This window comes from Microtus pennsylvanicus, chromosome 10 (assembly GCF_037038515.1).
Source record: "Microtus pennsylvanicus isolate mMicPen1 chromosome 10, mMicPen1.hap1, whole genome shotgun sequence".
In the NCBI taxonomy this organism is placed as follows: domain Eukaryota; kingdom Metazoa; phylum Chordata; class Mammalia; order Rodentia; family Cricetidae; genus Microtus; species Microtus pennsylvanicus.
The window spans coordinates 44,999,222-45,287,579 of record NC_134588.1 but is presented as its reverse complement, the minus strand read 5'-3'; the positions used below and the strand labels follow the sequence as shown (position 1 = coordinate 45,287,579).

Sequence of the window (288,358 nt, the reverse complement as noted above, 5' to 3'; positions counted from 1 at the left end):
ATCTATGCTGTAGGAGTGTGTCAGAATTTTCTTTCTTCTTGTGATTAAATAATATCTCATAATATGTCAGTGTTTGGACAGGTAATTTTGATTTCATGACTGCTTGGATAAAATGTGACTGAGACCATTTTCCTTCCGAATGAAAGGTGTATGGCGAGGGAGATCCCTCCCAGGAAAACAGAGCCAAGTGAAGCAGAGATTTTCAGTCTGTTTAGTCCAGCATTTTCCCCATTAGTGACCCCACACCTTCTAATTACCTCATTTTCCTTCATTTATATTGGACACACCCTTTAAATAGCAAGATACGGCCCTAACCCCAAGTCTAAGCTATTATTCCGACTTCAAGTGTTGCCATCGGTGCAAGGAGACGGGGTATCGTGTTTACTGCGTTGGGAACTTCGTGACTACAGCTGACTCATTGACAATCCAGGATTTGCATGCGCTGAGTAGGACAGCGTCTGTTTTCTCTCCTGCTCCCTCTTCCTCCCTCTCGCCTTCCTTCCCTTACTGTCTCTCTTGCCTTGCTTGGCCCCCCAGGCTCACCATACTTCTTTTGCCGATGATTTTTTCTTTCCCTAAAATGGTTGACTAATGCAGAGAAAATAGCACTACCTTAATAATTTATGAACATTTCCAGAGGCATGCTCCTTTTTACCTCGTGTGTGTGTGTGTGTGTGTGTGTGTGTGTGTGTGTGTGTATGTGTGTGTGTGTCTATCACTGGTATCCAAATGATCAGAGGAAAAGAATAAAGGGACACTGAATACAAGAGTGTGACGTTGAGTGGTTCAGTAAAAACCCGGCACAATGGGAGCCCAGTGCAAATGCCCACTTGTATGTAAGCTCTTGGTATTTCCCGAGCATCTATCTCTTTGAAGAATTGTTTCAGCCCCAAACTTGCTGTAGGTAAAAAGTGTGCAGGGGCATAGATCTTCTCTTTAGAAAATGAAGAACTATAAATCAACCTGACTTTCTTGCCTGTAGAGCAATGTGAAAGAGTACACTGGAAATGAGTGTTTATCTTTAGTATTCTTAATTCTCTCTTTTAAAAAGAACATTGTTGTTATATGTGCATGGATATTTTGCTTGCATCTGTGTCTGTTTACCATATGTGTGTGCCTGCTGCCCTTGGAGGTCAGGAGAGGGAGTCACATCACCTGGAACTGGAGTTACAGTTTGTAAGTGACTATCTGGGTACTGGGAATCAAACCTGGGTCCTTTGGAAGAGAAGCTAGTATGCCTAACCATTAAGCTATATCTCCAGCCCATTTTCCTTCCCTGTTAAGGAAATGGAATGCATGGTTTTGAACAGAAATATTTAAAAGTCAGTGTCTCAAAGGAAAAAAAATAACCAAATTCTCTCTAGAAAGCATTGTACCACACACACTGGATGCCCTGGGGCTGCAAAGACAGAAGAATGGAATTTTAAATGCAGGAGGCTCTCCATCCAAACCCTTTATGTTATAGTTAAAGACGCATCTGGAAAAGAGCAGGGCATGTGATCACTGTGACTTACACTTACTATAGGATGAGGGTGGAAAGAACCAGACAAGGAAGAGGGAAGTGGAGAGAGGGGACACAGAGAGAAGAAAGCAAGGAAGAAGAGATAAGAAATTGCCATTCTATACATAAGTAGGCAACAGCCTCTGCTGCTTAGGTTTCCTAATTACACCATCCCAGCAAATCCCCAGTATAGACACCGGCACCCCATTTTAAGAGGTGAAGGAGCTGGAGCTCAGAGAATACAAAGTCATGTGCTTTTCAGCATGTTGGAAGAAGAAGGCATGGCTGGGAAAGACAAGGTTCCGCTGTAACAGGACACAAAGAGAGAAAGGCTATGTGTGCAGACAGCACGCACGCGCTTCCTGCGTTTGACTGTAGGACTGACCTGAGGATATCACAGTTATGTCAACAAGATAACAGAACTCAGGCTATGTTGACAAAAGTTCACCTCTGTCCCGACTGTGGATGTGGCAAAGGGAAAAGTGGGAGAGAGACACTCAGAGGTCTCCCTTCTGTGTGTTCTGATTGGGGCGTTCACATTTCCTTTAACCTTCTCCCCAGTTGTGGCATGAGGCAGACTATGGAATCAGAGCAGGAAATGGCCTGATGTTGTTATGAAATTCTAAAAAGGGAGGAAATCATCACCTTGACCCAGACAAAGCTTACACCCGATGAACAAGTTTGGATAAATCTGAGCTCAGCACCTAGAGTAATCTGCTGCTTTGACCGATTGGCCTAGTGAGTGTTTTCAGAGGAAGAAAACCTCTCCAGACACACCCCATGAGCCCATGTCTGTAAGCAGGGAAATTATTTAGGAAAGAGAGAGAGACTTCTGTTCATCAGTTTCTCTCATTTTGAAATGCATTGTTCTTTTCCCGTTCTTTTCCAAGTCACTGTGATAAAGCTCTGAGGCTTCTTTCAAACTCTTCCAGAGAATACTAAGCAAGTTGCTGGACCCTTCCTGCCTCAGTTTCCCACATAACAGAATGGGTGGGAGCTCTCTGAGGCCAAGGCTCCTTTCTGCTCCCCACCTCCTGTGGTTCTCTTGCCAGGCCAGCGTACGGAGTACTCAATTCACTCTGGATTTTTCTGCAGCATCACCGTCACCCTAGTATTGTAGGAAATTTTCTGTACTGTGCTAATAGCTTGAGCATAGCATCCTCAATCCTCACTGGAATCGCTGAAGGAAGAACTGTCACCTCAAATCTGCCGGCTGAGTTTCTCACCAGTATGATGAAGAAATTGGACTTGTTGAATTATTAAATATTTCAGTTAATTGCAAGAGAGCCCTACAGAATATTTTCAAAGATCATTTGCCAAAAGAAGTTTTAAAAATTATTTATGTTATATATGTGTGTGCATCTTTGTTTGATTCTGCTTGTCATTAAAATGGATTTATTTTTTAAAATGCTGTGTGTGGGCCCTGTATTAACGTTTTTCTTTGTCTAGGATTTCTTCCCCACTAGACTCACTGGAGAACCACCATATTTCCAAGGCTATGAAAACTGACTTCTTTTCAAGAAAGCGCAGTTTTCACCCTGTGCCTCAGGTAGTGTCTGAGCTTGATTTCCCAACAGACCACTTTCTCGGTGTGTCCCCCATAGCCACAGAACCTAAAATACTTTCTGGTGTGCACTGTTCCCCTACCCAGATTCCGTATGTGATTCCCTGACTGTCACCTTTACTCAGCAAGAACTGTTTTTATCTATAAGTTTAACCAGGTCCGCAGTACCTGGTATTGGGAAGGCACATGAGAAAAGATCTTAGATGAATGAAAGCAAGCTGGTTTTCACAGAATTGTGTACATTTATGGTAGCAGCCAAAACGGCGGTGCGTGTGTCTCACCTTTCGGTGCTCCGCATTAGCACGGTGCTGGGGGTGGGGGGAATAATACTTTGATTTATTTCCTGTGCTGTACACTCTTAGAAAGAGGCTTGCAAGGGTTTTTCCTTTGGATTTATGAGATTCTCTCACTCTTACTTGACTTCAAGGGGTCTAGCCTTGGTGTGACTCCCAAGACTGCCGCTTCATCCCTCTCCCAGGTCTTCCTTTCTACTGCGTTTGCCCTTACTTCGGACAGCTGTCGGATGGTCCTGGTGCCACCAACGAGAGCATTAACGTTGGTGATGGAAATCACCATCGCCCTCACTTAGCTCATTTCCTGACTGATCAGCACAGCCATTAGAGCGCTTATTGGGCTCCCGCTGGAGCGGAGCCATGATTCACCTCTTTTCCTGGTCTTCCTCACACACTTACTTATGTTTCCCCTGTTGGAAGCACCTATTTTCCCATCCATGCCTCCTCCTAATTTATACCCCCAGTCTGGGGACGCAACATCCTCAAGTAGCTTCGTAATGAGGATTCATGGAAAGTAACTCCTCAACGTACTGGTTGATCTCAATGGTTTATTGCCGTATCGATTGTTCGGCTGATCGCTATATTTTAGGTGAGACTTTTCCCCTCATAATTCAAACATATTGATTCATTTTTTTTTCTTAACATTTATCATTGCTGTTGGAAACTGTGACTCTAGTCTGATTCTTACCCATCCTTATGTGAACTTTCCCCAAGCCTCTCACTCTGCTCCCACAGGGAGCTCACACGTCGAGTTTCAGAAAGGGGTTCCGAGGTGTGGATGACCGTTCACAGACTTTTCTTGATATCCAGTGGTTTCTTTGTTTGGGAAGTTTGTGATTTTTTTTGTTTAGGGTCTTAACACAAATATCGCCATCTAGTAAAGCCCTTCTTGATCGGTCATACTGCACACTTGCATTTGGTCTCTCTCTTCCTGCCTTAATCTTATGTAGGGCATGGATTGGTTTAAAACCTAAATAATTCATCTACCTTCTGTCTCTTGTCAATAGACTATAAACTACAAGCAAACAAAAACTTTGGTCTGTTTTGTCCACACACTGTTGTATGTCAAGAAATCTGCCTGGTTTCTAGTAGTACTTAACATATTTGTTTAAATAGTTTTCCCTTATTTAAGAAAGAGGCAATGAAAGGCCCATATATGTGACACACACACCTTCTCTGTTCTCATCTAGCTTAAGCTTATGGGGAGCTGAGCATGACAGGAACTGGCCCCTGAATGGAAATCCCTGAATGAGAGAGAACAGAAGATTTAGCACCAGGGTACAAACATCGAAGTTCTTTCAAGAATGTTCATTGCAGTTTCAGAGGTGACTCAGCTGTTAAAAGCACTGGTAGTTCTTCCAGAGGACCCAGGTTCAGTTCCTAGAACCCACATGGGAGCTCACAACTGTCCAATTTCAGGGGATCTAACACCCTCACACAGACATACATGCAGGCAAAACACCAATGTACGTAGATAAATAAATAAATCATCTTAAAAAAGAATATTCATTGTGAAAATCAGCTGGTACAAATAATTATTTAAAATTATAGCTAGAAAAATGGTGCTTGCCTGTAATCCCAGCAATTAATAGGTAGAGGTAGGAGAATCATGAGTTCAAGACCACCCTGGGCTACTTAGAGAAAAATTGTCTCTAAACAAATAAAGAACATTTGTTTAAATAAAGTATTAACATTTACCTAAAAGAACAAATTTTTAAACTAGCATGCACTGGTATAAAGAAAGGAAGGAGAAATGAAAAGTGGAAAAGAGTTAATAGAAATTGGAAGTGATTCAATTTAACCAAATAGTTTAATTATTTCAGTGTAACGGTTATTTCTCATCGTCACCTGGACTGAATTAGGAACCAGGGCTACAGAAGTCCATGAATGCGGTAAGCAGAGCTTTGTTACTGGTCTTTCTTTGGACCACCAGTTCCCGAATAATGACAGAGACTTACTATTAATTAATTAATATTATCTATCTTGGTTCTCAACTAGGTCTTATAACTTAACCCATTTATATTAATCGATGTTCTGCTGCATGGCTTGTTACCTCTCTTCTATACTGTAAGCCCTTCACATCTTGCTGCCTCAGGTTCTCCCCAGGTTCCTGTCTCTGCCCAGAAGTCCCACCTAGCCTCTCCTGCCTAGCCACTGGCTGTTCAGCTTTTTATTAAACCAATCAGAAGGTGTCTTAAGCAGGCAAGGAAAGACAGAGATATAAGTTCATAGACTGTGATCAAATACCCTGCCACAGAGCTTCATGAGCCATTCTGGTGGAAGTTCAAATGATCATCATGCCCATAGACATGTGGACAGTGGGGCTGGCCAGAGGGTTCAGTAGGTAAAGGTGCTTGCTGGCAAGTCTGGCAACTTGAATTCAATCCCCAGAATCAATACAATGAGAAAAGAGAACTGAGTCCAACAGGTTGTACTCTGACCTCCACAGATGCCATGACACACATGAGAATTCACACGTGCTTGTGTGCACACACACACACTCATACATACACACACACACACTCACAAACAATAAATAAACAAATAAATAAATAATCCAAAAAAATTTTAAGAAAAGATATTTGGATAGTGAATTCTAGGCTTGCTAGATTTCAAGGGTGCAAAGACCCTGCTGGAAAGTAGACCAGAAGAATGCATGATAGATCCTGATAAAGGCCCTGCCTGCTTCCTTTCTGCTTGTGTCCTGAAGTTTTGAGTGAGGCCAAGTTCAAAAGCAGAGTAACTGGAGGAAACCGAAAGACAGCCTAGCACTCAGGTTGCTGCATGGCCACCACCCACTGCATTTGCCGAGGCCTATAATGAAAATTCAAAGTAAAAATAACTTAAAAACGCGTCATTTCTTAAGGAAAGGGGGGAGTTTGAAAGTTGCCGGCAAGATGGGTGCAGAGGAGCAACTGTAATTGTTAAAGAGATTGGTACCCTTGAGGAAAACAGCCTCATGCTTGACACTGGGACAACAGGAAATGCTCCTTGAAAGCAAGAGGCACCAAAGACTTTAGCTTGTGAAAATACAGCTTATTTGATCAAGAGACCACCTGAACTAAGAAAACCACTGAAAGGCTTCCTACCCAAAACAGCTGCTGAGGGAACTGTTTTCCCAGGATCAGAAGCCAAGGCTCACATTGATACTACAGTTATATGCTAAACCGGCAGAAGAATTTGATAGCATAACCCAGGCGCCACTTCTTTCATAGGCTTGCAAAGTGCAAGAGGTGTGGAATCATAGAAGCTTGCAGCAACATTGCAGAAGGCAACTGAGACGAGCCAGTGTGTGGCTGGGAAAATATTCCTTCCAAGTTCGTCCATAGAGGTCATTGCATAATGCTATGAAGGTGAGGATAAAGCCTAACTTCCCAGGATGTTAAAGACTCCAGAACCAGACCTTGAGACTTCTAGCAATGAAAGCTGCAGGCATGTAGAGTAGCGACAGCCCAGGAGAGAGGCTCCACCTGCTATAGGCAGCAAGGCTGGAAGAGTGGGGCACCCATGCCTACTGTGGCCGAGATGATGTCACCTCAAGTCCAAGACAGGCAAAGAGTTGTGTTTGCCCAGCTTTGTTTTGGTTTGCTTTGGTTTTGTCTTTCCTCCCATTTCTCCCTTTGAGAATGGGATTATGTATTCTGCATCAGTGAATGCATAACTTCCTTTTAAATTTTTTATATGTGTTCAGTTAAGAGTTTGAAGAGTTTGTCCTGAGGAGAAAACAAGGTGGCAGCCACTGGCACCCACCATGGAGCTCCGAGGTGGTGGGAAAGGAGTCTGCAGAGCCTAATGTAGCTCCAGAAAAGCTTTTAAAAAGTATGCTGGGGGGAGGGGGGAACTCACAAAATTGGAAAGAAAGTCGAGTGTGGCAGAGAATAATGAATCAGGCCCTTCACCTCCAGTGTCTCAGCCAGCAGGCTGCAAGCACAGAAGTCCTGTCTGAAGAGCCCTGGGGCTGCAGGCACCAGTGGCAGGGAGGGGTGAGGTGCCCTGGAGCTCCTGCAGAAACAGGTCTGTGCTGATTAGGGCTGGTCCTGCCCCATAGCTGTTCCCAGCATGGAGCCTCTGCCACAGCCTGGCCAGTGCTGTCTGCCCTGCTGGAAGACACGGGGCAGGAGCTGTGTTGCCAGTAGCCTACAGCAGCCATTCCCCACAGCCGGCACGGAGGACAGGATGGATTGCAGGGGCCTGGAGCTCTTGTAGAAACATGTCATTAATGACTAGGGCTGGCCCTAGACCCTCCAGCAGCCCCCTAGCATGAAGATGCCAGGTTGCAGCTTGTTTTGCTTGCTCTGCTGGGAGACAGAGAGAACAGGGCACTGGAGCTGCTTCAGGCACAAAGGTTGAGCTCCCACAAGCCTCGGGTGGCAAATAGTAAGGGCGGGGAGGTGTGCGGCAGCGAGGAGCTCACACAGAACCTGCCGCCGCCAGATGCCCAGCCTAGCCACACCATCACGGCCTCACCATCACCCTCGCCCTGGGTAACAGCAGGGTATCCAAGATGAGTCCCACGGAGGGATATGATGTTGTCCATGGCCCATACTATAGCAGAGGGCCGTGTTGATGTGTGTAGTCTGCACGACCACTAGAGACCGTGCTGAGGTCTGTGGTCAGTGCTAACGTGGGAGACCATGTGGATGTCCACGGTCCATGTTGTTGCCAGCTCACAATCCATGCTCTTGCTTGCTGCAAAGGACAAGGAAGCTACCTTTTCAGTGGCATCAGTGGCTGGAGACTGAGGAAGAGGGACATAAAAGGCTTCGTGTGATAACCCATCACCCAAAAGTAACAACCTAGAAAGGAAACCATCGGAAGAGAGCTCTTACAAATTGTGATAAAGATGCTGAAGTATAGCTCTCCACAACTGCTGACTTCTGACAGGGGTCCGGGTGGGGAAGGGCTCAGTTTTCTTCAAGGGGCTGGCTACTGGGAATTTGACCATGCTCCCCAGTGAGTATATGGGCAACACATGTTGAACTTGTGCTTTTCTTCTTCTTTTTTTCTGGAAGTGTCACATGGGTGGGAGGACTGGAAAATGAGTATGATGGGGTGCATAATGTAGAATTCCCAAACAATCAATAAAAAATATTATTTGGGGAAAAATAGGTTTGTCCTGAGACACAGAAGGGACCTTGGGCTTTTGAACAATGTTGGAACTCTTAAAGACTGTAGGACTTTTGAAGTTGGACTGAATGCATTTTGCATTATAAGGGGGACATAAGCCTTTGAGGGCAATGGGTACGATGCTGTGATTTAAAAGTGATATGTTTTTACCTCATATTTCCAAGAGGTCGACTTGCACTTGTTAATCTTCATTGCCAGCTTGGCTGGATTTAGAATCATCCAGGAGCACCTATGAGGGCATTTCCAGAGAGGTGTAAATGAGGAGAAGAGTCTCCCCTTGAATGACCCCATGAGCTTAAGGTCTTGAGACTGAGTGAGAAGGAGAAAGGAAACAAGCAAGCACAGGCTCAGCATTCACCTCGATTTGCTTTCTGACTTGAAGTTGTAATGTATTCAGTTCATTCCTGGTCCTGCCACCTTGCCTTCCCAGCCATGAGGGACTGTATCCCTTCAAACTGTGAACCAAAATCATCCAACTTTTCTTAAGCTGTTTTAGTCAGTATTTTGTTACATCCATTAGGACAGCAGCAAATATACTAGAGTTTTTGTTGACATTTGTTTTCCTGGAAAAAATGAAGTTATAAAAACCAAAGATCAACAAAACATGTTTCAGGTGTTGCATGGAAAGTGGGGGATGCATTTACTGTGAAATCTGAACCACTCTCGGGAACACTCAGCACTTCCTCATTTCCAGTTGTTGCCTAATCCTCTTTCTCACCTCTCTCTGCATCCTCTTCAATCCTTGACTGCTTGGAAATAGCTCCTTAATTTAGGCATAGGCTTATTTAGAAATCTTCCATTCGATAGAGTTATGAGCATTTCTGCTACCTAGGCAACAACAAGTTGTTCTGTGCTAACATCTTTTCATTCTCAGCTGAGTGAAATCTAAAAATCTTTTCATAAGCTTTTCTAAATAGAAGTCAATCTTAAATACATCCCTTTATCTTATTTTTCTAAATTTGAGATGCATTTATTTTATGTGCATGGGTGTTTTGATTGCATGCATGTTTGTGTACAATGTGCACACAGTGCCCAAGAAGGTCAGATTCCCTGGAACTGAAGTTACACATACAACCTCACCTACAGTATTTTTTAGATTAAGAAAAGTATGCTTCTTATTTAAAAAAAAAACATGAAGATATTGAAAATACATTTTAAAAGTCTAGCTGACATCCCTTGCCCTGACTACCAGAAGTTATTCCTCTGGGATACAGTTTTGAATTCTACATTTTTATTTTAAAAAATATAAGAGTGAGTGTTGGATATCTTATCCCAAACAAATAAGCTTATAAACACACAAGGTTATCTTAGCTTCCCATAGGAACTCTAGTAAGGGATAGGTAAAGGAATCGAAATCTAAAAACTAAACACCAGCCAGCAATTCATGGTGGATAGAGGCCAGTGGTCAAGAAGGCTGGAAGGGTGCAGTGGTGATCTGTGCTTCGCTCCTAAAGATGAACAGTCAAGGGTCATAGGCATGCGAAGGTTTTCAGTGCGAGGGGCAGAGAAGAAGCTAAGAAAGGACTCCTGAAAATCGAGGGCCGGTGGCAACAGCATGAAGCCAAGACCACTGTAAGTTCATCCCAGGGAGAAAAGAGGGACCGTGTGTCAACTAGATGAGCCCACTGGTACAACCAGAAAGTCGGAGTGAGAAAGGGCTCCTGGATACAGAAAAGACGATAAGTAAAAATAGAACTGTATTCTTATCTAACTATAATTAGGAGTCAATAGGTAATGCCAAGACTTGGAAATGGATATGTGAAGGAACACGATGAACATATTATTTGCAAATAATATCAGCTGTTAGAAAAGCAGGCAACACTAATGGATTTCAGTTCTCAGATTCAGACCTGAGAATTCAAGATGAATGGAGGACGTTCTGCCTAAAATGTTTTTCATGTTGACTTTAAAAAAAAAAACTTGTTTTATCTCATTTTTATCTTTTCCCTCTTTCCCTCTCTCCTTCTTTCCCTAACTTCCCTTCTTTTAAAGACAGGGTCTTGCCATGTATTCCACTCTGACTTAGAACCCATGGTCCTTCTGCCTCAGCCTCCCTGTAGTATGCTTTAGAGGCCTGTTGTTTCCTCAGAGTCTCACAATTTTTCTGAGGGATTCATGTGAACAATATATTATGTCTAATAACAAATGTGTGTTTGTTTTAACCCAGAAACAACATTTTACATGTCTTGCCTGCAGGATCAATAAGTTTGTGTTCTCCGCTCTTCCATCTTTGTACCCCTCCTGTCACATCTCAGCTTCTCTCCCTGAGGAGCAGCATTGAATAAAAGAAAGCACGTTGTAAATTGCACTGAGGAGTGAAGACGCTCATTATATTTCAGGTTCAGATGTGAAATCCTGAAAACATCCCTTAAGCACTAGCGCTGCTTGCTAAACTCGGGGAGAAAAGGACACTTTCAAAGAGAGGACGAGCAGAACTCTGCCGAAGAGCTGATCCTAGCTGAACTTCTCCTAGTACAGCCTGCCCTGTTCTTCAAGTTGTAGTGAGGTCATCTTCTGTCTGATTGACTGGTGCGAGGTGGGACGTGGGAGGTCGGGAGTTTATTATGGAGGAACAGGAGATAATGGGGAGTGTGTGTAAGCACTGTCTACATCAGGGTCTCCACCACACATAACATCCACAAGCATCTCGAGTACCAATCTTTGAGGTTTTCTCAGTATTTATGATTCCTCAAACAGAAAAAGAATTGCTCCCTCCAAAACAGATCAGCATCATCACTAGAAACGGCTGCAATGCTATCAATCCTTCAGTCTTTATTTTCGTAGCTTTGGGGATTGAACCCAGTACCTTACTAGCACTTGAGCTAGGTCTGGATTGATATCACTTCTACATCAGGAAGGCTCTTATTCACAGTGGTACTATGTAAAGAGGGTCTGGGTTCTCCGGGACCTCCCAGGTGACACAAAGGACTTGAGGATTAAGGAATGTTGGAGAACCTTCTAAACAACTGCAGAAGACCTGCGTTGTTTTTCTTTCACCTAATTCATAAAGTACTGCATTTACGTGACAGTTAAGTATATATGAGGTCCCAGGAATGACTCTCATGATTAATACCATGGTGGCATGGTAGCAGGGTGGGGCTTAAAGATGTATCTGCTTTCATGTTCTTTTTGCCTCTCCTACTTGTGGTGAAGAGTGCAGTAAAGACTTGGGACATGGCCCCTTTTCAAAAAACCCTTAAAGGAAATTGCGCATTTCCCATCAATATCAGAACCTGATAGAGATGACTGTAAATATTTATTTGAGAATTTTATATGACATGTATAAATGCAGAAGACATGCCACAACCGTGCCCATTATGAGAAATATATCATCAAATTCTGTCAATTAGATAAGCTAGATAATAGTCAAAGTTGTTTAGCATTTAAGTGGCTGAAAAGTTAGAATGTAATGAAAATTTGTTTCGGGAGGAAAGGATAAAGTTGGGCAGTGTATGGAAAATCACAAAAAAAGAAGACTACGTCAAAATACGTGTCCATCATGAAGCCTGGCCAAGAATCTGCGGTAAAGACTGGTGGACGGAGACCTTGTGGATTCATGTAATCAAATAGTTCCAGGGTGAATTCTCTCAGAATTGAACACTTTTTTTTGTTTGATTGTTTTAATTTTGTGTTTTTGAGGCAGGTCCTAGTTAAGAAGCATTGCATGGCCTTGAACTGGCTATGGCATTCACACTGGCTCCAAACTTGCCATCCTTCCTATATGCTGGGGTTATAGATGTGTGGCCACAAACTATTCTCAAACAAAAGAAATGTTCTTACTCTTTGTCCTCCAATCACTTGACCTGAGCTGTGTCTTTGCTTCTTATTCCCCAAATGACCTTGTGTCTTAATTTGACCCTTGCTTGTCTCTTAAGATACGTGTTCTCCGTGGGCTTTGGCAGTTTGCTTTCTTCTCATTTGGAGGAACACAGTTCTCGCACACTGCAACCGCCTTCAGCTTTGACTTGGGCTTCCATGAGTCACGTGTTAAATTGCTCCTGGCAGTATGACACACGTTGGACGTGTCTAGAAGGCTAAATGAAAAACAGCTAGCAGTCTCATACGTCAGGGCCACTTGGACAAGAGTCACTTTGTAGACGTGACTCTGCACAACGGGAGCTCTTGAACTTTTCCTTACCTCTATTTGTCACGGTGCCAGTGTAAACTTGGGTTGATTCTCGGACATGTCCAGAAACTCTCTTGCTTCTTATAGCTGGACTCCTTATACTAAAATATCAATCACTACTCAGGAGAACTTAATTTTTCAGGGATTAATATTAAGTAGATTCCTAAATCTTATTCAATTGCTTTAACTTTATTGCAGACTAGAGATAGCCTCCCTTGCTAACATTTTATTTGTTTATAAAGTTGTCACATGTGGGAATTCATGCAAAAATAAGTGACTGAAAAATGTGAGAATGGATTTGAATTCATTTTTCATTTAAGTTGATGATGTTTTCACTTAATGTCAACAAAATAATATACAGGATAGAATGTACTTCCGGGGCTCCCACTCTGTCCTTGGCACTGAAGTACATACTATAGTTATTTATTATGGAGGGCCAAGACCCATCCTGCTTTCCAAAGATTACAGACCTGGAGAGAGAGGCGGAATAATAAAACCAAGAGGGAAATGGGTCAAAGTCAGCACGCATCAACATTGGCTTCATCTCTTGCCATCCCAGCAATCTTGTACAGATTATCTCGCCCGACTTGTAAGTAGGGAAAAGTGATCCAGGAAGACGGAGTTGTGCATCTGAGGTCAAGGAGAAAGTTGCCAAGGCAGGACTCTCACTGGGGTGTTTCTGACTTTAGAGAACCAAATGTTTTTCACTAACTGTTCTCAGTGGTCAGGGCCCTGGGCTGGGTGCTCCTAGGCTCTTGGCCTCTAATCCAGAGAACTGAAACTAAAGCCTCTCAGATTATCAAGAGGAGGGTGATAGCTATCCAGCACAAAGGGGCAGAGCACCTTATAGAGGGACACACCGCCAAGATCGGCAGCAGGCCATGTGAGTGAGAACAATCAAGAGCCCAGTTACTCTTTGGGTTTCCCCTTATGGAGTTCAAGGGAAGGAGGTCCTGGTCACAAGGCTCTTGATTTTGATCAATAGATCAGATAATATATTCATTTTTCCTATTGTTGCTGTCCCTTCCCATAAAGTGCCTGATTTTAACTGTAAGCATGTGTAATTCGGCACAGGCATAAGATAATAAGGGGGGATCCTCCCTAAAGTTAGCTAGAAGACACAATGTTGCCTTACTGTGCATGTGTCCAACCAGTTCAGGCCTAGCTGACTGTTCTAGTCTTTGTACACAGGTACACTGAAAACACACTTGAACAGAAGCTCTCTAAATTAGATTGCTACTAAGGGCAGAAATGAGAGACTTCATAGTTCAGTTCAGGTGAGAGATCCTGAGATGAAAGGCCTGGGCCGCCATATTTATCTTCTGTCTTGTTCTCGAGAGCTTTAGCTTTAGAGCAAACGCTGTCACCAGGTATAAAAGACCTTCCAAATCACTGTCCCCTGAAGGTGCTTAACTAGCTTTATTGTATAATATGTTTCTCAATATAAAAATGTAAACTTTAGAAGCAGTTTGCTAACTCTCACAAAACTCTCTGCACATTTGCACAGATCAGTTTGAGAAGAATGAATGTTTCAGGATAATGCCTCTTCTTATACAGGTACAGGAAAGGCTTCAAATGCTGTGTTTTATTTCTATAATTTCATTATAAATAAGGCACCAAGAGGATTTGAAACACATTTTTTTATGGTTTTTTTAATCACCTTTATTTCTATGTTAATGATATTTATTTCAAAACCACCTTTATCAAGTATTTATTTTATCTAGATACCTTGAATTCCTTTTGTGTACTGAATTTTTGAAAATCTATTAAGTAATTTGGTGAATTCAGAGAGTCACATTTATACTTTTTAAGGTATTTCTTTCTTGGGACCCAAGCCATTGTGGAGCAGCAAGTCACAGCCGAGAGTGATTTTCACCTGTAACAGGAGACTGGCCATGTCTGAAGGTCATCCATGCTCCTGCTGCAGAGTGGAGTCTGATCTGTGATATTAAAACACATTCCCACCCGCTGCAAAACTGAGAGTCCAGTCTATAGCCTGAAAACAGAAAACACAACTTCTTTTGAAGAGTTTGTGGACTATTTGCAGAAAGCAATCATTAAAAAAAAAAACCCAAATGAAAAACTGACAATGTTCCAAGATAAAAAAAGTTATATAAATTGCCATCTTTTACCACTGAGTTACAGATATGGAAATCAATAACAAGTGTTTAAGAACAACTTGCCAACTGCAGACCATATCCTCTTGAATGCTTTATGTATTGAAAACATCAATACTGAATTGGCTTAGGATTGAACTCAGGAGGTGAGAAAGATAACGGAAAAGGAGCCTTCAGAATGACAGAGTCAGTGCAGGGCCGAGAAATAGTAGAACTAAAAAGCTCCTTGTTTATAAAACAACAGACTGAGCAAGAGAAACCGTGCAGTAAAGACATGGACAAGCACATGTGCGGCCAGATGACAGCGTCTGGTGTCAACAGCGCTGAGCCATGTGTGGGAGGCTGGGACGACAACGGCGTTCATCTCGGTGATCTTCATTCCCTAAATCCATGGTCCAGGTCTAATGTGGGGAACACTAAATAAGACCCCAATGATACCGCCTGGTTAAGTGTCAACTCATCCTAAACAAGAGGGTCTGAAAACTACGTGCGAAGGAGGCAGGAAGACTACAAGAAGTGAGGGATCCTAGAGCAGTGGTTCTTAACCTGTGGGTCACGACCCCTTTGGAAGGTCAAACAACCTGCATTTCAAACATTTACATTACAATTCATAACCAGCAAAATTGCAGTTATAAAATAGCAATGGAAAGAATTTTATGGTTGGGGTCACTACACCACAAGGAACTGTATTAAAGTATAGCAGGTTTAGGAAGGTTGAGACCCACTGTTGAAGAGTAAGGTTGGGGCCAGAGAAAAGCTGTGTGAAAACTAAAGTTCCATGAAGTAAGTGTTGCACACCTCCACACAGGCACGTTAGTTGTGGCAAATATGCCATATTAATATAAGATTTCACCAGTGGGACGTACGGAGATTCCTGCCATCCTTACAGTCCTTCTGAGGCTGTCTTCTGCTTCTGCTGCAACAGATCACCACAACTCAGTGACTTAGCACAACACGAACCTATCCTCTTACAGTTCTAAGGGTCAGAAATTCAGCATGAATCTCAGAGAGTTAAAGTAAAGAACTCCGCGGTCACCAGGGAGACTCGGTCCCTGCTTCCCAGCCTCAGGAGGCCGCTAGCACTCCTCAGCTGTGGCTGCATCTGTTACCTCCTGCAGCCACAGTGCCTTCTCCTCCGACTGACACAGTGTCAACTCAGGTGATCCAAGACAACCTCCCCATCAAATCCTTGATTCAATCACACCTGCAAAGTACTCTTTGCCACGGAACATTTCAGAGACAAGAACATAGCAGGGCACTATCATCCGGTCTACTATGCTATTCTAAGATTAAACGGGACACTGTGTCTCTGTGTGGGTGTATGCATGTGAACACAGCCCACAGAAGCCTGGGGGGTCAGATTCTCCAGGAGTTGGAGTTACAGTGTGTTGTGAACTGCCTGTCATGGGTGCTGAGAACCGAACTAGGTCCTGTGCAAGAGCCAGTGCTTGCTCTTACCTGCTGAGCCAATTCTCCAGTCCCCCGCTATACTATTTATTTATTTATTTATTTTGAATTTTTCGAGACAGGGTTTCTCCGTAGTTTTTGGTTCCTGTCCTGGAATTTGCTTTTGTAGACCAGGCTGGCCTCGAATTCATAAAGATCCGCCTGCCTCTGCCTCCCGAGTGCTGGGATTAAAGGCGTGCGCCACCACCGCCCCGCTATACTATTTATTTTAAAGGAAAGAAACGTGGGACTGGGGAGATGATTAGGTAAATAAAACACTTGTCATGCATGCAAGAAGATCCAAGTTTGACGATTGAGAACCTGCATTAGAAAAAAGTCAGGCATGTAAATTTATAATCCAAGCAGGAGGACCCCTGGGGTTTACTGGTGAGCTAGCCAATCAGTGAGCTCAAGGTTCAGCAAGAGACCTTAGTTAATGTGGAGGGTAAATGAGGAAGATACTTGGTGCTGACCTTTGACCTCCATTTGCACAAGCACACATGCACATCTGTGCACATGCGTGTGGGCACACACATACGGGTTCAAAAGTTTGGAAAAGCCGACTAAGATAAAGCAGGGCGCACAAGAATACCAAAGCTGAAGGTGATATGGCGATGATGTAGGTGCTTTCTGGGAGCATAGTAGGTCTAATGATTTAATAAAGCCTCCTTTTTAGGTGAAACACGTGGTGGCCTGGGACAAGAGGACATGGTAAATAGATTAGGTAGACTGAGGCATAAAATGAAAGAAGTTTCTGGGAGGAGCTGTTCTGTGACTGACAACAGCTGTTAGCGAGCGCTTCCGAGTACCAGGGGAGCTAGCATCTGAAGCCATCTTTTGCAGCCCCAAAGCCGGCGCACCCATAGCGCCATTTTGCCACCTGTGAATGGCGGCTTATTTTCTCACACATCTAGAAAAGCCGATTCTTTTTCTCTGTTCCGTGTGAACTATTCCAAAGCGTGGAAAGCTATATGGCTCATGAATAAATCCTTACAGCAAAAAGCACATGCTCCCCTCATCGGTTGTATGGCAGGGGCTCAGTCGTGAGACCCCTCTGGTCTTAGTTCTTGTAAGTGAAATAGACAATGTTGTAGCATGTGCATAAAATTAATGTGAAAACTGCATGGAAAAAGTCCACACATTTAGTTCAGTGGTAAAGGGCTGGGGTTCCAAAATCATCCCAACTGCCATTATCATTACTGACAAAACCTAAGAATAAGGGAATAAAAACCGATTGTGTGATTCAGTGGTAGTATGCTCGCTTAGCGTGAGTGAAGCCCTTGGTTCAATCCACATCACCAAAAACAAGCCAACACAATAAAAAGGAAATCATATATTCTGAAATCCTACGAAATCTACTAGTTAACTGATCTAATTTTTTTGCAAAGAATAACCTGTCATACCCAAGAAAAAAATGACATAGACATTATATAGATCATATAATATCTATAGTCCAATTTTTTAAAAAAATTATAGAATTATTCCATTTTGGAAGACATTGGTAAAAGTATTTAACCTTTTGTGATGAGAAAATAATCATTTCATTAACTATGGATGGAAGATAATTCCCTAACACATTGCAGAATTTCTTACAATAAAAGCCATGTCATTATCTATTGTGGAAAATATAATTAAAGACATTTTTATTAGCATGAGAAACAAAGCAAGGATTTTTAGAATCTTCCTTATTGGTTAGTATTGATTTATAAGTTATTCATAGCAAAAAAACAGAAATAGAAATGTTACTGGAAAAGAGCATGAAGTCACTGTTAGTCACAGATCATATCACACACACACACACACACACACACACACACACACACACACACACACAGAGAGAGAGAGAGAGAGAGAGAGAGAGAGAGAGAGAGAGAGAGACCCTAGAGAATTAGTTTAAAAATAATTAGGAGTTCAGCAAGAAGAATGGACACAAGTTCAAATAGGTTCCAAAGATACCAGCAGTAGTCAGAAAATATAATGAGGAAAATTCTCCTTCACAGCAGCAGCAGAAATATAAAACTCCTAGAAAATACAAGCTTAATCAGAAAGGTGTCGGCCCTCTGCAGAAACACCATGTGAGGCTCCGTAGGATTGTAAAACAATGCCTAAGCAAACAGAAAGACAGACGGTGTGCCTGTGTGGATGTTTATAAAGACCTTGCCTCTGCTCACATTACTTTTAGGTTTAAAACAACCCGAACTTTCCACGGATTCCCCCCTTTACTGGTTTTGCTGAAGACGTGGATGAGAATCTGAGACAAACAACAGAAAACATGAAGAGGCGACGGAAGGCAATGGAGGGAGTTTGGTGCAGATGGAAGCTCTGCTGCACATCTATGGCAAAAGACTGCTGCTGGGACAAGCATGGACTGGGAAGCAAGAACAGAATGGCCCTGCGAGAGAAACCACGCCATAATACATGATTGGTCTACAATACCACAAACCGAAGGAAGGATGGAATATCGTCCAGTTCAGTGCTTACCTTGTCCCATATGTCACACGCAAGAATCACCTCTAGTGTCACAGCAAATGAAGCAACAATTACACCTGGAGGAAGTAAGGATGTCTTAGCTACTGTCCTATTGCTGTGGAATAAAAGCACCACAATCAAGGCTACTTAAAAATAGCATTTAATTACCATTTCAGAAAATTAGTCCATGATTATCAGAGTGGGAAGCAGATGGGCAAGGTACTGGAGCAGTAGCTGGGAGCTTTACATTCTGATCCACAGGCAATAGGGGAGAGAGAGAGAGAGAGAGAGAGAGAGAGAGAGAGAGAGAGAGAGAGAGAGAGAGGAGAGCACTGGTGTGGGCTTTTGAAATCTTAAAGCCCACACTCCACTTATACACTTCCTCTATCAAGGCCACACCTACTTTGACAAGGCCACACCTCCTAATCCTTTTAATTTTTCTCAAGCAGTTCTACTCTGCAGTAACTAAGCATTTAACTCTATGAACCTGTAGGGGACACTCTGATTCAAACCACCACATTCCACAAGGCTAAACATCACTTGGGTCTATTTCACTGTCACTTCTGGACTAGAGCGTGCCAAGCAGTAGCTGATGAGGAGTGTCCCAGGATGCTGCCTTCCAGTAGCAGGGAGCAATAGCAGTACATTTAAGGAACCTAAACACCTTTTCTAGAATCCTTTCAATAGGAATGAAAAGCATTCACTCAAAGACATTCTTTACATTTTAAAAACTGGAAAGAAAAGAAGTGACAAATTGTACTGGGATAGTTTAGACTGTGACACATGGATAGTTTGAAGAATTGAAATTCTGAAAATGTTTAGTGGCATGGTGAATGTTCACAATATATTTTTTAAAATAAAAATGTAGAATTCAAGGCTGTATCCTAGAGGAATAATAACTTCTGGTAGTCAGGGCAAGGCATATCAGCTAGAATTTTAAAATGTATTTGCAATATCTTCATTTTTTTAAACAAGAAGCATACTTATTTATAGATCACTGGCCTCTCTCCACCATGATAGAGATGTTTAGGTGCTGGCTGGCATTTAGTTTTTATATTTTGATTCCTTTACCTCTCCCTTACTAGAGTTCCTATGAGAGGCTAAGATGACTTTGTATGTTTATAAGCTTATTTGTTTGGGATGAGGTATCCAGCACTCACTCTTATTTACCTTGCATTCTTCAGTGAGAACTCTCTGAAGTATATGTGCAACTAAGATTGTCCACCCCTCCCCCATCTTGTTCTAATGAGGAAACAGACACAGAAAATATCTGTGTAGTTGGTTGGGTTTTTTTTTTTTTCGTTTTTTTTTTTTAAATCTCTTTGGCTGCCTGCCACCCAGCTCCCAAATAAATACATGACTTATTCTTACTTATGAATACCCTGTCTTAGCTTGGCTTGTTTCTAGCCATCTGTTTTAAATTAAATTATCCCATTTCTTTTCTTCTATGTTTTGTCTCTGGGCCTTTTGACTTTCTTTATTTTATGTCTTTCTTTCCTTCCTTATTCCATGACTGAGTGGCTGGGCCCTGGCGCCCTCCTCTCCTTTTCCTTCTCACTCCTCCCCCTTCTCTTCAACCCAAATTTCCCCTTCTATTTATTCTTTCTGCCAGGAAGCCTTGCCTATCCTTCTCCTGCCTAGCTATTGGTAATTCAGATCTTTATTAGACCAATCAAGTGTTTTACACAAGCTAAGTAACACAGAGTTAAACAAATGCAACATAAAAGAATGTAACACATCTTTGCATCATGCTATAGAGATTTGCATTGGTATGGATCTTGGTTTTTTTGATACAAATTTAAGGTCAATTTTGTTATTTATATATTTCTACTCTTGATTAAAGTATTGTATTTGTGCAGCTCATTTAAAAGTCTAATGTATAATTAAGAAATATAGGTTAGTAGATAATCATCTATATTAGTCAAGTTTATAGTCATGTTAGTTAGATTTTCTAGATGTACAGAAATGTATTTCAGATGGATAGGCATTCTTCAAACCTTTCAAAGACTACAGAATATGGAATTTAAAATGTTTTAGAACTTAGGACGTTTTGTGACAATGAGACACATCTGTACCTGGCAGCACCAATCTACTTCAAGAGGAAGATGAGCATCAAAGCAGCTCCTTATGGAGTTTGCTAGCCATTTGGGCAAGAAACTGCCCTTGTCTGGACTGCTTGGTGGTATTCTGTATGAGCTGGAAATGTAGGACCCAGAGAAATGACTGCTGAACTTGCCTAAAGGTGAGACAGTCCCTCGTGGTTCCTGCTTCATGAAAGAGTCTGCCAGACATTCTGTAGGAAACAGAAGAAAGCAACTGATGGACTTTGCCATTACAAGGCAAAACAGATCTTCCTGCTTCCTGGAAACGTCTACTTGATACTATGGGCCAGTAGACTGAAGAGGGTGCCTGCAATGTTACAAAAGAACTTTGGGTGAGTGTCCAGGCAGCGAGGTGTCTCTGCCAATTCTAGAGTTTTGGAAGTTGCATACAATGTGCTTCCTGCTTACTTAGGAAGTATTATATTCTTCTGGAGTCTTTGAAAGGTTTGAAGAATGCCTATTTATCTGAAATACATCTCTGTACATCTCGAAAATCTAACTAGTATGACTACAAGCTTGACTATTCTAGATGATTATCTAGTAACCTATATTTCTTAATTATACATTACATTTTTAAATTAGCTGCACAAACACAATACCTTAGTCAAGAGCAGAAATATACAAATAACAAAATTGACCTTAAATTTGTATCAGTGTCAATATAGAATGTAAGCAGATCCTTGGGCCTTTAAAGGTCAGACCAGCACACATAGATGAATGAATGAATCCTGCATGCAATGAATGTTGAAATATTTGACTATAGAACTAAGGCATGGGTAGGAGAAGTGATTTCCAATGGTATAAGGAGACACCAAAATGCCATATGTTTTAATTGTGGTAGAATAGGACATCTAAGAAGGGACTGTAAGCAAGGAATTCCTAGGAATAATGTCTCCTCTAGGAATGGCAAAAATAGAAGGACTCAGCCTTCTGGTATATGTAGGAGGTGTGGCAAAAGGAGGACTGTAAATGTAGGTTGACAAGAGACAGACAAGGCAACCCAACACCACTGGGAAACTCCTTGGGATCCTCTCACAGGCCCCGATGTCAAACAAGGTTCAATCATTCCCATTCACAGTAGAGAACATGTCTTACCAAGAAAATTAAACAACGCAGTGCCTATTTTTTAAAAAAACATACTGTTCTGGATGATTGAATAGACATGGAGGATGAATCAAAAACTCCAGTAGGAAATAGAAAACATATATTTTGGCAGACTTCTATAAATGATCAAAGACTAAACCTATGAGTGCATATAAATGACATTATAATTGAGGGATTACTAGACATGGGTGCTGATGTGAGTATCATTACTCTGGAATCTTGGCATCCCTTTTGGCCTCTTCAAGAGGCAGATATTCAAATCTTGGGAATTGGAACCCTGTCTTAAGTGAAGCAAAGTATGAGGTGGGTTGAATGCATAGAGCCAGAAGGACAGAAAGAAAAGGTGAGGCCATGTATAGCTAATATCCCAGTGAATTTATGGGGTCGTGACCTGCTGCAGAAATGGAACGGTTAACATTTCTGCAGTCCCAAAGACTAATGTTCTGGAAAGGATATTATAAAATATTATAAACAAAGGTCACCAGCCATTCAGGCTGTACAAGAACACAAAGCAACTAGCAAACCTTCAGAGGAAATAATGGCCTTGCCTTCAAAACTGAGAAATCCATATGGGTTAAACAATGGCCTTTAACAGAAGACAAACTGCAGGCTTTAGAACAGGTGGTACAGGAGCAACTAGATGATCACCATATTGAAGAATCAACCAGCCCTTGAAATTCTCCTATATTTGTTGTTTAAAAATCTGGAAAATGGAGAATGGTTACATAACTAAGAGCTATCAACAAGATTATTCAACCTATGGGCTCTCTACAATCTAGAATTCCTCTGCCTTCTCTATTACCAAAAGGATGGCCTCTTATAGTTATTGATTTGAAAGATTGTTTCTTCACTAAAGATTTATAAAAAAAGAATAAAGAAAAATTTGCTTTCAAAGTGCCTACTTATAATAATTTTTAGCCTACTGGAGATACCAGTGGACCGTTCCCCCATAGGGAATGTTCAGTAGTCCCAACCTGTGCCAAAACTTTGTAAATCAGCCATTGGAAATAACACACAAGAAATTTCCTCAGTCTATAATTTACCATTACATAGATGACATTTTGTTATCTGACTCAAATGCAGATACTTTAGAAAGAATGTTTGAAGAAGTAAAGAAAGTTTTGCCTAAATGGGGATTACAAATTGCTCCTGAAAAAATACAAAGAGGAGATTCTGTCAATTACATAGGCTTAAAAAATAGGTTTACAGAAAATTAGAACACAAAAGGCACAAATTAGTAGAGACTGATTGCAGACTCTTAATAACTTTCAATTGACATTTCTAGTCTATGACCAGCTGTTGGGATAATACCTGATCTAATAGTTCATTTAAACAAAACCTTAGATAGTGACAAAGACTTAAATAGTCCCAGAGAATTAACAGCTGAAGCAGAAAAAAAAAGATGGTCATTGAAGAGAAATTACACGAGTCACATGTAGATAGAGTGAATCCAAATCTTAATTGTATTCTAGTCATATTGCCTTCCAGAATTTCCCCTACAGGAATTTTAATGCAGAGGGAAGATATTATCTTAGACTAGATCTTCTTACTATATAAACCAAATAAAAAGTTAAAAACTTATGTAGAAAAAGTCTCTGAATTAATTATAAGAGGAAAATTGAGACTTCATCAACTAGCAGGTATAGACCCAGCAGAGATGATAGTTTCTTTTACTGCTGATAAAATTTAAAAAATTATGGGAAGACAAATGAATCATAGCAAAGAGCTTGTGCTAATTTGGGGGGGGGGGGGGTATTCATAGCAATTATCCCAAAAGTGATAGACTTAACCTTATAAAGAGAACTACTTGGATTCTTCCCCAAATTGTATGTGATGCACCAATAACTGGAGCCTGTACATTTTATACTGATGCAAATAAATCAGGAAAGGTGGGTTACAAATCAGAAGAATTAAGTAAGATGGAAAAAACCCTTATAATTTTTATCCCAAAGGCAGAATTATATGCTATTCTTATGATACTAAAGAATTTTAAAGAACCTCTCAATATAGTTACTGATTTGCAATATGCAGAAAGAGTTGTCTTGCATATTGAAACCACTGAATTTATACCAGATGACACAGAATTGACTTTATTATTCATACAGGTTCAAGATATAATTAGGAATAGACTTTGTTCCATATACATAACACACATCCTATCCCATACAGGTCTGCCAGGTCCTCTAGCTCAAGGTAATGCAGAAACTGATCAATTATTGATTGGAAGTGTGTTGAATGCCTCAGAATTTCATAAGAAGCATCATGTCAACAGCAAAGGTTTAAAGAAAGAGTTTTCTATGGCATGGCAACTGATGTGGGGTTCTCCTCTGTATGCTGTGATTACCATTAATGAATAAAGAAACTGCTTTGAACCTATAGCAGGGCAGAACTTAGCTAGGCAGGAAAACTAAACTGAATGCTGGGAGAAAAAAGGTGGAGTCAGAGAGAAGCCATGTAGCCCTGCCAGAGATAGATGACAGAACTTTAGCCAGTAAGCCACAGCCACGTGACAATACACAGACTAGTAGAATTGGGTTAAATTAATATGTAAGAGTTAACCAATAAGAAGATAGAGCTAATGGGCCAAGCAGTAATTTAAATAATATAGGTTCTGTGTGATTATTTTGGGGCTGAGCAGCCAAGAACCAACAAGTGGCCTCCCTACAACAGGCAACAAGCTAAGGAGATTATAAAGAAATCTCCTACTTGCTCTTTCTATAATCAAACACCATTACCTACAGGGAGTAACCCAAAGAGTACTCAAAGGAATGAGATCTGGCAGATGGATGTCCACTTTACAGAATTTGGAAAATTAAAGTATGTACACCACACCATTGACACTTATTCAGGTTTTCAATGGGCTACTGCCTTGAGCTCAGAAAAGGCTGATTCAGTAATTACATATTTATTGGAAGTTATAATCATCATGGGTATACCTGTATGAATAAAGACAGAAAATGGTCCAGCATATATGTCTAAGAAAATGAGACAGTTTTTTGTTTATCATAATATAAAGCATATTATATGTATATCAAACAATCCTACAATTCAGGTAGTTAAAGAAAGATCAAATTGAACTATAAAGTGTTTTCCATGCAAGCTTGAAGGGCTGAGCTCAATCTCCAGCAACCAGGTAAGAAAATACTTTTTAAAAAAAATCTCAGCACTGAGGAGGTAAAGAGAGGGAGATCCTTGAGGCTCATTAGCCAGCCAGGGTAGCCCACTCAGAGAGCCCTAGATCCTAGTAAAATCCCACCCTCAAAATACAAGGTGGAACATTTCTAAAGACTGACACTCAACGTTGAACTCTGGTTTCCACGTGCATGAACACACAAACACATCTATGCAGAAGGCAGAGACAGAGACAGACAGAGAGAGACAGAGATATACAAACAAAGGCATTCGCAACATTACTATTGACATATATATTCACACAAATATATATGTCAATAGTAAATATTGGCAAGTTTGCTGAACAAATAGTATGATATGATAAAATCACTATGAAATCATTTTCATAACTTCTTTAAGAGTAATTGTATACTTGTAACACCTAATGTTCTTATTCCCAGGTATTTCACAAAGAGAAAGGCAACTATGCCCACAAATGGACTTGTGTATACAAGACTTTGTTCAGAAGAGCCTAAACTAGAAATAAAGCCGAACTCTATCAACATGGAAATGTACAAACAGATTTTAGTTATAACCACATAGTAGAATGTTTCTGACCAACGAAAAAGAGTTTGGGTTGGGAAGAAAAGATGGATGAATCGAAAAAAACACGCTGAATGATTGAAGTCAGGCATGAGAAAGTACGTGCGTCCTGTGATCTTTTGTGTGATGCTCTGTAAGGGACAATTCTCAGCGACCGTGTTAACAGTTCAGTGTTTGCCTGGGTTGGAGTTTAGATGAAATGAACTAGAAAAGGAGGTACGAGGAAATAGTGCAGGCTTTAGGGAGTGGAGTCACTCTTTGTCTTAGCTGTACTAATGTTCATGCAGGCATATGTATTCACCAAAGTGCGCAGAAGTGAACTCTAAAGCTACCTCATATCACTGCATTTAAAGTATTCCTTCACAAAGTTGACTTTTAAAACAAATGTTTAAGGACTCATATGAACATGAACCTCTATTTAAAGCCACACAGACCAACTCTAACATTACAAGAAGATAATGCCACCTCTCCTGGGATACTGTAACAACCCACAGACAGCACTGTGTGGTTACTATTCCTAGATGCTCATCACTTCAGAGCTGGAGTTGTGATGTCCTTGTGAGGAATAATGATGCTTGATAACCTCTGGGCCAATGAGGCAAAGCAGAAACAATGCTGCTTCAGTTTCAGGCCTGACTCCAGGAATCTGGTCTCTCTAAACCCTTAAAACATCTCCTACTTTCCTGCTTAAGAGAATTCATGGGGGCGGTCACAGGCTTCACAGAATGGGCACCACTGAGTCAAGCTTTCTGACATCACCCAAAAGACTCCAGAAATGTATGTGGAGATGCCTCAGCTCTGAGGACTAGCCCACACATTGCATGTGCCCTACCCAAGGCCCTCAGCACTTCCACCACGAGAAGCCATACACTCAGCCAAGCAAGCCCTTCCCTTAACCTTGACCCACAGAATCAATTAAAATGTGGTTGCTTTAAAACTCAGTATTGTATGTAATAGTTAACTCCAAATCCATGAAGGCCATTCTCCTGCTTCCCATATTTTTATTTTTCAGTAGTTCCTTTCTCTGGTATGTCAGAATCAATACCTGTGCCGTAATTATTCTACTCGAGGGATTAAGACAGCTAAAAGACTCACAAAGGCCCGTCCTTACATGTCATGTCTATTCCATAAAGCGATGAAGAGGTTGTCAATCAGAACCACTGGCACCTCTGGCTCCTGCACAGGTCTGTGCTGTGGATGGACACTTATCTCATGTAAGGTAAAATACAGATGAGTCACAGTGCAACTGACCCCCAAATAAAAGAATCTCAAGTTTCTTATAGCTGTCTAGATAGCTCCTCCTCTCTGAGAAATGCTGAATCGCTGCTTATCACCACAGGTAAGCTACCGGGTGCCCCAGAAAAGAGGCATTTGCTGAGATGTTGCATGGCAGCTGACTTCAGCATCTGTGTTGATGCAGTTGATAAATATAAAATACTGATACTTCACTTTGTGGCTCTGGAACTTTGCTTAGCTACAGAATGCCAGCTGTCCTCGAGGCTCCAATTGCTTACGACTCCAGAACAGAGTCTGAGTCCAAGGGAGAAAAGAGAACCATGCATAAGCCGTCAGCAAGCCCCGGGGAACAGTGCAGAGCTGTTGAGACTGATCCAAATGTCTACCGGATCATAAGACCTCCATCCGTCATCCCTCTGAGCGGATCCTTAGAGGATCTCAGTTTTGCTGATTGTTTGTTTGATGTCTGTCATAATAACCTATGTGCCTACAGTCTGAAAAAAATCAAGGTCAGCTGTTAATACTTGAGTAATCTGCCAATGCCATTAGGACTATCCAATAATGTCACCTCCTGAATAAGACAATAACGGTTACCTACTGTAAGCTATCTACAATGTAGCCTAAATAGTCTAAAACCTTTGCCATGACCTTCTCTGTCAACCTCCTTCACTTGATGCTGTCACTGTTCCTCAGTCACAGGGGCCTTTATTAAGCATTTGTTACGTGGTGTATTTTACGCCACATTTGTAGATGCATTAATTACCCAATTTAATATTCATAATAGCCCCAAGAAAGAGATGGTGTTGTCATTTTATACATAAAGATCCAGAAATTGTGTGACTGGGCCAAGGTGACCTGAATAGAGTGTTGGAGCCAGACAGTTAATCCTCCGTCTGCCTAATTCAGCCCCAGTTGTGTATCTTTAAGCCATGCAACAATTGCACGATTGCTGTTTTCTCTGAATGCCCAACAGGCATGTGAAAAATAACTTGATAAATAATTTGAATCAGAAGTTCTTATTTTTTTTCCCTGTCCCCCACCTGAGTCAATGCCTAATTCAGTTGTTGAAGACAGACGTGTGAACGTCATCTTTCAATGCTCTCAGTTCCTCCACGGCAGCTACCCAGCTCTGTGGACTTCCATTGTTATTGCCCTCATCCGAGCCATCTCCCTCTCCCCAGGCACAAGAGCCTCGGCTCTGCCCACAGAGACCACAGCGGAGTCTGTAAGGAGCGATCACTTACAACACGCCTCACACAGTGATCGACTCACATTGCACATACTATGACAGACAGACCGACCCCTGGCAGGAACATACAAAGAGGGACACCCCGCCAGCTTTCAACTTCTCATTGTATTTGCCATCTCATTGCCTTTGCGGTCCATGTCGCCACAGTTGTTTTTGCAAAGGGAGGGAGCCCAAGCAGAGTCATGTCAATCACCGTCACCTGTGCTCCACACTAGACGCCTCTCTGGTTTGTCAGCGTATTTCCTTCCATACAAATTTCTCACCTACCTTTCCTCACCCCAATATAAGCAGCTATTCCGGTGCGTTTCATTTGTATGCTGCTGCAGGCTGTGATTGATGCCTTGGATGCACTTTCTGTTTGCGTTGAGATGATGTATCGCGGTGGTGTCCAGGCTGGTCCTCAGCTTCTGAGCTCCGAGTGGTCCTCCCACCTTAGCCCTTCATAACTGCACTGTAAGGGAACAGCCCTTCTCCTGGGGACGTATGTTTTCCAGCTATGAAAGTGGAGCTGTGCTAAACCACGTTCTGCACTCACTCAGTATCATGAAGATGCACCCGTAGAGCATGTCCCAGACAGCGTCTGTCTGGTAACAGGTATTAGAAGCCTGGTGCATCACGATTTGACAAGTTAGCCCTAGAGGATGGTCATCCAGGTTCCCACTCCCCAAACCACACATAATAAATATCTCATTGCTGTGACTTATGTAAGTGTCGCTTTGTCAGTGGCACTGCTGAGTAATCTTACATATTTAATTGGAAACCATACTGCCAAATGGCTCTAATAAAACATTTATAATGAGACAGTGATTGTCACAATGGGATAACTAAGAGCTATGGGTGTGTCCCATACAAGATGAGACCAAATCAAATAATAATACCATAATGCTTCTTTTAGAATGAGATCGTGGGGTACCCAAGTGAAAGTAAAGAGAAAGAGAGCCGAATATTTTTTAAAAACCAAAATGGATAAAATATTTAGAATAACATTAATGTTATTTTGTAAAATGCAATGTTGCTAGAGCAACAAAATGTTGTCAAAAATCAGACACGTGTATATCTGTGAAGAAATTTTACACATTAAAATTATGAATAATCCAAGAAATTAAGAACAAATTATGAAATATTAGCCCAAACATTAGTTAACTACTTAGAAACTAAGAAATATGGAACATTATTTAAAAAGACACTTGATCAAGAAGATCTCAAAACTAAAATTTTAAGTCCATAATAAGCAATGAAAAAGGAGAATACTCACACATCAATAAGTGGGATGCAACTGAAGATATCATCTGAACTGACATAAAAGGTTATGATACCTATATAATTTTCAGTAATGAAAATAGACGCTTTAAAACTGCAGCATCTATCTAGAAATATTTTTTCAAGTTAGGTAAAGAAAACTTATAGAGATAAAACTTCAGTTTAACCAAATGTGAAACAAAAATCAATAGAACAATAAATTAATTAAAATAATATTCTTTTAAAAGCCAATACACGGTCTATTGTAAATTTGAGAAAGGCAATACGAGAAAGTAAAAATAATAGATGATTGAAAATGAGAGGGGCCAGTGAGGGTAAGATGCTTGCTGTGGAGGCCTAGTAATCTGGGTTTGAAACCTGGGACCCAACCACAGAAGGGAGAGAACCAATTCCACACTGGGTCCTCTGACTTCCACAATCTGTTTCAAGCAAGATGATAACAAGGACCAACATGTAAGGTTTTCCTCTGACCTCTTCTCATATAAAGTAGCACATGTGAGCCTATACTCACAAACATGCAAACACACACACACACACACACACACACACACACACACACACACACACACACATGCGCGCGCGCGCACATGCACTCATGGTTTAAAAAGGTCTAAACCAGCCCTTGCCTAACTGAGAGCAGGCTAGTCCCCATAGACTTAAAGTAATTGTTCTATGGTAATTAAGGGCAGGAGATTTTTTTTTTCTTTCGTCTCTTCAAATAGACATGCAGAGAACAAAAAGTAAATGAGATCAAGCCCGTTGAGGGCCCTGACGCTGCTGCAGGCAAAAACAATGATTTTAAATATAACCAAGCTGGAGTAGGGGGTGGCATTTACATTGTGTAAGTCTGAGGATATTGTTGCCAAGAATTAATTTTAAGGACTTATGAGTTCTCTTCCTGCCCTACATCATTTACTTTTATTGTTGATGTAACCAGATAACTGGCAAGAAGCAACTTAAGAAACAAAGTGTTTGTATGAGCTCATGATTTATAAAGGGATACAGTCCACCATGGCCCGGAAGGCTTGGGCTTGATAGGACTGTGGGGCAGCTGCTCCCACTGTCTCTGCAGTAGAGAGGCCAGAAGAGACAGGAAGTGGGACTGGGCTCTAAAGCATCAAGGAAGTGACACACTTCCTCCGGCAAGAATCCACCTTCTAATGGTTCCACACCCTTCTAAAACAGCAGTACCAGCTGAAGATCAAGGCTTAAACACCGGCATCCATGGTGGATATATCCCATTCAAACCGTGTATCTCTAACCATGCCAAAAGTCTACACTTCAGAGAAACTGCATGTGACTTTCATGGCGTTGGCTTACTCATTTACCCCACCTTTCTGCCCATCTCCTTCATCTGCTTCTCTTGTATGCCCTCAAGAGCTGTCCCCAAGGCTCAGCGACAACACCTTGGTTTTCTACAAAACCCTGGCCTGTTATTTGAATAGCATAACTTACATGATGAACAGTGAGCTTTTTAAAGAATATTCTCAATTTTAAAGAATGTTCTACAGAGGAACCAGCTAAGGAGCCTAGGATGGCAAGCTTAGGAGTTTTTGAAACACATTGGCTCTTAATTTCCAAAAACATTAACATATCCATGTCAAACTAACAATGATTGGTTCTGAACTATAATTGTCTATATATGTGAATTTCTAGAAAAATATATTTCATTAACTTGGCAATAAGAATCAGAAAGCTGACTATGGGGGCTCATACATTTAATGTCACGAGAGTCAGGAGCCTGAGGAAGGAAACCTGGCATTTGAGACCAGTCTGTATCACACAGCAAATTCCAAGCTAGCCTGACCTCCATAGTGAGGATCCTGTCTCGAGGAAGCTAACAAAAATCAGATGGATCCTCTTAGAAAACATAGAAAATAATTGATGAACATAGAAATAAGACTCTTGGGCAATGGCTCACTGAAATGTTGGTTCCAGACCAACAGAACCAGCAGCATCAATGAGGACCTTATAATGTAATATCCCCAGTCAGGATCACATTAAAACAAAGGTCACTCAACCCACCTTAAAAGTTTAAGATTCAGAAAGAATGGACGTGGAACATTTCTAACAAGTTGCTAGGTTCTGCAGTTGGTGCTGGAGAACCACCTATCTCCAAAAAAAAAAAAAAAAATCTACATAGGTGGCCCCGGACTAGAAAAAGATGGTCTGGACTGAGGTATTGGAGGCTATGGAGGATGGGAAGTGATGCCCACAGAGATGTAAGGTTCTGCACTCTTTGAGCCCTGGAGGAGGTGGAAAAGCCTAGTTGACTCAGGCCTATGCAGTTCACTGAGTTCTCTGCTTTTCATGGTGTAAGAGTACTAGAAAGCCTTGTGGGATCAAATGCCCAAGGACCAACTACGGTGATGGCATGTCAGTAGAGACTCAACCCACATAGAGACTTGAGTCTATGAACAAGAGTCTTCTCTTCATATTAACTTCTTTGATAACTCTGTATGAGAGACGATTCCAGAACACAGTCCTGAACAGAAGACAAATAGGAAAATCTAGATAGTGTCCTGAAAGGGCATCTTTGTTGGACCTTTCTTTAACTCTTTGGGATATTGTTTGAGACAGAATTTTGGAAATTTTATTTCCATTAGGAAATATGAACAACAGGCCTCATAACAAACCCTTCAAATGTGGACCTAAAACATTACTTCAGTTCTTCATTTATGCAATTGTCTTGCTGGGGACATCAAGTAGAAATTGATTTTTTTTTAAAATGACTATAATCATGAAGAAGCAATTAGTGAAACCCAGGACGGCATTATTAAGGATGGCTGTCCTGAACATTCAAGAAAGCACTGTGTAGTAGGGTATAGAGTTGATTCAGTGGTTTCCAAATTTGGACAAATAGAGCCCTTATTTTGATAGCCAGATTAGTATTTGCTACGGTCACAACCATAGCCTTATGCAGATTGTGTTCTCTGGAATGGTGATGACCAGATGGTAAATCTCAATTCAGCAAAAGAACTTGCACACCAGAAAGAATAGGAATTGCTGTCTTTTTCAAATTTGGACCATTTTAGATCTTTGGGTGTGTGTGGTGGGGATGAGGGGGCGGGAATGAGACAGTCTTACTATATAGCCCTGTTTGTCTGGAACACCCTATGTAGACCAGGCTGGACTTGAACTCACAGAGATCTGTGTGTCTCTGAGCCTGGCCATTTTAGAACTTTTTAGAACCTATGATTGGTTTTCCGCTCCAGATGGTTAACTGGGTATTCTCGGACTGGGCTCTTGGGACGTTCAGGGCCGGTGTAGATCATACAGTCTTCTCTCTAGTTTTGCTCAGGTCTTTGGCTCACACTTGACTGAGGAGGAGTGGCTTCTTGTAGTCCACTCTTGTATGTGTTTTCTTGCCTCTTGGTTTCCTTAGTGCTTGCAGTCTGAACTGAACACCCTAATTGTAAGCAAGTGTTACAGCTCTGGAGGGAAAGGTATCCTGACTTGTTGGGAAGTCAGGAGACACCCGGAGCTGCAAAGGAGCTCTGGAGGCTGGAGATGCAATAGGATAGCTCTGGAGGGAAAGATATCCTGACTCATCAAAAGTCAGGAGATACCTGAAGCAGGGAAGGGACAGCTTTGAAGGGACCTGAAGCGGGGGTGGGGGGGGGTGGGGGAAGGTCTCCTCACAGGATGGAACAATCCTGCTCCCCTCTGCTACAGTCAAGCCCAGCTATTAGAGCAGAGCTATGGGTATCTTCTGCTCTGTTCAGCTCCCACCCAAGATGTTCCTTCTTCTGCATCACTCTGCTAAAGCGGAAGCCCCTGCAGAAATGTAGCAAATCCCTCCAGTTCAGGTGAAAAGTTACTTTTTCCGCCCAACTCCCAAAGGAGTTTCCCAGCAGATGTAATTGTTTCTTCGGAGTTTTTCTCTGCTCAGCCCCACTAAGGGAACGCCTGAGCAAAGGTGTTTCTGCTCTGCACTGGCGAAAGAAGATCTTTACCCAAAACTCTTTTTAAAAAAGATTTATTTGGGAAGGAGAATTCCAGGAGAGTGGTTGCTTCTGCCAGGGTGGGAAAGGACAACCTGCAACTGAATAAGCAGAGGGGCTTCTGAGGGGTGGAGTTTTCCCAGAGACAAGATTTTCTGCTTAGGGATTGGTTGGTTTAGTTGGTCAGGGGCAGATCTGACTGTGATTTCAGGGTCCAACTGTGTTTCTTTTACTGCCCGCCCCCTTTCCTTTTGGCTCTAGTCTTGGAGCCAGGATGTACTTCTTTCACTGGCTCTGGTTCCAGGGCCAAAATGTGTTTCTTTGGCTTTGGTTTTAGATCTAGGGTGTGTTTCTTTGGCTTTGGTTTTAGATCTAGGGTGTGTTTCTTTCACTGGCTCTGGATTCAGGACAAGGGTGCATTTCTTTCACTAGCTCTGGGCTCAGGGTCAGGATGGGTTCATTTGTCTGGCCCTTTTGCCATACACTCACAGGCTTATCACATGTCACCTCCTCAAAGACAGCAACTGCCTCTTCTGGTACTCGGGCATCCTGGATGTCACTGCACTAAGCTAGATAACTGCAAGTGCAGAAGAGATATTTGGTGATGTGTTTGTGGAGTGTAGGGAGTGGATGAATGGATGGATGGATGGATGGGTAGTACCTATGTCTCTTGACATGCCTATGCAAAGAAACAAGTTCTTCTCCAAAACAGATCTCTTGGGTTTGAGAGGACTTGAGCAGTACATTATTTAGAAGGAATTACAGATTGCTATCTGCTTTGGACAATGTATTTTATTTGTCATTAGTGATTGACCCACTACCCGCTGCCCATAGAGATACTTCTATAAGCTTATCTCAAGTGAAGGTTGAAACTGACCCACTCAAGCCCTGGGAAATGAGCAATTTTAGCTCTCCCATCCTTCCTTCTTAGGACTATTCACAATTTGCCTATCCCTCTAGCCTCATTCACCATCATCTCTAAACTAGTAGTCAATCAATTAATAAGCAGGTGAGAACTATTAATATATGCATATATGTGTACACCATTATATGAAATATTACATCTTTGTTGGATTATTTTCATTTTAGTAAATAATTAGTAAAGAGTGGGCATTTAGCATCTAGAGAAATCAATCTGTAATTATAAATTTCCATCTTGAATAAGAATGGGAGAATACAGAGTGACTGGGTTCCTAACAGGTTGCTTCGCCCAGTCATAAAGCCAGTGTTTGCAAGATATATGAAAACAATCCAATTTCTATGGGAAATTAGGAATATAGTTTTAAAATTTTGCATAGGCATATTCATGCTCTGAGGAAATGGGTTTGAATTAACAAAACTCACAAGTCAATAATTTATAAGTCAAAAAGCAATTGGTGTGTTTTTATTTTCCTTATTATAATATTCATAAATTTTCTTTAAGAACTAGGTGTCAAGCATCTGATAGAAGTGCCAAAAACGTCCCCTCAGCTCAGCACAGAGTTTAGTGTAGCAGGCTGGCTGCATGATGAGGCTTCTTTTGGCTGTTGTTCTTTATGATATCAAGGGACCTAGATATTAATAATTCATTGAATTACTGTTTGTCGGGATGGAATAAGAACAACTGATCAGTTATCAAAACACGCAATTAGGAATGAAAGCGACAAATAATAAGTCAGACTAAAGAGATTATCCAAGGAAATTGGAGTTTAGGTTATGAAAAGAAAGAACTTCTACATAATTCATGTCATCAGAATTTAATGTTTATTTCCTTCAGAAATTTTTAAAAGCTAAAAAAATGGAGTAAAAGGAGGGAAATGTATTCCGTGTCTTTGTTGTTTATGGTGAAGAGTCTGGGATCATGTTCAAGCCCCATACATGCGCTGTGTCTGCTCTTACCCTAAGCTACATCCTCAGACAGGAAAACAGTTTCTAGAAGGCTGTCAACAGGAAAGATGACAAGTTGGGTATTAAGCAATGATGGCAGTGGATGTCATAAAGCTATTGGTTATTCGTGCTGTCCCTCAGGCAAGGCCAAGGGCAGTCATAACTCCATACAGGCAGTTACAGGGACAAACAAGATTACATGTTCTAATTTGATCCCAGAGAAAGAACTCGGGCTACTAAATAAAATGTGTGGGTGGGGAAGGGAATCGGAGAGCTTTGCAGAATCTCTTTCAGCTCTGGATATTACTGCCAGCCCACTCCATAGGACAGTTTCCGGAAGATTACAATACCGAAACTGACCGTTACCCTGAGTAAACTGAGAAAATGTTCCTCTTCTGTCCCTCGAAACTGTCCTTTAAGCATGCCGAGACCTCTGCCATCTCGCTTTTTCACAATGTTGCTATGCTCCGTATTCAGGCATTCCTGCATTAATTATGTTTTAGAAGAACTGCTTCTTTCAACTTTAGGAAATATATTAAGCTGGCACTGCTTCTTGGATCCACACTGTAGAACATGCCAATATGCGTTCTTAAGTATGGCCATTCTAATTCCAGTTATTTCGCAGTCTAGAACATTCCTGTGCATGGGTACTCAATAGCTATGTTTGAAATCAATGGAGATCAAGGCCACCGCTGTGTAATTTTTCTGCTGTGTGTTTAGTATGTGGAAAGAGCTTGTCCAGCAGACAGTGTCTATTTTAATACGCTTGTCGTCTCAGGTTAGGATATAATGAGTTTTACTTCCTGGATTTAATTTGGTAGAATGCAAAGGAACCACTGCAGCCTGATTGTACTGAGTTCTAGAAACTGGAAGACTTCAAGAGACTGGTTTGGACCCTGCTAATTCTGACTTGCTTGTGTATGCTACTTGATTTGTGCTGTGTTTTACTTCAAGGAAATAAAAAATAATTCCTTTCTTTTAAATGGCTTATTTAAAAGTAGGGCTCTGTGGTCTGATGCTATAGCATGCTTTTAAAACTGCTTTCAGCTTACATCTCCAGGGCAGGTATACTTCAGTGACGGATGTTGCCAGACCTTTCAGACTGTACTAGAGAGCCAGGTGTGGCTCAGTGGGATAGCATATGTTTGACATGAGAAGCTATGGGTTCAGTCTGTAGCACCAAAAAAGTAGGGGGGAAATAGAGTCTCTCTCTCTCTCTCTCTCTCTCTCTCTCTCTCTCTCTCTCTCTCTCTCTCACTCACACACACACACACACACACACACACACACACTAAGCAAAGATGTTACCATTCACCTTTGGAAGACAAAAGCACTCTACTGTGTAGTCTCCTTGAGACACCCTCCTTAAGCCCTTGCTGGGGTCCCTGTGCCTTTTCTGCATTCTCAGAATGTCCCAATGGGACATTGGCCACACTGTTCATGTGTCAGTTCCATGCCTGACCCACCACCAGCTGGCCTGTGAATCCTGTAAGCATAAATGTCTGTTTTATTCATTTCTGTGCCTTCAAAACACACTGCTGAGCAACCTGGGGCATTTCTGGGATTCTCAGCTGAAACTTGTCCTTAAAAATGAATTCAAATTGAGAAGTGAAATATTAATCTCTTGCTGTAAGATCAGTGAGTGGATGATGCAGATCCTGATTGCCTCCTCGGGGCTGTCTGAAGTCATGCATACAAGTGATATCAGATCATTTGATCCCGTAGTAGCTGCATGAAGCCCAATTCTTGTGTATTAGCACATGCTCTCTTACAAGACTCCCTGTCCATCAACAGATAGAGCATTAGCTCAAATAAGCGTTTCTTTTAATAACTTTGCTTGGAAATGACTGCATAAAACTATGAAACAGAATTGAGCGTTTCTTGTTTCACTGAAATCGGACCAACATTTACTGGCAAACACTAAGTGCTGTGGTCACTGGCTGGCCAGGTTTCTCTTGTCAGCTCTCTGGTTGTTTCTTATTTACACAGCGAGGAGGCACAGGAGAAGTTGGACGGTACCCTCGTCCAGAATCCTGTAAGACTCTCTAAGCCTGGCAAACCTCTTGAGCCTCAGTTGCCTCTTCTCTTAGTTGTACTGGTCAAGACTAAATAAGATAATGTCATTTTCCTGACATTGGAAGGATTAATAATTTCTAATCTATGATTAGCGTTTACCTTATATTTATAAGAACAAATTTTCCCACCAATATTTTCTTTTTTTTTTTAAGAGTCTTACTTTTCCACATCAATCCCTTTGATACTTTAGAGCACTGATCAACAAATACGTTCTCTAAAAGGTCACATAATAGCTATTTCTGTTTTAAAAACTTCATATAGCCGTGCAGTGGTGGCACATGCTTTTAATCCCATCACTCAGAAGACAGAGGCAGGCGGATCTTTGTGAGTTCTAGTCCAGCCAGGTGTATAAAAAACTAGTTTTAGGACAGGCTCCAAAGCTACAGAGAAATCTTGTCTTGCAAACAAAACAAAAAGCTTTATAGTTTCTGTTGTATGCTGTTGTTTTTCTTTCATTACAATCTTTTTTGTTGTTATTTATTTGTTTGTTTTATTTTTTTTCTTTTCTTTATTTATTTATTAAGGATTTCTGCCTCCCCCCCTCATCCGCCTCCCATTTCCCTCCCCCTCCCCCATCAAGTCACCCTCCCTCATCTGCTCAAAGAGCAATCTGGGTTCCCTGACCTGTGGGAAGCCCAAGGACCGCCCACCTCTATCCAGGTCTCACAGGGTTTCTCTGTAGCTTTGGAGTCTGTCCTCGAACTAGCTCTTGTAGACCAGGCTGACCTCTAACTCACAAAGATCGGTCTGTTATGACTGGAACTTCCGGGTTCCAGGGCCACGCATGTGCAGATAAGCCCACCGGCAAAAATACCTAGTCACCTCGGGGACCTAAAAAACCTTGTGTGACCCATGTGCGGCATGGTTGCATCACCTACGTGTAATGCAGCTTCTAGAGGGCATGCGTGAGCTCAGTCATCTGCGTATGACGTAGCTACATCATCCCCCTGTGTACGTGCGCTAGGCGACCTTTAAAAGCTCGACACCATCTTAAGCTCTCTTTCTGCACACCAGACTTTACCAGACTTTTACACGTCTCCTCTAATAAACTCCTAAGTGGGTTCGTTGCTTGTTTCTTACTTCCTTGTCACTTGTACCAGGTAATTTCACCGTCTGCCTCTGCCTCCCGTGTGATGGGTTTAAAGGCGTGCACCACCATCACCTGGCTTCATTACAATCTTTTTTTAGATATAAAATAACACTTAGTATACGTGCTGTACAAAAGTAGGTCTCCAGGCAGCTTAGACCTATAACCTCTAGCGGGCTGAACTCATTGTCAAGCAATCGTCCCCGACCAGCAGCATCAGCACGTTTTGGGGACTCATTAGTAATTCACATTCCTATAGTTCCTTCCTCCTCCCTGCCTACTGCATCAGAAACTTAAAAGGTGGCCTAGTAGTATGTGCCACAAAAAGCCCTTTCCATGTAACTGAAAGGCAGGTTGTCAAGCTTGCCTGCGTATCAGATTCACCAAAAGAGCTTTAATGAATGTCAGTACCCAAACTTCCTTAGATACCAAGTCAGAAACTCTGGGGGTAAGACCAAGGCATGGTGAGACATGCCCACAATCCCAGCACCAGGGTGTGGGTCAAGGATGGTCTTACTGTTTATTGAAAACATATGGAGTTTCTACTAAACCACAAGCCCTCTGACAAATGTGAGTATCAAAACTGATTGGCATATTGTGGGTATTGGGCTTGTTAGTATGCATGAAGCCCTGGGTTCAGTTCCCAACACCATATAAACCAGGGTTCAGTTCCCAACACCATATAAACCAGCAATGGTGAGCACTGAGAAGGTAGAAGATGGAAATTCCAAGGTCACCTCCCCCCAGGGGGGGGATTCAAATTGAGAAACTCTTTGTCTCTCAAAAAAAAAGTGTATAGGTTCCTAGCTACTTTTGAATAATTTTCATGTGAAAAGAATCCTCAATGCAAAGAAGACAATCTCAGTTCTACGGGAAGAATCAATGTAGAAGTTCCCTTTCCTAAATTTCCTGAGTCAAGTCAAAAGAGTTGCTTTCTAGACCCTGTGCCTCACTGCAGTGGGCTCGGTCCGTTATTCTGCTACTCCACAGAGAGTACACTGTGCCATGTTGAAACAGGAGTGCCTGTTTCAAAAACAGTTTTCCTATAAATATTATGTGGAGGAACATCTGCATGGTTTTATACTGGTAAGATAATTCTAGAGTGTCACATTTGACAAATGACATCAGCTAGTCTGTTGTAGCCATAAACCAATTTAGAACTCTTATGCATAATTTGGCTTCAGGTCAAGGTGGTGTAATATGAACCCACAGGATACACAGCACAGAGTGTCCCTAGCAGCTATCTTAAAGATCAGCAAAACTCATTCCTGTAAGAGAAGCTCACCCTGTCAGGTCAGGGCCTGTGGTCATCAGGGTCGGGTCCTCTGACTGGAATTGTTTCTTGCCTGGAGGTGCTTACGTGCTGTCTTTTCTGTAGCAGGCTCCCTGGATGCTTCCATCCTCTCTTCTCGTCCCCTCTGGCCACCGACCTCGGCTCTGCCTTCTTTGCTGCTCTGCCTTCTTGGTTATAGGGATTCCTGTTTTATTCAGGCACCAGACAGCCACGTTCTCCAGTGAACTCTGATTGATTTTTGGTGGTGACACAAATTGTGGTAATTCCACTATTGTAATTATTGTTTAGAATAAGAAAGGAACCACAATTCTGGCCAATGAACCCACAGATGGAATCTGCAGAAAGACCTTCTGGAACTTCTCTTTGCTAGTCAATGAGATGCTGAGAAAGAGCCTTTGTCCCTTTTTTACTTCTTCTTTTTCCTTATTTTTTCTTTTTATTGTTGGGGACTGAGTCCAGCATAGCAAGTGTTCTGCCACTGAGTTATATCTCCAGCCCCGACGTGTAGTTTTGTGAAGATGTACTGCTGGGAGCCAAGGCAGCCCTCTTGCAATGGAATATGAACAGTACTGAAAACCATCATGACACAATAGACATACACTATGTTAAGTGGGATTCTTACAGAAATAAAACCAATAGGATATACATACATATATATACGTATGTATCATTAGAGAAAGAGATTCATTTGGCTAGTACAATTCTGGAGTCCAGGAAATCTCCCAATCTGCCACCTGCAAGCTATGGAGCTCAGAAAGCTGGTGTTGCAACTTTCAGGTCAAAAGTCTGAAAAGCAGGTTGGGTGCAAGCATTAAGTCTTAGACAGACAGACTGGGCACTAGGAAGTCCAACATCCAAGGGACTCTTAGCCATATAGGAGGGTGTGAAGGAGTCCTGTGTCACTGTTTGCATGACTGCTCAAGAAAATGCTTGTTAGCATTGAGGGGAGCATTCTGCTGGCAGTCTGACTTTGTAAACACTCATTCCTTTCTTAGCCCCGCCCCATGATGTAAGTTCTCTCTATCACAGGCCACAACTCACTGAATATGTGTTTGCTGTGCTTATACATATAGAACTGCTGGAGTTCTTAGCTTTGGAGTCCCACCCCTTCCAGACACTGGCACAATGGACTGGTCACACCATGCAGGTTCTGGCATTTTTTAAAAAAATAAAACCTGTTAATGCTTGTCAGTCTTTACATTGCTGCTGCTGCCCTGGCCCCAGTCTGAGCCGCCTGAGGCTTCCCTACACGTGCAGTGCTTTGCATGTCATAGGGGGCATGCATGAGATGTGCATCTGATGCAAGCACGGCTGAACTCTGTTTACAGAGAAAAGGCCGAAGAGCAGTTGGGGAACTCAACCTGAGCACCAGCTAGCCTGTCCTTCACACATCTAGTTCAAACTCAGCGTGAATAGTTCTGGAGCTCATGTCGAAGAGCACAGTACAGCCTTTGTTTTCCCTTGCCTGCTCACCATGGACGTTTCTGAACTAAACAACTGGATCCTATAGACAATGTATCAGCCCTAAGAACTTCATCATTGCAGTGTGTGTGTGTGTGTGTGTGTGTGTCTGTGTGTATACGTACATATATGTACATGCCTATCAGTGTGCACACATGAGAGAGGTGACCAATTATACCTGTTCTACAGGAACAAGTTTACAGGGAAACTTGAAAGGGATGGACCAAATCCGAACAGAGCACTGCTTTAAAAAGTGCCTTCCATGGAAATGCCTCAACCGGTAGCTGGTAGCTGGTAAAAGAGATTGACTGAATTCACCTCCTAGATACCCTCTAGGTATCCACCCCCACCCTCCAAAAAGGCAGATTTGTGGGACTGGAGGTGTGGACATGGGAGAGCATGGCCTCTTGCTTTCATATGGAAACATGATTATCAACCTCGGAGAAGGGAGGCTGCTTCATGCTAGGACCAAATGTTCCAGGAACCACTGAAAGCGAAGGAATGACCTCAAGCAGAAGAACAGTGTGTCACTTGAGACCTAGATTCTGAAGCAGACTCTGAGTTTGAAATTGAACCCTTGTACACAGCACATCCTCAGGAGTTCAATTAAAGAGGAGAACTTGCCAGAACAAAGCAAATAGGCATATTAAATACGCATCTAGTAGTCCTTGGCCGTCCAGGTAAAGTTGCAAAACTTGCTGGCTGAATAACTGGTACCAACATTGGTATGAATCCCACTGCAGCAGCACTGTTGGACTTCTTGTAAAATAATGGCTTGCTTTATGTCTGTCTTTCCATCACACTTTAAGTATATCAAGAGCTGGTCCATGTTTTGAGTCGTCTTTAACTCAAAGTGGCCTCCCAGTAGCAGGCACTCTGTAAATGGTCTGAAATGCAACTCAATCAGTGTTTGATGGTGAAAAGGTCCAGACTCCATCAGTTAACATACGTACAGAGCCTAGGAGAAATCAGGCAGATACTGCAAATAAGCATAGTTTGCTTATATAATAGAAGAAGACTGGGATCTGTAGTCAGTTTTGAATCCCAGCTTTTCCATCCACTGATGTTCTAGTTGCAGGTGCTCCCCCCGAGCCTCAGTTTCCTCCTTGAGAAAATGTGGATATCAAATTTCTCAGTGGCATGTTGGAAATTAAGGGAGGTACTGTCGTGGATTCAGTTGTGGTTCCTTCCAAATTCGTATGTTGAAGTTCAAGTCCTCAGCACCTCACAGTAGTTACAATCAGCTCAGACGTACCCATCCGACTAGAATAGGCTGGTGTCTTGGTTGATATGGAAAATTTAGAAGACAGACCTGCACACATTGAGAATCAATGGGAGATTAAGGCAAGCATCAGAGTGATGTTTCGGTAAGCTGAGAACCCACCAGATGCTAGGGAAGTGTAGTGGGACAGATACCACATCATAGCTCTCAGAAGGAGCCGGCCCCGTGAGCCCTTTATCCAGCCTCCAGAGCTGTGAGGTAATGGGTTTCCAGTGTTTAAGCAACTCTTTTTGTGGTATTTTGTTAAGACAGTCCTAATAAACTCATACACATGGAATATATCGCATAGCCAGGACAGTGCCTGCTGGAATGGGTGTTCAGATTTTGTATTGATTATTTGATGTATGTGCTATACTTTCCTGGGAGGTTACATTTAAGTAGGACTTTGGCGGAAGGTACACATCTGACGGTTATGGGGGACCACTGAACCCAGCAGTGATGAGCAGCATCATGCCTGATGCCAGGAAGGGCGATGTTGGCTGCTCTGAGTTAGAATAAAATGTGAAGAAACAACAGCAGGCGGTGGAATGATAGGGGTTGTACGCGCAAGGCCCTTCTCTAGAGAACCACGTTGTCAGGAACTTATTCAGAATCTCCTTTTTCTTCAGCGTTTTTCTTTTTTCTTTTTCCTTATACAATGAAAACAGTAATTTTTTTTCTTTTTAAAACCGAAAGCGCTAACAAATGGAGAACACCTTTGATTTCATCTCCTTTCTGGCTATGATGAAGTAACTGAAACGGGGGACAGGGAAGAGTTTGTTTCATTCATGACTCTGAGGTTGGAGAACATGCCACCGGCTTCTCTCGGGGGTTCAGTTTGGGCATCACAGCGGCAGGAGTGAGTGTGGAAGAGACCACCACTGAGACACAAGGCAGCATGCTGGAAAGGCCCGGCTTGCTCTGGTTTCTCTGTGTAGCTTTGGAGCCTGTCCTAGAACTTGCTTTGTAGACCAGGCTGGCCTCGAACTCACAAAGATCTGCCTGCCTCTGCCTCTCAAGTGCAGAGATTAAAAGCATGTGCCACCATCGCCTGGCCCGGCTTGTTCTTTTTATAGCAACTCACTTTTATAAGACTCAACCAGGGTCCCACTATAACTGCACTAATTTCTTTCATGAGCTGTACCTCTGGTGACTTAATTCCCTTGCTTGTTTAAGTTCTGCCTCTTAAATGTTCTTGCTACGTCTCACACACCACAACAGAAGGCTCAAGCTTCTAAAATCATGCGACTGTGGTGGACAAAACTAAGCCATATCTAAGCACAGTAACCGTCTCCACCGTATGTCTTTAAAGCTAAGAGAAAACCAGCTAGCCCAAGCTGAAATCTGATACATCACAGATGCCTTCAAATACTTACTCTTAACTACTTATAATAAAACCACTGTGGCTCTAGTAGGAAAAGTACAGTAAATTCTTCCTTTATTTCCCAATTTTTAAAAAGGCCATTTCTTCCTGTGTCCAAGTTTAAAAACAGTGGGCTATTCATAGACACCCTTTCATCCAGCAGAGGATTCTAAGAGGGCCTTTTAACTCCAGCTGATATTGCATGCTGGGGTGCTGTGGTCTCTCTTGAGGATGTCTCAAGCTAGTGAGAGATGAACAGAGATGCCAGCAATCACCATAGAAAGAGAAAAGGACACCTCAAGATTCAGGAACATGGAGGGATGTTGCTGGGGAGAAACAGCACAGGTGGATGAGGGCAGAAGGACTTCATGGGGCTTCAGACAGGTCCCATTTCAAGGGATGAGGAGGAGCTGGTCCCTGAGATGCAGAGCACAAATGGGGAGTGCTTGGCCTGGCATAAGGAAGAGGTTCCTCGCCTGACTCAGAGTGGAAGGGAGAGGGAGGTCTGGAACTCCACAGTGCAAGAAAAGAGCTCAAGGCCTTGCAAGGCTGGGAAATGTACAGGAATGAGGCTGTAGGTACTGGCTGGGAGGCAAGGGTAAAATCTCCTATCCTGCTATTCTTGTGTTAGGTGGTGTGTGTGTGTGTGTGTGTGTGTGTGTGTGTGTGTATGTGTGATATACAAGCGTGTGTGATACAGGTGTGTGATTTTGTGTGGAGGCCCAAGGTCACTTTCCCACCTGGTTCTTTTAAGGCAGGGTGCCCTGCTGGGCAGCTTGTCCAGGGAATCCTTTCTCAGCATCTGCCTTGGAATTGCCACACCCACCTGGCATTTACCTAAGTTCTGGGGATCCTATCCAAACTCCAGTGCCCTTGTTTGTGAGGTAAGTGCTTTAACTACTGAGAAATCTCCCCAGAACCGAGACCATGAAAACTCTGATTGGTCAGGCTAAATAGTCTTTATTTTATCCCTTTGGCAGTAAATGAGATTTTTATTGTGAGAAAGTATACATAACAAAATTTACCATCTTAGTAATTGTTTACTATGTAACTCAGAGACATTAAGTACGTCTATCACATTACACAACCGTCACCAATCACTACCTGTTTCCAGAACTTTCTTACCACTTCAGATGCTGTGGTGATTAAACATTCTACCCAGTTACCCCACCCCCTCCACTTAAGGCCTTGGAAACCACGATTCTGCTTGCCATCTCTACAAATGTATCTAGTATTCCAGGTGCCTTATAGGAATGGAATCATTCGGTGTGTGTCCTTTATCTTCTGGCCTGGTTCACTTAGCATAAAGGTTTTGAGGTTCATCCATTGATAGCATGCTTAAGGATGCTATTCTTTTTGTAAAGACACAAGATTCTGCTGTGGATATGCCACACTGCTGATGCATTCACCTGCTGGTAGCCCTTGGGGCAGCTTTTGCCTTCTGGCTCCTGTGAATAATGCAGCTGTGATCAGTGGTCTGTAGCTCCCTGTTTGAGTCCTTGCTTCTAACTTCTCCAGTGGAAGGGAGAGGCCATTTAGTAATTCTATATTTCATGTCATGTGGAACAACTGTTTTTCCATAGCAACTGGTATGTTTACATTCCTATGAGCAATGCACAGGCTTTCAAATCTCCCATGTCTTCGACAATATTTCTTCTTACTTTCTGTTGTGGGGTGGTCATTAATAGTAGCTGTCCTAATAAGGATAAAGGCATCCTACTATGATTTTTTAAAAGATTTAATGGGGGGGGAGTGTTTGCTCATGCATGCAACAATGTATGCATGAAAGACAGAGGACAACTTGTCAGTTTTAACCTCTCCCATGTGGAAGCAAACATTTTATCTGCTGAACTGTCTCTTTGACTCATCACTGTGCTCCAGATTGCATTCTCTAATGGTTAGTTGATGTTAAACAATTTTTCATGTGTTAACAATCTCTTGTATGCCTCTTTTGGAGAAATGTCTATTTAGTTCCTTTGCCCTGTTTTAAGTTGGGTTGGTTGTTGTTTCTTTGTTTGTTTGTTTGTGATATAACTGTTCTTTATATTTTCTGGATATTAATTGCTTGCCAGATTCATGATTAGAAAATATTTTCTTCCATTTCTTTGGTCATCTTTACATTTTGCTGACAATATCTTTTGATGAACAAAAGGTCCATAAAGAAGAAGAAGAAGATAAGCGCTATTTTCCAGTCAGTTTGCAGAGAGTGAATCTAAGTACGGCAATGCCAAAAGCAGGGAGACGGCCTGGGTCATCATCAGTTCTAGGCACGAGATAATGGTATATGATATATGAAAGAGGAATTGGGGAGGAGACGGTTCCTTTAGCAAAATTTACCACATAAGCATTAAGACCAGAGTTTGAAATTTGAATTTCCCAAACCCATGTAAATTCTGGGTGGGTCATGCCCACCTGTAACCCATCTCAAAGAGAGGGGGCTTAAGGCATAGGGAAGCTGATTAGCTACACTTGTTGAATCAGTGAGCTCTGGGTTAAGCTGTGAGACCGTCTCCAGAGAAGAGATGGAGAGCAGTGAAGGAAGATACCTGACGTTAACCTCTGACCTCAGCATACACACACACACACACACACACACACACACACACACACGTAAACACATATGCATACATGCAAGCACACACCACAAATATACATGCAGGAGAGAGAGAGAGAGAGAATATGAGAGAATATGAGAGAACAAAAGGGAAAAATTGTGTTATATGACTTTTCCTTGTGATGTCTGAACACCTCGTGTATGTGAAGTGATGACAGGCCAAAGAAACTATTCCAGTGAAATCTAGGTTAGTGAAGCAATGTGCTTGTGGGGATACTAAATAATGGGTAAAAGTTCGCCCGTAGAAGCATCGATGACTCAAAGGTGGCCACATCTCTGAAGAGCTCACCTGGCTATGTCCTTGGTGCTCCCAGAACATAGCCATGCCCACCCAGAATCTGCATGGGTTTTGGGAATTCAAACTCTAGTCCTAATGTTTATGTGGCAAGCACATTGCTAAAGGAGCCTCCTTCCCCTAGCAATTGCTACTGATTGTATAACCTTGGAGGAGAGACTGGCAAATCAGGAGCTCCCTGAACCTTGTAAGTTTCTTGTTCTTCTGGGCTTTCATGTGCTTTGTTTACTTCGCGTCTCCTGGAGGAAATGTTTCAGAACAAACAGCATCTTTCTTAGAAGGTAAAAGTAAACAGGAATTGGGTGTTGAAGGATGGAAGGGAAAGCAGGTAGACAAAGACAGGAGAGGATGTTCTAAAACTATTTAGAGTCAGCAAGAGATAGCCACACCCCTCCTGAGGGAATGGAGTTAAGCTGAGGAGTGGAGGGATGGGGAAGAGGCAGGGCCATTTGATCAAGTTCTAGTGGGTAGGATGAGTGTGTGCAAGGGGAAGGGATGGATGGTCCTGGTCTTGAAAAGCCCAGTAAATCATCACCTTAGTTTACTGTCAACAAACTAAATAAAGGTCACCTTTGACACAGACTGGGCAGGATGTTAGGAAAGCGTTCGGGCAGTAGATAAATGCGAAACCCACACTCAAATCTGTATCGCCATTTGCTAGAACTAGTGCTTTGACTCTGCGTCCTAATCTCATTAGCTTCCATGCTCTAGGCAGTCATGTAGGGATAACAAGAGCCTGGGGGTGGTTTCAGGGTCAAATAGAAAATGTTTCGTGTGTTCACAGTCAGCCTTAACACCAAAGAATGTTTTTGTGATTTTGTAATAGGGTGACCCAAACTTCAGGAAGGCACAACTCTGCCCCCTTCTTTCCTAAAACACGACAGCTTTGTGATGTGCCTGCCTTCAACAGAGTTCTAGACAGTGGAGGCTGCAGTTGTGAATGCATGTGTTCCATGAACTCACTGGCCTGTTTTGAGTTAATATCTAATATTGTACATTAGAGCCAGGCGGTGGTGGTGTGTGCCTTTAATCCCAGCATGCGGAATGCAGAGGCAGGTGGACCTCTGTGAGTTTGAGGTCAGCCTGGTTTACAAGAGCTAGTTCCAGGACAGCTAGAACTATAACACAGAGAAATTCTGTCTCAACACACACACACACACACACACACACACACACACACACACACACACAAGAATAAGAATAAGATTAGAAAAGATGCCTCATCTGTTGAGAGCACTGGCGGCTATTGCAGAGGACTCAGATTTAGTTCCCAGCGCCCACATGGGGGGATGGTTGGCAACCTTCTGGAACTCCTGTTCCTGGGTATCCATCCAGTTGCATCTTCTGTTGTCCACAGGCATTATATACATGCAATGCCTATAGATACATGCAGGTAAAAACATCCATACATGTCCAACAAAAATCTATTTTAAAAAAATGAGATTTCATGCAAAATCCTGCTTTTTTTTTTGGTCTCTCTTGATAAAACACATGGGATGCACTCTGCAAAAGCCAGCTAAGGTGGCTACCTCCTTCAAATGGGCACATCCTGATATACCTCGGTACACCCCAATGTACCTCTGTGCTTGTCCAGCCTGTCCTATCACTAAAATTACTTCCCCGTAAGGGCACACTTACACCATACACATTCTGCACCATTTGATATGCAAATAACCAGCTAAGGAGTCTTTATGAAGCATCCTAAACACTTATTATGGTTATCATTATCTCCTAATTAAAAAACAGAGATGCCCCTATTACACTGGAGGTACTTATGGCCAGTTGTGTGGTACATGGCACCCAGCTTCATATCCTCTAGCCACTTGGGGTCACTAAACTTCCGAAATGCAGTCGTCTCAGTCAAGATGTATTGGAAGTGTGAACTACACCCTGGGTGTCACATTTGGGTTAATGATAAGCAATATTATAGCCAGCCTTTTTATACTGACTCCATGTTAAAGTGATGATATTTTGATATGGTGGGAGAAATGTAACCTCTTATGAAAATAGTTTCTACTCTTTCTTTGTCATCACCAATGCAGGTGTTAGAAACTTTAAGTCACAGACGGTAGTTTCCCTTATATGTCTTATTGGGTAGCATTTGTCTTGATTGAATGTGGGCTTGGAAGAGGCTTACTCAATTCCCATGTGTTGGGAGTTAAACATGCACTCTGATGAAAACGCAGCCTACGTCTGGAGAGGGGACATGTGATCCAGCTGGCATCTGTCACTTGGCAGGATTGGAGCTGAAGTGGCCTGTCTGCTCTTTCCTTCTGTTGGAATCCATTTCTTCTGGCATAGCTGAAAGGTTAAGGTGGTGATGATGGTGGTGGTGAGGATGGAAAGGCGGTGGGAGACTACACAGTTGAGGAGTCAAGACTGCTGAGAAGGTGTGTTTTTGGACCCTCTGAAAGGCCATGTGCTGTAGGAGGTCCTTTTATCCATGGGTTGCTTTCATTGGTTAATGAATAAAGAAACTGCCTTGGCCTAGCTGATAGGGCAGAACTTAGGTAGGTGGGGAAAACAGAACTGAATGCTGGGAGGAAGAAAGCAGAGTCAGGGAGATGCAATGGAACCGCCATCAGAATCAGACATGCTGAATCTTTCCTGGTAAGCCACTGCCACGTGGCAATATACAGATTAATATAAATGGGTTAAATTAATGTAAGAGTTAGCCAATAAGAAGTTAGAGCTAATGGGCCAAGCAGTGATTTAATTAATACAGTTTCTGTGTGGTTATTTCAGGTGTAAGCTAGCTGGGTGGCCGGGATGAACAAGCAGCTCTCTCCTTACAACAGCCATGTCATGCAAGGATTTTCTTAATGGAAATGCTTGTGGGAGAGAAGACAAAAGAAGACCCCCGGGAGGCTGGGCCAGCAAGTCTGAGGCACAGGCGGAAGAGAAGGAGAGGTAGAAGGATCCTCCATCCTCACAGTCTAAGAAAAGCTCTACAAAGGGCCCAAAGCGGGGAAAGTCTGTGTCTGTCTTGGTTACTGTTCTGTTGCTGTGTAAGAATCACCATGACCAGGCAGTTTATAGAAGAAAGCATTTAATTGAGAACTTGCTTATAGTTTTAGAGGGTAAGTCTACTAGCATCATTGTGGGGAACAAGACAACAGGCAGGCAGGAATTGGACTGGAGCAGTAGTCCAGAGACCCTCTACAAAAGCTTGCCTCCTATTCAGTTCTTGCTGCTTCTCACTCCAGCAGAGGCAGCCACCCTCCCATGTTCTTCCCAGAAAAATCTTTTGCTCTTGCGTGAGGATTGTTGTGCATGGCGTGTGATTTTCTGGTATACCTTGGCTCCTGACTGCCAGGATACCTTCCCCTTAAGAACTATAACATCTCCTTGGGGAAGCCTTTCCCCTCAGAGCTGTTAACACTTATGGTGTGGGCTTTGGAAATTGCCAAGCCCACTCTCAGTGGCATACCTCCTCCAACAACCCACATGTAATCAGCCCTTTTTAGACAGTCTACCAACTGGGAATTAAACATTCAAATATATGCGCCTGTGGGGCCAGTCTCATTCAAACCACTGTGTCGCACAGGGGTGGGTTTCAGTAGCCCAGTTGCACATAGTTGGGCACTGGAAACAATGGGTGGGAACCGAGCTTTGCCCAGGAATAGCAGTGTGTTTTGGAATGCAGACATGAGGTCCTGGCCCATTGCTTGTCCCTAGCGGAGGTCTTCAGGAATACCACAGAAGCCAGCCCTGATGACACACAGGCTAATAAGGCAATTTAGAAGAAACATGGCCGGTGTATTACTGGCAAGAGATCAGAGACCTAAAATAACCACTCTCTTCTCTCATATACTTAAAGGAAAAGCGCAACCGTGGTATATAATTAACTATAGAGTAAATTGAAGTGCTGGGTTGGCTTCCAGTGAGTCTAATAGGGGTTTGAAATGAAATTCTTAAAGGTCACTTCCATTTCCATACCTGTTATCCCTTCTTTGTTTCCAGGGAAAGACCATCCAGTGTGCCCTTCTCACAGTAACCTGTCCTGTGCCCACAAAAGTGAAAGGTTTGCTTTGTAAAAGAAGCTGTGGAAGCCAAAGAAACAGACACACAGAAAAATGGTATACCATGTCACTCAGGCTGGCCTCAAACTTTCTGTGTAGCTGAGGCTAGCCTCACGATCCTCCTGCCTCAGCCTCCCCAATGGCTACGATGACAGTCGTGTGCTACTATACTTGGCTCGAGATAATATTTCAGTTTTAATTTATTATTATTTGTGCGTTAGAGAGAGAGAGGTGTGTATAAACGTGTGTGTGTAAGTCAGAGAACAACTAGCTAAAGCCAGTTTCTTCTTCCACCTTTACCTGGTTTCCAAGGATTGAACTAATCATAAGCTTTGCTTTTGTGGCTAACACTGAGCCAAGATTTCATGTGTGTGTGTGTGTGTGTGTGTGTGTGTTTGCTTATTTTTCCCTTTTACTGAAAATAGAACAATATGTCCTGATTACAGTTCCCCTCCCAGTTTCTCCCCATCTCCCCCCACCATCCAGATTCACTCCCTTTCTGTCTCTCATTAGAAAACAACAGACTTCTAAGAGATAACACCAAAACATGACAAAATAAAATATAATAAGCTAAGATTAAAAAAGAAAACCCACACCAAAACTGGAGAAGGAAAACCAACAACATGAGAAGTGCCCAAGAGAAAGCACAAGAGTCAAGAGAGGCACTCACTCACACCCTCGGGAGTCATAAACATGCTAATGAAAGCTATAACACCTATGCAAGGGCCTGGTGCAGACCCCTGCGGACATGCAGACCGCATGTTTGCTGCTTCCATCTCTGTGCCCTCTTAGGAGCCTCACTCAGTTGATTTAGAGGGTCCTTTTCAGGTCTATAGCCATGGCATCCTGGAAAAACCAAATCTCCTCTGATAATATCTATTTTTAAAAAGCAGTCACTCCAAATCCTACAGTATAGAAGTAGCCAATATTAGTATGTTGTTGTTTTTTTCCAAGCACATAGATATAATTTGATTGAGTTTATTAGGTTTTTAAAGATTTATTTATCTTTATTTTATGTATGTGAGTGTTTTTCCTTCCTTCACATACATGTATGCCTTGTACCTGTTGGAGCCCAGTAGAGGGCATTGGATCTCCCAGAACCTAAGTTGCTAGTGGTTCTGAGCCCCGACATGCATGCTGGGAACCAGATTCAGGTCCACTGAAAAAGCAGCAAATGCTCTTGGCTACTGAGTTATTGCTCCAGACCAAATTAAATTTATTTTTGTTATACTTGTCATTCCAGGAAATGTACAGTTTTCACAGTGTTTATAATATTGTCACGAACACTCCTTATCATCACCAAGCTCTTAAACAAATGCGTTCTACTGAAGGTCTTTAATCGTTTTTTCTTATGGTAAGTTCCTACAGAATGAATAACTGTTAAAAAGTAAGGCCATAACTCTTCCAATGCTTTTAATCATAGTATCCATCCATTACTTTGTCACCAAGAGAAGAAAGTATCTGCACTTCTACGTGTCAACTCCACAGAAAATAATTTTAAAAAATCATAGAGAGAAAATAATATTTAGTGTATTTTAATTACTAGCAACATTGAACTTTTTCACTTATATTCTTAATAATCTATTTCCTTCATTTTGAGTTATTTCTTCATATCTTGGATCAATTTTCTGTTGAAAAGTATCTTTTTCATTTAAAGTACACTTTACATATTAAGAAAACTAAAATTTATTTATCAGATGAATTGCAAATATTACTCAAGTGTGTCATTTATTATTTCATTCATGATGTTTTGAGATATTTGACTATTTCAGACATTCAAATCTAGATGTCTTCTCTTGTTTCGTTCATGGTTTCTGCTTAGGTAATGCTTGCCTGGTTTTACATCATGGAAAGATTTCTCCTGTGTTGGTCTTCTACTAAAATGGAAACAGAAGTGCTTTACTTTTCACGTTTAAATATGTCATCATCCAACTGGAATTTAATTTTATGTTTTGCTAAAAGTAAGCACCATTTTTAAAAATTTTATTTTTCAGTTATGGCCAGCTTGTTCCAACAGTTGTCGCCATGTGACCTAGTCTTTCCCTCTCCACCTTTGTCACAGGTAGCCTGCTGTTCGTTCCTGGTTTGGTTGCATCAGATAATGGAGCTGACTCAGTTTTGCTACGTGCAGACACGCATTCGCATTTCCGCTTTACCAAGTACTGCAGGTCTCAGTCGCTGTGGGCTGTCACGTGGTGTTGCAAAATGAATTTTTACAGCCAATAAAGCTTACACGTAAGCTCACGAATGGTGTTTTTTAATTTATTTCATAAATTGGGATGATTTTGATATCTCATTTGCAATAGTATGCGGTGTTACGGGGTGTGGGAGTGGGGGCAGGGCAGATTGACGGTGGCTGCAAGCACCCACGTCAGCACTGGGCTGGATCTTCCCAGCTTCCTTTGCGTTGGTTCTTGTGAGGCCTGGCCATTCTGAGATTTCTGATCTTGCATTTCCAGAAAGTTTCTGTTTCCCATTATACTTCAGAAAGTAATTACAGTAATTCTTCTGGATCCCTCTGACTCAAGCAATGATGATTAAGCTGCTGTTTCTTACAATTAAAAATAAATAAGCCTACTTGAACACCATACATTTCCAATGAGATCGGTTCATCAAATGAGGGGGTGTGCCTGGCAATCCAACCGGATGTCTAAGGGAGGCGGCAGTCCTGGCAGTGGGGACATCCTCCTTGAGCTACCCCAGTTGAGCTGGGCTAGACACTCTCTTTCCACATTCTGTTGTAACCGCAGTCCTAGCACTGATGGAGGCTACACGCTGGCACTCTGGGTTTTGTAGCTGGTGGATTCTCAGGGAATTGGTAAATTCTTCTCCCTACCTCCCTGACTACTGTAGCTCTAATCTCTCCAGCCTTTAAGCCACTGTCCAGTGAGTACCCACTGCACACCTATCTCCCACAGTGGATGTCCACTGCACACCCCTCCCCTCAGTGAATGTCCACTATACACCCCTCCCCGCAGTGAATGTCCACTGCACACCTATCTCCCACAGTGGATGTTCACTGCACACCCCTTCTTTACCTCAGGGAGTGTCCACTGCACACACCTCTCCTGCAGTGAGTGTCCACTGCACACCCCTCTCTCCCACAGTGGATGTCCACTGCACACCTATCTCCCACAGTGGATGTCCACTGCACACCCCTTCTTTACCTCAGGGAGTGTCCACTGCACACACCTTTCCTGCAGTGAGTGTCCACTGCACACCCCTCCCCTCAGTTAATGTCCACTGCACACCCCTCCCCGCAGTGAATGTCCACTGCACACCCCTTCTTTACCTCAGGGAGTGTCCACTGCACACTCCTCTCTTACACAGTGAGTGTCCACTGAACACCCCTCTCTTACACAGTGAGTGTCCACTGCACACTCCGCTCTTACACAGTGAGTGTCCACTGCACACTCCTCTCTTACACAGTGAGTGTCCACTGAACACCCCTCTCTTACACAGTGAGTGTCCACTGCACACTCCGCTCTTACACAGTGAGTGTCCACTGCACACTCCTCTCTTACACAGTGAGTGTCCACTGCACACTCCGCTCTTACACAGTGAGTGTCCACTGCACACTCCTCTCTTACACAGTGAGTGTCCACTGCACACTCCTCTCCTGCACAGTGAGTGTCCACTGAACACCCCTCTCTTACACAGTGAGTGTCCACTGCACACTCCTCTCTTACACAGTGAGTGTCCACTGCACACTCCTCTCCTGCACAGTGAGTGTCCACTGCACACTCCTCTCTTACACAGTGAGTGTCCACTGCACACTCCTCTCTTACACAGTGAGTGTCCACTGCACACTCCTCTCCTGCACAGTGAGTGTCCACTGCACACTCCTCTCCTGCACAGTGAGTGTCCACTGAACACCCCTCTCTTACACAGTGAGTGTCCACTGCACACTCCTCTCTTACACAGTGAGTGTCCACTGCACACTCCTCTCCTGCAGTGAGTGTCCACTGCACACTCCTCTCCTGCAGTGAGTGTCCACTGCACACTCCTCTCTTACACAGTGAGTGTCCACTGCACACTCCTCTCTTACACAGTGAGTGTCCACTGCACACTCCTCTCTTACACAGTGAGTGTCCACTGCACACTCCTGTCCTACACAGTGAGTGTCCACTGCACACTCCTCTCTTACACAGTGAGTGTCCACTGCACACTCCTCTCCTGCACAGTGAGTGTCCACTGCACACTCCTCTCTTACACAGTGAGTGTCCACTGCACACTCCTCTCTTACACAGTGAGTGTCCACTGCACACTCCTCTCCTACACAGTGAGTGTCCACTGCACACACTTCTCCTACACAGTGAGTGTCCACTGCACACTCCTGTCCTGCACAGTGAGTGTCCACTGCACACTCCTCTCTTACACAGTGAGTGTCCACTGCACACTCCTGTCCTGCACAGTGAGTGTCCACTGCACACTCCTCTCTTACACAGTGAGTGTCCACTGCACACTCCTGTCCTACACAGTGAGTGTCCACTGCACACTCCTCTCTTACACAGTGAGTGTCCACTGCACACTCCTCTCTTACACAGTGAGTGTCCACTGCACACTCCTCTCCTACACAGTATGTGTCCACTGCACACTCCTCTCCTGCACAGTGAGTGTCCACTGCACACTCCTCTCTTACACAGTGAGTGTCCACTGCACACTCCTGTCCTACACAGTGAATGTCCACTGCACACTCCTCTCCTGCACAGTGAGTGTCCACTGCACACTCCTCTCCTGCACAGTGAGTGTCCACTGCACACTCCTCTCTTACACAGTGAGTGTCCACTGCACACTCCTGTCCTACACAGTAAATGTCCACTGCACACTCCTCTCCTGCACAGTGAGTGTCCACTGCACACTCCTCTCTTACACAGTGAGTGTCCACTGCACACTCCTCTCTTACACAGTGAGTGTCCACTGCACACTCCTCTCCTGCACAGTGAGTGTCCACTGCACACTCCTCTCTTACACAGTGAGTGTCCACTGCACACTCCTGTCCTACACAGTGAATGTCCACTGCACACCCCTCTCTTACACAGTGAGTGTCCACTGCACACTCCTCTCCTGCACAGTGAGTGTCCACTGCACACTCCTCTCTTACACAGTGAATGTCCACTGAACACCCCTCTCTTACACAGTGAGTGTCCACTGCACACTCCTCTCTTACACAGTGAGTGTCCACTGCACACTCCTCTCCTACACAGTGAGTGTCCACTGCACACTCCTGTCCTACACAGTGAGTGTCCACTGCACACTCCTCTCTTACACAGTGAGTGTCCACTGCACACTCCTCTCTTACACAGTGAGTGTCCACTGCACACTCCTCTCTTACACAGTGAGTGTCCACTGCACACTCCTCTCTTACACAGTGAGTGTCCACTGCACACTCCTCTCCTGCAGTGAGTGTCCACTGCACACTCCTCTCCTGCACAGTGAGTGTCCACTGCACACTCCTCTCCTGCAGTGAGTGTCCACTGCACACTCCTCTCCTGCACAGTGAGTGTCCACTGCACACTCCTCTCCTGCACAGTGAGTGTCCACTGCACACTCCTCTCCTGCACAGTGAGTGTCCACTGCACACTCCTCTCCTACACAGTGAGTGTCCACTGCACACTCCTGTCCTACACAGTGAATGTCCACTGCACACTCCTCTCTTACACAGTGAGTGTCCACTGCACACTCCTCTCCTGCACAGTGAGTGTCCACTGCACACTCCTCTCCTGCACAGTGAGTGTCCACTGCACACTCCTCTCTTACACAGTGAATGTCCACTGCACACTCCTCTCCTGCACAGTGAGTGTCCACTGCACACTCCTCTCCTGCACAGTGAGTGTCCACTGCACACTCCTGTCCTACACAGTGAGTGTCCACTGCACACTCCTCTCTTACACAGTGAGTGTCCACTGCACACTCCTCTCTTACACAGTGAGTGTCCACTGCACACTCCTCTCCTACACAGTGAGTGTCCACTGCACACTCCTGTCCTACACAGTGAGTGTCCACTGCACACTCCTCTCTTACACAGTGAGTGTCCACTGCACACTCCTCTCTTACACAGTGAGTGTCCACTGCACACTCCTCTCTTACACAGTGAGTGTCCACTGCACACTCCTCTCTTACACAGTGAGTGTCCACTGCACACTCCTCTCCTGCAGTGAGTGTCCACTGCACACTCCTCTCCTGCAGTGAGTGTCCACTTCACACTCCTCTCCTGCAGTGAGTGTCCACTGCACACTCCTCTCTTACACAGTGAGTCCACTGCACACTCCTCTCTTACACAGTGAGTCCACTGCACACTCCTCTCTTACACAGTGAGTGTCCACTGCACACTCCTCTCCTGCAGTGAGTGTCCACTTCACACTCCTCTCCTGCAGTGAGTGTCCACTGCACACTCCTCTCTTACACAGTGAGTCCACTGCACACTCCTCTCTTACACAGTGAGTCCACTGCACACTCCTCTCTTACACAGTGAGTGTCCACTGCACACTCCTCTCCTGCAGTGAGTGTCCACTGCACACTCCTCTCTTACACAGTGAGTGTCCACTGCACACTCCTCTCCTGCAGTGAGTGTCCACTGCACACTCCTCTCTTACACAGTGAGTGTCCACTGCACACTCCTCTCTTACACAGTGAATGTCCACTGCACACTCCTCTCCTGCACAGTGAGTGTCCACTGCACACTCCTGTCCTACACAGTGAGTGTCCACTGCACACTCCTCTCCTGCAGTGAGTGTCCACTTCACACTCCTCTCCTGCAGTGAGTGTCCACTGCACACTCCTCTCTTACACAGTGAGTGTCCACTGCACACTCCTCTCCTACACAGTGAGTCCAACTGCACACCCCTTTCTTCTGCTTCTCAGATCTTTTGTTTGCAAGTACTGAATTTAGGGCTCCCATTCTTTTCTTTAAAGTGAGCCCTGCTTCATCAAAAAGTTTCTAATAAGTATTCTTTAATATAGCAGCACCTGAGTTGCTTGTCTAAGAGAACTTTCCAGAATTGCCCCTATTGTTTTAATTCCTTTGAAAGTAGATTTTCAAAGCAGCACGGGGAATTAGGCTTTTGTGTGCCAACTACCTTCATGAGGAAGAAATTTCTTCATGATGTTTAATTATTTTTCTTATTTAAAAACTGAGAAGAAATAATTTTAAAATAATAGTTCCTTGGTAAAGTATTGCGGCTGCGCCTTTAATTCCCAGCATGCAGGAAGCAGCAGCAGGGAGGCTACTGTGAGTTTGAGACTGCCCTGGTCTATATAGCCCGTTCCAGGTCAGCTGGGGATGCATAATAGGATCCTGACCCAAATAACAACAAAAATAATAGTAATGATAATAATAATTAATGCAATATTACCTTATTGATTCTGCCAAAATAACCATGGGGAGAAATGAAAAAAGCAGTTTATTAGTAAAAATGCCAGGACATTGTCAAGAGCTGAAAATATTATTCAGCATAGCCCTTGAGTCCTCTCAGAATATTGTATGTTTATCAGTCCTCCCTCCCTTTCTTCCTCCCTCCCTCCCTCCCCTTCTTCCTCCCTCCCTCTCTCCCTCCTTCCCTTCTTTCCTTCCTGTTCTTCATTTCCTCCCATTTTTTAAGATTCCTGTATTCTTCCTCCCATACTATTTTGTCATTTGCTGCTGTTCACTTGTTTGAATCAGGGGTTCACATGGCTGGTTCTGAACTCTGTGAAGCCGAAGATGATTTTGACTTCCTGATCTTCCCGCCTACAACCAACTCCCAAGTGCTGGGATTACAGTCCTGTGCCTGTTCCACACGTTCTTTGTTCTCTGCCTTCCCCTTTACGGTCACTTCATTCAAGGGTACCTAGTGGGTATGAGAAAGAAACTCATTCAGTTATCACGTGGGAACCCCGCCACTCAGCTCCGTGCAAAGACTTGTAGGAAATTTCAAAGGAAACCCAAGGTTGGCTGCCACAATGGCTACTGTAAAACTACAAGCAGGCTTCAAAGGTGGAACAGATGAAAAGGCCCAATATGATTTGTCATTAGGTAAATGAGAGAAGCCACAATAAGTGACATTTCACATCCACCAGAAGTGGGAGTTTAAAAAGCAAAGAATAAAAGCCTCTGCTAAGACACGCAGATGTTGAAAACATGTTGTCCAGAACATGCCAGAATTAGTAGCAGTGATGACTATGTAGCCTTGTGAATATACCAAAGGCCACTGAACCATACAAATTTTTTTTTAAAAAATCTGCATATGCTTTATAATAGTAAAGTATAAGGAATACATATTTCAAAGTCTTTTTTTATATATCTCGAAACTTTAAGAAGGAGAGTGCTGTAGAAAGTCTTACAGCCAATGGTTCTTCAGGAGAGGTGATGGAAGAAGAGCTCAGCTCAGACAAGGGAGATGTCAGATGAATTCCCTGAAAACCCGGCACTGAATCCAGACCATAAAGAGCAGAGCTTAACCTAAGGATGCATAAACCAGTCTGTAGCAGGGGAGGAACTTGCGGCAGGAGCAATGGCTCAATGGGTACGAGAACTTGGTACACAAGAATGAGGACTTGAATTCGAACACCCAGAACCCACCTTAAAAGTCACAAATCACGTGCGGTTGCATTGCACCTGTAATGCCATGGAAACCGAAGGGTCACTAGGACTGGCTGACTCAGTCTAGCTCCAGGTTCAGTGAGACTCTTTGTCTAAAGAGAGAAGGGAAGAGAGTGATAGAAAGGACCCTGGTGTCTTTCCTTCTCTTGTCTCTATGTGCACACGCAAGTGCTCACACACAACTATCACACACACACACACACACACACACACACACACAATCTCTTGGTTAAGAGAGGTCAAGGTGGCTTACCCATGACCACACAGTAAGCAGGCGACAGGACAAGAGGATTGACTGAGAGGCAGCTCTGAGATATGAGTGTTCTCCAGGAGTCTGAGTGGTCTACATAGAAAGGACATACAAAACGGCTCAAGGGGAAAAAACTCCACAATGTGGGTGGGAACCTGTCAGCACTTGGAAATGAGGACCAGTCTCGAAAAGCAGGTAGGGACCAATCTATGGGAGGATTCATGTGCCCGACTGGCCCTTCCTTCTAGACTCTTCAATGAGCTAGAGCCTTTTAACTAAGGGTTACGTAGCGGTTTCCTCTAGGATGGAAAGGAGAGAGCAAAAGCCCCCACAAAATTCCTAAGACACGGAACCTCTATAAACTTACAGGCTTCACAAGCCCACCCCGTCAAGAAGTAAGCAGCTGTGGGACGGATGAGACTTTGGTGGGTAGCTTCCTGCATAGTGTGCAGGGAACTCCAACGACACAACTTTTGTGAGTTGTCACCATGCTGGGAATGCTTTATTTGATAATGCAGCTGTCTGGGTCAACCATGCTCCTGTAAGTAATGCAAATAAACTTGCTTCACCAGGCAGGCTAGACTTGTATAGGACATTCGTTTGGCCTGCGGTGGTCCTTCCTACCACATGAATAGGTGTTTCAGTGCATCAGCCCAGGAGAAGAGCAAAGCAATAGAATGTCCATGCTGTAGAGAGAACATGCCAACAAGAAGGCTTATGGGAAATCAGATACAGGAAAAAAAAAACTGCGTTCAAATCTACGATGTAAGAGATTGAGCTTGGATTGTGGTTGTAGAACTAAACAAGGAGGAAAGAAGGAAATAAACCACCACTCCAAGCTGCTGAATCATCTTATTTATTTACTTGTTTGTTTGGTTTTGCTGCATTGGGTACTGATAGCAGGGCCTTCTGCACCATAGGCAAGAGTTCTGCCACTGACTCAATTGTACCTCCAGTAACTAGAGATGCTCAATTGTACCTCCAGTTAAAATGTTGAGAGCATTTAAACTGCTTGTGTTTAGACTTTATTTGCCATTGACATCTAGCATTTTGACAAAGGCAAGATTAGTTTTCGCCAACAGTTATTCAGGACCAGGAGGACAGGCTTAAGTAAACGGAGTGCTGAAGCATACGGTTGATGTCTCCCGTCAAGCCTGCCAGTTGCCTTTGCCTATAATCTCCAACCTTGCTTCATGGTCTCCTGGCTAAAGGTAGAAGAAATGCCTGTCGGCCAGCAGCTCCACGGTCCTAGAGTAGCCAGCCCCCTTTTTGTCCTGGCGCCTCACACAGGAGATGCTGGGGAGCGTACTGAAGATGCCCTCCATTTAGCGGATTGCAGACATGAGAGTTACTCTTTGCTGTGTTGTCACACTAGCTTGGCAGGCACAATGGTATGGGGAAGTGGTGAAAAGTCCTGTCTAGGACAGAGTCTCAACACGTTCATCGTCTGAACGGCGTTGTGCGGGGCCTACGTACTTAGCTGTTGTGGTCCTTGACTTTCATACCTAGCAGACAGAGTGAACAGTGGTTACTCCGTGACGTTGGTGGAGGCTTTCATGAGCTGAGATATGAATCAGGAGAATTTAGAAATTACCTTACACATACCAATACTCAAGAACATTTTGAAATATTTCTTTGAGATTTCTCAATTTCTTTCTTTTTCCTTTCAGAAAGAACCAGAAAACAATACTTTGTTGATTTTTCTATGGTAACAATATTTTCCATTAGGTCTTAAACGGTCAGGTTCTCAGGAATTGTGTGTGTGTGAACAATTTTGCAAGCACTGTTCACAATAGCTGAAATATGGAATCAGATCCAGATGCCTTTCCCTTTGATGGATGAAAGGTTAAAGAGAACGCAGTGTGTTTATACAGTGGAATACTACTCAGCCACAAAGTATTGTGGATAGAACTGGGGGTCACTTTGTTAAGAGAAACAAGCCAGACACAGAAAACAACCACCATGTGTTCTCACTCATTTAAGAATCAAAAAGTCAAGCTCCTGGAAACATGAAGCAAATACTGGTTACTAGATGTGAGGAAGAACAAGAGATCAGGAGAACACAGAAAAATTAAGAGGGACGTGTAGACACTGGGAAGATGCTGGGGGCATGGTCCTTGAGTAGATACCAGGGAGGGGATGGGTCCTTGGTAGAAGGAGCTGGATGCACAGAGTGAATGCACAATGTATGCAATGAGAAACTAGCACTGTCAAGAATTCCATTAATTCTAAAAATTCCATTAATTATACAAATAATATGCATTTAAAGTATAATTTCTCAAAACCGTCAAAGAGAAAACATAACACAGAACTGTATCACAAATCAGTTCACGCCATCAGAACCAGTGCAACTGACTTACCTTTGTTTCATTGCATGAATACCATTGTAGCCATCTTCCTCTTATTTATTTCTTATTTAATTTTTAAAATTTTTTTACTACTTTATTAATACTAGGAATCAAAATTTCCACTTCCTCCCCTCCACCCATTTCCCTCCCACTCCCCCACTCACCCTCTTCCCCTCCCCCTTTAGGCCTAAGAGAGGGCAGGGTACCCTGCCCTGTGGGAAGTCCAAGACCCTCCCCCCTCCATCCAGGCCTAGGAAGGTGTGCATCCAAATAGACTAATATCCCAAAAAGCCAGTGCATGCAGTAGAGACAAATCCCAGTGCCATTATCATTGTCTTCTCAGTCTGCCCCAATTTTCAATTTAGAGGGTTCAGTTTGATCCCATGCTCATTCAGTCCCATTCCAGCTGGATTTGGTCACCTCCCATTAGATTAGGCACACTGTCTCAGTGGGTGGATTGTCCCCTCATGGTCCTGACTTCCTTAGTCATAGTCTTCTGCTCTTCAACTGGACCTTGGGAACTCAGTCCAGTGTTCCAACGTGGGACTCTGTCTCTATCTCCATCTGTCACAGGACGAAGGTTCTATGGTGATATTCAGGATAGTCATCAGTCTGACTACGGGACAAGGCCAGTTCAGGCACCCTCTCCTCCACTGCCCAGGGTCATAGCTGGAGACATCCATGTGGATATCTGGAACCCCCTCTAGAGTCCAGCCTCTTGCGAACCCCACAATGCCTCCCTTAATTAAGGTATCTTCCTCCCTGCTCCCATATCTGTCCTTCTTCCATCTAGACCATCCCACTCCCCCAAGCTCTCCCCAACACTCCCCTTCTCCCTTCTATCTCCCCATCTCCCCTTCTCCCACCCCACCCCAACCCACATGCTCCCAACTTTTGCCTGGAGATCTTGTCTGCTTCCAATTTCTGGAACCGAGTGGAGAAAAGAGAGGGCATTTTCAAAGATATATATAGATATATACTTGTTTCTGTTCTTCTCTCCCAATTTCTCTTCTTTATCTTCCAGTCTTAGGGCTGTGTCACAATTGCTTTGCTTTTTGAATGCTGGCATTTGCTGTTGCGGCTAAGGAGAGGAACACCAACTTCATGAGTAAATCCCCCAGAGCCTCCTTAAGGGTGCATTGAGCCAGAGCATTGTGGGATCACACAGCCTGGCCACAGAGTTCAGTAGCCTGGAGCATGAGACCAGCCTGTGAAACAGCAGTGCTATTTGCACAAGTAGAATGGGAGCAGGGCCCTCACTCAGCAAAGATTTGCAAGGACCAAATGACATGGCCATCTAGGGATTTCATGTCAGACTCAAGAGAGAAGAGCGGACCTATGTAACCTGGGAGAAAGGGGCTCCATGCTGGAAGACTAACCTCACTAGCCCCCACCATCTGAACAAAGCAAAAACTTTGAAGCAAAAAAGGGAGGAAGCAGACAGTCCTGGGAGTTCAGGTCAATCCTCCTTCTACATCTCACATCACCCTTTCCCAGTTCCGTCCTGATTACAGCTCTGAAACTCCTGGCTTCAAGTACGGATATTTTGGTCTACCCACCCAACTTGCAAAAACAAGATAAAAGAAAATATATACCCTAAGGAGAAACGCAAGGAAAAATAAATATAAGAGCTATAATTTTCAGATCTAGAAGAGCAGGTTACTCAGAGTAATTCACACATTGTTGAAAGGCCAATTAGAGAGCCATTAACAAGTTGTTGGCACTGACTTTAAACTCTACTCTCTCTGATTTAACTTGGAGCCATGAGGGAACTGTGTGTCCTTCACCTGATGCGTTTCAACTAAAACATATAAGCAGGTCCCAATCTGCAACTGTACATAGGGCACTTTACCTGTGTGTATAAATTTTATACCCTAGCCGCATTCTCAAGACTCTAGCTGCTGATTTTGATCGTGAGACTAATACGATAAAAGGTGTGTGTGAAAGGCCCCCGGGAGAGCCAAGCTGTACAATTCAGCAAGCGGGGAAGGGGACACTGGATGATACTTGACGGGTGGCAATCACTCAGATGGAACTTTCTTTTCTTTGACTTAAGAGTCTGAATTTGTCTTTGAAAGACAAATTAAAAAGAGGCAGAAAAGCAGACCAGAAAGAAAATAAAATATGTTTCTTTAAGTGTGGGCTCAGGCATGGAAGTAATAAGACTGGGCCACTTTATGACTTCTTTCCTCCGCTTCCCAGAACTCTATCTGCGTGGGGAGGTTGAAAACATTAGCACCTGACGGTAGCGAGGGGAGGGTGCAGTGAGTTGGGTTATGGTCACTATGAATTACACACCACGCACGTGACACACAGCGCGTGATCAAGGCTTACTGTACAACACGGAGCAAAAATGAGTAGGACAAATGTCAGGACATTTGAGGGCCATTTGTGTTTGGATTAGCAGGCCAAAGCTACCTACCTCTGATTATTCAGAAAAAAATAACTGTATTGGAAACCTCTTGAAACTAAACCACATAAAATCCATCCCGTGTAATGAGAAGAGCTCATGAAGAGGTCTAGAAGAGCAGGGCATTGTGTTTCTACCTTCTTTAACTCATACATTCCTCTCGGCTTTCTATATCCAAAGGTAAAGGGAATGTGTATGTCATAGTTCAGTATACCGTAGCAAGACATCATAGACTGGGTGACTTAAATGGCAAAAATTAACTTCTTATTGTTTGGGGGTTCGATTCCAAGATCATGAAAGCAGATTTTGGTAGGAACCTTCCCGGGGGCTCGAATGAGTGCCTTCTTGCTGTGCTCCTCTATGAACACAGGACAGAGAGCAGAACACCTAATTGCTCTCATCAGGGTACCATCCCATCATGAGCATCAGCAGCCCGCCTTGAAGACCTCATCTTGGTCCAACCACCTCCCAAAGGCCCTATCTCCTAATGTCATCCCAGCAGGAGCTGAGTTCATTATATGAATTTTGAAATTCATCACACAGTTCATGGTACATATTTATTTAAAAATAAGAAAGAAATTGAAGAAGATGTGTTATATGAGCGGTTTTATGAAGCTAAATATTCATAAGCAAAGCTTTAGGAACAGGAAAAATAGGATGATAATAATTGTGTCTTTGAAGACTTTCTTAAAAAGATTCATTTATATGTTTGTGTGTGTGTTCATGTATGGGCTGAGATTAGACATCAGCTTTCAGAAGTCAATTCTCTCTTCCCATTATTTATTTACTTGTATTTATTTATGTGTACATGCATATGACACAGCTTTCCCAAGGAAGTTAGAAGATGATGGTTCTCTCCTTCCACTACCTGAGTTTCTGGGACTCAAGTCATCAGGCTCGAAGGCAAGGCCTCCTGCTTTATTTGAGGCAGTGTCTCTCTTGTTTCTGCTGCCTACTGGCACGGGAGCTTCCACTGGCTTTCCTGTCTTCTGAAGGTAGGTCTTGGGGGATCACAGCCATCTGGCTTTTTATGTTGACCCTGGGATTGATCTGAGGTTGCCTTGAGCAGTGGGTGCTTTTCCTTGCTTCTATCATCTGACCCTATCCTTGAGGATTAAAATGTAGCTTTTCTGGGCAAAAAGGCCATTTTCTGGAAAGTTATATTTATAGTGTTGGAATTTAGCTATTCTGGTGATGTGGGAGGGCAACAGAGTGATGCCAGGTGGATGTTTCATCCTTTTTTATGTCAGTCTGTATCTTTATCTTAGGAACCATGTGTCAGTAGAGAAGTTAGTTGGCAATGAAACATCTCGTAGATTGGGCTGCCCAAGCAGTTGGTTTTTGCTGTTGTTTATTTATTTATTTATTTTTGAGACAGGGCCTATATAGTCCTGGTTGACCTATATGTTGCTATGTAAACTAGGCTGTCCTTAAACCCAGAGATCCAACTCCTTCTGCCTCCTGAGTGATGGCCCTGATTAAAGGTGGTCACTATGCCTGGTATAAGAAGGTTTTAAAAAATTATTTTTATTTTCTGAGAATTTGCGGTTTGCCTGCATGAATGTATTTGCATCATATATGCGTATACCTGGTACCAGAAGAGGGTGGTAGAATCCCCTGGAACTGGATGTGTGTGTGTGTGTTTGTGTAGGTGGTTGTGAGCCACCTTGTGTATATTAGGAACCGAACTTGGACCCTCTCTGCCAGATGACCAAGAGTATTTCAAACTGCCGAGCCATCTCCCTAGGCCCAGGCCGAGAAGTTCTGCAGGTATGACTGCTCTGTGAGGCTAGTAGCACATTTCCCTCCAGTCCCTCGTGGTAATCTTTCTGCTTCCTCCTTCTACAGGGCGTTCATCCTCGCTGTCAAAATGATGGCTAGATGTGACAAGGTGATGGTGATCTCTATGCTCATCTCTCCCAGTTGTGGGTAAGGGGAGATGAGGTAGGTGTCTAGAGATGCCATGAAAAAGAAGGAATTGGTATGTACTTTGAAGTAATGTTTAACCAAGAAGTTAATTTCTATAAGAATTCTACTACCAAGCTGGGTGGTGGTGGCGCACGCCTTTAATCCCAGCACTCGGGAGGCAGAGGCAGGCGGATCTCTGGGAATTCGAGACCAGCCTGGTCTAGAAGAGCTAGTTCCAGGACAGGAACCAAAAGCTAAGGAGAAACCCTGTCTCGAAATCAAAAAAAAAAAAAAAAAAAAAAAAAAGAATTCTACTACCAATGGGTTACCTTGTTAAAATCTGCATGAGACTTACATATAATCTCCAGGTATATGGACTCTTCCGAAGGATTTTTTAAATCCTTCTTAAAAATGGCTCAAAATTGTAAATGCTTCATCCCCTACAAAACTAGATTGCCTGTGGTCAGTATGGACATTTAATAATGAGTTCCCATCAGTGAGAGTCAAACGAATAGTTCCTCCGAGGAACAAATAACACTAATGGTGTATTGTAACTGGGACCTGATAAATTATCTGGTCCCCTAATGAGGTGCTTAATAAACTTGTGCTGACCAAAGAACAGTAAAATAAATGAAAGAAATATAGTCATGCTTGAAGCACTTACCAAGTACTTCTCTCTGGATGGTGGAATTATGACTTTTATTTCCTTCATATTTAGCTGGGTTTTTTTTTTTAACATAAAAACTTCACATCTTGGTGTGATTACACATCCCAGAGATCTCAGCTTTTGGGAAGAAGTTGGAAGAGAGTTCAAGGCAAATGGAGGCTATCAGAGATACTGTCACTCAAAACAACAAAATCACATGGATCGTGTAATACCTTGGCTAATTTTCAAGCTAATTAAAAGGCCACAGAATGGGTGGGCTTTGAGCAGGACAGGTATGAGAGTACATACTCCGTGACCTTCTGCTACCTCAGAGGATTTCAAGTCCTCAGCGCTTTTAGCTCAGGAAGTCTCCAGTACCAGCCGTTGTCTGAGACCAGAAGAGGGTACAAAACAGGTCTAGAGCAAAGAGCTCCAGTCATCTAGGGGGGTCTGTGCAGAGGAGGGGAGGAAAGGGAGGTGGAGAACAGACCGCGTGTTCCTCCAAACACACACATACATCTGCACATTGGTTATGTAGTTTCTTCATTTTATCGCCAGAGATGATTTGGGGCATGTCCTAAACACCCCAGAGAATGGTTGGCTACATTTGGATAAACTCAGCAGCAATACCCACCCACTTCAAGAAGGAACTTGAAGAGAAAAAAAAAAGCAGCATGCTAAATTTGGGGTTAATGTTTTTTAATGTTATTGAAAATGACCACTCCTGTTTATTTATTTCTTACGTTAGACACAGAGTGTCTTACTCGAAATGCTGCCTCCGTTTATTTTCTTCTTGCCTTATTTATTTTCTTATGAGGAAGAGGCCACTATCAACTCCATTTTGCAGAAAGAAACGCTCTTAAAAATTCCCCAGAAGCACTCTCCTTTCCTTGCCACTCCCTTTCAAGGGGTTGGTCTACAACCCAGAAAAATAAACTAAAATATAAACAAAAAGTGCAGTCCATGCTGGGCTTGCGAACAACGTAATATTTAGACTTTGAAGTTGAACAAAATGAAAAAAAAATTGAATTGAAAACTAAAGAGGCTGATTTTCCAGACACTAACGGGTGGATTTTCAGCTCATTTCAGTAAGCCGAATTTCGAATTTACTTTTCAATTAAGTGTCACATCGCTGTCACAGCTGGGTCTTTTTCCATCTTCCAATTTCATCTGAATGTGAAAAGCGATTCGGTTGTGTGTGAGTGAGACGGGTGAGGTCTGGGGAGGATCTTCCACCCCTATTGTTTTCTTGGGTGTCCTCGCTCCGGGGGCCTGGCATTCCTCACGTGTCTAAGGTCCTGAAGGAGCAGTGAAGCGCGGGGAAGCCGCACAAAAGACGTGCACAGGCTATCAGTCTAGAAAGATAAATTCAGTGTGCAGCCAAAATGCCCAGTACGCCTGGGATGAGGAGAAAAATACCCCTCCCGAAAGGGAAGGAAATTGGTTGACCTGTGGGGGTCCACAAAGAACTGGCTCGTTTGCAGGGGACGATCTTACTGCTGGGTCCCTCGTCAGTATCTTAGCTGGCGTGGTCTCACCCTTTCTGTCCTAGGAGGCTCGGAAGGGTAGGGAGAACAGTGCAGGGCATCCACAGCTTCCCCCAGCAGCTTTTAGCTTTTACTAAGTCGCAGACGCTTCCTTCAGTCGTCTTGCTAGCGCTGCAGCTCCGAGGCAAGGTGGGGACGAGCAGAGGCGGGCCTCGTGGCCTTGGCTGCGGCCAGCCCAGCCCGGCTCGGGAGGGGTAGGGCGAGGCTGTGCAGCCTTCCCCAGACAGCTTTGAGCCGGCACAGCCCCCGGGATCCAGGTCTCTGGATCTGCAGGACAGACGTGCCTCCTCCCGCCCCTCCCGGCTCCAGCCTCTCTCCGGTGAAGCCTCCGTCGGTTCCCACGCCACCAACTGACAGGCCCCTGGAAGGCCAGACAAGACACAGCTTTCTTATTTGGGTCTGCCCTCCCGCCGGCAAGGGTGTGCGCGAAATCACACAGACAGACACACCTCGCCCTCCATGCTATACACGCACACACACCACACACACACACTACCCTCCCGCTGAACACACACACACACACACTACCCTCCCGCTGCACCCACACGCGCCACAGAGACATGCAGTCCTCCCTTCCTGCAACACACACACACACACACACACACACACACACACACACACACACACACACACACACACACACACACACACACACACACCTCGCTCCCCTTCTCCCTACAGCACACAAACAGGCAGACAGACATCCTCCAGCCTGCCTACCCTCCTCCCTTCCCGCAGCCCCGGCCGCCAGGCCCCTCTTCCCGGATCGCCGCGCCCGGCCCCGCGCCCTCCGCAGGCTCCGCCCCGGGGGAGGAGAGCCGGACGCGCGCGGGAGCCGGGGAGGGGAGGGGCCGGGCGGCGGGGGAGTGTCTGGCTGCCCCCGCCCCTCGAGTGAGCGACTGGGCGCGGAGGTCCCCTCCCTCCTCGCTCGAGTCGGCCAGCTCCCGCTCGCTCCCTGCCCACTCCCGGGGGGCTGTTCCGTGGCGCGGCCGCCGCGGTCACCGCTTCTTTCACACTTTAGTTGCGAGCGGCGCGCCGCGCTCAGTGACTGGAGAGCTGGCCGCACGCCGCCTTCCCGCACACACGCACGCGGGCCCGGCTCTGGGGCTTTCTGCTTTTACTCCAGGCGGCGGGGAGGAGGGGGAGCCCCGGCCACACTGTGGGGAGGAGGAGGACGTGGAAGAGGGACGAAGAGAACGGGCGAGGAGGCCAGGGGCGGGGGGCGGGGGGCTTGCCACCTTCAGCCCCCCCCCGCGAGCGCCCAAGGTAAGCGGGAGCCACCGCCGGCGCGCTGGGCATCCCGGGTGGGCGAGGAGGGAGGCCTGTGGGGTGTCTGCCGAAGAGATGGGAGCCGCGATCCTGGCGTTTGCCGGCACTCTGCCCGGGCTGGGCTGCTGCTGCTGCCTCTGCTGCTGCGGGGCTGCCGGGGCTGCACGCTGCAAGGGACCTGAGCCAGGCTGGGGGAGCTGCAGGGGGGGCATCTTGCTTGCTGGGTAGAGGGACTGGGATGCGGTTAAGGCTGCTGACGACTTTCGTCACATCGAGGCCTGGGTGGCTGGTGTGAGACACCCCTCCCTTCCCACCCTCACCCCGCGCCGCCCTCAGCCTTCCTGCTCTTCTCTAGCTTTGCCTGTAGCCACTGTTACTTTGCAAGCAGGAGCTGGGAAGGAAAAAAAAACCACCCAAATTTAGAATGTTTTGCTAAGTCTCCAAGTCCCTTCTCTCGCTCCCACTGGTGGTGCGTTTATGTGGGTGATGTGATCCCCGGGATTTCTGAAGTTTTGACCTTTTCGGGGTGGCTTGTTTTCTGTATATCTGTTTGCCTTCCTAGGTGTATTTATTATTCGTGCCCTTGCGCGGCAGCCCGAGGGTGCTTGGTTATATTACATGAGCAGCTTTTTCTCCCCTCTGCAGGCAGTTCGAGAAGTGCCGCGGCGGCTCCTGGGCTGCCTTTGCTCAGCTGCTTAATGTCCTTCCTTATCATCCACCCTGCCCCCCTCCCTCCAGAGAGATCCCCCCATATTTAATGTTTGTGTGGGAGAAGTCTCTAGGCCGAAGAGCTTTCATTGCCCATTCATTCCTCTTCTGAAGGCCATGAATGGCTCAGGCTTGCTGATGAAATTTGGGGGTGCCTTTCCTCGCTAATGGAGTTGCATGGCCAAAGAGAACAATATGCACAGCCGAACAGGCATTAATCTTGAGAGCTAGCAAGCACAGTTTGAGAGGGAAGTGATTTGTTTCCAGTAGGAAGTTGTCAACCTATGAGATACCTTCATCGTCTGAGTTGGGAAAAGTGTTTTAAAATAGAGCTTATGTTCTGCGTGGCTGGAAGACAGCCATAAGTTCAGTTGCTGAGCAGCTCTGAAAGTGATACACCCTGATCAGCCAGAAGCTCTCTGAAGACGCTCTACTCTGACTCAGACATTGGGAGGGGGCTGGCTGGCCACAGATTTCCTGCAGGACTTTTTTTTTCCCTTTTAGAAACGTGGGGAACTGTCGAGCTGGTTGCACACATGGTTATAAGGAGCACCCTTCCAATTCAAGGCCATGGGCTTACTTTCTGCCCAAGGAGAATATCCTGAGTTTGGTAGAATTAGGTACCAGGATGAAACAGACATGGGTGGAGTGGGCCTGGAGTACTTCAGGTATGGGGGGAGGGGCGGAGGGACTGGGTGATAGTTAAGAAGGTTCGGTTAAGTCCAAGGTGTAGATTCGGGGGTGGGGATGGGGGGGGTTCTACCCTTTTTTCATACTTCTGCAGATGGCATATGTGATCGCCTGAGTATGTGCTGTGTTGTTTGGCTGGAAATCCAGTTGATGGGATTTGGAAATTAATCTGGACTCCATCATCTGTTTTTGTTTTCCTACTTACAAGGAAGGAAGGGTTCCTGGGATTGAACAACCCGGCGTATTTAAAGGCATTGGAAGCTAGGCTCGCATTAGCTCTTGGGGGCTCAGAAGTGCAGTATGGAAATGTAATCTCTTCTAATGTTTGGCGCTGTGCGAACGAGGTTCAGAGAGGTTCAGAGAGCCGCACTACTAGGAAAGCAAGGAGGAGAAGTGCTCTGGACCTCTTGGAGGGGAGACTGTCTCAGGAGGGCCGAGTTACCCCTGCCGCTTAGCTCTCACCTCATGTGGAAATACTCTCTCCATGCAGACCCCTTCTAGTGTAGAACCTAAACCCCACTTGCCCTCTGTCCACGTGGGCAGTAGAGTGTCCACATCCTCCAGCTGGAAAAAGTTCATTCTAGACGGATCTCAGTGTTCTCAGCTTCCTTCTTCAGGGCTAAAAGTTTTCACTCAAAGCTGAGCAAAAACTGATAGTTTTGTTTTCTTGGCTAGTAATTTACTCTTCCCCAGCCTACCTCCCGTAATCATTTTGTATGGATTCCTAGGAGCTGATAGGGCACTGTATAATGTGGTTTGATGAGATCTTGTCTCAAAGGAGGGGGTCAAAGTTCCTGAAGATGACCCCTGAGGTTGTCTTCTATCGTTCAGATGTGCTTGGGTTCTCCCTCTTGCCTTCCCACTCCCTCTCCTCCCTTCCACCCACTCTCTCTCTCACACACATACACACCATCACCACCACCACCACCACCACCACCACCACCACCACCACACACTTAAAAGAAATGACTTGAATCTCCTGAAGAGTCTCAAGAGATGAATGAAGAACTCCATTCATTGGGTCCCTGTTGTGACTGACTCAACCGTGCCACTGAGGACGAAGATGGTTCACAACTTGTACCATGTCTAGGATGCAGGTGTTTTTGTCCGGTATTGGATTTGGCGCTGAGCAGGCTTTGCTCCATGTTGTGTCTGAGTGGCTTGCTCTAAGCTCTTGTTTGACCACTTCTACTGCATGCTCTTTATCAACGAAGTTGTCAAAAGCTAAGTGTCCCTGTGCTTCCCTTAAGTCAGAGAGATGCGGGGGAGATTTATACAGAGAAACCTAAGTGGGCTCCGTTTGAACACATCTTTATAATTGGTAACCATATAAACACCTTTTGTGGCAGGTATATTTAGATATAAACGCCTGGGCTTTTGTATCCTTTGAAGTTTTCTTCAAGCCCTAGTTTGAAGGTAACTCGAAGGAGAGACTAGCAAGGCAGTTCTAGCCGGACACTGTGGAAGAAGAAAGTGAGTTAACAAAACAAAAAAACAACAATAACAAAAAAAACGCTCCACTTGCATTGTCTTAAGATACAGTGCTTTGTTTTCCTTCAGCTTGTTAGAATTGAGTATGGAGGGGGCGTGGCATTGCTTTGTGTATCCTGAATGTATTTCTCCCCCTGCTGTGTTGCTGAGGTCTTCAGCTGTGGGTGCTGGTTTAAACTGTTTAATTCTGGATCACCTTGTGGCTAAACCCTGAGACCCTGAACTCAGGAGAGTGGTGAGGTTGAGGCTGTGTTCGGGAATGAACTGGAGCCCCTTAGCCGGCCCTCTGAGCAGCACCCTGCTGGCTGCCAATCAGAGAGGAGGCTTGGCACGTTTGTCCTTACAATGCAATTTTACATGAAAATGATTTCCACAAAAAAGTTCATTTGCCTTCAACGTTTCAGGAACCTATTGACTGTGCAAAGCAACCCAGACAGCTAGTAAATAAGAATCCACTCTGATAATGGAGGGTTTAGACTTAGTTTCATGAAAAAGTATATCTTTTCAAAAATACTGTTTTGGACATGATTACAGGGGAGACTCCACCCCACAGTGAGTGGAGGGTTATGGGAGATGATCCAGGTGCGAAGACCCCCACACAGTGTACATGGTGGGTGTTCAGGTGTTTCTCTGATCCTGCTCTACGTTAGTATGCAGAGTATTTTCAGTAACCTTTCTGTTTATTGTGTGTTTGTGAGCACACGTCCATGTTTGTGCAGAGGATAGAGGACAGCTTACAGGAGTCGGTTTTCTTCCTGCACCATGTGGGCCCCAGGGTTCAAACTCAGGTTGTCAGGTTTCATAGCTTGAACTCTTATCCGATGAGCCATGTCACTGACCCAAGTAGAAGTCATTTTTAGCCGGGCGGTGGTGGCGCACGCCTTTAATCCCAGCACTCGGGAGGCAGAGGCAGGCGGATCACTGTGAGTTCGAGGCCAGCCTGGTCTACAAGAGCTAGTTCCAGGATAGGAACCAAAAAAGCTACGGAGAAACCCTGTCTCGAAAATTAAAAAAAAAGTCATTTTTATATTACGAATATTTTTTTAGCAAATATGTGAATTTTAAACTATTTCATGATTCTTCTTTAAACATCACTTCATAGTGTGGGGAAAGTAAATTGTTCTCAATAAAATCTGAAAAGTAGATTGTAACAGACAGTACAAAATACTGGTTAGAAAACTTCATGTGTGCGTGTGCATGCACCAGCATGCACACACAGGAATAGGTCTTTTGTGCAGGAAGAACTGTCATACTAAAACTGCATTTTAGGGTGACAGTTTTGACTTTCAGGGCTCATAATTCAAGAGCTTATCTGAAGTGGTGTGTAAATTATACATATACATATTTTTAAAGTGGGCAATCATTCAGCCTGTCTCAGTTTTGAAGTTTAATTTTACAAGTTACAGTTGCAGTAAGAAACAACATGACATGCTGCGGTTATGCAATTATGAGAGGAGCGCTTGGGGGTAAACCAGGACAGGATAAACATGGAGATGAATGCATAGCAGTGTCTGCAGTCACTGGCTATTAATATGATCCTTACTTTCCTATAAATGTGTAGCTGGAAAGATGTATGCCCTCAGTTGTAAGTTGCTCTGCTCCCTACACTTGGGAAAGAGTACAGCTTCCCTAATCTGCACGCAAGCTCCTGACCAGGCTGCTGGCAGGCAGGGCTGTCGTCTCATCTCAGAAACCCCCGTGGCAGCTGGCAGGGCACTACTACTTTGCACTTGGAAGTCACTCAGATAGTAATCAAGCTAAAGGAATTAACTTAATTAGTTCAGGTCTGTAATGTGTTAAAACCTTGGAGAAATACATTAGACGCAGACATAGTTTTTTAATAAATCTGTGTGATAGTTTATTAAGATTGTGTATTCTGTATCAGGGTGGAGCTTTTGAAACATATTTGATGGGGAAGTAAATATGGAAAACAGGATACTTTAACAGATAACCGCAGCTCTAACTTAGGGTCATCTTCATTTGGAATAGCCACCATTTCCTTACCTGATGAATCCTCCTCTCCTGTGATCTTCACCCTTTTGTCTGAGGAGCTCAGCCAACACCTATACCTCCTGTTTATCATCTCTTGGCAGTTTCCTTTCATGTCTGTAGTCGCCTTGGACACTCAACTGCAGTGGCAGCAATCAGGGGCTTCTATGCTGGCATCTCTCCTGGTAGCGAGGTCCCGGGAGAGCTCTAGCACTCCCGACTCCTAGTGTATTTGGTCCACAGCTGCTTCCTCCAGAATAACCCGGAAAAAAGCAATATGGAGCCCTGCCCAGTGCAGTGATCTCACTCAGGCTCCCAGCATCCCGGGGTTCTCTCAGAAATCTGTTCTCTTGGGCTGGCCATGCTTACCTTCAGTTTCTCTGCCAAATATCCCTTTCACTTTCCTGTTCTTCCTGGAGCTTTCCCGTGTTTTTCCATTTCATGGATGTCCACCCCAGCCCCCTCTGGCTGCCCCTCCCACCACTTTGTCTCACCTGCAAGAGAGGTTCCTGTGAGGATGGGGCGCACTAGTCTCTTAACCAGGAAATCACTTTCTCTGGCCCACCTGCAGCCCAAGGGCTTCCAAACCCAGCTCCTCCCCTCTGCCCTCAGGGCCCCTCTGCTGGTGTCCTACTTCGCCCCACACCTCCTCACCCCCCTCCCACCCCCATCAAGCCTTAGCTCTTCCAGCACATACCTGCCTCTGCCTGTCTGACAGCCTCCCGCCATCTCTACAGATGCGTTTACAGAATTTGGGAGCTGACAGGCATACACTGTATACCTCATGTGATAGGTGGAATTCGAGCATCGGGAACTTTGGAACTTGTTTTTACGTTTGACTGCACCCTGCTATATTGTAGACGTGAAAGGCTCCTAGGCCATTTCAAAACAACTGGAGCATGGCTTGCGTGTGTCACTTCACTTAGCAGTTTGGTCCTTTGTGGGATAGTAGCAAAAGGAAATATCCTGATGACGATTGTTATTTATAAAGATTTGATCAACAAATCTTGGAAAGCATTTGACAGCTTCCCGTGATAGTCCCGTTCAAAGGCTTTGTTACATACCAGATTCTCCTTGCTAATCACAAGTAGAGTGATTTCATTTCATCTTCTTTATCTTTTCTTCTCTTTTGGCTAAACAAACATTGCTGTAACTTGAACCATACTTCCCCCCATTTGTTGGGATTTTATAATTGGTAGTCATAATAATTGGTAGCTCATGGCAGTTCTCCATGAGCATTTGATAAGCCCCTGGTTATCACATTTCTGCCAAGCGAAGGCTTCCTAGCAAAGACCTGCCATTGTCGATTTCACCTGTAAGTCTGTGGTCCACGTTGAGCTTATTGGGGAGACTAGAGCTGTGGGAAAGGTGCTTGGGTGAGGACTCTAACATCAGTGAATGAAATGAAATACAGCCCAGTGGTAGGGAAGGCACCTTTCTAGCAGGTCGGAGGTCCTAGGTTTGATTCTCATACCCAGGGGAAAAAAAGCAGAGCCACATAAGCCGTTGACCTGTTAATGCAGGACTGGCCTTTTACGAAAGCTGGACTTGACAGTTAGCTCTGACACAGAGAGTACGGTGACTGGGAGACCATGGGCAGTGTCAGTGAGGATTCCCTCTCTGTTCACTCTCTGCTTTCTTTGTTGGTGGCAAATAGTGCGGTGTTTTGAGGTCCTCATCAAACCCATATATTCCACTTCACTGCTGACTTACGGCTTTTTCTGCCTGAGAAGTACATTGTTTCCCTGGAATGTGGGGACATATTCGTACCTGTTCTCAGAGGTAAGTGGAAAGTGAAGTGGGTCTCAGAACAGCCTGAGAGGCGCTCTGCACATCTCAGCCGCTCTCCTGACAGCCTCTCCTTGAACTTCGTTGTTAAGAAAAAGAACTGCATTCATTGTCTCCAGCATGGTAGGGGCCTTAGATTCACACGGCTCCTCATGAGAAGGCCCTGGGTAGAGTAAGTTGAGGCAGAGTGCTTCCTGTATGCCAAGGGGTGACTTCAGTTCTGTCTGCAAGCTCTAGCAAAAGTAATTTCCTGGGATAGTCACATAACAGTTGCTAGGATTGGAAGGTTATAAGGGAATAAGCAACATGTACCTCATTGTGCATGCCGGACAGGTACTTTGGTGGAGGAATTCACAATTTAGGAATCTCTTGGAGTTGTTTAATGTCTCCTGAAGATTCAGATGCTCAGTTTTCTATGCTAGAGACTTGTGGCACTTTGAGAAAGCTCCCCCAAAGCAGATCTGCTTACCTTTGTGACTTCCTTAGACCTGGGCCTCCTTCTTAACTGTTTCTCTTGGGACCGAAGCCCTGTCTCAAGTCTGAGTTCAACTCCTTCATGCTCTAAGGAATTCACTCTTCTCTAAGAATTAGTTCGTTCTTTGCCTTTCATGTACTCCTGTAGCACATATTTTATTATTACTTTTGGTTTTAGGTGAGATAATTTTTTTCATTGCAGCGAATGGAACCCAGGATGTTATAGACAAGCCTTTCGACCACTGAACTATATCCCCCGCCCATCATCATTTATGTAATTTCTTGGTTCCAGCTATATGCTCTCCTGTCTTGCCTACCAAGCCAGAAGAGTTGATTGTGTTGTATAAATAGTTATTGGTTAATTGACAACTCTAGTTGTCAATTGATGTGAAGCTTGGATTTTTTTTTTATGGAAATGGTGCTCCTATTTAAAAATTTTCTTAACTAGATGAGGAAGTCTAGTCTGGATGGAGAAAGATAGTGTTGCAGTTGGCCAAGGTGAAGGCGACTAATCTTTCTTACTTGCTCCAGTAATGTATTGAACAAACATTTGCTTTTGTTGATGACGATTTGTGTCATCTCAGTGCCTGGCACCAGGGAGATGCTGGAGCTACAGAGACCCAGAGGCCCAGCCCTGGTTTTGGGTAGGTCCTGGGCAAGCAGGAGAGTTGTCACGTGAACATGTGCTCTGTGGTGAATTCCTAAAGCTGCTTTGGGAGCTGAGATAAGAAAGCACTGGAGTTGGGAGATAGGCCCACAGGACACCCATGTTCCCCGGGAACAGTCTTGGTTCACACCCCTGGCTCAGCACGGCTATCTGAGCCCCCATCACTAAAGGTCTCAGGTTGGACAGTAAGTTACAGTTTGATCAGTTTTAATTTTTCCCACTCTCCTCATTCATTGACTCTCAGGCCGGTTCAGAGACTGGCATTCTGGGACAAACAGGTCAGGGAGCAGGGGAGATGAAGCAGGCCACTGTGGGCATAAGAGCTTCTGTGATGAGGCTGTGGATCTGTGAGGCTGCTCTGTCCAGGTGATGGAGGCCTGGAAACTGAGGCTGATGAACTGCGTAGAGTTCACTGTAGAGTTTGGACTTTTACCCAGCATCTCAGCAGTGAGAGTCTCTGAAAGAGGGAAGATACTTCTTTTTCTGCATGGTCATTTCGTAAGTGTAGAGAAAAAACTAACAAGGACAATGAGAGAACTAACGAACTGTGGTTTTAATACCAGCCTGATCAGGGGTACTGAGAGCTAAGTTAATGCCTAAGCCTGGAGAAGAGGTCTAGGAGAAGGATGAAAAACAACAGAATCAGAAGGAACCAGTAAAATGGGGGGAGAGCAGGTGATGAAAGAAAATGAAGGATAACTGCTAATATTTTCTGAATGGATCATGCTCTCTGAGATGAAAATCTAAGCATCGAGGGGAAAAGTTACTGTGTCAGTTTAAAATCTACTGTTTTAGGTATGTCTGTTCTCTTGGATGGAGAGGCCTAATAGGCAGCTGAAACTCTGGCCTGGCTTTCAGAAGAGCAGTTGGGATAGAATTACAGGTTTGTTCTCAGCTCAGTCACCATTTCTTAGGGAATCATTTTGTAATTTCCACGGCAAGGCTAAACCCCTCTCTTCTACCTTCTTACCATGCCATGCAACTCCTCCCTTGTATGTCATCTCAGCATTGCAGCAGCATGTTTATTTTTATGATTTTTGGATTAACATTAATACTACTCCTCAACCCAAGTGTAAAGAACACAAGGGCAAGATTGCATCTCTTTGATCCTTCCCTATTAAAAAAGTTCTCCATAGGGTGTACAGCACATGTTTGTTGAGTAGATATGTGGATGGATGGATGGATGGATGGATGGATGGATGGATGGATGAAATGTGGTAGTGCTTTTGAGATTTGGTAGGAGATTGCCCTCTCATATGTAATGAGAAATGGGAAAACATCTGGGAGAAAACAGAACATTGGGTTCTGGGAAACTCCAGCCTTCAAGATGTGTGATAGAAAGGACAGAGAAGAAAATTACATAATGGAGGTTCTCAAAAAAGGCAAGCAGACTAGGCGAGAGAGGGGAAAGAAAAGATCCCGCGGTGGTGTTTGGTCAGAATTCTTGCATGAAGAAGTAAAATAAGATGTATGAACTTTACTCAGGATTTGTGATGACTCTTATTAAAGAGAGCTGGGAATATCTACTTCATTGAAGAATATCAAGTATTTCCTCACTCTTCAAAAGCGCTGGCAACTTGCCATGGTTATGTGCTAGGGTATGCCTCATTCAAAGCTTAAAGTTCGTGTTCGTTTGTTGTTCAAAAATCTCAGTTTAGCACTGCGTAACTTACGCCAGAACCTGGTGAGGGGGTAACAAATTGGAGCTGTGTTTTGGAAGGAGGATGAAACAGCACAATGTTCAATCATTTTGAATTTCCTAGTGTGTGTATTGATTTGTAAGAGGATAAAAATACATCCTGCAGATGAATAGCCATTACGGCTAACCACACAGTTGCAACATTGTCTCTTTTCTGCAGAAGTGGAGGGTGAGAAGCCATGTCATTAAAGATTTGTAGTGTAAGTAGGGAAGGCCACCAAGAGTCTGATGTTCCTGTTTGCAGTCCCTACAGAGAGACTGGTTGCAGAGAGATGGGAGGTAGAGGTGGGTAATGCATCCCCATAAAGCGGGAAGGGTTTGATTTACACACTCTCTTCAGCGTCCTCCACTTCTAGCTTGGGATCTTGACTTACAACAGCACTGCTTGTATTAATTGAAGCTAATGCGTACTGAGTATTTACCCTGCGCTCAGGTACTGTAAGAGTGCATCGTATACATTCTCTTCTTCAGTGTTTGCAGTAGCTAGCTGTAGCACTTACCCTTCCTTCTACTTTATAAATAGGAAAATGGAGACACATCGTGCTTAGGACCTTTACCAAAGTCTGTGGGTAACAAATAGTGGCTACGAGACCAGAATTAATTTCTCTGACTCCATTGTCAGGTTTTTAACAATTTACTCCTCGCCAATGGTGCCCTCTTCTCTGCCTGTTCTCCCTACCTGTGTTTCTTTTTGAAGCGTAATTACACACATGGTTATCGTCTTGTTTGACCTACTGGGTTACAATTTCTAAAAGATAAGGACCATTTTTTCATATAACCATAATACTATCAAGCCTAAACTTGTTTTAACAGCAAGTCTTTTTTTATCAGCTATCCCAAGAGCAGATTCTCTTGATTGCCTCTTTCTGTTTTATAGTGATTTCCTTTGTGACACGCAGGATCCAAGCGATGTTCACAGCTGAGGGATGCGTCTGTTTTTGTAGATAGGTTTCCTCTCTCTTTATCTGCATCCCTTCCTCATTCTCTTCCCTTGAGCTTGTTTGCTGAAGAGACAGCAGCGTGTCCTGTGAGGTTTCTGCATTCTGTGGCTCTCCTGGTTTCGTCTTCACATTTTCCTGTTTTTCCTGCACACTGGTCGCTCCTCACATGGAGTGTGGTACCCGTCCCGGTACATGTGGTCACAGACACCCTCTTCTTTGGGGGAGGAGTTAAGAGAAAGGACCTTGACTGAGGTCTGGTGGGTAGTAAGTGAGGTACTGAGACTAATCCAAGCTCTAATGGATGACTCGGTGGGCTTTGCTGTTGTCAACCTGTTCCTTCCACAGTAGAATTATTCCCAGGCCCTTCAAGCTGCTGAGGGTCAGTGCCATTGTAGAACAGGTTATAAAATCAGGATAGCCTTGTATCTGCCCTTGCTCACCTTTTATCTGAACTTGCTAGCTGGAACTTTTCTCTCATTAAACATATCAACCATTTGGTTACTTTGAGGTATGTGTCATTTAGTACAATTATTAATTGGTTTCCTTCCCTCTGTTAATTAATGTTCAAAATAATTGAGTTGATTTTTCTAATATCCTCCAATCGAGACCAGTGTAGACTTTTATTGTATTGTTTATGTAAATACCATTATGAACACATGGGTTTTAATGCAGTTTGTATTTAAACCCCCGTGATTATTTATTGATTTTTGTACATTTTTTTTCTTGACAGGGTCTTGATTTTAGACCAGGCTGGCCTCCAATTGGCAATCTTCCTGCTTCAGCCTCCAGATGGCTATTTCTTTTGAAGTTCTTTTTACGTTTTTTCCAGTGGGAGAGTCTTTAAGTTGGTTTCTGAATCTGCTTGACAAGAGTAGGAAGTCATTGACAGATTCATTGCGTTCTGTTTCAACAAGGTATTTCAGATTTATGTTGCATTTTTCCTACCTTGATCTTTATTAGTGAGAAATGGTATTTACACACCAAGCCTGGATATTAAGACTTCTTGCTACCTTGCTTGTTTTTTCCAATGGGCAGAATTATGAAGGTTTATATATATGCACATACCTATTGAGATGTGGATATAAACACATATGTATGTATGGAAGACACTAATTAATATGCACATATGTATATGTTCAGTGCATATTTATTTATTATATTATTTTAGTAATACAACTTTTGACCTTTTTCTTCTTAGAAAAACAATAGCTTCCTGTAGTTCCATACATTCCTTTTTACACTTTGTAGCATCTTACAACTGTGACTCTGCTGTGTTAAAGTATCCCGGTTACTCATCTGAATGTATGGCTGCTTCTAGTCTTCACTTTATTGTAGTGGGAACTTGTTTGCTTTTGTTGGTGGAGAATTAGTTGAAAATCAAGCAGAAGACTTGAGTGTACAGGGGCTACAACGGCCTTTTGAGTGTTTGCTAGTTTTCTCCATGGCCTTTCTTTATGATAGGTTCTAAGAAGTAGCATCACAGGGCCAAAGGATAAATACCGTGCCGTTTGCTCAGTAGAGTTTCCCTGTCGCCTTCAGAAATGCTACAAGATCCCCAATGGATTTTTTCCCTATACCTCTGATAAATCTTACTTTATAAATTAGGCATAGTACAAGGTTAAAATGAAGCAATGACGACATTATTAAGTAAAGTTATTTAAAACATGAGTTACATATTTCTGGAAGTTTCTATGCATAGTTTCCACATATAAGTATGGAGTGTTTATATATCCCATGTAACCATAGATATACTGTGAAACCTTAGTATTTTTTGTTATCTAAATAGTGAGAGATGATTATATACGTAATGTAATTCAGTACCCCCCTCTTATGTGAGGATGGCCTTGAACTTTTGATCTTTCTTCACTTTCCAAGTGCTCTTGCACCATCATGTCCAGTTTGGGTGGTGCTGGTGATCAAACCCATGGCTTTATGAATTCTAGGTGAACACTATCCCAGCTGGACTTCATCCCAGCCCACTTTGTGTCTTTCTTATAATGAGCTGGCTTGAACACCTCTTCTTGTGATCCTGCCTCAATTGTCCCTCCTGCCCATGAATCATCTCTTAATATTTCCCTCTGTATGTTATATTGGAGATATGATTCCTAATGTTTATGAACTTTTTTTGAGTTTACCATTTGTCATTTTCACTGATTGCACTATTCATTATATAAATGAATTTTGTCTTTTTTATTGCTTTGTGTTTTTGAGTCATACTTTGGAAAAACTATCCTCATTTTCCAGGTGTTAGAGTAATACTTTATAATAATATAAAATATACCATGCATATGATTTGTTAGTAGCTATCATAAATATATAGATGAAATTAATTGTAATAATATATTTTTAACTCAAAAATGTTATCTTAGGTAATCAATATTTAAAAGTTATTGGTATTTGAATTTTTATTAGTGCATATTCAAAAATAATGTTACATTGTATTTCATACATATGTAGAATGTATTTTGATCACATTCACCCCCGTACTAAAATTTTTAATGATTTCTGTATGTTTTAACTTAAGAAACAAGACTGAAAAGAATCTTGTGGATGTATGTGTGCATGTGTATTTACATGCACCCTGGGAGCAGCAGGAGTGTTCGGCCCCTGGAACTGGAATTACAGGCAGCTGTTAGCCACCATGTTGGTGCTAGGAACTGAGTTAGGATCTCTGCCACAGCAGTAAGTGACCTTAACGTCTAAGCATCTGTTCATGCCAGTGTTTTAATATATCTCAACTTGGGCACTAAGCTTCCGTTGTAAGTTCTTACCTGTCTTTAGGTTTCACAGATTTGCAGTTAAAAAAGAGAAATTTCATATAACCATGTCCCAAGTGTACCTAAGCATTTCCTAATCACTGAATGAAGTATGAGTGTTTGAACTTAAATTTCATTTAGTAAAGAGTAAGTCAAATAATATTCACTTCCCAGGTACTCAGTAGCCCTGTGTGGTTAGTAGCTGCTGTTTTGGAGAGCCTGGTCATAGAGAGATTCACCTATATTGTCTTTTAGTAGTTGTGCGATTTCCTCATTAACATTTCAACTCTGAGTTTATCTTAGTGGATGGTGTGGAGACTGAATCCAGTTTCCTCTTCTTTCAGCACGCTTATCTGGGTATTGCAAGCCCCTGCTTAAAATAGTCCATTTTGCTCAATGAATTTAGATAGGCCCCAATTAGAGAATTAATTTCCATAAATAATCAGTTGTATTTCTACAGTTTCTATTCAGTTCTGTCCCTTCATGCTCTAGTACCTTTCTGTTTAATCATAGTGGTTGTAGAATATCTTTTAATATTAAAACCGTTCATGGTTCAATACTATCTCATGCTTGGCAAATCTGTTAATGTCAAGTGTTGGGCAAAGACATGAAACAGAGGGGCCGTGCTTATGGCACTGGTGATACTAAATTGGTGCAATGGCTGTGGAAGGATGGCTTGGAACACATCATGTCCTTAGCCATCAGGATAGCAGAACGGGGTCCCCCTAGACTGTGTGGCAAGACTGGGAGCAGAAACTTCAGTTGTTTTTATACGAGCCGGGCTGATTTCCCACTGAGAAACTCTTAAACATGTACAAGGATGCCCAGAGCAGTGCTGTTCAGGATACAGAACTCCTGAGATGCCCAATGCATCTGCCTACAGTATACTGAGTAAGGCAGATTGCATTCGCACAGACAGAATCGAGTATAACCTACACATTGGTAAATCACCCCATGGTACCCTTCTGCCTTGCCTTCCCTCAAGCCTGCTTGCTTTTAAAGTTATCGTGTCTGAGGGGGAAAGCAAGATGGGACAGCAATATAGTAGAGCTCTATTTATCTGACATTCAAAAATGTTCAGTAAAGCACCTTTTGGTTTAATGAGAGACTTGCTCGTAGGAACGTCTATTCAAAGAAGCAAGGAGATGGTGATAGAATGTGAGGGCTATAGATTCTTCAGGCTGAGGACTGGTTGTGCTTGGGAAAGGGCATGTGGAAATTTCATGGTCCAGAGATAGGCATACAGATGTTCATTTGCATTCATACTTTAAAATCTACATGCGTTCTTGGTTATTTCATTGCAAAAGAAGAGCCAAACAGCCATGGCCTGAATATAGACACAGAGGCTAAGCAAAGCTCACGGTACGTGTGTGCTGGAGGGAGGCTGCAGGTGTGAAGCCTTGGCTCTTCTTGTTTCTTATGTCATAGCAATAAAGTCTCAGTTGAATGAAAAACTGAAGGCAAAAAATTGTGTTTGGTGTCTGTGTATGTTCTCACATAGTGTGTGCACACAAGCGACTGTTATCACCCAGTGCAGTGTATGTAGACTGGCCAGTTCTTCCACACCAAGCAAAAGGAAATGCACTAGTTAATTAGGTTATTATCATGACCATTTAAAACTTTATTAAGGGAGAACAATCTTCCTCTCTCTCCTTCCCTCCCTTTCTTTCCCCTCTTTTTTCCTTTCTTTGTCTTGACTAGTCAGCCTCTCATCTACCTCAGGCTGGTCTCAAATTCACTATGTAGCAGAGTCTGGCCTTGAACTATAAATCCACCTCCCAAAGACTGGGATTATAGGCAGGCAGTAGCAAATTTCCTGACAATAGCAAATTTTCAAAGCAAGCTCTTACTAAGCACGTTATATGCCAGTTAGCTTGGAAAGCAGCCCTATGGAAAACTAGACATGGCTTCCCTTTACGGATTAATAAATGGATTCCCAAGAGGGTATCAGTCTGAAGTCACACAGGAAGTCCGTGGTGGAGTTTTTAACACAGGTTTATCTGGCCCCCAAATCCACAGTCTCAGTTTCTCTTCCAGAGCCTTCTGACTTCTGCTGTTTCTTTTTGTTGAGAGCTTCAGCTTCTCCCCTGTTCCTTTTTGTTTGATGGAGAACCATCCCAGAAAGACCAAATTCCTACCTCCTGAAATTTTAGACAGTGAAATCCCCCAGTCTCTTGGGTGCAGTTGTTTGTAAGAGCGAGTGAATTTTGACATCATGGCAGAACTGCCAAGTGGCTGTTTCCTAACTCTGACTTCCATGTATTCATTGGTGCGAGTGGATTTGATTCAGTGGGAAACCTGTCTCTGTGTCCAAGTTCTTGTTCTTTAAGATGAAGCCATCCCTAGTTTGTGTCCCCAGGGCTACCGTGAACTTCCAAACCTGGGAGGTACAAGCCCTACCTGGGTCTCTCTCCAGCTTGTCAAATTTTAGCACCTGTGATGGTTTCTTGCTTCTTAAAGGACCTACATATTCAGATTTATAATGGTAACTCAGATGCATTCCCTCATCTTTTGTCTTCACTATTGAAGTTTTTATAAAGCAGAAAGAGCACTGATAATTCTTCCTTAGGCTTGGTGGTACAGATTAGATGTGTTATCTTCTCAAGTTCCCAGGTCTACTCCTCCATCCTTTTTACTGATATTTCCATCAGCAACTGCAGCTAAGGGGGACTGGGTGGCAGGATGGGGAAAAAAATTCAAATGAGCATTTGGTTGCTAGGGAACCTGGTTTACTCAGAAATTATGACTTCCAAAAATTCTGTAGAAAGCACAGGAGAACTACTTGGGAGCTGCTGTCCTTTCCTCTGTTGATTCCTGCCCCCATGGCCATTGGACCTCTTTCCCTGGAAGGTGATATGCTAGCTCCTCCAAGGAAGTAAAAGTGTGTGTGTGTGTTGGGGGGAGCTAGGGATGTAGGTCAGTGGTGGAGTGCCTGATTAGCATATAGGATACACAGGTTCAGTCCCCAGCACTAGCAGAAGGCAGTGACATTTTGTAGTCAAAAAGAGAAAGTCGGTGTAGGAGTGAAAATGGTGGCTGACCATCTCTTCTGCTCTGTAGGTCTTTGTGTGTCTGTTGATGACTAAGGAAGTGCTTCTAGAATGACTGGCAAGCCACACCTTTCTCCCGTTTTCACTGATTTGCGTCTTTGCCAAGTCACTTTAGGTTCAAGTATCAGGAAACACACGACCCCATGAGAGAATCTCACATGATAGTTTTATACTATGTGTGAGAATGAAATCTACATTTTCTTTTTCACCTAAAAAAAACCCCCATGATTAATCAAGTTAAAAACTAACCACATTTTTCCTTGAACAGACTCATGTGATTGGCCAAAGAGGCACCGTGTGTACACACGGGAAGGAAGTGCATGGCAGCTCGGGTTTCTACTTTTCAGTCAGGTCATGCACTCACCATTTGGGGACCCCCCCCCCCTTTTTGGATCTTAAATGTCACAAACAAAGGATTCAAGCAAGGACCAGGAGTTAATGTCAGTGCCAGAGAAGGAAAATCAACCCTGATCCGTGTGATCAAGTATTGCTCGTTGGGAAGTATGATTTCTGCGTGAAGGTGTGGTCAGGTTGCTTGTTGAATGGCAAGGAAGGTAACAATGGGGAGAGGATTTGATGAGCTGGCACTGCCCACCTTCATGTGGCCTGAAGACACCTCCACAATACAGGAAATACGTCCAGGATGCCTTTTCCAATGCTTGCTTCATTAAAGGGCTATTCAGGAAGGACCTGAGCCTCGTTCTGACCTCTTTTCATGGTGCCGCAAGGAGCCAGCTGCATGTGTGGGGAGTAAGGGAAACACGGAGGCTTTGGTCCAATTTTGGATGCATATGACACAGTAAATGGGTCTTTCTCCTCTTTCTTTGTCCCTATGCCCCTATTTCTCCATAGAGTTGAATCTTTGTGTGCAACTAATTTTCTGGTCATTACATTTTATGTGTCTAAAGTAAGTGGGAAAAATTAAATATATACTTAGATGGTATTTCCTGTAACTGAATGGATATACATTTATCGGGTAGCTTTTAACATGAAAATCTCAGAGCATCCCTTAGGTAATATTTTCTTTCTTTTGAATCCAGCCCCAGGAGTCCCATGTCAGGCTCCACTCCATCCACTTCGTGCAGTGTGTGCATCTGCTAGCCCACTGCAAGCGCATGTAGAAATACACAGACATGTTTCCCTTTCAGACAGAATACACCATCTTGGGTTGCTTTGATAGCTTTAATAAGTGGTTTTTAATAACTCGCTGTTCCTTTTGAAGCACCATGACTTTTGTGGGAATGAGGAAAGGCAGACAAGAACATTTAAGGCAGTCTGTGAGATTTCTGAAAAACCATTCATGGCTACTGGGTTGCCAGATGAGTGTTAAATTTGACATAGGTATCTTTTTATTCCTTTTATCAAGTGTGAAGAAATTGTGTGTGTGGCGTATATATATGTGTGTGTGTGTGTATTGTGTATATGTGTGCATGTGTGCCTGTGGGGTGTGTGTATGTATGTGTGTGCATGCGTATGATGTGTGTGGTATGTGTATGTGTGTGGTGTGTGTATAGTGTGAGTTTGTGGTATGTGTATGTATGTGTGCGTGTACCTGTGGTGTGTGTTTACTTTGCTGTGTGTGTGCTGTGTATATGTGTAGTGTGTGTGTATGTGTATGTATGGTGTGCGTATAGTATATGTGAGTGGCGTGTGTGTAGAGTATTGTGTGTGGTATGTGTATGTGTGTGGTGTGTGAGTTTGTGGTATGTGTATGTATGTGTGCGTGTACCTGTGGTGTGTGTGTGCTGTGGTGTGTGTGTGCTGTGTATATGTGTAGTGTGTGTGTATGTGTATGTATGGTGTGCGTATAGTATATGTGAGTGGCGTGTGTGGAGAGTTATGTGTATATTGGTTGCACTAAGAGTTGTGATGGAAGGGAGAGTTTGCAGAGGCAAGGTCCATTTTTTGCACTGCTTGGACAGATGGGTTACTGGCTGTCAGGAGAGGAAGAGAGTTTGGGGACCATTAGGTAGCACTGAGAATCTGGCTTCTCATTTTTACATCTTATTAACTTGGCCTGTAACTTTGTTAGCTCAAAAGACTGATAGAACTCAGATTCTTGGAGGATCAGCAGACCAATCATACTAAGATTAGCCGCCAGAGGAGAAGACTAAATAGAGATGGTAGCAATTCAGCATCTCCTTGCTGAGTAGGTAGATGACTCAGTGCACTTGGTAAAACATTCAAATTGCTCTATTAAACTGGGAAGTGTGTGAATGTTAATATTATTACATCACAGTGGGGAATGGCTTGTTTTTGTTGGTGGTGTGTCTGCAGATCAAACATAAATCCTGAACTGAAACATTACTTTTCACTGACTAGGTGGGCAGCTGAGTGAGCACAAAAGCCGGGTTAATTGATTCTGTAGCAACTCCCGGAGCTCAGGTTTGTGCTTCTAGGTGAGCTCCGTGGCAGAACCCCTTCTAGCGGTGGGAAAACACTGCCTTATTCCCTTGACATTCATTCATTCATTTATTCATTCAAATCCACAGTGGATTGTCTTTGGGTCATTTGCTAGGACCTGGGGCTTTGTTAAATTGAGCTGTAGATTAAATGTTAGCTATTGCCTGGCATGGTGGTACACGCCTTTAGTCCCAGCACTTGGGAGACAGAGGTTGGCAGATCTCTGTGAGTTCGTGGTGCGCCTGATCTACACAGAGAGTTCTGAAATTGCCACTGCCATATAGAGAGACCTTGTTTCAAAACAACAACAAAAACAAACTAACAAAAAAAAACCCTAGCTATCAAAGAGGTACTAAAAACTTGTTGTATATCTTAAGGAAAGGAATCCCTGATAAGAGCTCAGAAGGGGACAGAATCACGGGTAGGGCTAACTGGACAGAAAGCATGTTCTGCTGAAGGCTCCACCACCCTTAGGGGATTCTCTGACATTTGAAATAGCAGTTGTAACTGGTCAGATTTTGTAGTCCTTTCTCTTACATCCCAATCTGATGAAGTCTCCTGCATAACAAAAATAACACATTAGAGGCCTTTTGTCTAATGATGACAATACTCATTCAAAAATCTTAGAAGAAAGTCTGTGCCTTCTGCTGCTTTCACGGTGACCTGGTGGGCATGGATGTCGGAGGCGTTCTTTCTGCTGGAAACTCCCTAGGCTTATTTCTGCATGAGGGTGAGACATGGATAGTTCCCAACACTCTCTCCTCTCTTTTAGGAGTTTAAATTATATCATTTTATTTTATATTTATTTATTTAACTATTATTTTAAATTCTATGTGTGGGTGTGTTCAGGGGTGGGTTTGTCCTCTGCAAGAACAGTGTGCCCTTTTAATTGCTGAACCATTTCTTTAGTCCTCAACAATGCCATCTCTTGCTCAGCACGATTTTTGTATTTTGTTTTTCCATTTATTTTTATTCAGTTGCAAAACAGATCCCTTTGTAATTTGGGAACATCTCAACCTGAAGTTGACTAAAATTGATAGGATCTTGCTGTGCTTTCTCCTTGGTCAGGATGAGTCGAAGCTGAGCATCCCCTACCCCACCCCACCACCTGTTCTTTGTTCTTTGATGTTTAGGTCCCTCTCATATTGGATTTGATTTTGATCTTTGCCTATTGTAGGAAGAAATCACTTCACAGTACTGGGAGGATGTAAACAGAGCAGGGATCCTGGAGGGTGGGGATGCCCTCTGCAGACTCAAGGGGAAGGCGGGGCTATCTGTAGAAAATGAGCCCAGTGGGATCTAAAGGCAAGTTTTCTCCCATGAGTCCTAGCGTGAAGGGTTTTTCCTCATGGGTCCTGGCAAATTCAAACAGAAAGAAGAAGAAAGCGATCTTTGCCAAAGTATTAGAATTCTCTTGGTCATGAATTACCAACTCCTTACAGAACAATAATTAATTCCTTGCTGAGTGAGGACTTTGGTCTACATGCCCTACCCATGTGGGTAGCTCATCTCTCACCTTGCACCATGCTAGGCTCACAGTGGGCTTGACAGATATATACCAAATTGAATTAAATGTTGTGGTGACTCCAGAAGCCCCAGGGACTTGTTTTATTCCCTGTGTCTCTGAGTTACTGAGTAATATCCTACATTCTTGCCATACCGCCATTGGCTTTACTCTTATTTATGCCATTTTCCCTAGCAGGGCAGCAGAGTAGCTACCGGCAAAAGAAAATCAAAACATTTATATAAATTTGTGTAAAGCCAGGGAAAGAGATATAGCAGAATGGGGATAAAGGATGAAAAATTGGCAAGCTTATGAGAAATAAAAATGATACATTAAACATTCTCTGTGGAGAAGAAGTTATAGAGATGGTGGGAAATTTATTTTTTCAATATGAGCTGAAATAAGACTTCTCTAAAAATGTAAAATAACATCTGTAACAGAGTTTTGATAGCAAAATTCTTTCTTCAGCAGCCCCAGCAGGTTAGGCTTGGCCACCTCTTCCCTGTATGCAATTAAAGAGATGAGCAGTGGTGAGCAGAGAAATTTGTTTATTGTGACTGCATCAGTAAAACGGAACAAATAAAAGGTCCACTGACCCCCCAAGTCCATCCTCACTCTTCCCATGTGTGCTTTACAGAAAGAACTGGGGTATAGGCAAGAGATCTGTGTATATAAACAGTCCCAGTCAATGTGGGGTCTGGTTGATCGCTTTCTCAGTTCTGGTTTGGAATGGTGATCAAAGAGGTCCTTATTGGTTCTGGGGAAGAGTGTTTACTGCTCTTGTCCGGGATCCGAGTTTGGTTGAGACTCCAGCTCCAGACCCGATGCCTCCTGACGCCTTCTGCAGACACATGTGCTCATGTGCACCATCGCCCTCCGTACACATAATTAAAATTATTAATAGTAAAGAAGGCTTTATTGCTTGAGGTGGTAAGGTGCTTCCCAGGAGACATTCCTGGATATAGCTCCTCTTCAATGGGTAGTTATTCTCATCTGCTGGGTGGTCTGTCCTGGGTGGTTTTGAAGTTCCTGGAATCTAAGGTGACTCGGGAGGAAGGGTTAAGGACAATGACAGCCCTGTGCCTTCAGCCAAAGTAAAGACTAAAGGCCTAAAATGCAGGCAAATGTTGAGCTTTCATCTCTTAACTCCACCTTGGGCCAAGGGAGGAATCGATACTTTTTAGCAACATCATCTAGGAAAAGGGATTTGTATCTAGAAAAATAAACTGCAAGTTTCTTCTCATTTCAGAGTTTGTTGAAATGGCCAGTGAGATAGAAAAATGCTAGGTAAGCTAAAAGATCTGTGAATAATTTGTCTAAGAAACACAGCATCGGAAGCAATATTTTGATAACGGCAGATAATTGCATAGATGAAGATGACTAAAGAGGTTGGGAATCGTCTTGGGAAGGTTATCCCGAGTTATAGAATGATTTTTGAATAGATAAAATAGGATTTTAGGCCTCCACTCTAGCTCCTGAAGATGCTGAATTGTCATAGTGTAGACCGGACTGTGGGTTGCTGTGCAGTGTTGAAACAACAGTGAAGCCATTCATTCCCAGGTGGACATATTTCTGCAAATTGAAATGAATTACAGTGGGTTCTACATAGCTAGAACTTGTTTCTGGTTTATGATGATAGTATTGAACAAGAATTTGTCATCAGGTTTTAGATTTTTTTCTAATGTAGTCATTGAATTTATTTTACCTGACATAATGAAAGTTTAATTTACCAAAAATATTTCTTTTCTTGAAATCTCTTGTCAAATAATCTCTTCTCTTGGGCAATCATCAAACCCTGCATAGGTAATGTAAATGAAATATTTTCAGTTTGGAGAAAATCTCTCAATGATTCTCTATATTCTACTGACAATGTGTTTTAGTTTAAATTTGAATCTTTCGACTTAAGGGACAGTTTATGATCAAATTCGAGATCCCAGGGTCCGTCTAGTTTCCAGGATTTAGCTGCTAAGTGTATGTGCTTTGAGAATCTTGCTCTGAGCCTATAGAGGATGCTCCTTTTTCATGACTGACATGTGAGGATACTTCTTACTCATGACGAGTGAGGATGCTAATTTGTTCTTTGCAGTAAGCTGCTGAGCACCTCTTGGTGCTTTCACACTAGGTGTGGAAAGTGAGCGCTGTCATTCCCTTAGTCCAGCATAACTGAAGAGGGCTGGCTTTATGTATTTCTTCAAGGGTCTTCGTTTCTGTCATAAGCCAAAATTCAGTTCTGGTCCCCTTGGTTTGCTTCGCTGAGTTTCGAGCCCCAATGTGAGACACTAAACTTATTTGATGCTCTGCTTATGCTAATGATAAAGCTGATAAATTTGCAAGATGATTGTATATTTAGAAACTATTTGTCAGAGCTGTCCATCATCATATAGAACCTCAAAGGACATGGGTTTGTTTTGTAATTTACCCCTGTCTTCCTAGGTGATGGGTTCTGTGATGACTATATTATTGGGCAGTTTTTGGATTTCCATTTAGCTTATTTTTGTCCCCCCACATTTCAACATCATCCCTGTGAGACAAAGCAAATCTTTACTGAGGAAGTAACCAAGCTAGGTCATTGCTTTGCAATGGACTGCAGGCCTGCAATGGGGCTTCCTGGGTGAGGAATGCATACTCGAAGGTGTATCGTAGGAACTCAGATCTGGATCATATTTCGGTGCTTAGATGCTCTGACACGAGGTAAGCATCCCTTTGGAGGAGCCTGAATCAAATAAACCATGCCTAGGCACTTACTAAATGTTATTTGCTTAGCATGTGTATGTGTGTGTGCGCACCGGAGATCAACCTACGGTGCTGTTCCTCAGGCACTACCAACTTTGATTTTGAGACAGGGTCTCTAATTGGACTAGGACTCCTTCAGTAGGGTAGATTGGTCGGCCAGTGAAGACTAGAGATCTTCTATCTCTCGCTCCTCAGCACCGGGTTACAAGTAGACACACCATGCCTGACTTTTTTTCTCTTTCTTTTAATCAAGTGTTCTGTGGACTTGAGCTAAGGTCCTCAAGCTTGTAAAGCAAACACTTTATCAACTGGGTGACTGCTCTGGCCCTATTTAGTTGTTTCTTTTACAAAAAAAAATCACAATAATAAAGACAAAACCCCAAAATTCCTTATGGTATCAGTCATATGGAAGCACAAGAATATTCGTGTCTAGAAATGCATGGGGTAAGGCCTGCCTAGGACCTTAACGATAATCTACAAAGAAATGCTTGGGGTAAGGCCTGCCTAGGACCTTAACAGTAGTCTATAAAGGAATGCATGGGGTAAGGCCTGCCTAGAGCATTAGCAATCGCCTACAAAGGAATGCACCGAGTAAGGCCTGCCTAGGACTTTAAAGATAGTCTACAAAGTTGGCCCCAAATTACCCTGCAGCCACTTGAAAGGGAGACGCACAATTGGTTACAAAACTAAGTTATAAGGTAAAAATATATCATTGTTCTGGACAAGTGTGGCTATTTCTGTTACTATACAGGGTGAAGTTCTCTTTTTGAAGGGACTTTAGCGTTGACAGACTAACTTTACCTGAGAAAAGCCCTGGGAAAGCCCTGGTGTGTTCTCCAGGTTGTCTAAAAATAATTCTGTTGATGAGTGTGAGCAGAAACTTCGTAGGACACCACTTTTATACACCGTGAGGAGTTAAAAGTCAGGATGGGCTCAGCACAAGGTCGCACAAGCAAGTGGGAGGAGTCTAGTCTCTGTAGTCCTCCTGACACCTGCTGGGTAGAGCTGTGTTGCTGATCTGAGCCTGCAGTGGCCACTGTGAGCAGATTTTGAATTCTTCAATCAAGGGAGTGATTGAGGCTTCTGTATACCATGGTGTATGGGCAGTGCCAAAAATATGTGGAGAAATTCTTAAAATGCTAGTTTCCAGGGTTGGGAGTGTAGCTTGGTAGAATAGCACCTGCCCAAAATTTGGCACTCCGTACTCAATCCTCAGCATAGGAAATTTCCCCAGCACCAAAGAATGGAAAAATCTAATATCTACCATCCAACTCTAGAAGTAAAACTCATCTTCCAATCCCCATAAATATTTCAGTTTATTTGTAGTCAATACTAACATTCATTTGAATGAAATCGGACAGTGTTGAGAATGCCTGGGAACAAGGGAATGTGGAGCTGCTTTGGATTAGCATTGTTGTCCTGTGAGGACATGAGGATGATGTCAGAGTTGGTTATATTAGGTTTATTCATGCAGATGAAGAATATTTCCTTCCTCTATTGGCTGCTCTAAGAGCTTGTACTGAATCTCTACGGTAGCTATGTCAAGCCTCACCGTACCAGGTGAGCCTTTCTAAAGAGCACCCAGGAGGCCGATGCATTGAGTGCAAGGACACATACATTTGCACATGTGCATGTGCACGTGTGTGTGCGCGCGCACACACACACACACACTGAGTTCACTGTCACAGAAAATGAAGTGACAGTACCCTTCATCTTTGCTCTTATTCCCAGAACTATGGGAAAAAATGTCTCTACTGTTGAAAATATGGCTGTGTGTGACCAGGTGATCTTCAGGCCTACTTTTATTTTGTGAATAAGGAAAGTCAAAGGGAAGGATGGATGTCCTGGTTTTCTTTCTGTTGCTGTGATTAAGACCATGACCAAAAGCAACCTGGGGAAGAAAAGGTTCAACTTATATTTATAGTATGTTGCTGATGTTGCTGAGGGAAGTCAGGACCAGAACCTAAAGCCAAGAGCTGATGCAGAGGTCATGGAAGGTGCCGCTTACTGGCTTGCTCTCCATAACTTGCTCAGTCTGCTTTCTTATAGAACCCATGACCACCTGCCCTTGGGTGACACTGTCCCCAGTGAGCTCAACCTTCCCACATCAATCATTAATCAAGAAAATGCCTTCCAGACTTGCCAACAAGCCAATATTATGGAAACGTTTTCTTAGTTAAGATGATTCCCTCGAGTAGAAAAAGACAAGATCTTCTGAGTAAATTGGGAACATGGGGACCATTGGAGAGGGTTGAAAGGGAGGGGGAAGGAAGGGAGAAGAACAGAGAAAAATCAATAAAAAAAGAAAAAAATTAAAAAAAATAATTCTCTCTTCTCAGGTATGTATAGGTTTGTGCTAAGTTGACAAAAGCAACCAGCATAAAGGGGACAGGGATGTGTCAGATCCAGAGAAGCGGAGCAAGGAGGAAAGTCCTTCTGACCTTAGCTTCTCTGTGCACACTGCAGGTATTTCTTCTTCAGACCAGGTGAATCCCAGGCACTGTCATGCACTTTCCTGTGTGATTTATTATAACAATGCTGACAGACCTACAGAGGACTTTTGTAGTAGAAACATGAATTATAGAGTCTCTTCTCACCCTGTAAAGCCCAACACTAGACCAGAAGTTAATAGCTGCTCATTAAATTAATTTGGTGAGACAGTAGGAAATAGGCTTTGGGTTGTAAATATCACATTGATCTTCCTATGGGGATCGCTGTATGGTCCACAGTTGTCCAAACCAAGTGGAAAAGGCCTCTTGATGGTGGTGGTGGTGGTGAGATGGTTGGCAATAGCTGTTCCAACCTCACATTTATTTTTATCTTCTTGAATAGCTTTATGTAGCGTCTGTAGATCAATTCTGCTTTTGGTTGATATTGTCCTTTTGTTAAAATATTGGAGTGCCATTTGCAAGTTTTATACTTTAGGAACTTAAGTGGATAGTTCTGATTATGGTTTATTGATCGTCTTGCCTTCTATAAGATCTTGGCTGGGTGGTGGTGGCACATGCCTTTAATCTCAGCACTCGGGAGGCAGAGGCAGGCAAATCTCTGAGTTCGAGGCCAGACTGGTCTACAGAGCAAGTTCCAGGACAGGCTCCAAAGCTACAGAGAAAACCCTGTCTCGAAAAACAAAACAAAACAAAAAATAGATTGTTTCCTCCAAATCAAGACATTCTCTCCCAGAGGGATGAGAGATTCAGAAGGCTGAGGAGGCTGAGGAGGCTTGCGAGGCTGGGGAAGATTAGAAAGCTGTGATTCACAGGGAGTGTCATCCATGCAGCTGCGTGAAGCCTGGCTGGGGTGCTGCTGTGCAGCCTTCATGAGTCTTCACTCATCTTGGGGTGTGTCCTTTGTCACCCATACACCTGTAACTAACCCCTCTCCCATCTTCCTGTAGATAACCTCAGTAAACTCTGTGGTTCATCGTTTGGGATGAAGAGACACTTGCTCACATACGTCATCCCAGGGGAGATCATTCAAAGACTTTCCTTTCCCATTGTTTCATCTTTCGGCCCTTGAACATCATTTCTGTTAGCTCAGAGGTGCATTTGATGAAGATCAGTATAACTTGAGCAACGTGGCCTTCAGGACTACAGTGCTTCTCCCCACAGCCCAGAGCCTTGCTCTGGGTTAGACGGTAATTATGAACTTGGCCACACTAGTGATCTTGTTTGTTTGTTTGTTTATATTCTTGGAAGGATCATTTAAAAATAGTGGGGTTTGCCTTCCCGTGGGTCCCCCGGGCATGGCAGTTCTAGTTTCTGGAACGAGGGCCAAGCATGGGTTACTGGACTAGAGATGGACATAGGTCAGCAAAGGGGCTTTATGTGTTTAAGCACACTCACTGGCAGGCAGGAAGCAAGAACCTTGATTACTGGCTTTGCTATTAGTTAGTAGTATGACTTCGAAAAATCGTTTAGCCTCTTTGAGTCTTTAGGCCTAGTGACTAGAACAGATTTAGACTTCAGAACACACGCCAGTCTCTTAAGAAGCTCACCGAAGTGACAGTCTGTCAGCTTTACCAGCCGATGATCCTCTGCTGCAGGAGTCCTGGGCTGGAAATCAGCGACGTGCCCATTTTGTGTTCTGTTCTGACAGAGCTTGGACTGTGGCCCACATGGTCGCAAATACACATCGTATGTCATGAGCCAGCACTTTCCTAACTGTGGGAGGTGACCCACTAATGCTCTGGAGTTTCCTTTAGTAGAAATTGGGGAGCCATTTAATGTTGAACAAGAGAAGAGAAAGTACCAGAAGCATCAAGGAGTGAAGAGTAGCCAGGTAGAAAGGTACCGTCTGTGTTTTTAGGTGCTTGTTACGTTCACATGTGCTGGCTGGAACACACCATCCTGCCTCCTCACTGCTAGTCAGCCTGAGCAAAGAGAGTGCTGGGAGCTCAGCTTTCTCTTGAAGCGCCGGTTCTTTGAGGAGGGTAAACGTGAGTGGCACAGGGGTTTTGATGCTGATGGCGCAACCTGAACTGTCAGAGGATAAGTGTGTTGATTTCACAATCGTAAGGGCGAGGTCGTTCTCTCTATTATGATATAGAGTAAGAAGACCATTCTTAAGTCCATTACTCAGGAACACACATTAAAATCTATTCCTGCATGGCTTTGTTTATTCATTACTGTAGTCCAAAGAGATTAAGTGGAAAATTCCACAAATAAAGAAGCTGTAATTTTAAAGTCCATGCCATTCTGAGTAGTGTGCTAGAATCGTGTGCCATCTTGCTCCATTCTCCTGGAATGTGAATGAACTGTTGGCCCAGTGTATCCGTACGGTATACTGTGCTCGGGTAATCCTTGAGTAGCCATGCCGGTTGTCAGATCAAGGGTGTGGGTTAGAGCATACTGTTGGAAAACACTTTGTTGTAGATATTACCCTTTGGAAAAAGAAGCCATGGCTTCATACAGGGTTCATACACTATGATTTGGGTGTAGTTTGCCTCCCAAAAGTTAACATGTTAGAAGCGTGCTCACCACTGTAGCGGTGCTGAATTGATGGAAGTTTTAAGAGGTAGGCCTGGTGAAGGCTAGTGAGGGTTTGAGGGCCTTGGCCTCAAAGATTGATGGGGGATGCATGTGGGTTTCTTTTTTCCTGGGAGCCTGTTGTTTTACAAAGCTGCTGTTGGGGCAGGAGAGAAGCCTAATGGTGAAGAGCACTTGCTGCTCTTGCGGGAATCTGGCTTCAGGTCCTGGCACCCACATGGTGGCTCACAACCTTCTGTAACTCCAGTTCCAAGAGACCTGACACCTTCTTTTGGACTCCAGAGACACAAGACACAAAAGTGGTGCCCATGTATTCATGGAGGCAAAGCACTCATTCAGGAAAATATATATATATAATTAACGTGCTTGGATTTTTGTCTTACTGTAATGCAGTTGGATAGGGTTGGGGACTTGCCAGGATCCTAGCTTATGCCCTTAGATTTCTAGCGCTGTGAGCTAAATAATAATCTTAATAAAGTATCTAGCTTCAAGGGTTTTGCTGCAACAACAGAAAACGGACTAGTATAAGTAGTTCAGTGATCCACTGGGCATCTTGGAATCTATCTGCTGAAGACAGGGGTTACTGTAATAGCAATTGCAGTTTCTCTTTTACTTATTTAAAATATATCCCAGACCAGAAAGATTGCCAGGGAGAAACTAAATCTTCACAGAAACAAAATAATTTCCCTAAAGATACTGTAAATTGAAAAGGGTCTAGATAGTTACTCCCTGTGAACTGATATATTCTTTTCTTGCTGGAATTTGCTCAGTAAACATTTTTGGGTGAGGGCTCTCTCACGTCACTTCAGATACTTAAGTAAGACTTTTATTTATTCAAGGATCTTTGAAAATTCTTTGAAGAATCATATTTTAATGTCTTGTTTCCACCAAGCAGGTGATGAGAACAGTACAAAAAGATGAAGTTTGTGGAAATCAGCCGAATTGCTAGATTAGGAGAAAACTGACGTCATTGATTCAGCGTTATTCAATCTTGATCTATATGTATATCTCAGTGGAAAATGTCTTCATAGTGCCTTTGGCGATTTTGTAATAATTCCAAAGAAGGGCCTTGTCATTGTGTAAAAACAAACCAAACCCGAGCACATCCATCACCCTGTATATGTGGAACTCCTCTTTAGAATTTCCCTTCAAAGTGAGATTATGATCCGCAGGAGAAAACCTGTTTCATGGCTTGAGGGTTACACCTCATTTTTATGAAATACAGCATTACTCAATGCGATTACCTACCCCGTTTGGCAAGCTTGGCTCTGCCTGCCTGCTGGTTGCTTCTCTGTGTTCAGTCCTTCAAGGTTGACAGTTTGCAGCCTCTGGGCTGTTGGGTGCCATGGGAGCCCAGAAGGCACCCTAGCAGGGAGGTTTAGTACATCATAGCAGTCTCCCTGGGCTTCTGGGACAAGTGCTCGCTTCCAAAGATGACCATGAAGAAAGGCCAGCACACTGAAATGGAAAATTTTTGAAACACTCAGTGTAAAGCAAAAATGATTCACTCCCGAGTCCATGATTTGATTAGTGGCTGTTGATGGAAGGCCTGAAAGCTGAGGGGCCAGAGTTTGACCAGACAAGCTGTAACAGAGAGCTGGGTGACCTCTATGATTCCATCAAAGGGTGAGTGACCGAGGTGTGTGTGTGTGTTGTGTGCGCACACACATGTGCACTCATGCACACGTTCATGGGCCTCTGCTTGCACTTGTGTGTGTAATCCGGTTGATTTATGCTCTGCCCTCAGTGTCTTGGGCTCGGCAGTGCATGAAGGACGGGTGACTGCCTGGGCAAGGCAGGGCATGCTACATGGGGTGGATTACTGTCACAGCACTCCGAAGTGAAAAGAAAAGCTGCATATAAAGAATATGGCCTTTGCTGCCATCAGGAAAAAAAACAGTCAAAATATAGAGCTGCTTCCATAGCAACAATGCTATTTTTTAAGTATAGTTAGATCCTAAGTACGCCCTTCCCCCAAAGACATCCGTGTGTCAGGACAACTCTGACAGTGGTTGCAGTTGGAGAAGGCTTTTAATTAATCTCTTTTCCCCTAAGGACAGCCTGTTTATTTGATATTAAAATGGGTACAAATTATAGATCTCAAAAATTAAGACTAGGATTGTTATGTGATTAAAACCATTTAGTAGGGATTTAAAATGGGGGGAAGGGTTAATGGTTACCAGAAAATGAATTTTTGTCATTTACGTCTTACCTAATTTTAGATCTTTAAGCTCAAAATTGAGAATTAGTATGCAAGAGGGAAACTTGAGTTGGCCATGTATGAGAGATAATTTCTGATGCTGAAGTATTAGCTTCTCTTTTAACCTCTGCACCTAGTTTGTGAGATGGCCACCATCTGTCTGGAAAGAGTAAAAACATATATCTCCTTACGTCGTGTCTGGGAGAGAAGCCATAGGCGAATTTTGGTGAAATGATGAAGTAACTATGGAAGAAAGCCAGGCCTGTCAGGTGATGAAGCTTGGTCCTATTTCTTAGTAGGGACTGGCCTCCCCTCCTTGGTCTCCACTGTCTTTGACTCAAGAGTTGGGTGAGGTGGCACTAGTTGCCCCAGACAGGGTTTGCAGCTCTGTCTTCACTCATAGCTTGTTCTAAGTCAAACAAGTGACTGCCTGACTTGGATCCTCCCTCTCCCTGAAGAGTGGTAGGCCCTGCTGGTCGTTCTTGCTCATAGACTCTGTCTCCTTTGTGTCTAGATGTTGACCAAGCCTTTGACCTTCCACAGTGGTGATTCGCAAACGTGACCTTCCAGTAGAGTCATAACTTTGTCTGCTGCTCTGTGGGAAGTCCTAGTTGAGTTAGGTTTTGATTTGCTGGGCTTGTGAACTGGCTGTCAGACTTCCCAATGCCAGAAGCTATGGCCGGGAAATAGCTGACTTACTGAATACCGTTTTTTCTCTTGATGCATTGATAGGCTTCTGTTATTGAATGCCAAAATCTGTAGGGACTACATTAGCCTGGGCAGCATGATGCCACTTTGCAAAGACTTAGTAAAGAGGTTAGGGCTTGTCCTGGCCAGGGCTGCCTTCAGTAGGCTGGACCGTTGATGTTCTATTGTTGGTTTGTCTGTCAGAGTATCAGTACGATTTTACAAGATGATCAGATATTTTATTATAAAAGTATAGCTTTAGTCAGGTATAGTGCAGTCCTATAATTCTAGCACCATGGAAACTCAGTCAGGGGGATCACAAGTTCAAGGCTAGCCTGGGCTATGTAATTTGAACTTGGCTCATTAAACAATCAAGAAGAGTACGGTTTCTCTTACGGTATTCTCCCTGTTCTCTTCTTTGAGTCTGCTTTTCTGCCCATCACTAACTGTACCCCAGAGCCCTTTAAAACCACGGCTATAGCTCTTAGTGTTTGACGCTGTCAAAGATGTGAGTCAATATTGCCAAGAGACAAAATGGGGCTCAGCCTTGGGTCTGCAGGGAGCTCCCCTGGGCATTTTCAGTGGTGTGTTCTTAGATTATGTTGTCTGTGTAGTCTTTCTGAGCCCAGTTTACTCCTGTGCCAAATGACGACAATAATGTCTTGTTTGTTGGCTTTGGTGATGATGAAATGAAATGTAACACGCCATGCCTGGTGCATAGGAAGCGTTCACTAAATGATGGCAGCCACATGCTTTTGTACGTTAGCATCTTTGTTCATTTTTTTTTTCTTGCTGTGACAAAGTAGCCAAGGCAGAGTGATTTAAAAACAAAAGATTTATTTAGCTCATAGTTCTCATGACTGGAAAGTCTAAGAAGTGTGGTGCTGGAGTCTTTTGAGGATATGCACCAGGTGGTAGAGAGCAGGCAGGAGCATGTTCGAGTGTGATGAGTAGGTGCGCGTGGAAGAGGTCGAATGATTGGGTAATCTTGCTTTAAAGTAATCTGCTCCTGAGTGACCAGTCCAGCCCCACAGCAGCCAGGACTCCCCGGGAAGCACATCAGTGGACACTTCTCAGAGTCTCCATCTCCCAACACTGTTGCATTGTGGCCTGGGCATCCATTGTGAGAATCCTTAGGGAGTGTCGGATTCCCAGCCGTAGCACTTTGCGCAACTCAGTCTCTTGAGTTGGATTCTGTGGTGGAATATCTAATCACCAGCTTATGGTGCTGGAAGTCATCAGTACTTCATAGAATCAGAGGAAGTGAGGCAACCAGAGGCCATTGTCACCCACCCCACAAATGTTCACTAAAGAGCCATACTATCCCCAGCACTCGAGAGTCCACTGGGTGGACAACCTATACAAATTCCAGCCTTCACTAAGTACATCCTCTGCCTAACTGGGGGAAGCAGGCAATAAATACAGTAAATTAAGGAATTATGTCCTTTTTAAAAGCATTAATACCACGGGGAGAGAAAAGGGTAGAAGAAGAGTTAAAGGACATGTTAATTTAAAGGAGTCTAGTGGGGAGGGAGCATTTATTGGAAGATTCAGGTGAAGGTAGCCATATAGTGTGTGGGAGCATTCAAGGCAGTGCAACCCTAGGCATCCAGACCAGCTTGACCAGAGAGGTGATAAAAGGGAGAGAGAGAGGGGAGATACAGGTCCAGGAATAGAGTATAGAGGGGCCCAGGCCTCTGATGTTTGCTCTCAGAGGAAGGGGAAGGGCTGCCTATAGAATGTGACATGATCTGATACCCCCTCCCATCTGGGTCCACCCCGTTTTCCTGTCTCTCATTAGAAAACAAACAGGTATCTAAGAGATGATAATAAGATAAACAAAAACTTAACATCAGAATACGACCAAAATAAGGAGAAAAGAAGTAAAGAAAAAATAAGAGCCCCAAGAAAAGTCACAAGAAACATAGATGCAGAGTCCTACTCCTTTGCACTCTGAGAAATCCCATAAATAATCCAAATTGGAAGCCTCTGTATGTGTTAAATTAAAAATAAGATATAAAAAACGAGGCCTGACATGACATTATGAGACAAGAGACTTCCAAAGATGCCCTTGTGTTCATTTCCTTTTGACCATCTAGTCATGGTCAAGTAGCCTACCCTTAAGAGTAATTTGCTTCCCCACTGAGACTCCCTTGGAGAAGATTAAATTTTCATTTGCAAGTGTGTGTTGATTGGAGACAGCTCCTGGGTGAGGGGTGGGAAATGTGTCCACTTCTCCTTTCAGCTCTACAACTCCATCTGGTGCAGACCCATGCAGGTCCTGTGCGTGCTGTCACAGTCTCTGCGAGTTCCTGCGTGTGTTGGTCATGTTGATTTAGAGGGCCTTCATCCCTTGGTGTCCCCCATCCCCTCTGACTATTACACTCTGCCTCCTCTTCTGTGGGGTTCCCTGAACCTTGAGGGGGGATTTGATGGAAACACCCCTTTTAGGCCTGAATGTTCTACTCTCTGTATAATGTCTGTCTGTGGTCTCTCTGTTTCTATCTGCTGCAGGAGGAAGCTTCTCTGATGATGACTGAGCAAGACACTGATCTATAAAGTAGAATAGAATGTCATTAGGAGTCATTTTATTGCTACTTATTTTTCCCCCCTTAGAACAGTAGTATTTGGTTTTTCCCTCGGTCTCTAGATATCTAGTCTCAGATTCTTAGTCACCCATGTGGTGTCGGATATGGGTTCCATCTTGTGGAGTGGGCCTTAGATCAAATCAGATACTGGTTGGTTACTCCCACAAATTTTGTGCCACCAGCGCCCTAGCATATCTTCAGGCAAGACACCATGGTAGGACAGAGAGTTTGTGGCTGGGTTGGTGTTTCTGTTTCTCCTTTGGTAGTATCCAGAGTAACATCCTGGAGCAAAGACACTGGTGTGCAGGGGTGAAGGTTCTGTGCAGGCTCCAGCTTGACTTTTCCATGGTCAGTGGGTTGTGGAGGTGCTGTCTTAAGCAATAGGGCCTTCCTTGTTCTCAGTTTGTGGAGAGCAACTTCCAGTCTTGGCAAAAGTCTGGGTTGTTTGGGACCCCTTTGGCCAAGAACTCAATTAATTGTAACCCAATTCTGGTACTGGAAGCTTCATTTGGTGACGAGATGTTCAGGTGGGGCTCTGTCTTCCCCATTATTTGACTGAAATAGATCTTACATGAATATTTTAGGAAGCTTCTACTGTGTTAAGTTTCCATACTACCCCTCAAAGAGGCTTAATTTTAGCTGTCTCTCCCTTGTTCCCTTCTTTGCTTCCCTTCTCCGCTTGATCCTCCTGCCCCAGCCCCTCCATCCATTTATAACTTTCTAGTCTATTTCCCTTTCCTAGGGAGATCGATCAGTTGACCCCCCCATACCTAACCTCTGTGGTTTTGTAGGTGGTAGCTTGGTTATCATTGACTTAACAGTTAATATCCACATAAGTGAGTACATACCATATTTGTCTTTTGGTGGTCACCTTACTCAGGCTGAATTTTTCTAGTTCCATGCATTTTCCTGTAAATTTCATGATTTTATTTTTTAACAACTTAGTAATATTCCATTGTGTAAATATACCATATTTTCTTTATCTGTTGAGGGACATCTAGTTTGTTTACAGTTTCTGGCTTTTGTGAATACAGCAGTGAACATAGTTGAGCAAGTGTCTCTGTGGTAGCATGAAGCGTCCTTTGTTTGTTTATATGCCTGAGTGGTTTAACTGGGTCTTGACATAGATCTAGTCCCATATTCCTGAGGCACTGCCACATTGATTTCCATAGTGGCTGTACACTGCCACCAGCAATGGATGGGTGTTTCTCTTACTCCACATCCTCACCAGCACGAGCTGTCTTTTTTTTTTTTTTTAATCTTAGCCATCTGATGGGTGCAGAATGAAATCTTAAAGTAGATTTGATTTCAATTTCCCTGATGGCTAAGGATGTTGAACATTTCTTAAGTGTTTCTCAGCCATTTGAAATTCTTCTGTTGAGAATTCTCTGCTTAGATCTGTACCCCAGTTTTCAATTGGGTTACTTATTTTCTCAATATCTAGTTTCTTGAGTTCTTTATATATTTGAATATTAATCTTCTATCGGATGTGGAGTTGGTAAAAATCTTTTCCCACTCTGTAGGCTGCTGCTTTGTCTGAATGCTGGTGTCTTTTGTTACACAGAAGCTTCTTAGTTTTCATGAGGTCTCATTTATTAATTGTTGATCTTTGTGCCTGGGCTAGCCGTGTTCTATTCAGAAGGTCTTTTCCTGCGCCAATGAGTTCAAGACTATTCTCCACTTCTCTTCTGTAAGGTTTAATGTATCTGGTTTTATGTTGAGGGCTTCGATCCATCTGGAGTTGAGTTTTATGGTTTCTCTATCAAAAATCAGATATCCATAGGTTGTGTGGGTTTATGTGTGGGTCTTCATTTTGAATCATTGATCCACGAGTTTGTGCCAATAGTCGCTATAGCTCTGTAGTACATTTGGGGGTTGGGGTTGGCGGTGACTCTAGCATTTCTCTTATTATTCGGGATCTGACTCCCGCACAGGCTCACTGGCCACATTGGAGTGAGCAGAGGAGGAGAGGGTGTGGATCGCTAAGGATACCTTTGATTCCCTACGTTGGAGTCAAGTTTTAAATTGTAGGTCTGCCTTCAGACCATACTTTCTGTTATTCAGAATTGGAGAGCTGTTGATGAGGTGACAAGGAAGGTGTGTAAGGTGCTTGTCACCAAGCCTGGCGACCTGCATTTCATCCCTTGTCACCAAGCCTGACACTTGCATTTCATCCCTTGAACTCACGTAGTGGAAGGAGAGAACCTGTTCGCAGATTGTCCTTGGACTTCAATACATGAGCTGTGACAGGTACCCCCCCCACACACACACACAATGTAATAAACAACAGCAAATTGAAGGGACTCTTCAGGGAAATTGCAAAACTATCCTTCACATTCTGAGAGCTAGGATTTAGGCTATGCCAGAGGAAATGTGCTGATTTTGTTTATTTCACTAACAATATATCTTTGGGGATAAAAGCCGAAGCAGTTTTGTAGCCTAAAATTACTCTTGAGTTGTTGGCCTAAATTAGCTTGGTCTGTGTTTGGGTTATAGATGGATACTTCATGTAGGAAGCAGGAGCTCATTATTTTGGCTGTGAGATATTATTAAGAGTTAAATTCTCTAGGTCTGGCCAGCTGTGTTAAAATGAGACCTGTGATCACAGTTCACTTTTACCTAAAGAAAGATAACATTGTGAAGTCATCTAATTTTAACTGCTAGGAGGGAAAAACTAGTTTGTCTTGGGTTTGTCTGCCATTAGGCCATTGTTTTTCATTGTTGTCAGGGCGACTCTAGCCCTGAAGCCTTTCCCAACAGTATCTTATTCAAATGCACTTGTATTCTTCCTGAGGTTAAATTGGAGTTGTTATAAATTAGCTGGTATGGGACTAGAGAGATGCCTGAGTGTTTAAGAGCAATTGTTGCTCTTCCAGAGGACCTGGGTGTGAGTTCTAGCACCCTCGTGGTGATTCCCAGCCATTCATAACTCCAGTTCCAGGGGGATCTAGGGACTGCTTCTGGCCTCTCCTGGGCAGAGGCATGGACATGGTACATAGACATGCATGCAGGCAAAACACCTATACACACAGTAAAATTTAAAAGTAGGCTAATATTTAAAATAATCCTTTAACACATTAATCTTCAGATGCAATTTTCCAAATATTTTAAAGTAATAATTAAAAGTGAGATCTGCAGGAAATAAAGATTAGTCAGTATACAGATGACAACTGAATCATCTGATACAGTCCAGAGAAAGAGTGATTATCTAGCTTTGGATAAGTTTGTCTTCGTTTTCATTGTTTTGCTTTTTGCCTCATGATTGCAGCTCTCTCTCTCTCTCTCTCTCTCTCTCTCTCTCTCTCTCTCTCTCTCTCTCTCTCTCTCTCTCTGACTCTGTGACTGGGCTAACCATGAAAGTCACACGCTCACCACTGTTAGGTTTGTTTTCTGCGCATTTCCTCTGATATTGGTTACCTTTCTCCTTAAGTACATTCATGTACTGTGTCTGACCAAACCAAAGCTTAACCAGGAGAAAAATAAGATTCCTTTAAACTTGAAAACAAAACTGCAGTGATGGTTGGTGTGTCCTGACACCAGGAAACTTTTTTATAGGTTTTTGATCATTTCAAACATATACCCATCCAAGTAGTGGTGGTATAGGCTTTTAATCCCAACACTAGGAGGTAGGGGCAGGCAGATCTCTGTGAGTTTTAGGCCAGTCTGGTCTATAGAGTAAGTCCCAGGACAATTGGGTCTGTACAGAGAGACCTTGCCTTGAACAAACCACCCCTCCCCAAACATAGACCTTCCCACTTTGCCTTCATTTATTCCACTTTAATGAGGAAATCAAAAAAGCATATGGATAAGTTGCTAGTAAATGTGGGCTTGGCAGGGTGGAGTTTCTTTGAGTTATCAGTTCTCTCTCTCTGTCTCTCTCTTTCTTTCTTTCCTTTCTTTCTTTCTTTCTTTCTTTCTTTCTTTCTTTATTTTTTTCTTTCTTTCTTTCTTTTTTTTACTAAGAGTGCCAGTTCTCCATAATAAATCACAGCTCCTCCTATTGGTTAGAAGTTCAAGATGTCAAGTGGGAAGTACTATTTGAGGTGGTGCTGCCTGCAGGTTGGAGATGCTTTCTAATTTCAGCCTCGTAGTGGCAATTAGTATAACAAGTATGTCTGAGCTTGAGCCGGCGAGCACTGTCTGGTGCTTTTGAAAATAAGCTGCTTCATGGGATAAGACCAGCACCCCAGGATCCCCATGGAGATCCATTCATACACTATGTAAGTAAACATGTATATGGACCAAAGTGTGTAAAAATGCCAAAAGCTTTAACTACTAAAGAGATGTGCCAGCCATGCATGTGGGAAGTGGGGGTGGGGAGTCGGTCTTGACGTCAGGTGGGTTGGCACTCAATGACGGGTAGCGCATGCGAGTCAGCCAGAGCACAGAATGAGCACCAGTATAGGGACAAGGCAGTATGGGTGCTGATGACTCCCACTGGCAGACTTTCGTTTCCTCCTCTTCCCTGTTGACCTTTCACTTGCCTTTCAAAACTTAGTTCAAACCTCATCATATCCTCCCTGAAGAAGACTTACGGTTTGGACATTACATGTTCCCCCAAAGACTATTTATTGAAGCTTGGTCCCTAATTGGTGACCCCAATCATTGTGAGGCAGTTATAAAGACTCTAATCCACTGAGTGAGACATAATTTGATGGTCTGATATAGCGGTGATGGAGACTTTGAGAGGTGGGGCCTAGTTGTGGGGAGGAGGTCCCTGGGTATGACCGTGGGGCCTCTTTCACTTACTGGCTACTATGAGGTGCATGGGTCTTTTCTGCCACACCCTCTGTACCATGACGATCTGCCTTACCACAAGCTAAAGGCAGCAAAACCAGCCGGCAACAAACTGCAGCCTCTGAGACCATGAACAAAAGTAGGTTGTTGTTCCTCCCTATCCCAGTGTTGAAAATCTGAATACAGAGGCTACTTGAGCTGTGTCTGGATATTGGAATCAGACCCTCACTTGCTGTACTCTTGGTCAAGTTACTTAACAGAGAGTGAAGTTTCTATCAACACTGCATGGTAGCAGCGTTGTTGGTCTTCATTGTTGGCTCAGTCTTTCATCTCTGAGCCATCCCCATGAGGCAGGAAATACTGTCTGTCTCATTTCCCCGACGGAGGAAACTGATGTGTGGAAAGTAAATTGTGTAAGGGCACGCAGCAAGAATGTGGCCGTCCTGGGAGTTGGACCCTGGTACTTGTACTTCAGAAATGGCGCTCTTCACTGCAGCCAGCCTTTCTGCACTGCCGTGTGTTTATCCACAAAGCTTCATGGCATGATTTCCTGCAGGGCTCAGCATGCGGTGGTTCTCAGAATTGGAAGGCATGGCAGTCAAATTTTCCATCCCTTTAGTTTGAGAGCTTTTTCTTGTCCATTTTTCTCAGGTAGTATTTGATGCAGATTTCATATGTTAGGCTGGAAGCGTCTTAAAGACGGAGATTCCACACAGCCTGGGTCCCCTAGTAGTGCAGTAAATGCTTGCTGAATGAGTAAGCACATGAATTATTTTGGTCCTGTTATAGGAAATCAGCTCTGTGGAGTGGCTCCTATCTAGGACTTCCAAGCACGCACTACAGGGTTGAAGACAGCCCTTATAACCCATTGCCTTTGTGTCTTATGCACATTAGTTATCCTCCCTTAAGGCTCCACCTCCTTGGTTATGTAATGGGGGTAATAAATACATTTGTTATAAGAACCAAGGGGATAATGCTTGAGTGAATGCTCGACGTATCATAAGTCAGCAGTTGCCATTATTTTTAGTGAATTATTTCCAAAAGTTAGGTGCTCTGCCTCATGTTAGAGGTATAGAGGTAAAGGTTGTTTTTTCATTCAGGAACTTCACATATCACAAGACAGAACTATCACCAGATACATAATTCCGTACAGTAAGGTACAGTAGGCAGAGTTTGGGTAAACTGCAGGAAAAGAGAAGAATCATCAGCACTTTGGTGGAAAGATGGGTAAGCTGGGTTTTGACAGATGAACAAACTTCATAAGACACAGCAGGAATAGGGTCTTCAAATGCTAGGATTCTGGATTTAATTGAATAGCGAATGGGAAGTTGAATAGGGAAATTGAAAGTTTCTGAGTGGGAGGGTGACATCAACAGAGCTGTCCTTTAGGGAGATTAATCTGACAAAAATATGTAGGATGAGTTAGTGGGGAGAGAAGCTAGGAAATAAATACCACATAGACCTTTAGTGGAACCTCCTACACGGGATAGAATTCCACTCTGCAGCAGCCCGTACAGATGGTCATCCAGCTGATGCCTGAACCTTCCAGCAATGGGAAGTTCACTGCCTCATCAGACAGCTCCCTCTTTTCTGTTCCCCTCTGCTTCTCTCTTACCCATCCATTTCCATCATCCATGCATGCACCCATCCCTTAAGTGTTTCCTCTGTGCCTTATGAGGCTAGGTCTTGGGGATGTAAAGCTGAGGATCAGGATCGTTGCCTTGAGAATCTCACAGCCCAGTAGCCATGTATTGGTGTTCGTTTTTGGTTTTGTCCGTTGTTGAATAATCCTGATGACTGGAAATTGGTTTTTTAGCTTGAGCCTGAATCTGTTCTTTGAGTCCTTGTCTTGCTAGTTCCATTTTTTTTTGTTGTAGTTTTTTTTGTTTTTGTTTTTGTTCTCTTTCCCTCATTGTGTGCCTTCATCTCCTTGCACGCATCTTTCATGTTCACAAACTTGTGTTAGAGGACTTTCTTCTCTGGGAAACTAGCTCCTTTATGAGAGCCTCATATGGTAGATTGTAAAATTTAAGAAGCCAAGTGAGGAGCTGAGTGAGGCTTTGGAAGTCATTTGGAACCTCTATCTCAGCTCTCATCACTCTAAGGTAAGATTTGAGTCACAAATCAGTTGTGACTTGCCTCAGATCACACAGCTGCTGAGTGACAGAGCCAGGGCAGGCACTCAGGCTTCCCAGTGTCCAGACTTGCAAGGCTCTAAGCTGTCTGTCTCACAGCTCCTCCCAGATGCTCTACACATTTTTAATATCTCTCAAATTCGAGTGTTCTGATGCAGTTGTGTTCTGATCCGGATAGAGATATGAGCTAGAGTTCTAACGACCATTAGTGCAGTGGTCCAGCTTCATGTGACCGTCACGCCCATATCCCAGTGGCCCCTGTGAGTTTTGTTGGACCACTTTCAAGATGCCCAAACTGAACCTCGTAGGAATGAAGTGCTTACTGACTCTTGGCCGTAGAGCTAGTGTGTGGGCATGCTGGATAGCACTGACTTCAGCATCAGTTCATCGATCTCTTCTCTAGAAGGGCCCTGACCAGAATTTCTGACCAGTCATAACGAAGATGCACGGAATGAAGCAGAGTATTTGTGAGCCTGTGTTGAATGGCCAGCATCAGATTCTCTCCATTCTTCTACCTCTGGAAGAGTCTTAAAATCTGTCTTAAAATCTGAATGGAGGACCATCACTTTCATTTAAATGTCACGCCATTGGTTATACACGATCTCCTAGATCCAGAGTGGAGTAAAAGCTCTTGAGGGGAACCTGTTTCCTTGGCTCTGTCTTATGACTCTATCCTTTGTGGGTGGGTGGATGGAGGAGGGGCTGCTAGCAGCATTCATAGAAACCAATCAGGATGTGAGATTAAACAGGCCATGTGTGTGGAGTGACTTGTAAGCCAGCACGTGGACACTAATCCTGTGTTCTAAAATAAGGATGAGGCCTGTCTTGCCCTTGAACTCCTGCTGGATGTTTGTCCTCTGTTCTCACCTTCCTCAGGTTCTCCACGCTGTGAGGAGAGCCCTCCCTCCTCCTCTCCCACCACTCGTGATGCTACCAGCCTGTGACGGCAAGGCCAGAGGCCACTTTTGAAAAACAGCTCATATTTTCTGGATTAGAATTAACTTTTCTTGTCAGTACACGTTTTGGCAAGCGTGTTTACAGTGCTGTGGAAGCCCTTATCACAGCCTGGTGAATGTTTGCCCAGATGTACCCCCAGCCCGAGAGGTCCTTGAGAACACAGGCTAGAGGGATTCAGTCTTATGAATCCCATCTTTGCCTGAGTCTAGAGAGAGGTCAAAGGATGCTTCGGTTGGATCTGGTGTTGAACATCCCTCCCAAAATTATATCGTGGGAGGCTTTGCTGTTTTCCCTCTGGCTTCGTCCCCATCAAGATAAAGATGTTGGAAAAGGACAGGGACCAAGGGCAGAGCCAAGGAAAAACATGGCCCCGAGGAGTGCTTCCTCCATGTTCTTACCAGAGCATGAATGAACTTGGCTGTTGTTATGTAACTGTGAACCCTCAGACCTGGGAGTGATCCGCATCTGTTCATTCTAACTGAAGCTGCCAGGATTATTACAGAGACTCTCCTCACTGGGGGCTTCCATCCCCCCATCTACCCATCCCCCAATTTGTTCTGCACACACAGGCAGAATGGTTCTTCTCAGAGCCCAGCAGATCTTATCTTTCCCCTGTTGCCAGCCCTTCAGCTCCAGGCCCATTGCCCTTGGATCAGGCGTCACCGGCATCTCACCCCCCTCTCGGGCTCGGCCTTCTCCACAGCCTGCCTTCTGGGTAACTGTGCTTTGTTTCCACTTTACGGGCCTTTGGTCCACCTGCTGAGCTTGACAATCCCTTTCAGAAGAACTGTCTTCTTAGCTGTTAATTTTCCAACCCACCTTGATTCTTGGCTTCAGTGCTATTTGGTGCTTAAGGATGTCTTTCCGAATGCCTTCTCTCACAACATCCAATAGGATCCCTTCTTCACCCTGACGTCAGCTATATGCTTCTTAATTCATTCAATCCCTGCCTGTGCTTTTCTGATGTTGTGGTAAATACAATGGCTGTAAAAAAGACAACACTTCAGTTTGGCTAGAGCTCTAAAGGGCTAGATGTCCACAGCCATGGGGAAGGCATGGCGGCAGGCCGCAAGAGCGGAAACTCACAGATCACACACAGGAAGCAGAGTAAGTTAACTGTAAATGGAGCAGGCCAGGAGTTCTCAAAGCCCGTCCCCAGCAAGGCTTCACATTCTAAAGGTCCCCTAACTTTAAACAACAACACTAACTGGGGGACAGTGTTCAAATACATGAGTTGATCGGGACATTTCTCATTCAGACTACAACTCAACGTTCTCTGAGGAGAGGTCAAGACTTCGTCTGTCTCTTAGGCAGGATGTACTGTGTGCTCCTTACACAGTGGACGTGTATCAGTTCCCCCACTCAGGCGACTCTGAGATTCTCTATGCCCTGCACTGAGTAACTACCTTGACTTGGGTGCTTCAGACAGGTAAAACAACCATTGGGCGTGCTACCTTTACCCCAGCAAGTGACTGGCTCCCCTGGGAGGGAGATGCTAAGGTGTTCAGAGGGCTGCTGGCAGAGGGGTCTCAAGAAGGTTCTGTTTGGGCAGAGTTCAGCTCTTAATTTGCTATTATATGCTTCAGGTGTCAAGACTCTTGACACCCCAAGTGGACCAGACATTTTCTGCTCACCAATGGCTCTGTCAGAAATAGGATATAAAAGTTAACTTGACATGATATTCTTAGTGAATCCCCGTTAGTGTCTTGTGATTATAAAAATCTCTGCTAAAACTCCATTTTAGCTTTGACAGAAACCTGGCCACTTCTTTAGTTTTCTGAATCTATTCCAGTTTGGAAAGAAAGACAGAGAAAAAAGAAAGTTGACCTGTCTCCTTGTGTTTGCAGTTACTTTGTGGTCTCTGTGGATCCCCAGAGATTCCCAGAAAGTCATCGGTCCTCCACCGCCTTCTCCCCTTTTTAGATAGTTCTTGTTATTTGTCCTTGTTCTTTCCCCTAGCAAGCCCAGGGAGGTGTTTTGGGGTAGGAAACTGAGTGATGGCATCCGGAAGCCTGGTGTTCTCTTTGACCTGGTGGTCCTAGGCAGCCTTTGGCTCCCGACTGTTGATGATAGAGTTGATGTGACTGAACTCTGTATCTCCCTCCAGCTATTGGCCCCAGGCAGCTCCACTTCCTGAATTCCAACCTTGCAGCTCCAGAATGTAGGCCGAGCAGCTCTTTAGTTCAAGGCTTACATATCCGACCTTTCCCATCCTTTCCTGTTGTCCGAGGTTGGAAAAGTTGGATTGTTGTCTTCTTCTTTAACCTTCTAGCCCCTTTCTCCTAGATTTAGTTTATTTTGGGTGTGACCATCCTAACTTTGTATAGACTTGGACCGGCCTTGGAAATGACTTTGTCCACTCTACTCTCTAAGGCTCACTTACTTGATTAGAACTATATTGAGAGGCCCATGTTTAAATTCGGCTCCAGCTGTTTGGCTTTGGGTAGGACACTTTACCTTTCTGGGTTTCACCACTCTTCCCTTATTTCTAAACTGAGAGCGATGATAGACCCCACTTCTGTGGACACTGTGAAGTGTCAGTATCTTGGAGGTTAGTAATTTATTTCTGGTGAGCGACCATTCAACGATAGCCCCTTTGAATTTCAACCCTTGGGAAATCCCCAAGCAGAACTCCATTGAATTTTTTATCTTATCACCATGTAGGGGACCATGGATGAAACTTTGCAGATCAACATGTTTGCTGCACAAAGAGGAACATGACCGTAGTGTGCAGCTTCAGAAGGAAAACTGTAGATGGAGACCAGGGCCCAGAAGGAAAGATTCCCTTTCCTAAGCAGTGTGAGAGACATGATCAGAGCAGCTGCAGATGAGGAGGGGAAGTACGTTGCTTGGACAAAGCTAGCTGTGCCTCAGGTGTCTGAATTAATAAAGTATACAACGCATTTAACTACATGAGCACTGAGTTGTGTTAATATTTTCCAGGCATCCAAGTAAGGATTTATTCATTGTTGTTGCATTGAAACAGGGTCTCACGGAGCCCAAGATGGTTTTTGATTGTTTTATGGAGCCAGGGCTGGCCCCGAGCTTCTTGTTCTCCTGTCTTCCGGGTGCTGTTTGTTCCAGTATCCCTTTGTGTCTGGAGATACTGTTCCTTCCTAAGGACATAGGTTCCTGCAAAGCCCATGGTCTGCTGGCCTCTGCCTGAGTAGATAAACTAGGTGACAGTGAAGAAGTAAGAGGGTCTGAACAGAATGAAGAATGAGATTTGTTGGATGGGATCCAGATGCAGGGAGTGATGAGAGGCTCTGTTTTAACATTAGGGTGTCACAGAGAGAGGACCCAGTTAAGGAAGAGGACCGCAGGCAGAGCTGTGACCCCCGTACGCATAGGTCTACCCTCTTGGGGTGTTTTCCTCACCTAGGTTCCTCCATATTTGGTCTCAGTGACTCCAGACCACGAGGTCATTCAGTTTTCATCAAGACACATCTTAAACACCCATTCCCAACACTTGGCTCACACCGATGAATTTGGTGCCTATTCAGTCTAGAGACGCTCACAGTCCATTTCTTCTCTGTTGAAGACGTACTCATCAAGGTGGCCTCTAAGTTGCTGACACTGGGAGGGTCGAGAGAATCTGGAGCCGCAGAGGCCTGGCGTCTGGCTCCTCTGAAGTTAAATGTGCTGAGCACACCCGTCCCTTCCCCCGTGCTGACTTCGGTCATAGGAAAGTTCTTTGCATTTGCAAGTGACATAATTTTTTTTTCTTAAAAAAAAGAATCTCTGAAGGTTTCCAATTCTAAAATTCTGTGATTATATGATTCTAAATTAGTTTAGGAAAGTAGGCAGACAGTTTTGAATGTGTTTCCATGGACACTGTGGATGTTGTGTTGAGGTGTCTGCTTAGTCACATTTGTTACCATCTGTCATCAGAGAATTGCTGAATTTTGGTCTGAGGGCAACTCAAGGCACTGACGGGGAATCTGCTGTCCTAATAGTCAGCTGAAACATTAGAATATTCTAGCAGTTTAGCATAGCCGTCAGACAATATTAAGCTTGCCAGGCAATGTACAGTATATAAAAAAGCCACAATTACAAGCTTTTATTTATAACGGAAAATAATTTTTAGTGTAAGTCTACCCAATATGATCTGCTTTAGAATATACTTAACAACGTTATCTACCATAAATTCATCCATTTTTCAAATCAACTGGAGATTTTTGTGTATGTATGGTATGTGTGCCAAATTTGGCAACCCTAGGCAGGATCAGTTTATAAACTGTGTCCTTGTGAATGTTTATCACATAATAAAACACTTTGCAGTCAATTCTAGTGGATTCATCCATTCTAAGCCCCTACTCAGAAATTAATTGTAATTCAAGCATGATATATTTTATTATTTGTAAGAATTTAGTGTTTCTTTCTGTCTCACTGCTAATGAAGTGTCAATCCTTTCATTAAAGTGACCATAAATATAATGTATTTCTCCAGTCAGTTATTTATATTTTTAAAAAGCAGATTTTTAAATTAATATTTCATGAAGTTTGAATTTATAAAGTACTTTATGAATGATTCTTGACTGATAAAGCAGGTCTGAAATTGATAGGGGTTAGGACCTGTCAATGAGCTACGTACACACCAGCATCTGTTCCCCAAATAGTGGTCTGTAGTTCGTCTTTGATAATCACTAGCCTTGGAATATTTATGTCTATGACCATTCATCATTTCTTCTTTTAAGATCTGGTGCCTATGTGAGGAAGAAGGAAAAATACAGCCCCATGCCTTTGCAAAATGTATAGGCTTTTGGTGATTTAAAGTATGCACTGAAGAGGTCTGCCAAATCCTTGAGGTAACTAGGAATTTCCTTTCTTCTTTTGCTACGTTCAGTGATGAGAACAAGAATCTTGAGTGCAAATTTGATGTTTTCATGATCATAGTTGATATCCAAAGACAGGGTCTAGAATCTTTATTTTTTTTTTTAAACCTCCATTCAGCCTCAGAATTTCTGCACTGAGGGTCAGGATCAGCACTGTCTGAGGCAGCCCACAAAGTTTGTGCTTCACTCCGTAAATATTCTATCGAGCATATCCTAGTGGCGGCACTGATCTCTGGTTGGGAACACAGCTGAGAACAACACAGAGGGTGCTTGGTTTCATGGGACACCTTGTCCTAAGAGCGAGTGGCAGCCATAACCAAGAAAAGAACTGTTTTCATACAAACATTTCAGATACTAGTGAGTGCCATAAAGTCAACAAACTAGGTCAGTAGTTTTCTGGCCCAGGTGCCTGGCATGTACCTTGGGAGATCCTTCTCAACCAGGAGTTTTGTATTGAGACCTAAAGGGTGGGGAAAAGCCAGCTGTGTGAAATTGACTGCCTAGAGGCTCTTTTGCCCATTGTGGAAAAGAGGAGACTAGATGGGGGTGTGGCAATGGAATCCACTTGAAATTTTTTTTTTTCTCAGAAGAGCAAGCTCCTTGAATCCTGTAGAAGGAGCAGGCAGACTGCGTTCCTGCCACTCGGCTCCCAGCCACCTGGCTAGCTTATGCCCCGAAATAACAAAACACAAATTGTATTCTTTTAAACAGTGCCTGGCCCATTATATCTAGTCTCTTCTTGGCTAACTCTCACATCTTGCTTAACCCATTTTTAATAATCTGTGTAGCACCATGAAGTGGTGTCTTACCGGGAAAGATTCTAGTGTACGTCCATCTTGGTCTGGAGCTTCATCATGTCTGCCCTGGAGAGGAGCGGCATGGCGTCTGCCTCACTTCCCTTCTTCCCAGCATTCTGTTCTGTTTATTCTGCCTACCTAATTTTCCTGTCCTATCAGGCCAAGCAGTTTTCTTTATTGATTAACCAATGAAACAACAGATTGACAAATGACCTTCCCACATCAGAACCCCACCGTGGAAGGGATTTTAATAGCCTCTCTCCTCCATTACACACAACCACACACACGCATTTCAGGGTACAAACATTGTCCTGTAAGCACAAAAGGGATTTGGTATTTGGATCAAGCTTACCCTATAAAGAACACAGAACTGACCTGAAGTATGAAACCAAGGCTCTTGTTCTAGTCATTTAAACACCAGGAGTAAATAAGGAAATCTTTGTTTAACAAGAGGTGTCTCCCACACACCCCACACCCCTTGGCTAGCTTCACCTCATATCTCAACTCCCTGTGTTTGGCTCCTCTGTTCCTTGAGAACCCTTCCTCCTGGTGTCACACCCAGAGTGTAAAGACAGGGAGCAACTGCAGCTGAAGTGGACAGGAGACATGGAGGTGTCAGATGGCATGCACGCTTACTGGTGGGGGCCAGTGGGAACTTACATGTAATCTACAACACAAGCACCATTTTATGAACTTTTCCCAGTGGCCAAAAAAGAGGAAGGGTTAGGGAGATGGTTAACAAGCCGAGGTATTCGCCACTAAGCCCAGCGATCTGAGATTTGATCCTTGGAACCCACATGGTAGAAGGCGAGAACTGCTTCCCTCTGTTGACCTCTGATGGAATGATTCTTCATATGCACACACATGCCATAAATAAATGACTATATTTTAAAACTTAAGCAAAAAGAGGAGGTTGGAGTTCACATTGTCAGTTGCGTTTAGGAGCTGACTTGTTCCTCCAGGTTAGTGTGACACGGGGCTTTGCTCATTTCCATGCTCTGTGCTTGCTGACTTTCAGGGGGTGCTACACTGAGAAGTCGATTTTGCTTTGTTTTCCAGCTGTTACGAATTGAAGAGCTGGAAGTGGTCTCGGGGCTTCTGTAGTCACCCAGGGAAGCCCCTATTTTTCTCCTTTTGGATGACGTGTTACTGGAAGGGCAGATGTGTCCCTTTGCATGTGTGGCCATTTCTGCTCCCCAGCGTAATGCTTCTAGCTTTCCCCTCCCAGCAGAGAGAAAGCAGTTTATCCTCCTAGCAAGACATATTGAGTAAGCTGGCAAGATTGCTCAAGGTCAGGCATAGATTGGCTTCCAGTACGAGGTACACTTTGCAGAGGGTAATACACCGGCAGATCTCTTGGTGACCCTCTGGTTGGAAGCACTGCTGATGGGACGTACCTTTTTATTAGATTGTGCACCCCTGGAGGATAGGGACTGTGCTTTGTCTGTTATTGAATACCTTTGTGTTATTAAAAATAATACAACAATCGTTTATGAAGAGAGTTATTTTGGCTCTGGGATGTTTCAGTTCACTGCTTGAGGTAAGCAGTACTAACTGGCAAGACACAAGGTAAACAAGGCTCATTCTTTTTGTGCCTTGTGTGAGAGACAGAAAGGAGAAGGAAGTCTGATCCCACAATCCCTTTAGAGCCTAAAACCTTCCCCACCTTCTACTAAAGTATCTACCACCTCCCTGTAGTGCCAAGCTGGGATTGATTCTTTAAAATGTAGGTGTTTGGGAGGCATTCCAGACCCAATCTGAAGTCCCTGGCAAAGTTTTCTGCAACTGGAAGAGAGACACAAGAATACGGTCACCTTAAATGCAACAAGAATCTCCCCACTGACCAAAAAAACACAACAACACAAACAGATAACAGAAGCTACGTCGTGGGGTTGCAGTCATGACACGTCATTAAAAATGTCATTTTTCTGTCCCTGGCTTGTTTCTTCACATGGGTCCGCCTTAAATCCTGGTGCTGACCCTGGTTCACTGTTTGATCTTGAGCAGTGCTGAGGTGGTTCTGTCAGAGAAGATCATGGAGCCGGTGGGAGGTAGGGCCTAGCTTACGCATGTGTCACTAGAGCTTGCTGTGACGGCTCTAGGCTAGTCTTACCTATGGTCCTGTTCTCTGCTTTCCCATCCAGAAACAAACTGTTTCATGCTCCTGTTGCTGTGGGCTAACCTCTGCTACTGCCCCGTGCCTTCCCCATCACAGTGAAATTGTCCCCCCCTCCAGAGTGTCACAGCACTGAGAAAAATAACCAGTACAAACAGGTTTGCCTTGCCTCTGGAGGCCCTGGTTTCTACATCAACACAAATGAGGGTGAGAGGGTTGTGTGTGATGGAGCTGAACCTACTCCAGGACAGCCCAGACTGTAAGCACTGTTTTACCTGATTATCACAGTCTCCGGAAAAGCTTTTACTTTTTCTCCCTCCTTCCTCCCTCCCTCCCTCCCTCCCTCCCTAAACCTGCTCTCTACCAGGATTACATTCTGTGTTTTAGTTAAAATAGAAACTGTTAATAAGATTTGTAAGCTACTTGAGACCAGTCTGACAGTTTGTGAACTAGAGACAGGACATCATGATGTGATGGGACATCATCTTACGTGTTCAGGGTTGCAAGGACAGTTAGGGTTATGATGCAAAGAACAGTGGGATAAAAATAGAATCTAATGATTCCTTAAGGGTTTTTGTTTCTCGTGGTTGATTTAGAAAAAAAAGGAAATTAAGAGTTTGCTCTATTGATAGTCAGTTGGTTTCTCCAGATACCATAACTTGAGGAATCATATTAGACATGTGTCCTGGTTCTGCTCCCCCAGTTCTGATGGAGCCAAGTCACATGAGGGTGGGAGCCACTAATGTGGATTTTAAGATGATTTTGGGGAATAGAGTTATAAGAAGTGATTTCTGACTCCTCCACAGTACATATTGATGGCTTTGGGAAACTCGCTTCAAAATCAAAAGCATTAGAAAACACTTGCTCTTATTTTTTTATTTGTTTAATTAAGGAATTTGTTTACATATTGCCTTGAAGAAAGTTAAAGATTTTTTTAAGTACAATGTGAAAACTGTGTGTGTGGTTTGTGTGTGTGTAAAAATGGGGAGTGGGGGTTGTGATCTGTGTGTCACTTAAAGGTTCCCTTAAGTTAGGCATTCAGCAATTATTGTTAAGTATGGTAAACATTATTAAGAAACTGTCTGAGATTCAAACATTCCATCCTCCAGGGAAGCTCCTTAAACAGGAAGGTAAACAGCTCAAAATTGCTCCCGGAAGTTCCTGAAACTGACTAGATTCACTCGGCCCCTCCCTGCCAGAGTCAGAAATAGAAGCTGCAAAGAAGACTCAGCTGGGCTCAGAAGAAGACTCACAGATAAACCGTGCTGCAAGAAGCAGAAACGAACATCCCTATGAGAGTAGACCAGTTGCTCGGGAAGGATACATCCCAGCCTGTTGAGCTGCCTGCAGGCTGTGCAGTGTGCCTCAGGTTTCCCAGCTTTGGGAGCTGTCATCTATGCTGGGGTGGGCCTTGGTGAGTCATTTGAGTAATTTCTGCCCCTGTAAGGAACCCCTCACCTATACTCCTGCTGTAAGGAACCCAGTGGAGCGCATTGGTTCACAGGACTTCGGTGGTATCTGTTCTTTGTTCTGTTGTGGGATCCCTATCTGGGGTAAGTAGACATTTGGGTGTGTCTCCCCGAGGAAAGTTTTGTCATACAACAGAAACCTAGTTTTCTTTGTTCAGTGAAAGATTCCTGGCTAAGAGACTAGCCAGATTCCAGCTTCTCTTAAAAAGGTTCAGTCCTGAAGTGGCTTAGCATTTCTGTTAGAATACTGATGCCAGAGACTGGGAGAGGTGTCTTCTATGTTTGAACCTAAAGGGTCCTGTCTAGTGCCCTCTGTTTAGCTCAGCCTACTTGGGAGCTGAAGTTCCACTTGCTTCCTTTGGAGTGGCATGGAGGGGAGAGGTACCTTCTGAACAGGCCAAGTTGGTTAGTGGAAATTTCCATCCTGAGCTAACTAGACATTTCACCTCAGTACAGCTTCCTCTTAATTTTTGTGATGGAGTTATTTTTAGTGAGTTACCATGTTTCTCCTAGTCCCTTTTTGTCTCTGCTTGTGTCTGTTCCTTCTCTTTTACCATTAATTAATTCCCACAGCTCTTTCTTAAATCTTCCCTCTATTGAGAGTTACTACATATATATGTATATATACATATATATGTATATGTGTGTGTGTGTGTGTTCATTTTAGGAAAAGGTGGGACGAGCATCTGTTTTGTTTGGAAATCAGGTATCAGCTCTGCCCTAACTTTAGGAGCTTGTTTCCAGTGTTAGACTTTCATACAATTAGCATTTATTCCCTGGACTGTTTATTCTTTTATTCTTAGTGAGCCTAAAAGGACCTCGTTCCTTTTTAGGTCCAATTCCAAATGAGAAGGCAGTAGCAGTGCTGTGTGATTTTAACAGTTTTGAGTGATTATAAGCATCGAAGCTAAGGTCATACATGACCTTCCTTAAATCCTATACTGAAGCCCCGGGAGATAGGTTTTATGTTTCCTACTTTATCAATGATTGGGCAGAACTAGCAATGTAAGCATTGTGGATTAAATGTATACTTCTGAGCATCTTGGAAACTTCTTAGTGTGTTTAAAACTGCTGTAAACCCCAAGATAATCTAAAATTTGTCATTATTGTAGAAGGTTTACACAATAATTAAAGTAATTTGTTCGTCTGCTTTTGCAGTATTTCATGTCCAGCAGGTCTGGATATTGGCCTGGTGTTCTCTGGTAAGATGGAAGGTAGCCATGACATCACAGCCCAACCTTTGGATTCTCTTCAGTTATGGTGTGATCAGTAAATAGAAGAGGCTGATAAGGAATTGCTCCTTGGACTGTGGGGGGTCACATGGCTCGTGAGTTAAGTCCTGACTTTCCCCTTACTCTTGGGTGATCTTGCAAGTCACCCAGGACCTAACTTTAGGATAGTCATCTATGAAGTGGAAACAGTGAGCCCTTAGGTGGGAGTGATCGGATTAAATGGAAAAATGTCTATAAATGCTTAGAGCTGGACACATAATAAACACTCATTCAAATAGCTGCTCATAATACTTAATGCCATCGTAGACTGTAAGTTGGGCGAGGCAAGTTCTGAGTCTGTTGGCAATAGAACCTCCGTTAAGTCCCTTTATCTCTGAATTTCTTGATTTATATGAGGGTGATATTTAAAAGAGGATTATAGTAAACCTTATGAGAAATATAGAGCATTAAATGATCTTCATAAATGCTGATGACCCAGCCCTCTGGCTAACAGGCTCTGGGTCCTGGCTGCTCTAGGCACCTAGAATTACTGGGGTTTTATGTACACCGGTCATTAGTTTCTCCAGGGCACTTACCAGTTTGACTCCAATCCCATGTTTCTAGTGATTGACATATGCTTTCTGGGTCAAGACTTGGATTAGATGATCTTTAAATACTTTGAGGATCTGAACTAGTTTGATTGTGAAGATTAAAGTCTTTATTTTTCTAGAGTTGATAGTCTTTGGAAAATCTTCTGTTCTGTTTTAAATTAATTTTAAGTCAGGATACAAAGTAATTGGCTTCAATATGGCATTTTAATGTGTATTTATCCTTATACCTTGTTTGTGTCCTCCTCCACGCTGCCCTCCCCTGCCCTCTTCTGTTGGTTCCCTTTCCCCCAGCAAATAGCACCTTTCCTGTCTCCTTTCATGTCACCTGATAGGTGGTCCTTATTTGCATCTCTCTGGATATATCCTGTGCTGAAAAACTTTCTGTGTATGAAGGAGGAAGCTCTAAATGAAAGGGCTGTGACATGGAGTCTGCCAGTTTATCCTGTTACCGTGTGAGTTGCATGTTTCCAGGTGTGACTGTTGAGTCAGAGCTTGGTATTAGACCAGCAATGTTTGAAATAATTAAAAACATTGTGTGACTTTTTAATGTAGAAGCATTTGCTTCATTTCCCCCTTCCAATTCTTTCTGAAGCACTGTAGTTTGAAGTTGGTCTTGGCAGCAGCGGTACCTGGGTTCGAATGTGAAGGGAAGGTGAGCCATGCTGGGGAAGAATGGCTCTGTGCCTTTTCCTGGAGAGCCCCTGCTCACAGGTACTTCCCTAAAGTTTAGGTGCAAAGTCCCGTAATCATTTCGTTAGCACGTCTATTCTTACCGCAGTCTGTTTATTTCTGTGGGCTGTTGGTGCGCCCTGCACACACTGCTCTGGGTGAGACTATTGTGCATAAGATAAGATCTTCTTCCTTAGCTTCTCACGGTTTGGGAACTGGGGATGACAGGAACTGCTCTGATGCATATCATCATCTGGTTTTACAATCTGAAGTTCTGTTCACCACTGGGTGTACTGGATTTCTGTTTCACCAGATAAAAGTCTATAAGTACCGTAACAGCTTTCCTCTCTTCTCTCACAGAGGGCCCCACCTCCTGTGGCAGTTTTCACGAGCTCCTGCTTGGTTCCAGATCTAAGATTCCATTGTAAACACTGTACCCGTGAAAGCAGTGTTATGTCCACTTCTACTTTTGCTTCTTTTTCTGAGCCTGTGGTTTCTCTCAGTACCCCAGACTGGCCTCAAACTCATCATCCTCCTGCCTCTGACTCCAAAGTACTGAGATATTACAGGCCTATGCCACCACACAGGGCTCTTTGACATATTGGGAAAATTGGGAAAGGTCTTTTCCTGTAATTTGTCTTGATTTTTTCCTGTGGGTGCTACAACCCTTCTTCCCAAAGCTGTCCAGAGCATCCCTAGAGGGACATTAGTGAAGTCTCTTGAACTTCTTTATCCCATCAGTGCCGTTTGTCTAGCTGGCCTTTCAGAGCAGCTGAAGAGATAGATGCGAGCAACTGTAGGTTCCTGCTGACCTGGCGGCTCAGAAACAAATCCCTGGGCCATGATAGCTAAACAAAGTCTAAAACGGTACCCATTTCTAGTGTACCTGAAGCGAGACACCCCATTCCTGCTGGGGGCTGCACGCAAGCAGGAAGCACAGCATGATTTTCCAGAATAAGCAGGTATTAAAGTTCTTTCAATCAAAGAATTCTTGTTTCTCGGGGAGTGCAGGCTCCTTCTGAGCCTTTCATCTGAAGATGTTAGCCATATCTCATAGGAGGTTCTTGCTTCCTATGAAGCCAGTTTGCATGGAGACCCCCCAGGCTTAGTGATCCAGATCTCAGCGAAGGAAGATCCTTGCTATGTTCTTTCTGGGCTTCCTCCCCAGGTTATAATAATAATCACCCCGGTCTGTTATTCTCAGCATCATTTTGCAGTGAAGTGGACTCCAGGACCCCCTCTTACTGCCTGGGAGACTTCGGGGGAGGTCCTACTACATTCTAACCTAGTTCTTTATAATGTGAAAATGAAGGTGTCATATCTAGCTTTCCTGTGCAGGTCATGTGATTGTTAGGAGGAGAATGAATGGCATGCTTCATGCTGTCCCACAGGGAACAACATTTAACACTCTCAGAGAGGAGGTTAACCAGGAGTGGAGGTAGACAAGGAAGATAAAAGCAAGAGTCTCCAAACTAAACTGTCATACACCTGTTGAGTTCTCAGCATGGAAACACCTAGAATGATTTAAGCATTTGTTCAGCTGTCATGTGGAATATGACTTGTGCTGAAATAGACAGGATGCAAATGAGAAAATAGCAAGGCATGGTGGGTTACTACTTCTGTGAGAGGTGGGAAAAAAACCCTAGCAGTAGAGGTAATGCTTGAACTGGGCCTTTGCCTTTCCTTTTTGTTCTCTACAGTGGTTGTTTGTCTCTGGTCTGTGTACTGGCATCACTTGCTGGCTATTTGACTTAACGCTTGTCCTAACAGAAGTCACTTTTTAGGTGTGCTTACAAATGCCCTGAAAGCTGCTGGTTCTCAGATGCCGGTTTCTGGATGTGCACTTTTATAATGAAAAATCTATTTACTTTTCTGGGTCAGTTTTGCCCCAAACTACAGCTCTATAAATCAAAAGTTGCCTTGTTTTAGACATGGTATTTATTTCTAATGGCTGGGTAATTATATAATACACAGGGACACTTAATGCTTTGGACCATATTTGATATAAATGTTGAAGGAAAATTTATTCTTTAGGGGTATAGACAAGAGAAAGGTCAAAGGCCTGAAGTAGGTTTTCAGAAGGACAGTTGATGTATTGAGTGTATTCGCTTGAAAATGGATGTCATGTGAGGACAATGGTGAGAATTACAGTGTCACGTGCAGCCTTGAGTGACTGCATTATTTTATGTTAATAGTTACATTGGCACTGTCATTGACTAAATATTTTTCTTGCAAGATAAAGAAATTTGATTTCTTTATCTGTTTACAAGACTGTGTTTACAAGATAAAGATAGTTATCCCTGGAGTTGACATAGTAGAGAATTCTCTTCTATGAGTCTTCCTGGAAGAAAGCACAGAAATGTGTAATTCTGACAGTTTTAATGGCAGACATTTTAAAATTCATGACATACTTGAAAACTTCCTATGGAAGGAAACACAGAAATAAAAGACTGCGGGTTTTTGTTGTTGCCATGTGGTGTGTGTGTGTTGACGAATCTAAGAGTTCCTCTGTAGGTAAGAGGACAACCATGAGTATCACTTCTTGCTTTTTAACTTGTTGATACAGGGTTTATCATGACCCTTGCTGCCTACCCTAGGTTATCTGGTCCCCACACAAGAGCTACCAGAGGTCCTGACTCCACCTCCCGCTTACCCATCAATCTGTGTGCTGCTGCACCCAGCCTTAGTGAACCTGCTGATTAGAACTCAGGTCTTCACACTTAAGTGTTCTCTCTACTTCATATATATTAAGTTTCCAGAAGTAAATATTAAGAAACAGCAACAAATCAAAACATGACTTGAAAATGAACTCTCGTTTCTCTGTCCTTCCCAGGATCCCCACCGCACATTTTTAGAAAGGGTGGCCTGTCGTTGTCGTCTAGACTTTGTTATTGATCCAGTATCTTCTTCTGTTGCCTATTTTTTTAATTTTATTTTTAGTTTATGAGTATGAGTTTTGTCTGCATGTATGTATGTGCACCACAGGCATGGATGGCACCCGTGGAGATCAGAAGATGCTCTGAATCTTTTGCAACTTGAATGGAGACAGCTGTGAGCAGCCACGAGGTTGCTGGGTCCTCTGCAAGAGCAGCAGGTGCCCTTAATCATTGGGCCTTCTCTCCAGTTGGCTACTCCTTTCTGAACTGCCATTCTCTTCAGTTCATGCTTTATTCTAGAATTCTTAATCAGTTCATAGTTCTTTAAAAAAAAAATAATGAATTCCTCTGAGGTGTAGGACTTTGTGTATGCAAATGAGTATTTTCTCAGAAGTCAGCTTTTGACTTTCATCTTAGTTCGGCTGTGCATGATTCAAGGACGCTGTGGACTGCCTCACACGGTCCTCAGTTACTACGTTTCCCTTCCACTGCATGCTTGAGTCTTCACCTCTGGCCTCTGGCCTGCAAGTCCGCCCTCTGCATCAGCCCTAGGCACCTTTTGTCTACTTCTTACCTTCTTATCTGCATCAACACTTCAGAGACTAGGTTTGGGTAATTTCTGCTCAGTGCCACACCTCTGAGTTCGCCTAGATTTTTCTTCCTTTCTTACCGGAATGTCTCTTGAGTCTATGTCTGACAGTGTCCTAGGCAGACCTTCACCGCCCCGCACTTGCTCAGCCGACCTCCACCATGTACTTGGTGCCGATTGCTTTGCTCCCAGCCCCGTTTTGTCTGTTCTGGGAATGTGACACTAATCAGATTTGCTTGCTGTGCATTTCTGGTGATACTAGGGCTTATAGGGTCTCAGTAAAGCGCTCCATTAACCAGTTCCTGTCTTCATTATTCCTCCCCAGAACTATTAGACTATGGTGATTCAGATCCCCACCGTTTTCTGGTCCCCTGCCCTGCCCTGCCCTGCCCTGCCGTCAATGTGGAAAATGTCTCTTTATCCTTCCCATCTTATGGGAAGGCTCTGCTGGGCCCCTCGGGTGTTACTGTTTGCAAACATCACCACCCAGGATTGTTGTGAGCTTGGGCCATGGGTTTCCAGGGCTGTGCACTCACCTGTTAGACCTCTGTAGCATCTTTGAGAATGCCTAAGACTCGGAGCTGCTGAGTGCAAGTTGCCCTGAGCCTCCAAGGACTGGTCTTCCTTGCTGTGGACTTCACTCCCTGCTCTGCCTGGAGATGGAGGCAGGGACACTGCATAGCCCCTTTTCTGTTGGCTTTTATCTCCGCAAGAGAGGAGAGACAGGACGTGACAGCGTGTTTAAAGGTAGTTTTCTTTAGGGACCTGTGTGTGCTGCTCCACTTCTAAGTTCTCCTGTTTTCTCTTTTTTTTTTCAGTGACTTCTTTAAAATATGGGGGTAAAGCATTTGTGGTAAGACCATTCTCTTCCTAATCATTCTGATTAAATACATCTTTTGAAATCAGTCAGGCAGTAAAATATTATTTTAACTTTGCTATATACTACTTTTAACAATACAAAGAGATTAACTAGATTATTTTTAATTTTTATTTTATTAATTATTTGTGTGTGTGTGTGCGTGTGTGCACGCACATGTATCCACACATTTCTTGGTGCCTACGTAGGTCAGGAGACAGCTTTGTAAAGTCAGTTCTCTCCTTCTACCTTCACATAGGTTCTGAATCATCAGACTTACGTGGTGTGTCACCAGCTCTAACTGGATTTCTTAATACCCATGAACCACTGAACTCAGCATTGATAGTAGAGCCCCTTTTTTTTCCCCAGAAACTAATAATTTAATTCTTCTGAGAACAATTTTAAACAGAAAAGGCTTTCCCGGTTATCTCAGCATTATACATATAATACCAGTCATAATTAAGATCCCTGTGTTTAATATATTTATAAGCCAAGGATTAGCAACTGTGAGCTTGTATCTAATTGTGTGATCATGCCTCTCTACATAGCTTCCTTTCAGTGCCTAGCAACTTCCTCACGCCAGGGGGTTGAACCAAGAGGCAGGGCATACTTACAAGTTCTGTAAGTGGGAAAGGAGGGCTTGCGCTGGCTGGATTTTGGAAATCTTAAGTCCCCCTAACTGGTTTGTAGGACATGGGAACAGAGCATGGAACTGAGGGAAGAATTTTATGCTTAGACGGTGTGTTACAGCTCAGAGATTGTGAGCCTTGAAGACAGCATGGTGGGGTCCTGGCTGGATGCCTGATACAGCTGTCACTTTAGACTTTTTACAAAGGGTCCCCCAAGTTTTAGTTCAAGAAGTCCATTTTATGAAACTTGCTAGAATCAGCCAAATGCAGAGCATGGGAGGTGTGGCTTTGCTGGAGTCAGCCGGGCCTAGTGTTCCTCCAGACAAGCTGCTTCCGGCTGTCTTTTCCTCTACTTTCCTGGTCCCATCGCAGCTTGCCAGGTAAATGGAATGTGGGGACAGTGCAGGTGGTAGAATGTGTGTCATTTGCCCAGTAGACATGCGTTTAAATGGATGTTAGCAATATCTTAATACAGTGGATGGGAAGTCTGTGAGCTTTACTGTGGTAAGTGATGGAGTGTCTGCATTGTAGGTTTGGCATACTGCAGGGGTCTGTGGCCCCTAGACCCCCCCCAGTCCCAACACACAGAGGGAGAAGGGAGAGAATACATCTAGATCGCCTGTTCTTTTGCTTTAACTTTTATATACTGTTTGTCCACATCAGCATTAAAATGAATGAAATTTGATGTTCATGAAAGGTTTTAGAAAGGTCAACTTAGAATAGAACCTGTTTTTTCCAGTTAATGAATTATTTTAATCTTTATAGCCAGCAGTCATGCAGGGTGAAACAGAACTGCCTGTAGCTCCAACAAGGACCTGGTACCCCTCTAGCCTGTGCAGGCACCTCCCCTCGGCTGTGCAGCCCCCTCCATAAACACACACATAATTAAAAAAAGTCTTAAGGTATTTATGATGCTAATCATTTTTACGTCGTACTGTGCTATGTAAGGACATTTTTATACAAGTGCATAGTGTACATTAAGTGTAATTTTAAGTTTTTTTTAATTTGGTTTTGAACACTGTCTTTAATCTCCCCCAGCCCATCAACATCTGTTGAATGTCTTGTGGCTCTGTTGAGTGGGGGGGTGAGGAGAAGAGGTCTCTCTAAAGATTGAGGAAGCACGGCTGCAAAGCATGCCCCCAAACAAAAATGTGCTGGGCCTGGTCTGGTGGCACATGCCTGTCATTCCAAGCATTTGAGAGGATCGAGAGAGTTCAAAGCTAGCTTCAGCTACACAGTGAGACAGTTTTTTTCTTTAAAGCTCATTGTGTAATTTCCTCCAGTGAACATTTGGCACATCGAAGGCTCTTCTGCTCCGAGTTCACAGAAAGGGCAGGAGTGAAAGCCGGGCATCAGAAAACTCGGCTTCCCATGTTTATAAACGGGACGAGCGCACGCTTGGCCGACTGGTTACAGCCTTTGTAAACTGTTTTGATTTGAGAAATAAATGTTAATGTTAGCTTGTTGTTGGACAGAAATTAAAGTGCTAATGAGTGTCCCAGTGATCTCTCAGTCTCTCTCCCTTCAAGGCAGATATTTTGTGAGGTTCAAATCCCAGGTCAAAGCTAAGGCTGGGTGCTTAAATGAATGACTCCCTTGGTGACATACGGAATTCTTCTTAAATCCCCGGACAGCTGCTGTGTGGTAGGGAAGCACTCTTGAGGAATACTTTCCATAGAAAGTTTGGGACCTTCTTTTTGACAAGGTAGAATGTTGGCTGATGGGAGAACTGTCACGGAAGGAAGGATGATATGTCACTGCCTTACTTACTGTTGTGTAGTCAACCTACCTTAGCCACCTGAGACTAAGATCACAGACTGGAACTGGAGTAGACCCCCCCCCCGTTATTACTGAGGTTATCACCAGGGATGCCCTGACCTCTTCTCATTAGTGGGGTCACCACTAGAGAGTCCCTGGGTCTGTTTCGGTTATGTCAAACCGGCGAGTTGGGAGTTGCTCTAGAAATGACCTGAGTTTTCTGTTTGTGACAAAGTCATGTCCCAGATGCCTCATGCAATAGCAGCGGGACCCCCATCATCTCCCAGAGGAAAGAGGCGTTTCGGCCACCGTATTGACTGGACGTACCTTTTCGCTGATTGGTGTCTCAAAGCAAGCTTTGGTTAGCCTCTTTAATCAATAAACACCACGAAAAGTTCTGTGAATCCCTTATTTCCCATGTCACATAGAATCGGTGAAATTGTATTCTCTGGGGCAGAACGGAATCTGTGTTGTGTCCTTGTTTACACCCTGCCTTGACCCCCTTGGAGCATTGCCGTTCTGTGACCGAGTATCGTTTTACTGGAAACTGCCCTGTTTGATGAGGAATTTTTAAGACCTTTAAAACATTTAGTAGCTTTTCCTCATCTCCATTGTCTGTCCCTTAAAAGCTTTCAGTGGCCTCCGGGGTGGAAAAGTCACTTAGAAGGAAGCTTGAAGTCCTCTGCCAGGAGGACTGCCGTCTTCCAGAAGCTGTTGATTGCGTTTCCTCAGCAGTTCCCCTCTTAAACAGTGAGCCGACTCGCTAGAGCCATGGTGGACTTCTAGAATGGCCGTCTGGTAGGGGAAGCACACTATGAAATGTCTCTAATGGATGAAGAAGCCATCGTTTTGGGGGAGAAGGAGCCAGCGCTGTGTTCTAGCCAAACCATCCCTGTAGAACGGCCCCACTCCATTCTGCAGGCTCCCTGCGGTAGGAGCTGCAGGGTGCATGGGGCGCCCCAGGACCTTGCAGTATTGCCTTGGGTAGGGGGGCAGCCGAAAGCACTGCTTTTGACAGCCTGCTTTTGTTTGCAGTTCTTCCTTGGCCATTGATAAAATTCCAGTTTGAAGTATTGCGTCATGTACAGTGTAGTAACACATTTGAAAAATCTAGACCCAGCTTTGTTAGGAAACTGATGCTTCTTGTCAGAGAGAAACAACTCAGTGTTCCACTGTTCTGTTGCTCCAGCCTGACCATTGGCCTGATTTTAATGCTCTCTCTATGCTCCAAGACTTCATTAGTGGCTGGCACCTATTTTGTTTTTACTCTCTGAAGAAATTTCAGTTAGAACTAATTTTTAAAATGATTTTCTTTTTTCTTTTTAATTTTTTGGATTAAGTTATTTTCTGCTAATTTTGTTTGGCCTGTTCTTAGAGAAATAGCTACTTTTTTTCTGAGATGAGGGGCAGGAAGGGCCAGATAGTTCTGCCTTTGTCCATTTAAGTTAGAGTTCCTGTAAATAAAATCCTACCTTTGCTTTGCCTAGGATGAGACTTAGAATTATGGTTTGAAATGTGACCCACAGAGAGGACTAATTTAATTGCAGCAAGTCTTTAGAAAGATCGATGGAACTTTTGTTTCTGAATTTAAAAACAAATACATTTCATTGATGAGAATTTAACCTGTATAGTGTGGGGGCCTACAGATTTTGGTAGAACATTTATCTCACAGAGACACACCCTCCCACATGTACAGACAAGCACAGACATACACTGACACACAGACACACACACGGAGTGAGTTCCATTTCTTCTGGAAATACAGTAAGTAAGAAATTTTGTATGTTAGAAACTTGACCTGTTTGGTAACTGAAAACTGAAGGAAAGGATAGGAATGGTTCAAATGTTCCACATTTTTCTACTTCGGTATGATACGATTGGGACAGATAATTCCTTTAGTTTGTATGAATAATTATTGTCAGGTCGGGATAAACAGGATCAGTAATTACAGTCATGGATTCTTAGAGGTAAGTTTAATAGTGTGTTCAACAGCAGCAGGCAGCATAACCTACTTGTCCCAAGCTTACGGAAGAGTCTGGGTCCTTTAGCAGGTACCTGGAATTGCAATTTGCTCTCCCTAAACTTCTTCAAAGACATTGGTCCCAAGCAAGTGCTGTACGGTCTCAGATATCTGCATTCTTTGGAGGAAATGGAGAACAGTACTTATTTTCTCTTATATAAAGAATTTTAAATGAATTACGTCCTTGTTTCAAAACAGTCTAGATTTTGAAAGTGGGAATTAAAGTTTAATGAGGTGTGCTGTGTCATGGGTATCTAATAATAGATCTCTTCTGACATCTGAATTTTGGCTTTCTCAAAGTTCTGTTGTTAAAGATGGTGAGGATAAACCATCTTTAACAACATCTTTAAAACCTGGCATGTGTGAAGGGTACTTGGGCTTCCTCTAGACTTTTGGTGGCATTGCTATGGTACTGAATTAGAGAAGAGATGTGGAGCTGATCGTGGGTGCTTTGGGAGGTTTTTCAAGTTATTTTTTCTTTTGTAGAAATTAGCCCTCTGTAGAGACCTTCTCACCACTTTATTAATAAGGACCAGATCTGTTCAAAGAGAATCAATCCTCGGAGCCTAATCAGGATTAAGCCCAGTTAAGAACTCAGCAGTACTTAACCTCACCAGAGTCAAGTTCTCCGACCTGGCTCTCCCAGAAGTTTGGAAGGAGCCTTAGATGTCTTATTTGCCACTTGCTAGGGAAGCTGTCTAGCAACTGAACTTATAAATAAACCCAGTCCCAGCAGCATTTCTGCAACTTCAGCGTGCATGTGAGTTTTTTACCAGTCAGACTCTGAGTTCTGGGTAAGGTTCATCATCTGCATTCCTAAAATAATCCCAAATCCTTCTCGGTCTTGTTGGTCCCCAGATCACACCTTGACAAAAAGCCTTAGGAAGTGGCTGTGTCACATCATGCGCTGTGTACCTCACAACTGTGTAGTGTGTCCTTTGGGCAGCAATATTTCCCCCTTTGGGGACAGCAATGAATATAATGTCACACCTTTGGATTACCTTTCAAAGTGATTGCTAATGTTAAGATTTACTAAGTAGCTACTTGAAGTTTCTGTCTTTTGGTTTTCCTATCGATTCCCAGCATCTACAATACCTACACTACAAGGCCTTGAGTAAGTGTCTGCCGAGGAGTTATGAATGAATGACCACGTGACTCTGAGACTGGGGATCTTAGGAGGGTTGTCAGTGTCACGTTGTCAGAAATGGTTTCTGGGATCAAACACACCGAGAAGCTCTGTGATTCTTTAAGTAGAGACGAGTATTATATGTGCTGAGATCCGGATCTTGTCTGTTGGAGGATGTTGACCCCTGGTCTCCTCAAGGATTAGAGCTTGCATTTACTTACTTGATTACCCCAGATAGCTCAGCAAAGCCAGTAGGGCTTAAGTTCAATATATAGAAACGTGATCCTTGGGAAGGTTATGCATTTCCCGTGTTCTTTTATGGTACTCCTGGCTCCCGTGCCTCTGGAGGAGCGAGTGTGGTGGGTGGTGCATGCTCAAGATCTTAGAATTTTCATGCTAAAACTCTCCACTACCAACTCAAACCCTCCATCTCCTATACAGCCTTCCCTGACTCCATCCAGATGCACCTTGTAGCTTGATCTTTGATACCTGCTTTTCTGCTAATTCAACCTTACTGTATCACAGGGTTTCTATTTTACTAGATTTTTTTTATTTATTTAGAGTATGTAACATGATATTTTGATAGATGAATGCTTAATGAAATGGCCATAACATTCTAACAAAGCAACACATTTAGGATACCTTCATAACAGTTGTTTTCTAGAGGGTATGTACAGTGTGTATGTTTGTGTGTGTGGTATGTATATGGGGTATATATAAGGTGTATATAGGGTGTGTGCATGTGTCTAGGAACAGTACCTGAACTCTACTGTCAGCAACTTTCCAGTGTAAAATACTTATCCTCCATAACTGCAGCCCTGTGCTCTTTGAATTGCTTCTCCCCAAGCCACACATCTCTTTTTGGTAATCACTATTCTGGTTCTCATTTATGCACATTTAACTTTATTTTAAACATGTATCCCAATGCATTTAAAAGAGATCAAGCAGTATTTGTTTTTCTGTGCTTATCTTATTTTATTTATTTTGATGCCATCCAGTTTGATCCACATTTCTGTACATGTGGGATCTTTCTTTTATAAGACTGAACAACACTCCATTTACTAGTACTGTCTTTAGTCATCCGTTCAGACACGGGCTTTTTCTATAGGATAGCTTCCGAGAACAGCGCTACAGACAGCACGAGAGTACAGGCGTCCATGTGGAGTGCCCATTCCACTGGCTTTGAATATGTACCGAGGAAGAGGATTGCTAGGTCATATGGTAGTTCTAGTCTTGATTTTCGAGAACCGTCCATACTGTCGTCCACAGTAGCTGCACAAAGGTTCCCATTTCTTCACCTTCTCACCAGCACATGTTGCTCAGCTAACTGTTAAAAATGGCCATCCTAGCCGATGTGCCGTGTATCTCATGGTTTTCATGGGCTCTTCCCAGGAACCTTCTCAAATACCTGTTGGCTCTTTGTATGTGCTCTAGAAATAAGTTTGTTTAGGTCCTTCTCCCCATCTCCCCTTTTAACTATAAAGTTCTTTTGTTTGTTTGTTTGTTTGCTTTTCGAAACAGGGTTTCTTTGTGGCTTTGGAGCCTGTCCTGGAACTAGCTCTGTAGACCAGGCTGGTCTCGAAGTCACAGAGATCCGCCTGCCTCTGCCTCCCGAGTGCTGGGATTAAAGGCGTGCGCCACCACTGCCCGGCTATAAAGTTCTTTTTATATATTTGTTTTTATTCTTTGATGTTTTCACTCATAAAGATAATGAATTTAATTTATTCGAGGCCTTATTATCCTGTCTGATCTCCCCTCTTTCTTCAAGTGAAACCCTCTTCCAGGCAAGCCAGCCTCTGACTTTATGGTCCTTTTGTGCATGTGACCCACTGGATTTAGTTACAGTTGTCCATAGAAGCATCAACGGGAGCTTGTCTACTGGAGCATCACCAATTATGAGTGGCTACACCACTGAAGAGAGTGACCCTCCTCCCACCACAGCTTCTCAGTGAGTGTGGCATTTCATGGACCCTTCTCCCATGATGTAATGCTGAGTGGCCCGGTGTTGTGTAGATAACTACACTGTGGTCAGGTCATGACTGCATCAGCCATGTCATATCCAGAAGATGCCACCTCTAACACTCTGCCCCAACCTTTGCTTTCTCTCTAGCTCATTCTCTGCAGTGTCCCTGAGTCGTGGGGAGGAGGCTATACGTTCTACACATAAGCGCTTCACAAGTCCCAGTCTCTGCACTTTATTCAGTCTCTGTGTTACCCACCATCCACTGCAGAAAGGGGCTTCTCTGATGCAGGCCCAAAGCATCACTAATCTGTAGATATCGAGATTAAGTATTTAGAAGCCAGTTTGCCTTGCAGCTCTCATCACTCACCTTTAGCTCTGTAAAAGTTGCTCCACTGAAGTCAGATATCTATCATTTATTGTTAGACTAGCATAGTATAAGTCATCCCTGGACTTATACAGACTTCTGTGTAAGACATCCATTAGAATGATAACATTGACTTTTGTGCTTTAGTGTTGTAAGCAAATTCTTTACAGGATAGTATTGCCTTGTGTCCAGTGATCAACACAGATCTTAGAGTATTTTAGAAACTCATACTTGAAGGTGTTGTTAGCTGCTTTTACTCTTTACTTTTTGGCAGGCCCATCACCCAGCTCCCAAATAAATACACATGGAGACTTATTATTACATACGAATGCCTGGCCTTAGCTTGCCTTGATTCTTTGCCAGCTTTTCGTAACTTAAATTATCCTGTATACTTTTTTGCCTCTGGGCTTTTACCTTTTTCTATTTTTGTATTTCTTTCTTTACTTTTATCCATGGCTTGCTGGGTGACTGGGTGACTGGGTGACTGGCCCCTGGAGTGTTTCTCTCCTCCTCTTTCTCGCTCCTCATTCTTGTCCTAGATTTCTCCTCCTGTTATTCTCTCTGCCTGCCAGCCCTGCCTTGCTATTGACCATTCAGCTTTTTATTAGACTGATCCGGTGTTTTAGACAGGCACAGTAACACAGCTTCACAGAGTTATACAAATGCAACATCAAAGATTGCAACACATCTTTGCACCATTAAACAAACATTCCACAGCAGAGACAAATGCGATATGTCTTTAACTAATACTCTGCAGCATGAAGGAAGGTATTCAAGACATAGAATGACTAGGATTGCATCTGTCGTCTTGAGAGGTAAACTAGTATGCTCAACACACACTGAACAAGGATGAGTAGCACTGTACTTGCCTCCTAGGGGCATATGCTGTGTAGTACATAGACCTACGTAGACTGACGGCATTGGCCTGTCAAGACAGACACACACAGAATGCTATGAAAATCTAAAGGGAGGAGACCTGGATCCTCGCTGAAGGGAGTTCAGGATAATAGTTGGAAACATTCCTTTATTTTCCATCTGTCTGTTTGTCTGTGTGTCTGTCTGTCTATTTACCAACTCTCTTTCCATTTATTTTTGATAGGGTTTCACTATTTAGTCTTGATTGGTCAGAGATTAACTAGGTAGACCAGAGATCCTCTCCCTCCTGAGTGTGGAGATTAAAGTTGTGTCCAACTAAGCCCAGCTAAAACCATTTTTTTAAAATCATGGATTCTGTTTCACTTTGCTTCTTCAGCAGACTCGGTAGGTTGCAGACAGTCTGATGTCTGTGAATACAGTATCATGATATCCTAGTTAGTATTTTTGTCAACTTGACAAAATTTAGAGTCATTTGGAAAGAAGAACTCTCAATTGAGAAAATTCCCCCGTAAGACTGGTGTAGAGGCAAGTCTTGATTAATGATTGATGTGGGAGGGCTCAGCCCACTGTGGGTAGTGCCAGCACTGGGCGGGTATCCTGAGTTACATAAAAGCAGGCTGGGTAAGCCCTGAGGAGCAAAGCAGCAGCATTCTTCCCAAGGCTTCTGCTTCAGCTCCTACCTTGAGTTCTTGCCCTCACTTCCCTCAGTGATGGGCTGCTACCTGGAAATAGAAGATGCAGTAAACCTTTTGCTCCTCCAGTTGCTTTTGCTTATGGTGTCTTATCACAGCAATAGAAAAGTAAGTAAGACACGTGGGCTTTGGAACGCAGCACTGAAAGTCACTGTCCCTGTACTGCATGGACGAAGCTCTTGTGGCCTCTTGCACATGCTTACAGTTCTTTTGTTCTGCATCCATGGGTATTGTGCCAGCTACCATCACGCTTGCATCCACATTCTCTTTCCTCTGATTGGCTATGGGCCTTAACACAGATAAAGTGAGCTCGCATCAGCTTTGAATTTCCTGAGATACCTTTCCTGGGAATAACAGGTAGGATAAAGGTCACTAAGGCAGTAATGGCCCCCTTTATCATTGAAGGGTGTGTGTACTTCCTCATAGACAGGCACATAGTTTTAAAGGGTCCTTACCGCCTGTAAAAGGCCTACTAAGTTCTTGATAATATGCCTTTGCTTTGCATATTTTGCCTCAAATCCTCAGGAGGATCCTACAATGTAAATGCTATTTTACCTACTTTATGGAAGAGGAGAGATTAGCTCTGCCTAGGTTCTGTCCACTGTCCAGTTGGTCTGTCTGTAGGTAGGGGGAAAGAGCTGGGGTTCATGAAGGTTCCCTGTTCCTGCTGGAAACCAGTTATTTGAAGCATAGAGGGGAAATGACTATTGTTTTGATTAGGGCTGTTCTTGAGGTACAAACTGCTTTGTTCAGCATGGGGTGGTTCTGGGCCTCAAACCCCGGTCATGGCAGCTCCGTGAGTATAGCACTGCCGAGCTGTCCTCAGCCCATCTTCTGCAGTGCTGGCTTCTCTTCAGGAGTTCAACGAGAAGTTGGGAGGAGTTTGTCACAGTCCCAGCGTCGCTCATTTGACCATGCTGGGCCCTGTGGAAAATAGATTAGCGGACGCTTCTCTAAAGAAGTTACCCCGTGTAATTAAAGACGTAGACAGTCAGGAACTGCATCTTATGCCTGGCCCATGTGTGCTGCAGTAAATGGCTATGCTGTCTAGTCCGCTATAATTTGAAACAACTCCATGATAATTCAATTTAACGTCTCCATTCACTTACAGCAAGTCTGACTTTTACAACGATCTGGCTTGCCGCCAGATTATCACAAGAGATTTGGAAATTATCTCATAACAAAGTTAATTTTAATTTGTTGTTAAGTATATGCCACTAAAGGAACTTAAGAGTCTCAGGCTAATTCCACGCTTGAGCGTTAGAATTTGTGTCAGGAGACAGCGATGAAACGAGGGTGCCTCAGACACAGCAGGACAGTCATGCCTTCGTGAAGGCTCTCAGGCTGAATGACTGGAGGTCAGAGTGAGTGGTGCTCATGTCTTTATTAAATTTCTGTATTGTTGAGGTCATTTTCCTTGAGAAAAGTTGGGGTTTTTAAAAAGCAGCCGAGGAGTAGTTTTCAGATGGCTGTGCTACTCAGCTGCTTTTAGTGTGTCACACGAGGCTGTTTGTTAGGCCACACCTTTCCTGCAGCGTGTCAGCCAGTCTAGGCAACAGTGACAGCAAGGACTTTTCCAGAGGCCAAACCTCCATGTCAGCTTCCATCGTCATCACTGGCTAAGTCAGCGTGTTGCGGAGAGTAAGCTATTTACTGAACAGCCAGGTGTCCAAGGAGGGAGTTCATAACTAACAAAATAAACTGTATTTTCTCTAAATATGTTTCTTTTATTTTTCTTCTGGAGAGCATAGACGCTAAATCAGACTTCTAAAGCATTTTTTATGAATGTTTTTGGTGATCAAGCCCAGGTCCTCGTGAGTGTGAAACAGTCACTGACCGCCTAGCTACCCTTCCAGCTCCTCGGCTCTGTCAGGCTCTTCAGGCTTGCTTTCATGGCTTTAGAGCAAATACTGTCAAGTATTAAATTTGTACCAGTAAGAAACTGGCAACGGTGGTAAAGTGCCTAATTCAGCCTCACAGAACATTGAAACAGCATGTGGCTTTCTTTTTTTATTTCCCTGTGAATGAATGACTCCCTGAATTTCTCATAAAAGAGATTTTATTGGTGTTCCTTGTGCTGTGTGTTGGCTTAAAAGCCCAGCACTGCCCGGGGATCATTGTAGCCTGTCCTGTGTATTGACCTCGTCTACATTTTTCTAAAGCCTTATCGGATACTCGGGAAGCATGCTTTGGACACCTGTGCCTCAGTCACAGTATGCGGCATCATTTAAAAGCGAGGAGAGGCGCGCTGGCTTCCGTCCCTCTCTCTTGGCTGGAGGAACAGACATTTAGCAAAGCCGTGGGAATGGTGGACGGGGAGTTGCAGTGTGAATACTCTGGAAGGGTGGAGGTCACCCAAGTCCCCAGGAACCAGATGCTTGGAGCTGGTTATACGAGGTTGAGGTGAGCTGCTTAGGCAATCTCACACTTGTAACCGCAGCACTCTGAAGGCTGGGACAGGAGGATTGCCATGAGTTTGAGGGGAGCTGGGGCTATCTAGTGAGTTCTAGGTCAGCTGCGCTACACTGTATCAAAAAGTACAGCAAACAGAAAGAATTGAGCTGACAGGGAAAGAGAGCATCCCCAAAAACCTTCGCATCCACTCACTTCTGTATTTCATTCTTCCTTTCCTGTGGTTTTCCCAGTCTCCCACATCCCCTTAGCACATAGTTAATTTTTTTCATTCTATAACTGTTCAGCTCATTTGTAGCCATTTCAGACTTTTTTTCTATCAGAACTCTAAAGATGGCTGCTCCTAGACCCGAGATAGCAAAGCCAGCAAGAGCCTTGGGAGAAAACAGTTCCATCGTGGCTAGAAATCATTATTATTTCTCAAGAGATATTTAATCACAATCTTCTTGATCTGCGGTGATCAAACTCGATAAGGGAGATGAGTAAGAGGTAGAAGAAAATCACTCAGTGAGGCCTCAGATGCCAGTATTTTCCCCCTTACTTGAGAAGCCACTGCCACTGTCAGGTAGGTCGTGGTCCCTGAATGGCTATTGGCATTGCAAACATTCTGCAGCTTCAGTGGACATTAAATGGAAATGGATTTTTGTGGAGGTTGGGGATGTTGCTCAGTGGTAGGACACATGCTTAGCGTGTCTAAATTCTCGTGCTCTTGTCTTAGTTAGGGTTCTACCACTGTGATAAAAACAGCGTAACCAAAAGCAACTTGGGAGAAAAGGTTTTTATCTACTTACAGCTCTCAGATCATGCTCCACCACTTAGGGAAGTCAGGGCAGGAACTTGGAGGCAGGAACTGAAACAGAAGCCTTAGAACACTGCTTACTGGCTTGCTCAGATCGCTTTCTTATAGGATCCAGGGCCACCATCCCAGGGTTGCATGGCCTACAGTCATTAATCAAGAAAATGTACTACAGACTCGCCTAGAGGCCGACTGGTGGGGAGCGTTTTCTCAGTTGAGGTTCCCTCTTCCCAGGTATGTCTAGGTTTGTCCTAAGTTAATATAAAACTGACCTCTCCCAAAAGAAGCTCCTCTCCCAAAAGAAGATAAAAAGGAATTGACTTACATTTGTGCTAACAGGAGAAACTAAGGTTAAAGATGTTATAAATACCATTGACTATTATCCAATACTGATTTTTAGAAAAATAACACTCCAGCAGAGATCAAATTAAGGTAGTTCCTCCCCTTGTAAAAGTATGTTTCTCCCTCACTTTGCCTGGACACCTGCCTCTGGGTTAGCTCTACTGGCATCCAGAACATCCTGTTACTTGTTACGTTGCCTGGATGAGCCTGGCGGGGCCGGCGTGAAAGGCACTGCTCGTGCTCAGGTGCTGCACAAATAAAAGTCGAGTTTGTAACCGCGCCCCTGAATTTGTAGTTGTCCATCACCAGGTGACGTTGAGGAAGGGTAGGTATCTTCCCTGGTGTCCAGGTGTGGTTGGATTACCTGCTGTCCTTGGGCCTCACTGCTGGAGATGGCCTGGTGTCCACACCTCACTTCCTGCTGTGACCTGGAACACCCATCTCTCTCATTCCTTTGTTTGTATCTCTGGTTAGAGCCTCAAAGCACTGACTAAGCCAGACAGGCTCTGAACTGGGCTGTTCCGTGTGGACTGTGTGTTCCATCTCTTTCAATAACAGTGGGCAGGACTCCCCTGTGGCTTATATAACACACCATCCTCTTGACAGAGTTGTGTGTAATGCTTCTTATAATGGAGTTTACAGGAAGGAAGGTACCACAAAACTGATGTAGGATTTGGGGCCTTAAGCAGTCCATCCACATCCCCGGTACCTGACCTCAGACACCTTGGCAGATTTGAGTCTCGGTTTCCAAGTTAAAGCTTTAAACTTTTCCCATTCTTGATCTTTTTTTACAAAGAAATTCTGACATGACTTGATAGGTTTATAAACTAGACATTTACCGATAACAAATCCGTCAGAAAATTTATTTTAAAACAATTCTTGATATACATAAACAATTGATATACATAGAATTTTCCCGTTTATTAAAGATGAAAGCAGATTTGTTTACCAATGAGATCGGCATGATTGTTTTTACCCAGAGAGTTAAATCTTGGCTCAACATTGGATTCTGTAGGAAGCAGAACATCTTCAGTGTTTTTCAGAGTTGATGACTTTGTGGTTTTAATCATTGTCAGTGTGCAGAATTCCGTGTCACAGAACTACAGAGCATAAAACAGCAGATGTTTAGAAGTATTTACTTCACAAACTGTTGGAAATTCTGTTCTAATCTAAACCAAAGTTCATTTAATGATCTTTAAATGAAACTCAAGCCAGCAACCCCAGCATCAGCTTGTACAGTCAAACGTTTTAACACAGTGCAGTTCAAGATACACTGACTTGATACATGCTGAGCAGTGGTGGTTGGAACAGTCAGAGTCTTTGTTTTCCAGCCCCAGGAAGATACCTTAGTTTTTAAAGTACTTTTTGTTGCCGCGATGACCACCATGACCAAAAGCAGCTTTGAGGTGGGGGGGGAGGGTTTATTTTATCTTATAGCTCATAGAGGGATCTTCTAGATCACTGAGGGAAGCTAGGGCAGAACTCAAGCGAGGACCGCGGAGAAAAGCTGCTCACTGACTTGTTCCCAGACGCATGTTCAGCTACCCTTCTTTATAACACAGACTTGCTTGCCTTGGGTTTGTATTGCTCATGGTGGGTGGGACCTTCCTACATCAATTACCAATCAAGAGAATGCCAACAGATGTGTCCACAAGCTAGTCTGATGGAGGCATTCTTCAAATGAGAATGCCGACAGATGTGTCCACAGGCTAGTCTGATGGAGGCATTCTTCAAATGAGATTCGCCTTTCCTGGATGTGTCAAATTGACAGCTGAGATCAGCTGTCACACAATACAGACAGGAAGATCAGATTTTAGATTTCCAGTACACACATAAAAAGCCAGGTGTGGTAACATGTGTCTGTAATCCATGTACTGGGTTGTCAGAAGCAGGAGGATCCCTGGAGCTTGCTGCCAGCCTAATTGGTAATAAGGAAGATGTCAGCCTAATTGGTGAGCTCCAGGTTTAATAAGGAAGATGCCTGACACTAATATCTGGTCTGCATGCGCGCGCACACACACACACACACACACACACACACACACACACACACCCTGCATGCACATGAACACACACATAAACTCTCACATACAGAAAACCTACGTCTTCTTTAAGCCATACTTCTGTAAGAGCAGAAGACTTGGTGTGATGGTAAAATAAACAAATCAAATACTGCCCTGTAGTCTCTGTTCTGAGTCAGGCCATTTCAGCATGGCGTGATGGCACATGTTGTATGAAGTCCATGTGTTGTATGTTCGGGACCCCAGGTGGGGTGCTGAGCCATGGTTTAAGAAGCTGTGTCTTGGGCACGGCCACCTATAGGACTGTGTCTGATCTTTGTTGCCTCCCAATGATGGGTCTTACCAGGAGCCCTTCCTGCATTTCAGAACAGAGCCACTGGCAAAGGAAGAGGCAGCTGATGTTTGAAAAAGCTGCAGGTCTGGCTGCAGCACTTCCTGTCTTACAGATTGATGGTGTCTAGCTGTTCTGCTGATGTCATTGTGCATCTGTGTTTCAAAGTGAGTGCAACAAGGGAGGAGGGTGGTTTTTATCTAGCAAGAGCTCATTACCCCTTGAGGGATGAAGGGTAGGCTCCTGGCTTACTCTCCTTTGATGGCTTCATTGGGAGAAAACAAATGACCATGTCATCCTATCGAGAATTCCACTTTCTCTTTGACATATAAATAAACAGCCTCCCGCATTGGTTTATTTATTTATTTTTACTATTAGCTTTTAAAGACCACATTGCCATGTTGCTTTACCATGTTTTGACCTTCATTTTTGGATGGGAAGGAAAAGAAACAATAAATAGGTCTCTAGATGTTATTATATAGGAAATGAAGGGCTCTTAACTACAGATACCACTAGAAACGAGAGTCCTCTCAAGTCTGCTAGATGAGCAGATAAAGCAGACCACACCATAAGGGAGGAGGACAGGGGCTAAATTGATTCAACGTTTATCCATCCATGAAAAGAAAGCATTAGAATGCCCTCTTCTCTCTTCTCCCCTTTATCTGTCAGAATGTAGGTAGTAATGAGTTCATTTGATTGTTTTCATTTGACATGCACATCAACCTACAGAACCCATAATATAAAAATGTTAGGCATTGGCCCTTAAGAGCTTCTAGATTCTTATTAGAGTTGTGCCAAGGCAAAAGTGTAATTGGCAACTGGTCCCAAGTAGTGTGTGTTCTTCCCCTTCCTCGTCTTGATGCTCCGGTTTCTGAAGCCTGGCATCGAGGCTCCTTTTATCTTCCAGTTGTTTTTCCCATCTAACTGCCAGAATCAATTCGTCATTAGCCAAACATGACTTGAGCAGTGGGTTTCCAAGTCTATGCCAGGCAGGTACATCGATGTAGGCACAGTTTAGGAAAAAAGTCTCTCACTGCTCTGTTGCTAGGTTACTAAACCCTGAAGTACTGAACCCTGAACATACCATCTATGCTGCAGATTTGTTATTTATGGTTGCAAGCAGCTGCTGCTCATATTTTGGAGGGTAAACAATGGGGTGCAAAATGAATAAGACCAAATCGTTAGACACAGCACCTCATCACATAACTACAAGCAGATGTCTAGGACACGCTTGGTGAAGGAGACTGATTTGAAGTTACTGTTTGTGCTCAGGGAGTTGGAGGCTACCTTTGCAGAGCTGCGGTGGTAACTCAGTCACGAGCGTGAGCCCTGGAGTAAGAGCTAGATGGCGAGGCTGTGGTGGCTGCTGCAGTCGGTGCTCCTGGGCTAGAGGCAGGATGAGCAGCATCAGTTTTGGATACAGGGTCTTTAAAGTTTCCCCCATTTATTCTTCCCACTGAAATTTCTCCTTTGTTTGTATTTTTAATCATATGGGCAATTTTTTAAATAGAAAAGCCCTTATTCAGAGAATATGTTTACCAAATTGTATAATTATATCAACATTTGATGACTTTAAACAGTCTGGGATAGTGATTTTGTTTAGCTATTCCTCTCATAAAAGATTTTAAAGCTGAAATTACGTTTTCTCATTCTACACACTTCTAACCAGCATATAAGGTAACATGTTTGTTAGCTTCCTACGTTTTGCAAAGATCTATAGTGTCAGACTCATTGAAAGCATCTCTGGCCCTCAGAATTTTATAAACGACACCAAAAGTTCACAATACAAAACAATTGTATAGATGATACCCCAAGGCTGTGTATAATTATATTCTAAATGAGAGTTAAATACTAACTCCAAATGGTGGGTGGGGATAGAAAGATAAGTGCAGACGTTTAGCAACATGGAAGGTGATGAATGGGTCCAGTAGACCCATACTGAGCCGGTTCATAGATCCATACTGATGACATAAGGGAAAAGGAAGTGCTGTGGCCTAGAGTGGCATTTCCTAGAGATACTAAGATGTGTTCTGGCCTTTGAGGGGTGGGCAGGCTTGGTGGAGTTAAGGGGATTGCTGAGAACACGGGCTTTTGTAGCAAGACACTACGCTTGTGCATCAAGGCAGCTGTAAAACCTAGATGGGATAGCATATGTGTTTGGACAACCTTCGGTCCTATGACAAGGAATTAAGCTTGCTCTTGGAAGAAATTCATTTATTACTTTTTGAGAAAGATGCATTTAATTATGCACATGTGTGTTTCTGTTTGGGATTTATGCTGTGTGCAGGTACCTCCAGAGGCTAGAGGCATCAGATCCCCATTGATGCTAGCAACCAAACTCAGATCCTCTGCAGCAGGCTCTTAGTCACTGAGCCATCTCTGTAGCCCTTACTGCACTTTAGTACATGTTCTAAGCTAAGTTCTATCAGAAACCGAGCTTAGCGTGAGGTGATAGCATGTGACTGTTGACTATAACCCAGCACTCAGGAAACTGAGGCAGAGGATGGCAAGTTGGAGACCAGCCTTGGTTATGCAGCAAGACTCTACCTTTAAAAACAAAACACAAGAAACAAGAAATGCCACAAACTGTGCCACTCAAGGAGTCTTGTACTTCCTGTTTCTGGAAATAATAGACAGATGAATAAAACTATTTGGGAACAAAAGCTGCTTTGCCCATTTGCTGGCTCTGAGGTGGGTGACCATCATTGGCTCCAGCCTTTTGGGAAGGTTTGCTTACACCCAACGTCGGGCAAAGGCGAGGCAGGAGAATCCTTTTCTGTGCAAAGTGGGGTGGCAGCAGACACACAGGTGGGAGACACAACAGCCCGTTGTTGCCTGGCACTTTGAAGACTTGTTGAGTTTCTTTCCTCTCCCAGTCAGAGCTTCCGACATAGCAGGAAAATGCAGAGATGGGGCCACCTTCAAAGGACTACTGCCCTCAGTGTGTCTGCTAGACTGGCATGACTGAGGAGCACCACAGTGATGCAATCCAGGCTTTCTCCGGAAATGTGCAGGCCGGTGGTGAACGGAGGGTAGAGTGCTGAGGGAGAAGGGCACTTGGGGAGACCCATGTGATGGGTGCTGGTTATTCTGAAACAGCAGGAGGAAGCGGTCGTGGTTGAACAAGTCCAAGTGAGAGTTAGTAATCCAAATCCCCTGCACACAGTATTCTCATCTGTAGTTCCTGGAACCTGGCCGTTGTTAGCCTGAGGATGTGGCTCGCTTCCGAGTCCGTACTTCTTAAAGTCTTTACCCTGGAAGCGTTGTGAATATTGGTGGGTATGAAGCCAGAGGAAGGCCTTAATTTATCTGTGCCATGGAAAGTTGATAAGGTTCTTAGGAATTTATGGGAAGCAGATTTTTTTTAGTAAAAGTTTGAATCATTTTCTGATGTTTTCAGAACTGCCCCCCTGACATCCATTGGCCATGACTATGCAGTTTTCCCTCTCTGAGGCAAAGCAAAATATAAACAAAGGAAGACAGTATCGTGAAAACTGAAGTTTGAGGGCCAGGTCTGGAGATGATCTGTAAATACTAATTTTAATTTGTATCCTAATTTTTAAAAGAGCATTTTCATTGATATCTTGGAATTAGAAACATTTTGTCTTATTTTTTTTTTCCAATCTGGGGTGGTAATAACAGGGATGAAATAGAACTAGGGGACAGGGTGGTGGCAGTCTCCATAGCGCAGCAATAATAACAGCTTGCCCGGTGTATGTCTGTCACTTTTTAGGCATATCTATATAGCCACTGCAGATGAGCTATTGGTAATTCTCCAGATACCGCTCAGGACAAGGTCTAGCTGGACTAGAACGCTGAGATCCTCATTTCACTTCTTCAAGACCTCTCTGGTAGAATAGTCACTCACTGAACCCAGGGTTGAGTGCTCTGTTTCAGGTGAAGCCTCCTCGTTTCCAGTGAGGACTGCTTATAGCCAAGCGTGTCTTGATGCTACACTGGGCCTTCCAGCTGTGTTGTGGAGTCCTCTTGAGCTTGTCCCAGGGTCTCTTTCTGTAAGTACATGCTGTGGACCAGTAGGAGAGAACACCATGCACACAAACAAGAGAACTTCAAGTAGGGGACGTTGGATAGATTCAGAATGACTACTTCAGTCCGTCACAATTTCTGGCACCATTTACAAGGTCATCATGGCTTGAGACCTTTAACCCTACATGTTCTTCAGTAGCTCTTCAGTGGCCAGATAAGAGCATCCAAACTAAAGGGGAGCATCACTTCTCTTTGTCCTCTCTGGCCACAGTGATCAAAGATGAACCGCAGATGCAATGAAAAGACCCTTCAGCCCAGAGTTACGGTTAACTGTGGTGACAGGGCCAGCTGACCCGCTCTAGGGCATAGCCATCACTCTGGGACTTTTTCTCGTCCTCTCGGATCTGTTCTCCAGGCTTCTTATAACAGTGACTGTGCAAAATGGCTTTTTGGCTGAATGCTGCAAAATCAGTGTAGTTTCCCAAAGCCTTACACTTTCCTGGAGAAAAATAGGAAAGAAAATTGAGATACTCAAAAAACAAAACCCAGCTTAGTAGGTGGAAGGGTCTGGCTTATGTTACCTGAAAATGATGTTTATCATTTAATCTCCTGAAAATGTCTCCTTAAGCCTTTCTCTGCTATAGTAAACCAAGGACTTAAATTCCAGCGAGAACAGTCGAAATCTTTGATCTATTAGATGGGTCCATCTTGGAAGTGCTTCAGCTCATGTATTGGTTCTTATTAACAATGGGTGATACATGTGGGAGGCTGGATATCTTATTTTGAATCTCTGGACCCTAGAGGAAGGTGGACAATAAAACATGTTGTCAAAAAAACAAAAAAGGTCAGAATAATAGCACATTTCTCAGGACAGATTAGGGCCAAAAGCTTTGAAAATTCTTCACTAGTCCTCTTCTGTCTTTGAGGGGAGAAATATACTGAACATTTTCAGTTCTCTGTGATGACCCAGATGAACATTTTGAACTTTGATCATTGGTGTTATGGTGAAGATGTCACTGTCCACTAAAGTAAAGAAGATAGGGTTGAAGGCAGATTCCCTTCCTTAAAATGATTATGAGCCATATCTCTGAGAAAAGAAATTTCCAAGCTATTTTGTTCATTGGCCATTGATTTACCCACTGTTGGCCTGCCAGTGTGGTGCACAGAATACAGAGAGAAATTCCTCAGACAGGCTGTAATCCTGGGAATCCCTTGGTGAAAGAGACAGATGCATAAGTTGGTAAGAACAAGCTTCATGCTCACTGGAGCTGAGACCAAGTGTCGCTTTCTGACCTGTGGTGTGTTTGCACACAGCCTTTGCCTGTAGAGCTTTGGGACATGCTACACACAGACTGGCGACCCCCAACCCAGCATAACAGAAACAGTTGGTGTAATGGCTGGTTGTGTGTGTCAGCTTGACACAGCTAGAGTCATCAGAGAGGAAGGAGCCTCAATTGAGGAAATGCCTCCATGAGATCCATTTTCTCAATTAGTGATCAATGGAAGAGCCTAGCCCATGGCGGGTGTTGCCATCCGTGGGCTTATGGTCCTGGCTTTTATAAGAAAGCAGACTGAGCAAGCCAGGGGAAGCAAGCCACTAAGCAGCACCCCTCCGTGGCCTCAGCATCAGCTCCTGCCTCCAGGTTTCAGTCCTGCTTGAGTTCCTGTTCTGACTTCCTCCAGTGATTAACTATGATCTGGAAGCATAAGCCAAATGAACCCCTTCCTCCCCAGTGAGCTTTTTGGTCATGGTGTTTCATCTCAGTAGTAGAAACCCTAATTGAGACACCTGGTACTGGGTCACGCGCTTCTCCTGCAGAGAGGGTGCTCTCCCACTGAACTCTTCATGTTGGGTCAGCCTGCTAACGTTAGTTTACTAGAACCAATAACCTGCCACAGCTTACTGACCCTCTGTTTATTCTTTCCAGTTTTCTTCACCAATGTCCCATTAATAGTGAGGACTGTGACAATAGGTACTTACTTGGTTGGTTTCTCCATGCCAGGCAGGTATCCTCTTAGGTGCTTGCCATAGGTCATCCTTTTGTCTCCATTCACAAGGCCTGATCTCATCATACAGGTGAGACCCAAGACGTGCTGAAGTGAGGAAGTTGCCTACACGTCCTTTCCCACAAGGCCCTGGGTGTAATTTCCTAGCTCATTAGGATGGTGTCTCTGTGACAGAAACGTCTTCCCATCCACGAGGAGGTTTTACCTGTTAAATTCTCCAAGCTTTCAGGGCCCTTCCAGATCATAAACAGTAAGAGAAAGTATAAAGGTTCCAGAAGGTAGGGTTTGAGGTAGCCGAGGCTTTCCTGTAGAAGTGTGTGTCTCAGTGAGCAGCCGTCTGCCCTGCAGTCTGGGTTTCGTGAGCCACTAGCCCTCCCAGACTCCACACATAGTTGGATGTAAGGCTGAGATCTCCGAACGAGCTCTTAGGTCAGAGGGGGCACCAGCCTCTTGTGGGAGCATTCCGTGTATTTTGGTTCAGACACTAGAAGGAAGAGGGGAAGTTATTTCAGGAGGGAAGACGTAAGAGGTGTGTTTATATTTTTATTTATATTTATTTTTACATATGTATTTATATTTATAAAGAAACTGCAATTCAAGATTTTAGGGTCTTTTCAGTGTCCCTACTTTATTTAAAAGTGTTACTAATTCTGGCCATCTTAAATATATCCATTCTGAAATATCAATACCAAATTAAGTTTTCAAATAAAATCCATGTAGTCCTTTGTTGTATCCAAGGTATGAAGACTTGTTTGTTTCTGGTTCCTGCTTGTTTGATTGAATTGTTTTAAGATTCATTTTATTTTTGTGTATGTGTGAGTGAGAGAGAGCGGGGAGAGGATAGAGTTTGTGTGTGTACCACGTGCGTAGGTGGGGGAGGGGCTGTAGAGCTCAGAGGGAGTTGGATCTTCTGGAGCCAGAGTTATAGGCAGTTGTAGGCCACCCAATACAGAAACTAGGAGCAGAATTTGGGACTTCTGCAGGACTAACTTTGAGAGTTCACGCTACTGTAGGTGTGTGGTTTTAATCAAGAGCTCTTTGGCTGGCTGCCTTCCCAGAAGTCATGCTCCTGCTCACAGACTTCAGTTTATCTATACAGGTAACACAGCAATAGAGTTAGGGGGCACACGCTAGTGGCACAGAGTTCTTGTCCTGAGCTCGAAGGACGGTCGTTACGCAGCTTTTCCTAACCAGTTCCCTACAAGAAGCGTTCTAAGAATTAATTTTGTTTATGAAAGCCAGAATAGAGAAAGGGGAAAGGAGCTGAGGTTTGTTCTGTTTTTCAGTTTTTGCACATTGAAGCCATAACCTGGACATAAGCCAGCCATTATCAGAAGTAATTTTACTACCCTGTACAATTCTAAGAAATCCAAGCTTACAGGCATCTGCTAATGAAGAAAGTGGTTTTTTGATTGATTGTTTGTTTGTAGGAAGGAGGCCACTTATTGGTTCCCAGCCACTTAGCCCCGAAATAATCACACAGAAACTGTATTAATTAATTCACTGCTTGGCCTATTAGCTCAGGCTTCTTATTAACTCTTTCTTACATCTTAATTAGCCCATAATTCTTATCTGTGTTAGCCACATCAGCGAGGCATTCTCATCTTGCTTCCTCTGTGTTTGGATGACGACTGCAGACTGACCATTACCTCTTCCCAGAATTCTCCTTTTCTCATCGCCCCACCTCTGCTTCCTGCCTGGTTGCCCACCTATACTTTCTGCCTGGCTACTGGCCAATCAGCATGTTATTAAAACACAAGTGACAGGGTATAGACCATTGTCCCACAGCAAAAACAGAAGTCAGAATCCACGTGTCTTGGGAGTTAATAGCATAGTGCCAATCACCGTGATGCCACATGAGTGTGAGGGGAGAGGTGAGAATGTTCTTTGATGCTAACAGAAGATTTGACTTCCAGATACCTTCATGTCAAACGTGACATCTTTATGTATTTTTAGCAATCACGATGATGTGAAAAGGTGTTAACAGTAGCTCAGGGATAGCAAAGCTTCAAGATTAGAAATCACTTTTAAGTTTCCTTTCGTCTCCCCCCAAGTGGGCTTTTGTGTTAGCACTCATTACTGGGAGATACAGCAGATGTGCAGACAGACTGATTAGTTGTATGTATATATATATATATATATATATATATTGTGTGTGTGTGTGTGTCTGTGTCTGTGTGTCTGTGTGTGTGTGTTTTTTAAGGCGCTTGGATGCTGACTCTTCAGTGAGAGAGGAGCTTCTAGATGCTGTCTTGTCTTGCTTTTCCTTTTTAATTAAAAATACAAAAGGGACCACTTCACCCTGGTCTATTCATAATGCAACTACATCCTTTTCTTAATTGCTGACTTCATAGCCCTCTGTGTGCCCATTGCAATCAGAGTTTGGTTTCTTTCCAGTCCTGCAGGCCTCGTGTGGGCCTTTATATCCATGTTCTTTCTGGCCTAGGCTTTCTTTATGGATTTTACCATTTTTTTATTTATTTATTTTCCAGATGTGTTTTTCTTCACAAGAAAATTGTCTTTAATATTTTTATCCAAAATGGAAAGGTCTCTGGTTAACTAGTGGGAGACAAGGTTACCTATAACATTGCATAATCCAAAATCTTTTTTGTTTAAACAAAGGATTCATTTATTTCTTTGATTTTCCTCAAAAATAAAATTTTTCTTGCTTCATTTTTGAGTTTTATGGAAGTGATTTTTAAAGTGAAAGCCCGCCTTTCCTATTTAATAGGGCTGAATTATGCGGTATGTGGTAGGGGTGCATATGGACAGAACTTCCCACGCTATACCATGAGTTAGTGTGGAGTAATAATCACGCTCCTTAGGATGTTGCAAGAGGCGTGGAAAGACAGGGAAGGGATGCGCACACACGGTCACACATCTTTAAAGTCCTTCATAAAAAATTGAATTAGGTTTATAGATTTGCTGATGCATTTTATAAAAAAAAATGGGGAAATGGTCTCTAAAGATGACATTGGATTAGGTTAGTCCGTGGTATTGTGGTTTTCACGTTGTGAGGACATTGCGCATGTTATGTCGGCTCCAGTCATCTGAGGAGAAGTACACACAAAGCCATAAGCAGTTGTTTTGGCTCTGTTTTCTGAGCTGTCTGATGGGCCTGTCTCATAGATTCTTTAGCTTGAAAACAAACCAGCCTGTGAGTCAGTGTTAGAAGTGTCCATCAGACTTCAAAGAGATGCTTCAGTTCAGCTCCCACCCTGTGATGTGCAACTTCAAGCAGTAGCGTGCTGTTAATAGCGAGAGGTGGAAATGTGGGCTCTGCAGGCGTGTGCACCCTGAGCCTTGCCTCAGAGGCGTAAATGAGTAGGCCAGGTGGGGGTTGGGGAAGAACCCCAGCCAGCTAAAGGAGACAGGGAAGCTGAAAGGAAGCCAGTGTTTCTGGGAAGGGGACAAACCGAAGGGGAGTTTTCGCGAGCAGGTGATTCTGGCAGTCTTCCGGGGAGACATTTCTGCAAGTTTGTGCAGAAGGAAGTCTTAAGTTGAATTCAAGTTGAGTGAGAGAATTGTAAGTGGAGATGAAACCTTGACGTGACATGCTAGGATGAAAGATTGTGCAGTTCAAAGGTGATTTAATGATGACTCCTTAGTTGTGGTCTGGTCTCAACCCCAGCACCTCTCTAGACTCACTTGCTCAAAGTGGAGCCAGGTGCCCTTGTGGTAAACTCCCTGTTGGCTCTGTACTTAATCTGCAGTAGCTGGACCACAATGCTGCAAAACTGGTCTAATGACCGGTTTCAGTGATCATTTGTATCCTATGGGGGCAGAGGGGAAAATCGTATCTCATCTTGCTTACAACTGTGTGCTTGGTGCCTACCAATCACGGTGTATTACTAAGGAGTTTTCGATTAACAGCCGCTAATTAAATGATTGAATGATTGGACAAGCGCTTATGACATAGTCAGAACTTTTCCTCGGTGATCTGGGCTAGGAATTGGAGATCTGCCCCTCAAATGATTCCATCACCACCAACGGAGTGATCTTAATAAAATAGCTGTAAACCTTGAAAGTGTCACTTTTAAAATCAAATTAATGCTACAAGCTATATAATATATTTAAAAAAATAAACTCTACACTGATGCTGGCGAGGGAGTGCTTACTGAGTGGCCGTTTATCAAAACACAATGAGCTGGATGTGGCGGTGCATGCCCATAGTCCGAGCCACATGAGAGGCTGAAATGAAGATCTCTTAAGCCCAGGAGTTCACGGTTTCTCGCCCTTTCTCCCTCACTTCTTCCCCCTCCCCTTCCCCTTTCCCTTTTTCTCTCTCTCCCCACTCTCTGTGATATTACATGATATAATGTATGCTAAATATATAAGTAATTAAACTGAAACTTCCTATGGAATCGTGTGAATTGGATACAGATTGTGCTCGTACCTATTAACCTGACCCTCACTCCAGTATTGAATAACAGAGACATTCTTTTAAGAAGCATCTTACATTGTCTTAAATTATCTCATCTTTGTTAGCCTGAAGCAACATGTTCTTTTCCATATCACTAACTTTTTACACCCAAGTAAAATTTTAATTGAAGCCCAGCTTTTACGAATGAGGAGCGTCATGAAATGCTTCTCTGGGTCAGAAGGTTTGTTCCTGTCAGATTCTGATATGAATCTCTCCGCGCCTCTGGTTACAGCTTCCACTGGTTTCAGTGACTTGAAATCATTGAAGGTTCTAATGTTCCTGACTCATTCCCAGGAGAATAATACGTTCACGCGTGTTTTAGTGCCGCACAATGGTTCTGTTTTGTTGCTAGTCACCAACACTCTCTTAAGTGTCTAATTTGTAAAATAATTGTCACGGATATGTATCTAAGGACAAACGTAGCATATGCAGGGTTAGCTCTGTTCTGCTTTCACCCACGTGGGCAGGCGTGTGGCTTCAGTCTCTACATAAGAAGCATGAAATTTCAAATGTGAACTTAGACTGGAAAACAAAACAAACTGAGGTGAATGGGGAAGGGTAGGATGTTGTCTCTCAGTTCTCAGGACTCCTGGGTGATTGGCCTAATTCCTTTCCATTTCTTTCTCCTGTTTTCGCTTCGTCGGTTCTGAAGAGGTGACAAGAGGCAAGGACAGGTTCCTGTTTGAGTGGTTTGTCTCCCTGTGCCTGTGTGAGGCAGACTGCTTGTAGATTTCCTATTTGGAAAGGAAGGGGCTTCCCTCCCCACCTGTGACCTTCCCCTTTGCTGGCAAGCTGAGGATGGAGGAGATGCCGGCCTGAGAAAGGGCTCACAGAAACCGGAAACCATGCAGCGTGGGCAGCTAGAACTCCAGCTGCCATGAGCCAGGGAGGGTTTCTCACCTGCTCTCTCCTACCTGTAGAGACCAGTCCCATCTCTTGTTTCAGTGCTGATTCTTCAGAAACTGGACGAGGTAGGCAGAGTGGGTAACCGTGTTACTAGTCTAATAGTCTCACAAGAAGCCCTCCTGCGATGACGATTCCAGCTGTGTTAAGCTGGATGGAGTTGGTCAGCCCCACCTTCTTGAGGCTCTTCACAAAGCATCAGCCCTGCAGCCTCTTCCTGCCTTGACCCCTCTGGAGCAAGCGCACAGGCCTGCTCTGTCTTTCCCCAGCTCAGTTCCTGTTCATCTGCTCCCCACATCTGTATGCTGTCGCTGTGTTCTCAGACTGGTCAGTTTCTACCTCGCCTTGTGACGGCACAGAAATCTCACTTCCTCTGTCTAGTCGCTGCCCCCACCCAGTCAGAATTTGACGGCTTTTGGATTCTGCGTTCTACCACATCCCTTACTGTGTGTGTATATCCTTTTTCATTGTCAGAAGCACGTCACTGTCAGGATCCTGAGGCGTATAGTTGTTTCAAAGGCAGAACTGCTAAGTCATAAAATAGCTCCTGTGCATGTGTATTAGTACGTACACCCATAGACCTAGATCTCATAGAGCCTTAGATGAAAATGGTGTGTGAAGGAGGTGTGAGCATCAACTCTCTAAGAATCAGAGTGTCATGATTTGTAATATTTCTGTAAGCAGTCTTATACTTTCTTCTAATGGCCCTTAATAAGAGACTCATCTGAGGGATTATATACAGATAACATATGTCATAGTATTTATTGTCATATATATGTATATGTTATCACTGTAGTATTTATTGCAGTCATTATTTGCATGATCATTATATTTACATTTAATTTCATTTATTAAATTAATCAGGATGTTGGGAAAATGCTCTTTGCTGAGGTTTTATGGCTTAAATGATGTGATTTCTATTGATGTCCTTTGCATTCTAAGAAGGGCCTAGGGTCCAGCAGTTTTGCTGAAAAGTGAGGCTTGCACTGTGCTTTGGTAACACCATCTGGGAGACTTGACAGGCTCAATTGTTCGTAGCAGAAATGGTGGGATGTGGGATGTGGGTGTTGGTGGGAGTTGAAAAAGAACGGTGCTGTGTTGGTGCTGCCAAGGGCTCGAGAGGTCAGGGTTATGTTGGTAAGGGGTGTGGAAGGGGGGATTTCAACAGACAGCTTCGAGATTGTAGCCCCTCGTTTACAGCACTGGAAGGGCTGGGTAAGACTGGTGGAAATGCAGAAAGAACAAAACAAAATGAAAATATCAGCGCACACTGGGCACAGCAAACCCTGAGAATCCGGGGCAGCTCCTATCAGTGTTGCAGGGAAGGGCATCTCACTCTAATAGAACGGGGATTAGCTCTGAGTGACCTATTCATTAACAGTCCTTATGCCTATACGAGAGACCAGTTGGCACACAGAGGCCAAGCCTGGAATTAGACAACTAACTGAGCGGTGTTTTTCTCTCTCTCCTTACGTTTTCTCCTCAGTCCTTAAAACAGTGAGAGCTAAGCCAAAAGCGAACACAAGGAAGCCTAATTCTCAACTCTAGTAACTAGACTCCAAATTCATAGCCTACTCCAGATGCGTAGCCTACTCCGGATGCATAGTCTAGTCAGGATGCATACCCTAGTCCGGAAGCGTAGCCTAGTCCGGACGCGTAGCCTAGTCCGGATGTGTAGCCTACTCCGGATGTGTAGCCTACTCCGGATGTGTAGCCTACTCCGGATGTGTAGCCTACTCCGGATGTGTAGCCTACTCCGGATGTGTAGCCTACTCCGGATGCATAGCCTAGTCCGGACGTGTAGCCTAGTCCCGAAGCATAGCCTAGTCCGGATGCGTAGCCTACTCCGGATGTGTAGCCTACTCCAGATGCCTAGCCTAGTCCGGACGCGTAGCCTAGTCTAGATGCGTAGCCAGATGGGTAGCCTACTCCGGATGCGTATCCTTCTCCGGATGCGTAGCTTACTCCGGATGTGTAGCCTACTCCAGATGCAGAGCCTACTCCGGATGCAGAGCTTACTCCAGGCCTGTAGTCTACTCCAGATGATGCATAGCCTATTCCAGATGTGTAGCCTAGTCTAGATGAATAACCTAGTATATGTTTCAGTCTGAGGAGGAAAATGGTCTCCTGAAACCAAGAAAACTTTTGAGCCCTGGCCTGCAGGGAGGGATGGCAAAGAGTTTCACTGTGGCTCTTCCTAGTGTTTTATTTATTCTAGACATTTTGAGGTTTCAGAACATCAGCAAGTCTGTAAGCCCGGGGTGCCCAGTCAGTGGTTCTCATTTCCTTGAAAAATATAGACATTCTACATCTCTTTGAAAATGCTCCTTCCCAACATGCATTGTGTGTGGCAGGCCTTCCTAGGTTGTTTCTCAGCAGGGATTGAGAGGGGATGGCCACACTATACCAAGTGTGGAATTGGGCTGTGCAATCCCCCACCCAGCATGGAGCAATCCCAGGCATGGAGTCTCCCCTTCTCATCCAGCTTTCTCTGCTTACAGGTGCACGCACTGTGACCAACGCAACGACGAAGTGGATTTCCTTTGAGAAGAAGAAAAATGTCCCCGTGTCTGTAGAGATGATTTGCAGTTCAGCCCGGCTGAAGCTGACCGAATGAGACTATGGGCTGTGCCTCTGCCAAGCATGTTGCTACTGTTCAAAATGAAGAGGAGGCTCAGAAAGGGAAGAACTACCAGAACGGAGATGTGTTTGGCGGTGAGTGCTCGCACACTTTGCTCTTGGCCTGGCAGTCCCAGGCCTTTCACTTTGGTGGCAGTGAGTAACCTGACTGATTCTTGTCTTCCGCCGGGTCAGAGTGGCGGCGAGACTTGAGTGAAATCAACACAGATCTTTTTTTCCTATTGTCGGTTTATATCATGTGTACTTAGGGAGGCTCGGGAGGGAGGATCACAGAGGTGTTTATACAAGAGTTCACATTCAACCTAAAGAACCGAAGAGGTTTCGTCAGTTTACATCAGGCAGTGCTGTGTGTGTTCTGGTGGGTGACAACTGAAAATACAAGCTGGGAGTGGAGTGAGTGGAGGCTTGTAAATGAGAATGTGGGTGTGTTGTAGGGCTAATAGCGTGAATCCATATTAAAACATATAACGAAGAGTAGTTATTGTGTTCCTAGTACAAAAGTCACACAAATCACAGTTTCGTGGCCTCTTCTCTTCCCCTCCTCCCCCCAAAAAAGCAGCCTTTAAAAGTGAATATGCTCCACATAGAAACTCAGCTTCCAGAAGCTCTGGGAGTCTGGGTCTTCATTACTTGGGGGGACCAGTGGAGTAGGGTGGTGTTTGCCGCTGCTTCAGTAGCCTGTAGACTCTGGACCCAGAGACTCTTTCCCCGTCCATATGCACCAAGCCTAGGTCACTTACTGGATTTTGAGCTTCTTGACCTTGGGTTTGTCTTTTGAAAAATCAATTTTTGCTCTGATGGAATGTGAATACCTATATACAATTCAAGCTAGTACAGGGCATCTTTAACAGCTTTTGCTAAATGACTTCAATAGTAATATCTACTGACTGAAAATATAAATAAAAACAGTTCTTTTATTTCTAAAAATCTCTTGCTGGAAAAGGACTCTCACTGAGAAATGTCTCATCCCCCAGTCATCCTCAAATGATGCTGTCACTTGGACAACAGTTTTGTGTGTGTGTGTGTGTGTGTGTGTGTACGCACGCACGCACACACACAAGCATGCAGATGAGTACGTGTGTATAATTCAGAGGGCAACCTTGGATTATTTATCCCCAAACATAGTCTACCTTGTTTTTTTTTTTGAGACAGGATCTCTTTGACTGAACAAGACCCAGGGACCCGGCTCATCTCCATCTCTCCAGTGTTGGAATTACACTGGCCTCTTTGTATGAGTTCTGGGGAACAGACTCAGGTCTTTGTCATATAAAGCAAGCTCTAAACTGACTGAACCGTCTCCCAGCCCTGGAATTTGAGCCATTGTAATGATTGTTCTGGAGCTGCAATTTCTACTGTTCTATTAAAATGTATTCTCATGAATGAGAAGTTCTGTTCCTGTGACAAATTTGCCTCTTGTGGTGACTATCTGGAGGATTTAGAAATGTAAGGGAGTAATGGATATTTGAGCATCTTAACAAAGCCAGACACCAGCTCACTGGAACTGCAGATAGTGGGAAAGCAGCTAATTGTAACTGGAGTCATTATTGTAACCCTTAACTGCTAAGAGAAAATGATCCACCATCAGGATTTGTTTAAACTAGCCTCTGTGTGATGGTCTGTCATGATCAGTTTTGTAAGGGAGCTACCTCAGATGGAGCTGCCACCATATGTCAACACCGGGAGGCATTTGCGTTCATTTTCGTGTTGAATTTTCACAACAATCCTGTGAAATATGTGCTGTCTCAATTTGCATATGTAGAGGCTGAATCACAAAAAGCTGACTGCTTCAAAGCCTCCTGGCTATTCAGCATCAGCATCCGCATCCTGGGGCCCTGGGTCACCTCTTCATCCCTTGCCTTTCCCTAGTGTATGGCTGCTTCCCATCGCTGTCTACTGTTTAAGGCCTTTCGCTAAGCATCATGGAGATTACAGAGGTAAATATCCCACAGATCTTGCTGTCCACAGATCTTGCTGTCTTTTACAAGGATAGGGAAGTGTTGTGAGGCAGAATAAGTCAAATATCAGAAGATACCTGTCATGGTAAGATTCAGGCATGGACTGTCTTAACTTTAAAGGCAGAATCAGGATGAATTCTTTGCAGAAGTGGCATGCAAACCTGGCCTGGAAGAATCTAAACTTGCCGGGTAAGAGTTCAGGAGAGAACTAGATGAGAAAAGGCTGGAGGTAGTGGCAGACATACTCAGAGTTTTGAAGACTCCAGTTTGAATGGAGAATAAAATGCAGGTGAAGAAATCCAAGTCAAGGTTAAATTATAGGAAAAATAATATCAAATAACAATCTTTAGAAATAAAATCTTAGACTGCAAGGACAAAATTTTGTTTTTGTTTCCTTTCTTTTTTTTTTTTCTGAGACAGGGTTTCTCTGTAGCTTTTTGGTTCCTGTCCTGGATCTAGCTCTTCTAGACCATGCTGGCCTCAAACTCACAGAGATCCGCCTGCCTCTGCCTCCCGAGTGCTGGGTTTAAAGGCGTGCGCCACCACCGCCCGGCTCAAGGACAAAATTTTGTGATGTCAGTATAGAGTATTTATATTCTGTGCCGCCTAGCCATCTTTTTCCTTGTTGAGTTGCAGCTTGCACATGCATGAAGACTGTGTTTCTTTAGTGTACCGAGTGTGTTTCTTAGAAGTTAGCATTTGCTCGCCAGCTGTTGCTGGGTAGACTCTCAGTCTCAGGGTTGTGCAACAGGCAGTGTGGCTTTGCTTGCTGGGTCAGCTGGGATGCTGCTTTACTCATCTCTCATCTTCCTGGTCCTACACACCTTGAGCCACTGAAGGCAAACCATCCCTTCTAAGAACAAGAGTATGAACCACCCATAACTGGGTCCTAAGGATAGATGCGCATGTATGCCACATTTCACGAGTCAAAGCAGGTGACAGGCCCAAGGTGAAGATGGACAAAAGGACGTGCCTGACCACACTGCAAGCGTGCAAGGATATACATGCAATGAGCAGCTAGAATTTGGGTAATGAGACTGTCCCAGGTCTGCCTAGTCCTCTATGGCTCTATGCGTCCTTGTGGTCCAAATATAGGAAGTGTAGTTAAAGACTCTGCTGAGGTGGCCTTTGTTTGTTTCTTTGTTGTTTTTTAATTACCCTAATACTCATTGAAATTTTATTTCCCCCAGTATTTACTATCTTGTTAGTTTTTTTTAACATAAACATTTGCAAGTTTGTGGTACAATGTTAATTAAAGCAAGAATATAACTAGTCATGAAAGATTCTTTTTTTTTTTTTAAACCCTACCAGAGTCTGACAGTAGAATTCCAGAAATTCAGTATTGAAGAAAGGGCTGTTACTGAATGCTGTAGTTTAAATTTGACAAGATACATCCTTGTTTCTCTACTTAAATTAAGTTGCAGGGCAAAGCCCCTGTCCCAGTATTCTCACAGATAGTACAAGGTTCCCGGTTTTGAGACAAGGTTTCTCAGTAGCTTTGGAGCCTGTCCTGGAACTAGCTCTATAGACCAGGCTGGCCTTGAACTCACAGAGAGCACCGCCTCCCGAGTGCTATGATTAAAGGTGTGCGCCACCACCATCAGGCTCTCTTGCAGTTTCAAGGTTCTCTTATTGTACAGTACACAGCCTCAAACTCCGTCCCACCTCATGGTACTGATGTGTTATTTCTCACCGTTTGGTGGATCCCTGGGACCTGGCTGCTGTCCTCCCCACGCCCAGTCACACAGCTTCACTTAGCGAGGATCTTCCGTGAGCTCTACTGTCCAGGAAGTCCTCAAGCCTCTGCTGCAGACCTCTCTTTACACATGGTTGTCTAACTTTTCAAATGGTGCGTCTCGTCCACGTGAGGAAGGTGAGGCTGCCGAGTGAATTTTCTCCTACTTTCTTCTCCTCAAATCTTTTTGTTTTCCAAAGGTAAACTGCTGCCTGAGCTGTTTCTAAGGTCTCAGGAAAGCGTCTCTTTTGTTTTGGTGTTTAAAGTAAGTCGTATATTTGTTGATAAGTCTAATCTCTCTTATCAGTTGGTTAGCAAGCTGTGGGCAGAAAGTGCACACTCTTCAGAGGACCCAGGTTTCCAGAGAACCTAGGAGCCGGATGCAGAGGGGATACCCAGAGGTCAAGTTGAACACTGACCGTACCAGCCCCCTTTTGTAACGAAACTGGCTCTAAGTGCTGCTAAGTCTGGTTTAAGGAGCACCTGATGTTTAAACAGAGGCGGGTAGATGTAGTAAAAATTTTTGGTTGCCATTGTAAGATCAAAAGCTGGCAAGCGAGTCAGGAACCTGGCGGCTGTCTTTATGTGGACTTAAATATCCTCTCATTCTTGGCGGTACATAAAGTAACAACATGAAGCGTGTGTGTGCGTGGGGGGGGGGGAGGGAGGGAGATACTCTTACACCAGTCTATGACCTGTCTAAAACTCTGTAGGGACCAATTTCTCAGGGCAGTGGTGAAGATTAAATGATAAAATTCTTCCTGATGTATTTACAAGTGCAGATCAGTGGGAGGCAAAGTAATAATTCATTGTGTATCCCTCATAACGTTGATTGTACAAAGTGAAGCTTCATTAAGGACACTTTGCTCCTGCAGTAATTACAGAGAGGAGAATGTGTATTTGTGTGGTACAGTAGCCATTGGCTGCACGTGGCTCTGGTATGTGGGTGATGTCGCTAGGCCCAAGATGCTTGTACATTTTGGACAAAATGAAGAATTACTGTAGAAAGTAATATAAAATAGCCCATTAAAAATTCTACTATTGCTCACATGTTAAAATGATGATTTGGGTCTTCCAGATTAAGTAGACTGCATTATTAAAATTATGTGCACCTGCTTACTTTTCATGCAGCCACTAGAAATACCAAGAGTCCAGGCCAGGAGTGGTGGCACACTTTAATCTCAGCACTCGGGAAGCAGAGGAAGACAAATCTCTCAAGTTTGAGGCCAGCCTGGTCTACAGAGTGAGTTCCAGGACCTGCCAGAACTACCTAGTGAGAGCCTGTATCCAAAAACACAACAACCACACAGCCAGAATCTTAAAGCTGGAGGTGTCTAGGGGGACTTGGATAGGGCTAGGTTATGGTTGTGGAAGCTAAGAACTCAGAAAGCTAAACACCAAAAGATCTGATAATCCAGTCAAAAAGTGGACATATGAAATAAACAGTTGTTTCTCAAATATATCACTTGTTTTCTATGTGTGGATTACCTTTTTTAAAAAGACACTAACAAAGGAAGAGGGAGTATTGGGAGCTGGGGGTGGTATAAGTGTGGGTGTGAAGGGTTCATTAAAATCAAAATACTTTATACACATGTATAAAACTACCATGAAACTCACTCTTTCATATATTACTATACATTATTAATAGTAAAAAGAAACACAGGTGGCCAGTATATAAAAACATGCTTTTTTGTAAAAAATTGCAGTCTGCTTGGGTGCTAAAGCCTTTGAGAGGCAACACTCTTCTGCCTGAGGGAAGCTGTTTCTGGAGACTTGACAGTATTTAATTAATTCAGTTTTTTTTTTTTTAAACTGCTTGTGCCATACCAGGTAGCTAATGATAGTTGAGTTTCTCCAGTGTGCTGGGCACCATACTAGGCACATGACACCTGTAGAATCTTACTTCATCTTCAAAAAATGCCTGCAAGAAAACAGGGCCTCTAATGTGATCTACTGTCCAGTGATCACACACACACAGAGACAGACAGACCGACAGACAACCTGTCCTCTCTGTGGATTCCATGATCATTATTAAAATGAGGAAACCAAGGCCCTTATCCAGAGTCACACAGCCATTGATTTTCTAATCTGGAACTCTGGCCCTCAGTTCCCATTATCACAGGGTTACTGGCAGAGCCCTGGGGTGGGGGGGGTGTCCCCCGCAGTTCCCTTTAGGTACTCAGTTGTCCTCCAGGAGTCTTGTCAAGTTTTTTCAGCTGCTTGGATCCCTCTGGCTGCAGTGAAGTGAGCTCGGCCCTGTGCAAGGCAGAAGAGAAGCTGCTGGTGCTTCTGGCAGCTTCCAGTGTTCTGTGTGTCGCTCTGGAGCTGCAGCAAGGCTTGCTTGGAGCTAGGGGAGTCTAAGACAGTGACTCATCAGCAGGAGTGGAAGGGGAAGCGTCTCCTCACCCTTGGCAAGTCTCAGTGTTTCCTTCCCAAATGACATCAAAGGGTTTGAAACTGGCTTCTTCCTGGAATCCTGGCTGGTGTAACAAAAGGAAGTTTCCGAGGCATCTGCCTGTCTCTAGACAATCTCCACCTAGCATTGCCCGCCTGGCAGGTTGGCTTCATGGAGTTTTTGGAGTTCCTGTGTAGAATCCAGCACCTAGGGCTCGAGTGTGGCTGCCGCTTTTGCCACTGAATGATCGCAAGGCATCACACACACAGTTTTGGACTCTGGCATTCAGTTGATGAGGCTTGTTCATGCAGCTGCACTATCGCCTCTGTAGTAAGAGAGGAGCTTGAAGCTAAGAGCCCTCCTTGGTCACTTGACTAAAGACGGGGCTTTGTTTGTATAATGAGGAGAGGGTAGCTGGACTGAGGAGATTCCCTCTTCATGAATAAGCTTATCTGTTGGGAAGCATTAGATCTAAACCAGCGTTTGGAGCTTTGGGGGAAGTAATTGCTAACTGCCTGCTTTACCTCAGCCTTGACTGTTAAACGAGGATGTCTGGAGAGTCTGTTGTGGTAATTAGGGTATTTTCGGTGGACCTGAAACACCGTCACGTCGTCCACAGAGCGGTGGAATCTGGTAAACTGGCTCCCCGCAGACACACAGACTTGTCAGGCTAGCGACTTAGGTCCTCCTCTGTGCAGTGTGTGGGGTGTCATGGAGTTGTGGGCCTTAGACGCGGTGTTGCATGGTGACACACAATAAGCACTAAGTAGGTGCCAACTGCTGGTCCCCGTCATCCTGTTGGCAGCCTCTTCTGTGTGCAGCTGTAACTTCTGAAAGTTGTCGGTCGGTCCTCTGCGATTAAACTTGGGAGACTCCTTATCATTTTCTTACAGATGTCAGATTGATCCAATTTGAGCAACTGTTCCAATAGCGGGTTGATCCTTATCTTTTGTTTGAGATTTCTAAATATTTGTGTTATAATGGTTTGATCCCTTTCAGTCTTGACTTCTGTCTGTGTGTGTATGGTGTGTGTGTGTGTGTGTGTGTGTGGTGTGTGTGGTGTGTGTATGGTGTGTGTGTGGTGTGTGTGGTGTGTGTGTATGGTGTGTGTGTGGTGTGTGTGGTGTGTGTGTGGTGTGTGTGTAGGTATGGTGTGTGTATGTATGGTGTGTGTATGTGTGTGGTGTGTGTGTGGTGTATGTGTGTGGTGTGTGTGTGTGAAATGAGATGAAGGATGTGACTTAGAAATGATAAAGATGGTAGATGACACAGGTCTGTGAAAGTGTGGTTTTAAAAATCTCCCACTATACAGCTTGATAAGTGTGTGCTTTACTTATTGAATTGACTTTTTATTGCTGTGACAGCACACGAGGGAGCGCAGGGTCTAGGGACTTACTGTGGCTCACAGTTTCAGGCGGTGCTGGCTGGCTGCAGTCATGGCAGTGGAAGCGTGTGGCAGAGAAGGCTGCTCGTTCATGAGAACAAAGAAGCAAAGAGAAAATGAGGAAGGACCAATAGCCTACTTCCTCAGACTACGCCCTGCCCCATAGTTGCCACCACCTCTCAATAGTTTCATTGAATTATGAATAAAAAAATTATGAGTCCATAGATCACGGCCGAACCACCTTCCACAGGCCCCACCTCTTAGCCGAGCTTTCAACACATGAGCCTTCAGAGGACTTCAGTCCATATTGCCAGACATAAATGAAACATGTGTGTCTCATAATCTGTAACTTTCCAGCTCTTCATGTGCATGTGGACCACGGATGTTTCTGAAAGGATTTTTCTTAGTGAAGCACCGTAGAGAGACCAGGAGGAAGCCTACACTGATGCCGCCTGTGGCTGTCACTGGAGAACTGCATTCAGAACTAAAGGAGAATTTAAAACGATGTACAAAATAGGTATTATTTCAGTTCACATTTTATTTTCAAAAGATATTATTCCTTGAATTCCTCACTTTTATATTGGGAATTTCCAGATGACTCTATTACAGTTTTATTTGCTTAGTGTGTGGTGTGTGGTGTGTGTGTGTGTGCGCGCGCGCGCACATGCTATGGTGTATTTGTGGAAGCCAGAAGACAACTTGCCGGAGTTGGTTCTCTCCTTCCACGGTGCCGCCATATGGGTCCCAGCAGTAGAACTCAGGTTGTCAGGCTTGGCTGCGGGTGCCATTGCTCTCTGAGTCATCTCACTGGCCCTGCAGATGACTCTAACAATTTAAATGTAAGATAAGAGACCAGGAACTAAAGAAACCATCCCAGTCCATAAGGCATTTATCATACAAGCATGCAGAAGGTTCCATTCTTACGACCCACGTAAAAAGTAATATATGTATCATCCCTCCAAGGCTCAGAGAAAAAATCACAGAAGAGAGGGTGAACAGGATGCAGGAGTTGGAAGACGGGGAGATGCGTTCCAAAAAGACACTGGGTAGACAGGGCCTGCATGCATGAGCTCACCATAGCTGTGTTTACTCCGCAAGTCAAGCCGTGTGCATGATTGGGCCAGTCAGCATCTCACCATGGAAGTGAGAGGAGCTTATGAGACCCCCACCACTCCCTGCGATTCTATTGGCACTTTCTTCAGTGGTGGAGCTACTAGTACGTTGCCCATGCCCCAGTAAGAACCTTCTAGGTATGCTCATACAGACACCTAATTAAACACACACACAAAAGGCATGAAGTAAGGAGCAAGCCTTCTGGGAAGAAGTGTTTCGGAGAGAGATGGGGATCATGAAGGATGGAAATGAACAAAGTCCACTCCATGCATGCATGAAGCTAAGAATGAAAATAAGTTTTGAAAAGTTGCTTTCTTTCCCAGAGTGCCAGCTGTGCTGGCATGTGCTGAGGAGGAACACTGGGACTCATTGGCCGGCCAGCCGGGCTATAAAGATACTAGCGAGTGTTATTACAGTCTTAGGTTGCAAAATGGCTTCCATATAATGCTGTGAAATCTGATCTCAATAAAAACAAGTGGGTAAATTTGGCTGCATAAAAACCTAAAACTCTCTGTGTGGAGTAACTAAACAAACCACTCCGAGGGAAGTTAAAGGACAACTGTCAACCCATGAATATTATTTGCAAAACAAATAAGGTAAATGTGAGACATAAAAAAAAACAAACATGAATTCTAAAAGCAAAGAACGTGCTGATTGAAAACTGGGTTGAATTTGTGACCATGCAATTTAAAGAAGAAAAATTTACAGAAGTCCAATAAAAGCAGACAGAAAAATGGCCTACTGCTTAGTCATAAATAACCCCTAACCTCACCCCCTCCTCCCCACAACACACACCAAAATAAAGCAAAGCAAAGCAGTTTTTACCCCCTCACACTGGGCAGGGATAGACATCTTTCTCCTGTTCTGATGAGTAATGCCAAGCCAGAGCAGTTTTTCTGAGCACAGAACAGCAGTGTACATATGGGATTTAAACAGTGTTCCTTTTGCTCCTGCAGCATTGTCAGGGGCTCACTAGACAGGCAGACGTGGTACACACCTGAATGCCCAAAGGTCTTCCTCATCAGCAGGATGTGCGCGTAGCACCAATCCTTCCGCGTGTTCTAAAGTGAGAAGGGGAAAGAGACGCCTTTACACAGCTTGTCTTAGTTATAAAGGTGCACCAAGAGTTTTTGTTTCCAGTTATATCTACTTGTTTATTTGTGTGCTTTTTGTTTGATTGAAGTGTGTGCCACAGTGCGTGTGTGGAGGCCGGAGAACAGCTTGTGGGAGTCCATTCTTCCCTTCTACTGTGTAGGCCCTGAGCTTGGACCAGGTGATCAGGCCTGGCAGGAGGTTTCTGAGCCTCACAGTGTAGCCCAGGCTAGCCTACAGCCCATTGATCTACCCAGTTGGTCTCATAGTCATGGCAACCCTCTGTCTTTGCTTGGATTAGAAGCCTATGATACCATACCCAACTGTAAGTACTGTTTGTGATGCCTGTAAAATGCTGTGTCAGTGCATAAAGAAGGTACTTAGGAGTTTCCCATCAACATTCACAGTAGTTTCAGGTGATGTGAATTTCCTCTTTGTATTTATAATTAACACTTATTATCCATTGCAACTATTTATTCTGATAAGTCTAATTTAAATGTTTCCACCCTCCAGAGGGCTTCCATTGGGTTTTCTGGCAGTGCAGATTTGCTCCCCAAGGAAAGTACAGTGTGACTGGAAATAGCTTTGCGCCATGGGGATCTGTGCGAAGTCATGTTTGCTCAGGTAAACAGATGGGGTCTGATCCCTGGTGTGTGTTTCATTCAAACCTCGGTATGTCTTGTCAGTCTACAAAGCATTTGCTGGCTGTTCTGCGTGCTTTGGACCATGCTAGGCATCACGGCTCATACAGATGGGCCAACCTAATCTCTGCCTTCAACGCACTGATAAATGAGTGACAGATGGCTGTCTTGGAGTAAAGTGTCGGTGTCCTGTGGTGATACTGCAGAGGGGGGCTCTTCATAGGAGCAGAGGGGACACATGCAGAGGGTGATTAAAGTCTTTGTGTAGAGATGAACAAACAAAAGAGCTGGTGGGGCTGAGGCATGGCAACAGTACAGGCGGAAGGCTCAGAGACCGTGCGTACAGCGGTGTCTAGAGGAGGCTGGGGAGCTGTGCGAATCAGCAAGAAATCGGCTAGAAAATCTCACATTAGGAAAGGAGCCTGAAGTATTCGGGAATTTCACACAATTTCCCCCCAAACACTATAAAGCTCACACAGACAATATCAGAATCATATTACAGATCTGGAAATTCACTGAAAACGTTTGGAAAATGCTAGAAAAAGAGGCTAGAAGATTGGAGGCTAATTTCTCAGATGGTCACCCTTACCTCAGATTACTATGGACCCTGAAATAATTATTTTAGAGTTGGGGCTCACATGTTTGCCAGAACTGCATTATCGCTAACCCACGACAGAAGCAGAAGAGTCGCGATATGACAGGATGCCCTTTGTCTTCTGCGGGATTGGACCTGACTTGGGTATTTTTGTGAATGGCTGGTGTCTTCAAGGAAGTGATGCATGCAGTCTGTGCACTGTATGTTACATGCAGACCTTCCTCATGAAGACTGTCAAGGGAGCTGGTTAGATAGCTAGGTGACCTGATGAAATGCCAGCATGCGCACACAGACCAGGGATAGTGCTGGAGAATAGAGACAGGTGGGTCCCTGGGCACTCACTGGCTGCTAGTGTGGTCAGAACTGTGAACTCCACATTCAGGGATATACCCTGTCTCAGGAAATAGGGGGAGAGTGATTGAGAAAGATACCTAACATTGACCTCTGACCTCTAAATGCATATAGACACATGGATGCATACCCATACACATGTGCAAACACACACACACGTGCATGGCTGTACATGCATCAAGCTTTGGGAACTATTGCTGCCTTACGATTTAAGTTGCTTTCGTTGCTGCGGGTAAGCCCTGAATTTTCACCTGTCTGCAGAGGGGAAGATCGGGACATGGTGGGTGATGTCTGTAGTATGTCCATTCCCATGGGACAGCAGAAGAGGCCAATAATGCAAAGTGTTTTTGAGACATCACCTCCGTCAGCCAGCAGGAGTGTGGTGTAGCAGACTAGCTTTAAGCCCCCTGCCCTCCCCTCAGTGTTCTTCAGCTATGAACCATTTTCAGTTGAGCAGTTTGTGATCATAAATTAGTGTCACGGTTTAATTGTGTTTCTGATAACAGTGTTCTAAACTGTGAGGGAAATTGCCCCAACCAATTAAGTGCTCCTAAACTAATAATCCTCTGTGAAGGGTGTTGATTGGCTAGTTCCAAGGTTAAGAGTGTTCCGTGGGAATGGCTGTCTATGAGAAGGCAATGCACGCTTACTGGTAGTGGCTACCCAAGGTACAGATTCCCCTTAGTCTTTAAACTGTTTTTACCAGAGAAAATGTCCAGTGTGAGAAACCACTCAGCAGGAAACTGAAGATCAGAAGCTGGCACTAAAGGTCAGCAAGTGTCCTGTGGACCAGTCATCCACCAGGACTGTGTCCACCAGTGCCCTGATGCTGTGCTCTGAACGTTCTTAACACCTCTCCAAGTTAACATGATGAGATTCCAACTCCTGGTTTAATGTTAAGAGGCAGGTCTCTGGGGAGGCAGTTAGGTCATGAGAGGCAGCACTCATGAATGCTCTCAGCACCCTTACCAGAGGGTCCCAGGACAGCAGGCCTCTGTCGTACACCCTGTATGACACCGAAGAAGGAACCGTTTGTGAGAAAGCAGGCTTCACCAGACGTCTGCTGGCACACTGATCTTGGACTTGGCAGTCTCCAAAGTCGTCAGGAATAATGCACACAGAAGTATTATGGTATAACAGGTGAGCTACCTGGGCTGGGAAACCGCAGTGTCTGCTGCGCTAGCAGTAGGGAGAAGAGTAAACTGAGATGAGTGAGGCCCCCTGCCTAGAGAAAAACCTAGCTCCAGGAATAGCTGCGTTGCCCCGCTCCTGTTCCTAGAGCTGACTTGTGACTCTTCAGATGACAGCGCCATCGAGGCTCTGAATACACAGCCTCTTATTGTAATTTCCTCCTGAGCCAACTCTGGCTGTGGGACTCTAGGCAGTTTGATCCCAAGGAAGAGCCAAAGGTACCTGTGGTTGGAAGTTGATTGCTAGAGTCGCGCCTGCATGTTGGGCTCTGCCTGGCTCTTGAACTCCTTGGGCCAAATGAAAATGTGTGCACCAGATAATTAGTGTCACAGTTGTAGTATGTATATACATGTCTGCTAACATGTAACTAACAGTTACTGTTTAAACGTGGATAGAAAGTATCTTTGAATATTCTTAAGGTTTTTCAGAATAAAAGCTTAGCCAAAAAGGCCATAAGCAGGGAAGGGGCCCCTGTGAGGGATGAAGACTAAGAGGGACAAACATAACTTTTGCAGTCTACTTCCTTTTAACTCATATCCCACGTTTGAAGATATAGTGAATATGAATATCTAAATTTTCATAAGCTTTTATATATGATCATTAAGAAATAAAGTGGGGACAGAGAGAGAACTCAGTAGTTGAGAGTACTTGCTTCCTTTGCATAGGATCTCCATTCCCAGCACCCACATAAAGTGGCCCACAAGTGCCTGAGACTCCCATTCCAGTGGATGCAGTGCCCTCTTCTGGCCTCTTCGGGCACTGCACTCAGGTGTTGCGCATACACATAAACTATAAAAGTAAGGGCAGAGTAGAAATAGCAAATCTATAGACTATAGAAAGCACATCTTCCAGACTGAACAATTCCCACAAGCTGCAAGCAAAGCCACACAGGTTCAAATCTCTATCTAGACCACATTGCATTTCCATTTTGAAAACCACATTCAAAACAAACTAAATTACATTTGAATTCCCTTCCAGCCATGGATATCTAAGCTTTAGTAAATAAATATCACTAGTGATCTTGATATGTAACCACAGAAGAAATTCTCAAATTATATATGAGTATGAGTTTAGTTTCAATGTACCAAGCACCCTTGCATTTATTATGTCATCTGTGTGGCAGTATTTTTCCATTAATCTTTTACTTCTGATTACCTCCCTTCGAGCAGTGTCTTTACTTCACAGCCTTTATATCTTGATAGAATGACTCTCCTTCTCTGCCTTACCACGTTTCCTTGGTGCAGCTGTTAGAGTGCCAACGTTTAAGAGAAAAAACAGTGTGCTTTTAGTTCTAACCAAACTCTGAAAATCAGGATTGCGCATTTAAGAAATACTAACTGCGCAAATATTATTAAATGATAGCCTGGCTTTTGCTAGCAGATAAAAGATGTAATTCGACAATGGCTAGCTGTTTTGCCCACACCATCGGAGATGAGCCAGGCATTGGCTGGAAATACAGATGTGCATGGTCAGACAGGGACCAGGGCCACACAGAGAGAGAAAGGGTATCAACAGATGACAGGATAGCTTGTTTATATTCATTGGTCAGGAAAAGTCAAGGAGTTAGCCCCTGAGCAGAAGTGAAGGACTTCCTGCTGTGTTCCAGGAAGGAAGCCTGAGACCCTGGTGGCCAGGTGATAGATAAGGAGGGGCAGCCAGGCCCAGTAGCCAAGACAAAGATGTGGGATTCTGTTTTACATGAGGTAGAAACGCTAAGGAGAGGGTTTCCAATGGATAAAGTCTGACTTTGTGTTAAAGCTTAAAGAATTATGTAGGGTAGAAAGGGATGTGTCAGTGGGTGTAATGTCACAGTCAGAAGGAAAGTCTGGTATTCTGGTATGACAGGGTGACTATAGTCAATAATAATGTGTTTCAGATAAGTTGGATAACGGATATTTAAATGTTTTTACCCCAAATAAATGGTGTTTAAAATGGACGGATAACCCTGATTTGATCATCACACAGTGCAAATATACAGGAAAAACACTTGTAAACATTTGCAAGCATGGTATGTTAATCAAGACAATTATAAAGAAGTTTTTAAAAAGCACTGTCCTGGCTGTTGTGTGGGGAATGGGCTGCAGAGAGTGGGCGTAATACAGTCTGCCTTCAATCTCTGCTCTCCGGTACAGAGACAAGCGGGTGTCTCTCTGGGAGTTGAGGCCAGCCCAGTCGACATAGTGAGTGAGTTCTAGGCCAGCCAGGGCCATGCAGTGAGACTCAGGGGTGTGTTTGTGGGAGACTGAGAGCAGATGAATGGTTTAGCACTGTACCCCATCAGTCTAGGGAGGGGTCTGAACGAGCGTTGTCAGTGCAGATGGGGACCCCAGGGCAGATTTAGGGTTCGTGTGAAGAATGGTTAAGCCTGGACTTCATCATAGCTCCCTTCTCCATGGCTTTCTTCATGAGGGTGGGAATGGTAGAAGTTTGCACCAACAAGCTCCCCCCACCGTCCCCCGAACCAGTGGCATCCTCTGAAGCTTCACAGTGTGGGATGACCAAGACACCTGAGCATTTAGAAAGTGTATCGAGCCAGGCTGAGCGGTTAGTAGGGCCAGAACTCTCCTATGTTGATGTTTGCGCACGTTTCCATTTGTTTCTGGCTGAGGGCAGAACTAGAGATGGCGATGATGGGCTTACGTGAGTGTCCAGGTCTCAGCAGTGCGCACACCCGAGGCGAGCGTCCCTTCTGCTCTCGGAGCCCAGTTGTGCTTCCTTGCATTCAATCGAAGCGTGAAAGGGGATTTTCAGACACTCTTTGTCGGTTTGATCGGAATGTATTCCTTGGTTGGGGGTGGTGCTCCCGGAGAGGTGTGTTGCTGGTCTCTCCCCACCCCAACAGCTTCAGGAGTCTTTAGGGTACTCAGCAAAAAGTGTGCTGTGCTCTACAGTCTTACAGGAGGGAAAAGTGTCCCATAGCAAGATACAGTATTTGTATACAGATGTACGCAGACACATCTTCATAGATGGAATGACGATTGTGTGAAGTTGATCAGGGCTGGTTGGCTTGACCTCTGCGGACTGGGGAGCAGTTGAGAGAAGATGAATCTTGGAAGATGGGGCAGTAGATGGCCAAGCAGAAAGGGTGGAGACGGGAGCAGGAGACAGATGATTAAGATGGGATTAAGTAAACCACAGCCAACCCCCCCCCCCCCAGAGCATCCTGAAGGAGAACAAGGAAAACTGGAGGTGACTTCTGTCTTATGAGGGTGCCGTCCCTGTGGGGAGAGTACAGACTTGTCAGAGGGAAGGGTGGAGCCGGCAGGCCTCCCTCATACTCCAGCATTGCCTCCACTCATTTCCAAGACTCACGGGTGAGGGCAAGCAGGGAATGCTTTTCAACAGCAAAGGATTGTATTATTTGACCATGAAGTATCGTTTGGATGTGTTTTCCCATTTTAAAAGTCCAATCACACTGCTTGTATCAGGGAATTGCTTCAGCCGAAAATGACTCCATCCATTTTCTTCCCGTTCTTTCTAATAATGACTTCGCGGCTGCCGAGGTCTTTTTAATAGTTCTATAACCCAGGTAAAGCCAGGCTGCTGCATGCCAGCGTCAGTCCAGAGACATATTAAAGGAACACCTGACACCATTGAAAGACTATTTAAACTTTTGCTGAATGACCCCTAAGACCTGAAAAGCCATCTCATTCATGAACCACACATTGAAACTTATTCCTCCATGAATTTCTGCCATTGGCTGTTCCCATTCTTCTTTTGAACTACCTCAAAACTCATTCTTCTCTTGAATGCCCTGCAGCTTTCCCTCTAGACCAGCCTATTTAGGGCTTCCTGCTTCTCCTTACATCTGTCTGTTTTCTTCTCTTTAGCCCTGCAGCTCAGGTGCCATGCAGACTAGCCTGGTTCCTGGGGTCAGCCTCCTTACCCTGCTCAGTCTGTACCACAGATCTCAGTAGCCCATCTGCGCCTAATATCTAGACAAATGAGACAAACATTTCTCTGCATTCTGTCAGGATTATCTGAGAGTCTTTCCTCTACCAGAAGTTCACTTAAGTCAGGAGCCAGTGGAAAGAATTGAGTGAGACGGACACAGTCATTAGGTTCTGGTTCTTCACAGACATACACAGAAGGTGTGCATACACACACACACACACAAACACACACACACACACACCTACTGTTACCAAAATAGAAGGTAGCCACGCTAGTTAAGCAGAATGTCTAGTGTTGACTCAAAATACAGTGCCTGTTCCCGAAAGAGTAAGAGATTATTCTGAAGCAAATGAGAGTGAGTGACTGTGGCGCAAGGATCAAGTTACCCTGAGTGATATTTTCCACTGGAGCAGAGGATGCTTGAACTTCTTCAGGCGCAGAACAAAACAAAGCCACTCCTCAATGTTTGACAAATTCACTGATGGGGACATAAGGAGGCTTGTTAGAGCAGGCAGGGGAAGGAGTCTCTCAGATGCTACCCTTTTAGAGTTGATAGAAGCGAATGGTCCATGATGCAATAATGACATCTCAAATGGTGTTACCTAATAATGACAAAGCTATGCGGTCGGATACAGCAGAGGATCGAGTTTATTGAGAGGACCCGTGGTGGTTTTGCGGCACTCTGTCTCACTACAATCACAGCGTTCTACATGGTTTGTAGGGGCATCCGCTTCAGAGAACGTCAGCTCACCCTAGATGGCATGCACTCCCCTACCAGACAGGCATCCTATAAATTTGTGAGTGAGGTTGGTGGAGGAAGCAGCTGCAGATGGAACAGCCAAAACGGATTAGAAAACCAGCTCGTGTTTCTGGCGCTCCAGGTAGTGGTGGGGTTAGCAGTCTTACATACAAAGAAGGACATGTGTGGCGCTGGAGCAGTGTCTTTTCATATTTGTCTGTCATTGCTCCATAGTTCGCCTGAGAAAGAATGTCAGTGTTTGTATTTATTCTAGGTTTTATATAAAACATATTCACATGTATAAATTCTGTTATAGGCCCATATCTGAAACTCTGCCATATAACAACCCAGCCAATGTTCCATGAAATTAGGGCCATTATTACCACTACGAGGAATTTTACTTACTTTTTATTTAAGTATAAACAAGCATTAGGTTTCATTATTGAATAAACACGGGAACGGCACAAGGGGTTTGTATCTTAGTGACAGTCACATACTTAGGTTATGTGGTATCTTAATAGGCATCTATAAATACGAACAATCTGTACTTTCCCTAGTAGACTTCCATGTCCAATCTCTACAAAGCTTATGTCCAAAAGCAATTCTCCTTGTTACTTTTGAACAACTGAGATTTTTAAATCATTAAAACTTAAATGCTTTCATTTTGAAAGTAGTTTTATTTATCAGGATTATATGATATAAACTCTGGCAAAAAAAAAATCTTTCTATGACAGTGCTGAAGTCCTGTGTTAGGGATTTTCTTGGGAGCAGGCCATGTATAACTACCCTAGAAAATTTTCAATAATAACTATCGTATCTGAACTGATGAGATCACCTTATGCAAGTACAATTACAGAAGTCACAGCTAGGAACTGCCTGACTCAGGACTTGAGGGCAGTTGGGGAGTTCTCCAGTTGAGTCTATTTCATGCAAATTTAGGGTCCACTTGGTGAACAGTGGCAGTGAGATACCCAAACAGGAGACAGTTCTCAGAGCAGGAGTCATGTGTCATTTCCTGTTGTCAGGATTTCTGTCCTGCCTGGTTTCCACAGTCATTAAGTCACCAAAGAAATCACACAGAGGTCTGTAGTAACTATAAACTGATTGACCCATTAGTTCAGGCTTCTTGTTAACTCTTATAACTTATATTAGCTCATTATTCTAGTATATGTTAGCCACATGGCTTGGTATCTTTTTCAGCGAGGCAGTCACATCTTGCTTCTTCTGTGTCTGGGCCAGGACTGCAGAGGAATGGGCTTCCTCCTCCCAGAATTCTCCTATTCTCCTTGACCCACCTCTACTTCCTATCTGGTGGTCTCACCTATATTTCCTGCCTGGCTACTGGCCAATCAGAGTTTATTTAAAATATAATTGACAGAATACAGACCATGGTCCCACACCAATCCCCCCCCCCCCCACACACACACACAGCTATTTTCCTAGGGCACCTTCTACATCCACTTCCCCATCTCCCCTGCATCACTTATCACAGAACCCAGAATGTAGTTTATATTGATAGGTGTTTTCCAAATGAGGAATGAGTAAGAGTGAACTTAGATATGCTGACATAATCAAAACCTTCACTATTCTGTGCACTTTAATACCTCTGCAGTTAAACATCTGTAGTCCAATGGATGTCACTCACTGAAGTATAGCAACAAAAAGAAGAACACAATGTTGTTAAATTGCAGAAAATAGGATGATAAGAGAGATAAGTTTAAAAACACAATGACAGAAGAAATATCTGGGTTCCAGCTCCACTGTTTATAAGTGTGTACAAAATGAAGTGGGAGGGAATGGGCAGTGAAGAGGAAGACAAAAAGAAGAAAGGGAGAGAGTATGATGTACCTAATAAAAACAAAATTCAAATTTAATTAAAAGCAGTGACCCAGGATTCAGGAGGCTCAGTAGAGTCCCCAAGAGATAAGGCCAAGTAGGACTGGTTTATCCTTGACTTCCTCCACTCCTGTTCTTAGCACACATCTAGCCTCAGCTTCTCCCTTTGTGGTGCATACTTTTGAATGCACCAATTAAAGATCCTTCTTCGGCTTGCAGGAAAGGAAGTTTGAGGAATGGCCTTTAGTGGAATGCCGCAGTGGCGGGCAGGGCAGGGGTGGGAAACAGCACACTGGAGGCTTGCAGAGTGACAGAGTCAAGGAAGGCATTTGAAGAAGAGGCTGTTTGACATCAAACATCCTTTTTGCCTGCTTATGCTATTGGCTCAGCTCCAACCTTCTGCCCAGGACCAGGAGAGGAAATGCTTCATGTCTCCTCCGAAGACCTACTGTGAGGGTTTCTGAACAATTCGTGGCCTGGCTCAGTTCTGTTAAGTTAAAGCGGCTTCGAGGGAGGAAGCTGAAAAGAAAACCATCTCTTCTGTATTTTGTGTGCAGACATGTGCTTTTTTAAGTGCAGACCATTGGTGCCTGCGCACATGTGCGTGTGTGCGTGTGTGTGTGTGTGTGTGTGTGTGTGTGTGTGTGTGGTACTGTTGTTTAGTTTCAGGTCTCCTTGTTAGAAAAGGTTAGCTTGACTCCCATTCTGCACATCTTTGTGCTTTCAAATTACATCCCTGATGATTGACAGTCACTAGAGCCATAAGGAAGGATCAACCCTTCTTTTCTTTTTGTATTTTTTAAAGATTTATTTATTTTTATTTTTGTGTATGTGTGTGTGTGTATCCCATGTGTGTGAGTGCCCGCAGAAACTAGAAAGAGTCATCAGCTCCACTGGAAGTAGCGTTAAAGGCAGCTGTGAGCTACCTGCCGACTGGGGGTCTTTAGCTAGGATAGTCTGTGCTTGTGACCCTGGATGTTCTCTTCCGCTGTAGATTATCCCTTCTGAGTTGCTGTCCGTCACACACTCACTGCTGTCTCCCAAGGTTTATAGATATTCTTGCTAAAGGTTCCTTAATAGTAAGAACAATATTTTTAAGACCCTGGGTTTGGGACTAGAGAGATCAGAGGACCCAAGTTCCATTCCCAGCACCCACACAGCGGCTCACAGCTCTCTGTGACTCCAGTCCTAGGGGACCTGACACCCTCTTCTGCTTCAGAGGCCACTCATAGAATTAATGTGGTACAAAGACATACTTGCAGACAAAATACCCATACATATAAAATAAAAATAAATTAACATCTCCAAAAAAAAACCGTTAACACCCCGACTTTAATCAACTAGAAGGATATGGGTGCTTTTCTAGTTCCAGGATTATTAAAAGTCAGAAGTTTCGCAAGCTTGCTAGACTGAAGAGGAAACTCTAAAGCTCTCTAGCTATTAAGGGCTCTTACGGTAGCTACTTTCCAAGACAGTGAAAACCTGAACCTACTTAGACACCCAATTCTCATTTTCATCATTGGCTGCTACCCACAAACCCCACCCCTCTGCTGTTGCCTTGAATAAGATGCTAAAAATCCCATCACAGATCTGTTTTGACTGGAAGCCCGAAACTATTTACTAGGGAATAGTCAGCTTCCCGACTTGCATTTAATGAGGCACCTGACAAGACAACAGAACGACAGGAAAGATGGATCAGGTGTGCACAGGAAGACAGCCCGGCTTCTGCTCTCCGCCTAGTGGCCTCATGATTCCGCTCTCAGGACTCTCTGGCTTGTAGCGGTGGCTGTCCACAGTGTGGGGTTCTGATAAAAGGAGATTGAGGCCACAAATTAATTCCCCTGTGCCACTGACCAAAGGAAATAGATTTCAGTTGTGACTGTCTCACTGCTGTAACCCAGAATGCCGGGCTCACCTACCCTGAGGCCTGAAGACTTTCCTGCCGGCCACATCTCTGTGGAAATGCGTGGCATCTTCACTGCTGGATCATCTGTCTCCAGATGGACTCCATCTTCATTTCAGGCACCAGGCTTCACAAAACTGGCAGGCCTTTTTATTTTATTTTATTAAGTATTGTTTTAAAGAAATTTGGCTTCTTGGAGGTCTTCCTGCTTTATGCTAGAATAGATTTTTACATTGTGTGTTGTAGAGGTAGTGTTGATAGGCGAGGCTTGTACTCTTAGGTGGTTGTTTGCTCATTCTATGTACTCAGTCACATTGTATTGTCCTGACAATGCCCTGACCAGACAGCAAGGATGCTAACGACACCGGCAAAGCTATCTGCTGTCTAAATTGATCTGGATTCAGTCTCCATGAAAAGATAAGAAAGGAATAGAAAAGAAAGGCAAGGAAAAGAAAAAGCCCGAGTTTGAAGTAATGCTGTGTTGAAAGTCATCAGGAGCTTTTCCATCTCATTGGAGAAAAATATTAATAGTTTATCTATTACTTTCAATTCATTTGTGATCCCTGGAGAGCTGAGAAAATAAAGACTGAATGTTCACTTTACCACGCTGCTCAGAGTGTGATTTCACTGTTGTATGGTGGCCGAGATGGGAGAGGGAAGTGGGCAGGAGAAGAAGGGCGGCCCTTTCTCGGGGGTACCTGTGCTGGGCAGTGTGCAGAGGGCTGTCTGCTCTTTCAGAAGTCTCTGCTCATGTTCTGTAATGAGGTGTGATTACGTGAGGTTTGGGGTCCTGGGTAGAATGTCATAGAATCCAGATTATCACGATCCAGGTTGTGAGATGTTATATTTATAGCTGAAGGCTCAACTAAGTGTGCATATGTTTAGTTAAACTGTAGCATTATGTCATTGTGCCTTGATTTATAAACAGTAATGCCTCAAACTAAAGTTGGGCAGCCCATTTTTAAGTTTCTGTGTTTTTACCTGTATTTTGATCTCTGTATTATTATACCAGGGACATAATTATATCTATTCTTTTAAAATTAGCAATTGTTTCACAACTTATGAGTAACCGGTACTTAATATGTTAGTATTATTAATTTCCTTTTTTATCTGAGCATCAAATCAGAGTATGGTATTCTCTTGTTTGTTCTTTTATTTTGAAATAGTGTTACTGTGCATCCCAGACTAGCCTCAAACTTACAATGTAGCCTAGCCTGGCCTCAAAGTCAAGACCTTCCTGTCTCAGTCTCCTGTGTTCTGGGGTTGTATGAGCACATGGGTCATCATAAAGGGCTGTGAAATACTTCTACTTTGTAGTTGACGATTCAGATCCATCTATTAACTTGGTAATTCTAGATTTGGGGTTCCCGAAAGGCTCATTACTGTAATTGTATTCAAGTCTCTCACGTTTCTTTAGAAAGAAGTAGAAATGGGGCTGGGGAAATGACTCAGATGGTAAAGCGCTGGTCTGGGTTCAAATCCTCGCACTGGTATAAAAAGCCAGGTGAGAGGGTTCACCCTGTAATTGCACTGCTAGGGAAGCAGAGATGGGGTGACCCTGGGACTTGCTGGTCTGACTGAATCATCAAGCTCAGTCTGCAGGAGACCTTGTCTAAAACAATGAGAGATACAGGAAGACAACAGAAATTGGCCTCTGGCTTTCACATGTATGCACATGAACCCAGAACATACATACACACCATACTCATGCACAAACATACATTAGAAATGTAGGCAGGTTTCTCTTTGCACTGCCAGCTCACCCCCCCCACCCCCCCCCCAAAAAAAACGGCATGGAGACTTATTAATAGCAACAGCCCAGCCTTAGCTTTAGGCTGGTTTCTAACTTGCTCTTATAACTGAAGTTCCCCTCTATTTTTACGTTTACGTTCTTCCACACACTCGTTTGCCACCCCTTCTCCACTATGCTCCTCCTGGTTATAACACATCTGACTGGTGACTCCTCCTTTCTTCTTCCCAGAGCTCTCTCTGTCCAGAAGTCCCACCTACACCTCCCGCCTAACATTGTCAATTAGCTTTTTATTAAACCGGCCACAGTGCACCTCTTCACACAGTGTGAAGGAACATTCCACAACACAAGAATAAAGAAAAATGAATAGAACCTATATCTACCTTGAATTGGCAAGGGGGGAAAAACACAGATGGCCTAGTCACAAACATTGGGTCTTCTTATACACAGATATGCAAATCCATTAGCTTCTTAAGGAGGAGAGAAGCATTTGACTAGCACACTGTCTTGAGTGTTACTATAGCTAGTTTTCAGAAATACTGTGTTAGAGGCAGGATGGAGAAAGTACAACCACATTAGACAGTTGTATTATAAATACTAGAACAAGACATTTGAAGGAATATACTCATTGTACTCAGTCAGTAGGAAAGTATGTTACGACCTCTTAGCCGGAAATACAAGCCTTCTTAGTAACAGACAGCTGGCTTTCTTAGAGCTGAGTTCATCCATTTTCAAAGCAGTTTGCTGATGAAATTTTCTAATTCCATAATTTCTGTGATTTTTTTTTCTCCCTTCACAAGTTGGGCCAAAGATGAGTCAAAATCACACCTGTTTTTGAACTTCATGTACCAAGACATTTCCTGTTGACAGGAATCTGGTGGAAATGTCATTCTTGTCACCGCCAAATCTCTGTCCTACGGGAGAACATTGGCTGCCGTCTTTCCCAGATTTGTCCCACGATGGATGTTGACATTGAGATCCGTGTTGTCTTGTTGACAAGTCTAGGTTCCATCTCCAATCTTCTGTGCTATACAGCCTTGGGGCCTCACTGGCCCATTTCGAGCTAGTTGGTCTTTTGCCTCAGTGCGTGGAAATTTAGAGAGGTTAAAGGCTACATAGTAGTAGCCGAGCACCTACTGAAAGGGACCCAAGTTGCCCACACATGCAAACTGTTTGAATTTAATGTAAGAACCCTAAGAAAGAAAAATTTCAACTTCCAGTTGGTTTTATTTGTTCATCAGTACAACTCTATAATCATAAACAATACCGTATTGCTCAAAAGGGGAAAAACTAAGGTGCTGCAAACATAGAACTGGAATTGCTGCTATAGGCACTCGGGACAGATGGTCTCTAGGAATGAAGGAAGACATTCTCCCCAGTCTCCTGATGTGTGGTGCTTTCCAATGTCTGGATTCTAGAGACTTCCACCAGTGGAAGAGCCTCCTTCTTATCTAGTGTTTGCTCACGGGATAAGGTCTGCGGTGCAGACAAGGCAGGACACCTACTCAGAGGGACCCAAGATGCCCATGCATGCTTCTTTGAGATTGTCCCAGACGAGCCACATGTAAGGGCTACAAGGTCAAGGGTCTAGTGCACGGCTTTGGCTTTGCTGACACTTTTCTGCATTGTAGTAAATTCCCCCCCCCCTTTTTTTGTCATTCAGATGAGTATAGAATCAAACCCGTGGAAGAGGTCAAATACATGAAAAATGGAGCAGAAGAGGAGCAGAAAATAGCAGCCAGGAACCAAGAAAACCTGGTAAGAACTGAAGTTCTCTGTCATCAATGACTTGTGGTGACAATTGGAAGAAAACCTGCGTCGCACATTGAGCTGAGGCTCACACCCTGGGACAAGATTTCTTGAAAACGCTGTAGCTATTCTTAGCTTGCCTGGAAGCGGCACTATTACCCTGTATCCTGTTTGTCTCAGAATAGGTCCCTTTTTAATCCTGATAAGAAATGCTCCAGGGAAACACAGAAAAATTATTAATGTTTCTAAAAGTCAAGTTGAAGGGAATTAAAAAAAAAAACACAAAGAAGCTTGATGTAGGATTGAGATGTACTGGAGGTGGATCCCACCCCCAACACAGATTCAGGTCAGGATGAATAGTAGCGTTTCGTTATTCAAAATGTGTAATGAAGAGGTTGCCTTTCAAAGGAAAACCACATGCTTTTAAAGTCGGTCTCCATCCAAAGATCCTGTTCTTCACATTCATGATTTTAAAGGCGTCGCACATCTGAGTTCCTGTGGGAATTGTAATATAGGAAGTTAGAGAGCTTCTTCCTCTGTTACAAATCACTGTGCACGTTCTTCCCCAGCAACCCACCTCTATGAAATATTTAGGCACTTATCATCTTAATTGACTTTTAAGAGGTTAAAATAATTAAGAAAGTACGTTTATTCAGTTGCATTAGTACCAAATGGGTTTGTTTATATTTTGCATATATTTTATATGTAGATTATTTGCTTATATTGTTGAGTGGATGTATTTTTTAGAATGTTGTGTAGCATTAAGTATTTCCGTCTCACTGACATTTTTTCTAATGCATGTTTTGTTCTCACTTTTGTGACTTCTCCTGCAGCACAGAGATTGGCACAGTATTAACGACTGTGGCTGTCGTTTTCTAGTGGATATTAGAGGCTTTGTTTTTTGTTTCGTTGTTGATGTTTTTGTTTGTTTACATCATTCTCTCTACACATGTGAACAACAGCCCTAAATAGTAAAATGTCAGTGAATAATTTAATGTCTTAAATAGTGAAGGTGAAGGGCTCTTCAGTGGAAGGACGCTTGCCTGGGACGGCCTGTCCTTGGCTTCCCCTTTGTGCCTCTGCTAGATGGTGCTTGTCTCTTGGGATTCTGAGGAAGCTGGAGACTGAGTTGCCCTCACTGTTCATTCTGCTGAGGCCAACACAATCCCCCTCCCCCTGCACCGCCCTGCTCGCTCCTGTTGTCCTTGAATTCCTTGACTCTTCTGATAGATTCCTAGTTAACTCTGTGGTCAGAATTGGCACTAGACACTTGGAGAGAGAGACTTCTGGTCATGCTGACTGATTGGTGTGACAGGTATACCAACCCCCGCTCCTTTACTTGGCCAGATGTCAGGGTCCATACTCCAATGGCAGTTTTCCAGCGTGCATACTTTTGCATGGGAATGGGGAGGAGAAGGATGTCTTTGATTCTGATTGAGCAGGCTGCTTTCCAGAGGGAAAAGTGGTTTCCGTTATGTTAGTTTCTAAGTCAGTGTCTGGTCTCAGCAGTATATGTACCCAGTCGTTGCTCAGGAGATGCTTAAGTTCTCCATGATTGATGAATCCATATAGAAGTATATTCTGATTTCTATCATTGTTTACATCTACATAGTCCACTTTTCTTTTAACTATTTGAGGTCTTTGCAAAGGGACCCTTGCTTAATGAAGGCAAAGATAACAAAATCTGTAAAGAAGGAATTTTCTTTCCTGACATCAAAGTGAAATACTTTTGTAAAACAGAATAGTTGCCAGACATAGGTAGTAGATAAGGAGAAGACATAGTAGCAGATAAGGACGAGACATAGGTAGTCGATAAGGAGACCCAAGTAGTAGATAAGGACAAGACATAGGTAGTCGATAAGGAGAAGACATAAGTAGTAGATAAGGGCAAGACATAGGTAAAGGATAAGTAAGAGCCCGGAGGAAAACATTTGTGATCATAAACAGTGAAAGGACTCCTATCTCAGATACATAAAATATACCTCTAAATAAACAAGAAAAGGGATTGATCTGTTAGAAGTATAGATAAATAAACAGGCTTACAGTAAACTGTACGAGGTCGTCATCATACAGAAGTTGTTCTCCATCGCTTGGACTGCACACTCTCTCAGAGACACCAGTTTTCTGTGTGTTTCGGAAGGGTACTGTCCCCCCCAGCCATGCTTGCCTGGCTCTCTGGCCGGCTGCTCTCTAAAAATACTTGTGCTTTTTATTTCATTTGATTTTGTGTTTCCAAGAGCCAGAGGTGTGCTGGTTTTCAAACCGGTTTGTGCTGGTTGAATGTCATTGTAATTATGTAATTTAGTTAAATAATACGCAAACCAGCGAAATACCAGCATGGAGAGAGCTGTTGAATTTAAATGGACCGCTTTGAAAAGTCCTGATAAAGGCAGGTTATTAAAAGCTCACTGTTTAATTGACTTCTGCATTCGGACCCTTACAAGGTCTTTCCTTTCTCACTTCACTTAAGAACCCAAGCAGGAATCACAGCTGTGCTTTGAGGACAAGGGTAGTGAAAGAGGTCCTCTCTCGCTGTCCCTCACAAAAAGGAGAAGCCATGTTCTGGTAACAAAGGATGGGCAAAGAAATGTGCATCTTGGTATTTTAAAATAAAATAATATGTTTAGTGTACGTATACATTTTATATGGCCCCTGCTTTGACTCAGTGACTTCTTAACTACCAGTAGGGGTGTTATCACCTATGATATGATGTACTTTAATTAGGAAAATACAAATTAAAATATGATACCATTTTTCACCTGTAAGATTGGCAAAACCTTGAAGCTTGATAATATCCGACTTTGGCATAGTTGTAGGGAAATACGTGTTCATGTACCAATAATAAGCATCTCTCTCAGAGGACAGTGTGGTGGTTGGTGTCTGTGAAAGTTTAAACATGTCTATCCATGGACCAGCGCTTCCACATGTCTGTCCATGGACCAGCGCTGCCACAGCCAGTGTGCAGTGGGCAGCTCTCCAGGTGCACAGGGAAGCTTGCACAAGACGTTCACCTATAGGACTGTTTTTATTGGTTAAAAAGAAATTGAACAAGGAATTTTCTTCCTGTAAGTAGGAGAAGAGTAGTTACGTCACAGCAGCAATTAGAAAGAATGAGTTGGAGCTGTTACGAGGAAAATCACGCCAGTTTCAGCATTGCTCTGTATACCGTGATGCCATTTCAAATATTTAGAAATGAACCCCAAACAGCGAAGCTCTGTGTTTTCCCACAAATCTCCATGTAGATGGAAAACCTCATAGACATTTCAGAAAGCTATGATAGATGTGTTCCAGGCTAGCGGCACACAGAGTTCAGCTAGCTGATTGCAGAATGGGCACAATCGGGAAACTCACTTTAGTGAGAAGTTGCACAAATTACATAAGATTGGTGTGGTTCCTGGCAAAGAACATGCTGTTACTGGCTGCTGTTCTTTCACTTTTGTTAATGGAGTTGTGTTACTTCGGAGCAGATGAGAAAGAATTAATTATCTGTTCAAGGGAGATTTTTGTTATTTAAACTTTGATTTAAAAATTCATTTATTCAAAGGAGGTAAAATAACAAATTTCGAGTTTTGACTACTTGAGAATCTTAAGTAGGACCATGGCATTTTTCTCATTGTCTTGGGTAGATACAGTTCATGTGGGGAGGGCTAGAAGTCAGCCAGAAAGAGACATGAGATTGATTAAGTCTTATGCTATGGAAGTTCATCATATTGCATGTAAATAATTTAAACGTGTATTCCTCTATACTTGGCAGTACCCAGCCCTTCGCCTCTGCTTCTGTCTTAACAAGGAACATTCCGTGTATGGTTTGGAAGCCCTGCTCACTGTTTAATAAAACATTGTCTGGTTTGCTTTAATTAACACTTGCCGTTCTGAGGACATCCTCCCCCAAGAGCTGTTAAATCATTTCATGCCAATGTGTTTATTTAGCTTGTTTTGGGTATGCGCTTCCTAGATTTACATGTGTTTTGTTTATTTGCATTCACTCTTTCAAGATATCTTTGTTGAAATAAGAAGATCCTTTTCTCTCCAGTGATACACAGCATGAGCTTTTGATGTCTGTCTTGTCCTTAGCATTGAAGGATGATTTAAAACACGTCTCTATGGTGCTGGATAGATGACTCAGTGGTTAGATAAGAGAGTTTAGTATATTTGGAAGAGGTCCCTAAGCTTGGCTCCAGCAATAGTGTCAAGCAGCTCAAAACCAGTCGTAACTACAGCTCCAACGAACCCCATGCCCTCTTCTGGCTCCTTGAGAAACTGTACTCATGTGCACATATCCACACACAGAATGTACCCGTGCACATAAAGATAAGACAAAGACAATTAAAAACCAAAACAAAATACCATATCTTAAATCACCAGTTCCTGAGCACAGTCAAGGAACAGAGCTTTTATAATGAAATGCTCTAACGGCTTCACCAGGGAAGCTGAAGTGCAATTGAGTTTTATGCACCACCACACACACCCCTCTTAAGTCTGTGAGTTTCCAAACATACCCCTAATGCATTAAATTTCCCAAAAACATCAGGTCATTTGATTGCAGAAAAGACTTGAAATTAGGAAATATCGTTGACAAGACACAGTGCACTAGAAACACATGAGAGGCTTAGGAGCGGTGACATCTAGCTGGTAAAGTAAGAAAGTGCCCCGGGCAAGAGGGCTCCTGTTCCACAAAGTACTGATGTGAGGAGCAGCTGGAAACATCTGTGATTCCACTGGGTGATTTAGATCAATAGGAAAGCTTAGTACTCAAGACCACAGACACCAAATCACTCTGGAAGCAATAAAGGGCATGTGAATGGAGGTTGTCAACTTTCAGGTGCTAACACAGTGTTTGTTCTAATCAGATAAACACCCCCATAGAGATGTTCTCATCATTAGCAATGCAGAAGTCTTTGTGGACTGCGTTTGTGTAACTTGTAGCCCTGTATTTACCTTTGTGGCCCGTGGAGCAGCTAATACAATAGCAAATTGACTTCTGTTTCAAGTTTGGCCTGCTGATCTAGAGATGACTATCTTTGACCGCTTGTCCTCAAATGAAAGTTTAGATCATTCTTTTTAGAAACCAAAATAAAGCAAAAACACTGTGACTTTGAATTGTCTCATTTTCCCAAGCCATTGAAACATGGCTAGTACTTTTTAGCATGAGGTAAGTGAACTGACAAAGATGGCCCTAGCAGAGAAGTGGGAAACTGTATGGAGCATCTCTGCTCCAGTTGCAGCTTGGATTTTCTCCAGGTTGGGGCCTAGCTGACTTGTTGGGATGGAGGTCTGACCTTGGAGGGACTTGTTTTCTGGTTTAGGGACCAAAAGAGACTGAAAAATTCCTGCAACAAAGTAAAGGAAGACATGCTTGGTATCTTAATTACACGAAGAAATTAGTGACCTGTCTTGATGTGACCAAATACCCAAGAAGAGGCAACAGCAAGAGAGGGACAGTTCATCCTGGCTCCCAGTGTGTGGGGATAATTCCATCACGGAGAGGAAGACCCTGGGCAGTTCCATGGTGAAAGGAGGGTCCCACTGAGACTCCTGCATTCTTGATGCAACCAGAAGCAGTGACTTCCTTCCTTCAACAGTACTCCCATCTCACAAGGTCCAGCCTTCCAGAACAGCACCACCAGTTAAGGGTGTATGTGTGTTCAGACACATGAACCTGTGGAGGAGATCTCACACTTAAACTATAACGACAAGATACATACTTTCCTGCAATGTAGTTATTGCTTTGGCTTTAGACGTAGCCCAAGTGCATATAGAGTCTAAGTGTTCTAAGGATGAGGAATCCTCTTCCTCCCTCGTCATATGGGTTGATATCAGCCTGAAGTTCTTCCGGGGAGTGTGAGTAGAGGGTGTTGGCATGCATCTCTCCCACTCGGTTTGCATAGAAGGAATAGCTACAAGAACAGTACCTCTTCATCGATTTGGGGAGATTTCCTGTCCCCTGCCAAACACATTCAAGCTCTTAGGGGTTCTACTGGCACTGTAGTCATTTGTTCTCCAGTAGCACAGAGGGAGAGTTTAGTCTCTAAGGAGGAGGGGTTTGCTGACTCAGCCTTCTGAGTGGCCGGTGATTAGCAGAAGCCTGGCTCCTCATTTGGGAACAACATGTTATGGGATTCAGACAGCACTCACAGGTGTTCTGTACCGTACAGACCAGCACACGCCATCACTGCCATGCCTGGTTAAACAGTCACCTGGATCCATGGCTGTTATTGGTATTTTATGGTAGAAACAAAGGTAGGTTCTAAGTAAGCATTTTACCCATCACCCTTGAAGAAAGAGTTATTATCATGGTTTATTATTTATTATTTGCTTCCAGGAAGCAAAGGGCCAGTTAAACACATCATTACACACATCGTACACAGAAATCAATGACTCAAATGTTGCTGGGGAATAGGGGGTGCTGGGTATTGGGCCCAGAGCCCCTCACATATAAGGCAGGTGCTGTACCACTGAGCCAAACCCTAATTTCTCACATATGGTTGCTGAAACAAAGCAAGACCGTACCAAAGGGAAGGCATAGAAGAACCTGACTGAAATCCTATCTCAGGTCGCATTTTCTGTCTCCCATACATCATAGCATCAACAAGGTGAGAGTGAGTTAAGTGTTTGGATCCCAGAACGTCTGTCTCTTGCATAAATCCTGTCTCAGCAAACTCAGTTCTGCCCATCAGTTAGGCACTCAGGGAACAGAAGGCTTGACAAGGTCAGGTGGTAACTCTGAGGCAACTTACAGGGTGACAGATGTGCACAGCCAACGAGTGCAGGAGCCTCTTGGAGAGACCTTGGGAAGGCTGGGGAGAACCAGCAAGGAATGGTAGGTCCTCACTTGGGGTCCTAGAAGAATCATAGTGGGCCAGCTTTGTAGCAGGGCCGGAACGAGGCCAGCTTGTCATTAGCAAAGGAGACTGGAAAGATGTTGAGCAGAAGGGAAAGTGTGAGGCCATCGTGGAAACTTGGCAGGGATGACCAGTGACTTCGGAGGCTGATGGCGTATGTTAGGGAGTTATTGTAACTAGTTGACATATCAACTAGTTTTATGTTTTTAACTTTTATCCCTTGGTGGCACATTAGTTCCTGATTTACTGGTAGTCACCCTGTGTAGTCTGCTGCAGCGTTTGTATCTACAGATTAAACAGGGCGGATCCTACTGGTCGAAGTTAAAGATGCAGGGTGTTGATGACTTCCTGTTCCCATGCATTGTTAGCGGAGTGATTGCTTTTCAAGATGCTTTCCTTGAATGGTCTTAGACGAATCTGTTCTCGGTCTCCTCCTGCCCAGTAGTGGACAGTCTCTGGATTAGCCCATGATATGATAGAGTAGACACAGCAATGCTTAGATTTAGATTTCTGGTCTCCTTTCCTACTGTGACCCCAGTGTTTAAGTAGAACTAGACAGACACCATCTTCAAGGCAAAATTCTGTTCGTGTCATTTTGGATAAACAAGGAATAAAATATTCATCTATCTCCTTTAAAAGCAGGAGGGTGTATTGCCTAGCCTGTCAGTATTATAATAGACATGAAAATATTGCTCTAACCGCCTGCCTCACGTGCATAATAAAGCTAATTTAATTTATTTACTCAGTGTTCTGTATGATAGTTGATGCCAGATTTCCCCCCTTTTTTGAAAATAAAACAGTTGATAGTGACAATATCTTTCCAAACTCAATGAGCTGTCTTGGTTTTCTGCTTTGTGTCTGAGTGGGTGGTTACCTAACAGATTTTCATCTGTGGACAAACTTCTCCTAACCCAGTAATTTAGGGACTTGGTTAATCCAAGATCAATACTTCCTTGATGGATTTTTCTTTATGGTTAAGGGAACTTAGCACAGACATGAGATGGTATTCTGCAGGAGGGAACTGGCATATGAAGAAAGGATTAGTCCCAGGAACCAAGCAGAAGGCTCAGTATTAGAACTCTGCACTGCAGGACTGACGTGGTTCCGGGTCTCCCGGATGCTATCCAGGGGCTCCTTACTTCTCTGGAGTCTGTGGCATGCTAACGTAAAAAGGTCAGCTATAGACAGAAAAGGGAAGGTGGGCTCTTGCTGGTGCTCCGCAGTGATGATGCCTTAGTCCCCATGATGCTCAAGCTCATTATCCACGATCCCCGTTGGCCAGCCAGGGAGAGGGAGTGAGCCAACATGTAGCACGTGCCACGCGTTCACTCCTGGTGTTTAACTGTGCTTCCCGAATTAACTTTTCATTGCTCATAAATACACTACTTGCTTTTGAATTACTTTAAAACACACTTGGCAAAAGATAGAAGTGAACAAAAATAAATACAAGTCCCCCGAGAACCGTTTATGGTTTTAGACCTCGCATGCATAGAAATATAACATTCCCAAGCAAAAATAGATTCTTACAAGTCTAAATATAGTCTCTCCATATGTCCAGCAACCGTGCTTTTAGGCTCCTCTCCGAATCGATTGAAAAACCTGTGACCATACAGAAACCACGTGACTCCCGTTAGCGGTTCCATTCACAAGCACCGAAAACTGGAAGAAACAAGGATGCCTTGGTAGATGAACGGACAAGCCACGGTATATCCATACAATGGAATAGTACTCGGTGATGAAAATGAATAAGCTGTCAAGCAGTGGGAAATTTTATGAGTCAACAATGTATATTGCTAACTCTAGGTTACCTGGGCTTTTTACTTGGGATTATTAGGGACTAGAATTTCCTTTTGATGTCTTGGAAAGAAATACTCTTGTAAACTTTAGGTACCCACAGCACACTGTCTATTCCTTAGGTGCCCACAGCACACTGTCTACCCCTTAGGTGCCCACAGCACACTGTCTACCCCTTAGGTACCCACAGCACACTGTCTACCCCTTAAGTGCCCACAGCACACTGTCTACCCCTTAGGTGCCCATAGCACACTCTACCCCAGGAAACAAAGAGTCCTGTTGTCCATGAAGTCTCAGACTTGAGCCTGAGAAAAACACTAACCTTCCTTCTAACTCAGCAAACTCTACAACCCTTGCCCCCTTCATCTATAACAGGAACGATTGTCACAGGTCTGCGTTATTTTGAGGACTAAGTTACATGTTCTTTGTAAACAACACAGTGATTTTGTAGTAAAAAGTAGTGGTTCTTACTCGGTCTCTATTTCTGGATTCCCATCTACAGCATACACCTTCAAAACTTTCTAGAAAAATTCCGGGCACTCGTGTGCTTGTGAATCACAGTTTACACTGTTTTGTTGGACACGGCCCATAGAATCCTAAAAATTAGGTTTCTAATTCCAGCTTTACTCTGTGAATGTAACATAGATAGTGTATTATAGTCCATATTAATCGTTGCTTAGTCTTCTGAGAATTGTGAGATGGTGGTCAGTGTTGACTTGGTGGTTTTAAAGGGGAAGGTTCCGCACCTTAGCTCCAGACCTTCAGGTTTAGATTAGCCTATATTGCATATGAAATATGAGAAAGCACAAATTCCAGAGAGTTTCTAGCGAATGACACTGCTTGTTTTACTAGATTTGCCGTCACATATTAATGAGGAAAAGCTGTGTCTATCTTTAGGCAGCGCTCTTGTCCCAAGAGCCTGCTAATTAGATGAATGTTGGCATATCTCTGTTACCCCAGTGGCCTGGCTAATTAAAGTCAGCTTTGAACTCAACAGTCTTCCGTGTCTTATCTCTCCTTTTGAAGGCATCTTCATCCACTGGGCTTTCTAATGGCAGTGCCTCACTCGGAGCCACGCGGGGAGCGTCGGTTCACCAGGTTTATCTCTCTCTTCACACTTGGAAAGAATGCTTACGTTACAAATGACCTTTTCCTTTTTCAAAAGTAAAATTTCTATTTTTAAAGAGGGAGGATCTTCACAGGGTTAAAGCTCTTGGTAACATCTCAGTTCTTGACAAGAAACGAGAAAGACTCAAGATTCAGCTCAGAGGGACCGGTGTTTAACCCTGTTGTTTTAACTTGTTAATTTGTTTTTTTTTTTACACAGAAATTCAAGGAGTGCCATGCAATTAGGAAGCCCCACAATCAGATACTGATGTGGTAGAGCATGTTCCAAGTGGAGGTCTCAGGGGCTGGAGCGATGGCTCAGTGTTGAAGAGCACTTGCTGCTCTTGCGTAGGACCTGGGTTCGGTTCCAGCACCAGCATGGTTTCTCACAACCATCTATAACTTCTATTCCAGGGGATCAGTGCCCTCTTCTCACTTCTCCTGGTGTGCTTCTGATCACCAGGCATGCTTGTGGTGCACATAATACACATGTAGGCGAAGCGCACACATAAAGTAAATCTAAAGCATGCAGACAAATGGAACCCAGAAAAAAGGAAGCCTCAACCCCATCTATCTATCCATTCTTTCACTCACTCACAGAGTAAGCATTCATTAACTGTGTATTACGTCTCAGTTCCTGACTTGGTTTGGGGTGTGATCAGGACTACGCAGGGTCCTATGTCTGCCACTGGGAGGCAAACCCTTTAGCATCCTGTTTCCATGGAACGTCCTGGTGTGCCTAACATGTGAACCTATGGCACTGTGTGTGCCTGACTCTAGCAGTCCCTTAAGGAAGCCTCCATGGGAGAGACCCACACGCTGTTTTCATTTAGCTTGAGCCTCAAGGTTCCCACTGCAGAGCGCCAAATGCTCCTCTTATCGTCTGTGTCGGCCGCATTCTTAGGAGTGTTTTCTCTGTTGGGATATTTCGTTTATTCTACAAGTAATCATGTATGGGAATTGTGCCTAGAATAGCAATAAAAGGCTTTACAGAATTGTAAGAAACATGGCCTCTATGGGTTGTCTACATTCCAGAAGAAACAGAATGGTAAAGACATGTAAAAGATGGTGCTTACTAATTTTAAAGCTCTAACTGCAGACTCAGCAGCAGGTCATGGGAACAGTCAGTTACGTGTGAGGAGCTGTGGGAAGGCAGAATCTTGAAAGCTGCAGGGCAGTGTGGAAAAAGTCAGGTGAGGGATGACAGGAGCAGAGGTCAGGGACCTAAATCATGGTGACCACTCAGAGCTTCCCGGGCCTAATGGCGTGGGAGATTCAATATCTGAAGGGCTTTGATTGTACCCTAACAAAACTGGACACATTGTCACATGATAGTCAGATACACAACTGTGAATTCAGATTCCCAGGTCCAAACATCGGTACACTCTTACTCACGTGTGCTTACCTCCCCGAGTCTGAGTTTCTTGAGGACACAGTCACAAGGTCTTCATAACAGACTCTTGTGACAACTACATGAGACAGTGCAAGGAAAGCCTTTGCTCACAGTCTGGGATATCAGATGGGGAGCATGGGGAGCCGCTGTTACTGTTGCCATGGCTGACACTTTGTATCCCATGGCCATTATCTTGCTGTAGTTACTCCAGACTGCAGAATCCCGTGCATCATCTTAAAGGGTTTGGAGGGCTCCGCAGATTAACCTTCCTGAAGTGCTTCTGACGGCTGGTGTATTGGTCACTTTTCTCATTGGTAAGACTGACCTGGCAAAGGCGACTTAAGGAAGGAAGAGTTTGTTTGAGCTCATAGTTTAGGGGTGCTGTTTGTCATAGAAGGGGGAAGTGTGGTGGAAAGCAGCTGGAGGACGACGAGACACTTTTCCTGTCACATCTGAAGTCAAGAAGGAGGGAGAGATGAATGCCGGTGCTCAACTGGCTCCCTCCTCTTTCACTCGAGGGTTGCAGCCTTTGAGATGGTACTGCACATATTCGGGGCAGGCTTTCCTTCCTCGGTTAAACCTTAATGAAATCATCCTAATAGGCCCAACCCCAAGTGTGTCTCCTTGGTTAGTCTAAATCCAGTCATGTTAATGAGGAACATTAAGCATCACAGCCAGGTGCATATTAAATGCTGAGTACATGTTGACACATATATTAATTTAATGAAATATGCAAAGCAATTAAAAAACGTTTTTTTACTTGACAATGAATCAGGTAAAATGAGAAAAGCTGAGCCTGAGGTAGTTCATCTAATAAAATGAAAATGAGTATTCAATATATGTCTGACTTTGTTTTTCGGGGCAACTACATCTTAAAATTTGATTTAAAGGACATAAATAGTCCTATCATCATAATACATTTTTCACCCGGGGAGAATGCTGTCAGTCTTTGTCAGATTCGAGTAATAGCTTCTATAGATCCATAGTCATGGCTGGCATGAATTTTGCATTTCAGATCTTTTTCTTTAACCTTATATCATTTTCCATTTTCCTTTATCATCATCATGTTAAATTTTAATGGGTGTGTAAAAGTACTTCAGATTGATTTTCCGTAGCTTTTATCCTGCAGCTGAGTGTTAGTCTGTTTCTTGTTATTCATCATTATGTAGTGCATAGTGTTTCTATAAGCGTGTCCCCAAACACAGCACAGCAGTTTCTTCTGTCGATTTATTTCCTTAGATCTGTTTTCTGAATATGGGATCACTGACTTGATGGTCGTGAATAGTTTTATTGTTTTTGACAGTCACTGCCAAGACCCTCCCAGTAGTTTGGAGACTGCCAGTTTCAACACTGCTGTAAGAGGAGTAATTTATGTTTTTAAAAAACTTTTACAGATTTAATGACAAATACAAATGATACCCCAAGGCATTTTGCCTTGCATAACTCTTTGAAATGTGTTTTCACCTAACTTAATAACCCCTCTCTTTTCTTCCTGATCTCATTTTTCTTTTTCAGTTACTGAATATGTCTGGAGTACTTACTCTTTGCCAGACTTAGGCTTTAAAGACAGCAAGGCAGGGAAAGACACACAGCTTTATGCTTTGCTCTTGAAGGTGGTCTTGAAGGTCTGAAGCTTTAGTGGTCTGAAGAAAACACCAGAGGCAGGAATAACAAATGCCTGTTGAATAAAATGGCCACTGAGCTATTTCCAAAGGCGTTATTGATGCTGCACATGCATTGGTGTATGTATGAGTGTTAGAAATATATAATAATTACCCATTATGATGGTAAGATGATATGATAAGAGGGACGCTTGTCATAAGAGCACCTGCAAGGAAGGAGATGTGAGGACATAACCCAGCAGAAGAGATGAAAAGTACAGGTTAGTCCTGGAGGAGCACTGGAAGGCGAAGCATGAAGGAGGTTACAGAAGGAGTTACCTAACTCACCTCTTAGATGCCTGGGGGACATTTGCTCAATTGGGCTTCCTCCTGGAGGTTCTCGGTAAACTTGGCAAAAGCAGTCACTGGGTCTTGTCAAAACTAAAGTCTACCCCATGTCCTTTTATCCATAATGCTCTCAGGAGGGTAGCATAGCAGAGAAGCAGTTTGTGTGTCAGAGTCAAATAGACACTATTCCAATAGTGGCCTTGCGGCCTGCTAGCTAGGTGACCCTGTGGACTGCTATTGTCATCATAAGATTTACAATATCTATACCTCACCTTCATATTTTATGGAGCTGTTAGAATTGAATGATCAGACACAAGATGCTTAATGCAATGCGTAGCACGTATGGATCCTTTGTATATAGGAGCTGCTGTAATGGTTTCTATTCCTTTAAGTAGAATGTATAGGAGATAAACATTCACTGTAGGTTGCTCAGCGGTAGAGCACTTTTTCTAACATGAATGAGGCCCTGAGTTCCATCCCTAGCTACTTTATGAGTAAAAGAATTTATATGTACACATAGATATAATAGTGACTTTTTAAAAAGAAAGATGTATTATATGGCCACCCCTTTCTTCTGGTCACAGCTAGTCATGGAGGCAGGGAAGTAAAGCAGGTAAGGACTTAACTATGGGCCTTTGGTAAATAACCTGATTACCCTGGGTCTCAGTTTCCACATCTGCGAAATAGAGACAATAATTAAAACACCCAGCACATAGGCTCATTTTGAAGTTTGAAATGAGATTGGTGCCAGCTTCATAGTAGGTGCTGAGACACGGGTAGCATTGGCGACAGTGGAAGGAGACGATGGCGTTTATAATGCTGGTGTTGATGACTTTTATTTAATGCTCTGTTCCTTTTGCCCCAGTCAGGCCATTTGATCATCATAATGAATGCTCAATAACTTTTTTTTTTTTTATTCAGGGTCTCACCACAGAGTCTGGGCTGATCTCAGACTCAACACGGGTCTAAACTGGTCTTGAACTTTTGATGCTCCTGCGTCCGCCTCCTGAGTACTGGGATTACAGTCAAACAGTACCGTACATACCCAGCCATATGTCCTTTTCTTAAATCAGAAATGGAATCCATCATCACACTTACCTGTTCCTCATACAAGAGTGGGTGTCTGGTCACCCAGCTCTGTCACCATCAGCTTCTCCCCACGAGGCGATTCCTCTCTCCTTCTGTCTCTGGTGTTTGGAGCAAACTGATTTTTGTAGATATGGTATTGGGGTGCTATGGGTGCACACGAAAACCTGACGAAACACATGCAGACACTTAAGTATTCTGTAGCCTTTATCCCTCCAGAGCCTGACTCCTACTCCTTCCCCTTTCATTTTCTTTCAACAGTGTCTAAAGTGGGGATATTGAGGACTACAGTTTTCTCCGTGGTTTTAGACTTAAGATTTTTTTTTTCTTGCCGCCACACCTAACACAACGGAGGTTCTTGTGAGTGTCCTTCGCTCTTCACCCTTGCGGGTGCCACCGCTCTGGAGGTCTCTCAGTGCTGTGTCGTCTCTGTCTGCCATTTTCTCCCCTTCCTGAGATCTGCTTTCTTCTTGCCGTCCTGTACCTGTGTTCTCACGCCCGTGTTCACTCCCTACCCGGCAGCCTACAGCGCTGACTTTACTGCTGACTAGGCCATGGGGATCCTGCTGCCGTCACAAAGGTCGTGCGTCCTTCCCGTTCTGTTCATTTCTTAATGAGAATGTTTCTTTCTGTCCCTAAGAATGAATGTCTGCTTCGTGACTATTTTTCGCATGATGTGCTATGTTTAGTCCAAGGGATGTGTAAGTGTGTCTAAGATCTTCCAAGCTTCTCCTTTTCATTAGTGCTGCATAGCTGTCTCGCTAGGGCCAGATTCCCCCGGATGTTTTCTCTTAGGTCCTGACTGTCAATTGTAAGCAAATGGAGTTTGAGACAGGTCTTTTCCCTGCCCCCCAGGAATCTGCAGGGCACAGCCGAGGTTGTTGTTCAGGGCAGTTTCAGGGAACGTGTTGATCTTTCCCCAGCCACCTGGTCACTGCCGGTGTTTATCCCCACAACAGGACCAGAAGCATGGTTCAAATTTCATGTCATCAGTGTGCTAGTTTAGAAATAAAAATTTTCTTCTTTGTCTAGATTTTTCTTTGTGAGCATGAATGTAACTGATTGAATTAGTACTCAGATAATTTTACGTGGGTTATTTGGGGGGGGTGGTATTGTTTGTTTAGTTTAAAGGAAACTCGTCTTATTTTCCTCAACAAACTTGATTTTTTCATCTGATTTGATAGAAATCTAGAGTGAGTTCAGGTGTGGCGGGGAAGGTTGGAGACGGAGGGAGTGGCCTTGATCACACGGCGTCGCCTGTCTGGCCTCGGACAAATCAGAAACATACATGCGAGCCTCAGTTTCTCAGCTGTAAGACAGAAGCAGTCATGCCGATCTCCCAAGAAGCCTATGAAGACTAGACAGAGGAAGCCCCTAACAGGCCGCCCTACAGGCTCCTAGACAGAGGAAGCCCCTAACAGGCCGCCCTACAGGCTCCTAGACAGAGGAAGCCCCTAACAGGCCGCCCTACAGGCTCCTAGACAGAGGAAGCCCCTAACAGGCCGCCCTACAGGCTCCTAGACAGAGGAAGCCCCTAACAGGCCGCCCTACAGGCTCCTAGACAGAGGAAGCCCCTAACAGGCCGCCCTACAGGCTCCTAGACAGAGGAAGCCCCTAACAGGCCGCCCTACAGGCTCCTAGACAGAGGAAGCCCCTAACAGGCCGCCCTACAGGCTCTTAGACAGAGGAAGCCCCTAACAGGCCGCCCTACAGGCTCCTAGACAGAGGAAGCCCCTAACAGGCCGCCCTACAGGCTCCTGTACATGGTGGCTACTGTTCTCAGTGTCACTAAACTCCAGGTGTTGGAATGCAAAGCCAGTTCTATAATGTAGATCTGAGTCAAACACAGGGGAGAGCTCGCAGGTACCATGTTCATGGTTGAAGATAGAAACGCTAGATCAGAACTCTGTGGCTCTTTGCTGTCCCTCTGTGATGACCGCCCTTCCGTCCCATCCTGTCTGCTCCATTGCTGCTTACCACGGCCCCAGTATTAAAGCCACGTCTTAATGCAGAACATGTCTTGAGTGAAGACAATGGCTTCTTGTGGCTTTTATCCCCTGATCAGGTGAGCCCTTGCGTGTCTCTGGGCTTTGGTCCGCCTTCTCCAGCCCTGAGGTTTTCTTTGAATCCCTACCATGAGCCACTTGCCTGGCCCATGGTGACCACTCTCAAGAGAACCCCTCTTCGCCTTCTCTCATAGCAGGGCCGTTCATTGCCTGTCACCCCAGTTTACGAGGCACTCTTAGTCGCCAGCTCCGTGGAGCATCGTGCATTAGGAAGTCTGTCAATTTGAATGACTTCCAACAAGAGAAGGCACAGAGGAGTGCTCCTTGCCAGCTAGTGCCTGCAGTTTACGTCAGAGTGAAGTGGGGTTTCTGTTTTAATTTTCTCAGTGTCAGCCGCACGGCTTTAAGGAAAATGACGGTGGCACTGCCGAGTCTCCTGAGCCCCCCGCGTGGGTCTCTCGTTGAGCTTTTCTGTGTTACAAATGTTTTCTGTCCGTCTCAGCACAAAAGATAGAGCAAACGACCTTATTACAAACCTTAACTTTTTTAATGTGTTTGATTCATTTTTGCGCTGTATTTCAAGGGTTCATTTTCCTTTGTGCTCAGTCATTCCATAAGCATACATTAACTGAACAGCTTCCAAAAACCAGGAACTGCCCCATGGGAGGAATCAAGTTAGGGGGATAAGCCCTTGCCCCCCGGGATGCTTACAACTTGTCGCGATGGTTTGGAAACACGAGAAACTAAAATACAATTAAACAGGCAGTGCTCTGGAGATCCTAGATACAGAGCATGTTCCCTCGGAGTCAGGGAGGGACCCGGCGAGGACACTGGTGAGAGCCCGTGCACAGAAAGATGAGGAGAGATGCTTCTGGAAAGGAGTGTCGGCCATGGTCCGCCAGCAAAGGGAGCAGTGGGGGCGAGGAAGCTGGAAAGGTTGGCTGGGGGTCTTTTAAGGTGAGAGCTCAGGCTCTCAGACTACAGGAATCCCTGGGGGGATTTTGAAATCCAGTACCGACATCAGCTTTGGAACAGTAACGGTGTTGACGAGTCTGAGCCCTCCGAAGTTCAGTGAAGCAGAACAGCAATTTGTCATAGGAAAGTAAGCCCCCCTCCCGTTGCTGTCAGTCCTGCTTGCATGGAAATGACTCTGGGCAGCTGTGAGGGGACTTGGGAAGAGGGGTGTGTAAACCCCAACCCTCGATTTCAGTTGTCAGGTGATTGAGAATCAACTCTCTTAATAAGAAGCTCCCAAGAACAACCTTAAATGTTCCAGCAGGGAGAAAGAAGCCCTGCTTGTCCCCGCTTCCATAGGCTGAATCCCGAGCCTAAGTGGGTAGGCGAATTGCCTCCAAAGCAGTTCCCAGCCATTTCCCAACTTCTTACATACAGCCTCCTGTGCAGGAAAGACAGCAGGAGGCACCATCCCCTGTTGAATGTTGTTTCAAAACAAGTGAACAAACTCAAGAGACAGTGAAACCTCCTCCGTTCTGCTGAGAAAGCTAACCAGAAACAAGCGTGGCTCTTCGCCCCTCGCATGGACTTGACCTTAAGTGAGGCTGAGTTTTCTCCTTTGCTCACCAAAAGCCTCTCATTCTCACAGCCAAAGCCAAACCCCAGTTGTGTCTGAGGTCAGGTGCTGAGTAGATCACTGACAGCTGCCCAGGACTTAAGTAGGAGATAGGGGTTGAGAATTGCCTGGTGTGGCTGCTTCCTTGTCAGAAACTTCAGTTTCCTGCTAGCCTTGGAGCCTGTGATCTATGCTGGATTAAATCATTCTGCTAAGAGTTCTTGTTGGTCATGGCAAGGCCCTTGAAATGACGTCATTCATAGAATTACACACTGTGTCTACCCCTGCCAGTCTGCCGTGAATCATGATGCTGTGGAGATGGCTTTAAATCACGAAAGGACTGGAGGGTGCTTCACCTTATGCCCATCATTTTGATGTACAGATTACAGAAAAGGAAGCCATGTAACCCCGAGGTGATCTCCCAACCTCTCCGCTCTTAATTTCTTCATGTCGAAACATAAGCATGAACCAGCTCACACAAGCACGCTTGCTCATCTGTGGCCAAGTGCCCCATTACAGCATGTATGTCTTTTCCACATAATGCTAGCATACAGACAGACTGCAAGGGCTGTTATGGAAGCTTTGTAGATTCAGAGACCCAGGCCCCTTCTGTCTTGTTGCTCTGCCATGCATGCCCAGCAAACGGCTTCCTGACTGGCCTTTAAAATGCTTCTTCAGTGCCCATCAACAGGGCCTCATACCAGCCAGCTAGAAGAGAGAAATACCAGAGGAATATAACGGCACTCCTTCCAAGACCTGACCGTTCCCTAACCCCTGTGTATACCTTTCTGGCTGGAATGGAGCCAAAGGTCAGACCTGTAGGTGGAGTTTTCCCATGCTGGCAGCTGCTTCCCAAATTCAGTCTTAATATGAATTGCAAATGCTCAGCCAATAGCCAATAGTTACCAGCTAACTTTTACATTTTAAATTAGCCCATATTTCTTATCTATGCTTTGTCATTGACTCATGGCTTGTTACCTCATTTTCTACATGTTCTGCTCCCCTGCCTCTGGCTGGCATCTCCTCTGACTCCTGACTCCGCCCTTCTTCCCAGCATTCTCAGTTTGGCTCTCCTGCCTATTCCTTATCCATTCAGCTACTGGCCAGTCAGCTTCTTTCTTAAATAAGTCACGGCGACCGTGTAAAGAAATATTCCACACACACCTTGCTGGAAAAGATGTGGTGGATTGCTGTCATGTCTTGTAATATAAGTGCCGTGTGCCCACATAGCAATTGCAAGGGACATATACCTGAGAATTGAGATAATAAATACAAGCACTGTGTCTAATTGCCTACAGACTAGTGATAAACTTTCAGACAGTGTGGACAGGGTGACATTGTCACACTCGAGAGAATACCCTGATGGAATGCCTCCATTTTCCTTTGAGGGGAAAAGGATCGCTTTCTCACAAAGGGGAGAACAAACAAGAAGTGTTCTCTCTGTTCTTACCTCATAACGCGAGAAATAAAGGACTGAGACTTTAATTTCCTCATACTCTCTGTACACACGTGTTTTTTGTTTTATATCAAATAAGTATCAAGCTGGTTTCTGTTGGGTGAAGATTACTAATTCTCTCCCTTTCAGTGCCCAAGATAGGAAGGCATAACAAAGGAGCATTATTGAAGAAGCATGCTATTCATAATGTTTGATTATAACTAGGTGAGGATTTTCTCAGTTGTGGCAAAATACACAAAGTTTTGTCACTTTCTGACTGTACAGTTTAATGGCATTAAATAGATTCTGTTAGATTAATCAATAGCTTCACACACACACACACACACACACACACACACACCCCTGTGCTAGTGGTAGCCATCATTCTGCTATCTGCCTCGAATTTTGACCCCTCCACGTACCCCATGTACTGGAGATCTATAATGTTTGTCTTTTATTGATGGCTCATTTCACTTAGCACAACATCTTCAAGATTAAGCCTCATTGTGCCGTGTCAGAATTCTTTCTTTTTTAAGTTTGGATGATATTCTGTGGAGTGTGTTCAGTGGTTAGTCTTCGCTGTCAACTTGATGAGGTTTAGAAGCAGGATAGAGGCACCGCCGGGGGTTTCCAGGAAGATGTAAAAGAGCAGTGACGAGCCTCCCTGGATGTGAGGGCACTGTCCAGTGGACGGGGATCCTGGAGTGAAGACAAAGGAGAACATGGCCTCTGGAGACAGTGGTGGTTTTAGGAATTTTCTGTAATTCGGGCATGAGTTTTTATTGGATCTATTTCAAACTTGTTCTCCTATTCTGTAATTTGCCTTTTAATTTTGTTGATGTTGACGTTTTAGATTTTTTTCATGATGCTCAGTTCTGTTTTAATTTGTTGCCCAAATCTTTATTGATAGATCCTTTTTTTTTTTTTGTCAATCTAATATTGTAAAACTTTGACTCTGCTGTCTGCTGTAGTTCCTGGTCTTGCAATCCTTTTTTTCTTAATAAGATTTTTTTTTTACTTTTAGCCATTTCCATACATATACACAATATGTCTTGATCATATCCACTCCCAAGTCCCCTCCAGCTCCTCCCACCTTTATGGCCTGTTTTTATTATTAATAACTCACTAAGTCTAGTTAGTCCTGCCTGCCCAGGCCATATCCTTGAAGAAAAATGGCTCCCTCTTCCCCAGCAGTCTTCAGTTACCAATAGCTCCTCAACCAGGAGTAGATCACCATGAGCCCCTCCTCCATCTATGCTGGAGTTACTGACTGCCTGACCTTGTTCAGTAACCATAACTGCTGTGAGTTCTTAAGTGCAGAGACCATTGTCATGTCCAAGGGACAGCATTCACAGCACCCTTGCCCATCACCCAATTCTTGTTCTCTCCCTGCCCACTCTGCTGAGAGAGTCCCTGAGCCCTGTGGGAGCTGATATAGATGTCTCCATTAGGACTATACCCTCCACGGTCCCTGAGGCTCAGCCCTTGCACCGATTGCTGCATTCTACAGAAAGAAACTTCTCTGCCCAACATGGCATAGCTGTGCTAAGTTGAAGGCCAAAGCAGATATCCTTCTGGGTCTAGCAGGCCCCACTTGGTAATGTAGAGAGGACAGGCAGGTGGGAGCCCTGGTCCTTGGAACGTCAGTGCTGTGTGGCTCTGGTTTGTGTTGCTGTATTTAGAGTTCTCTTCTGCTGTCTTCCAAGAGTTCTGTAGTTCTAGGCCTTATATCTCTATCCATTTGACCGAAGTTTGTGCATGGTACGAAGGCCCAGTGTCGTCATTTTGCATGCAGATGTGCAGCTTTCCGAGCAGCAGCTGTTCAGAGAAAATGCACATCCTTACTGAACTGTCTTGGAACCTTTCCAAAAATCCTTCAACCAAATATGCAAGAACTTATTTCTGGGCCTTCCACTCCATTGTTCTCTGTGTCTTTCTTTATATCAATATCATACTGTGCCGAGGTTTTTTTTTTTAAATAACGTATTAGTTTTTTTTAATTTATTTATTTATTAAAGATTTCTGTCTCTTCCCCGCCACCGCGTCCCATTTCCCTCCCCCTCCCCCAATCAAGTCCCCCTCCCTCATCAGCCCAAAGAGCAATCAGGATTCCCTGCCCTGTGGGAAGTCCAAGGACCATCCACCTCCATCCAGGTCTAGTAAGGTGAGCATCCAAACTGCCTAGGCTCCCACAAAGCCAGTACGTACAGTAGGATCAAAACCCCACTGCGATTGTTCTTGAGTTCTCAGTAGTCCTCATTGTCCCCTATGTTCAGCGAGTCCGGTTTTATCCCAGGCTTTTTCAGACCCAGGCCAGCTGGCCTTGGTGAGTTCCTGATAGAACATCCCCATTGTCTCAGTGTGTGGGTGCACCCCTCGCCGTCCTGAGTTCCTTGCTCGTGCTCTCCTTCTGCTCCTGATTTGGACCTTGAGATTACTGGACTTCTTGAATTTTGCATGCAAATGGATGGAAATAGAAAACACCATCCTGAGTGAGGTAAGCCAGACCCAAAAAGAGGAACATGGGATGTACTCACTCATATTTGGTTTCTAGCCATAAACAAAGGACATTGAGCCTATAATTAGTGATCCTAGAGAAGTTAAATAAGGAGAACCCAAAGAAAAACATAGAGGCATCCCCCTGAATATTAACCTTCATCAGGCGATGAAAGGAGACAGAGACAGAGGCCCACATTGGAGCACCGGACAGAAATAACGTATTAGTTTTAACAATATATTTTGTGACATTTTCTAGATTATTCTACATATTAGATTATGTCATCTGCAAACAGATCATTTTATAACTTTGATACTTTTTCTTCCTCACTTTATTGCTCTGGCTAGAACTTCACGTTCTATGCCAAGTAGAAGTGGCGACAGCAAACATTTATTTTATACTTTGTTCTGAATATTAGAGAAGAATCATCAGATTTGGGCCAGAGAGTGATGTTTGCTTTGGAGTTTGTATGTAGTTTTTATCATGTTTTATCTTCTTTTCTTAATTTCTTGATCTTTAAATTATGAATGAGTGTTGGATTTTGCCAAGTGCTTTTTCTGCATCAACTAAAAACAATTTGAGGCTGGTTCCTGTGTGTTGTCATTGCTGGGCCTCTCTCACTCCTCCATACATGGCTGAACAAACCATCTTTATATTCCAGTAGTGAACCCAACTTGGTTATGGTGTATAATCCTCCCCCCCCAATGCTATTGAATTAAGTTTGTTAATATTTTGTTAAGAATTGTTAATATTTTGTTAAGAATTTTGTTTCAGTGTTGGTAAAAGATATTGGTCTGTACTTAGGTTTTGTGTAGTGCCTTTGGCTTTGGAATTAGGGTTGTTTTAGTCTTATAGAATGAGTTAGAAAGTGTCCCTTTTTTAATTTTTGGGAAAGTTTGATAGAGTCCGGCATTCATCCTTTCTTTGTTCGATTGAATTCACCAGCGAAGCTCCATGCCCACGGCATTTCACACTATATATTTTACTCTTTGTATTACAGTGGAAGAATACGGAAAAGCCCCTGTATAGTGTTGAAGCCACTGGGAATGCCCACTACTGGCATTCTCAGTCTTGTCCCTCCGAGATCACGGGAACATCCTTGCTCCTGTGACCATGTGCTTGTTGAATCTACAATGATAGTGGGGGTGATGTGTGTTACATCCAAGGGGATCCCTGGAGCCAATACAAAATTCTACAGATCCCTTCCTGCTTAGTGTCGTGGCCAATAAAGGTCTGGATTGTTGGTCTCTTAATGACCATGGTGAGTAAGACCATGACTTGGAGTGGTATCCCCAATGATGATGGACATGAAAGCTGAGTTGTCGTTTGAAACCGTTGAGCTTAGGAATGCGTTGCTACAATATAAGCCACCTCTGAGAGAAATACCCTGTCCCATGGGTAATAAGCAATGGGAAGTGAGGTAGTCACTCTACAGTCTTTGTAGGGTGAAGTCATTAAATAAAATGTCCAACGTGGTTAGTAGGTACCAAATAATCTTATATGCAGCATATATATCCTGATCTTTCTAAAACACGTATCCAGATGCTAATCAGTGGTGCTCTAACTACTTTCTTTTTGCTATCTTTTCCTAATAGTTACTCATAAATACTAACTTTAAAATGAATGTGTATCCCTGAATATCTTATGTTTTGAGCTTCTTAGAGGTGTATTGTAAAACTTGTGACTCTGCTGTCTGTCTGCAATTCTCTGTTCCTGGTCTTGCAATTCTTTTTTTTTTACTAGATTTTTTATTTTTGGCCACTTCCATACATATACACAATATCTCTTGATCATATCTTCTCCCAAGTCCCCTCCAACTCCCCAGTAGGTGCTCCTCCCACCTTTATGACTTGGTTTTATCATTAATAACTCATTAAATCTAGTTAGTCCTGCCTGTGTGAGCCAGAAGCTAGTCATATCCTTGAAGAAAAATGGCTCCCTCTTCCCCAGCAGTCTTCAGTTACCAATAGCTCCTCAACCAGGAGTGGATCACCATGAGCCCCTCCTCTATCTATGCTGGAGTTACTGACTGCCTGACCTAATTTCTAAAAGAAATTGACAGATGTAGTATATTCTTCAATGTGGCAGTTGTCACTCTTTGGGTTTCTAGCAGTTTCTAAATTAATTTTGAGGAAAGTTTGGTGTATTAGAATGTTCCATATGTTGTCACATGAGTGATTTTTTTTTGTTCTGTAAATTGTAAATGGTCATGTAATAAATGCCAGCATCCCAACTTTCCCCTCTAAGTGTTTATCATGTCTGACTGTTGAAAAATATTGCTGAAGTATATTGATACATTTTAAAATAACCTTTTTTAAAGGATAAATCCATCTATCTGAAAGCCCATTACAAGAATAAATAATATTACTTATGTGCGTCTGTTGCATATTCTAAGTGATGCACATAAATTAGCTCATAAAATCTTCCTAACAATCATCTTTGCATAAGCACACTGAGGAATAGAAAAATGAAGAAATTTGCTAAGACATAGATCTCCAGAGAATGGACGAAGTGGGGTTTGAAACCGTATTGTCCCACCTGAGCCTCTATCAGTACTTGACTTCTGCTCGAATGAGAACCCCAAAATGCGGTGTCCTCTGATGCTTGTGCCCGCGGGGGTAGTGGTGGCAACACAAACAGAACGTAAATGGTACGTCTGTCCTACCACTTAGCATGTGATCTATTTTAAGCTCAGGAGACACATATGTTTGTTTTGTCTGTTTGGCAGGTGTAAACAGTTCCCATGTCAAGCATCATGCTCACTGACAGAGTTATCTGTAATGGTCGCAGGAACTACAGTGGACCACTTTGTTGGTGATTACCTGTCCACCCTCTCTTTTCCCTCCTGACACAACAATCATGACCACGTCTCTTCCTTAGGTCCCAGGCTAGAACTGTTTACGGTACCTACCTGGATATCTTAAGGTAGCAGAAAAGGGTGCAAGTCTTTGGCCAGACCCTGCAGAACATCTGACCATGGCATACTTACTTAGAGAGTTCATTGTCGTCCCTTGACAATGCCTGAAGTGTTTCCAGTGTGCTTCGGCGAACACTTCAACAGCAGTGCCCTGGCTTGCTTCTGCGTGGCGAGCAGAGTAGACCTGGAAGTGGAAGTGGGACACTCACCTTGGCTTGCTGTTTGGAAAAGGTGTGCCCAGGAGTGGGGCCCAGTGGCATCATGGAGAGTTGTGTGGAGACGCTCAAGATAAACCCTCTCAACTTCAGCAGGATGATAGTATTTAACGTGCCTCCATGTGTGAGTGCTATAGCACCTTGGCCAGCTCTCTACATACACGTTTTTAAGGACGGAATGCCTGACTTTCCGAAAGTGAACTCTGTGGGGAAAGAGCAAGGTGATTAATTGCCCAAACTATGTTCTTGTTTTGGTTGTCAGGCATTCCGTTCCTACACAGGGTGCAGTCATATTTAGGCTGTCATGATATTGTCACAACTTGTCGGGAGGCTCAATGCCTTTGCCGCTTGCAGCTGCCTAATTGAGCAGAAACCCCAGCCCTTCTGCCGGATCTTTGTTGGGTGTGGAAATACTGAGGGATAGGACCAGGAAATTCACAGAATAAAATCAAGAACAAACACTGTGTGCCTGCCACAGGCTAAGCACGCCACATACCTCAGCTCACTGGCTGCAAATAACTGTATTTTCAATATCCCTGCTTCACAGAGAAAGACCTCTTAAGTACCTCTGTAACCTGTCTTAAGATCATGTAGGCAGGCAGCCCGGCAGGAGGGACTGGCATGACCCGATGATAGTCTGTGGTAATATTCACTCAGGATAGTAAATTATAGGATGAATAGTGATTTGGGGGAAGGAATGCATGTTGTAGCGAAATATATCATTACGTTTTAGTATCTGAAGCTCCAGGCAATATCTGTGACAAGCATGTCAGAATTCTGAGCTGTTAACCGGAGGAGAGACCTTCTTACTGGAGAAGCCGTTAACCCTCCCTGCCTAGAGATGACGCAGATCCTGAGTACAGTAAGAGGCAGTGCTTGCTCACTCCTAGAGTAGTGGGAAATGCCTGTGTGTGTACGGTGTGTATAGATCAAGTGCCGGTGACATGCCTGTGTGTGTACGGTGTGTATGGAGCCAGTGCCAGTGACAAGAGAGAGCTCATGTTTGCGTAAGGACTCAGCAGAGCTTTGGGTGGGAGTAAAGTTTACATTCATGGGCCCTAAGCTCACAATTGAACTTCTCAAAGACATCCTGCTTCCCAAGAGTACAGCATCCTTTGGGGCGAAGGTAGGGGGTGGCAATGGGAATAACTCATGGCTTCATCAAAAGCTATCTTTGTCCGTGAAAAGAAAGGAGAGCTCTCTTTAGGGGATGAGTGCAAGCGACGCACCCTCATATCTAAGCCTTGGAGAACAAGCCACAGGAGCCAACGCTCCTCCCGTGACTGACCAGTGTAGCCTGGGAAAGTAACAGTGACTCTCGGGTTATATTGTTACTTGTTCATGGTGTACTCAGTGGAGAATCAGCAAGTCAGTTTAGCAGCCAGACAAGCCTTCTCGCTTGTTCCTTTGAGAGATTAAAGATAGAGACCATTTCGTACCATACAACCAACTGGTTTCGAACCATAAATGTTTAGAAAATGCTTTCTAAAATTACCACTTCCCTGGTATAGTGTGTCTACTGCATCCTTGTAAGAGCTATGTTTGTTTTCATTTTTAAAAAATATGTTTCTAATGACTTTTAGAGGTAGAAATCCATGTGATGGATAATTTAGTGAAATATCTTGTACATGATGTTTTGAAGCACTGAGCATTCATTTGTTGTGATGGGTGTGGTTCTGGAGCTAGGTGGGTGTAGGGGGTGCTCATGATTCCGGTGCTCTTCTGCTTCTCTGGAATGTCACTGAGTTCCAGTCTTATGGCCTTCCAAAATGGTAAAGTGTTTCTCTCCCCAGAACCATTTCTCCTCCCCGTGAACTGTTGAGTTTGTCTTTGACCTGAGACTGTTGTGATGGTTCACCCAAGTTCTACGGCATTATAAATTTAGCACAGACATTAAGTTGGCATCCGACCTCCGTTACTGTCTCTGCTTTCCTTGGGAACTTTTGGCTGGGTCGTAGTGGAGGAGATCAATGTTTGGATTTAGGTCTCTTCTGATGTTCAAAACGTGAAGTTCACACATAAACCTCACGATCACTTGCTGTTCTGTGTAGAGTGCGTTCAGAAGGAGCTCTGTCTACTGTCGAACCTGGCTTCGGTGGTTATTGTTTTGCAGCATTGATTTTGTCCGGGAGATGTTAAGTGTTGTGGTAGTGGTGTGGAGGTTGAGGCATGCCGGCTTCCAGTATCTGGTAATAAACCATTTGGCTCCTTGCAAAGAACCTTTTCTTCTGCTTCCCTGATAATGCAGTGGGTGTGTCCAGAAAACTTTAGAGATGAAAGAAACAGTCAACGCAAAGGTGGCATTCCCCCATTAGTTGAGCGCACTTATCTGAGGACTCAGGGAAATCATCTCCTGCTTTATTGGTATCACATTTCTTGGTAAAAGTTTGGGCCAAATCTTTTCAAATTTCTCAAATACTTGCGGCAGGGGGATGTGGGGTGGTGTTGAGATAGGATCTAATCCGTGGCAACCAAAGCTGGCCTTGAACTCGTGGTCCTTCTGCCTCTACCTCTCAAGTACTGAGCTGCAAGGTACGTGCCACCAAGTCTGGCTTACGTGGATTCTCTTGATCTTGGTAATCACCAGTAGGCCTTTATTATACTGGTATACTAGTTATTTATCACTGTGTGAGGAATTGCCACAGGCGTTAACTTAAAACAAGTACTTAACCCCTATCACAGTTTCTGAGTTCAGATCAGGGCAGTTTAGCTGGAGGTTCAGTTAGGGATATTTCACGACTGCTGTCAGCCAAGGTTTCCATTGTCTGAAGACAACTGGGGTTAGGAAGTTGGTTTCCAAGCCCCATCGTGCCTGTCTGGAGGCCTTCAGTAGGCAACCTGTATGTTCTCACAGCACAGCTGCTGGCTTCTGCCAGAGCATAATCCCGGAGACAGAGCCAGCAAGCAGGAGAGCTACTGAGTGGGAAGCTTCCGGCTTTTATAATCTAATCTTGGAAGTCACGCGCCCACATTTCTGCCACGGATCATTGGCCAGTCCTATGGGAAGCAACTACCCAAAGGTGTGAACTCTGGAGGCTGGGATTCCAGGAAGCCACCTTAGAGGTTACTGGGCTCATGAGATGGCTCTCAACACAAGCCCTGGGGAAGTGCCACCAAGCCACCTGGCCATCTTTCCATGACATGATGATGTGTTATATTGTAGACTGTGTTGCAAACTGTTAAGAAGATCTGTAAATGCAGGCATGAAAATATCTAAATTATAATAGTAAGTAAAGAATTATGATAGGAAGTGACGTATCACAGCCTGTACTTTATGTAAATTTAAAAAATAGATTTGCATACAATTTGGTATACTACTCTTTTTTAAGAATGGAAAACTCTTACTGGCGACTAAATCTTCCATTTCTTCCCTTCCTTTTCCTGGTCGGGAATTTTTAGAACTTCAGAATTGAGACATCTCCCCCTGGAGGGATGGCTACCCACTGCCTGTTCTGTGCACTTTGGTCCTTCCCCACCCAGATCACTCCGTTCGCAGCGCCTGGCCTGCTGGCAGGTGCTGCTCCGCCTGTAACCATTCCTCCCCTGGCCTCAGCTTCTCATTTGCAGTGTGCAGCCTGAGTGACAGGCACACGCTTTGCCTTCGTGTCCTCAGATAACTGAGCAGGAATTTTTGTCTCAACAAGTACTTCGAGTCCCAAGATGCCCGGTCTATCCGGAATCTCCTGAGTCACTGGAGCTCTGTCTCCCAGCTCGGGAATACTGTCTGAAAGCCGCTCCGCTCCAAGCTGGCCTTGAGGCGCAGCCAGCCTGACGCTGCTGTTTTCTAGAAGGAGCGTGTGTTTCTTTCCAGCCCGAGAGGGAAACGTTTCAATGAAAATCCTCCTGATGACGAGCGAATGAATCCATCTTTCAGTCTGTCAAAACTGAGGATCCCACAGACAGCGGTGTCTGTGTAAACCTTCTAGGCACCTCCTTCATGCCCCAAGTTGAGCATTTCTTTCAGTATAACATCTCCACGGCAGTCATTTTCATCAGCGCGTTCCTTAAATATACATTTTAGCATTTTCTTTAGCCGTGGCAGAGGTAATTATGAGCAGAAAGCCTGGTTCCTGCTGTGATGGCTCTTGCTGTCCAATAGGAAAGCCTGATGCTACCCGGTTAAGCATAAATGACCACGTACTCCCTTAAGTGCTGGGAATGAAAAGGCCTCTTGTATGTGCAAGGCTAGACCTGCAGGATCAATGAAAGGTTATGTATTGCCTTTGTACAAATGAGGGGAAAAAAATCCCCTCTGTGTGGAGGAATTGAAAGGCAGCCTCCAGGTCTCTGCAGACTTGCTGGCATAGTCTGGCAGGTTGATGGGCCCCTTTCTTAGTTCTCACAAAGCCTTCTTTTTTCCAGTTGGATCCAGCCTAGGCCGGCACTCCTGTCTTAGCTGGCAGATCAGCCTCCCGCCTCTGTACCTTGATGACAGTTTTCACCCAGTTGACAGCCCAGGCTGACATGGTGGATCAGAGCAAGCCGAAGAGAAGTCCTCGGAATGAACTGATAGTCACTAGATGGGGTAGTGAAAGGGGCCATCAGTAGCCTTTCAGGCAAAGGAAACTACAGTGAGAATCAGCAGAGATGGACGAGGAGATAGATCACACAGTAGGTACCTGCTGAGTCAGCATGAGGACCTGGGTTGGGACCCCTACCTAGCACCTACATGAAAAGCCAAGTGCAGCCGCCTATGCCTATAATCCCAGTCCTGGGGAGCTGGGAACAGCCTGGTCCCTGTAGCTCGCTGCCCTCCCAGTCTAGTCCACTTCATAAACTCCAGTTTCCGTGGGGGACCCTGCATCAAAAAGCAAGGTGGTGAGTGATTGAAGACTCGCTATTCACCTCTGGCCTAAACACACTGCATACTCTCACAAATCCATATGTGTGTGCATGCATGTACACACACACATGCATACCACCAAAGTAGGAGAGACCTTGGGATCTTCCAGGAACCAAGTATAGAAAGAAGTAAACAACAGCAAGGTCTTCTAGGACAAGCTGCCGAGTGCCGTGCTAAGGTGTGTATTTGAAATAGTGTCCTTCTCTTGTCTTTGCAGGGGTCTGACCCACGTAGCTTCCTTGTTGTCTTTAACTGTAATTGTTCTGTACTTGCTTGGATTTATGTCTGTGATACTATCTCGTTGCCACTTCAACATACAGAATCTCTTCTGCACAAAGGACATGTATTCAGGTTTTTAGGGTAGGTGATCAGAATGTGGTTTCTGGGAGTCACGAGGAGGAAATCTAGGAAATCCTAGAGAAGATCTTGTCATTTAATCCCCCACCTCAGGATTAGTGCACACACATGTATGTGCAGGCTTGCACGGACACACTAGGGAGGGAGAGAAAACAAACCTGTCCGGTGTGTTACCTTCCACATACAGCAGACAGAAAAAGCCACGTGTTTCTCTACTTGTTGTTGTTGTTAACCTTTCGGATAGATATTTAAGTTTTTTATCTAATATCTTCAGTTAATTTTTAAAATGGGAACAATCGAAATGAGTGTGCCATCCTCTAGGAAGAGGTGTGGGAGAACATCAGACAAGAATCCCAGTAATGCTTGTTTAGTATTCATAGCAGTCTGAGATGTTGACCTAGGACATCAGAAATGTGACACTCTAAAGTAACAGTCTGGTGACTGGAAACAGACAGCTGCCACTGCCACCTCTCCAGCAGCCACTCTGGTGTCACCTGCTCCTTCTGACCATTGCAAAGTTGCTACACCTGGGGAAGGCCTGTCCTCTTCTGTGCCTTGCATCTGGTCTGTCTCTCAAAGCCGTGTTGATGGCTCCTGGCTCCTGGTGGTGCCTCCCACTGCATGGTCTGAGGGAGAATGGGCAATGGGCAGGCTGCCACCAGGTGGGAATCAGTGCAGTCAATAAGGGTTTTAGGACCTGCGGTTATTCATACCCACATCTCCCAGTCACACAAGCATATTCTCTTTCTCGCTGTCTCTTTTTCTCTCCCTCCCTCCCTGTTTTGCTCCACCCACCCACCCAGTGGGAAGGTTAAATTGTTCCTAACAGAGGGCATGAACTAGGCCAGGCCTAGTGGCACACACTTTTAATTCCAGCACTTGGAGACAGAGGCAAGCAGATCTCTGTGAGTTCAAGGCTAGCCTGGTCTACAAAATGAGACCCTGTCTAAGAAAAAGAAGAAGTGTACAGTGAACCTGTAAGAGAATCCGATCTGCATTGAGTGGGAACTTCCCTTTAATAGTCATCTGATCCACACTCCTCACAGATTCACTCTAGGAGACTGAACAGTGCCCATTGAGTCCTTAGCAAATGTTGCAGGATAAACTCATGGAGTCTATGGACACCGCTCAGGAAGCCTGTGAACTTGGATATGAAATGCATTGTACTCAGAGCTAGACCTGTATTTTTTACTTAGCATAATTTTCAAGACACTTTCTTCAGAGAGAGAAGTGCAGTGTTGTGCAGAAACCACCCTGACTGTGAGCATGGGTGTGATGATGGTAACAGGGCCTGTGCACTTTGAGCTGCGTAAGTCACAGTTATTTCCATGTAATGTTAAAGTTGCATTATCAGTGTTCACGCTTACACGTGAGGCACCTCTGATGGGATGGGCAGCCGCCTCACAGTTTAACTTTAGAACACTAAGCTGGGACTCGGTTTCCTCATTGGTGAAACAGTTTAAACACGTGACTAGACATCTCAGTAGAGGAACTTATTCCTCACCCTTTAATTTTGTGTGTGTATGTGTGCGTGCGTGCGTGCGTGTGTGTGTGCAGGACCTTGTTTCTTTGCAGTGTGCTTCTCTGTGAATGGCATTGTATTAAAGTCTGTACTTGAATCTGCAAGATGAAGAAATGTTGACTACAAGAGTTACTCCTCCTTTAGTTGTTGGACTTAAATATTTCAGTCTGCGGTGTTCTGTTCATAAAACATTGTGTTCTCCACACATCTTTGCCTGTGGGGTAACATCTCTGTGGCTTTGTCTTCTTTTTAAATTCTGCAATGACAAATCATAGTTATCATAGGGTGTCACTTAGGAGATACAAAGTGATATTATAATTTTTAATAAAGGACAGAAGGATGAAATTTAGCTGGCTCACCTACCCTTCACTTCAGATATTTGGTATTTTGTGGTGAACATATGACACTAAAATGTACGGTATTTAACAACTAGCTATGTGAACACAATGTGTAATACAGATGTAAAGACTCCATACTCCCCACATCTAACTGTGGCCTGGTGCCCTTTAACAATCGTGCCTGCATTCCTCCTACCTCGCAGGTTCTGGTAACGGTTGTTGATGTGAGTTTGATGGTTTTAGTTTCCACATCTTCCAGTGTTTAATTTATTTCACTTAGCTTAGTGACCTCCAGGTCTGTGTTGTCCCACACAACATTATTCTTCTTTGTAAAAAGCTGAGTAGTATTCCATGGTGTACATGTGCCACATTTTATCTGTTTATCCACTGATGGAGATCATGATGCTGTTACTTGGATGTTGTGAATGTGTACAGTGAACATGGGTGTACAGGAGACACTTGGACAAACTGATGTCCAGTCTGTTAGGCAAACCCAAATGAGGGGTTATTGCATTGTACAATGATTCTAGTCCCTCTATTTATTTATTTATTTATTATGAGTTCTAGAGGTCAGAGGACAACTATCAGAGTCCTCTTCTCCCACCGTGTGGTCCCCAGGGGAAGAAGTCAGGTTATAAGGCTTGACAGCAAAGGACCTCACCCACTGAGTCATTTTGCTTCCCCATGGAGTAATTCTATTTTTAGTTTTCTGGGGGACTTTCTGAAGATTTTCACAGTAGCTGTGCTGATTCACTGAGAGCTTTGCTGTTGTCTACGCGCTTGATTGGTTTTGTGGGGTGTGAAAATTACATGCAGGTAAGAAAGGGAACCAACCACACAGGCCTGGAATGTTCCAAGCTAGTGTTTTCCTCCTGAGCTATCTCTTGTCATGTTAAAGGAAAATATCACTGAGCTACCAAAATAATAAATTTCTGCATCTACCTTTATGTTCACAAATGGTGCTGATTGGAAAGGTGGTATTGATTCTATTTCACCAGAGCACCTAGGATCTGCAGAAGATGCCTTCAGAATTACGACTAAAGGATAAAATGTAGTGGTGGATGAAGGTTGTCAAGATGTCTTCCCTCGAGGTCCCGAGAAGTACCAAATATTACATTCTAAAATCAAATAGTAAAACACAGCCCTAGATGGGATTTCTTGGTTTAAAAAAAAAATTAAAGAAGAGTAAATGAATTTTCTTGAATTTTGTGGGCTGCCCAATTTTCTTTACCCACTTTTTAAAGGCAAAATATAATGCCACATAGAACTTATTTACCAAATTTCTCTTAGCTGTCTTACTTATATAACCAGACAGAGCTGATAAGCAGGTGTTCAGGCAGGCGGTCTGGCCTTCCAGTTTAGTTCCTACTGCTTTGGTAGGATGGAGTTACTTGATGGATCTAAAGCGTAGCTCATGGTTGGTGATATGGTAAGAGAAATTTATAACATGTTTTACAGAATAGAGCTGCAAAAACATTTTAAAAAGCAATAAAGGGGAACATGCTATCGTGCACCCTAAGAAAATACAGTGAAGTGAAAATGATTAAAACAGATATGGGATTAAGTGGAATTGAACAAAGACATGGGGCAATACCCACAAATACCCACAGATACCCACACAGTGTGTGCGCACCAGGATGCTGCAAGCCAGGGGCAGAAAAACCACATACCAGTGAGTACAGATGAATTATTGTCATTTTTAATCATCTCTTAAAACCTACAAGAAAACAATTGGCAAGTATTTAGCCCATGTTGGAATGGGATAGTGTTTTGAACAGAAAGCAAAAGAAACCACAAGAGGAACAATCATTATACTTCCACCTGTCTTAGGAAAGAGCCCTGATTATGACAGACAAAACTAACTCAAATGACCATAAATAAACCAAGATGTCACCTCACCAGATCTCAGGGTACCCCAAGGGCAGGGCCAGGGCTGGGGCAGACCTTCCCAGGGTCCAGAGGGAAGTTGTTCCAGCTTCTGGAAGGACCTGAAGCTGCAGCTGCCTCCCTGCTGGGATCATCCTTAATGAAGCTCAGTTGCATAACTCAGTTCTGCTTCTGGCTAGCTGCTCTTCCTGTTGCAATCTGTTGTTTGTTGGGAAGTTGAGCTCACTGCTTCCCCTGGACAGGAGTGCATTGGACAGAAAGGGACTCTGGGCAAGGCAAGAGTATGCTTAGGAGGTGTGAATTTGAAATGTCATAGATTGGATAGCACAAAAACACTTAAAAGGGCAAATACCGCCTCAGAAAAATATTTAGGACAAGTGTCATGCAGAAATGATCGATGCCTCTAACAAAGAAAACTGTTTTGACAGTCGTAAAATAGCTAGCTTAGTGTGGCCTTTAAGTGGGCAAAGGAGCTGAGAAACAGTTTGCAGGAGAAAACGGGCTGCGGGAAGGGAGAGAATAAAGGTTAGCCTCAGCAGAGGTACAGAGGACACGGACTTAATACAACAAAGTGATGTTTCTGCTTAGGGTGTCAGCAGCACTTTTGTGGGGCTTTTTGTTTCTGTTTGTTTTTAAAAATCATACTGTTAATTTTGGCAAAGTGTGAGTCAGACCCCCCCATATTCTGCTGCTGAAAATATAAATAAGTACCAGCTTTCGGGTAAAGATACTGCAAGCCAAAGAGATGATCCTGTTCCAGTTGGCCAGTGGTCCTAAGAAGGAAAAGTCAGAGAGACGTAGCCACAGAAGACTCTTAAGATTCGTGGGAGGCCAATGGTGGCGAAAACTGGGAATAGCAAGCGTTGCTTCAGTAAGTAGGCTGACCAGGTATTGAAATGGCATATGCCAATAAAAGTAATTAGTACAAAGATGTCCAATTTCATAATTCCAACTTTGTAAACGTGTAGGAGGCAGTGAGGCAAAACTTTTATAGGCAATATTCTAAATGTTAACAGCACTTAATGGATATAATAATAGATGATTTCTTTACTACAGTGAAAATATTACCGTGATTATCAAAAGAGCATCAATAGCCACGTATGTGCTGCAAAGATCTGTGCCTCAAACACTGTCAGGTCCTCTGCTCCCTCAGCCCCTTCCCACCCTTCTCTCCTGCCCATGGGGTCTGTCTGGGCTTCCTTTACACAAGTGCCGTTGCTGCCAAGCAGAGGTTATATCAGAGGCTGCTGGTGGCCTCACCAAGGCAGCCCCTCGGGGTTCATGCTCAGGGAGGTGAGTGTCCATACGCCACTGCCTGTGACATGGAAGAGTGTATACCAGAGCCCATTCTCCTGTAGAACTCAGGTGTGATGTGGAAGTGAGTTCGTGGACTCACGCCTGGGGCCTGAAGGAGATTCCCGAAATAAAAGCTGTGTCTACCAAGGCCAATTAGAACTTCAGTGGCAATGGAGAGATTGGAATATTACTACGGTTCCAGGGACTAGTTACAGTTGGCCTTGGTCTTCAGCCATTCCTCAAGAGCTATTCCTTGCCCACATCTGTGTCAGACCTAGCATCCTGATAAACAGATTAAAACCTGTGGAATGAATTAACATTCTCTTCCAAGCACGGGACTTAGGCCTGTTCACTAGCACCTGGGTCTGTAGCTGAGGTTGCCCCTGCTGGCCAAGCCACCCTTCAAATGTTTCCACCAGTGTTTTCATTTTATTTCTTTTGAAACAGGGTCTCTCTGTGTAGTCCTGGCCGTTCTGAAACTATGTAGACCAGGCTGGCCTTAAACTCAAAGATTCTCCTGCTTCTGACCCCAAGTGCTGGAATCAAAGGCATGTGCACCACATTCAACATATTTTAGAAATTCCTTGATTCATAGTTTTCTTAGTTCTGTTACCATAAAAATATGTTCATGTTAGAGCATTGGAACCTGGAGTGACCCAAGTCCTTGTTTCTAGGCCATTCAGCTTTGCCTCCAGAGTATCTCTTTCCTCGTTGAGTTAAAAGCCAAGTTTTGGCATAGGCTGGCCAATGCACACACACCTAGTAGCTTCCTAGTCAGCCCTCAATGCTCCTAAATTGTTCTTTTTAGTAAAATCTCACTTTCTGATTTTGTCCACCATTCAGAGGGTGACATTGAGGAAAAAAGATGTTGTGGGTGGGTTGCTGGGGGAGGCTCAACCAAGTCAGAAGTCCAGAGTCAGGAAGGCGGCTCTCCACCCAAAGGCTTTCTTCTGACTTAGCCAAGTGTGCCTGTGGCGAGAAAAATAGTTTTCATCTAGCAGCTGAGCAACTGGAATCTCACACAGATCAGCACTGTGTGGAGCCGGCCTCTGGCCCTCCACGCCTACTAGATGCTGTGGACCCAGGGAGCACCCCTGGGGAGACTCATTGTGAACCTGGGGAGCACCCCTGGGGAGACTCATTGTGAACCCGGGGAGGACCCCTGGGGAGACTCATTGTGAACCTGGGGAGGACCCCTGGGGAGACTCATTGTGAACCTGGGGAGGACCCCTGGGGAGACTCATTGTGAACCTGGGGAGCACCCCTGGGGAGACTCATTGTGAACCTGGGGAGCACCCCTGGGGAGACTCATTGTGAACCTGGGGAGGACCCCTGGGGAGACTCATTGTGAACCTGGGGAGGACCCCTGGGGAGACTCATTGTGAACCTGGGGAGGACCCCTGGGGAGACTCATTGTGAACCTGGGGAGCACCCCTGGGGAGACTCATTGTGGACCCAGGGAGCACCCCTGGGGAGACTCATTGTGAACCTGGGGAGGACCCCTGGGGAGACTCATTGTGAACCTGGGGAGGACCCCTGGGGAGACTCATTGTGAACCTGGGGAGGACCCCTGGGGAGACTCATTGTGAACCTGGGGAGGACCCCTGGGGAGACTCATTGTGAACCTGGGGAGCACCCCTGGGGAGACTCATTGTGGACCCAGGGAGCACCCCTGGGGAGACTCATTGTGAACCTGGGGAGGACCCCTGGGGAGACTCATTGTGAACCTGGGGAGGACCCCTGGGGAGACTCATTGTGAACCTGGGGAGGACCCCTGGGGAGACTCATTGTGAACCTGGGGAGGACCCCTGGGGAGACTCATTGTGAACCTGGGGAGGACCCCTGGGGAGACTCATTGTGGACCCAGGGAGGACCCCTGGGGAGACTCATTGTGGACCCAGGGAGCACCCTTGGGGAGACTCATTGTGAACCTGGGGAGGACCCCTGGGGAGACTCATTGTGGACCCAGGGAGGACCCCTGGGGAGACTCATTGTGGACCCAGGGAGGACCCCTGGGGAGACTCATTGTGGACCCAGGGAGGACCCCTGGGGAGACTCATTGTGAACCTGGGGAGGACCCCTGGGGAGACTCATTGTGAACCTGGGGAGGACCCCTGGGGAGACTCACTGTGGACCTGGGGAGGACCCCTGGGGAGACTCATTGTGGACCCAGGGAGGACCCCTGGGGAGACTCACTGTGGACCCAGGGAGGACCCCTGGGGAGACTCATTGTGAACCTGGGGAGGACCCCTGGGGAGACTCATTGTGAACCTGGGGAGGACCCCTGGGGAGACTCATTGTGAACCTGGGGAGGACCCCTGGGGAGACTCATTGTGAACCTGGGGAGGACCCCTGGGGAGACTCATTGTGAACCTGGGGAGGACCCCTGGGGAGACTCATTGTGAACCTGGGGAGGACCCCTGGGGAGACTCATTGTGAACCTGGGGAGGACCCCTGGGGAGACTCACTGTGGACCCAGGGAGGACCCCTGGGGAGACTCATTGTGAACCTGGGGAGGACCCCTGAGGAGACTCATTGTGGACCCAGGGAGGACCCCTGGGGAGACTCATTGTGGACCCAGGGAGCACCCCTGGGGAGACTCATTGTGAACCTGAGGAGGACCCCTGAGGAGACTCATTGTGGACCCAGGGAGGACCCCTGCTAAGGACAGACAAAGCTTTGCTGTTTCCTTTGTCTTTCTTCCTGTGTACTCTAGTCTATAGGACGTGTTATCCTAATCAGTTACTGCCTCTTCTCTTCCTCAAGGTTCCTGCCCTCCCCACCCCAGGAACACACACACACTTCAGTGTTCAAGCTATCGCCTCTCACTTTGGGATGCTGACCATATCTACTACAAAAGTCAATGCTTGATGAAGCTGGGTGGTCAGTAGCATTGGTCCCACTGGGGGTTCCTACTTGGGATCAGCCCCTGGGGGGGGGGGCTCTCACTTAGGCAAGCTCCTGATATGTTGACCATACATCCAGCAGCTCCCCCTGCTTTAGAGCTCAGGAGAGCCCCAAGTCTCTGTAGAAGAAACCTTTGTTCCCAAAGCCCAGAGAAGTCCCGGGGGCAGCCCCTTCTGCTTTTGTAAACACAATAGGAAGGAAGGCATCTTCTGGTTCAAGACGGGGCCTCTGGAATAGCTAATCGTTTGTTTTTTCACGTTTGTGTGGTCATGTAACAATTTCAGTCAAAAACTCCTAAAACCACTGTGCTTTGTTTTGGAATAGTTCAGGGTGTCAAAGAAAAATACACAAAGAAAGAGGGACTTGGACTTTCTGAGCATGGAAAGGTGACATCTGCAGAGTGTCTGGGCCTTATGCCACCAGGCCAAGGGGGGGAAACTCGCTTCTTAAATGCCTGAGCCTTATTGTTACCGAAGGTTGTTATAATTTTAGAAAGGAAAAGATGAATGGAAGACTGTCTTGGCTTACAGAATCTATTTCTATTTTTTGTCCGACTGAATCACTGTGATAAAAGCAGCCCTGGGCATCACGAGACTTACTAACCTTTCTGTCATCCCCCCCTCCCACTCTGTTCCTGAAATGACTTTTTTCCCCCTATCTCTTTTTATCTCGCTCTAAACAATATGCGGCTTCTCCACACTGGCAGGCCTTACAGGGACTTAGGAATTATCTCTGATTTGTTTGCCTGTGTATCAGCTGCCCTCCTCCCTTGCTCTCTCAGATTGGAAACCACAGTGTAAGCATCTAAGCCTCCTGACTCATGAATGCCAATGAGGGAATCATGAATTAATCATTATTATTCTTAGAGTGTTGGGTTGGCCTGAGAAACTCAATTTGAAACATTCCCTTCGTGATTTAATTTCTGTTTTAAAAGTACTTTGCTTATTTTGGTGCTTTTTGAGTATGTTAATTTTTCACTAATTTTTGCTTTAACTTAAAATGGCTTGGCAGTGCTACCACAGGTAGCTGGTGGAGCCTTTTCTGTAGATGATGACTGATCCTATGTGGGGACCGCAGGGGACTTCACCGGAATACACTTGTCCTTGGACTTCCTTGAGGTGAGCCTTTTGTTTAATAATAACTCAGGCATGCATCCTCACACAAAGCTTCATGTGTGCCCTGCCTTATCTGTTTGGCATTCACAATGATAAGAGGAAAGGGCAGCTGTTCCCGTGTCGCAGCCAGCTTTCCAAGGGCAGGGTTACTCCGGTCCGTTTCCCATATCCTGTTTCTCCCCACTTCTCATTAATTCATTAGCAGCCGTTAAAGTAAAAGTGACCTCAGCTGTGTTTTCTGCTCCCACGGGCTCCCTCTCACATCTGTCCTAACACACACCCACGAGAAGGCTTTACCGCATGTGCTCCAGCATATGAAAACCGTCGGTGTACACCGGTAAAGAACCCTGAGGATTTCTGTGGCCCCCGTTTATGTGAGTCATGGATGCTGATTACACTCACAGGGCTTTCAGAACTTGGCCCTGGCAAATTGTGCATTTCTTTTGCTTCTTAGACTAGTCATTCCTAGGATTTATCTTTAATACTCAACTCATAACAAATTCCAAAGTTAAAATATTGTGTAAACCATCCAGTTACGAACAAAAATATGAAGAGATTGTTGAGAATAAAGTAAGAAGTTTACTCCAGCTGTCTGCCCTTCTCCAGCCTCCCGGGACCCTCACAGGTTCCAGTGACATCAACACATCCCATGTGAGAAGAGGCATCTCCTGGGTCATTTTGGCAGTCCACCCGACTCATCTAGAGCCAAATCCTTAGTGTGAAGTTAGGCCTTGTCTTCCTCCTAAATAGTGTTGGCAGTAATGTATCATTACTTCCGCCTAGACAAGTAACAAGTGTTAAATTAGTTAATGCATGACACGCCAAACCCTTTGGTCTCTATTAAGTACTGTAAGTACTACAGACTCTGTGCGTGGAATTGCAGAGCACAGGAGGCTGGGGCTGAGTTGGGCCTACTCAGGAAGAGTCTGTTCTGTGCTGATGCTTACACTGAGAACGTGACAATGAGGTAGGCTTCTTATTCTTGTCCGTGTTTGGGTTAAAAATGTGGGTGAGGATTCCACCCTCAGTGCTGGGGAAGGTAGTGGGTAAAATGCCAGGTCATGTGGGCTAGCAAGAACTCACAGAAGATGTCTGCTATGAAGCGGGTAGGCAGGGGACAGCTGTAGTTAGTCATGGGACCATTGTGATTGGTTCAGTACAAAAGACTAAAGAAGGGTCTACTTGCTTTGCCTTGACATTGAGCATGGCCCTGCTATCAACACGTGACATCATTAGTACATAATTTGAAAGTTATTTCAGATTTGGGATTTCTAAGAAACAAAGAAAAGACATTGTAAGCTTTTTATAAGCCTGGAGAGCCAATGTTTTACACTAATGCTCTAGAGTAGATAAAATGGTTTATATAAACTTGATAGCATACATCTCTGGGTCAGTTGAGCCAGGAAGGAAGGGGAAAAAAATGGCCTGTCAGAATCATTTCAAAGAAATTCATGTATTTTTCAGTTTTTCATTTGGATATGACTTCCCTTCCCGTTCTGAAAAGCCAATGAGCTGAAAGAATCTTGCAGATGAAAAAGGTAGAGAGAGGATGGGGGAGTCAGGATTAAGGAAATGGAAGCTGCTTCCTTGCAGCCTGTGACCCCAGACACTTAACAGAAAGTTCCCATTCTCCAGAACCTCCACTCCCCACCCCTCCCACTACCTCCTACCCCGTGCAACCAGTGCAGTCTCTAGCTCACCACCTCCAGAAGACACCAGTGCCTGGCCAGGCAGCCTGTAGCGGGCACAGAGCCACCATGAAATGAATCCTTCTCTTCACCTTGAGTTGATCGTGGGTTGAGGAGCTGGTGACTACATTGCCCGAATTAAAGACTGGATGGGAATTGTTTTTAATTAGTGCTCTCCAATTGTCTGTGTGTAAATGTCAACCTCTGATGTGCTTAGGGGCCTTTTGAAAACACCTTCTTTTCCCTTTCTTCTTCTAAGCAAACATTTTTGAGAACTCGTATGTCCAGTGCTCTCTGTGAGAGCTCCTGGTAGGTAGAGTTACACTTGCAGCCTCTATGGAAATCTCTGATGGTGCTGGAGGTCACTTTGACAAAGGCAGCTGCCAGGTTCGGAATAAATCATGGGGCTAAGGAAATGGTTCAGTGGGTAAAAGTGCCTGCCGTGCAAGCATGGAGATCCTGAGTTCAAATCCCTAGGTCCCATGTAAAAGCTGGACATGCAGAAGGAGTCTGGAATCACATTACTCCTGTGGGGAGACAGGAGGTGGAAACAGAAGAATCCCCGGAAGTTTACAAGTCAGCTAGCTGTGGAAAACAGACAAGGTGGAAGACAAGGACCAACACCCAAAGTTGTCCTGTGACCCACACACAGGAGCCGTGACACACATGCACTAATATTTATGCCTATAAATAGGCATGCACACATACACACCACAAAAACAGTAATTATAGCTAATTATAAAATAGAATAAATTGTGGGACACCAGGTTTCCTTAGCCCACAGAGTGCTAATACCTATCCCTGTGCTCAGCTCAGAAACATGGCCATGAGCAGTGCCCCATCCCCAATTTCATGGCCTCAGAATGGAGAATGAGAGGACACCTGGTCTCTAGGCAGCTGTAACCTGGATGGTAAATACTCCCAGTGGCAGTGTAGAGGTAACTCTTGACATTTTAGGATCAACTATCATGATTTGGTCACAGACATAATCTTACCACATACCTTCTTCCCAATCCCCATCCAGTTATTTCTCTCCTAAATTTTCTAGGCAACTTCCTTAAAAGTCACTTCAGGTTCTGAAAAGTCTAATTTTGTCTGGTGAATAGCTATATTTTTCAGAATTTCTTGAAATATAACCCTTTTGTGGGAGATTTTCCCCTATGGTCGGTCCGTCCTTCCTTCCTTCCTTCCTTCCTTCCTTCCTTCCTTCCTTCCTTCCTTCCTCCTTTCATCATCTAAGAGCAGCTTTTACTCACCAAAACCCTTTCAACATCCCCTCTTTCTAAAGAAGACCCATCAAAATGGAGCTATGTGTTGTGTATCCTGAGGAAGTAACTCCAGGAGTCCTGGAGCATAGGGAGAAAGCCCATTGTGCCTCTGTGTTCCAAAAGCTATCAGAACTCAGCAGAGATTACCTTGGACTTCATGAATAGAAAGTAAAGGAGGGAATGTTTCACTGTCGCTTCCTTCTTAATCAGAGGGACGTGATAATAACTCTCCTGTTCTACAAAGGCGTGTCTCTGCGAACGTGGATGTGTCTGATTCTGTCCGGACAGGGTATCCATCAACACATACTCACTGGGATCCTTTCGCCCAGCACCGCTTTACCAGCTACATAAAATAATCATAATTCATGGAAAGATATCACTTTCCCTAAGATATGATAGTGATACCTGTAGAGACTGATGATGTGACCACTCCAAGGTACAATTAAGAGGAAAGATTGTGTTGTTGTAGTTGCTGTTGTTGTAGATATGAGAGAGAGAGAACAGCCGGAGGGATCTGGAAGAGCCCAGAGCAGAGAGAGAAATTAGTAGACTGAGCATGGCCAGCTGACTGGACCTGGCCAGGAGATAGGCAAGAGAGGGAGGGACATGGAGAGAAGGAGAGGAGAGCATGGGAGAGTGAGTGGAGGGGAAGGGAGAGACAGAGAGAGAAAGACAAAGAGAATGAGCATATGGAGATGGCAGGGTCATAAGGAGAATGATAGCCTATGAGCTGGGAAAGATTGGGGTAGGGAAGAAGATGAGAAGAGCTAGGATGCTAGCCTGGACTTAAAAGGTGCAACAGGACCTTGTGATACAGAGGGAGCCTGGAGGCCAGCATGGGCTTTGATATGCTAATAGGAACAATAGATAGCCATTTGTCTCTTCTGCCTTTAGGAATTTAGGGAAATAGAGTTTCCTTTGGACCTGACAGTACCTTAGTATGCTATCATTTATCTACACAGCGCCCTTCATTACACGTGAGTGATCTTCCTCATTGACTTTTGAGGAAGTACTAAAAAGTATAACTATGGAATCAGTTATCTTTAAGAATAAAAAAAATGCTAGGCATGTGCTACTAAAATTATTTCATGTGCAACTTTTGAATTCTATAACAAATAATTCCTTATACCACCAGTGAAACTTCAGAAATAGACATGAGTTTGTATGTGTGCGTAATTCCTAACTGTTTGGTCTTCGGGATAATCACACTCATTGTTCAGCTTCTGATGTGTGCAGGATGCTTTCCAGTTAAGGATGAGCCCATGAAATTAAATTTATGTCATTTATAACCAAAGTTTTAAGGCAAACCACGTTTAAAACAGACTCAGACATTTCGATAGCCACTAAGATAATATGAAACAGATTGGGGATTTAATCAGTACACCTGGGGAAGAGGAACAGATAAAGGGCACAAATGTGTCTAAACTCATCTTCAGGATACTGGCATGAGCTTTAGGTTTCACAGGAAGAGTGCAGACAGGAGGTCAAGAGGTCGCCATAATTAACCAGTGTGTCAAGATTTGTTTCCATTCTAGTTCTGTGATGTGGTCCGAAGACGGGACAGGGTGGCTCTCAGGACAGAAACATCCTCCACATAGTAGGGTGGTTGCCCTCATCTACAGGGGACGGCTGTCTTTCCAGGCTGTGTTGCTCCTGGCATTCTGGGTAACTGCAGATTTAGGACAACTCATAATTGTTGGCATCTTTGGGGAACCTAGAAAAGGGCCCTGAGAGCTGATGGTAAGACTCCAGGGTTACTCTGATCCTAGGGCTGTGGGTCCTAAAGAAGGACACCCAAGGTTAGGCATTACCAGTTTTTAGCTAACTACTCCTTGAGTGGTTATCACACATTTTTACAGAGGTAAGCAGGTGCCCCAAAGCACAAGACACATGAAAAATGAAGGGACAGATTGCAGATATTACCCCGCCTTGTGTTACCTTGTTAGCACAGCAGTTTGAAGAGTCTGCTAGAGGCTCAGCAATGCGCCACTGTCCTTCCCGCTCTTCCTTAGTCCATCTGTCCCTTCATCATGACTTAGTAAGGACTGTGCAGGAGGCCAGGACCAGATTTCCCGGCTGCTGATATTTTGGTGCCACTGATTTGATTTTTTTTCAACTTTTATGTCATATGTTCTGTTACCTGCTTTAAGATTCGACTCTTGGTGCCATCGGTTCAACGCCTACACGGCGTTATCTTTTCATTAAGTTCTCGGACGTGCATGGAGAAAGGCAGAAGTGGTGATTGGTGCTTCGGCATGAGTAAGAAGTCACTGTAAATAGAATGAATGAAACTATTTTTAAATGTCTCCTGTAGAAAAATGTCATGTTAATTAACACTTACCAGACTGGAGCTAAGCAAATTTTAATTGTGTGTGTGTGTGTGTGTGTGTGTGTGTGTGTGTGTGTGTGTGTGTGTGTGTGTGTGTAAAAAAGCCTACACATTCTTGTTATTCCAACACAGCTCATGAAGAAAACTCTAAAACTGTTGAGCAGCTCCCCCTAGCATAAGTAGTCTTAGAAAAGCACACCCAGAAGCAAATCCTGGCTGCCTTTTTCTCTCGCAAGCATATGTTGTTTCTCCGTGTCTAATTAAACAGGCAATTCTGGACATTGTTCTCAGTCTGCGGGTCAGAGGGGATTGCATAACCTAGCAAAATTACTTCTTGTTAAAAATATTTTCGAAATAATATTACTGTCACTCTGGGCAACCTCTGTTCCTTGCTTCTGTCTTAGTTGACTGGATTAGGAAGTTGTTTTCCTTTTTTTTTTTTTTAAACCTTGGTCAATCATTTAGGGAAGAGAAGTGACAGGGTTGGGAAAGATTCCTAAAGTAGGCTAGGGAAAGCTTCATATATAACTGTCTTTGGAGAATGGGTTTGGTCTTTGAAGCCACCATCTCTGAGTGTTGAGCTCTTGGGGAAGCTCTATACTAACTGTGCAACAGGCTGTGGTCCTCCTTGAAATGGGTCACAGCACCAGTGTAGTTGCTGAGCGACTGAAAGCTACTGGTCACCAAGGAAACACTCAGTGTCAGCCCTCCGTCTTTGTTACTATCACTCCACCAGGAGCGCTTGGATGTGAACCGCAGTAGCAGCTAAGGCTTTGATTTCCAACCTGAAATTCTTTGAGCAAGTTCTTGAAACTCGGTTTCCTCATCTCTAAGTGGAGTAATAACAACTGCTGGGTACAGTTGCACAAATAGAAAACTCATGCAGAGTGTCTAGACAACAGTAGGAATGGGGAGAACAAGCAGAACACAGCTGTTGGGCTTTTCAGAATGACAACAACATTAATTCACTGAGACTAGGAGACAGCAATGTCAGTGTTCTGTAAACGGGAAGCAGAGGTAGAAGCTGACTCTGCAAACCTAGAAAAACCCAGTTAAACTCTACAGATGATGAAGGCCTAGGAATTGCTAGCACCTGGCCTCTCTAGGTACCAAAGAGAAGATGAACTCAAACCAAGAGGGTTGATTGGGATTCCATTTTTAAAAACCATTTGGAGATGGGGAGCTGGCTCCATGAGGGCAGCATTTGGCACGCAAGCATGAAGACCTGAGTTTAAATCCCCAGCATTCACGGAAAGTCAGGTCTGCCCCTGTAATCCCAGCTCTGGGGGAGTGGGGGAGACAAGAAGATCCTGACAATCCCTGGAGCTCCAGGCTCAGTGAGAGACCCTGTCTCAAAAACTAAGCTTGAGAGCATATGAGGAATACAACCTCTGGCTTCCTCACTCACCCCCGCCCCAACGCCCATCCATACCCACCACCACGCACAGACACACCAGATCCCAGGTCATGATGCTCATTTCCTGCAGTCTGGCACTCTAAGGGAAGGATACCAAGCTAAAATCACAGCTCTTAATGGGGAAGTCTGCATTCATACTGCCAAGACCTTTGGTTGTCGCCTCCCATTTGATGCCTGGAAAGTCAACAAGAAGGCGTAGAGTCTCCCCATAGGTGAGACGAGACGAGACGAGATGGGAAGAGATGAGCCTTCTCATATGCCTCTTCCATGTACCAGGCAGACAAAGAGCCAGAATTCAGCAAGTCCTTTAGTCTATCCAGACACTCATTCCCACAGTGTCCAACCAAAGGCTGGGCCTTACTGTCAGACAGCAGCTCTGTCCCAGAGCTCATCTTCCGTCCCTGGTTTTCAAGGCTCCTTTCTCTATGGACTTCCTTTCAGTCCTGGATTCTCACCAGGGAAGCTTGGAGCTGTGCTGCCACCGTCGGCTGCTGTCGGTTCCTCCTGCTGCCCTCTAGAAATGGCATTGCTCCCTCTAAAGAGGTCGGGTATTGGAGTCATACACAGACCTGGTCCCATCCATGTTTCTCATCATGTTTTTGCTCTCAACTTTAGCTGCTCTGAGTTCTCAAAGGTGTGAGATTGCACTGGCCCGTGCCTTGTGTATCAGCCTCTATGGCATGGATAGTTTTTCCAGAACAGCCAGGCTTGCCACTATTATTCAGTGGATTATGTGGTACAGAGGTGATCCTTTGAGATTACACTGTGTAAGCACACGACTAAACGCTTTAATAGATCTATGTATGTGGTATGTTTTCTGTTTAATGTCGGCTTTGAAATATACAAAAATAGCACATTTACTAGATTTGATAAAGAATTTTAAACTGGTGTTTTTTTTAAATTCTATATTTTAAAATTATATAGGATAATATATATATAACATGAGGTTTGTTGTTTTGAAATTTTTAATTCTTTTATTATTTGACAACTACATAATTATATATACATACATATAATGAATTTTAGTTTTTCATTCCTAGTACCCTCTCATCCCCCTCCTACTCTGTGTGTGTGTGTGTGTGTGCGCGCGCGCGCGCGTGCGAACGTGTGTGCATGCATCCATCCTGACAAGTTTAGGCTTACTTCCAAGAGCATTTACAGAGGGTTATTTACTAAGCATGGGATACTTATCAGTGATGACCCCACTGAAGAAAACAACACGCCCTTTCCAGCAACCAATGGCCCCTCAGGAAGGGGTGGAACCTCATCATTTGACAGTATTTAGGTATATAGTAGACTAGTACATCATATCAGCCTTGCTGCCCGACCAGCACAGCATCCTCTCCAGGGCTTCTTTCAGCTTGCAAGGCGCCAGCTCTGTTCCCATAAGTCACTCGTTCCCCGTTCTTCCCAGCCTCTGACCACCACTGTTCTACATCTCCTGGATGCTGTGAGTTTTCTAGCTCCTACACAAATGATTATTAGTATGAATGAGTGAGTAACAGCTGACATTTGTTGTCACTATGATCCAACAATTTATGGTGAAAATACTTTACAGGAGTGAAATGAAGCTCTTTTTCCATCCCTGAAATAACTTTTTGTTTTTAAGGAGAAAAACCACCATGAACTTCTTATAACCTAGCTTAAAAGTGATGATGCCATAAGTTTTGGTAAATGCTATTTCTAGCTGGCTTTTCTTTTCCCCCAGCCCTCCTTGGTCACAGCTTTAGTCTAGGCTACCATAAAGATACCAACCCTTGTGTCTCATATCTATGGTTCATTCTTAAGAGGCTCCAGCCTTTTCTGTGTCCAGTTTTATTTTGAGTGGAATTATTGTCACCGAACAGTGTAACAAGTAAGAAAGACAAATGTTCCTGTATTCATTCAGCCAACGCTTACTGAGTGACTACCACTGCTGTCTCTTACTGTGGTTTGAACATGAACTGTCTCCCAGAGGCTCATGTTTTGAAAGCCTGGCTCCCAAAACTGGTGGATCCAGTTCTTGAGAGGCAACTGGATCATCAGAACTCTGAGCCAATCTGTAGATCCAGTCTTTGAGAGGCAGCTGGATCATCAGAACCCTGAGCCAATCAGTAGATCCAGTCTTTGAGAGGCAGCTGGATCATCAGAACCCTGAGCCAATCAGTAGATCCAGTCTTTGAGAGGCAGCTGGATCACCAGGACCCTGAGCCAATCAGTAGATCCAGTCTTTGAGAGGCAGCTGGATCATCAGAACCCTGAGCCAATCAGTGAATTTATCTGCAGATGGATTCTAATTCTATGTTACTAATAGAACATGGTAGGATGATGGGAACTGGTAGGAGGAAGTAGTCGGAGAATGTCTTTGAAAGATCCCTTGTCCCTGGCCCCTTCCTGCCTGTCTTCTTTCTGGCTCCGGTGAGATAAGCCGCTTCCTCTGTTATAAATTCCAGTTGCCAGGATGTTCTGTCTCACTTTGGGCCTAAAGCGTGAATTCAGCTGACCTTGTTCTAAAGGTTCTGGAACTATGTACCAAAACAGATCTTTCCTCTTTAAGTTCTTTCCCCCCTGTATCTGTCATCGCAACAGAAGCCTAGCACATCTGTTCATAAAGAGCTCGATACTATGGCTAGCTTTAAAGGACTTATTAGATGTCGGCGTTTAACCCAGGCCCTGAGACAGATGTGTAAACTTAGAGTGATGGCTATCCACCAAGACAGTAGCGGAGGTAGGGCTTCTGCCAAGGAGGGTGACATCTTCATCTTGGTGTCTTCCTTACCTTCCTTCATAGCCTGGGTCGTTTGACTAGACTACTGTGTCTAGCTTCTACAGTAACTGCTCATAGTTCCTGGGGATTTTGGAACCATTGGGTAACTCTGGAGCAGCATAGTGGGTCCTCATTTGGGTAAGGGTAGTCAGTTCCCATTGCCATGTCGTTCACTTTCTCTAGACCACATACTAGATACTGGAGAGAGACATTACCACCTAATTATTTAAAGTCACTCCACCCTGGTGACTACAGAACAGCAGCCTAGGTGACTAGAGCGGATAAGTCTTACAGATGAAATAATGCCTGTCTATAGCAAGAACTGAAGAACCAGCTCAGAAGGAGGAGGCAGGCGTTGATGATGTCAGTCCGTTTATCTACTGTGGTTGGCTCACAGAACCCTTAAATAGTTAGGAACTAGCTCCAGTATACCCAGGATAGATAATTAATTTATGTGTTTTTTGGTTGTCGTAAGTTAAGCTTTTGAAATGTTTTAATTGATTATCCTTGAAGAGGGCATGCCCTTACAATGAAGCCTGGTCCCCATTCCCTGTGAGTGATTTGGGGTTCATTGATCCCTGTATATTATGGCCCTTGACTTCTTTTGGCCTGGAAGGACAGTTACGGAATCTAAGCAGTGACATGGGGACAGCACCAGTGTTCAGGACTGTGTTGTTACAAATGTGTCTTCCATCCAGGCCGTGGCTCATCTTTTGGTATTAGGACATAAAAGACGGCTTTGAAAACAAGTGGACTCCTCTTTCCCACATCCTCTTTAATTTATGCAGAGTTGGGTTTTTAAATAATGCAAAGTTGTATTGAAAGAGAGTCCATTTGGGGCCACACTTTCACTTCAGATGACAGTTATCTTCGACATCCATTTCCTTAATGGCCTCCTCCTTAGTCTCTCCTTCTGTGGTTGTTGTCAGAATTAACTGGTACGTATTAAGTAAACAATAATAGCAGTAAGAATAATGGCTGACATTTACTGAGCTAATACCTCTGGGGCCTGTGGTTGGAGTTTATCTGTATCTAAATCAATTAAGGCCCACGGGCTAATGTGGTGTCTAACAAGGGAAAGCTGCCATCAACGCTAGCTGTTATTTTTATTCTTGTTACTGCCTTTATAATTGTAAGAAACCTTCGGTAACCAGAATCAATGTCTCTGCCTTTCCATTGTTGAATTTTCATGGGAACATCAGTTAAATGTGTGTGCTGTCATGTCAGAAGCAAATGAAGTATTATCTGGGAGTTTATCTTTTGTAGCATGAAACGAAAGAGAGAGCAGGAGAGGGGAGGGGAGGGGAGCATGAGGCACGAAGACCCCAATATGCGTGTTCTCTTTGGGTGCCCCCAGAATGACAAGCGACTGTTGGACAACAAACGTCCGCTGTTTGTGAACTTTCCTGTCAGCATATAACTGACGTGAGACTTTGCAAAGTGGCATAAGGTCCAACATGTCAATTAAATTTCATCATGAAACCTTAGATTTTATCAAATATATCCTTTCAGCCATCATTTTTATGGTAAGTTCCTTTTGCGTTATAGATTATGTTGGTTTGGGGAAAATGGATGCCACCCTGTCTTTGAGTCTCAGAGGAAGTTGCACTCATGGGTTTTGAATGCAGAATTTGTGGGGAGATACAGCTTAAAAGACTGACGTGTCTGTGGATCCTTTGGACATTCGTAAAGCTTTTCCAGCAGGTCATGGTTTTTTGTTTTTTTTGCTTGTTTATTTGTTTTGTTTTTCCTAAAGGAAAACAAACTCTAATTTAGTAATGACTTCGGATATGTCTTCATAAACAGCCTTCCCAGAGGTTCTTGGGACCGATGTAAGGTCTCACAGAGCACAGGCTGTCCTGGAAGTTGAAACAGAGTTAAGAATGGCCTTGAACTTCTGAGCCTGTCCCTAGTGGTAAGATTATAGGAATGAGCCCCCACACCTGGCATAAGCAGCTTTTTATCAATTACTTTGAAAGGCTAGTACAGTGAGTGGCTGGCAAACCTCCACGCTGGTGGCTTACTATTAAAAGGTCAAAGTGTTTCTTATTTCACATGCATAAGGGGAGAATAATATGCCTGAAAATGAGATGAATTGAAAGTGCTCATATGAAAATGTCAATGTCAGAGGCACCAGAAAAGTTTAAATTATTTCATGAAATTGAGTATGGAAAATCCTATTTCTAATTAAGGTGGGTTGTCCTTATCATGTGACTGTAAACACATGCAGGTACATCTGAATTAATAAGCTATATTGAAATCTAGAGGTTGCGGTCACACCAAAGGATGTCATAGTTAGGCTTGCCAAGACATGCCTTGGAAAAACAAGCGAGCTTGTCTTCAGGGCCACATAGTTGATTGAAGCTCATAAGTCTGCACTTTAATTTTGTTTTGTTTTTGCTTTTGACTCAAGTAGGAGAAAATTCTTGCTGGGTTCTATAGATAAGGAATGAAGGAATCAACAAGATGGCTCTGAAAACTGATTTTTCTCTAGTGTAGTTGGCAGTAGGAGATGCAGCCTGATGAGTCTGTCCCTCGTGGGCTTCTCTAGGAACAGCTGTGGTCCTGAGTGACACTGCATAGGAGAATTTTAAGATAAGGCCATATGAAGCAAAATTAGGATTTATCAAGTTAAAACGGGATTTTTTTTTAAGCAAAGGAAAGTATGTTGTTTGTTTTTTAAGATTAAGATAAGGGTGCCAGGGAGACAGCTTGGTAGACCAAGTGCTTGTGATGTACTGATGGAGGAGGGTCATCTGTCTATTGGTTAATAAAGAAACTGCCTTGGCCCTTTAATAGGACAGAAAATTAGGTAGGTGGAATAGACAGAACAGAATGCTGGGAGAAAGAAGCCGAGTCAGGCAGTCGCCATGATTCTCCCACTCGAGACAGACGCAGGTTAAGATCTTTCCTGGTAAGCCACCTCGTGGTGCTACACAGATTACTAAATATGGGTTAAAGCAAGATGTGAGAGTTAGCCAATAGAGGCTACAGATAATGGGCCAGGCAGTGTTTAAAAGAATACAGTTTCCGTGTAATTATTTTGGGTAAAGCTAGCTGGCGGCCAGGAGCTGGGCGGCGGGAAGCGGCCCACAGCTCCTATATCTACAATGCACCTATGAGAGCCAAAGTTTGGGACATTTATGGTGGCCCACTTATAATCCCAGCCCTTTGAGATGTAGAGACCAGGGCTCCCTGGAACAAGCTGGCTAGCCAGAGTCACCATATTGGTAAGTTCTGGCTCAAATGAGAGACCCTGCCTTAATAAATAAGGTAGAAAATTATTAAAGAACCCTCCCAGGCCAACCTTGGGCTTCTAGCACAAATGCATCTGTGCAGTCACAAAAGAAGGAAGGAAAAGGTTATTTACATTAAGACTTAAGCACCAGTCCTCCAGAGAGAGAGGTGTCATACTGTGGGATAATGCTCTCGTACACTGTAAAGATTTGTCACTTGTATTAGTTTAATAAAACGCTGATTGGCCAGTAGCCAGGAAGAAAGTATAGGCAGGGCAACCAGACAAGGAGAATTCTGGGAGGAGAGTGAATCGCCAGCCAGATTCAGAAGAAGCAAGATGAGAATACCTCACTGAGACAAGGTACCAAGCCACGTGACTAAACATAGACAACAATTGTGGGTTACTTTAAGTTGTAAGAGCTAGCTAATAATAAACCTGAGCTAATAGGCCAAACAGTTTGTAATTAATATAAGCCTGTGTATTTTGGGGGGATTGAATGGCTGTAGGACCGGGTGGGACAGAAACTTGGGTCTACAGTGTCACCTGAGCAGAGGATAGAAATAGTACTTGAGAAAAATGTGGTTTGGTACAGAGAAGGATGTCATCGGGTGCATAGGTGGGATTGTGGGTGGCTTGTTCATAGTCAAACTCTAATGGAGGAGAATATTAGTGAGTTTTGGGCAACAGTCCAGGGAATGGTCAGGATTTCCCAAAATAGAGTAATTCTTATGCATGAGTCAGGTGCATGATGGGAGCAGGCAGCTTAACAATGATACAAAGGTGCCCTTACAGCAAAGGACAGTAAGCCACCATCATCGAAGTCTATCATATTGGTAGCCCCTGAGTCTCATAGCCGTCTAACCCCGTTCAGCTGGCCTATTAGCAAACTGCCTTCTTATCCGACCCCCTCATCCAGACCTTGCAGGCACACAGAAAGAATGAAGACCAGATAGATGTTCTGAAGCCTTTCCACAGGGACCGAGTCAGTGGGCCTCAGCTGACTTCCCAGGGATGAAGCCCTAATGGAACAATCTCCCAACACTGACCCTCAGGAGGGACATGAGGGCAGCAGACATGGTAGACTTCTCCTCCTTGGCACGCCACCATGCTGTGTCTACCACTGTCACAGACCCACCACTGTCCCTCCACCCCTGTAAATGCCCTGCTTAAGACTTAAGGGAATGTACACCAAATTTAGGAGCGATGCAGAAAAAGGCAATGTGGGAGCCTTGCTAGAAGGCTTCTAGAAGACTGAGTGACTAGTGAAGACACTCGAGGCTGAGCACGCCTTTTAGGCATGTCCAGATCAGTGCTCCTGTTTCTGGCTGCTGCTTCTCTAAAGGAAGGAAGGGGAAAGAGTCGTATTCGCTCTTTATGGCCTAAGCACTGTAACTCTGAATCATGAAGAAACCTTTTCAGCCCAAACTGTAGCCACGGCCAGTCTTTACCTAAGGCCTTGGAGCACTTACATAATGGGACAATGCCAGATTTGATTACTGAGTACAGGACTATATAGGAATCTAGTGACAAATCCCATCCGCTCTGTAAAGCCGTAACAGCACAGCAGACCTGACGTTTATATGAGCTGGAAAGCCAGAGAGGGAGGGTGCCGTTAAAACAGGGACTTTTCATTTGCTTAGGCTTCTGATGGGGAAAAATGTGCCAGGTGGGAACTAAATTGGAAAGTCGCTAAATCTCTTTGTAGAAGTACTAGAACATGGCGCCTCATAAATGTGCACATTCCTACCTGTCGCTGTTAAAATGAATTTAAGCGTGGCTGCGAGAAAGGGAAATGGAAAAGAGAAATCTTTGTTTACCACTCCAAAACTTAATCTCTTAAATGTGAGCATGTACACCCACTGTATGGTCTGTGTTGCATAGATTATCATTTTAATAGTTTATGTTTTTACATAAGCATACACATGTGTGTCCTAATGGAAAATATTTGGAAGACAAAGAGCCCATAGGCAGATGAATAACAAATGTTGTGGTGGCCATTGCATCCTCTTTTCCCAACAAAGGCCCTTGTCCTGCTGTGACATCACTGCCACCGAAGTGGCCAACTGGGTCCTTCTCTGGCTGATTGAAATGTTTCCTGCTGTGCTTGTAACTGGGACCAGATAGAAAGATTCTTGCCTCATGGACCTACAGAGTAGGGAAGATTGGATCTAGAGCTGGCAAGGTCATGAAATAAATTAAACCAAGATGATAAGCAAAGACAGACAGACATAGACATACTTTACCACCTGGATGACATTGGATCCAGTTCTCTTAGGTAATCCAATACATTCCTTACTGGCTCGAAGGAAGTCAAATGGCCTTTCTGGCACTTGTATCAGAAGGTGTCCTCACTGATGGGGAGCATTCCCAAGCAAACCGACCTCTCAGCATCTCCTGGCTCCGCTCCTTCCCCTCCGGTCTCTTCATCACATTTCCCAATGGATGGCCCTGGAGAACTGAAATGTCCTCTCACCGCCCAGTCCAGTACTCTCCCTCCCCTCAGGCTTACCCGGTACTATCCACGAAAGACCATAGGATTGCTGCAGCCTGCTCCTCCGGAGACAGCCTGCCTCTGCTTCTCACGCTCTGCTGTGATGTTTCTAGAACTCATCTAGTCATGTGACTTCCCTGCTGAAAACTCTGCAGGGCTCTCCACTATGTCCAGAATAAAATCCGAATTCTTTCATTTCTCTTCCAACCCTGGAGGAATAGGGCAGGTGTTCAGTTCCTATTTCTTTCCGCCCCACCCTGAACCCCATGCAAACAGGGGTGACGGATGAGCGGAGAATCGAATCCCTGAGACCATTGGTCTTCCTGATGAAGATCAGAGGGAGTGGGATTCCCGCTCCTATGTGCTTGGCTCTGTTTGACGGTTGGGAAGGAAAAGAAGCAATGGAGAAGCTGTGAGTGTGATCCTGAATGCTTCCCATGCGTTTTTCTGGAGTGTGTCCAGTTTGTGTGTGGTGTCATTTACCAGTGCTAGCCACCGTGGTCACCTCCCGAAGTGCCTGGCATTTTGATGCAGTTTAAATTTTCAATGATGTGGCTTTTTTCTATAAAAATTCAAGGTTTAATATAAATAATGGTATTTGTTATGCATCCAACTGTTCAGAAAGGGAGAATTCTGTCATTAATGTTAGGTAGTACTGTGATCGAAAGTGTATGCATTTAGAAAAACCACAGGTGTGGTAGTTACTAGGGCTACCTAGAGCTAATGCAGTTCTCCTGACAAATGTGGTCTAGTAAAATGGTGCTCGTTTTCTCTCTCTCTCTCTCTCTCTCTCTCTCTCTTTCTCTCTCTCTCTCTCTCTCTTTTTACACACACACACTCTCTCTCTTTTTACACACACACACACACACACATTTTTTTCAAGACAAGTTGCCCTGGCTGACTCACATTGTCTGTGCTTTTGACTTTATATGTTCTGTAACATATGACCAAGTAAATATGAGGATTTATCCTTTGCTGACCTCCACTCATGGTGAAAGATAGATTAATGTGAGATCTGTTAGCCTGAGTATCTGACTTCTGTACCCTGCACCAGATAAGTCACATGTACTCGCATTCAACTTTCATTCCATTGAGCTGGAGGCTGCTTGTTACACGGCGCAAGCTACCTTTCCCTAGCTAATAAAAGCATCATGGGCGAACATTGATTGTAGTTCCAAAGCAGGTATTCCAAAGCATTCCCTGTGTGTGTATGCCTTGAAGAACCCGAAGAAGCATTGTCTCTTTAAAGTGTCCTTAACTTATAATTGTCAGCAGGATTTGGGAACACTGTAGCTTGTATCTTTTAATTACCGACATAGTGACTTAATGACTTTGTTCTAAATTTGTTGATAGACAATTAAATCTGTTCCGAGCTGTTTCCTGTGGCTGTTTAGCTACAGGAGTACTTTAAATGTTTTCCTGTCTGCCTTACAAAGCAACTGCATGAAAGGCATTGGTTGCTCTAAAGTTGACTTGCCCCTTTTGCGTCACTTTGCTGTAAAATGGATGCGGAACAGTCTTTTCTTTGAAGGGGAAAGAATCCCTAAAAAACAAGACTTCCCATTTCAACCTCATCACCAGTTAATGACTTTAACAAAATACTAGTAAGTTTAGAAATCTCTATACCTAAATAACATGATGGATGTTTGGGCTTCAAGTTGTTGTTCTGATGCTGGCTGGCCGAGTTAATAGCTGCAGGTGGCAGAGTGGACATTCCTGTATGTAAGCATACACTGGGGAGGTAAATGTGGTCCAGCGAATCCTGATCATGCAGCAGACAAGCTATTTCAAAACGATGACGTCCTTTTGCATCTTAATATTATGTGAGAAATAAAAGATTGGATGTCAGAGATGGTTTACATTCTGTGAAATACATCCCTCTGGGGTGAAATGATTATTTTGTATCTGAACATATTTTTAAAATATGCATGCATGCCCTAAAATTTCTTCATTATAGGATCTGACAAAGTAGTCCCCCCCCCTTAGTTTCCATGAATGGAAATGAGGCAAAATGAAGTGATTCAGATATGGAGGGAGAAAGACAGACAGATACAGACGGACAGACAGAGGTGGGGCAAACCCTTTGAGCCTTCTTATTGGGTGTCATTTCTCCATACAGCACATGGTGGCAGTCCCAGGAGCTGTACTTAGACCTCACTCTGACCCTGGGGATTGCTAGGAAAGAACTCCCTGCTGCTGGGCAGGAAAGAACACTAGGTGCTTTAAGCCCAACTAGAAAAGACCCTTGCAGCCCCTGCTGTCAGCCCAGGCAGATGGATGAGACAGAGGTGATGGAGAAAAGATGTCCCCTCCTGCTGCATCCCTGTCCAGAGCAGGTGCTCCTCTGTGAGCATCTAGGATCTTTCCCATCTCCCTCCTCCCCTCGGGGAGTTGCCCAGCGGGTGGGGGAGCTCTTGGCAGCAGCGTTAATACAGTTGCTTTGGCAGTCTGCAGCAAATGAGAAGGGGTGATACGTTTACTCTGACACGACAAGCGCGCGCCGTTCCTAAAGAAAGAAATGATTCCACGCAAAGGAAAACTTAGTTACTGGAGTAAGCTCATCACTACCTGGCAGTAGTTCGCAGACATTTTTGGAAAATGGGAGCTTCTTCCAGCCGATGGGGCCAGCCACTGGGCATTAGAGTTAAGGGGCGGCTGCCCTGGCCGGCCTCTGTAGGGTTGTCTGGGACACTGAGTTGCTGTCTGTAGAGAACCCCGGAAATTGCTCTGTGAAGGGCAGATGGGGACATCCACAATATGGAGGCTCAGATCTGTAAAGAATCGCCAAGGGCTTCCTTTTCAGTTACAGCTTCCTGGGACTGTGGAGCTTTATTCAGGGTGTCCTGAGAGGGCTGGGAGTTCGTGTTTTAGCCCAAAGGGTTCAGATGCCAGTGTGGAGCGAGGAAGATCCGTGACTTCTGCTCAGCCTCATCATCCCCAGCTTATTTGGAAAGGATACTTACATCCTACTGAAATAGCATTGAAACAGTCTCGTCTTTAAGGGAAGCAGCATCCTGGTGTCTCTTCTTCCTCCTTCCAATTTCATTCCTAGAGCAGGTGCCTGTCCGTGACCCATCTGGCTGTGACCATGGGTCTCCACCACATCAACCTCTTCCAGCCCTTTTTTGTTTCCTGTCCCGTCCTTTCTTTAAAAAAAAAAAAAGGCAAATCACTCCACATCCCTCATCACCCTCAACAAACAAGTCCTGAAGTATAAGTTCATTATGTTTATAAACAAATAAAGCTGGCTTTGATAAATGTAGGCAATCAGTAACTAAATCAATACTCTGCATAGATAGATAGATAGATAGATAGATAGATAGATAGATAGATAGATAGATAGATAGCAAGGCACAAAGTATCCCTGGGGGATACATAAGAAAACATAAGAACAAATCCTTAAAAGTCCAATTTTAATAATAAAGTTTCCAGTAAGATACTACTACATGGCCCCTGGAGTAGCAGTAATTGAGAAATGGCCAGGTGGTGGTGGTGGAATGTGGGGAACCTGGACCCATCCTGCTTTGTGAATGGAAATGTAAGATCATGCAACCACTTATAAAATAGCATGTTAATGTTTTCAGTCGGGAAACTAAACTCGCTGCACAGCCCAACAGTTGCACTACCAGGACTCTCCCCAAGAGAAATTGAGACATATTTGTACAAAAGCTCACATGTGAATGGTGACGGCATCATTCTTCATAATAGCCACAAACTGAAAAGAATCTGAATTGTCCATTAAGTAATGGCTAGGTGAGCAAAATACAGTATATTCATACACTGGAATGATAAAGTTTAAAAACCAAGTTCTGATATATACTGCATGTGAACAAATCCAACAAATATACTAAGTGAAAAATGCCAAAGAAAAAGCTACGCATTGTGCGATTCCGTTTATATGAATCTGGAAAATGCAGGTTTGTAGAGACAATGGAGCTATGGTTGTCAGGATCTACGATGGTTTTAAGGCGCCTTTGGGGGGGGATAATGGAGGTGTTAAAACTGGGCTGTGGTCATCTGTATTCTCAGTTATGCTTATGCTGGGGAAGTTTCATGAAATATGAATTTACCCCATGAGACTGTTGATGTTGACTGCACGCGCCACAGTCAGTGCAGTAAATTTTCTTCCTGTGTGAGAGACAGGAACTGTGGCCAAAGGGTGGACCGCACAGCTTTGAGTTTCCTAAGAAGGGTGCCCTTACTGGGAGGAACTCGATTAAACTACCAAATCTTGGACTTTTTCTCCCCCAAACTGAGCTAAATAAGTCCCTTTTCTTTGTAACAAATCGTCAGGCTTCTAGTTTTTCATCACAGCCACAGAAAACAGTAGTGATACAGCAGTCAGCATGTATGGCCACCCCATCAGGACTCAGTAGAAAACTCATTTCCATTTTCGCTTAAGAAGGCCCTCAGTGAAGCACTGTAAATTACATTTCATTACATCTCGTGCTCGGAGGCATATCTGTCTCCCAGCCTTGCAATGAAGTAGGAGATGTGGATGAAGCATTTCCCTTGCCTACCCAAGGACAGTGTCTCCAGGAAGAAAAGCCCTTGTGCATTTGATAGAGATGTTAGCCGAGTGTGCGGTTCTTTCTTTTAATGGGATAGCATAGCTCCTTTAAAGATCCTGGGTGCTCAAACCTGGGAATTTGGTAAATCATTTCCTCAAAAATGAATGAAGAGAGATTTTTGCTTCAAGGAAAGTAATTGACACAGGTTTGTCATTGACGGGTTTGTTTTCAGTTTTGCCAGTGTTAAAATTCAAACCTTAACCAAAACCTGTAACCTTGTAACGTTGGAAAGCTTTCCATGATGAACTTGACAACAACAGTCAAGAGATTTCTGGTGATGTGGTGGAAATTTCAGCAAATGAGTTTTTGGTTTTTTTTTTTTTTTAACAATACGTATGAGGTGTCATATCTTGAAGACTATGGATAGAAGTGTTGGTTCTAAACATTTGAGAGCTGTGGCCAGTAACTAATACCATGAACTCTGGAGTCAGGCTTCCCAAGTTCAAAGCCCAGTATCACCACTCATTACTTATATAACCTCAGTTAGGTTCTTCATTGCTCTATGCCTCAGTGTGCTCATCTGTAAAATGGGAATTAAGTGACTAGGCATAGTGGTGTGTACTGTAAAACTGAGGGATGACGCTTGAGACTTCAAGACCAACACTGTCTCAAGAAAGAGAGAAAAAAAGTAATAAAATGTTACCTAATTCAGAGGTGTTGTAGGTGTGAAAATGAGCTAATGTATGCAAATATTTATGAACACTAAATAAGTCAATATATATTAAAATATAGGTCCTCAGTTGTTATTACTGGTCTTGTTGAATTATAATCTATAAAATAAAGACATAAGTACATAGTAGAAAGTTTTGCCATTGAGCCTCTATAGTTTGAGGGTTGTTCTTAGCAAGTATGTATAATAGGTTTTTAAGGCAGATTTGAAGAGGTAATATAATTATGTAGAGTAGTTTAATAAGAATATAAGTAGGTTACAATTATGTCACATTTCAGTTTCCTGCCTCCAGGATGTTGAAAATTTTGATGTATCATTTGAGCTCTAGGAATTTGGGAGATTATGTGACCAGAGGGAAATGGCAGATCATACCTGCCCACCTTGTATTTAAGAACACATATAGCTTCAAGGAGAAAGTGTTCAACCTGGAAGAAACCTGTGTGCTCGACCCGGCTGGAAGGCTTCCGTCAGTCTCTTTTCTTCTCTGAGATGGACAGAAAGACCAGTCGTTGGCTCTGTTCATGTACTCTGCTGCTCTGTGCAGAACACCCTGCATGATTGCAGAAGACCCTGCATGATGCTCTAGGTCTTTGTCAGGCAGCACAACCCCAAGAGAAACAATGGACTTTGGGTTTGGGCTATTGGAGCCCATGCGGTACTTAGCTAATTCTCCCACCTGCTTTGTGAAAGCTTCAGTAACTATCTGTTGTTCCCTGTCTACCCCAGTGAAGTAACCAGAATATAGTCCATGCCTTTTAAATTTAGTTTGCTTATCATTGGGGAGCGTGGCCAACACAGCATGCTGGTGGAGCGAGCTTTTGGAGTTCATTCTCTCGTTGCACCATGGGCTCTGGGGGTGGAACTCAAGCATGAGGCTTGTGTAATGAGCTCTTACTGAACCACCTCACCAGCCTTAGTTTATACTTCTTAAATGCTTATGAATGTATTATTTTTAGTATAAAGAAGGCAAGGTGGCCTGTAGGAAAATGGTAATTGTTTTCTTTTCCTAGAACATGAAATTACCATATTTTTAGAGTGCTAATATTATGCAGACCCACTCATGTTTGATGGTAAATAACAACCAGCCAGAGCATAGAAAAGTTGCTGGCATTTCACTGACTCAAAGGGGATTCGCTCTCTTCAGAGAAGCAGGGACACAGAAGAGTCTGTTTGGGACCTGTCTGTTTCATGTCCTCTGGGCCACTCGGCTTGTAGCGGAGCTGGGAAGGTAGTCCAGCTCTTAAATAGTGGCCTCTTCAACTCTGGTCACAGTTCAAGTTCTTTGAGGATGAGCAGCCTCCTGTTAACGAGGCTCAGAATGTTCTTTCCTTCCACTTCAAGGGTATTTTTGCAAGCTTCGTGGTAAGCACTTTGTGTATGCCTCTACAAGCGCGGGGTGGTAGTGCGCTTACTGACACACCAGCACTTTAATACCTGCGTATTCTTTGCCCTGTGGCTGCTGTGCTGGAAATACAAAATCTTGTCAAGCTGAAAGCCCAAGACTTCTACTAATCCACTAGAATCTGGTCCCGAATTTTACTGTGACGGGAAACTGTTAGTCATTTGTTGTCACGTCCCTATCCCAGCTAGGGCCTTTTCACACTGTGTCTTAGCATGCTACTGCAGCCAATTCCCCCGCACAGGTAGGCAGTGCCTGCGATTGTCCTGTTTCCCTCTGTCTGATACTGGAACCTTTTGTCGACTCTCTCACCACTGAAAATCGGTAATTAAACTCTAGCTGCGTGCTGTTTTCTAAGCCCAGTGGTAACTGTTACAAAGCCAACTCTTTTCATTACAGTACTTCCTGTTCCAGGGTCTGGCAGGTTCTGCCTGCCTTATGTAACATCTTTGCAAGGACCCTTGTCTTTGTGGCGTGCCCAGCTTCGGTGGAGGGGCTCCATCAGGATCAAAGAGTTTCTGACGAAAATGCCCGCTTATTACCTAACCACGGGTTCTCATCTCGTCCATGTGTGCTTGCGTTTCAGGAAAAAAGTGCCAGCTCGAATGCGAGGCTTAAAACTAATAAAGAAGTCCCTGGATTGGTCCATCAACCCAGAGCAAAGTAAGTTCTGCCTTCTCTTTTCCCTGTATTGTCCTTAAAGTCCCATTTCTGCCTACCAGGTAATCAAGGTTTATTATAGAGCTTTAGTAATTGAGACAGTAAACAAAACATACTCTCAGAACATGCTCAGTACATAGCAAAGCTGACAGTTTCAGGCCATTTAGTAAAATAAATAAATAAGAGGGATAGCTTTATGGCTCTCAGATGGGGAGATCCTGATTAAGATATAAAATAATATAAATCTTATGGGAATTTACTGATTGGTGGTTGCAATAAAATTGTGAACATATCTTCATTAGAATATACTATAAGACAGTCGAGGTCGCAAGACCGAGGATGACGTACAGATGACAATATAGATTTTCCAGAATGCAGGAACTAATTCTACAGATAAAACTGCATAACCCAGAGGAAGGGCTAACACATGAAGAACCATCTGACTGAGGAGGAAACCTGAGCGGCTGGTCTGTTTGAAAAGTATGTTATTTCATTCCATCAGATTCTCGAAAATGTCTAAGTCTGACAGAACAGAAGTTGTCGAGATGATGAACTCCAGATCCCCTTTAACCCCTACTTGTGGGTTCACAGCAGTGCAACTGGAAGGGAGTAGCAGGGGATGCAGGTTTCCCATCTAGTAAAGTTGAAACTAGGCAGACTTCACCCTCCAGCACCTCCAGGGACAGGCATATGCCCTTGAGAAACACATTTCTGCTGGGAGACATTTTGACATCGCCATAACAGCAGTTTAGATAAGCTTTTAGAGGTAAAGCCAAGTGTCCATCGGTAATATAATGTGTAACAGTACTGTGGCGTGTTCTGATGGGAACGCTGCGTGGCAGTGAGGGAAAATAAATGAGGAAGGTACATGTTCCACACGTCAGGGAGGGGCATTCTCAGAACAGTTAGTAGCCGGATGTTCCTTTAAATTCAAAGATTACGTGTATAAGTATATGGCAAAATAACAAAGATAAGCCAGGAAATCAGAAAGCATTCAGTCGAAATGGTGCATCTGACTGGGTGAGACACAGGTGGACCCCAGAGGCTCTCTCTCCTAATCTGATTGTTGCTTATAATGTGTAATTTTAAGAGATCTTTAACTTGAAAAAATATGCTGTACCTAGTACATCTCCTCAGTGGCCTGGGTACTTGAAGATACTTTGCTGGCTTCCAACAAATGAAGACTCATTCATCATTTTACTAAAATAGCTAATGTCTTGGGCGTGGTGGTGCATGGGTTAAATCCTAACACTTTGGAGACAGAGGCAGAAGGATTACCATGCATTCCTGGCCAATTGACTTAGTAAGTTCCAGGCAAACCAAGACTACAAAGCAAGAAGCTGTCTTAAAGGAAAAAGTAAATAAAACAGTACATAAAAAATAAACATTGACTCATTTTCTAGATTGTTCTAGGGCTTATTCCATATTGGTGATAAAATTCACTTTGTGATCATGAGACTACCGTTATATTTCTTAAGAGAGGCTGTTAGTCTTTACTGTAGTACTCTGCTTAAAACCAAGTAAATTCCCAAGGATTCAGCATATTTGACATATGTCACCTCCTCCCCGTTCTGATGTTACATCAAGACCGTAGCAGAAGAAATGTATCATTGCTAGGCCTTCCTGGAAAACTGAGTTTAAAACAACCTGCTTCATGATCCCTGTGATGGCTGTTCTTGGTCGTCAACTTGACTACATCTAGAATTAACCAAAACCCAAATGACTGATCACACCTGCCAGGGCTGTTAACCAAATCATTTAAAGTGGTAAGACCCACTTCTAATCTGGACCTTTAAGCTGGAAATACCCACCTCTAATCTGGGGCAGCCCTTCTGCTGGAAGCTTATATAAAGGACATGGAAGAAGGAACCATTTGCTCCCTGCCTGCTTGTTCTCACCCCCGCTAGCAAGTCCGTTCCTCCACTGCCTTAGAGCCTGCTCTTTTGGATTCCAGTGTACACTGAAGATCAGCTGAGACATCCAGTCTTACAGACTGAGCAACTACTGGGTTCTTGTATTTTTCCAGTCTTAGGCAGCCATTGTTGGATTAGCTGGACCACAGCCTGTAAGCCATTCTAACAAATCCCAGATAGATAGATAGATAGATAGATAGATAGATAGATAGATAGATAGATAGATAGATAGATAGATAGATAGATGGATGGATGGATGGATGGATGGATGGATGGATGGATGGATGGATAGATAGTCATTCTGTGGGTTCTGTTCTTCCATGTCTCTGGTTTGCTAGAGCATAGGCCCACGTGATGGCAGTTAGAACTCGTCAGCAGATAGGGAAAGGACTAAGAGTTTCGATGCTCATTTCAAAGAAAAATGAACACTTATAAGCCCACTTAAGGGTCTGGAGAGATGGCTCGGCAGTTAAGAGTACTAGCTGCCCTTCAGAGGAGCCGAGTTCAATTCCCAGCATTCACATGGCAGTTAACAACTGTCTGTAGCTCCAGTACCAGGTTATCTGACACCTCCACACCAATGCACATAAAGTTAAATACGTTTTTTAAATTAAAAATAATTAATCCACTTAAGGTTGACTGTGTCAGAGTAATGGTGCAGCTGATTGTCTCCCACTTAAGGCCCCTGCTGCTGGTCACCAGGCCCTCCCCAGAAGCCTCTCTGATGCTCGTCACCGCTGTAACTTCGTCTGCCTTTGGAAACCACAAGACCCCTGATAACACAACCCATCACTTTTCCATGCAAGCACCTTGAAAATGGGCTATTCTTTTAAAAGGCTTCCCCTAGATCTGAGTCTTAGGGGGTAACTGCATGGATGGATGGATACTGCTCAATCCTGCTGGAATAATAGTTCTGAACCTGTAGGTTGCGACCCCTTTGGGGGTCACTTGACCCTTTGATAGGGATCATCTAAGACGATTGGAAAACACAGGTAGTTACATTATGATTTATAACAGTAGCAAAATTACAGTTATGAAGTAGCAACAAAAATAATTTTATGGTTGGGGGTCACCACACCATGAGGAACTGTATTACAGGGTCTCAGCATTAGGAAGATTGAGAACCTCTGTGCTAGAAAGAACCCTTTATTTCACCTTGACGCCTGGAAGCTGCTCCGTCTGCAGGGAGAGAGTGCACTACAGCATTTAGAGATGTATATTAAATGGACTTGTATGCTTACTTTAGAAATCGCATTTTCCACATAGCGTGTGTGCACACGTGCGCGTGAGAGTGTGTGTTTGTGTGTGTATGAGAGGGGGAAGCTGTATGTGTGTGTTTGTGTGTGTGTTTTAAGTTGTAAATGGAATCTTGTGTACTTAGAGTGCCTTGAGAATGAGGGAAAAAGGATAATTGCCCTTAAATGGGGCTGTGTAAATGAAATACAGGATGTTTACACAATGAAAGGTTGGTCAGCAGTTTAGCCAAGTTTCTGCAGTGGTGCACGATGCTGCATAGACCCTTGCAATTTGATAGCAATCCTGCAGTAGTTACATAGAGCTTGTTGCACTCTATAGACTCTAAAAATACAACCAAAGTAGATAACTGGGTGTTTTTTTAGCACATTCAGAGGCACAGCAAGATAAAAGGCAAGAGATGGTTCCCCTGGGGCAGAGGGACACACAGTTGGCAACTAACCTTGGGTCAGTTATAGCTTGTAATTGAGGCTGTAGTAATTAGTTTTGTTTTGAGCTTCACAGCTGCTTATATTGGTTTTGTTTTTTATTTCAAACAAAATAATTAAGCAAATAGAAGCAGCTGTGTATGAGCTGCCACTGGGAGTGTCAGAAAGGCCAGAGTGAGGCTTCCGCCCCAAAGCTCACTTGGAAGTGGCTGGTGATCATTAGGAAAAAGCCAAGCAGGATAAGATTAAGAGGAACCCAGTCCGTGGTCACATTTGGTGTGTGCAGCTGTGAAGGCAGACCAAATCCTGCCTCTGTCCACTTGGGTTTCCATCTGGACCTGAGGGTTAAATTGTTACAAGGTAGATAAACAAGATAAGCATATCAGTGCTGGGAAGGGCTATAGAAAAACAAAGACCCAGAGCTGTTGAAAACCTCAGTGTTGGTAAGTTGAGCAAGGAGAGGCAGTATTTGGGGATGATACTTTGTACCTTCAAAGGTAGAACATTAAGAAGGTAGTGTCTTGCCTCCTGTCTTAGTGAAGTTTCTGTTGCTGTAATAAAACAGTGCAACCAAAATCATCTTAGGGAAGAGATTATTTCATCTTATAGCTTGTAGTCCAACACTGTGGGAAGTCAGGGCAGGAACTCAAGGCAGGAACCTGGAAGCAGGAACTGAAGCAGAAGCTGTGGAAGAGTGTTGTTTCCTGGCTTGCTCAGCCTGCTTTCCCATCCATCCAGGACCACCTGTCCAGGGATGGCGCCTCCACAATAGTCTGGGCCCTCCTACATCAGTCACTAATAAAGAAAATGTCCCGCAGACCTGCCTACAGGCCAAGCCTATGGAGGCATTTTCTCAGTTGTGGTTCCCTCTTCTTGAACAATTCTAGCTTATGTCAAGTTGCAAACAGACAGGCTGCCCCCTATAATAAACCAGGTTTTCTTTGCTGTGACAAACACCTGAGAAGATGCACCTGGAGAACGGAAGGCTTATTTTGGCTCAGAGCCACTTGCTCTGTTGTTTCTTGGCCTCTTGTGAAGGAGAAACATCCTGGCCAGGAGCATATAATAAAACAAAGCAACTCATGGCAACCAGGAAAGTGGAGGCAAGGAGATAGAGACGGGGATAATGCAAATGTGTAAAGGGCCAGAGACAAAATGCATCCTTCAGGAGCCTGCCCCCAGTGGCCTGCATCCTCCAGCTAAGCCCCACATACTAAGGTTCCCACCACCTCTCAGTAACCCAGTATCAATAACTGTCAGCAAATTCATCAGTAGTGAGCTTCATGATCCAGATGCCCCCCAGAGACCATTCCTCTGAACATTGCTGGGTAGTAAGCCTTTGTGGCATTACCTTTGAGAGGCAGTTTTCAGTTCCAAACCATATTACTGCCTTACATTTTTGTGGCTGAAGTTTCCATATTTGGGAATTTTATATGTCACTAAAAATGAAAGCTGAATGCCTTTACTTCTGAAGCCCATTTTGCCCATCATTCCTTCTTTGGATCGCTTTACACATGAAACTGAGAAGCAGCGGAAAGAAAAGCCTCTCGGGGTACAAGTTGGTCTTACAGAACATTGCAGTGCCCACTCGGTATCTGCTGAGCTTTGTGAGTTAAAGCAGATACCACTGTGTAACTTCTTGTAAAGGTTTAAGTAGGAATATTAGCCCCATATATTTTTGCTGTATAAACTCATGTACCGTGTAGCCGTAGTCCCTTTCTAGTATGTGGAGAGGAAAGCTAAGACTGTCGGTGGCTTTTCCCTCTCTCTGACCAACTCACAGCCATCCAGGTGTGCATCAGGAAAAGAAGATGCCTAGAATAGTGTTGGTACCCAGGGAGGAGCTGGTCCTCACAGCGCGGTTTGCACTCTGATATCAGTGCTGCTGTGTTGATAGGATTTCCGTGTGGTAAGGCAAGGGTCCATGTGCATCCGGGCAAGCATGTGTTTCATCAGATTCTGTATTGACAAGGTTTCTTTCATCCCTCTGGAATGAGCCCAGGGAAAAGAGAGTGAGCCTTCATCTTTCATACCCCGCTAAATGAGGTGATAGATGGCTGCTAACTAGGACCTTGAGGGAGCATTTGCTCCTCTGGAGAAGCATGCCATAGTCTCTCCGACAGAAACATTTGTCTGAAGGAGCTTTTGTCATGCATGAGGTTCTGATAGCAAGCCCCCTTTCCATTCACCCCGTTCCACCTACAGCAGGAAGCATACTGTGTTTCAAGAGTGAGCCTGCCTGGTCTGTAAAGGCAGGCAGGCAAGCAAGCTGGCAGGCAGCATTTCCCTGACATCGGACAACACAAACTAAAAGCACCGAGGTGTTTGTGCTTGTGTCTCCACACACATCCTTAGGCTAGTGGCCTCCACCTTCAGTCTCTAGTTCCTGAAACAGAACCCGTAAGAAGTTCACTGTGACCACAGAGATGGCAACCACACTTGGCAGAGTTCCGATACCCTCCCTCATCCTCCGTGCTTGTACATGGCTGCTAACCAGACATGGCTGTCCTCATGTTGTAATCATTAAATGAAGACGCACATGGAAATTGACAACACCTGAAGATGGTTAGCAGTAAGGCTTGTTTATGTAGGAAGCAGCGTCTGAGGCCAGGCACCTCAGCCACGTGACAAACCACACCGCCGCGGTGAGGGGTCAAGAGTCACATGAATTTAAATGGCACTCCATCCGTTAATTAGCAAACGATGTAATATATACTTTGTTGCATGCAATGTATATATAGCTAAGAACTGCAAGCAGCAGTTTGCGCCATGAACACCAAAGCCTAAAAACACCATTTTCATGGAGTCTCTTACACATCCTTAAGGAGACGACACACACACACACACACGTGCACATGCACCTATATTTGCAAACGTAAATACATAAGCACATGCAAACCGCATACATATACATGAAAATGGAAAAAGTATTCAACATCGTTAGTCGTCAGTGATGCATTTGTTATCTGTAAGAAGATGCACACCTACTTTACAATTGCTGCCTGAGACCTACAGCTGTTGAGAACCTGGCCAAGAACAAGAAGAGTCAAAGTATGTCCATACAGCTAATATGGGTGTCGAGCGACTCACGCTCTGCACCCTCAGGAAACCTCGGCGTCTCACCCTCCCTGCAGACATCGCGGAAAAGCTTGGCCGTGCTGATCTGAAGCCTGCAGTAAAGTAACATCCGGGAACATGGCAGAGGGAAGACCAGCACCACTCCAGCAAGAGACCACTAGAGAAAGAACAGTGTCGCGATGAGATGCAGAACTAAAGCCCTAAGGCCACAGGCTTGTGGACTCTGACCAGCCCTATCTGTGCTCGTGGCCCTGAGTGTCACAGTCTTGCAGGAGAGTGTGGTGATTTAAGACTACCAGGATGGCCTGAAGTCAGCAAGGGAACATGAGTGGTTGTCTATAGTGGGCCTTCTATTAAAAGAGTATGTGGTAGGACAGGTCAGCCTCCAGAGTGGCTCAGGGAAACAGACACAGCAGGTCAAGCCGGGGGGGGGGGGGGGGGGCTGGGGCTGGGAAAGCTCAGTGCGCACGCTGGCTTTTCTGCTCAGGATTCTGCAGAGAGAAGGCTGTTGGCGTCGTTCGTCCGCTTCATCCCAGACTCTTGCCCTGCTTTTCAGAACTGCATACGAACGAGAGTCCAATTCCCAAGCAGAACATTTTCCTGTTGGGGCGGTTTCGTAAAGGATGGCAAAATCACACGCTATGTGTGAAAGCGCTTTGTCAACTGTGAACTGATTAGTGGTGTCACGGGTTTGCCTTGTTTTCCTTGCATGGCACAGCTGCTGCCGTTCGCTCACAGATTTTAAGTCGTGGCCTTACACCTAGCGGAGAGCTTCTCCTGGGAGTGGAGCTCATGGGAAGCCTGAAGGGTTTCTAAGGTGTGAGGAACGACATGTGTCATGCTAATGGCACATAGGTAGGCTTCTCGCTGTGTGCTCTAAAGATTATTATTATTATTCTAGGCGTGCTCTCCACCCTTGTCCCCAGACACTGCAACCAGTGCCCTTCACCTCCATGGACCTGTCAGAAAATATCATCAGGCTAGGACCACCTTAGCACCGAGGCCCATTCTGCCACCCCTTTCCCATCTATGGTCCCTGCTCTCTTCGCCTTCTTACGTGTTAACCCCAACAACAGCTCAGCCGATGCAGTGAATGGGACGAGAAGCACGTGTATGAGGATGACTCCTCGGCACTCTTAACTGCCCCCTAGTCCAGTGGAGTTCCAGTTACTAACGGTGCAGAACTGGTCAGCGGCTGTGTCGAGCAACTGTTCTGTCCTCTGCTCTTGTGTCTTCAGCCCGTACTCATAGAATCAGCTAGGTATGTCGGGGCTACAACTTCTGTAAAATCCGTGCTTCAGTGTAATGAGAATAATTTTCTCTGTCACACACAGGGCTGAAAATTCCCATGTTGCATGGCCTTTGCTCTTTTAAAATCTCACATGTGTTTTTGAAGGAAATAAATTGGCAGGCCCAACCCAGTGATATCAATATAAGTAGCCCCTACACATTGAGTGGAAGTTATGTTGCTTAAGTCATGAGCGCTTGTAGACTTAGGAAATAGGTTTGCAAGATCAATGTGATGATGTGTGTTCTAAAGTAGCTTTGGGGTATTTTAGTAGGAAAGTCTGCAGTATTGAACAACTGTCTGCCCAGAGATTAGGGGTTCACCATCGCTTATTTGAGATAGCGGGGTTCAAGGGTGCACTTACTGTTCTTTGTTTTGCAGCATGCACATCTCGGAAAGCCAACAAGAATTCTTCAGAATGCTGGATGAAAAAATTGAAAAGGTAAGAAGGCAAAATAACTAAGTATACTACATTATTTCAAGATAAATCTACTAATTAGAAGTTGGGATAATGATACTTTTACCCCTGTATTCTAAATCTTTTGGCAAAGAATTGGACAGGATGTTACAACAAAACAAGCAAACGAACAAACAAAAGAGTGTATACGAAAATAATGTGTTAGACCCGGGGGTCATAGCCTGCTCCAGCTCACTCTGGTGGGTCAGATCAGGAAGAGGCCACAAAGGAAGGCCACTCCCTACAAGTCCCCCAAATGACTGCACCAAGTCTTCCAGGTGTCCCGTGCCTGTTTCCACTACTCCCCTCCTCTGGGAGTGGCTGGTTTCCCTGCAGACCACACCAGCAGAGCGCTACCACAGATGGCACACGGGGCTGCTCTCTGCTTTTTGCTGAGGCTCAGAGTGCATGAGTAACTTTCCCGCACTTGCTCACCTAACACAGTGCTCCCTTAGGCCTCAGCTTCCTTCTCTACAGTTTCAATTACTCAGTCAAGTGCGGTCCAGAAATACTAAAGGGAAAGTCAATAATAATTCGTAACTCTTAAGTAACTCATAACTATTGCCATAATTACTGTTGATTGTCATTGCTCTTCCTGTGCCAAATCCATATATTGGACTTTATTATTCGTGTGTAAAGATCTGTGTACATTTACACAGGGTCTGTCATCCAGTCAGACTGCATGCAAGAGTGGTCGCCTCATATTGTAACGGCTGAAAATTCCTCTCACACAGTACTGTTGACATTATTGCTTGTGTGTGTGTGGTGCTGGAGCTGTGCTGTTACACCATCACACCATTGCGTGTGTGTGTGTGTGTGTGTGTGGTGCTGGAGCTGTGCTGTTACACCATCACACCATTGCGTGTGTGCGTGCGTGTGTGTGTGTGTGTGTGTGTGGTGCTGGAGCTGTGCTGTTACACCATCACACCATTGCGTGTGTGTGTGTGTGTGTGTGTGTGTGTGTGTGTGTGTGTGTGTGGTGCTGGAGCTGTGCTGTTACACCATCACACCATTGCGTGCGTGCGTGTGTGTGTGTGTGTGTGTGTGGTGCTGGAGCTGTGCTGTTACACCATCACACCATTGCGTGTGTGCGTGTGTGTGTGTGTGTGGTGCTGGAGCTGTGCTGTTACACCATCACACCATTGCATGTGTGTGTGTGTGTGTGTGTGTGTGTGTGTGTGTGTGTGGTGCTGGAGCTGTGCTGTTACACCATCACACCATTGCGTGTGTGTGTGTGTGTGTGTGTGTGTGTGTGGTGCTGGAGCTGTGCTGTTACACCATCACACCATTGCTTGTGTGTGTGTGTGTGGTGATGCCACTGTAAAAACGTACTCCACTGCCAGTTGCATGGAAGGAGAAGCACACACAGTCACAGTACATGGTGCTTGGATCAAAGGGCTCTGCTGTTGGTGTGTTTGCCTATTACACTACCGGTAGCTGTTTGAAAATGTATTCCTTCTGCTTCCTTGCCACACTGATATCAATCTCATGCATCTTGGGTATCTTAACAAGCCTCTAGGTAGCTGACCTATGCCATCCAGCTCCCTCTCTGATGTTAATTGTCTAGTGGTGTATATCTCTAAGTGTGTCTTCATCATTACATGACATGTGAGTGTAAACAGGAAAACAGAATATATAGGGTTTGTCACAGTCCCCAGCTTCAGGAATCTAATGGGAGTCTTGGGGACTTACTCCTGACAGATAATTTGCTTTTATACTAGGCTTCTTCATACATTCATAATTATAGTTAGCCCATCCTACATCTTCTTCACACCACCCACATCCCCGTGCCCACACAGACCCTTAGCTTCCGCTTTTCTTCCCCGTTCCTTCAGAATACGTATGTTTTACTGTCTTCTCTTAGATTTTTTGCTTGTGTTATAGGATCGTGAGTTCCCCAGTAGCTTTGTCCCACAGACAGCATTTCGGTTAAGCCTTTTTCTGGACCCTCATTTCCCATCCCTCTCACTACCTGCTTGATCTGTTCTTTTCTTAATACCCCCCCTCTCTATTTTTCATTTCACCTGTATTTTACTATTTCCCCTTCTTAGATTCATGGCCCTGCCATTAATGACAGTCTCTGATTTCCTAGCTTCCTTGTGCTAAACACAAAGATTTGAAGAAAGGATATTCAGGAGAGGAAATATGTGGCTTTCTTTTACTTTTTTATGGGTATTTCATCCGGACATCTCTTCCTGAAATCCTGCCTTATGGTTACAATATTTAGTGCAAGATAGAGATCATCTTAAATTCATAAGAATTTCAGAGTAGACCCAGTTTTGAAGTGGAACCATGAAAGAATAAGTTCCTAGTCTTCTGACTCATTGAAAGACCAGCGGCATTAAGGACATCACAAGAAAACACACAGAAACAACTCACCTGGCTCATAGGAACTCGGAGTCTGAACCAAGAGCCAAAGAGCCTGCATGGGAGTGAGCTAGGGCCCTCTACATATATGTGACAATTGTGTAGTTTGTTCTGTTTGTGGGACTCCTAACAGTGGGGGCAGAAGTTGTTCCTAATGCTGTGGCTGTCTCTTGGGAACCTAGTCCTCAGGGTAAACTGAAAAAAAAACGAAACCTGCCTTTTAAGTTAGGTTTTCAGCTTTCTGAGCGCTGACGAGGCACTAAGATGATCTTGTTCCCTGATGGAGACTCTGTCTCCTTTCACTCAGAGCGAGTTCGTTGTTCCTGTAGAAAACAAGACGTCCTTCTCCACCTAGGATGGAGCATGATGTGTTTGGCACAACCAAAACACCGTTTCTGACTAAACCGTGGACTAGGTAGAACATTCCCTGGACAAGGAATATTTTAACTTAACATGACCAGTGTCCCCACCACCGAACACCTTTTCTTTTTCTCTTCTTTTGTATTTGGTTCTGATCATCAAACCCAGAGCCTCCGTGATGCCTGCTGGGCAAGTGTTCTCCCTCTGTTAGCTTAGCCTTCAGCTTCCTTTATTCTGTGTCTTATATAATACCCCACCTCCCAAAGATGGAGAGGTTGGTTTGAGGGTTTATCTTCACTTCTTTTTAAATTATTTTTATAGTTAGTCTTCAAAACAGTAGGCTTCATTATGTTTCTCTGGACCACCTACCTATCAAACAACCATTTGTTTACACTTAGAAAATATTTGGGTCCCTGAATGGCCTGATTTCCACGGGCTCAACACTACACTAGTTGGTAGGAAAGGTAGAAAGGTTATAAGTCTGTGTGTATGAAGTTATTTCAAGGACCCTTATCTATTCTATCAAATTGGGTTAGTGTGACCCACACCTAGAGTCAGTGCCTCAGGCATCACAAGAAGCACATTCTTCATCTGGTTAAGTGACTTTGATTCTACTGTATAAACACATCTGCAGGAGGAGCACCAAAACGTTCTGCACTTGCAGTTTCATTCTTGAGTTTTGGAAGTTTGGAGCTGGGCAATCGTAGCTGCCTCCTCTCTGGGTACCAGTGAGTGATGGCAGACACAAGGAGCAGGGGACATACTGAGTCAGCATCCACCTTATTAATGATAGTGATTCCCGGACACAGATCCAGAACTAGTTCGGAATACATTTGTAAGATTTAAAACATCAGAAGGTTTGTTGTCAAATTACGTAATGTGCACATATGTAATATGAAATATGTGTAATCCAGACTATTAAAAACTCTTACATTACTAGGTATATACCCTTGAAATTCTCTTATATAATGCAATAAATGCCACCATAGCAGTCTGTGTTAAATAGCAAAAATGAAAATTTAAAAAGCTGGAAGCATCCGAACATGCAGCAGCCGAGAAACAAATTAAACCTTCTATATCTTGGTGTTATGCCACAGTTAAAAGTAATGAAGCAGATGTATAGATGGCACAGTTACAGTCTTCAAGTGATATTATTAAATGAATAGAGCACAAAAAATGCAATACAAAAAAGTGTGTTGTAAAGAAATACTGTGATATAGTTATACTTACATTCAGCAGAGAGATAGATAACAGATACCAGTCGTCTGTCAGGTATTGGCAGGCATATGATAAATGCATGTCGCATGCATTCACATCAGTATAGTATGTTCTGTATGAAATATTTGTAAGTGACAAGTACTTATATGCTATCTATTTAGATGTTCAGGCACACATAAAAAACAGTATATTTGATATAATATAGCTAACACAGTATCAATATTATAGGAATATTAAAGTCTCTAAAGTAAGCTTGATGCAGGAGTATATCAATGGTTGAGTACATACCTATGCCTGAGTTCGAGTCCCAACATCAGAAAAAGAAAAAAAAATCTGAGAAGGTAAAGTCTGTGGCCATTGTGATCTCATGTCCTAGGTGGGAGGGTGAAAGACAGAAGCATGATACCAAACACAAGGAGTTCCTTTGTCTAAGTGGTAGCTGCATAGTGCTCGCCCCATGCTTGGTACTGCTCTGAAACTTCACTTTCTCAGTCAATAGAAATCCCTGAAAGCAGGAATATATTTATGACAAGATGTCAAGTGGACAAAAGGCAGATGACACAGTGGTCACCAGCCTTGCTCACATCTTCAACTGCTCCCAGTGTGTGCAGCGGTTCAGAATGTCCAGGAAGTGTTACCATCAGGACAATGGGCCTTGTCCTAGGTCACCTAAAACATTCCTTGTAGCTCACTACACCTATTCTAGGTATACTATGGTACTTCGCCTGTTGGGTACAATCTGCATTACTACAGTTCCTTCCGAGCTGGGCAAAGGGCTGGAGATTAAAACACAGACAGACACAGATGCACAGAGACAGAGACACAGGGACACAGGTCATCCTTGAAACAAAAATGCCCCTTTATTGTGCTCAAGGACAGCTCATACAGGGCTCTTGCCAGGCCCCAGCTCTCCCGATTTTTCAGCTACAGCCTCACCAGAAACCACTACCCTGTAGGCTGCTTAGAGCAGAGGAAAACAGGTTGTTTACAGAAAATTCAGGGTCTGGTGGTCTGCAGTCCCCAACCATTCCTGTTTTAGATTTCAGCTGAAACCGTTCCCAAGGCCTCCCGTAGTCATAGTCGCAGATAAAAGTGAATTGCCTAGACGCTATGAAATGCTGTTCTTGTTGGCCAGTTGGTCAGATTTAATTGGTGTTAATAACCAATCCATTGAGCCAAATAGTCTCCAGTATTGGAGATACACAGTTGATTGTGCCAGCTCAGCCACGTGGAAGTATTCTCCTAACCCAGAACTCAAGAGGCCTCTCTACTTCCTGCTTGGTTAGCTCGTGTTCTACCTTTTAGGGTTCTTAAGCTGTCCCCTGTACTTCCTGTTCGGAAAGCAAGAGAAAGGAAGGGAAGGCGAGCCTCCTAATGCAGCCAGCAGTGACACAGCCCATGTGGGGAGGAAGGGAAACTTACCATGTTAAAATTGACCATCCTTGGGCCTAGTCTGTGGAGTAGTCAGAGTAGTAAGCAATCTCCTCCACTTCTCCACTGTGAGTAGCTAGACCAGTCACTGTCTAGAGAGCCTTAGTGGCTTTGGGGTGAAGCAAGAAGGAGACACCTTTAAGCCAGCAACAAGCTGATGGCAACTGGGAGGAAAACACAGATATCACTCGCCTTCCCAAACGCCCATCCTCATTGTACGTTCTAAGGCAAACGCAGTCACTTCCAGTTATAAAGGCACTAGAGAATATGGAATCACATCTCTATCATGAAGCAAATAAATTCAGATATAGATGTGTGAGTTGTACAAAAGGAAACAAACCCCAGGGAAACGACAAAGCCCCCATGCACCCAGTAGCTTGTATTAGAGTTCCTGGCTTGGGCTAAGAAACGCCCTGACAAGACGATAAGACCCTCTTAGAATTAAGTCCATCTAGGTAGCTTGGAAATCTTCCACAAAAATTTATGGCACATCTGTTTATCATCATACACCAAAAAAAAAAATCACAGCAGGGAAATTTTAGGAAAAATAATGTCTGGTGGGGGAAGGGGATGAAATGAAAATTATGCCTGTCACAGAATAGAAACTGCAGGAGAATGACATGTAGGTGAACAGAGAAGCAGCTGGAACCTGAAAATTCGGATTTAACGGGGAAACGAGATTGTAGATGAATTAATTGTTAAATCTAATTTTGATTGCTACCATTTTGTTGGTGGTGGATTGTGAACAATGTATTGTAAGTTGTCGTCTTGCAGAATTTGGCTCACCCCAAAGAAACACTAAAGCTCTTGGGACAGAAATCAGCTCCTGTATCTGGTCCTTAGGGAAAGAGCAGACTCCTTGAGCAGCACTGCCGCATTGGCTCCTCAGGGTGGGGGTGGATTGCTGGTGCGCTTTCTAGGGCTGGAACAGACTGCAGCAACCAGGCCACGTCTGGCCACAAGGCGAGAACGGTCTTCACGTGATGAAGTGATTTTGCAGTATTTGGCAAATTACATGAAATTCAATTTTGGTAGCCACAGATAGTTTTGGGGGGTTTGTGGTTGATGTTGTTTTGAAACAGTGCCACACTATGTAACCCAGACTTGCCTCAAACTCATCATCCTCTGGTGCGGGATTGGCCAGGCAGGAAGTATAGGCGGGTCAACCAGACAGGAAGTAGAGGCGAGGCGATGAGAACAGGAGAATGCTGGGAAGGAGGAAGCCCATTCTTCACCAGTCCTGCCCAAATCACCGAAGAAGCAGGATGTGACCTGCCCTGCTAAAAATGGTACTGAGCCATGTGGCTAACATAGATAAGAAAAATTGGTTAATATACATTATAAGAGCTAATACAAAGCCTGAGTTAATGGGCTAGTTGTTTTATAACCTAATGTAGACTCTCTGTGTGATTTTCTTTGGGGCTTACTGGCTGTAGGAACTGGATGGGACAGAAACCCCAACGAGCAGGCCTTCATGTTACAATCCTCCTGCCTCTACCTCCTGAGTGCTGGGATAATTGGCACCACCATGCCTGGCCTCACGGTTGTTTTCTGGAAACTTTGGTTGCACGTGTTTAAGCTGTATCAGTGGCCAGAAGGAAAAGAACCTCAAACATCTTCTAGCTGGCCCTTCCAAAAGAACATGAGTTCGAGATGGCCTGGAGAATGAAGACATCCCAGGTTCTTTATTCTGCTTTGTCATCACTGCTCCTTGTGGGGATGGGCATCACTGAAGCGACATATGTACCCGTGTGAGACAAAGCTTGGGACGTGGGAGCTTTAAAGCTTCTGAATGGTCCCTGTTGCTGGCGGGTGGTGGTGTGGATACAGTGAAGGGGGTAGTGTCTATGTGCCCTGTCCTGAAGATGAGAAGTCCTACACACCAGGGTGGACACTGCTTATGTTATCATGGTGACCAGAGTGCCCGTCAGAGGCTGTCCCACTCTGCACTCTTCCCAACTGGACTAATAATGTGTGAGTCTAATTAGAATAAAGCTCATTAGAGACAGCCATTAATGCCTCCATTGATTTCTCTAATGAAATAAGCTGGGGGAGGAGACTTTTAACAGGGCAGCTAATTATTTTCTGTTTTCTTCAGCATTTCTTCCGCATTTAAAACTGTTGTTGTAAGCTGTCAGTGGGCTGTAAACACAAACATGGAGCTGAAAGTGGCGTTGTGGCTCAAGTGGCTCTGACATTTCCAGCCCTGAGGAAGGCGTCTGCTTCCAGCCCAGGCCCAGAGGCTGCTCTTCATTCCCAGACCCCTACCCCTTGTTTGCTCTGCATTCTGGCTGGTGGCTCTTAGATTCTGAAGCTGTCAAGCGTGGTTCTCCTGCCCTGTGCTACTGGTTCAAGGCTGAATGTCCACATGCCACAGAGACTTGGAAGCCATTGCCCCGGATGGTCATTCCTAGAAGGAAGAGCTTGTGAGGAAGTGCGCGGGGAAGGGAAACTACCAGTGAGTTTATGTACAGCAATTCAGAAGGGGCCATCTCAGTGTATCAATCAAAATGCTCCTTGCTCCTCTTGTTGCAGTAAAGCTCTACAGGGCCCAGTAGAGGCTGTTACGCAAGGGTAACAGTCATTCAACGCTTGAGCGTGCGGCTGGGGCTGAACACATAGCATGCGTGAAGCTGTAGGTTCAACCCCAGGACTGATAAAGAAGACAAACTGACTGGGCATGATTCCACATACACTTCACCTAGAAATTCCATAAATAAATCAAAACGGTGACTAGTGAGCAGTGGGATTCTAGTATCAACTTCTAACCCCTTCTTCCTCACCCCGGCCTTTTCTTCATTTCCATACCGTTTTAGAAGTACAAGCCAGTCTGACCTATATTACTGTAGCTACAGATGATGCAGCTGCATTGTTAAAGGGATGGGGCTTCCTCCAGTGGGGTCCAAAACATGTTGACAGCTTCCTTCTCCTATCAGAACGCCAGGGCAGTTTCCAATTTCTGACACTCCAGACATACAGGATTCCATTAAACACCAAAGAACAAAGGTGAGCGAGAAACATTGTCCCCTTGAGAAAGGGAGGCCAACATTGTGGACAGAATCCATGTACACCTGTTGGGGTAAAGAACCACAGAGAGAGTAAGAGGAGGTTCTTTTTGGAGCCTGTGGGGACAGGGTGACAGCAGACAGTGACTATTGCAGAAGTGTGAGGGCAGGGAGTAGTGAGTGTATGGCAGTAAATGGCTGTTCGGGCACAGAGAAGGCAGGACATTGCTGGAGTTGTCTGTCTGGCTAGTGGTAGGCAGTACGTGAATATATATTTGGTTTTCCAAGATAAGCTTTTGCTGTATAGCCCAGACTGTCCTGAAACTCACTCTCCAGACCAGACTGGCCTCAAACTCACAGAGATCTGCCTGCCTCTGCCTCCTGGGCGCTGGAATTAAAGGCGTGCGCCACCACTGCCCAGCTATAGGAACATATCTTAATATCTGTTTTCAAATACTGTTCCCCACGCTTTTTTTTAAAAAAATGCTATAAGATAAATACTTGTAATTATAAACTTGACAACTTCATCAAGGTATAATTTATGCACCATAAAGCAAGCTGATTTCACGTGCATGGGCCGATGGTTCTCAGTAAGTTTGCCCAGCTGCAGAGCCGTCTGCACACTAGTTTTCAAACACTCCTATTGCATGATGGATGACTTTCCTGCTTGCTTATAGGCAGTCTCCGTCCCCCCTCTAATCGCGTATCTTTGGGTTTTATTTCTCTGGTTTCTTATAACAGGGGATTCAGATCTTCACCTGGCCTGATAGAAATTGCCAGCCACTTTAAAAGCAGCCACAGTTGTTAGTCACAGCCAACAGTGATGAGAGCTGCGTGCCCTGTGCGCCCTCGAGAACTAGCTGCCACCAATATTTTGCTTATAGTTACTTTTATTTTTTTTACTGTTGATTATTTTCCTTTTTGTTTGCTTGTTGCTGGTCTTGTGTCTTGGATGAGTCTTCGCTCTCTGTGCTTGACCTCTCATTACGATCCTCTCATGTCTTCATTTTTAACAAGTTTTGTATGAATGTTTCCTCACAGCTTGCATAGTAAATCCTTTGGCTATTTTTGCTAGTGTGAAGTTTCCCCTTTTCTAATGTGTGAGTGTAGGTGTGTGCAGATACAAAGGGGTATGGGGGAGATGTGTGTGTGCGTGCCAGAAGACAACCCCAAACTTCCTCCTAGCAATGCCATCTACTTCCTTTGCGGCAGCCTCTCGCTGGGTCTCACTAGCTCCGCTAGACTGGCTGGCCAGCCAATTCCAGGTCCTCTGTCTCCACCTCCCCAGCACTGGCGTTACCAGGCACTCCACCATGCCCAGTTGTGTGTGCATGAGGGCAGGTCACGTGTGTGCACACACGTGTGGAGGCTTGAGGCTGACGTCAGTGTCTTTCTTGGTCATTTTCTACTTTGTCTATTAAGACGGAGTGTCTCTGAATCTGGAGCTTGCCCAGTTGGCTAATCTGGCCAGCATGCTTGCTCCAGAGGCCCCATGCCTGTCTCCTGAACGCTGGGGTCGCAGGTGGCCATCATCTTCCCAGCTTCTTACGTGAATTCTGGAGATCCAAACTCCAGTCCTCGCATTTATGCAGCAAGAACGTTAACCTCTGAGCCGTGTCTGCAGCCCCAGGTTTTACATGGATTCTGGGGGTTGAATCTATATCCCCCTGCTTGTAAGATGGGAGCTTTGCAGACTGAGCTATCTCCTCTGCTTGAAGTTGCTTGTATATTTTTCTCTATGTTTTAACTCCTACACTGAAAAGTTTGTTTTTAACATGTTTAAATACATACACATAAATACACACACACACACAAACACAACAGGTATCTAACTTTTTAACGTGTCCTCAAATTAAGAAAAGTTCAATGTTATGCTCTGATCAATTTTTAAGATTTAGTACACTCTCAGTTATGTAATTTCCATGCAGCTTAAGCTGTATTTCTGGGACATGACATAACTGTATTTGGGCTTTGGGATTCTTGACATTAGCTTGTTTTGGATGTGTTTTTAAAAGGGGGTAGAATAAGAGAAGAGAAAGGGAGGGAGGAGGAGAAAGAAGGAAGGAGGAAGGGGAAGATGAGGAGGAAATTGATTTAGAATCAAAGGAGACTTGAGGTATATAGAAGCAGGTTAGACTCAGGAAATGAAGCAAAGTTTGCCATCAGACTGCAGCGGAGTCCCCAGGGTCTAGAGGCCAAGAGCATACCTGCTCTGGGGGCGGCAGGAAGGCAGGACGTGGCTGCGCTGTTTTGTTTTTGTTTTGTTTTGGGGTGCATGGGCTGACACATGCTAGGTAGACACGTTATCACTAAGCTGTACCCCCTCTTTGTTGTTGTTTGTTTGGGTGCAGGGTTTTGTTAAGTTGCCCAGGCTGGTCTTGGAAACCTCCTGCCTCAGCCTCCATACAGGGCTGTGCTGCCAGACCCACCTCTTCCTGTCATTGAATCTGTACCCAGTTACCCCTGTGGCTCTTCCAAATAATCTTCCCTTGTCAGCATCATTTAGAGTTTCCATTCTTGTAATGTGCCGGGGCCTCCTGGGAAGGTTTTGGTGGGTACTTTGCACAAGGCTGGGATTGTGACTAGCATACAATTGCATAAAGGGACTTTACAGAGGCGTTCGCTTTGGGTCCCTTTATGGAAGTGGAGGGCCATACTTTGGCTAAGAGACTTACTGTGTGTCTCCCAGCCTCCTCAGTCCTACTTCCTGCCTCCCTGACAGCTGAAAATTGGATGATTCTGTTTTTAAAAGTTCTTTAACGATTGAAATGAGCCCTGAAGTCCTATTCAGCAGAAACTGGTTCCCTAGCCTGCCCAGTAGGACAATGTGCCAATGGGGGGCTCTTATGGGGTCTGGGGATTGGAGCCCTCCCGGCAGGATTCTGCGTGGCTTTGGACTGCATGTCATGTGGTACCTCTTAGCTGCGGGATGTTCTGATCTCAGAAATCTTTGTTCCCAAAGTGTTTTGTCCTCTGAGCTGCTGTCAGGTGGTAAGAAAAATGAAACAGAGGAGAAGAGTGCCCAGGAGAGGTGGAGATTAGCTCGGGGATCTTGGGCTTCGCTGAGGTTTGCTCCACTCCTACCCTGCAGGGCTGATATGAATAATAAATGAAATGATGTCTGCAAAGCAGCTCGTGTGGGTTTTTCCTCCTCTCATACTAATTAGAAAAATTTAGGGGAACAAATTCTCGGGAAATGAAAGTTTCGGGGTCTGGCTTAGACAGAGGGTTTATTCAGCTTTGTCTGTCAAGCAGTGTGATAGAGGGCCTGTGTGTGCTGGCAGTAAACCTGGAGCCTCGGAAATGGTCCTGTAGGTTTTATTGTTTTGTTTTTAATGTGTGTCTAGTGTGTGTGTGTGTGTGTGTGTGTGCGCGCGCGCGTGCATGTGTGTGCGTGTGTGTGTGTGTGCTTCCTTAGATGTGAGGCCTTACTTTGACGTCAGATGGGAAGGGACTTTAGTTTTAGCCATAGAACTTGTCTTCATGAGCCCCATCGGGATTCAGATCTGCCTGGGACACACTGCTGAGGACGGAGGGATGCTCTCTGGCTCCTGTCGGGTCTCGCCTTACGACCACTGCCTTCACTCACGAATGAGGTTTTTCACTCCTGTCAGGAGCCTGAACGAGCCCAGTGTTTATAATGACAGTGACAACGGAAGTGGTGGCAACAACTAGCATTTATTGACTGTCTGACAGAATGGGATCTTCTTCTGCATGTAACCCTGATCGCAGCCCTACTGGATAGAGAAAGTGACTATGCCCAAGAAACCAAAGCCTGTTGTTCTACCCAGGAACACTTTTCAATGCTGATAAAATCTCCATGAAAACTCTGACCCCAGCCTATCCTGCCCAGCTGCTTATCCGGCATCCATCTGCAGGTCCAGTCTGAGCCTCCCAAGTTAAAGCCACGTGGAGAATATCACGTGATGCTTGTGACCTTGTGCTGCTAGATTGTATATCCTGTTTCCCGTGCTGGAGAAGAAACTCCCAATGGTCAGGAACCTTGTAGGGGTGGGGGGCGGGGAATCTCCTTTATAACTCTCCAGCTGACGACAGAGAGAGTGACTCCTGCCTGGTCCAGAATAAAGCTAGGGATGGTGTCAGCCTGAGCCATGTCACCGGGAAGGCTGTCATGGAGGTGACTGCTACCTGCATGCTCTTCTTGGGAGCACTGGTTACCCATTTTCTCTGTCATTGGACTTCCGTTCTGCAGGGGACACTGGGCTGTTTGGCAAGGATTGGGTGACCATTCTTCCTTCTGCCGATCCCAGGGCTTCATTGCATGGCAGTGCATGTGTGTGTGTTTGCTTGTTTGTTTGCTTTGTTGTTGTATGTGGAACACACTTGACTACATCTGCGTGCACACCATGAACAAATTCATTTACCAGTTGCCGTTTAGACACTGTTAATTCTAACTTTGAACAGTCATGCCAGCTAACTGTCACTGTTTGTATTTCACCGATAAGAAAACTGAGGCTCAAAGAGGTAACTTGAACAAGGTACCAAAATTAGTAAGAAATACAGCTGGGATTAGCATCCAGACGGGTATAATAATTCGTTATAGTGACACTTAAGCATTAGGGAAATGTGAAATATTTCCAATTTGCAGATATATAATATAACAAAGAAATATGCAAGTGTGTTATATATCCAAGGAATAGCTGCATTAAAATATATATATATAAGCATTGGTGCTTTTAAGAATGTATTCCAGCCAGGCAGTGGTGGTGCACGCCTTTAATCCCAGCACTCAGGAGAGAGAAGCAGACAGATCTCTATGAGTTTGAGGCCAGCCTGGTCTACAGAGCGAGTTCCAGGATAGGCTCCAAAGCTACACAGAGAAACCTTATCTCGAAAACTGAACAACAACAACAAAAATAGACAATAAAAGAAAGCATTGCAGTGACTTAGAAAATTCTGGGTTTGTTTGAAAGAAAACCAGTTCACTGAATATGCAGGAAGTAGTGGTGGGCTAAGGGATTAGAAAAGTACCTTCAATAACCAAAAATTCTGGGTTTTTAATGTAATGTGACTTATATTAGTAAAAATTCAGCCTGAAATCAAAGGAGTATATACACAGTAAACAAAGAATTGTTTGCTACCAATACTTCATGCTATCAACTACAAAAATGAGATTTCTAAGTTGAACTTGCCTGAAGTAAATGTACTGTAAAACAGTTAACAGAAAAACAGTGTGGGATAAATGGCTTGCTTATCTGAGTAAGATAAACTATGGGAGCATCCGTTGCCGTGCACGACTTGTGGTTAAATTGTTTAAAGTTCTCATTTTTATATGTCGTAGGGCCAAAATTTCTGTTTTTAAAAGAGCGTTTGTCCCCAAATGTAGAGCGTCTAGTTTGTATTTGAGAAGAAAACTCAGTGAAGGGCACAAACAAAATAATCCAGCTTGTCCTTCACAAAGCCAGGCCTGTGACACTGGGACAAGGCAGGAAAGCGGTTCTGTCCTGTGCCTCTCTGGAGACTTGCCCTCCGAGAGCTACATGCGATGATCAAGGCAACCCAGCCAGGTCGGTTATGGAACCTCAATCCCGGTCCCAGCTGTGTCTCGTAGTGGCAAGGGATACAAGATGCTCAGAAGCAGCCATTCCCCGCTTGCTGGCAGGCACATCAAAAGCCTCTTGTCCTTGGAGTCATTCATGAGGACCAGGCACAGCCCCAGATCTGTCACGCATGTTCATAAAAATCTGTGTTTGCTGTTCCCTTAAACCGCCTTAGAGTGAGTTAAAACTTGGGCATCCTTTGATTACACTTTCCCCTCCTTTGGCATTTGTAAGTACTAAGTGTGGGGCTATAGAGTGTGAGCAGCAGAAAGTGACTGTTGAGTCTTCCTGATGAGAGAGAAGACTCCTAGCTGCTTCATCTCCTTAACTTCTTCGTGTAAGCCACATTTCGTGTGCGCCTGTAATGTAAGTCGACATAAATCCTGGCCAGCATTTTAAAAGAGCTTATTATGGGCTTGGTATATCACGCCTTGAGATAAACAGACTTTAAAAATCGGCCAGCGCGGGTTTGTGATGCATCGTTCTGCACCCAGAGGTCACCCATGAAGCCTGAATTCCATCACAAAGCAGACTGGAGCTGGAAGAAAACGGTCCACCAGTCACTGTTTCAGCCCCTGGTTGGAGTCTTTGATTCACGTGTCCTTTTTCTTTTCTCCTGCCAGGGTCGGGATTACTGTTCTGAAGAAGAGGATATTACATAGCATCGGTTCTCCCACTCGGACCAGGAGCTACTACTGTGTAAATAGGTTACACCCCAGTTGAAACCTTTGCAAAGGTCGGTTCTCTTCACTGAACAGCACTATAGCAAACGAAGACCGTTCCATATCGTATGCCCCATTAAATTACAGTGTTTCTTAATGAACCTGCAAAGGAATATTGCTAAACACAAACATACACATACAAAAAAAAAACTGTTCTGGAACTTTCTTTGTTGCTGCTAGTTAAAACTTGTTGCAACTTTTCACTTCTCTCGTGTCCAAGTATGCAGCAAAATTCTGCAGTTCACCTTAAAGATACTATTGGTTTTCTGATGCTCTCCAGCCTATTTTCTATAAGATGTAGTGATGAACTCTGATACAGACTTCAGTCTTAGCCTGGTTCTGCTTTGAGGTCAAGCTTCTCTTCCCCTCTTTCCTCCTTATCCATCTCTTCCAAGTGGTCCAGAGATGGCCTGAGCCTTGCTTCTCACTGGTTAATGCGGGTCTTTGGAGATGGGATGGTGGCCATGGTGAGCCTTGTTTCACTGCTCCAAAGTGGAAGAGCCACGGCTGGTTAAGAGCATGTTGTGACCTGACTCCTGGAAGTGACACCGGAGTGAGCAGCAGGGCGTGCCACTTACTAGGACTCTTAGTGCAGGATGAAGCTTGTAGCATTGGCTTTGCTCAGATGCAAATGGAAGTGTGACCACAATCATTTTGAATCCCTCCTCCTCACTTTTTTTTCTAAGAAATAAACATTTTACTGTTTTTATGTATCCTTGTCTTCTCCCATTCATCCAGGTTAAAATCTCCCCTTTTAAGATGACCCTAAGTGTGAAAGTTAAGTGTTCCTTCATAGTGACACTGATGAGTGGCCTAAATGGCTCCCCACCCTTCTGTTGATAGCTGCCTGGTTTGGAAGGGCTATGAGTGCTCAGAAGAGATGAGGGAACAACCCTGTGACTTCTTAGGGCTGGAAACCACCGTGACTTTTGGTTTTAGTAGGTCTTAAAGCACGCTGTTTTCTAACTCTCCCCCCTTCAAAATGCTACGTGAGCCTTGCCACGTCCTTCCATTGTGTTTCCAGCACCAGTCGTATGGGTGAAAGGTGTCTGCCTAAAGGAAAACAGGACAGCCGCACGGTCATGCCATTTGGAGATGTGGAAGCCGAAAGTCCCTGGTGGTGGGGAGTGTTGACTACGTGTTCAGTAGAGTTTATTTTTCCATACTATATGAAGAGAATGGTCTCTTCTCAAAGACAGAAGTAATATTTTTAACAAATATTGTCACAAGTAAATAGCAATCAAAAGGAGAAAATAACTTTTGTATTTTTTTATCATGTTTGATAGCTTTGATGAGGGTTCTCTTTGTTACTTTCAGGGGAGGGCACCCTATTCAATGCCATGCCAGCATGCCAGCAGTCCAGGGTTGGGTTTGTCCTACACACACACACACACACACACACACACACAGGAATGCTGTGTTTTTCACTTTGAGGGTTGTGAGTTTCAGGGCCTCACTATCAGCCACACTGCCACCTTTGGAAGGTGGAATAGTTACCAGAGGGACAGTTATGATGTTCCCAGCTGTCAGAAGGTGTCCGCCGCAGAATAGAATCAGGAGCTAAATTGGTTTCTTGCTGAAATGAGCCTTGACTTTTAAATCTGTCCACAGAATGTCGAGATCTCCTGTTAGACCCAGGGCAACAAAAGTGAGGGAGAGAAAATGCAGCCGAGTGCTATGGAAAATGGACCCAAGTGTAAGCAACAAAATCCGTAATTCTTGCAGCCAGCAGTGGCTATTTTGGGGAGCAGCTGTGGTTGTTACATAAATAGAGTAGCAGCCAGAAGCTAAGGCTTTTTTATCCAGCTTCAAGCAGAAAAATGCAGGGAGAGTCAAGTAGTCTAGGGTTTTAAGTTCCCTCCCCTTGTACGGTTTTGGCCAAAGGACGAAAATAGTTTTCCTCAACTGTAAATGAACTGCTAAGCCCCACCTCAGCTTGTTCACTGGAGACTTTGTTCGCTGTTCTGTGGATGGCCTTTTCCGGATTCTCATGTTTTTACCGCGCAAGAACGAGACGAATGGTAACGTCTTCCACGTGACTCCTCTACTCGGTGTCTAAGACAGTGTCTTCCCAGAACGTCAACACCCCCGACCCGGAGATGAAACACCCGTGTCCTTTGCCTCAGTCACGTTTAGCATTTTTGGATGTTACCCATGTCTCTTGGGAACCTGACTTTCAAGTGTTAATAAAACCCTAAGTGCTGTTTAGGAAGCAGCGGTTGTCACAGTTCTGTCTCCTGTGTTTCACACTGGATACCTCCTCGCTGTACAGAAGTGATTTCATCTTCAGACACATTTGGTACCTCTAGAAATAGGTCCAAGAAATGGGATGGTTGAGTGGGTTGGCATGAAATGGCTTAACTATGTTAGCAACACTCAAAACTGTCTGTTTTCCATTTGTTGGTTTGAATCATAAAATTGTCAAGTGATTTGTGTTTGTACTTTATTTTTCTATACCTTCTGGAAGGATCTCAGTTAAAAATAGCCACTCCACCCCCCACATCAGGACATAATGGGAAGAATTATCCAGTTTATCTGCTGGTACATCTTGCTAGTTGTCGTGTCTGTAGGACTTGGCAGTTGGAAGGAGGGGGGGAGGGAAGGAATTGGCCTGGTGGGTGCAGGAAGAAAACTGTTGAAAATGGACAGGAAGCTGTTTTGAAAAGCCTTTGGAGGGGCTGTGTGCTAGCTAGGGCATTTGGTCTAGTAGCCAGGGGGTGGAGCGGGTCTGCTGGCGAGATTTGCAGCTGGGTTACACACGCCTCGTGTCCTCCAAGCCATAGAGTTGTAAAGGCTCAGCCGTGTGTGCCCAGCTTTCTTTTGCTTGGCAGAGATTCAGGATCACGGAGTACCGCTCTCATAATTGAGTACGTGTTTCTTGCTGGCAGACAGACTCAAACGACGCTTTTACCTCCACGAGGCCTCCTAGCCTCGGGCGTAAGTGGGAGCATAGAGTGACATTATGGTCTATTTAGGGACAAAGGAGGGACAAAGTCCAGAAATGAGAAAACTAGGTCAGCTCCCAGAAACAGCCACACAGTGGCAGGGCTCTCCTGTCTGCTGTGCCCGGGGTGACTCAAGTAAGAAACGTGTGGCCCAGGAATTGCCTTGGTTCCCAGCCCCCTGGCGCCTGTCTGTTCCTCCACTGTGAGGCATAAAGGTTCTCTGTGTTGTGGGTGTACCCAAGCACCAAGTGACCATGCTAGAGAGATGGCAGCCCAGGATGGTAAGCCTCACCCCTAGCTCCCAGGTGAATGGCCTCTGACACTGAGTTGCAACTTCGTCCTCCGCCCACCCTCATCACCATCTTTTTTTCTGTTCCAGCAGGAGTGGCCCTGTAGCCCTGCTAAGAGAGAGTATACCTCTCCTGAATACCTCACTCACCTATAGTGCGGGTTGGCAGAGTGATAAGTCCTGTTTAGATGCTGGGTGAGAATTTAAAAGTTGCTCCATGTCCCAAGAAAAGACACTTCATTAAACATGTTTGTTTTGCAATAAGAGGAAATATCACTTTCTTAATCCTGGAAAATACAAAGAGTCTAGACTTTAAAATCCAGATATTTTCACTATAATAGATATAACAATGGATATCGAAATCATCTCCCTTAGGCTTCTCTCAAAAGCAAGAGGTGGAGGCGGCATCACATTGTACTCTGTAATTTTACATAAGCTCTGCCTTCCTTGCTTTTTCCACCAGAAAGTTGTCTCTGAGCTGTGAAGCATTACTCCTTTTTAGAAGTTGATCTCTTTGTTAAGTGGCTTAAAACTCCAGTAGAAGAACAAGGCATGGTCAGTGGGTAGGGAATATGTGTTTTAAAGGCATAATGAAAAGACAGTTGGAAGAGGGCCTTCAGTATGTCATGGGTGGTCGGCAGACCCCAGTGTGCCTCTTCCAAGCTGGGTGAGCCCTCTGCCATTGCTCTGAGCTTGGGATTCCTTGAGTAAGGTCTGTGGATCACTTTTATAGACAAACAAGTGCCTTCCTCTAATGGGGAAGACGCCTTTGATTTCCACAGTCACCTTTTCTATTGTCGTGTCTCCAGAAAAAAAAAATCACAAATCTGTGGGAGAATACATGTCTCTTGTGACAAACCCTGGGGCCCATTGGTGTCGCCATGGTTTTCAGAGGATCCTCTGACATATCTGAGAGCTGATTTTATCTTGAGTGGGAAGAGGAAAGGGAACTAATGGTTATTATTTGTGCTCACTCCGTGCCAGATGCTGCCCTCAGTATTCTGTCTTTAGCTGATGTATTCTTCAGAACAGACCATTTACTACACACACACACACGTTCTAAGTAGTGTGTCCTACATGTTGAATTCCTCTGCCCATGATGGTCATGTTAAAAGAAGGAAAAATGTCATTCAAGTATATAATTACCATTATTACTACTCACCTTGCAACACTGTGAAGAAAAAAAAGCCTTTTAGGGCACCCATCTTCTAGAGTCTGTCTTTGGCTCCTTACCAGCTTGCTGTCCTCATGGAGAGTCTTTCTTGGTCTTCGCTAATCCTACAAGTGTCACACAAACCCTGAGCGGCCGCTGGTGACAGAAGAGCTTTGGGGCTCAGAAGGGAAAGACTTGGGGGATTTAGACACATCTTTTCAGCTTCTGAGGAAAGATGCAGCCTGCACCACGTTTTGGGTGCTCTTCCCTGGTTTTCCTAGGCTTGTTTCTTCAGAATAAGAATAATTTGAAAGATAAAAGCCTCACCTTTGCAGAGAGATCTGAGAGGCTCTGAGGAGGAAAGGCAATGCCTGGACCACTGACTTACGTGGAAATCCTTTCTATTGGCCTCCGCTTGGATGTTTCTCTTTCTGATTGCTGGGTAGGGGGTCTGTATCTTTCCAGGCTCATTTAAGCGCCACACCCAGAGGTGACTCTCAGTGGTGACCTAGAAAGAATTACTGTGGTCCAAGGTCAGGCCAGCCCAGGAACTCCACAGAGTTCATCTCCTTGCTCTGTAAAATCCGCAGGGTAAAAGATGAGCCATTTCTGCAGCAGCTGGTGAAGGTGCTACCTGGAGGGGACCGACAGACGCCCTCCTTGACTCACACAGCAAGATCCCAAAGAATTTCTTGCCCAAGTTCCTTGGGAAGTAGGTCCCCAGGATCCTGGTTGCTTCTAACCTAGCAACTTCTAGATTCCTTCAGGGTAGTGTGGGAATGGCTCTTAGCTCTTGGAAGCCAGAGAAATTCCTAAGTCAGGACGGTCCCACTAGGCTGAAGTCTCCTATATGACATTGTCTCTTGCCCTGAATCCATTCTTCGTTCCTTCTCAAGGATTATTTTTAGATCAAGCCCTTGGATTTGACTGAATAAGATTTAAAGCAAAAAGAACAGCCGAAACTTAGTGAGACCTGCCTTCAGCTCTCCGGGGTTGAAAATCAGACCGTAGGGCTACTTGGCTCAGACCCAGGAGTTTAAAAGAAAAAAAAAAGGCAGTCCCTGGCTTGACATTTCAGTGCAGACATTCAGGGGCCCTTCCCCTTTGACAGGCAAGTGAGCAAAGGGAAGTTTTGCTGGAGATTCCAAGTCTTATTTTTTCCATCTAACGAAAGATGTAAAGTCATAAAGATCTGCTTTGCTGGCTCAGACCCAGGCAGTTGCCTTATTAGGACGTTAAATTTGGATCTATTCTTTAACACATACACAAACATAGATCGATAAAGTAAATATAAATGCTTAATCATAGACAAGCTGGGGGATGGGGGATCTGTCTTCTGCCCTTCTGTAATCACTACAATAATGTCTAGGGGAATATCCATATAACTGTAAGGACGCTTAAACTGGAAAACCTAGCGACTCCAGTGGGAGTGCCAAGGTGTGTGCGTGGTCTTCTTGCCCTGTGCCCTTCTGTGCCTGGTGTCTGCATGTGTCAGGCTCCCCTGGGCCTCCGGGTGGGTTCTTTGACTCGTGTCCTTTCTCAGCCCACAGTGGGACTGAAGACGCATACCAGGCCCAGCCATAGCATAGCTCACACATCCCCATCCATCCATGTGGCCTTGGCTGTGACATTGCCGTAACTCCCCTGGGACGCTCGGTTATCAGTGTGTCCAGTCAGGGTACCTGTCAGTTGTCCTAGGTGTGGTACAGGTTAGCTCTCTCCTTTCCAGTCCCAGTGTGCATCCGCCAGATTATTTGCACACCGAGTAGGCTCCAGGCCCAGAGCCGATGGCCAAGCAATACAGAGGTGAACCAAACAGTTTCCACCCTTCAGGAACCTACACTAAGGAGATCTACCTGAGGGAGATCAGGGATACTGTGGGGTCAGGATGGAATGGTAGCCAGCCGGCTTCGGGCATAGAAGCTTCCAGAAAATAGCAGCAAAATCCATACTTGTCTGGGCACAGAGGGAAAGTACCAGAAGAATCGTTCTGAGAGGACAACATGGGACTTCCCATGGGTGAAGGGGGCCATCTGGGGCCTCCTTTCAGGGAAAGGGTTGGAGCTTAGGAATAGCAGAGAAAAGAGCAGAAAATGAGAACAGGGTAGCAAACCAGGCCCCGGGGCTTTCCTGTGGATTCGTGGAAAATGAAGGAGAGTTTCAGAAACTTAATCTGCGCTCTTTACTCAGTGTGTGTCCCCGAAAGCTAAGTGCGATCATTCCCAGAGTGGGAATTGACTTCCTTTGGAAATACAGAGCTGCTGGCTGGGAAGATGTATGCCCAGCCATCCTTTCTTCCCTTTCCAACTTCTCTTCCCGAAACGCTGTTTGAGTTCAAGGTCTTTGGCCACGGCTGGATCTGGTTTGGAGACAGCTAGTTCATCCTGACCCATCTTTAGAGAAATAACTAAAGTACCTCTTGGGACTAGGTTGGCCTAGACCTGGAGATGAGAGTGCTCCCTAAAATAAATAACTATTTGGGAAGTGGCAAGGGCTTCTGTGTTGCCTGTGTCTCTCTAAGCAGAGGCAGCGCCTTTGCGTAGCCTTCCCTGGGTTAGCTCACCTGCACTGACCCCGGGAGGCAGCCAAGCCTCTGCCAGGTCACAAGAACACGCTGGAGTCTTGCCAAGGACACAAAAGTAGAGGAGTTGGGGGGGGGGGAGTGTTGCTTTTGAGTTGTCTTTTTGTTTCTTTTTTTAATCATAAAGTACAGATAAACAGTGTGTAGATGCAGAATATCCACAAGACTGCACAGTGGCTGAGGACCTGGCAGGGACTTTGATTGAGGGGGGATCTCCCCTGGAGTGAGACATGGGAGGCCCCAGGTGAGCAGAATCTGGCTGTGGAAACAGTTGGCAGTGCCTTTTAGGTTTTCCAAAGAACCTTTTCAGGGTTTGCAGCACTGGGTCTCTCTCTCTCTCTCTCTCTCTCTCTCTCTCTCTCTCTCTCTCTCTCTCCTTTTCCACACACACACAAAATGAAGTTTTAGGCAGAAGAAGCAGAATTAGATACAACAGCAATAAGTCAGCATGGCTGGGGAACCAAGGCAAGAATCACGGGTGAGGTTCCCTGAGATGCTGGGGGCTTTGGGACCCAGCACAGCTTTTCTAGCCACAGGGTCCTCAGCTTGGGGATCCCAGGTCGGCCTAACTTGCTGCTCTTGGGGTGTGCAGCTTCAAGCTGTCTGGGTGCAGCCAGACACGCCTACCATCCACACCCACTTTCTAGACTGGAGGGAAGGATTCTTTGCTCAGACGCCCACTCTTTTCCCAGATAGTCCTCTGGCTCCTCAGCCAAGGATGTGCAGTTCGTGTCTTGTGGTTCCCTCTGGAGTATCCCACGTGCTACCTCTAGCCTGTGTTGATGCTGATGCTGGAAGCCAATGGAACATATGGCCTCTCGCTCACCCACTTGAAAATTAGGGCTCCCTCTCGTCATTTTCCTGCCCTGGCTCATTCCTCGCTCATCTCCATCCCACTGCCAAGAGGTGGTCAGACGGCCCCCATGCCGGTTGTCAAAGGCCATAGAATGGCTCCTCCCACAGGTATTGGTGTTTCTTTAGGAACAAGGCTTTGATTCAAGGGAAAGCTACTGGTGAAGCATTCAACCTCAGCCTAGTATGCTCTTCTGGGCTCCTGAGAAGTCAGCTTGGGGTGGGCCTGGGAGCACAGAAGGGCTGTGCTGCCTTGCAGGGACCTGTGAGGCAGTCAGGGCCTGCTTTCTTCCCACGTGGCTACCCTGTGAGGTACACCCTCCAGTACATTATTCAGTTAAGGTATCCGCACATTTACTTTATAGTAAGAGACATACCAAGAAGAGAAAAAAACAAGGACACAATTTTGAAACCCATACATAAAACAGTGTATAAGGAGTATATTATTTTCTCTTGGAACTGTTAAGTGTGGCCATGGGTATCTATCTCCCGGTATGTTGGATACCCAACTTGAATACCACTACTTTGGTGCAAATCAGTATACCATGATTGCATCCCAAATCACTGTTTGGCACTCAGCCTGTAGAAGGAAAAAGTCACAAGGTAATCCCTGAGAGCTTTGAATCTGAGAAATCTGGGGCATGCAAACTCACACAGTTTAGATTTAAATAACTGAGCCCCCCTCCCACAGGAGAGCTGTCCCTACACGGTAGTGGTTACCGGTGCTGAGAACAGGTACATTGTACAGAGCGGGTGTTGTTCACCTTCCTTCCCGCATCTCCTGAAAAGAACATTGTCAATACCCAACTCTCTCCTGAATGGAACTTCTTGAGCCCTCAGAGTGCTTCAGTCGTACCAATCCCATGGAACCAGTGGACTGTGGCTTGAGTATTATTTTTGATTGGACTATCAAGATGTTCTGATAATTCTGTTCCATTTTGAAAAGGGTCTGAGAAAGTATACAAGTCTAATTATATATACATATTTATACATGTGTATTTTTGTTTATTGTTACATTTTGACATTGGAGTTTCTATTAAATAATTTTTAACAGTTGCCCTGGCTCTGTCCTTTTTTTTTTAAGCCTTTCTTCCTACCTGGGTCTGGGTGGGAGGGGGTAGAAATGTCTGTGTGAGACCCTGTTGATATCCTTGTCCCTCCTTTTCTGTCTTCCTGACTCTGAGTTTGTGAAGGGGCCCCCTTTTGTTTCTTCCAGTACTTTGTTTCCACAGGGCATTTATTATATCAGATACCCATGGAAGCCCTGATCTTTGGGCTGTCTCCAGCCTCTCCTGTCCACTTCAGAAAATGTGTAAATCACAGACCAGATAATGCGCATGCTAAGTATTTTCTTAGAACACCAAATATCCCTGCCGACACAAATAATCCCAATCAGCCCGAATCAAACCATTTTAAAGATGCCTGTGTTTAATGGGGTGCTCCTGGGTGGCCCCCGGGAAACATGGAAGTGAAGCCCACACGAAACCCGGAGACCACATGTTCATTCTCTGGGGGGCAGTTTAAGAAGCCTGTGGGAGTGGTCCCAACCTTCCCCATGGAGGGTTTACCGTTTGTCAGGCTTTCTTGACCCTCCCTGGGGAGGGGTCACTGGTGGGCTTTCTCAGAGGTGAAGTGTGGACTGAGGCAACTCCCAGGGGAGGGAGTTTATGCCAGGAGCTGGGGTGACACCCCCAGCCAAACAATCCGGACTTCTTGTATAAAGGGGTGTTCAGGAGCTGAGGTGATGCTTTCGACCAAACATTCCAGACTTTTTGGATAAAGGGGTGCCAGCGAGCTGAGGTGAAGCCCCTAGCCATACAGCGCATGTGGGAAGTGATACGATATGGTGCCTTGAGCTTTATTCTTATCTCTTGTGTACTCCCTTGACACACACACACACTCACTCACACACTCACTCACACTCACTCACACAGACACACACTTTGAGACCTTGGATAAATAAATTAACTTTTTCGGGCATAGTAAAAAAAAAAAAACAACAGTCTTCTCTTCAAGTTTGACTGGAGGAGACCCCTTAGAAACTGCCTTGCAAAAACCCATCTGTTCCCCAAAGACTTATTTATTTGTCTCCTCATCCTGCTAGTTGACCCTTGTTATTTGTTCACTGTATGCTGAGCTCTGGAGTCACCCAAGTATAGAGTGGGGGGATTTGCTGCTCCAAAGTCAGGCATGCCGGAGGGGCAGCATGAGTAGCGAGCCCTGCACCTTGCATCCCTACATGCCCTGTGCAGCTCTGCAGCTGAGTGGCTTTGACGCCTCTCCATGGCACCAGCTGTCCTCTGACAAGCCCTCGTCTGATCAGTTGGCCCACCAGCCTTTGGCTCATAGAAATAGGGTATCTTCACGATTTCCTGAGGGTACGGTAGTGGGAGAAAGGGCCAATTGATAACCAGCCCCCAGCATTTTCCTCCAAGCCAAAAAGTTGGAAGTTCAAATTCCCTGCTGAGTTTTACGAACCCTCAAGCAAGGCCAAAGCTCCAGCCCAGAATGACCCTTGCTGGAGCTTTCAGGAACAACCCTGTCTCTTCTAGCACAGACCTGCGTAGCATCACAAAGGCCACGCCCTTCCCGCCCAAGCAGAGGTCAGTGTAATTCTGCCTCCTGCCCAGTTTCCCTGAAGGCTATGGATACAGGATGAGCAGGTCCAGTCATCTCTGCCGGCTCACCAGGAAACAGACAGCACTCTGGTCAGAATTGATTCGCACCACGGTTCCATAACCTTTCCTCTAGTTTCCCCATTTACGTGACAGATCCTCTGAAGTCCCATATTTCCCGTGACCTGGGAACGGAACTGGACCTTGATCAATGCTTTGAGATCAAATTCTGTTCAGGCCTTTGACTTGGATGAGACTTTAACCTGTGAGATTTGGTGGGCAGTTTGGCCTGAAACACCTCATCTAGCTGCATCTCCTCCCACTGCTCAAAGGCCAGCTGGACCCTCACACACAGCACTCTCAGACATGCCCGCGACTGCTCTCCACAATGGCAGAAGCCCTCAGGGCAGAAGAGGCCCTGAACTCTTGGCCAATGTGAATGGTAATGTCAGGTAAAATTGAGTCCTACCCCAAATGCATGAGAAGACTTATGGAGCAGGGTGGGGGGATGGGGGAGGCGTCTTAATTATATGCACAAGGGTAAGGCAGACCCATAGATAATAGCCATAGATGACCAATATGCATATGGTCATCTCATCTGACTTAGCAAAAACGCCGAGCTCCAGAGCGTCCTCATCAGTCCATGAGCAGTGTGCACTGATGGTTCTCCACCGTATCCCTAAGGATAACTGGGGACCTCTCCTTAATTCCAATGTCCCTAGGATTTTCGTGTATCTTCCTAGACAGCTGTGAGCTGAGGGATTGGAGGAGATCCGTTTGTGCACCTCTCCGGCTACTGGACTGGACACTAGCAAACAGCTAAAGAGAAAGGGCCACCCCTTAGGATGTTGGGAAAAACAGGGTACAGGCTGGTAAGTAATAAAAACATATCCCTACCGGGCAACCTAGTAGTGAGTAACTCCACAGATAGAATGAACCAATCAAGCCAAACTAAAGTCCAGGTTTTAATCTGAGCAAAGCATTCCCAGGTGGTCCCAGGGGAAGAGGAGAAACAGAAACCCCCAGGAGGGGGTTTAAATACCCTGTGGGGGTGGAGCTGATGGTTGGCAGACTTTCTCAGGGGCGGGGTCTGGGGAGGGCAGCTCCAGGGAGCTGCTGCTTGCTGTACTAAGGGTAGGGTCTGGAATGGGACCTTGAGCTGGAGATCCCAAACAGTGCATTCATTCCAAGGGGCTGTGAAGTCCTTAGAGGGAAACATCTCTTAGGGACGGAACAAAGATGAGTTGACCTTGGACAGAAATGACTACTGGGTCATACAGATGCTTACAGAAGCAAGCAGAGAGCTTCTCCTGTGGGTCAGGGCCAATTCCCACATGACTGAGTGCTTGGCATAAGGACAAACCTTCAGGGATCACCTGGTTTCTAGGCATGCTTTAGTTCATCCCTTTGCAAAGGAAGGGTCTTCGTGACTATCCAATGACAGAAAACCTCTTGGATCTCCTGGCAACCCTTGTACAGGAAGCAGTCTACCGGCCAACTTCATGCACTGTACTGAAGTAGCCTAAGCCTGCTCCATCCCTGCTTCAACCCAGCTTGCCCTGCTACCCACAGCAAGCCTAACTGGAATTCAGAACCCAGAAAGATGAACCCTTTACATCCTGCTGCCAGTAAACCTGCTAGCCAAACCCCACTCTGGGAAAATCTTACGGGACTGAGGGCAGAACCCACTCAGACTCCCTGTTCTGTCTCCTCAGCTGACTGAACAGGAAATCAGGACTTTCACACCCAGGGCCTTGGACGGGGGAGGGGGGGTCTGTTATCACTAATACTGTGGCTGCAATGGTTGCGTTCCTGGCAAAGGGAAGTCCATCTGGTTAAGTTTGGAAATTGCCCAAAACAGAACAGCCAGGCTCGTGGCTGGAATGCCAAGCACTTGCTCCAATTGTTTACAGAGCGCTGGTCATTTGTATGCTCAGCATTGGGCCACGCATCTGATGCTGGGTTCTGCAGCTATCCTATTGAGGACTGAGAGCCTCGGATTCAGCAGCACAGGGAAGGTTCAGTAAGCAGCCACTGGAGAGCCCTTCTCACAACAGCTCCTGTCTACTAATTCCTCACTGTCCCTCTTCCTTCCTTTGCATGTCTCCCTTGCTGCTTTTCCTAATTCACTACTCTCTTCTCAACCTTTTATGCTCATGGGCTGGATGAGTGGGAAACTGAAGGAAAAGGAAAGGAAAGGACATGGCTGCTCCTAGGTATGGTGGAGGAGAAGGTTTATTTTAGATGTGTGGGAGAGCACAGCCAGAGGCAGGGACATCTGGGAGAGTCCAGAATGAGCTGGGCCATGTGGGGAGAGGAGGAGGAGAAGGGAAAGCGGGGAACCAGGTACAGCAGCCAAGAGGCTAAAGGTCCAGAAAGGGATGGGTAGCCACAATGTCTGGATAATACAGGAAGAGCCTCTGTGGGAAGAACAGCCCAACTCCCAAGCCGGAGAGTTCAGGGTAGAGGGCAGGGTATGCCAGCCATACCCTGTAACAGAGACTGAGGGATGCAGGGAGAACCTGATGGCCAGGCCCACTTGGTATGTTAAATAGGCATCTTAGTCATCCTTCCTGGGTTTGAAACTTAAACAGTGATGATCTGCAAGTGTCATCTCCTATCTCAGGCATTCTGCTTGGCTCTCCCCAGGCCACTCCTGAGAACTCGGCCCATAACAAAGCCACTGTCATCACTGGGCCCTGTCTACCCAAGGACTCCGATCGCTACCAGCAACACACGCTCCCTTCTGTGTTTGCTGGATGCTTTCATTTACTAAGGACACTGAAGAATGGCACTCATCCCACACGGGGTCACCTCTGCCAAAGTCCTCACCAGGACTCCAGTCCTACTGCTCAATTGGCTGTGACAGGCAGCATCTGAGAGCACATGGCAATTAGTGACCAATCAATACTCCCCTGGCCTAGCAGACGGATCTATTTCTTGAGGCTGACTGAGAAGATAATACGGGCATGTATCAATGGTGGCGGGAGACCCCAGCATTTAAGAGCAAGAGGCCCCAGGCTCCTGTGTACTCCCTGGTCTCCAGGCTGCTGCGTGGTGGTTTTCCCTCCAAAGCCCTTCTTCTTACCAGAGGCCTGTGGTCTGGAGAATGTTTTGATGTGAACCACTCGGGTCCTTGGTGGTATTTGGAGTTGTGAAACCCTTCTGTGCTAAAGGGAAAAAGAAAATGAACGGTCTGTTTAGAGCCTCCGAACAATCCAAGCCTACGAACAAGCGAAGGCTGTGTAGCTGAAATGCTGGTTTTTTGGAGAGAAGCCCCAGGGGAGCTAGCCATGGCGATCGTGGCCTCGGCCTCTTATGAGGCCAGCTGGAGGACCCTGCCCTAACAGTGGTAAAGATTCCAGAACATTGTGCCTCTGTCCTGGCTTTCTCTCTACCCCTCCTCAGCCTCTTCCCAGAAAGTGCTCGCTCATCCTAGAGTTTGTAGTGTTCTTTCACTGTGAGCTAGAATGCTTCTCAACCAGTTGAACTCTGCACAGGGGAGGGGGCCTGTTTAATAAAGCCGCAGGTTGCTTTGCTTGGGTGGGAATGGCTCCTCTTGACCTCCCCTTCGCGGATGTGATGTCACCCGTGGGCGAACGTTAGCTTTTTCCTCAGAACAAAACGGGAGCCCTTGGAGCCTGGCGTGCCCACCTCCGTGTTTCCATCACCAGAAAATGATGCTTGTATTGAGCCCTGAGATCCACAAAGAGACCGACAGCAGCGGGTTTCTAAATGCTCAATCTATTTAAAACCTGACCAGTTTCCTGAAAGAACAAAAGCTTGTTTCTAAGATCACCGTAATTAGGACTAAGAGTCCAGAAACAGACCCACCCATTCATGATCGACTGCTTTCAAACAAAGGTGGCAAGGTAATTTGTTCTGGGGAAAGCAGGCCTTTTGTTCTTTGTTTGTTTTGAGACAAAGTAATCATTGTTTCTGAAGTGATGGGGTGGGGGGACTCACTGATAGCTGCCTTGGCTGTCCTGTAACTCCTGATTCTCCTGCCTCAGCCTCTGGATCACCATGAATGCTATCATCCCCCGGCTTAGCTTGTCCTTTAAATAAATGGTGCTGATGTTGGATGTGGTGGCCCCACACCTGTAATCCCAGGACAGAAGGTAGAGCCACCAAGTCCTCCTCAGCTACCTAGCAAAAGTTACATAAAACCCTGTCTCCAGAAATAAAATCGTGGGCTGGAGAGATGGGTCAGTGGGTAGGAACATTCGCTGAGCAAGAATGTGGGCCTGAGTTTGAACCCCAGCAACCACGTAAAAGCTGGGTGTGGCCTCAAGTGTCTGTAACCCCAGAATTGGGGCATCCACTTAGCATGTTCCATGGGAGTATAGCTCAGTGGTAGAGCATTTGACTGCACTTGGCGTGTTACCCAAAACTCCCACACTCAAGTAGTTATCCAAGAGAAAGAAACCCACCCGCCCAAGACTTGTATACTAATATCCATGGCAAACCAACTCATGATCTCCACAGGCATACCCTACTCAAATGTCCATCTACTGACAAATGCCTTAACAGTCATGGTAGGTCCATATAATGTAACAACAGTAACGGGGTGGGGTGGCTACTCATAGATGCAAAAAGGGAAAATTGCCAATTCCCCTTTTATGACATAATGGAAAATTAAAGAAACTAAAAACAGTTCAGTATGGTAGAAGATCTGGGCTGAGGAAATTGCAAAAGAATACGAAGCCATTTCTTGAAATAATGGTATACCAAACACTTCTAAGAAGTAAATTTTGTGTTATTTAATTATACCTTAATAAATCTAACTGAAAATGAATTCTCAAGACTTGCTCGGCTCAGAGGAACCATAAACTCACATCCTTTATTTTATAATTAGTGACAATTTCTACCTAGAAGGGACAGATTTTACATCTACTCTCTCGAAGCTAGGTAGCTCACACTTGTGACCCCAGCACTCTGGTGGAACCCTGGAGCAGGAGGATTGCTATGAGTTCAAAGTGAGCCTAGATAATAGAGTTCCAAACCAGCATGCTGTTGTTAAACAGCAGGTGAGGACCACGGGAGACAAATGTACCATGCAGACAGAACTTGAGTGTGGAGTTTGAGATAAAGGGAATAGGAAGGGGAGAGAGAGCAGGAGAAAGAGAGACAGAGATCTTTTGGACCCCTTCACCTGTGGTAACTTATCATAGTACTCCTACAGAAGAACTCTGGGTACCACAAAGAAGAGAAAAGCCCTACCCTTCACACAGTCTCCGCTGTCCTAAAGTGCAGTTCTGAGGGATCACCAGTGCCTGCCTAAAGCCCACCAAATGCCTTTCTCCTCCTCATTCTTCAGGACTCACTGCTTCAGAAGGTGACCTGATGACCCCAGCTTAGCTCTCCAACCTTGTTCCCTTAGCTCTCATGTATGTTCTGCCTGACACACTGACCTGCAATTACCTAAGAGCTTTCGTCTCCCTGCCCGTAGTTTCTTGGGTGACAACCATCCTCAGGGCCTCACGTCAATCCCTGACTCTTATCCAAGCCCCTAGGGCAGAAGGATAATCAGCTCTTGAGAAGTGGAGGAATGTACAGGAGAGAAGAAAGGAGAGAAGCGGAGGAGGAGGAGGGAGGGAAAGAAAAAAGAAGAGCTAGTCTGTACAAAATGTCTCTATATGATGACATAACAGCCAGGGTTTCCCTATTCTACCTTAAAGATGGAATTTTTTTTCATCCATGTGGTCTCCTTGATTCACCAGGTAAGCCCCATGTTCTTTTTATCTCTCATTCCAAGGGTTCCATGGGACCCCAGCATGGGAACCTCACCTCCCAGAGGCTTCCACCCAGGGTCTCCAGCACTTGTCCTTCCCTTAGCTGCCCTATTGATTTCCAGCCTCCCCAATCTCATGTTGGAAAAACTCACGGCAGCATCAATGACTATAACAGCCACCCTGCCATGGATCCCCCTCCAGCTGTTTCTGGGAGCCAGGCTTTCCTTCCCCACTAGGTCTTGTTGGCTGTGTGTTTGGATCATCTTTACTTTCTTCTTCTAAAGTTGGTCGCTGTCCTCTTTGCACCCTCTGCTGGAGATACCCCAGTGGGCTTGAGGGAAGCCCAGTCCCTTCTCCCACAGGCGATGTTTCCTTCCTGGGCAACTGGACGGCATCGTCTGTAACTGAGGCACCGTGTCCTTGGGATAGCTCCACGTGTGGAGGTAGGAGATGAAGGCTGATGTCACTTCCTCACATTCCGATCACAGGCTAGTGTAAACTCAGCTCAGAGACAAGTCTGTGAAGGAAAAAATGTGGTCTTGTTCAAAACTATCCTGAGTCTTCGGGGAGCTCAACCCTGAGTGGGCATAGATTCCCTCTACTTAATGGAACACAGAACAAAGTCAATAAATAAACAAATAATAAATAAAAAACCTGCCGAGTGAACGGGTGGATGGCATGCCCTGACTCACATTCTCCAGCTCCTGACTCGACACTTGGCAATTATTAGGAGTCAAGAAGAAGAAAAGAATGAAGCAGGGTTGAATATGGGTTGTCCAGACAAGAGAGAGAAAGAGCTCTGAAGAGTAGAGGAACGGCATTTACCAAAGTAAGGAGCTTTCAGGGAACACAGCTTTATTGAAATGGTCCATGATTTTACCTGAATTTGTTTTAAAGATTCACAAGAAAATGTCAGAAGACCATCTAGGTTCTCTCATTTCTTTCCCTGTTAGTTTCACTTCCGTTGCTGTGATTAAATGTCTATTAGATGCAGCTGCGGGGAGACAGTGGTATCTTTTGTCCCACAGTTCCAGGTTGCAGTCCATAACTGTGGACTGTGTCAGGACGGGAACTTCAGACAGCTGGTTACGACACATCTGTAGCCAAGAGCAAAGAGAAGTGAATTTTGGTCAGCACATGCTCACTTACTTGGTTGATTGCACCTGTATAACTCAGGGGCCCTTGTTAGGGGATGGTGCTGCCCACAGTGGGCTAGATTCTCCCACATAAATTAACAAGAAAATCCCCACAGACATACCCACAAGCCAATGTGATCTAAGCAATTTATTGACACTCTCTTCCTGGGTGACCCCAGGTTAGGTCAAGTTGACAAAACTGTCACACTACCAGTCTATCTGTTTCAGAACAACAAAATCATCATACTTTCATTAAGCCTTTGCAAGAAAGAGCTTTGATCAAACTAGCTTAAAACAACCAGCAAGTCCTTTAAGTGTTTCTCTGCAGAGATGTGTTTATAGCTACCCACAGGTTCTAGTTTGCTTCCTGTTGCTGTCATAAAATACCAGGACCAAAACAACATGGGGATGAAAGAGTTTATTTGGCTTGCAGGTTACAGGCCACCAATGAAGAAAGCCAAGGAAGGAACTCACAGCAGGCACTTGGAACACACACAGAGCTCGGTGGCCTGGTCCTCTGTCTTGGGCAACTAGGTTTTGTATACAACTAGCTTTTGCGGCTTATACCACCCTCAGCAGCTCAGCCCTCCTGTACCAATTAACAATTAATACAGTATCTCACTGACATAGGTCATAGACCAACCTAAGAGGCAATTCCTCAACAGAGGATCCCTCTTTCCAATTGTGTCAAAATTAGGCATCACACCGCCTCCATTTTGAATTATTTCTCCATGCAAGGAACTTAAATTCAGCAAGCAGATGGGCAGTCTTTTATTGAGTCCAGCCCCATGGACTGCACAGAATTGGTCCATGTGAGGTGTTATAAATACATTGAATGGGTGGCCTGGTTTAAAAAAAAAAAAGTCAGAGCTTGCCCCTCCAGTCACAGTGCATCATCTCTTCCAAATCTGTGACTTCATAAATGTCACCTGGGTGTGCCCTCCTGGCTACTCTTTCCCTCTTTTTCTAACTGACATGCAGTCAAGGTAATGACCCTGTTATCGTCATGACCTTTCTTATTATGAAGATATGCAAATGAGTTTGGTGCAACCAAATTCCTTAAGCCACTGCACTTGGGCAAAGCACCCAGTCTGATCTCAGCCAACAGGGTCCCAGAACTGCAGCATCCAGCTGAAACACTGGGAGACTTTGTATCACTGTTGCCTGCTCATGCAGGGAAAAGTCTGTCACAAGTCCCATGGTTCCCCATGAACCTGGGAGCCGCTGTGACTGTCCCCACCCTCGCTGATCCTTTATCCTCTGCACAGTCTGCCTGATTTTTGCATTTTCAAGTCTTGTTCAAGTACTGAGCCCTTGAGTGGAGTACAGCTTGGAAATCTACTTGCTGACAGTCCACAGGAATTTGTGCCATTTTATTTTACTGTTCAGTTTTAACATTATGTGTGCTTCTGTGCGTTGGTGGGAGTGTGCACACTCTGACAGGTGCCCTTGGAATCCGGAAGAGAACACTGCATCCCCTGGAGTTACAAATGCTTGTGAGTTGCCCAACTTGGGTGCTGGGTACAAAACCTGTCTCCTCTGCAAGAATAGCACACACTCTCAATCGGTGAGGCAGCCCTGCAGCTCCGGGAACATGCGCCATTCTGGAGTGTATAACTGACTTAAGTCCCAGTTTAGGGTCTGTATTGGATCCATCGCTTTGCCCTTAACTGCAAATAACACGAATAACAAAAAGCCAGAGTCAGATACTGGGATTCAACTCAAAAACCAGAAAAGCAAGACAGCCAAGCCACTAGAGAAGTCTTACCTCTGCCAAGGCTGGGCGACCGCAAACTAAGCAGCTAAGCTTCTCTTTCCTCTCATTTTGTATTCCCTCTAGTGCTGGGATTAGGGGCATATGACTTTCTAGTACTGGGATTAAAAATGTAATTTTTATTTATTTATTTCTGGATGTATTTCTGCACTGATTTTATGTAGCCCAGGGTGGCCTTGAACTCACAGAGATCCATCTAACTCGGTCTCCCAAATCCTGGGATTTAAGGTGTGTGTCACCATTGCCTGACCTCTAGTGGTTTTAGCTTTGCCTCTGGTCTTTAGGCAAGATTTATTTACCAAAATACTAATAATATACCACTACAACTTAACATATATTCTGCAAAGTCCTCCTTTGTATCCTGGAATTAAATTAAATATCAGAGAAACAGAGACAGAGAGAGATAGATGAGGGAGAGAGAGAGAGAGAGAGAGAGAGAGAGAGAGAGAGAGAGAGAGAGAGAGAGAGAATTGGTAGAAACTTACAAAAGTCACTTTAGATGACATAACCACCATATGTTTTAGCATGTAAAGGTCTCACCTGGTGGCAGTTGGAGCCGTGAGGAGCAGCTGGATGCTTGCAGAAATAGAATCTTGGAGACTATGACAGATACAAAATGCAGCGTGGTACAGGGGCTCATGATTTTTGGTAACTCAAGGACTGCAATGATATTGTCAGTGTGTGTGTGTGTGTGTGTGTGTGTGTGTGTGTGTGTGTGTTCCAAAAGGGAAACAAATCTTGGCAAAGTTCTGAACAACACAAAATGCAGTCCTTTGCTGATTCACAACAGGTGCATTCCCAACATTGAAAAATATACTGTAGGGCCTCCATGTTCATGAACAAAGTGGAGTTTATTTTATCAAGAATCCAGTGGAGTATACAGCAGTCATATGGGAAGAGGCAGTTCTTACAGAGGTCATGACCCAGTGCTCAGGAGAAGCTGTTCAGTATTCCCCTCTTTCTCCATTAAATACTGGGACCATCCCAACCAGTCTGATCAGACAACCAGCTATACCAGGATGTCAAAAATCCACTTCAGAGAGGACCAATGCCCCTGAGCTTGCAGACTTGGAGAATTAAAAGCCATATTAGAATCAGCTCTGTTTCTGCAGGGCACCGTGAAAATGAAGCACCACGTCAGTGTGATTTCCTGTGACTAACAGACTTGATGGGATTTTGTTCAACAGAGACCAGAAGTGAGGAGGCCATGGAGGAAGGGTCTGTGCATGCCTGCTCAAAGGACAAAGCCCTTTGCCCTGCTGGAACCTAGGAAGATAGACTTTACCTCTTGGTTCCTTAAAAGTAAGAATAAGAGCTAGGGAGATAGCCTGTTTAACAACACAAAGACCTGAGCTGGTTTACAAGAACCCATGTTAGAAAGCCAGGTGTGGACACACTGAGGAGGCAAAGTCTAGAAGGGAGAATCCCTGGGGTCTGCTGGCCAGCTGTGAGCTCCAGGCCTGTGAGAGACCAGTGGTTTGTTGTTGTTGTTTTTGTTTTAAGGGGAATTGAACCTGAGGAATGATACCCAAGGCTTCCCTTTCACCTCCACACATGTGCATGAGTACCTGCACACATATACATGGTAACTCACACAAATATGCACCTCTAAACACACACACACACACACACAGAGGAATAAAGGGAGAAACTGAAAATGAATGGAATTTAGCCGGCCCTGTTCATTTCCTGCCTATTAATAGCATATGAATGAGTCACAATGAAACATTTATTAGCTGCTTCTGCAAGTGCTTTCACCTAAAATAGTTCCCCAGCCATTTTTCTTTGGTACTCTGACACGGGGCAGCCAAGATGGTAGGCACTGTTTCTAAAGAAACATGCATGTGAAATCAGGGTTCACTGGGACTGAAGGGCTGGTTGGAACCCCCCAAAAAAAACACCACTGACCTCTTTACAAACTTAGAAAACAAGAGGCATAAATGAATTATCTGCTGCAGGGAGCATCAAGATGCAGAAATGCATTATCTGCTGCAGGAAGCATCAAGAGGCATAAATGCATTATCTGCTGCAGGGAACACCAAGAGGCAGGAATGCATTATCTGCTGCAGGAACATTCTGCCAGTGGCCTGTGGCCTACACACAGGACAGCTGTGAATGCAACCTAACACATCCATAAAGTTGCCTAACATATCACTATCATTTGCCTTTCTTCTCTCTCTCTCTCTCTCTCTCTCTCTCTCTCTCTCTCTCTCTCTTTCTCTCTCTCCTCTGTGGTCCTCTCTTGTGAAGCTAGTAGAGGACAGAGGACAGTTTGTGTCACAATGTCAAAAGTTGGATGACCCCTTCTTCCTCAGGGACATTTCATTGAAGACACCCTCACTGCCTAAATCCCAACCTAGTTCCTTCATGCATTGGGGGGGGGGGGGCGAGGGATAAATAAATAAAAAGCAGTCTGTGCTTCCACATGTAGAAAAGGAACAAAGTCAAAAAGGAGTGAACGTCTGCCTCCCAGGCCCCCGATGCCAGTGTCTGCTCCTTGTCTCTAAGATCATAATCCCCTCTGGGTCAGTACCTCACTTTTCTCATTTCCTGAGGCCCCACCATCTCATGTCCTCCTCTGTCCCAAGCCATTTGTAACTGTCAGACTGTGAAGGATCTGCCCTGACAGAACAATTAAATATTAATATCTAGATTGAAGAGTCTGTGTCCAAATCAATTAAAAATAGGACATGTGGGGGCTGAGGCATCTTTCGTCTATTTTGTCTTTCTGTCAGAACAGCTCTTGCTTTCCGGGGGACAGGGACTGATTCTGGGAGGCACAGGGCCCAGCTCTTTGGCTGGTCACCATCCTTCTCAGTGAGGATTGAAGCCATGTGCAGTGGCCGATGTGGCTGTTGTCCTACCAGGAGAATGGGAATGGACCCTGTGGGTCATTCCCCGTCTCCGCCATCAAAATCTTCCTAGGAGGAGCTGCCACATTCTGGGCAGTTTGCATCACACACCTGTGAGGGTTTGCCTTTTTAAAATGTTTGCCATATTTTATGTGAGGGAACCCATTAAGGACAGGCTCTTTCTACACAGCTCCCGACCCTGTGCCCGGAGGCTGCTGGGTATGTACGCGCTGACGAAGTTTGCCCCAGTGAATAGTGAAAGTTTATTTTATCAAGAATCCAGTGGAGTATCCAGTAGTCATATGGGAAGAGACAGTTCTCCCAGAGGTCACGACCTGGTGCTCAGGAGAGGCATGTCCAGTGCTCACGAGCCTTGCAAGTCAACAGGAGACGGCACCGGAGAGAAAGCAAGCACACGTGGGAAAGGTCTGTGGCAAACAGGAACGCACGCTTGCCTTCGTTGTCAAGAAGAAGCCAGGCGCAGCCTCTCCCAGCCCCTGAGATGAACTGGTGACCTGTGGGAACCCACAGATGTGAGCCTGTCCCGCCATGACTGCAGGTCAGAGAGTTTGAGCTTATTTTTGCCCTCCCAAAGTTGTTGAGATTTCTGACGGAGGGTGTGGTTAACTAGCATTTTGGGTAAAGAGGTGGATTCGCTCCACCTGGACCAAAAGTCAGAGGCTTCAAGTCCATTTCTTATATCATGTTAATGGAGGCTGTTGCATTCCGGCTTCCCTTTTGGAGTGAAGTTTAAGAGCGTGTGGAAGCCTGCCCAGCCAGGACTTTATCTGCTGAACCATCCCTGAAGCCCCAGGACAGGTTTTTTAATTGGACTTCCCACCCACACTCCCGCTCTTCCAGGTGACTCCAAGTGAGCGCCAGCCAGATGAAGAGAAACAGTGCCATTCGCCCTCCCTGCTGTGTTTGAGAGCCACGGATGGACAGACGGACATAAACTAAGCTGAGTACGAGAGGCGGGAATAACTAGAGAGCCTAGCGTCCAGTGGAGGAGAAATCGGGACCGGTCAAGAGCTTCCACAAAGCCGAGGGCCAAAGCTTCCAGGACCACGTGATTTATGGTGCGGATTGCCACCTAGCAAGTCGCCGCCAACCCTTAGCAGTGTAGAATGATAAACAATCATTCGCAGTGCCTGCGGGTCAGGAACTGAAAGCCAGACCGGCTGGGTGGGTTCTAGCTCAAGGGTCTCATAAGGTGGAAGCCAAAGTCGCCGTCACCTGCAAGCTTGACCAGGGCCGGAGAATCCGCACTTCCGGCCACCAACAGTTTCTCACTGGCTGTCTGCAGAGGCCTCGCCCCCAACACAAGCATGTCCCCTAGAGCCTGTGAGGGCCTTATAACGTGGCAGCTGTCCTCCATACAGAGCATCGGAAAGAAAGTTCCAGGAAGTCTCTTC

General features: G+C 44.4%; 1 protein-coding gene across 4 annotated transcripts; it reads left to right on the top strand.

Moving 5' to 3' along the window:
- Positions 1-69,156: 69,156 nt before the first annotated feature.
- On the top strand, positions 69,157-265,724 carry C10H1orf21 (chromosome 10 C1orf21 homolog). Of its 4 annotated transcripts, none has more exons than XM_075988221.1 (6): positions 69,157-69,547; positions 155,915-156,128; positions 180,291-180,385; positions 241,856-241,932; positions 250,272-250,332; positions 264,913-265,724. In XM_075988221.1, the coding sequence occupies exons 2-6, from the start codon at positions 156,035-156,037 to the stop codon at positions 264,949-264,951; spliced, it is 366 nt and encodes a 121-aa protein (XP_075844336.1). In that variant the 5' UTR covers positions 69,157-69,547; positions 155,915-156,034; the 3' UTR covers positions 264,952-265,724. The 4 variants fall into 4 exon arrangements, with proteins under 4 accessions (XP_075844336.1, XP_075844338.1, XP_075844337.1 ...); XM_075988223.1 differs by lacking the exon at positions 69,157-69,547 and adding an exon at positions 115,522-115,542; XM_075988222.1 differs by lacking the exon at positions 69,157-69,547 and adding an exon at positions 119,682-119,896.
- The last annotated feature ends 22,634 nt before the right edge of the window (positions 265,725-288,358 follow it).

Bases quoted from the DNA above. Each gene is read 5' to 3' on its own strand.
- C10H1orf21 (XM_075988221.1), top strand. From the start codon at position 156,035: ATGGGCTGTGCCTCTGCCAAGCATGTTGCTACTGTTCAAAATGAAGAG. The intron at 156,129-180,290 runs GTGAGTGCTCGC...TTTGTCATTCAG, and splicing joins GAACGGAGATGTGTTTGGCG to ATGAGTATAGAATCAAACCC. The intron at 250,333-264,912 runs GTAAGAAGGCAA...TTCTCCTGCCAG, and splicing joins TGGATGAAAAAATTGAAAAG to GGTCGGGATTACTGTTCTGA.